This window comes from Haemaphysalis longicornis, unplaced genomic scaffold (assembly GCF_048455015.1).
Source record: "Haemaphysalis longicornis isolate Haplotype H1 unplaced genomic scaffold, Haemaphysalis longicornis Haplotype H1 scaffold_1, whole genome shotgun sequence".
In the NCBI taxonomy this organism is placed as follows: domain Eukaryota; kingdom Metazoa; phylum Arthropoda; class Arachnida; order Ixodida; family Ixodidae; genus Haemaphysalis; species Haemaphysalis longicornis.
The window spans coordinates 185,483,809-185,772,166 of NW_027526203.1; the positions used below are offsets into that span (position 1 = coordinate 185,483,809).

A 288,358-nucleotide genomic window follows, 5' to 3' on the forward strand; every position below is an offset into this window, starting at 1 on the left:
GTGCTAAATTAAAACTCCGCGACAGTTATTTTGTCCTCGCCAACCACCTTCCATCACAACCGTAATTGCAAAAAAAAAAACAAGGACTACTTCACGAAACGCCACCACGACTATTACGTCCGGACATCTTTGACTGTTGATGGTGTGAATACTATGCAGAGCTTAGCAAACAAGTTATGATATCTACCCGAAATCTTCGTCCTGAAGTAAATTAGTAGTGTAAATGTTCTGCAGCAGTTGTATGTACGCAATTGCAAGCTCGTTCGCGTCGCATAATGAACCGCTAAGTTAATCCTCGACTTCACGTCCTTCTGGAGCAGCTCCCGAGCCGTTGGTTCAAGAAAGTCTAGCATACCGAAAATCTCACCGTAGCATGGTGGAGTTTAAATCATTCTGCCGCAGAATGTGATTTATGCCTGCCTCACGAGAAAAGCGTGTTCGAAAAACCCTACCTCCTCAAATATACCATGAACATTATCCATAAAAACTCGGCAACGTATTGTCGATGTCGTTCAAATTTAAATAACCACTGGTCACTATTAATCACCAGTAATCACTATTTGTGAGGCTATCTATTTACACTGAAATATACGAATGAATTGGCAACTAAACTTGCCAAATCAAAACAACGTTTACATTTATGAGAAAACGGAGCAAATAAAAAAGAAAAGTCTTAATTTTTTGATCTGAGAACATTTTCATGCAGCTAAATTGTAATAATAATTTTTAATAACAATTACTTGGGATAAGAGTGTTCATCAGGATGGCCTAAGATCCTTGAACACAAGTTGTTAGTCTCGAGAAAGGACATTTTACTGTACGGCATTATATTTATCAGCACATGCAGCGATCGTGTTCTCTCTGTCGGGACGCTGGTGGCAGTCATATATGTTCCCTTTGGTGCTTAAAACTACCTCACAATTTACCTAGTCACGTCTTTTTAAAACTGGTTATTCAAAACTGTTTAATAATTGTATAATTGACTGTTTCACGTTCTACTTAGGTAACACGGGAGTACGTCTATTTGTTTGCTTTTTTTTATTTTTGTCAAATAGCTAAATGAAGTGTATGATTTTTCGCCTAGTTCTGAGAAAAAAATCCCCAATACTTAAGTACGTTACGATGAATCGCCACCGTCACCGATACGGCCATACTGAGGACTGACCTGATCCTGACCTGAGAGTGTGCACGATGAGCCGGTTCAAGACCCGCCCATAAGAGCCGGTGGCCTTCACCCAGCTCTTCCCTTACATGTGAAAAAAAAAATAATCGAATGGCAGCAGCATGACTGCGCGCCCCATGGCAAAGTACAATGTTGCCCCTTTTTAAGGGCGAGGTATCTTTCCTTCACATGGATACCCACCTGTCACCCAGCGGAACGGGAGCGAAATTGTCGCTATTCGCAAGAGGTAGAATGCTGTGTTACGCGGGCCACTGACGCAAGGATCGGATTGGGTTTGCGTGTATGTGCGCACGCGCGCGTGTGTGCCTGTGTGTAGCTAAGCGGCAGAGTTAGGCCGGCATCTGTAGAGTTGATTGATTAATTGATTGATTGATTGATTGATTGATTGATATATAATTGATTGATATATAATTGATTGATTGATTGATTGATTGATTGATTGATTGATTGATTGATTGATTGATTGATTGATTGATTGATTGATTGATTGATTGATTGATTGATTGATTGATTGATTGATTGATTGATTGATTGATTGATTGATTGATTGATTCTGAAGTTTGACGCGCAGACGCTACACAGGCGATGAGACGTGCCGTAGTGGAGGCTCCGGATTAATTTTGACCACCTGGGGACATGTTAATGAGCGTAAATCTCGAACACAAGGGCGTTTTCGATTTTCGCCTTCGATTTTCGAAAGGCGGCCGCGGCGGTCGGTAATCGAAGCCGCGTCTTAGGTTCAGCAGCACATCGCCTTAGCCACTGAGCCACCGCGACAGTTCTCTGTAAAGTTACAGAAATTCCGTCACCGGATGCTCATGAAGCGCGCTGTCGCTTTATTCCGAGTTAACCACATAAAACACCATCAGCACCACTCGTCCCTTTGAGCCAATAGTCGGAGGAGAGAGTATAGGATGAAAGAGAAAGCACGCAGAACCATTCACGCAGGAATGCGATTCTGCTTGAGGAGTTTCACACGTTGCATTAAGCATGTAGTTAGCGCATGGCAACTAAATGTGAATCTCGAACAAGCAGACCTCATACAAGCGTATGGTGTCATAAAGGATCGCATAGTGCGAGAAGTGTCGGCAACGCTTGTTCTCCGCACCTGCGACGGGCTGCAGGAGCTCCCCTTGCAGCTGTATGCGCAGCTTGGCAACCTCGATGGGGTGCGCCACCAGGGACCCGGTGCAGGCGGCGACGGCGCCAACCACGATTTCGGCTACGGGCTTGCTGGCGTACTGCTCCAGGACTTCGTTCAGGGGGCCGAAAAGACCCAGCGACAGGGATCCTCCGGACCCACCGAGAGGCAACCGACGACACCCGAGGCTCCAGGGGGGCACCATGGCTGAACGCCGCTGCGTCCGTTTCTTCTGCCACTGCCGGTGCTGACTCGATGAGACGACAATGATGATGACACCCTCAAAGAGGACACGCGCGAACTACGGGGAGTGGACCAATCCTAAGGAAGGTCAGCACCCTCCAGTGGGTGCAATTTAGAATAAGAGTGAAGAGACGAAGAAAATACAAAAAAAAAGTAAAGATTTAAAAAAATTCCCTACTTATTCATCTTTCAAAACAAGAGGTGGAGGCTGCTATGCTACTCTATTCCAATTCATTTTTTGCACCAATTAACCATATTCCGCCGTCCCCTGCTTCTCTTAATTCTGTTACTCGGGTGGTTCATCTGCTGTGAGTACTCAGCAATGGACCTTTTCGCAGTTGCGCTCGGGGCATGCGCTACCCTCGCTCCCAGCGACTGATACACCATCATTAATGAGGGGAGGGGGAGGGGCAAAATGTAAACAAAACGACGCAATATTGGATTAGCCAGTTGCGAGCGCCGAGCCAGCTAAGTGCTGCTCCGTTTGGTAGTGGTGGTGGTGGTGCCAAAAGAGATGGCTCATACCCACTCAGGGGGATTGGCCAGGAAAGGGGCGCTCACAGAGAGAAATTACAAAGTAATTAAAGAAAGACATTCTGAGCTCTGCTATCTTTGCCTTCTTTCTCTATTTTCATAATTTTTTTGCTTTCGAGTTTTCACTTCATTGTTGTTCGCTTTTATCTTTGTTCGCGTTCTATCGAGTGCTGTTTTTATCTCTGTGTCACTGTCGAGAGGCAACGCACGTGCGAGTGTTGTTTCCGAAAGGGCAGCTCGTGCAGGATGCCCTAATCTTATGCTGCGGTAGACTGCGCGTCCGCTCGAACGGCAGCTGTGGCTTGAGATTTTTTTAGAAAGTTCGCCCACGCCGAATCTGCCTTTTTCATGATGAACCAGCGTGCGTGGGGTCGTAATGCCGCTCCAGCTCCCCAGCGACGATGGCTGGCAGGCCTTTAAAGTCGGTTTGCCACCCCACTTCGCTTAAAATCCCCGAAAACGGCCGACAGCTGCGTTAAGGCTGCCATCGAGAAATTTCTCTGCCACTGAAACCATGCGTGGCGCCTGGGCCGGCTTCCTCAACTGCGCTGGGCATGCGGGAAAAAAGGGGGCGTTTTCTTCCATAATTACAAAGTGTAGTTCGGGCGGCCACCGATAGAGGGCTACGCTAGTGGAAAAAGGTCCATTATCCGTCTCGCCCAAATTCACGCCTTTCCGTTAAATTGAGGTTGAATGTCTTCCTCACTTTAGTGCGTTCGCTATCGCACGACGCTCGTTAGCTACCTCTAAGCGTCACGCCTTCCATATTCCTATCGATGACTCGGTGCGTTGACCCAAGTTTCCTTCAACGTGTTTGTGAGCCCGCAAGCTTCATTTCATTTCTTTTCAACTTCACATTCCATAGGTACATGAGGAGATGGGAAAGAAGCTACACAGCGGCGGCATGACGGGGCTCACCTTTTGTTACGTGGGCAGCAGAAGCAAAATACCTTAAAATTGCATTCATCGGAAATTAACACCAAACAACAGTTTTGGGTTTGCAACGAGTAAAAATAAATAGAAAGGATTATTTACTGAAAGCAAAATATGTTGGCGGGCTGGCACGGGCACTAATTTTATGAGAGAAAACGATTATAGCCTAAAATTATGCATGAGAGAACACATTAAGCTGACAGGTGGCTTAGGGCACCTTATTCGTTTAAGCTAATTGGTAAGTCCGAAATTGCGCTGCGCATCGTGTTATCAACATAACTGGATAGGAGGTAATGTCCACACTACAGACTGTCCTGGTGCACAGACATGCAGGTTCACACTTAATGCAGCACAGTACCCAAATATTGCTCTTTGCAATTATTCCAGTAACAAACTTTTTACGATTACAGTAAAACATTTTGACACCTGTTACAATATTTTTTTATTGGTGTGCAAGCAGTGTGTTGGTAAAAGATTAGGAATAAATATAATCATTTTGTTTCAAAGGGTTGTATGCTTATCATGCTTGTGGACGGGTTGCGACCCAGACAAGAAAAAAAACACCAATCTAAGTATCACATGAACAACGGTTCAAACATTAGTAGGTCAGCCTTTCTCGAAAGCAGCTATCACGAATTTCAAAACTCTCTCGGGTCTTGTTCGACAACTAATGGTGCCTTGTTTGCTGAGAAATAAACAGCTTTCGGAGTGTTAAAGCAAGCCGGTAGCGTGTACTAGTTTTGTTGCCGGCTGGTCCATAAGTTGGTAACACTGGAAACTGCCACGGACATGGCCGATGCGCCACGGGCATGGCGTGCCTTGTGCCACTGCGCCCGCACGCCGAAAAAAAACACCCTAACGTGCATCGTCTGCTCCGTTTCAACCCGATTCTTAACGGTGGTGCCGACAGAGATGTTATTAATGGCCCTCACATTGGACTTGAGACATCACTTTGCGTTCGGTGGGGTAGAGTTTGCAACGTCCAACAGAAATCATGTGCTTAGCACGGGCAAGTACCGGCATCCCGCGGAGCCCGACGTAACCAGTAACGGCGCACTCACATGGCTGCCCGCATGCGTGCCTCGTCAGAGAATGGGCTATAGGCAAATCCCGGAGCACGGTTTCAATGAAAATTGTCGCTACTCTACAAGACTCTACTTTTATAGGGCTCTGGTTTTATATCGATATAAATGACGGCGGTGGTTTTATATCGCTGCTAACGACTTATCTATAGCGCGAAGCCCATTCAGCTACATTGAGCGATGCGTCATTTCCTCGTTGAAATAATTTTCACAGTTAAGGTAAGAAATAAATAGCCCATATCATCCGCATCAATTACAAACTTTACGAAATCGTCATGTGGACTTTGTCATCTCTGTACATGTTAAACAAATAGCGTGCTACTATACTTACCCGTGGAATCCTTAATGACGTTTTTTTTTTATAAAAGTGTACTTATTTATTCAAACAGTGCACACCATTAAATTAAGGTAAGGCTGGATAACATCATCCGCTCTAACGTGAATTCCGGACCATTTGAATATCTGTAGCAGTAACACTCTTTATTGCGGCAATCGAATGCTTTAGGGATGTGAACAAGAATTTCCGAAACAAATTTTAATAAAAATATTATGTAGCAGCTGCCTCCATCAAGATTCGCCTTCTGGTCTAATGGACTCGTACAAAAGGAGCCAAACCCCTCCGCGCATGAACGAAACGGCAGTGCTCACTGCTTCCTATTCGCACCTTTTCAAAAAGAACAAAAAAAAATCACGGGGATTATGCGTCCACGCCAGGTTGCCTGCGGCGTAACGAGATAAGCAGGCACCGCATTTGCACCGAAGCGGAAGTACGCACTGCTTCGAATTCTCAGCCAGGCTATGGAGGGATCAGTCAGAACCGATGTCGAAGTGAGGCGCTGCAATCGCCCTGGCGTAATTGATTGAGTCGTAAACCGTTTACAAAACCCCTTATTGAGCCCTTCATCCTTTCAGACGAGACGGGGCTCCCAAGCAACCACCACCCGCACAAGAGGAGTTCCTAGACGAGAAGCGGCGTCGTGCAGCCGTCGAGTGTTGCCGTTGCGCAGTGAAGGCAGGCGCTGAGAAGCAGCGGTACCTACAAAGTCTCATCTCTTACTGTAGGTAATGTCGTAAGTCTTCGTATACGATGTTTCGCACATCGTAGACAACCCAGCCAGCGTAGTGGCTGGGTTGTTAGGTTTCTGGCTGTGTAGTGGTTGGGTTTCTGTAAGGTTTTTTTACAGCGAACCTGTTGGCGTCTCACTGGTCGGGATATTAGTCTCTGTCCCGAACAGGGAAAAAAAAGCCCTCATGAAGGGTAGCGTCTGAGGCGCAGGCGTCGACACATCAGGAGAACAGGTAGAGGGAGGAAGAGGTTGCCGGAAGGCACTGCCACCACGGGACTGCCGACCTAACTCAAGGAGAAGACGTCCATGGGGAGAGGGGGGGGGGGGGAAGGGGGGCTTTGGTTACCATGAACCTCAGGGCTCCGATTCTCCTCGAGCCACTTCCTCACCTGACAAAGTTTCTCTCTCTCTCTCTCTCTCTCTCTCTCTCTCTCTCTCTCTCTCTCTCTCTCTCTCTCTCTCTCTCTCTGCTATGGAGCACACCAATTCTGGGGAAGTAGTGACTTGTAGTGAAGGTGGCTGCGTTTACACAGCAGTGTTGTACGGAACGGCGTTACAAGGAACGGCGTTCCTGGAACTAGTTCCTTTTTGGAGGAACGGAGGAACGCCACCGTTCCATTATGGGGCGGTGGAACTGTAACGGTAACTCGTTACGTTTTTGAAGGAACGACAGGAACGGCGTTCCTGCCGTTACACCGCTAGGCTTGAGTACAAAAATCTACAAGTCGCTGCTGCGTTTCTCTTACTATAAGCTGGTCAATTTGCCCGCCCTTCAGCCGTAAGTGCTCCCTCGAAGGTCAAAGGCAGAAGAATAACCACGCAGCAGGCCGCAGTTTCTGCTTGCTTTCATGCTGGTTGAACTTACACGGCGTTCGACGGGTGAATAGCGTAGCCGCGAGAATGCTTTTTACCTTTTATCGTTTGCTTGGGGAGGCCGGGACGCGCGTCTGGCCGATAGAATTGGTTTCCGGCCGGGAAAGATTGTCTAATACGGGATCCGGAGATTTCGGTGGCAGACATTTACGTGCAGGACGTTTTAGTGCGGACATTTCTGTGTACGGACATTTTGGTGCACGACGTCTTGGCCCAGACATTTTGAGTCACGGGGTGTCCCAGGCATTCTTTGAACATTTTAGCTTTAATATTGTAATTTCGTGACTTGATATGATTTTACGTTCGAGACTTGTGCTTGCGCCACCGTGTGTGGAAACGAACGCTAAACCCTGGCGGAGCATTGCCTCGTAAAACCCAATTTGTGTAGTAGATGGTAAAAACTAACGTTGTTAATTGCATCCGTTCAACCTTTTTTTTATTTTAACAATCATGTGAACAACTCCACTACTTTAAGTGTTACCAAAGCGCTTTGCTTTCACTTCACCCAACGGTGCAAGACGCTGCTGCTTTTATTCCACATTCCCCCCCCCCCCACCCCTCAGCAAAACATCCGCGAAAAAATATAAACAGAAAAACCAGGTAGATTAAGCGCGTGTGCATTCCGTTTTAATTATGTTCTCAATCAATCCCGTATTCGTTGCATTCGGTGTCGGTTCTACCTAAAACTAACCAACCAACGATCACAATTACGGTGGTGTTACTTAGGGGAAGGGAAATCTGAGCCCCGCCGACTACCAACCCCCTTGATAGAGAGAGAGGGGTGTCACTTGTGGTTCACCATTGCGTCAACTGGACTTCGAAAACTCGAAGACGACTGTTGCCGCTCTCGTCACACGAGCCTATTCAATTTTTTTGTTCCTTCTAATGGGAGAAAGCAATGTATGCCTGGGGTGTCCTTGATATGCGCGACTTGAAGAGTTATTTCTCAATGGGGAGACTGAAGGCGAAGAAAGAGCGATTCCTGGAGAGGGGGCGCCATCGGTATGACCGCGACGCGCGGAAGGGCGTAGCCAGCAAACGATAGTGGCCATTGTGTTCTCATCGGCTTTTTGGGTGGCTTTTTGTTGCACGTTATAGACGTTTCGTGGGCTCCTGGTGAATGCAAAGCTTTTTCCTGTATCACTGTGGTGAGGTTTCGGGGACCGTGAACTCCTGTAAGATTTTCAGTCGAAACCTAAAATAATATGACTGAAAAAGAACTCTGGTCAAGATTCGAGCGTGCAGGCCTGGAGGGGGGTGGGGGAGGAGGGGGCGCTAGGACAAAGAATTAAAATGTGGTGAATGTAGGCATGTAAACATAAAACCTAGGTTGGTTTTCCCGAACAGAATGCTGGCAATTTGTATGCACAACCCGTACGCGCTAAATCAACATTTAGGACATTAGAAGCTGTGGCTGTTTTCAAAAAGGCCCGTTCTTCCTCCACGACAATATCCTAGACCAGTGTTCATAAATTCATTTTAGCAAGGCAGCCCAGCCTACGTAATAGCCTTCACAAAGTTTTCTGCATTCTAGGGGGCTAGCTAATGTTTGTTATGTTTTGGATATTGAGAGTGTGCATGTAATTTATGTAATTTGAGGTTGTGTATTAAACAAATACAAAAAGGCGTCGGACCATTGCAAACACCGGTTAATTGTGTCAGGTAAAAAAGAGCGAAAATAAATTAACAACCTGTCGTAAACGAAAAAAAAACGTGTGCTAAAGAATTCAATCGGCTGCATAACAGGTGTCTCCTGGAATAGGTATTTAACAAAAATATACAAATGTAGAACTTACAAAATCAAAAAATAAATTCACTGCCTCATATTGTTGTCCATTACCCACGTTAAGCGAAAATAAAAATATAACGGCTGTCGCGAACAGGCAAGCACCGGATGATTTGGTCGCCGAAAACTTTGCGCACCGAAGTGTCCATGCACCGAAACGCCCGTACACCGTTATGTCCGTACACTGAAATTTCGGCAGCGAAACATCCTGCACCGAAATGTCCTACAGCCATCTGGAGTTTGTCCGGTGCTCCCTAAAAAAATTCGCCTAGGAGATTTTCTTTTATTTTTATCTCCAGATAATCTGCTGCCGGCGGTGTTAATATTCATATAATCTACGGAGTTCGATGTGAGTTTTAAATTTCTCACTTAATTTCGCCCCAGGATTATCCGACACTATATTTTAATTTAAAAACCTAATTGTAACGTTAATGTAACGACACGTTCCAATTTTCGAAGTGGAACTGGAACGCGTTCCTTTGGCAATAAAGGAACTTGTAACGGGAACTCGTTTCAAAATTAAGAAGGAACGAGGAACGAGCTTTCGTTCCTATTTTAGAGGAACGTGTACAACACTGTTACACAGTAATAAAGATAACATAATACAAATAAATCAAGAAAGTTACAAAACGTAGATAAGATCGAAACAAACTAAAGTCAAATAAAACCAAACTGAATAGAACACAAACGTGATTAAAATAATAAAAAAGCAACAGAATGCTACTGCTATATTCTAATAAACAAAAACAGGCATGTCGAAGAGCGGTTGGAATTACCGATAAATGAAGACGCCGTTCGTCCTTGACAGTGAATTGAATGTGGATGTGTTTAAGCCTGTCAGTACGTGGTTCCTGAAAATTTACAGGTAACGCGTTAACACCTTTCGGTTCGAATTGGGTACGATGACCCGAATGTAACCACCACTGCCAGGATAACCTGTATTAAACTCGGCCCTTGTTAAGAACTAACCTGGCGCGTATTGTGACCGAGCGCATCCCAGTGAAGTTTTTCCATATTTCGGTGCACGTTAAAGATCCTCAGGTGGTCAAAATTATTCCGGAATCCTCCCCTACGGCATGCCTCATAGCCCAGGAGTAGCTTGGCGCGTTAAACCCCCAAAATTTAACATTTCCATCCGAGTGAACCACAGTGATACTGTTGTTACGTTTGCCTGTGTGAGTTGATGTTATCGCTCATTTAGTTTGGTTAACCAAACAACTTCTTTGGCTATACGCCCTTCTGTTAGACCGGATGGCTCCTTAAGTTTCTTTATATATTCAATAACACGGAGAATTCTTTTGCTGTTTTTTTTAAACGATACAAACATTTCGTTATTAAACTATGTTTATTTCCAGAATAAACACGAGAGTGTAAGGGTTTTTAGAGAGAGAGAGAGAGAAGAAACATTTATTAAAGCAGACGGTGGTGGTTGAGCCGTCACTCGGTGGGGTGGGTTCACCTCAGTCCAGGTACCCTTGGGCCTTGGCTGCAGCCCTGGCACGGGTGACCAGAAAGATCTGGTCAGCGTGACGGGAGCTGGTCAGCAGGCCCTCCCACTGCTCTGGGGAAGGTCTGGGATTGGGGGTAAGCGATGGGGTGTTTTGACAGGCCCACACCATGTGGTAGGTAGTATTAAGAGAGGGGCAGAATTGGCAGGTGAGGGTGTATTGGGTAGGGGAGATAGCGTGGAGGATGGGTGCGTTGTAATATGTGTTTGTTTGTAATCGACGCCAGATGACTGCTTCCTCCTTGGTTAGTTGAGGGTGAGGTTGAGGCAAAGTGAGGCGAAGGTTGCGATAATGGTGCAGGATGTCGTGGTAGCGTGATGAAACAGCGGGAGTTGGAGGAGGCTGGACCGTAGGTTCTGTTCCTGAGGGAAATGCCCGGTGTGGAAGGGCGCGGGCAGCGGCGTGAGCCGCGTCATTTCCCTCGAGGGACGAGTGGTCAGGGGTCCAGACGATGTACAGGTCGGGGAGGGGATTGATTGATGCGAGTATGCGTAATGCAGGAAGTGAGATGCGTCCACGTTGAATGTTATGGCAGGCTTGCTGGGAATCTGTTATTACTGTAAGGTATTCGGAGCCAGTTGTAGCGGCGATGGCTATGGCAATTTCTTCGGCAGTGGTGGTTGATGTCGAGAGAGTTGTGAGGGAGGTGGGAAGTGTGCCTTCTGAGTTTACAACCGCCAGAGCATGAGCCTGGCGTGTGGGGTAGAGGGCGGCGTCGGTGTAGCGAGTATGGGGGTGAAAGTGAAATTGTGAACGCAGATGCTTAACCCGGGAGAGCCTTCTACCTTGGTTGAATTCTAGGTGCATATTGTTAGGAATTTTGGATACAGTAATGTGGGACCGGATTGAAGATGGAATGCGCTGAAGGGCTTGTGAAGCAGGTGGGGTCGGGTATCCGAGAACCTGGAGGACGTGTCGGCCGGTGCTGGTAAGGAGGAGTCTGGTGAGTTGGCTGTTGCGTTGAGCTTCCAGGAGTTCTTCGAGGGTGTTGTGGATTCCGAGTTGGAAGAAACGACAGGTAGAGGTTTGAGCGGGGAGGCCAAGTCCAATTTTGAAAGCTTTTCGAATTAGTATATCGACTTTCTCCCGTTCTCTGGGTTTGAGGGCGATGTATGGAGTAGAATATGTGATGCGACAAATTAAAAGTGCTTGAATTAGTCTATTGTATCTTCTTCTTTGAGGCCCTGACGTTGGTTTGTGATGCGCTTGATGAGATGGGTAAGTTGGGTGACAGTGGCTTGAAGGTGGGGAAGAACTGCAGCGCCAGAGCCATCTTGATGGAATTGGACTCGGAGTATACGAAGGGTGTGTACTTTAGGAATGGGTGTGGAGCCGATTGTTGGAGGAGGATCGGGTGTGGGAACTGGACATCGCCCACGAGTTCGGGAGCGGAGGATGAGGAGGGCTGATTTGCTGGGGGCACACGTGAGGCCTCGAGGGCGGAGATAAGCGAGAATGGTGTCGATGGCTTGTTGTATAGGGTATCTTGTTGTGTGCCAGGAGATCCGGTGGTCGTCCAAAAAGTTAAATCATCAGCGTATAGGGCATGGTGGAGGCCAGGAATGGTTTGAAGGAGAGGTGGGAGCTTGAGGAGAGCGATGTTGAAGAGGAGGGGTGATATAACTGATCCTTGTGGGGGGTTCCCTTGGGAGGAGTGCGAAATGTGTCAGATCGAAGTGGTCCAATGCCAAGGGTGGCAGTTCGGTCGGTTAGAAAAGCCCGCACGTAGTTGTATGTACACGCACCGCACTGGGTTTCTCGAAGTCCTTCTAAGATGGCCTGATGGGTGACGTTATCAAAAGCGCCTTTACGTCGAGGGCTAAGATGGCACTGGGATGAATTTTGCTGAGGTGATCGATGACTTGCTCTTTGATCTGTAGGAGAACATCTTGAGTTGAGAGGTGTGAGCGAAAGCCGAACATGGTGTGAGGAAATAGGTCGTTGTCTTCAAGGTGAGTAGTGAGGCGGGTGTGAACCATGCGTTCAAAGAGTTTACCGTGACAGGAGGTGAGGGAGATGGGGCGAAGGTTGGAGAGCTGGATTGGCTTGTTGGGCTTAGGAATTAGTGATATATCTGCGTGCCGCCATTGCGGAGGGAGGGTGCCGTTTGTCCAATGGTTGTTGAAGAAATCTAGTAAAGCAGTTAGAGGGGTATTGCCCAAGTTACGGATAGTTTTGTTAGTTATACGGTCGTGGCCAGGAGTGGTATTTTTAGTGAGATAAGAGATAGCTTGGTCGAGTTCTTGCAGCGTAAAGGGAGCGTCAAGGGCAGGATTTGGAGCGCCAGTGTAATCAGCGTGGCAGAAAGGAGAAACATATGAAAATATGGGTAATTGAAAATTCTGTGTTAGTTGCTGAAATTATTTCTGTTCGCGTTCTTGAAAATGGCAGTCGCCTTGGCTATTCCCAAGACATAAACAATTGTTGAAAACCAGGAATCTCACGGGATGTGTGCTTTTCCCGTTCTTCGGCTTCATCTCCACCATGTTTACTCAGATTTTGGCAACATATTTCGTAACTGCGCACATTCTGTCTTGCCTTCGAAATATAGCTATACATAGAACCAATTTTGTGGCTGGCCACTTGCGTACTCCGAGATGTATGCGTTGAAGAAAATATTTCTGCATACTTTGGTGTTTTTGACGTTTCATGTATTTTTTTTTCGCCGTCCGAATATAACTGGTGGGGAGAGGGGGAGGGGGGGTTCTATATTGGTTTTTGGCCCGCACCATTCTTGAGTTGAGCACGGCTGTTGTAGAGATCCCTAGCAATTTTGACCGACACTGGACTCTGGACACATACGGATGCTTTGAGGACGCAAAAGACGCATCAACGGTACAAACGGAAACGTTTCGCAGGCCGTTTGGCACTCAAACACTCGCTTTGATATCTCGCTGGATTGAGGCTACGTTCAGCTCATGTTTATTCTTTGAAATTGGATGGGGGGGGAGGGAGGAGGGGCGGGGCCTCCGCTGGTTGCGCGGGGCACCAGAGACGTGGGGAATGGACTTTACGGCGGCGTCGAGGATGTGCGCCGTAAGGAGTTGGGTGGCTTCACGTACGTGTAGGTGTGTTATTGATGTGTAGTGTAGTTTGGATATTTCTGTAAATGTATTCCAGTTTGCTCTTGCTTCATTGAATCTATTATGGGAGGGTGAACTGGTAGGGTCTTTGCCTATGTACGTTAATGAAGTAGGGAAGTGGTCACTACCGTATGGATTCGTGTCCACATCCCATTCAAGCGACGGAAGAAGTACTGCCGATCCTATAGTCAGGTCAAGGTGTGAGTAAGTGTTGTGCTATATTGTAATATGTTGGCTGTTTCTTGTTGAAAAGGCATGCTCCCGACGATGTTAAGAATTTCTCGATGAGGCGACCTCGGGCATAGGTGCGGGAAGAGCCCCAAAGAGTATTATGTGCATTCAGGTCGCCTATCAAGATGTAAGGTTCAGGCAACTGATCTACCAGCCCCTCGAAATCCGAGCTTGAGAGCTGGAGGTCAGGCGGTACGTAAAGGGAGCACACTGTTATTAATCTATTAAATATTATTGAACGAATCGCAACAGCTTCAAGGACAGGATTTATGGAGATGGTATTACATGCAATGCATTTTCGAGCGACAATAGCCACACCTCCCGAGGAGTGTGTGCATCCATCTCTGTCTTTTCTAAATACCATATAATTACTCAGGAAGTTAGTGTTTTTGCTGCTCAGATGAGTTTCCTGCAGGTACATTATACTTGACTGCTTGGTGTGCAGTATCTGATATATATCGTCAAGATTTTTGATGAGGCCTCTACAGTTCCATTGTATAATATTTTCCCTTCCCATTATTTGCAAAAGCGACTGGAAATGTGTGAGAATGAGTGTTTACGTATTGTCTTTCGGGGCTGTGACTCTTGGTTTTTTGGGCTTATCGGATGGTTTGGACGATGGTACCCGTTCCTTCCGCTGCACTGCAGACAGGTAGGGTCCAACGTCCATGTCTTCGTCCGACGTCCTCTGAGTGCCCAACGGATTGGGCTCCTTGGACGTGGCACCCTTGTGGGTGCTCTTTTCTGCAACCGCCGCCACCGATGGCATCGGCACTGCCAGAAGTGGCACAGGCGGTGCGGCAGGGGCGGGAGCTGCTGCGGGATCCCCCATCTCCATCTCCGTACCCTCACTTGAGCTTTGGACAGGTGGAGAAGAAATGGTGGATGCAGCAGTGCCCCCAACTGACTCAGTTGCCACCACAGCGGCTGGTGACTGAACTAGCGGTGTGGTGACGGGTTGAGCTGTCGGAGACAACCCAGTGGGGGGCTGGGGTGGGACCAGATCAGACCAGACGCCGCTCTGCCCCCCGGCGAGCTGCGTCGGCGTAACTTGGAGAAGCAAAGCAGGCAAACCTTTTGCGTGCTTCCGCGGGTACGAGATGTTTTCCGTTACCTTCAAATTAATGATGCGTTTCTCGAGTTTGCACCTGTCACAGGTACGCGAGTACGCTGCATGGGGTCCTTCACAATTTGGGCATTTCATGCTACTGGCTGTACAATTGTCTGTTGGGTGGTCGTGATCACAACATTTGGCACACGTCAGTTTCCCCCGACACTGTAAAGTGCCGTGCCCATACCGCTGGCATTTGTAGCACCTACGCGGATTGGGAACATAGGAACGGACTTCACAACGGGTGAAGCCGGCATTTACATATTGAGGGAGGTTGCAACGGCCGAAAGTGAGAATTACATGCTTTGTTTTTATTTCCTGGTTGTCTCTACGGATGGTGATTTGTCTGAACGCCTTGCTCACGCATGCCCTCCAGCAAGTCGGAGTCTTTTTCGTCCTTTAGGTCAAATTGGGAAATTACACCTTGGCATGTGTTTAGACTGCGGTGAGGAGTGACCTTAATTTGCAAGTCGCCGATCATGCTCTGTTCGAGGAGAATTTTAGACTGTTGTTGATTCTGTATTTCCACAAGGATTTCACCACTGGTTAGCTTTTTTGCTTTGTAGTTCTTGCCCAGAATGTTTTCAAGAAACTTAGCAATGAGGAAGACTGACTTAGATGTAAGAGGTTCAGATTTTTCTGCAGATTCCATGATCAAAAAAAAACGGGGAAAATTGTGAGGTCTGGAGAATTGTATGGTAGGTAGTGGTGGGAAATTCACTTCGGTGCGGCCTCTTTTCGGGGGCTGATCATGGGGTTTGGGGAATTTTGAAAAAAAAACATACGGCATAAAGAAAAAGCAGGGAACGGGGGTACTTTCTTCGTCAGCCTTACCCTGGCAGCTGAAGAGGTCCCGGAGCTCCCTGCCTGGTAAACAGACAGGGAGCCCATCCGCCGGAGCTTGACCTGTGCTCCGACGGCCACCGTTTGAGGTTTCTACCCTTCACCTTAAAACTCATTACCACGGTCGGTTACAGCGTGAGTATGGGGGCTCGGGGTCCGCGGTGTCGCCAACACCGTCGCCAAGATTGATCAAGGTGCCCCGTGCGGGGCCGAGCTGAGGGCGGTCTTGGAGGATGTGCAGATTGCGGTCTGCACGGTGCCGGAGGTGCGGAAACAAGGGGTCCACGTAGAAAGGGCAGTGGTTGCAGCAAACAGGGAGCTTTGGACCCTGGGTGAAACGATGAATTTTGAGGTGGTCAACCTGAACCGGGACCTGGTCCGTGCAGGCCGCAACGGGGCGTTTGTGTTCGACGGCATACACTTCAGTGGCCGTCTAGCTGACCCTCTAGGGCACCGACTGGCAGCCCGCGCAGTGGCTTTTTTAGGGGGGCCCCGAACGTTCAAGAAGAAGGCGGACTGAGTGGAGGCGGTAGCGAAAGGCAGGAAGGAGGGGGCACTGATGCACGGCGGCGGAAACGTAAAGCAAAGAAAAGGAAAATAAACCGTGGAACTAAAATTAGTTATATAAACATGCAAGGCGGCCGCAAGCAGGAAAAATGGATTGAGATACAAACCCAACGTGAGAAAGAAGAAATTGACGTGTGCGCCCGGACTGAAACCCACCTGAGAGATATGGAGGAGCCGCCAGTGATGGGTGACTACGTATGGCTGGGGTGCAATAGGGCAGCGGGAGAGAGGAAAGGTGGGGGCGTGGGCATGCTGATTAGGCGAGGAGGGAATTGGCAAAGGGAGAATCAGGGCTGCAAGGAGCACTTATGGATTTGTGGAACGGTAGGTGGAAAAAACACACGGTTGGGAGTGGCCTACCTATGGACAAGGAATGACACCAGAGAACAAAACAAAGAATGGGTGGACTGCCTCAGGAAGGACATCAAGAAATTCAAAGAATCCGGTGAGGTGATAGTAGGAGACTTAAATGCCCACATTGAGGATCTAGATGGATATACGGACTATAACGGCGCAATAATTCTAGATATGTGTGAAGAACAGCAACTGGTAATAGTTAACCGGGAGCATAAATGCGACGGGCAGATAACGTGGCAAAGCGGCAATATAGTCTTGCATAGACTACGGTTTGGTCTCAGAGCACACGTACGAGCGGTTGAACCAAATGACGATAGATGAAGAAGGAGAAAACAGCCTGGGCAGCGACCCCAGGCGTATAATTCTGAAATTTGACAGTGGAGGGGCTAGGCAGGAAACAACAGAGGTTGGGCTCCCGAAATTCAGCGATAAGCAGATAGCAGACATCGTCAATAGCATCGAAAGAGAATTAGAGGCCCAGCCCACGAAGGCGTGGGAATATGACGAGGTTGTGAGTTGTATACAGAAGGAAATATACAAAGTAAGTAAACAAAACCGCTGGAGGGGTAAAAGAAAACCACGAAGCTGGTGGGACAAGGAAATTAAACTGGCTATTGAAGAGCGACAACGGGCTTCTAGATTGCACAGAAAGGCAAAACAAATGGGATATCAGGATGAAGAGGTGCAGTTACGGTGGAGCCGGTACCGAGAAAAGAAATTTGAGGTGCAAAAACTAGTACAAGCAAAGAATAAAACTGCGAGTGAGAAATGGGTATCATGTATACGCAAGAAGGATAAGAGCGCCCCCCAAAAATGCTGGAATCATTTAAAAGCATTGGGAACGACGACTAAAGAGGTGCAGACTCAGATACAGGACGGGGACGGTAGCGTTCTCCTGGGGGACAGTGCATTAAAATACCTACATGGAGTCATAGCAAATACTTGCGGCCAAACACGCGAGATACTGGCTACTCGGACACATGTGGCCAATAGAAGAGCGACAGATAAAAAATTTAATATCGAATTTTTGTACTGGAAAAAGGCAGAACACAGTGTACCCAAAAGTACGGCAACAGGACCGGATGGTATCCCAATAGAAATTATCAACCATTTGGGACTAGCGGCAAAGATGCACTTGTATAGAGCCATCGAGCGCGCTATAAAATCCGAGAGGATTCCTACGCAATGGCGCGAAAGCAGAATGAGGTTGATCTATAAAGGCAAGGGAGAGAAGGACAAGGCGAGCTCTTAGAGGCCGATTACAGTCACGTCAGTGCTCTATAGATTAGCTATACAATCCATCAAAACCGAGTTGTTGAAGTGGGTGGAAAGTAACGGTATTTTAGGGGAACTGCAAAATGGATTTAGGCCGGGTCGACGCTTAGAAGACAACATTTTCGTAATAACCCAGACCATCGAAATTTCGGCAGCACAGGGCCGACCAACATGGCTACTGTTTCTGGACATAAAGGGAGCCTATGACAACGTAGATAGGAGATTGCTGTGACATATACTGGAAGAAGAGGGGATTGGGCCAGAATTTGTGGGGCTGCTAAGGGCAATATATGAGGATAACAAGGCGCATACTACATGGGAAGGGCGTACAGGCACAGAGCCCGTGTACATTCGAAGAGATTTAAAACAGGGGTGCCCCCTTTCGCCATTGCTGTTCACACTTTACATTAGAGGAATGGAAAGACAATTGGAGGAGAGTGGATTAGGCTTTGACTTGTCGTACCGAAGCAATGGAGAGTTCGTGGAGCAACGGATTCCGGGATTGATGTACACGGACGATATAGTGTTGCTGGCAGATAATGCGGAAGACCTTCAAAAACTGGCCGACATTTGTGGTGATGAGGCAACGTACCTAGGCCTACATTTTAACCCCCAGAAATCTGGAGTCATGGTGTTCAACGAGGAAGCTCATACAGCACCAATAAGAATTCAACAGGAAGTCATACCATTAGTAAATAAGTACAAATACTTGGGGATCTGGCTTAATGACGGAAAAGGATACCTGAATGCCCATGAAGAACACCTCAAACTGAAAGGGAGACGAAATGCAGCAGTAATGAAACATAGAGCACTTTCGGGATATAATAAGTACGAGGTAGTGCGAGGCATCTGGAAATGGGTAATGGTGCCGGCGCTCACGTTCTCTAATGCCGTATTATATACTTAAAGTCCGATATCCTGTCGGGACTGGAGGTTATAACCAAAAGGCAGTCGGCAGATTGGCACTGGGAGCTCACAGTAAGACTACAAATGAGGCGGTACAAGGCGATATGGGTTGGGCTTCATTTGAGGCGAGGGAAGCGCAAAGTAAAATACGTTTTGAGGAGCGGCTTAGACATTTAGATGAGAAGAACTGGGCAGCCAGAGTGCAAAGGTACCTGTACCTTAAAAGTGTGGACACCCAATGGCGGAAGAGGACGCGAAAGCTGGCGACTAAATATAACTTGACCACGGCAAATAAACAAGGGGGAGCAGTTAAAAAGCAAGTGAAGGAAACAGAGACGCTCACGTGGAAAGAGAGGATGGAAAAGAAGAGATCGCTGGGAATCTACAAAGCAAGCAAAAAAGTGATCCGGAAAGAGAACTTTTATGACAACAATAAAGGTAGTGCGTTGCTCTTTGAGGCGCGGGCTGGCTGCTTGAGAACGCCAACTCACATGAGAAAATATTCGCCAAAGGATGAGACATGTGTTGTATGTGGCAGGGATAAAGAAACAATCGACCACATAGTAATAGGATGCCAAAATATTCAGCCGGATAGAATTGGGGGGAAAGTCCTACTTCCTGAGGCGCTGGGCTTCGCAATTGATGGAAGCATTAACTGGTCAGCAGTAGGTATTACTAAGCAGCGGCTAGAGTATTGGTGGAAAAAAAGCAGGGAAGTCGATAAAATAACATCCCAGCCTGGGGTAGCGGCAGGGCAACTAAGATACGCTAGAGGCGCACGCCGTCACCCCAATTCAAAGGGGAGGCCTTTGATCATCATCATCATCATCATCATCATCATCATCGGCCGCTCGCACCGACTTCTCTGAATGGCTTGGCGGAGATTGTGCTATTGGCCTCGAGGACATACCGTGACGCCACCTACGAGTGACGTCACTTGTAGGACGCCGAATCGTGTTGTCGTCTGCTACAACACATTTCCCGTGCGTATGCGGAAGCGTGTTATTTTGTTGTGGCCACCGTCTCGCCCGCTCCTTGTGGATTTGATGCAAATTACCAAAAAAGCTGTCGGTAAACCAAATAATTCGGGCAAGCAATCAGCGACTCACTTGTTCCCGGCGACACCGCCGCGTTCAGGTAGTATACCATCGCGACCGACAGCTCTTACATGCGCAGCCAGCTAACGCCAAGGACGACGCAACTGATGCCGAGAAAAGTACGCTGTAAATTCATTATGAAATACTTGTGACGGGACATGTGTGTGCGAGCAAACACCTTGTAACAGCGACGGAAACGCGTCGCTCACTTATGATCTCACCGCGCGAACTGCTCGTATTGCTTGGTAAATGAATGACGCGAGAACGGTGATCAGATTGCTTGGCCGCCCATGCCTAAAAGTATTGTTATGGTCTGCAGTTTGGCTTAATCAGTGCCTATTTCCCGTACGATGTTTTTATAGTCATGCCCGGATTTGGTTAACGATCACTGCCGTAGCCTGTACTGTGCACGGCTGATGTTTACTTTTCGCGACTTGTCCGCAATGTATGAACGGTATGACGCGAGTTTTTAACGCCTTCGAGCGGGTTCGTACAAGGCTATATTTAGATTTCATTAGGTGCTCGGCGTGGTAATTTATAATTGCAGCGTGTTTTGTATGTTTACAGTAAGCCGGCATTTCTCAAGCATCAATTTCAAAACTCGCGACTGCATGCTCGAGGCTGCGTACGAGGCGAAACACGTCGTTAATGATTTCGGGTAATGGGGATATTTAGAATAGGAGAACCGAGCGTTGGGGGCCCCCCAAGATATTAGAGGAACCCAAACGCAACACGCGCGTGCGCAACGGGAGGGTCTTCGCCAACATCTCGCAGCCGGCTTCGGATGCACGTAATCGGATGTTGGGAACTTTAGGCTTGTCGTCGCAGCAGATATTTCATCGCCGTTAGAGTTGCGAGCGACAGTCCCTAACAGAACGTTTCACCGTGCTGGGAACTCTGTAAGCGTGGTGATTTCCGTTAAAGCGATCGACGATCAAGATACCTGCACGCCTCGGCCGATTTTGCTCGCAAGCATGGCCATCCTTCGGCCGCTCGCCGCACCGTGCGTGAACGGGCCGGCGCTGCCGGTACCGACCTCCGCGGCCGGTCGGCGTAAATCGCGGCAGATATTTGAACATCGCTTTGAAAACCACAGCTGATGACACTACCTATCAGAATTTTTCATCACACTAACATCCACTTTCACCAATCTGGAACTTCTTTTCCACGAACTGTGTGATTGTAAAAAAAAGCGTGCATCAGACTACTTGACTCATATCGCGAATCGCCAACCGGCGTCATGGTATGAAGGAGCACAATCTTGTTCGATTAGTTGAAGCCTTCTTCCTCAGTAGGATAACCTACGTCACCCCTTTTCTACACCTCACAAAGGACGAAGAACTCAAAATTGACGCCCTTATTAGATGGGGCTACAAGCAGGCCCTCAGCATCCCGATCACTGCTACGACTGAGCGTTTCGAGGTGCTGGGGCTTCACAATACCCTCAGCGAACTAATAGAGGCTCAACGGCTGGCTCAACGCCTGGCTCAACGAGAACGGCTTAGCTACATCCAGACGGGTCGGCATATTCTAGGCTCCCTGGGCATCAACCACCTGCGAACAGGCACTCACAAGGTACCCTTGGCTCCCAAAGTGTGTGATCAAATTCACATCCCACCGATCCTTAAATATAAGACTTCTGATTGATTGATTGTGGGGTTTAACGCGCCGACGCAACGCAGGCGATGAGGCGCGCCGTAGTGGAGGGCTCCGGATTAATTTTGACCACCTGGGGATCTTTAACGTGCGCCGAAATCTAGAACACACGGGCGTTTTTGCTTTTCGCCTCCATCAGAAAAGCGGCCGCCGCGGCCGGGAATCGAACCCGCGACCTCGTGCTCAGCAGCGCAACGCCTTAGCCAAATACAAGACTTCTATCCAATATAAAGACTTCTTGAGCAATACGAGTCACGTTTGCGCTAAAAATGCGGTAACGCTATGTTTGTTCCACCAGAAGGAATATTTCAGTTCATTTCCCAAAGGCATATCTTCCCAGTATTCAGCCATGCGTTATAGGGACCGGGCAGCTGGACGGGTGGCGCCACAACTCGGCGCTCCCCTCGTCAGTGGAATGAGCCGGTGCATTGGACTACACAGCCTCCCGTTGTTTTTGTCGTGTTTGCTTCGGTGCTTTGTATGTTTTGGTGGCGTTGTGAGCAGACATGTGAGATGAAACGAAGTCTAAACAGATGTGTTGGTTTCTTAGATGCAGTAATGACTACGTAAACTTGTCGGACGCGTCTAAAGTTGGGTATCGGCTGCAATGGCATGAGCGCTTTTTGCAGCGATCTGCGCTTGGCTCCACCCGTTCTGAGTACGAATAAAACTACTATTATTAGTATTATTTTCTTCTTAAATGCACTCACGGCTACGCAAATTTATTGGATGCTTGTAAGGTTGGGGAAGGGCTACATTGACACGAGCGCTTTTTGCAGCGCTTTGCGCCTGGCTGCGCGCGATCTGAGTAGGAATAAAACTATTAGCAATATTAGAATTCTTTTCTACCACATTAAATTATCTTCACTGGTTTCAATGACTACGGTTTCCACGCCAGCCTCAGCGCTGGGATACCTCGATACGTGTGCTTTAAATAGAAAGGCACCTGCATACGAGATGGATTTCCGTGTAGCCGTAGAAATGTTGCGGTAGTTTACACTTTCTGTAACCGTGATCTTTGTACCTTCGGAAATTTGGTGGGCGACACTGTGACAGCTTGGGAGCCTGAAAGCCGAAGTGGAAATCCCACGTTTGTGGTGGTCATTTTATCAAGAGCCAAAGTTATTCACCAACTCAACAGCCCAAGCTACAAACCATCCCTCCTCCCCTTCCCGATTTACCCCCTGCGTAGAATAAAGGCTGGCACCGATAGTTAAAAAAATGTGGCAGTGTTAACGTCAGTCGGTGTTTTTTAATGCTTAAGTATTCTTTACAGTGTACCTATAGAAATCGTGTAATGCCTGGTGAAGACACCAAAAACGCGCGATTAGTTGCCTCAAATATAGGTGCATGAGCCCGAGTCCTCCACCACAGACACATTTCCGACACGCTGGAAAAAGTTTAGATTTGGAGAGGGGGCATTGAAGTTCAAAATTAAACAGCAAACTGATCTAGCCCTCGGTCTAATGATTATGGTGGTTGAACACAAAGCTTTCTTCGTGCGAAATCGAATGGGAAATGGTCAAAGTCAAAGACGCTGCGATCAAAAGACCAAACTGCGTGCTGGTCAAATTCGATGCTTAACTAGTCAAAGTTTAAATCCAGAAGGCAACCAAGGAAACCCATACGTTAGAGTTTTGCGATAAACAATCATCGTCGTTAGACGGAGGTGTGCATGATTTTTCAAGCGTAAGTAGCAGCTTGTAAACCGACCGCAGCATTCAGTTGTGAAGCTGAGTATAGGTTTCGGGCACCCTCCTGTCTTGCGTCCTTCAGCCACGCAGGAATTGGTTTTTGAAAAACCATTTACCAACTAGCCAGCGACCATTGCAATTCTTGTAAAGCAATGCTTCTCCACGACAAGCAATAACATTCTACTATCATGCGGTATTTATTCTATCAATGATTCCCGATGACTGTAGAAAGAGCATTTCTGTGAAATTATACACGTTACAGCCGTAGGTAAAGAAGATACGGAAGCGTCGTCGGTCACAATTTCTGTTTTGAGGTAAATCTTGGAAGACACCCTCCGACTTTGTCTTTCGCTTGTGCACGACGTCGGCGCCGTTTCGTCATCAACTGCCACAGGCGAGCGCCGCAGCATTCCTAGATCGGTTGCACACTCAGGCTTTGTGGGATCATTTAGCTGCAGTATACTCCTCGATTCGCGAAACTGCATGCAGGCATGAAAAAATTACATGAAGCAACGAACTTTCACTTGCAGCTTGACTTCCAGCTTGGCGCATTGAGCGTCGTCTGCTATTTGTAAATACTGAGTATGGGCGTAAATAACACACATGGCATGCCTCGTAAACATCACATCCACACTCAAGATTTACCGATCTGAAAAATGCACGTGGGGTTACGTTCGCTTTGCAAGCCGCACCGCAAAAAAACGAAAGAAAGCCATGCACAACTACGCTGCGCTGACCGCCACCGGCATTCCACTGACGAGCGGTTCGCCACGGGCGGCGCTGTTCGCTGAAACGACGGTGGTGCCATACAACGGCCGCCCGGACCCTATAGGAAAACTGCACTCGAGAGGAGTAGGAGGAGTAGAAGGAGGAGAGAGAGAGAGAGAGAGAAATATTGACGGCCGTGCGTTTAATCATCGGAGGTGCGAGGCACCCGCAAATTGATCGGTGCGGCGGCTTTATAGGCCGGCGTTGGCGTTTGCACATGCCGTTGTTGAGGAGGTAGAGGAAAAAACATCCCCCTCGCGAGGGGCACGATCAAATGCAGAGCATTTCCGCGGGGGGCGCGCCTGAAAGTCGTATGGATTACGTATTGGTTGTTGTTGTTGTTGTTGTCATTGTTGTCTTCCAGCGTAGACATTGTCGATGAAGTCGATGGTGAAACGTGAAACGTGCCGTGAACCGCCTGCCGCGGCTATGACGCAACGTGGAGCGGCTATGACGCAACACAATCCAACACAATCCACTTTAATCCAACCCAAATCCAAACCAATCCAAACCAAGCCAAGCCAATCCACTCGAATCCAATCCAATGCCCCTCGCGAGAGAGTGTTATAGCGCCGAAATCGCGCCACCACACGAACGCGTGATGTTGACGTCACGATCACGCCACAGATGTTAGCGACCGGAGAGCGCACGAACGACATATGTGGTTTGAGCGCGAACCGACCGCGGCGAGAGAGCGCGCTGCGAGCGCCCCCACCTGTTCTTGCGCGCGAACCGGCTGTTGCTCAGCGCGAACCCAACGCGGCGAGAGAGGGTGTTGCGCACGTCCCCACCTGTTGTGCGCCCGAACCGAACGCGGCGAGAGAGGGTGTTGCGAGAGCAGAGAAGGCGAGGAGGACGCGGGGGAGAGGGCGCACCTGTGGCCGACGGTTGAATGAGTCAAGGATATAAGGCGCGTTCGTAACCTTCTATTCTGTGTCGGCTTCCCCTCTCAGCCACCGACGGGGACGGTCATGTCGAGAGAAAGCTCCCCACGAGTATGCGACGCACTCGCGTCGGACCGGTTTCCCCGGGACCCGCCGGCACCGTCCGCCTCGGCTGCCTACCGAACCCTACTGCCGCCGCTTCCCACCGGAAAGATGTCCGAAAACTCCGTTTCTGCATGGAGACCCGTCTGCACGGCCTTTCAGAGTGGAAGATTTCGCGTCCACACTTCGTGACATCACGGACCTACAGAAGATCGAATGCCTCGGTCCCTTTCAGTTTAATCACCTATGGATGGTGACATTCACATCGGAAGCGGACATGGAGGAGCTGGCAGCACGCACGGAGATCACAGTGAAAGGTAGGCGGTGCCTTGTGATCAACCCCAACCGCCGAGAAATCGCGGTAGGGTGCACTGGGTACCGTCAAAAGTCCCAGACGAGCTGCTCATCCGGCAGTTCGAACGTTTTGGCCGAGTGCAAAGAGTGGTTCGTGAGGGGTGGCAGAAATCCGGCCTCACGCACATGACCGGCACCACGAGGATCTTCCACGTGATTCCCTCAACCCCGACATCCCTGGAGGCGATCCCTCATCAGGCGACTCTCAACGGTTGCCCCATTCTAATCGAGGTGCCCGGACGGCCGTCGCTCTGCCTCCGTTGCTACCACACCGGACACTATCGGAAAAACTGATGATGATGATGATTGGTGTTTATTGGCGCAAGGCCGACGAGGGCAAAGAGCGCCAGAGAAGTTATTTATTGAAAAGAAGTGATTCCCACAAAAGGTAGGTATAAAACGTGTAAACTGGACATAGTAAGATCAATAAAGATAATGGTGATAGCTGGTGTATAGGGCCAGATTTGATTATGCATGATAGGAGATGAGGTTTAAAAACTTAACATCTGACAAATACTTAAACACGCGGTTCACAGAAACCATGGCGTCGTCACCCAGAAACAACGATGGGTGTAGGGGAATATGTTGTCTGTAGAGTTCTCTGAAGTGTTTGTGTCGTGTTGTGTCAAGTGCCTTGCATTGTATGAGTATGTGGACTACGGATAGGCCCTCCCCACACCTGCTACACAGGGGTCTTGGAGATCCCGTGAGCAGGTGCGAGTGCGTTACATGCGTATGGCCTATCCGTAACCTAGCTACGGCAACTTCAATGTGCCTGTTGTGTGAGTCAGTAGCGTATTGTCCCAAGTGTGGTTTTATTGCGTGTAGTTTGTTGTCTGTCTGTTCGCTCCAGTCTGCTTGCCAAGTTTTACGGAGTTGTTGTCTAATGTGTGGCTTGAGGTCTGTGTAAGGTAGTGTTGCCATGTCTACTGTGTTTCGGAGTGCAGCATTGGCGGCCATTTTATCTGCCACTTCATTACCGCCAATGCCAGAGTGGCCTGGCACCAAACACACAGTCACCCCAAGGTTTGAGGAATAAGCTACCATAATTGTTTTGAAGACAAGATTAATGACATGGTTTTTTGATGACTTTCCGGATGATAATGCGCGGACGACGCTCAGCGAATCTGTATAAATGACGGATGTAGAAATATGATGTTCAACTATGTGACTTACAACCAGAAATATGCCATATGCCTCTGCCGTAAAAATACTTGTATTAACATTCATTGTTCTACATGCTTCGAAATTGGGACCATGCGCAGCACAAGACACTGCAGTGAGCGTTTTAGATGCATCACTGAAGAACTCTGCAGCCCTGTATTTATTCTGCAGATGCATGAAATGCTGCAAAATCCCACTTCTTGGTGTCCTGTTCTTATTGTATTGTACGAAAGACAAGTCACATGCTACAGGACGAAGATGCCATGGTGCTACAAGATCAGTGTGAGATGGTTTGAATGTGTCTAAGAAGGGGACCTCATGAATAGTCACCTCGTCCCTCACTCTCTGCGAGAAGAGAACGGAAATTGATGGGCGGTTTAAAAAGAGTTTAGTTGTGGACGTATCATTAAAAACCGGTTTAAAGGGATGGTTATTCATTGATGAGATTTTGGAGGCATATAGGAGCTCAACATAAGTTCGCTGGTACGCTAAGCACCATTTGTCGCACTCTGCATAAAGACTGTGGACAGGACTGGTACGGAATGCCCCACAAGACAGGCGAAGCCCCAAGTGAAGCACTGGGTCGAGCATTTTAAGTGCTGTTTTTGTGGCTGACCCATACACAACGCTTCCGTAGTCCAACCGTGACCCCACCAACGCGGCATAAAGTCGAAGCAGGAGTTGTTTGTCTGCACCGTACGATTGGTGAGACAGGACTTTTAGAATATTCATTGTTTTTAGGCATTTTTGTTTGAGTCGTTTTATGTGGGGTATGAATGTAAGTTTCTCGTCAAACACCACACCCAAAAACTTGTGCTCTCTTTTTACTGGAATCGAGTCACCAAAGAGTTTTAAGTCGGGATCGGGCAGGATGCCCCGCCTTTTTGAGAATATACAACGCAGGTACTTTTAGAAGGATTAAGTTTAAACCCATTTTCATCTGCCCAGCGAGAAAGTTTATTTACCCCAAGCTGGACCTGACGTTCACAAATGGATATGTTACATGATTTGAAAGATATTTGAACGTCATCTACATACATCAAGCAGGATATGGTTGGCGGCAGTGCCTTTCGGAGAGAGTTCATCTTAACTATAAACAAGGTGCAGCTCAATACGCCACCTTGAGGCACGCCATTCTCCTGCACGTGAACGTTTGAAAGTGCCGAACCGACCCTGACACGAAATGTTCGTTCAGACAGGTAACTCGAAAGAGTATTCAGCATGTTACCTGTCACACCATAGGATTTTAGGTCTGCAAGAATGCCATAACGCCATGCCGTATCATAAGCTTTCTCGATGTCAAAAAATACGGTCATGCAGTACTGTCTGTGTATAAAGGCATCCTTAATGTAAGATTCCAGTGCAACTAATTGATCGTTAGTGGATCGCCCTGCCCGGAAGCCTGCCTGGCAGCTCTCGAGAAGACCATTGTACTCAAGAAAGTAGACGAGCCTACGGTTTATCATCTTCTCGAGGAGCTTGCACAGGCAGCTGGTCAAAGCAATGGGCCGGTAACTGGAAGGAGAGGAAGAGTCCTTCCCTTCTTTTAGGAAAGCCACTACTATGGCCTCCCTCCAAGAGCGAGGAATGTGCCCCGAAAGCCAAGTCTTGTTATATAGGTGGAGGAGTGTTAGAAGAGTGTCTGAGTGTAGGTGCTGTATCATTGTATATGTGATGTTGTCTGGGCCTGGAGCTGAGGGTTTACAAGTGCTCAGAGCGGTCCTCAGCTCATGAAGTGAAAACTCCGAGTTATAAGAGGAGGTTGATTTATCATTATCACGTAAAGACTTCTTTTCAGCCAATTGTTTGTGTTTCATGAAAGTGCTAGTGTAGTGTGCTGAACTGGACACGTGTTGGAAGTGTTGTGCGAGTGTGTTAGCCTGGTCTTCCAGTTTGTCCCCTGTTGTACTGACCAGGGGCAGGCTGTGTGTCTGTTGTCCTTTTAGTTTGCGTATTCGTGTCCAGACTTTGCGAGAGTCAGTGTAAGAGTTTATGGATGTTACGAATGAGCGCCAACTCTCTCGTTTTGCCTCACGGCGCACACGTTTTCCCACCGCCTTAGCCCTTTTGAACAATAAAAGGTTTCCCGACGTGGGGTACCTGCGCAGGATACCCCACGCCTTGTTCTGGGCCTCTCGCGCCCGCCTACAGTCCTCATTCCACCACGGCCTCCGCTGGTTGCGCGGGGCACCAGAGGCGTGGGGAATGGACTTTTCGGCGGCGTCGAGGATGTGCGCCGTGAGGAGTTGGGTAGCTTCTTCGACGTGTAGGTGTCCTATGGATGTGTGGTGTAGTTTGGATGTCTCTGTAAATGTATTCCAGTTAGCTCGTGCTTCATTTGAACCTATTATGGGAAGATGGACTGCATGGGCCTTTACCTATGTATGTGAGTGAGGTGGGGAAGTGGTCACTACCGTATGGGTCAGTGCCCACACCCCACTCGAGAAGAGGAAAGAGAACTGCGGAGCCAATCGCCAAGTCAAGACATGAGTATGTGTTGTGTCCTATGTTATGGTATGTAGGCTGTTTATTGTTGAAAAGGCATGCTCCTGAAGATGTAAGAAACTTCTCTATCAGGCGACCGCGGGCATCCGTTCTGGAGGAGCCCCAAAGAGAGTTGTGCGCATTAAGGTCGCCTGTTAGTATGTATGGTTCGGGCAGCTGGTCAACCAGTGCCGCGAAATCAGAGCTCAGAAGTGCAAAATCAGGAGGAATGTAAATGGAGCATACCGTTATCAACCTATTAAATATTATTAAGCGTATTGCTACAGCCTCAAGGATAGTGTTTAAAGTGACAGGGTGGCATGCTAAGGATTTCCGGACGATTATGGCCACACCCCCAGAAGAGTGTGTGCAGCCATCCCTGTCCTTTCTGAAGACCACGTAACTATTCAAGAAATTTGTGTGCTTGGAATTCAAATGTGTTTCCTGAACACACATTACACTTGGCTGATTAGCATGCAGTAGTCCGTATACATCGTCAAGATTTTTAAGAAGGCCTCTACAGTTCCATTGAATTATGTTTTCTCTTCCCATTATTTCGTGTGAGAGCTACTGGAGTGTGTGTGTTTGTTTATGTGTCGTCTTTCGGGGCTGTGACTCTCACCTTTTTTGGCTTGTCGGGAGGCTTGGGCGTCGGGACGCGTTCCTTGCGCTGCGTTGCAGGCAGGAACGGCCCGACATCCATGTCGTCGTCGGATGTCCGAGGGGTGCCCGACGGACCGGGCCCCCCGGACTTGGCCCCCCCTCGGGAGCCCTTCGTCTGAGCCGCCACCGCCGAGGGCGTCCGGGGCGCCAGAGGTGGCACGGGCGGTGCGGTGGCGGTGGGAACCGGTGCGGGGCCCGTGGTGTCCATCACCTCGGTACCCTCCAACGCACTGGAGGATGGGGAGACAGAGGCGGGAGCGGCACCGGTCCCGACGGAAGAGGTGGCCACCACAACCGCTGCTGCCTCAGCAAGCGGCGTGGTGGCGGGTTGGGCTACCAGAGGCAACCCAGAGGGGGGCGGCGGAGGGACCAGGTCAGACTCGCTGAACTGGGTCCCTGTGGAAACCAGACGCCGCTCCGCCCCCCGGCGAGCTGCGTCGGCGTACCTCCCCAGAGGGAAAGAGGCGAACCTCTTCCGCGCCTCTGGGAAGGTGATGTTTTCAGTGATTTTTAGGTTGATTATTTTCTTTTCCATCTGGAACCTTTCACACGTGCGGGAGTACGCAGCATGAGGTCCATGACAGTTGCTGCACATTAATTGTTGAGCCTGGCAGTTATCTGTATCATGATCTTGAGATGGACATTTTGCACACATTGTTTTTCCACGACAGGAGGTGGTGCCATGCCCGAACCGTTGGCACTTGAAACAGCGCCGCGGGTTCGGGATGTAAGGCCGGACAGAACAATGAATGAAACCCGCTTTGATGGATTCAGGGAGTGTGGAACGGTCAAATGTCAAGATTATATGCTTTGTCATGATTTCCTTATCATCTCGCCGCATGGTGATGCGCCTCACTGCCGTCACGCCCTCGCCTTTCAGACCTTCGAGCAGATCGGCTTCCGTCTCATTTATCAGATCTGGCTCAGAAATCACACCCTGAGAGCTATTTAGGCTACGGTGGGGTGTGACTCTGATGTCCAGATCTGCCATGCGATTCTGGGTAAGGAGGCTTGTGGCTTGCTGGCGAGTGTTTACCTCGACCAGAACTTCGCCGGTTCTCAGTTTCTTGGCTTGGAAAGACTTGCCAAGGATGCCTTCAAGGAATTTGGCGATAAGGAACACTGACTGGGAGGAGATAGGATTTGACTTGTCAAGAGATTCAACAATCAAGAAGCGCGGATAGTTATCTGGCTTTTGGGATGCAATTGTTGGTAAGGGTGGGAATGAAGCTTCGGTGCGGCCCCTTTTCGGGGGCCGATCACGTTTGGGGGGGGGGGGGTTTGGAAAATGCCATATGATACATTGGAAAGCAGGGAGACGGGGGTACTTTCTTCTTTGACCTTACCCTGGTAGTCAAAGAGGTCCCGGAGCTCCCTGCCTGGTGAACAGACAGGGAGCCCATCCGCCGGAGCTTGACCTGGGCTCCGACGGCCACCGTTCGTGGTTTCTAACCCTCCACCTATAAACACATCGCCACGGTTGGATCCAGCTTATGTTTGGGGGCTCGGGGTCCGCGGTATCGCCAGTACCGTCACCAAGATTACTCAAGGTGCCCCGTGCGGGGTATCGGAAAAAGCCGCCCGCATCTTCCCACGGGGGGGAACTCGAGTAAATGCGTCGCATCTACTCGAGGCAAGCAAAGCATCACGTCAAGCGAAAGCCAAGCAAAGACACCCTTGACTGAATTCCGAACGCGCGCTCCGCTGCTTATATACGTTGAAGGGACTGCGTAAGCCGGTCCCACTCGACGACGTTGGCGTACTTGTAAAGCGGCGAGGACCCTAGGTGTTTGAGCCAAGCGCGGATGTTGCTTCGCCGGAGAACGGCACACCGGTTATATGCGCAGCGCGCCCGAAGGAGAGGAAACCGCGGAAGAGAGAGTACTGCACATGCGCCGGCCCCAGCGCGTCTGCCGCGGCTATGACGCAACGTGCCGCGGCTATGACGCAACACAATCCAACAAAATCCACTTTAATCCAATCCAATCCAATCCAAATCCAATCCAAGCCAAGCCAAGCCAATCCAAGCCAATCCAATCGAATCCAATCTAATGCCCTCGCGAAAGAGTGTTCGAATCCAATCCAATGCCCCTCGCGAGAGAGTGTTCGCTTTCGCCTCGACTCGACGCGCATGCGCAGTGAGCGTGCGGACTACGGACGCCAACGCGGGTGACATCGTGAGTTACTGAAATGCTCTGCATTTAAAACTGCTCAACTCCATGGTGCCGCGCGTGCCGCGCTTACGGGCATCACGAAACTACTGCACGCAGTCGTACGCGTCCAGAGCGAAGCAGAGAACGCCCGCGAGGAATCTCGAGGAGTACATGGACGCCGATGACATGGCGGCGATGATGAGCACCGAGGGACCTGAGGCAGCCGCTCACCCACCAACCCCTCTCCAGGCATCCCCGCACGTGCCTTCGCCTCCAGTCAACACCGACGTTCCGGCGCAAGAAGCAGGCCAGCTACACGAGGCAGAGGGGAAGAGAGAAGAGAAGAGCGAAGACAACGAGACGTCCGGCCTCCGACCTTCAGTCAGCTCCGAGCCCAACGCGCACGCCGAGAGAGGGAACGGAAACGAGACACACCGCCCCCCACCCCTCGCAGCCGGGATTACCGCCGACAGGTCGGTGGGAACAAAAGGGACAGAGGAGAATGCCAGCAGCGTCGACGACGTTCGCCCCCTTCCCCCCGAGGCGACCGGCAGGCAGAAGGAACCACAACGAGGCCGCCCTAACACCAGGAAGCAAGTGGCCCCTTCCCAAACGCCTTGCAAGGAAAAGGAGGAGACGCCAGCGATGCCGGGCGTGAGTAGAGAAATGGTCAGCGACGGGGCCCACGAGAGCGGCGCGCCCCGTGAACTCAAGGAAACGGTCTCGGAGCGGGGTGGCGAAGCTTCCCTGACCAACGCCAAGCCCGCGGCGGACGACGAGCAGCGGAGTGAGGAGGCGAAACCCGCCGACGTTGAGGGAGAGGAGGCGGCCCCCCTGAACGACCAGCCAGGAGGGACCAGCTGTGACGACGCGGACGACGAGCTCCCGACGAAGGCCGCCGCAGCATCGCGCAAACCCGATAACATCACGGGAGTTGAGACGCGGCGGAAGGCACGCGGGAAACACGGCGATGCAGTCACCAACAAACCGAGCCATGGAGATACCGGGTCAACGACCGCTGGGGGAAGCTCTACTAACGGACGGACTTGACGTCCTGACCGGTAAGCGCTTTTCACACCATGGCATCACACCAGAACGCAGTCACGCTTGCCACTTTAAATGTGGTAAGTCTAACCTCACAGAAAAGGAAACATTGGCTAGTTGACCTCCTGAATGAAAAAAAAATAGATGTGGCCTTTTTACAGGAAACCAAAATTGCCTCTCGAGAGGACGCTCAAAATTTTGTACGATTTTTCGGCCACCAGTTTTGGTGTTTTTACACCCTCACACCCACCCGAGCGGGTGGTACCGCAATTCTAATCCGGACAAACACGAATTATTAACAGTAATCGACTGCGAGCTGGCGAAGGACGGACGCTTTTGTTCCGTCGACGTCCTGGTGGGAGGGGAGCTTACACGCTTTGTGTGCGTCTATGCGCCTAATGATACGCAGGCGCGGACCGACTTCTTCTCTTCTATTCGGGACATCCTAGTGGTCCCGGGCCGTGTTGTCCTAGCGGGCGACTTTAACTGCGTTGTAAACGCCAGCGACAGAGCAGGTGCTAAGGGTGTAGTGGATGCGTCGGCGCGGATTTTGAAAGCGGTCCTTCGAGAGGGCGACCTGGCCGACGTGGCCCTTCAGCGTGGGTGGTCAACCACCCGCTTCACTAGATGGCGAGGCACGTCACAGGCCCGCCTCGACCGGGTTTACTTGACGGGGGACGCGTTGCCATTAGTGATCGATTACGCCGTCACTCCTGTCGCGTTCTCGGACCACGGCTTGGTGACATGTACCATCCGAGCTGAGCGTGAAATCAGAAAACATCTTCCCACGGGGGGAACTCGAGTAAATGCGTCGCATCTACTCGAGGCAAGCAAAGCATCACGTCAAGCGAAAGCCAAGCAAAGACGCCCTTGACTGAATTCCGAACGCGCGCTCCGCCGCTTATATACGTTGAAGGGACTGCGTAAGCCGGTCCCAGTCGACGACGTTGGCGTACTTGTAAAGCGGCGTGGACCCTAGGTGTTTGAGCCAAGCGCGGATGTTGCTTCGCCGGAGAACGGCACACCGGTTATATGCGCAGCGCGCCCGAAGGAGAGGAAACTGCGGAAGAGAGAGTACTGCACATGCGCCGGCCCCAGCGCGTCTGCCGCGGCTATGACGCAACGTGCCGCGGCTATGACGCAACACAATCCAACACAATCCACTTTAATCCAATCCAATCCAAATCCAACCCAAGCCAATCCAATCCAAGCCAATCCAATCGAATCCAATCTAATGCCCTCGCGAGAGAGTGTTCGAATCCAATCCAATGCCCCTCGCGAGAGAGTGTTCGCTTTCGCCTCGACTCGACGCGCATGCGCAGTGAGCGTGCGGACTACGGACGCCAACGCGGGTGACATCGTGAGTTACTGAAATGCTCTGCATTTAAAAAGCCGGCAGCCGTTGGCTGATGAACTCCACGGTCCTCGAACACGCGTCCTTCGTCGATCGCGTAAGAGGTGAAATTGAAGCAATGAGCACTGCGCCCATTGATGGAGCTGCGTGGGAGCGCTTCAAACAGCATGTCAAAGATGCAGCAATCACAATCGGGCGACAAGAGGCGAGAGACAGAAGGGCGAAAGTAAATCGACTGGTGGAGTGCCTGCGCTCCCTCGTAGAAGCGGACGAGGAGAGGCCGGGGGAATGTACATCCGTAACGTGAAAGACGACATCCGCGCTGAGCTCGAAAAACGGTATTGGGGGGCTCTTGTGCGGAGCAGGGAGCAACGAGTGGAGTCCGAGGCAAAGCCATCGAAGCTTTTCGGCGCCTTCGAACGAGCAAAGACCGCCACTAAAAGGATTCCCGAGGTGAACCACGCCGGTGGTCTTGCTAGTGGGAGCGAGGAGGTGGAGACGGCCTTCAGTGAATACTACGCAAGGCTGTTTTCCCCGCACGCTCATCTTGAGGCTCCTCCACCGGAAGTCACAGGCGCGCTGCCAACGGTTGCAGAGGACGTAAAGGCCACAATAAACGAACCCATATCGGTAGAAGAGGTCAAGCGCGCGATCAAGAAACTCTCAAAGAATAAGTAACCGGGGCCTGACGGCATAATCTCGAAATTCTATCAGGTGTTTCGTGAAGAGATCAGCCCGGTATTGGCGGCGGTCTTTGAAAACATCAAAAGCACAAAACTGCTACCACCCTCCATGCGGAGCAGTAACTTAGTACTCATTCCCAAAAAAATCTCCCATAACACACCACCCAACGTGGAAGACTTCAGGCCTATCAGTCTTCTTTCCACCGACTATAAAATCCTAGCCCGCATCCTGGCCCAACGCCTCGAGACAGCCCTTAGTAGTGTTGTGGGTCCTCACCAGACATGCGGGTTTAAGGGACGCTCCATCAACACCAACCTGCACCGCATGCGGACCATCTGTGAGGTGGCGGAATCAGGCATTCACCCCTTAGCTGTCCTACAACTCGACCTTAAAAAGCCCTTCGACCAGGTTGACCACGCCTTCCTGTTCACGCTCCTCGGTCAATGTGGGGTAGGGGATACAATGGTCGAGAGGATAAAAATTTGCTACACCGCCATCACCACCAGAATCATCATAAACGGGGAGGTGGGGGCGCCCATCGACATCGGAAGGTCAGTCAGGCAGGGCTGCCCTATGTCCCCGATCCTTTTCGCATTGTATATTGAACCACTTTGCAGGATGGCAATAGCGTCCAAGTCAACCAAAGGCTTGGTTCTCGGCGACGAAGAGCTCAAGGTGTTGGCCTATGCGGACGATGTTGCGTTTGTGTGCTCCTCGAGAGAGCAGGCAGGGGAGGTCGTCGCACTGGCTGAGGCATTTTGTCGATTCTCGGGGGCCCAACTCAATCTTTTGAAGTCAGAGGGCGCATGGCTAGGGGAATGGCCCACCAAACCACAACAACTCTACGGAGTTCGATGGAGGGAGGCCATCACCCGCTACCTCGGGGTAAACCTAGAAAACCGCACAGCCACCGCCCCCAGGTGGCAGACGAAACTGGCAGCTGCTGGAAGGAACTTGGAACCCTGGAGAGCGCGACATATTGCCCTTTTCTCTAGGGCACATGTCTGCAACGCCGTGGTATACCCAGCCATCTTGTACGCGGCCCGAGTCTCGACCATTGACGCAGGCTCAGTGGCCAAGTTACATCGGTTGTTCGCTGTTTTTGTCTGGCGATCCACGTATGAGCCCATGCGCCGCACCAACGTTTTCTGGAGCGCTGAAGCCGGGGGGCTTGGGCTCGTTAATTTAGAGCTTAAACTAACCGTGCAACGATTTTTGTACTTCCGAGATCACTGAGATGGCTTCCTCCAGGCGGCAGTGCAAAATGTAGGCGCGTTGCACCTCGCCCCTTGGCTCGCAACAACAGCGGAGCTCCTAGGTGGTGCCCGTACAACAGGTTTTTACAGAGAAGTGGCGGGGGCGGTGGCCCTCTTACAGGAGCGCTTCTCGTGGGAATACCTCTGCTCAGTGAAACCAAGGAAGCTGTATTGGGACCTCGTAGAGCAGACCCTCCCACCGCCCATGTACCGCCTGCCACCCCTTGGTCGGCCGAAAAGTGACGTCCTGCGGCGAGTACGGAAGCTCCCTATCCCGACCGGCTCGAAGGACTTTTTCTTCCGCTTTCACACGTGTATACTGCCTACAAAGGCAAGACAGGAGGAACGCGGTTTTTTTTTGCCAGGAGGGGCCAACTGTCTGCTGTGCGGAGGGAGGGAAACGGCCGAGCACGTATTCATGGACTGTAACACGGCGTTCTACTTCTGGGATGAGCTGAAGTGCTCCTTCAACACGCGCTGGAGAATCACTTGGACAAATCTGAAGTTCTTAGACGCGGCCTCGGAACGCTTGCTCCTTCGCGACTGTGTCCACGTAATAGGGCTCTACTCGCTATGGAGGGCGAGAGTCGACGCCGTCGAATGTACTGAGCGCCCCCGACCGGCGTGGCGACACTTCGTCCAAAAGGCACAATGGGCAATTGCGCCCTCGACGGGGATGAGGCAGACTCCGAGCTACGCGACGCACTGGAGCGGGGAACGCGAGCACTCATGGATTTCAAGTCACAACAGCAGAGGAGATGGGACGCAATTTGAGGGCTAGCCCCGGGTAACGCTGGTGTCCAGTTATACCAAGAAATGGTTTTACCCAAGACCTCTAATTTCTCCCTTCCCTCTATCCCGTTCACTTCAAACTTTGTGCAATGACACAGTAGCCCTGTTGGCAATCTCTCTTGCTTAAGTTTCACAAACGCTCTGTGACTTCGCGGGCAATACTCCCCGATTGGCTTACAGTTATTTGGCAAAGCATTCTGACCCTCTCCTCGCATGATAGCCGATCGCCTCATTTTTATGTTTAAGTGAAGCCATGTTCTGATGCGCTCGGAAACCACTGTAATAACTGCATACTGTTCTGTATATATTTGTAAATAAAGTTATTGTTACGAAAAAAAAAATCGGCTTTGTGGCGCAGTGGTTAGAGCGACGTGTACCTTGCGTTCCGCCGGCAGAGTCGTGGGATCGAAACCTGGCGCCGGTAAGTATTATTTTTTTTTATAGTGTAGGGGGAGCGATGCGGACTACGGACGCCAACGCGGGTGACATCGTGAGTTACTGAAATGCTCTGCATTTAAAAAGCGGCGACAAGTTGTTGCTGCCGCTACCTGCGTCTGTTCGAGCCGCGCCGTCGGCTGTGCGGGCAGGCACGGCGGGTGCGTGTGCTTCTGCGAGCAGTTAACGCTTCACGATTTCCTGATTTATACATTTCTTGCAAACAAGGGAAATCTAGAAACTTCACTCGGCGGTCGTTGTAGTCCACATTGTTGATCGGGGAAACAAGCCGCTGCTTACGCTTCGGTCGCATGCGTAATACACCACCACGCTCATGGCGTTTGCGGATAATATACCACAGTTGATACGGTTATACAGTCACCATTAGGTCGAACTGCGCTTGACACACTGAGAATTAACTTCAAACGAAGGAAATTAACACGAAAATACTTTTAGAACGCGCTTCCTAAGCGAAGTATCACGCGCTGCAAGCCAACTACGCAGCAAGATAGGCACGGTGATCGTACAAGTGACGTCAAAACGATCGCAGCGCCGGCCTCTCCAGATTTGGGCCTCGCGGCCAACTATAATTGTGCGGCTGGGTGTCTTCGCTGTCGTAATTCCTCTTAACTCCCCTGCGGTTGTTAGTTTTGATGAATTAAGAGACCTGACAATGATTTTATGAAATCGGCTTGTCTCAGCTGCTCAGAGAAACTTATTTAACTGAAGCAAAGGTGTGCCAGCGATCAACGAAAGGGTGATGTTTCAAGCGTGGAGCGAGCGTACGGAGTGGTACGCAGTACTCTCTCGGAAGTTATTTATAGGTAAGGGTTATTTGTGGTAATGAACAAGTTTGCGGTTACTGTGCCATGTTGTTGCAACGGTCAGCGACCGAGCCCCATCGCACACGAAACCTTAACAACCAGGCCACTGCAACGCAAATTGAAATTATAAGCATATATACGAAATTTTTCATCGCACTGACCTGTTTTCTGCTTGTGACAGGCACACGCTTTGAGATCCTACATTTGTGAGTAAAAGTACTGGAAATATTAAAAGAATAAAGTTTATTGCCGTTCCCCTCTGTGAGGGCTGACCAGAGGACCAGCAGGGTGCAATCGAAGTGCCTGAAACAAACACGCTGTTTGTAACTTGTGATTGAACGTATACTGCTTAGTTAATTAGCTTAATGAAACTTGGAGGGACTAGAGTTTATTCTAGCGGACAACCATGGAGTTGTCCGTTTCCTTCACGTAGGTGTATGGACAGCAGACGGAAATTCCAACTTCAGCTGTGAAATACGGAATGGCGAAAAGCAGATAAAACCTGGTGTAATGGTCGAGTCATCTCCGCATGTAACTGCGGTATTTGTTTCGTGATAGTTTTCATAAAACAATAGTTACAGCCGTTTTTTGTATCCATACAGTCACCGCGGGGCCATTAGAGCAAACCGGAATTATGTAACGTTTATAACGTCACTGTAAACTAATTATGGCAAATAAACGAAGCACAGCGTAATGATGGAACCGCCCTGGCGACCAATTCCTTTATGATTTTCTTAGGGCCGAGATTAGATCGACATATACAGAGCAAACGCCAGAAAGTCGGCTTTGCCGCAAGATTTATGCTTTAAACGCGACTTCTTTTCTACGCACCCTGTCGACGCTTGCAGCTGTTGATCAGAACCTAGCCTGTAAATTTCACCTATAAAACCGTTCACAGAGACACTGCTTGCAGGAATATACGAATGCATTTTACTTTAAGCTATGCGATCCTCAATGTAACGAAACGTTCTTGTATTTTAGGTATTAAAGGAGCCATGAAGAGAAAACAAAAGTTTGTTTTATTCGAAAGATTAGGTGTTTCATAGTACCCCAAGCGCTTTCCTGGAAGCAAATGATGCTTTATTCACTGAGAAATAAGGCAATTTAAGCCAAAATTTTAAATCTCCCGCTAAAATTGAACATTCCGTGACGTGTGCAATGGCGTCATAGCGCCGGTCCATGAAACAGATACTTAGTATGTCGACTCCATATAGCACCCACACGCGGGAGTCGATCGAGACGGCGGCCATTTTAAAAATACTAGTAAAACCTAGTGCACCCGCAGCCCTAGTCATGGAATCGCCTGATCCGGAGAACAAAACTCTCGCCGAGGAGCTCGGGCTTGCATTTAACAACCTCACACCACTTGAACGCTCAATGCTTCCAAGTGCACGAGCGGCAAGAGTTGTGGGATACGCGGTGGACGGGAAACCGACCATTCCGCGATAGCCACAACAGACGAACGCCCAGCCGTCGGCACCGCTGCCTCGTCAGCCCCGTCGCGACGGACGAATATAGACTGGTACGTATGTGCCGTATTTTGATTACGGTTAATAATAGTTCAATTTCAGTAGCAGTATCACTTATGCCAGTTGGCCGGTATCGTGTATGGAAAGCCGTTCGCGCGAGCTCTCTGCTTCGACCAGAAAGATACGAGCGTCAATGCGCGGTGTTTACGGCATTTGTTTCCCCAAGGTCAGAGCGATTTGACGAAGTCGGCGACGAGCGCCAGCATGTCCCAGGAGTGAGCTAACGTAAGGGTCCCTGCCGTAATCACTTCCTCGGAAATGAAGCGAGCACACTCGTACTTCCTTTAGCTCTCTTTCTCCTCCGTTTGCAAAGTTCACAAAACGTAGCCACTTGCTTCGCCTAGGTTCGTCGTTAATTGGGCAGATCTCCTCACCGGCGGGGATGTCGCACTCCCTCGACGATTTGCCCGTACTACATGGGCATTTCAAAACGCAGCAACGAAATTTCATTGTAAAGTACTCGAACAAACTGAAGGTTTCAGTGGTTGTAAACTGGAAACGAGCTCGTAACGACAGCAGCAAGCCAACACCATTCGAAACTTACGCGACGACTGGCACTATCTCGTCGCTTCTTGCTGTTCCTTACTCCCCTCGTTTCTATTTTTACCTTTGCTGGTTGGCGATATATGACGGCCAACCTCCTGTGAAGGGATTACGATACGAAGCAAGGTCGCGGCTGTGCGTGCTGGTACGGTTCGTTGGCCCCGAAGAGCCTCGAACCGGAAAATTCGTCTGCGCGACGGCGAGATGTCGAGCTCGGCCGGCGCCTAGTTTCGTACGCATTGGCGCACACGCTTGCGTGTTCGTTCGGACCTTCAACCGTTTACTCCACCGTTCTTTGTCATAAAAAGAATGTGCAGTATGTTTCACGGGCATTTAGCTCGCTATGCAAACTGTAAGCCCTGCCTAACATGCGTTTGCTTTTGCCGGCCTCCGCCAATCGCAGAGCATTCCCAAGTGACATCACAGGTTCTGTTGCGGAAAATAAGCTGGTGGGTCGCATGGTCATTTCCTTTTTTCCTAATTATGTAGCTTATTTGAGCGAAGTTTGCGTTATAAGTGGTGTCGTTATGGTTCTAACGAGGCAATCTTTCGAATGAACCAAACTTGTGTTTTCTCTTCATGGCTCCTTTAATACCAATCACAGTGATTATTGCGTAGGCACCGAAATATTTTTAAGAACGAAATAAAAACGGAGTGCATCAAAGTTAAACTTTTTAAATGCAGAGCATTTCAGTAACTCACGATGTCACCCGCGTTGGCGTCCGTAGTCCGCATCGCTCCCCCTACACTATATATATAAAAAAAATACTTACCGGCGCCAGGTTTCGAACCAACGACTCTGCGGGCGGAACGCAAGGTACATGGTACTCTAACCACTGCACCACAAACCCGACACATAATAGAAGGTTACGAACACGCCTTATATCCTTGACCCATTCAACCGGCGGCCACAGGTGCGCCCTCTCCCCCGCGTCCTCCTCGCCTTCTCTCCGCTCGCAACGCCCTCTCTCGCCGCGCTCGGTTCGGGCGCACAACAGGTGGGGACGTGCGCAACACCCTCTCTCGCCGCGTTGGGTTCGCGCTGATCAACAGCCGGGTCGCGCGCAAGAACAGGTGGGGGCGCTCGCATCGCGCTCTCTCGCCGCGGTCGGTTCGTTCGCGCGTGCTCCGGTCGCTAACATCTGTGGCGTGATCGTGACGTCAACATCACGCGTTCGTGTGGTGGCGCGATTTTGGCGCTATAACACTCTCTGGCGAGGGGCATTGGATTGGATTCGATTGGCTTGGCTTTGCTTGGATTGGATTTGGATTGGATTGGATTAAAGTGGATTGCGTTGGATTGTGTTGCGTCATAGCCGCGCCACGTTGCGTCATAGCCGCTCCACGTTGAGTCATAGCCGCGGCAGGGGGTTCACGGCACGTTTCACGTTTCACCAGCGACTTCATCGACAATGTCTACGCTGGAAGACAACAATTACAACAACAACCAATACGTAATCCATACGACTTGCAGGCGCGCCCCCCGCGGAAATGCTCTGCATTTGATCGTGCCCCTCGCGAGGGGGATGTTCTAAACGCAGAGCATTTCAGTAACTCACGCTGTTTCGCGAATGGGGCTACGGAGCCTCTTTGCGGCCGCTGAATTTCGCGAGTGAGACCGAAGGATGAAACGGCAGCAACCAGCGTAGCCGTTTCACTACGACCGCTTGAACCATTATTTGGTTCTTTCCTTCTGTACAGTTTTTAAAACTAGCCACGCTTAACGTAGTCAGCCTTGTCTCCGCAAAACGGAGACTTTGGCTATTAGAACTTCTGAATCGGGAAAAAATTGATGTAGCCTTTCTTCAGGAAACAAAAATGGGAAACCCAGACGATGCAAAACATTTTGTACGCCTGTTCGGCAATCAGTTCTGGTGCTTTCACACCCTGACCGAGACCCGAGCAGGCAGCGCAGCCATTCTCGTTAGGAAAAATGATTCGGTCAAAATCGTCGACTGCGAATTGGGCAAAGATGGCCGATTCAGCCTAGTGGACGCATTTGTGGGAAGGGAACTCACCCGTTTCCTGTGCATGTACGCTCCCAATGACCCACCATCACGAAGTGAGCTCTTCACCGCCACCCGCCCTCTTTTGAATGTCCCATGCACCGTAATATTCGGCGGTGACTTTAATTGTGTGATGGAAAAAAGTGACAGAGCGGGTGGGTGCAGCAGCACCGATGCCTCGTCGCGAATTTTAAAGTCAGTAGTTCGCGACTGTGACCTGACCGACGCGGCCTCGGGACGGAGGTGGGCCACCCCACGATACACCAGATGGAGTGGTGCGTCTCAGGCCCGGCTGGACCGGTTTTATGTCTCAGGAGACTTACTCTCACGAGTACAAGATTACGCTGTGACTCCCGTCCCACTGTCTGACCACGGCTTAGTGACATGTGAAATTAGGTACGATGTAAACCAAAAGCATGGCAAACTAAATCCCCGATGGATAATGAACGCATCGATCATGCAAAACCCAGAATTCGTAGAACGCGTGCGGGAAGAAATAAAATGCTTGGGATCTCGCACGATAGGGTCTAGCGAGTGGGAATCTTTCAAAACTAAAATCAAAGAAGTTGCAACCACCATAGGCAGGCGAGAGGCCGCGCGTTGTAGAGCTACCCAAAACCGCCTCATGTCAACGCTCCGAGACCTCATCGAGGCGGATGAAGAGAGGCCTGGGGAATTTCGCGAGGATATCCGCGTAACTAAAAAAGAGCTTTTCAATGAACTGGAACATCGCTACTGGGGTGCCTTGGTCCGCAGCAGGGAGCAGAGAGTTGAGCAGGAGGCACAGCCCTCGAAAATCTTCCGCACGCTCGAGAGAGAGAATGCTACCCGGAAAAACATCACCGAGGTTCAACACCAAGGGCAGCTCGCACGTGGACCGCGTGAAGTGGCAAGCGCCTTTGAGGACTTTTACTCCAGCCTGTTGAAGGTGTGTTGCAGTCGAGGAGGGCTGTACACGTTCAGTATGTAGGTGGGCTGGGTGGTGTGGGTCTTGGGTATGAGGCGTATGAATGTGTGAGGGGGGAGGTCGGGTGGCAGTTCTAGGTATTGTGCTGTGAGCTTTTTACTGACTAGTATGGCGGTGTAAGAGTCCTTTTGAATTGTGCGGAAGTGAATACATTTGCATTCTGGCCCTGGTTCTTGGAGGGATATAACGTCGGGGGGTTCGGGTGTGCCGTCGATAAGGGCTTGCAGCGCTGCGCGTTTACGGCGGAATCCTCGACAATTCCATTGCCATACGCGCAGAGTATTAGAGCAGGTGGTTGGGTGGGCCATTTGGAATAGGTTGATGGGAGGTGGAGGCAGGTAGGAGACGGGTTAGTGCTTCAAGGTGGGATTGCATGCGGGATGTTTGCTCGGTGAGGGCGCGGACTGTGTCGAGGAGGACAGTTATATTCGAAGTTTGTTCTTTGAGTTGTTCTTCCAGATGGGTAACGCGGTCTCGGGGGGATGGGTCGGGGGATTCGGAAGCTCGCTTTTTGTTCTGGTTGAGCGGACTTTGAGAGAGTTGTAGTGGTTGTGTATGTTGCACAGGGTGAGCTCGCAGTTGTGCATTTTCGGCTCTCAGGCGGGCAACTTCTTGTCTCAGTAGTTGTAACTCGTGGAGGATGGGATCGGGAGGGTTGGCAGGGAAGGAAGGTTTGTGGGAGGGAGGAGTGACGCAGTGACTCACGGCAGTGACGCCCACATTGAATCCACCCTTCAAATCGCAACGGACACCATAAACAAGTTCGCCCACTCAGCAGGCCTGTCATACGCCCCTGAAAAGTCCCACATGCTCATCCTAACTCCGCGCCGCCGGCCCACCCCTTGGCCTCCCCCCATACAAATCCACATAAATGGCCAAGCAATAACACCTACGCCATCCCTCACCATACTTGGACTGACCCTACAGCAAAATTGAGGCAACTCTTCCACAATACAAACACTCAGCCGACACGCGACACAAATAGTAGGACTTATCCGTCGAATCACCGCCCGCGGCCATGGTCCTTCCGAAAAAGAGAGATTACAACTCGTTACAGCTCTCTTCACCTCACGACTCACATACTCCCTTCCTTACTTATCGCTTACAAAAGCGGAACTCGACAAATTGGAAGCCTTGCAGCGCAGAGTATACAGAGCAGCACTTCTCCTTCCACCCAACACCTCTACCATCCGCCTCCTTTCAACTGGGACATTTAACACAATCCCCGAGCTCCTCGAAGCCCACCGCCTTAGCCAACTTGCTCGTCTATCCACAACTCCCACAGGTTCGATCGTCCTGCAACAACTCAACCTCACTGCTCCAGGCCCCCCCGCCCACCTTCACCCCCTACCCCTATCTCACCGCGAAAACCTCGAAATCCTCCCCCTTCCCCGTCACATGCATCCTAACCACCACGCAGCCCGACGAAGGGCCCGCGCCTTGGCACACTTACGCCTATTCCCCCCATCTCCTGACTCCATTTACGTAGACGCCGCGGAATATAGACACCGACCTGCTTTTGCGGCTGCTATTATCACAGAAGACAGACCGATCCCGCAGCAGCGGCAGCCACCATCCGCACAGCCCACCCCCACGAGGCCGAGGAAGCGGCAATAGCTCTGGCCATAACACACCAACCACCCCCATCTCACATATTCTCCGATTCTAAGACGGCCGTACGAAATTTTGCGCGGGGACACACCTCCTTCCCTGCTCGCCAAATTCTCCTATCCCACCCTCCCAAGCAACCACCGGACGTCCGTCGGCCGTCCGCCGTACGTCCATTCCGGCTCTAGCGGACGTCCGTATGACGTCCGTTTCAGGGCCGATGGACGTCCGGTTTTAACACTTCCGTACGTCCAGTCGGACGTCCGAAACTGGCTGTATTTTGGATGTTCAGTAAAAATTTACAGAATCACATAATGACAAGCTAATGTTCTTACAACGAACAGTACAGTACACCGCGCAAGGCTAGCGCACTACCGGGCAGACGGCATACATGAACACAGTGAACTTGCTTCACGTTTAGTTAGCGGTTCTCAATTCTTATATATCCTTCCCCAAAGAGATCGTCGTTGGAGTTGGTGAAGTGCTTCAAAACAATTAAAAAATCAAAACATCCCCCTCGCGAGGGGCACGATCAAATGCAGAGCATTTCCGCGGGGGGCGTGCCTGCAAGTCTTATGGATTACGTATTGGTTGTTGTTGTTGTAATTGTTGTCTTCCAGCGTAGACATTGTCGATGAAGTCGATGGTGAAACGTGAAACGTGCCGTGAACCCCCTGCCGCGGCTATTACGCAACGTGGAGAGGCTACGACGCAACGTGGCGCGGCTATGACGCAACACAATCCACTTTAATCCAACCCAATCCAAATCCAATCCAAGCCAAGCCAAGCCAATCCAATCCAATCGAATCCAATCCGATGCCCTTCGCGAGAGAGTGTTATAGCGCCGAAATCGCGCCACCACATGAACGCGAACCGAACGCGGCGAGAGAGGGTGTTGCGAGCGGAGAGAAGGCGAGGAGGACGCGGGGGAGAGGGCGCACCTGTGGCCGACGGTTGAATGAGTCAAGGATATAAGGCGCGTGCGTAACATTCCACTCTGTGTCGGCTCCGTGGCGCAGTCGGTAAAGTGCCGTGTACCTTGCGTTCCGCCCGCAGAGTCGTGGGATCGAAACCTGGCGCCGGAAGGTATTATTTCTTTATATAGTGTAGGGTGCGGACTACGTAGTGATGCGGACTACGGACGCCAACGCGGGTGACATCGGGAGTTACTAAAATGCTCTGCATTTAAAATGAAGCTTAATATTAGAAATATGCAAATGAAACTTGCAGCATACAAGCCTGGTTGTTGATGTACAAAATCTTTTTAATTGAAAAGCGTAGCTTTTTTGTTTTTGCTTTTATAGTCAATTTACGCCATTATTTGATGCTTCATAGTAACTTTTTACGTCCGTTGGCGAATGTCATTCGGACTTGTACATCCGTTTCTGGATGTCCACTGTACGTCCGAAAATGTACGTCCAAAAATGGACGTACAAAATTTTTTGCATCGTCTGGGTTTCCCATTTTTGTTTCCTGAAGAAAGGCTACATCAATTTTTTCCCGATTCAGAAGTTCTAATAGCCAAAGTCTCCGTTTTGCGGAGACAAGGCTGACTACGTTAAGCGTGGCTAGTTTTAAAAACTGTACAGAAGGAAAGAACCAAATAATGGTTCAAGCGGTCGTAGTGAAACGGCTACGCTGGTTGCTGCCGTTTCATCCTTCGGTCTCACTCGCGAAATTCAGCGGCCGCAAAGAGGCTCCGTAGCCCCATTCGCGAAACAGCGTGAGTTACTGAAATGCTCTGCGTTTAGAACATCCCCCTCGCGAGGGGCACGATCAAATGCAGAGCATTTCCGCGGGGGGCGCGCCTGCAAGTCGTATGGATTACGTATTGGTTGTTGTTGTAATTGTTGTCTTCCAGCGTAGACATTGTCGATGAAGTCGCTGGTGAAACGTGAAACGTGCCGTGAACCCCCTGCCGCGGCTATGACTCAACGTGGAGCGGCTATGACGCAACGTGGCGCGGCTATGACGCAACACAATCCAACACAATCCACTTTAATCCAATCCAATCCAAATCCAATCCAAGCAAAGCCAAGCCAATCGAATCCAATCCAATGCCCCTCGCCAGAGAGTGTTATAGCGCCAAAATCGCGCCACCACACGAACGCGTGATGTTGACGTCACGATCACGCCACAGATGTTAGCGACCGGAGCACGCGCGAACGAACCGACCGCGGCGAGAGAGCGCGATGCGAGCGCCCCCACCTGTTCTTGCGCGCGACCCGGCTGTTGATCAGCGCGAACCCAACGCGGCGAGAGAGGGTGTTGCGCACGTCCCCACCTGTTGTGCGCCCGAACCGAGCGCGGCGAGAGAGGGCGTTGCGAGCGGAGAGAAGGCGAGGAGGACGCGGGGGAGAGGGCGCACCTGTGGCCGCCGGTTGAATGGGTCAAGGATATAAGGCGTGTTCGTAACCTTCTATTATGTGTCGGGTTTGTGGTGCAGTGGTTAGAGTACCATGTACCTTGCGTTCCGCCCGCAGAGTCGTTGGTTCGAAACCTGGCGCCGGTAAGTATTTTTTTTATATATATAGTGTAGGGGGAGCGATGCGGACTACGGACGCCAACGCGGGTGACATCGTGAGTTACTGAAATGCTCTGCATTTAAAATGGACGTACAGTGGCCGTCCAAACTGGGCCTTGGATGTCCGGCTGTATTTCGGCCGTCCAACGGACGTCCGTGGTTGCTTGGGCTCCTCCCAACAAAATCATAATCCTGCACTGGACCCCCGGCCACGTGGGCTTTGGCGGTGCGGAAACGGCCCACCTGGCCGCTCGAGGACTCATTTACCGAGCACCAGACGTGGACGTCTCACAGCACGGCGCACGAAACGCTCGCGAACCCCTGCTTACTTTTAGCGACATTACCACACATTACCGCCTAGAGCGGCTAGAACTACCGCCCCCTCACACGTCTCTTCCTTCACCCTTGGACAGATTATGGCGACAATTACAGACCCATTCCCTCCCCACCAGACACGTCCTCCACCACATCTATCCCACATTATATCCCCGCCCAAACTGCCCGGCATGTGGAGCTCGAGATACCACGCCACACGCCATTTGGGAATGCCCCTCTTTACCACCACTCCGTTTACCCAACCCTCCCACTACCTGGCTGGAGGTGACCGGGAGCTCCTCGCCCGAGCTACAGCTCCTGACCGCCACTAGGGCTCAGGATTACCTGGCGCGCCTCCCTCACCTGAGGGACACTCGCTAGGACTGAGCCTCGTCAGAAATAAAGTTATTCTCTCTCTCTCTCTCCAGCCTGTTTAATTTGCAGATCGGATTGGACCCCATCCCCGAGGACGTTCTTTGCGAGCTCCCAAAGGTATCGGATGATTTGAGAGAATTAATTAACTCTCCAATAACTGCAGCGGAGGTAGAATCCGTAATTAAACAGCTACCCAAAAACAAGTCCCCAGGTCCAGACGGGATTGTCTCAGAATTTTATCAGGCTTTTCAAAAAATTTTAAGTCCGGTACTCGCTTCAGTTTTCGAGGACACAATGCACAAAAAATCAAAACATCCCCCTCGCGAGGGGCACGATCAAATGCAGAGCATTTCCGCGGGGGGCGTGCCTGCAAGTCTTATGGATTACGTATTGGTTGTTGTTGTTGTAATTGTTGTCTTCCAGCGTAGACATTGTCGATGAAGTCGATGGTGAAACGTGCCGTGAACCCCCTGCCGCGGCTATTATGCAACGTGGAGAGGCTACGACGCAACGTGGCGCGGCTATGACGCAACACAATCCAACACAATCCACTTTAATCCAACCCAATCCAAATCCAAGCCAAGCCAAGCCAATCGAATCCAATCCAATGCCCTTCGCGAGAGAGTGTTATAGCGCCGAAATCGCGCCACCACATGAACGCGAACCGAACGCGGCGAGAGAGGGTGTTGCGAGCGGAGAGAAGGCGAGGAGGACGCGGGGGAGAGGGCGCACCTGTGGCCGACGGTTGAATGAGTCAAGGATATAAGGCGCGTGCGTAACCTTCCATTCTGTGTCGGCTCCGTGGCGCAGTCGGTAAAGTGCCGTGTACCTTGCGTTCCGCCCGCAGAGTCGTGGGATCGAAACCTGGCGCCGGAAGGTATTATTTCTTTATATAGTGTAGGGTGCGGACTACGTAGTGATGCGGACTACGGACGCCAACGCGGGTGACATCGTGAGTTACTAAAATGCTCTGCATTTAAAAGCTACTTCCTCCTTCCATGCGATATAGCCACCTGGTCCTCTTGCCGAAAACACCACAATCCGATCCAATCCCAAGCACATCCGATTTCCGCCCGATTTTCCTTTTGTCGTCGGACTACAAAATCCTGGCTCGGATACTGGCTCATCGACTCGAAACGGCCCTTAGTCCGGTGGTGGGCCCACACCAGACTTGCGGTTTTAAAGGGCGAACAATAAATTCCAACCTTCACTGGATGAGGACCGCTTGTGAGGCGGGAGAGCTAGGGTTGGCACCACTGGCTGTGCTACAGCTCGACCTCAGGAAGGCATTCGACAGGGTACAACGGCCTTTCCTGTTCACGCTCCTCAGGCACTGCGGAGTTGGAGATGCCATGATGGAGTGGATCCAGATATGCTACACCCAAATCACGACGAGCATAATCGTTAATGGGCAAGTAGGAAACCCCATCATGGTACAAAACTCTGTCCGCCAAGGCTGTCCAATGTCTCCACTACTTTTTGCTCTTTACCTGGAGCCGCTGTGTCGCATGGTTGCTGCGTCCACCAAAATCGAAGGACTCGTTATGGGCGGACGGGAACTCCGAGTGTTGGCATATGCCGACGACGTTGCCCTCATCTGCACAACAGCTGCACAAGCCGGAGAAGTACTCCGACTGGCACATCAATTCTGCGGTTTATCCGGTGCTGAGCTGAACCTTGAAAAATCCGAGGGAGCCTGGTTGGGGTGCTGGGAAAGAAAGCCGCGCAAGTGCTTCAACATGCGGTGGTCGGACCGCGTTGAGACATATCTAGGGGTAAAGATCGGAGTGGGCCAGGCGGTGGCGCCTCGGTGGAAAGCAAAAGTTGACACGGCCGAATGGAAGCTTCACCCCTGGAGGAACCGTAACATATCCATTTACGCAAGGTCCCTGTTGTGCAACATGGTAGCATACCCCGCGATTCTGTACGCAGCGCGCATCACCACCATCGATGCCGGCTCGATACAGAGGTTACACGGTCGTGGGCGGTGTTCGTTTGGCGGTCACAATACGAGCCCATGCGCCGAACGAATCTCTTCTGGAGCGTGGAGGGGGGAGGCATAGGACTGATAAACGCAGAACTCAAGCTCGTCGTCCAGCGCTTCATTTTCTTCCGCGACCAGGTTGACCCGTTCCTTCAAGCGGCCATCCAATGTCTAGGTTCCTTTCACTTGCGGCCGTGGCTTGCCACGTCAGTATCTGTCGATCACGGCTCTCGCATCACCGGGTTCTACGGGGAGATAGCGAACGCGGTGGCATCACTGCAGACGTATTTTTCTTGGGAATACCTGCTCACTGTGAACCCAAGAAAGTTATACTGGGACTTAGTAGCGCAGACTTTGCCACCCTCTCTGTACCCTCAGCCTCCGGTCCCTCAGGGTGGAGGCGATATGCTCAAGCGAGTCAGGCAATCGCCCATCCCAGTCGGCACAAAAGATTTTTTTTTCCGTTTCCACGCGGCAGTGTTGCCAGTCATGGCGCGTCAGCAGGAGCGGGGCTTCTTCCTTCCCTGGGGCGCCGGGTGCCTCCTGTGTGGCAAACCAGAAACCGCAGAACATGCATTCCTTGACTGCAACACGGCGATGTACTTCTGGCACGAAATACAATCGTGCTTCAGAACATCGTGGAACGTCACTTGGACGGGCCTCAAGTTCCTGTGCGTGGACACAGAGCACCCCGCTTTCCGTGATTGTGTCCTAGCCATTGGACTCCACTCCCTCTGGAAAGCGAGGGTAGATGCAGTGGAGTGCGCCCTCCACCCACAACCCGCATGGCGACACTTTCTGCGGGAGGTCCAATGGACGGTTAGTGCATTGGGCACATATCTGACTGTGACCTGGAACTGCGAAGGAAGCTCGCCCGAGGCAGCCATGCGCTGAAGCGCTACAAAACAAATGAGGAAAGACGCAGGAAGGGACATGTCTAAGGCATTAATAAAATAAAAAAATGTGATTGGACCGTTTAACGAGCCAGCGCATCTACGTTGACCAGCCCCTCTTTAGAGGTACAAGAGAGATTAGCGCCAGCTAATAGGACGCTCACAATTCCTTCAGCCCTTGTTTTTTGTATAGCCTGTGTTGCTGTTCTCTTTGTCCTTCTTTTTTGCTTGGTTTCTCTTTGCCTTTGTGATTTTTTTTCTTCTCCTGGATTTACGTTTGTTGTCATCTTACCACTCAAACATGTAACGGACACATCCGCTGTCAGAGCTGCTCCTGAACCATGTGTAACACTCGGCATAACGTGTATATTTATGTGTAAATAAAGTTATTGTTTAAAAAAAAAAAAAAACCCGTTCCGTGGCCGAGCGGTCTGGGTTGCTAGGTGTGCCACCGCAAGTATTTTGCAAGTCACGAGTTCAAATCCCCGCGGGTACGTGCTTTTTTTTTTTAAGTTAACTTTTTCGTTTTCCGCCGATGTTTTCTATATTGAGTTCACCTTTTTTTGGGCCGCAACGTACATGGCTCCACGAACTAGTTCACAAAACGCGCGCAGGCTGGCACTGGCGCGCTAGCGAGTTCTCGTTGGCGTGCTGTTGCCATAAGCACCGACTGCTTGCAGGCAGTGGGCACAGGCCAGAATGAACAGACCCTTGGCCTGGTGCGAACACGCTTTTAACGACACAGGCATGAGGGAGGCAAGCTCCAAATATGGGGGAAAAGCGCATGACATTTGGGCGTCTGCGGGTACGCGGAGGGCGTTCATGCACTGCGTAGGTTTCGGCTAGTGAATGCTACGATTCCAATCCGTCCTAGGAGGCTTATCTTTATGCATTTTTACAGCTGACAACATGGCAGAAGCGCGGTACGATGATTACTGAGTTATTGAGAATGCCCATCCAACAACGCCAACGGTTGTTTTTTACAGAACCGAAACCGAAACTTGTTTGATTGCTAACCTTGGGCATCGTCCAATCACGGTGCCCGCTCTTCCTAACGTCACAGCTTTAGTTGGTGCGGCCGCCGCAAACCGCGCATGGTAGTTTTTCTTCTTTCGCGCTTTGTAAAATAATTACCGATTTGTCAACCGAATAAACGATGAAAAGTGTGCTAATTTGAGCCAGTCTACGCAGTGCAAGCAAAAACGGGAGCTTGACAAATTCACTTCAGTGTCCCTTTAAAACAACACCCTTAAAACGTTGCCCCCATGTTGGAGCAATGCTAATATCATATGTTGACGCAATGTTTCTGGGAAACGTTGCACTACATTAAAAAAAGCGGACATTATGTTTTTGTGGAAATGTTCGGGCAACATTCTGTGCTAACAGGGGGGTTTAACGCGCCGACGCTACACAGGCGATGAGGGCACCATAGTGGAGGGCTCTGGATTAATTTTGACCACCTGGGGTTCTTCAACGTTCCCCGAAATCTTGTACACACGGGCGTTTTTGCTTTTTGCCTACATTAGAAAAGCGACCGTCATGGCTGGGAATTGAACCCGAGTCCTTGGGCTCAACAGCACTATGCCTTACCAACTGAGCCACCGCGGCAGGTAGCATCCGGAATGGAAGGCGAGTTCTGGCACCCATCTTTTAGATGCGACGCATCTCTTTAACTCGCCTTGTCCCGCGTTGTTGTCGCGGCGTAGTCCGCATCCTCGGCGCGGCAGCTGTGCGCTCCGCCGCTCTCACCGCAGCGCCATCTGTGCGTCAGCGCGGTCAGCTCGCTCCCGTCGCCGTGCCAGCTGTGCGTTAGCGCGCAGCTTGCGCTCGCGCTTGCGCTTGGTTAACACATGCGCATACGCTGCTGTGCGCTGCTATGCGCTGCTCTCTCTCATTCTGCTGCATATAAACGCGGTAAGTGCGCTGCTCCGCTCAGTCGTTTCGCCGCCGGCGCTCCGATGACATTGTCCGATGATTTGAATAACGCAACGGCAACCCTCGATGCATCGCATCTACCCCATGGTTCCCCTCGCGGGAAGATAGTGTAAATTTTCTGATCTTGTATGTGGACGTCACTTCCTACTATCAGCTGAGTCCATGAACCTTCCCTCCTCCTCACCCGAATGCCCCCCCCCTCCAGCAAGGGCCTTTCGGGCCCTGCGAACGAACCCCTCCTTGTTACACCCATCTGCAACTCTGGCTCACTTTTCGCAGACCCTCTCCCCTCTCCGCTCCACTTGAGCAAGCGCCACTTGTGGGTGTCTCAGTTCACTTCCTAAACCACCTAATCAGTTTGGTATACACCTAAGCTTCCGGACTGCGCCCTCGCCAGCTCCTTCCTCGCCATGCAAAACAGCAGCGGGTGGAGTGGGCGGTAAGCAGCTGCGAGAAGCAACTGAGTCCTTAAACGAAGAGGCCACCCATAAGAAAATTCTTCAATTATCCACCAACGAAAATGTGCATTCTCTCTTTCTCTCCCCTTTATGGCATTGGGGAGGGCATTTAACACGTGCTCTTATCCATAATTCGTGTAGGTGTGAGCGACAGCGCGAATATTACTTCGCCCGAAAAAATCTTTGGTTGGTTGGTCGGTAAAACCTTTATTGAGCTTAAAGTGAAGGTGTGGAGGGGTGTGGCTAGCCTCTTAAGTCCAGGAAGCCCCTCGTCCGGGCTGCCTCCAGGGCGCGCCACACCAGGGCGACTTGCTGCTCCGGTGTGGAGCTGGTCACCTCGGACTCCCACTGCTCATGGGCAGAGAAGGGGTAAGCGCGTGTGGGTGTTGGGGGCAGGAGAAGACGAGGTGGTATGTGTTGAGAGGGGTGTGAGAATTCTCTCTCTCTACACCAACTCCCGGCGGCGATACCTGCCTTCCCCCCCTTCCACCCCTTCCCTCACCGCCCAACAAGCCTACGTCCTCCGCCGACAACAGACCGAAACCTACTAAAACCACATCCTTCTATATCACATTTCCACTTCTCTCTTCCCACCCGACTGCCCATAAAAATAATCTGAAAGAAATGCCTCCGGGCTACAAGCCACTTTGTGACTGTTTCCCCATCTATGTTTTTTTTGTTTGTGCCTTTAATTCTTTTCCTCTTTGTGTTCGAGTTTACTGTTCACTACATATTCACCAGCTATCTGGAGTGGCAAGGCCCATGGTTGACCTCTTCCGCCTCATTGAAGAATCCTCCTTTCTCTTTGACACTATTCGAATCCACAAAGTACGGCACTCTGAAGAGTCCAAGTTTTCTGATTTTTTATATGCCGAGACTTGTCGACTAGAGCCGCCATTCAAGTCAGATTTTTCGGGCTCTGTAAGGCTGCTGACATGCTTTTTCCTTTGTCATTCCGGCACGAGGGATATGGTAGATGAAAGACTCGGGTCAAACATTTACCACTCCACGGCCTCTTTGTGGCGGCCGCCGTAATGGCTATGCTATGCTATGAGGTTTTAGGGGGGGGGAGATAGGTGAAGTGGGCCCGAAACTGCCTAATGGTATTTCGGGGACTGCGGCAGCTCCCTTCAACGTGCCTGCAGAGGGACAACAAAGCGTTGTTGCTCAAGGGTTGTCATGACTTAGACTTGCGGCCACCGAATGCGTGCCTGAACGCACTATTTCACGTCTGCAGTGTGTAAGGGGAAACCACATCTGTGGGCACAACGGCGCCTGAAACCTTCCCGGCCCTGGGAAACATGCCTTGCTGGCGTTCATGCTTTCTCCTGTGACCACTGCGTGTGGGAAAGCCGAGGAACACCGGGAAATCAATTGGGAGCGCTTGGCTCCACCATGGGTTTATTTGAAAAGTTGGCTGCGCCCCACATAATGCGCGAAGCAAAATATGGCCAGCAATGAACTTGGCTGTATAGACTTTGAACCCCATACAAACCAGCAAACCTCTATGCTTAGTGCTCGTAAAACCTTGCTGTCTAGGGCGTACCTGCATGCGGAACAGTCGATCACCAAGAAAGAAGTTCTGGGCTGTAACTGAAGTACCAGGCGAACGCTAAGACAGCAATGCTCAGCTGTCACTCCTCTTGTAAACAACATTTGGAAACAATTGTAAATGCAGTTTTTTTCGCTATCGCATCCTGCCGTCGTCCTCGTCTCGTCTCATCACCGTCACCGCTGATACCAACAGCGAAAGGTTTCTGCACCACCAAAACGAACCACAAATCTATCAATGAGTTTTCCCTGCTGCCCTTGTCTACCTTTTCACCTCATCAATATGCCTGAAATGATTTCAGTTGCTTCAGTGGTTAGCGATTACTTTTGCTATTTTTTGTTTATTTGTACGTTTGACGAGTGTGAACAGGCAACACACAAGTCTTCCTCTGGCGGGCGGGGGAAATAAAAGCAAGCAAACATAACCCAGCGCTGGCTGGAGTATACTTCAACTGCCACCACATCAGGTGAGATGCATCCTTTTCATTGCCCCATATCATAAAAACACATTAAGCAATATGTTAGGCTATTAAAATTAATTTCAGCCTGTACAAAATGCGATAAGCCTACAGGAGCAAAAGAAATACATTCATAAAAATCCTACCACAGTTGCTTAGTATGTATGGTGACAAAAATTCATCATATAAAGAAAATAAAATATTGTTACATGACGGCAGTGCAAATACAGCGGCCCATTACTTGCGTCAGGATTGATTGATTCGATGGGTGGCCTTGATAGCCCCAGCACTGCTATGGGCCAGTATCTCCCTGGTTGTCTTCGGAGTGGGCAAGTATTTCATATAACCACTGTTCATTTTCATCTTGAAATAATATAATAAAAGCTACAACACATGGTCCACTTCCTTAGCACTGGGATACGTGAACAAGCAGAACTGAGTTACACCTCTCATCGCAACTGCATTCTTTCAATGTAAGCACAACATCCGTCGGGTCAACAAGCTTAACAATCCTTTATTTCATTTCATAGCATTACAACTTCTTTGTCCCGTGCAACACAATACTTGGGAACTGTCAATTCATTTGTAGAATATATTTCTTACCTTTCAAGTAAGGCAAAGATGTATACATAAAAATAAAACAAAAAACAAGTGTTTCTTCAACCTTATATAAACCATACACGACTTCCACATTGTTCAAGCCATTGCAGAGTAAATTAAAATGTGTGACACCCAGCAAAATTAACAACATGAATAAAAATAAATATTTCATTCAAACAACGTATTTGCAGTTTGGAAGGCATGTTACACTGTAAGATGGTTTTATTGCACGCAACACTGCAAGACCTGAACCTGTTTGCGATTAAAATAAATGCACGTCTTATCATCTTGGCAGCTAGCGTCCAGCTTTTTAGCTTTAGTGTAATTTTTTCAAGCTTCCACAAATCTGCCCCAGCAAAATTTTATCATGGCCTGCAGCGACGACCATTAAAAAAAATACAGAAGAAGAAACACCGACAAACAGTTTTTACAGGCAGCAAAAACTCACACAGTCATTGGAACTTTGGTGCTATCATTGGTAAGGTGTGAAGTGCGCGTGAAGCATCAAGAAAGTTCTCAAGTACAATCTACAGTTGCTAGCAAAAGAGCTTAATTATTCCAACCGGGTTGTCGCCTGCCTGTCTATTTGGAACAGATAGTACCATTTTACTCTTCGAAAGCGCACCCACTTCCGTCCACCAGGCTAATGCCGACTCCGAGTAATACTGGACCCAAGTATAATTCTTACCCTTAAAGGCAATCACTGAAAGTCATTGGGCCTACATCGTTCAAGGAGCGCAAAAACCATGTAAGCCCACCTTCCACACATAAGTTGCATAGCAATGAGCCGCACAATTAGCGATTCACATGTACCATACATGAGCACACATTGAGCAAACGGGGTCAGCGGCCAACAAAGTGGGCATCAGATTGTCACGGTGAGTTGCACGTTCAGCCAGGAAGTTCTGTACTCCAGAAAGCCAATTTTCTTTGTGCGCGACACAAATGGGCCTATTATGCCACAGCATGTTGTGAGAGTTCTAAAAAGTGTTTTTGGTCATGCATGTGTTCAGATTTATATATATATATATATATATATATATATATATATATATATATATATATATTTAAGGTTTGGAAATGAGGGGCTCGTTAGGAAATACCGAAAGAAATGCTGGCAGTCTACAAGGCCAAAGAAGGCATAGGGGAATGGTTAGAAAATTTTTTACCGTTAGTGACGTTACATTATTTTTTTTAATAATACGTGAGAAGAAAGAAAGAAAAACACGCGCCCAGCTGCGCGTGTTTTTCTTTTTTTCTTTCTCACGTATTATTAAAAAAAATAATGTAACGTCACTAACGGTAAAAAATTTTCTAACCATTCCCCTATGCCTTCTTTGGCCTTGTAGACTGCCAGCATTTCTTTCTATATATATATATATATATATGTAGATGTATAGATATATATATACAACATATGCACACACGTGTAGGCTTGTGTGCGCACGCTTAGAGGGAGCAATTGCATGCTGCGGGGATCTGCGTGAGGGTTGTGCAATAATCATGCTACTGTATTTTAATTTTTGCGAGAGAAGGCACGAAAGACAACAAAATGACCTTTCTCAGTTCAGTGCTTGTCTATATATTGAACTGTGTCGAGTCCAACACGGCACTTTCTGGATAAGTTCACAGGAGCGATCTCTTATATCAAAAATATAGTGATGCAGCTGCGTAGGAAAAACGTAATGAAAACGAAATGTGACATTCTGACACAGAGCTTGAACACATTGAACAATTTTTTCCATTATTGATGACGTATCATACGTTCCACGTCAAGTATCGCACTGCGCAGGACCTCTGCTTCTTTTCAAAGAAAATCGCTAAACAAGAGCTAAAACACGGTACAAAAAAAAAATTAGCTGAGCATTGCTTTGAAGGAAGTCCTTAAAAACCAGCAAAAGTAAAGACCCGAGCTCTGCTTACACTTTTATTCGTTTCCAGTAGCGTGACGATGACGACGTCAAAACTGGCATGACAGCCCTCAATAAGCGAACGCAACTACTAAGGCTGATTTGTTGAACTGCCAAACAGTCTTCTGAACAGCAGGTGATTCACGTAGGTTCAGGTGGTGTAATCATAAATAGCCAACAATTTTTTCAAGTCTCTCTAGCCACGTTAATCCGAGCTTGTGGGCGGCAGCAGTAGCAAATAAATTTAATCTGTTTAAATGAGGTTACGTTTCATGAGGTGGTGCGCAGTCTTCCTGTACAAATGTTTGCACTCATATTACCAGGTTTAATAAGGTAACCAAAGCAACAAATGTGAATTAATGTTTTTCTTTTAAGGGGGGTGCTGCTTCAAGAATTAAGGACCGTATTTTATTGAAAATTTCGCCCTTTTCAACCACATAAGAGGCATTTTTTTGTATGGTGCAATTTCCCTGCAATGCATTTATGTGCTGCCATTGGGGCAAGAACGGGCACACTGGAGAAAGCAAGATGAATAGTAAAGAATAGTAAAGAAACGCTAAATAGAGGAAATAGAGGGAGGCAGTTCAACATATTTAAACTTAGAACTAGGTGGCTTAATACAAACACTGAATGTCGTTAAACACTGCCAGGTGGCAATGCTTCTACAACGTACTTGCCTTGGACAAGGAGAAAACAAGTTCTTTGTTGAAACACTGGCATTGGTTTAAGTAAGCCTCCGCTCTGATCAGATTTTTTATGAGGAATGAGCCGAATAAACTGCTAATTATCGGCTATAAAATTCTCACCAAGGCATTCTGACAAGTTCTCTGCATGAGTGCAACCTTTCCATTTAGCATTACTTGCAAGGGCAAACACCTTTACAAGATCAGTGTCCATTCAATTTGAAAATCAAACTAATTCATGATGAATGCAGAATGGCTTCCTTAACATGCAGAGTCGCAGCGCTTGGAGCCGTACATCTTTCTCGATCTGCGCGGTGCCCGAGATACTCGTATCAAGGAGTCAAAAGACACTATACTCGGTGACATCTTAAGAATGGCACCGGAAGTTGCCACTGTGCCTTATCACCGTAGCCGGATGTTTCTCCGCGCGGCGAAAGTAGGGCGTTACTGGGAATATTTTGAACATGGCGTGAACCGTTCCCGTGATTTTTTGGACTTAATATGCTTATAAACGACTCCAGTGACGACAAACAAACTGCGTGAGACAAGGCAGTCGATATCGTGCATTCATAGCAAACCCCTTTTAAAACGCGCGCGCACTGACGTCACGGGTCCGGCGCTTTGGCGGAGTGATACACTACATGAGGTGGTGCCGTTCTTGAGTTGTAACCGAGTATAGCACCAGTGTTTCCGGGATGCAATGCAGAAAGAATCAATTTCCTGCCGTCTTTTTAAACTGCACATGTCAATGGCTGAATACTTAATACAAAGCAGCCTAGAAATTTTGCACAATGAACTAATGACTACTCAAATAAATGACACTTTTCCATGAGCGAAGTTTCATGCTGCAATGTTTATGAAAATTTAATTAAGGCATTGTTACGAATAATTGGCCATGAAGGTGTGATACACATTTATTGTGATGTCATGCCCGCTCTATTTTTTTATTTTTATTTCCCTTCTCTGAAGTGCTCTTTTTTTTGTCTTCCCTTTCCTGATTGCACTACCATAAATCCCATTGGTTATGGTGGGCCCCCTCGTCAGTCATTCTCATTTTGTAAAGCAAGCACTGACACTAGCAGACTGTTTGCTACTGAAACAAATAAAGACATTATTATTTTATTAGTATTCACAAGAGCTCTTCGTCTCTTTCACTCTCTCTCTCTCTCTGTCCAAATATCTAATGAAGATGTTGCTTTGAAAATGTCTGATGGTGTCAGGTGAATGTGGCCAGAACTTACCAAGACTGGAAACTGGTTACAAAAGCTTGAAAAACCTCTGCCATCAATCAGCAGCATAAGAAATCGCAAATGCCAGAATTTAGCTTCGTGAAAGATGGTCAAGGTGGCTATGCACACTGTAGTATGTTTTACTCAAGCATTGCAGGAAACGCCACTATCCGAGTGGTATGTTCATTGTAACCAAAGTCACTGGGACTCATACAGAGATGGTGTGTGAACCACTGCTAAGATTGACAAAACATTTTCTTGCTTTTTAGAAAATGCTACTTCAAGGCACCATTTTCTAGTGTCTATCAAAACTGCTAATCTGATTCCTCATGCTTCACTTTTTATGACAGCAGACATGATTTGACAAGAGCCTGATAAAGGATATAACAGCCAAGCAATCATGAAAGCGTCAATTTCTCTAATACCTTGATGGTTGAATATGAATGCCCGACATTCATATGAAATCTTATATTTACTGGCTGCCAGGTACCCAGTACAGGGCGAGCAGATAATGACTCATTGATTGTAGGAAATGTTAGAAAAAAAAAACTAATGATCAACTTCATGCTCACAGATTTTCCTTATGTCAATAAGCTCACTGCATTCAGCATCAGACATGCACCAGGCTACAGGCTCTACAAGATTTAATGACTTGACAGCAAGTGTTGTACAGTACAGGCACAGTTAAAGGGACACTGAAGTAAATTTGTCAAGCTCCCGTTTTTGCTTGCATGCGTAGACTGGCTCAAATTAACACACTTTTCCTCGTTTATCAGGTTGATAAGTCGGTAATTATTTTATAAAGTGTGAAAGAACAAAAACTACCACGCGGGGTCTGCGGCGGCCGCACCAACTAAAGGCTGTGACGACGGGAGGAGATGCACCGTGATTGGACGATGTCCAAGATTAGCATTCAAACAAGTTTTGGTGTCAGTTCTGTAATACAACATGCTTGACATCCGACGGCATCGTTGGGTGGGCATTCTCGATATCTCAGTAATCGTCGTACCGTGCTTCTGCCATGTTGTCGGCTGTAAAATGCCTAAGATAAGCCTCCCAGGATGGCTTGGAATCGTAGCTATCACTAGCCGAGGCCTACGCAGTGGATGAACGCCCTCCGCGTCCCCGCAGACGCTCGAATGCCATGTGCTTTTCCCCCATATTTGGAGCTTGCCTCACTCATGCCTGTATCGTAAAAAGCGTGTTCGCACCAGGCCAAGGGTCTGTGGATTCTGGCCTGTGCCCACTGCCCGCAAGCAGTCGGTGCTTATGGCAACAGCACGCCAACATGAACTTGCTAGCGCGTCAGTGTCAGCCTGCGCGCGTTCTGTGAACTAGTTCGTGAAGCAGTGAACATTATGGCCCAAAAATGGTGAACTCAGTATAGAAAACCTTCGCCGAAAACGAAAAATTCAATTTACAAAAAAAAAAAAAAAGAATGTACCCTTGGGGATTTGAACTTGTGACTTGCAAAATAACATACCTACCGCTCCAGACCACTCGGCCTGGAGTTTCAACTGAGCGAACAAATTGCGACGACTCGTCGGCGGCCGGCGGACTAAACGCTGGGCTGACTGACTCTGTCGGAAGGTCGGCGAGCCATGCAGTAGCGCAGTCAAGCCCAGTCATTTCCTCCTAACATCACACAAAAATGCCACAGGAAATGGGCGAGGATGCAAGGGGAGGACAGCATTTCCGAATTGATTTTTCTACTAAATAAATTCGCATAAACGCACTCAGAGTGGTCGAAACATGGCCTGTGGACTCCCTACAATTTGCGCTAGTAATCCCGCAATGTTTACAAATCACTTCAGTGTCCCTTTAATGCTTCAGGGTACATGTACATGGCCTAGATCTATGCTTTTGTCTCGTAAACACAAGATAATTGCAATGAAATCTCGTTTATTCGGTTCTCACGGTGACAAAAAAAAAAGTTCAAAACTTGATGAAACCTTTTTCACTGTATAATTATGAAATGGAAAACTATAAAAAAAACAGTTTGTACACATCATTTGGCGAATGCGACATATACATAGCTTCAAATTAAGGGTGGGTCGAGTTAATAATGTAGCGCTCTGTACATTGCTTCAACAAAAAAAAAAGGCACAGAACGAGCGCTGACTTGCAACTAGTTCTTTTATTGAAAGGCGCACAAATACATAGCCTACACATACAGTCTGGCGTAGTGGAAACAAAGAAAATTGAAACGTGTAAGTGTTTTCTTGATTACGACATTTTCTACACCTTAGGACTAGCTATGTGAAATTGTCAAATCCTATCATATAAGCAAGAATGTCGGCACGTGTGTAAGCCAACCTGCTCTGATGCTGTACAAAGAGGAAAAAGCATTTCTAGATATGTCCCAGCTATGTGCACCGTTCTGGTGCCTTTATTCTTGTTTTATTTTATGTTTCAATTTTGTTTGTGTTTCCACTACACCAGACTGTACGTGCAGATAATATGTTTGAGCTCCTTTTTGAATAAAATACTACTAGTAGTTACGGGTCAGCGCCCGTCCTGCGCTTTCTTCTCTCGTCCTTCATCTGTGTGTGCCGTACCACTTCAACATGCACACCCACCAACTTGGCCAACTATCCATTTTGTTGCAAGACAGTAATGAAATGAAACTTAATCTGTATTCATACATATTGCCTGGAATCCCAAATATATCAGTCTCTTGGGGTACAACATCACTTTCATCACATAGCACTGAGGCTGAAGTGCTGTGCTACAGAAATGACAGGTTTTGAGGTGATGCTACTGAGGTGATGAGGTGATGGGTTCAATCCCTGGTAACCATGGGATTGAAGAATAAAATGCCCAGCCATGGAACCTCAGGTGGTACAGAATAATATATGTTTCCCTCTCTATGGCACCCCTCACAGCCCACATGAAGCTCTGGTGCGCAACATCCAATATGAACTTCAATTAGTTATTCCATAAGCTAGGAAAACACAAAAACGTTAAAGGCACCCATTCTTCAGGCCATTTCCTGCCCTGCGAGAGATAACGAGCAGAAAAAACATAAAGAACCAGTGCCGTAACAGGTATGACGATACGTATCCTCAATTTTTCTAGAGCTGGTGCATATTTTTCGAAATTCTGTTTTCTCAATGGAATGGCAACAGCACACCGATACGCTCCACAAGTGGCCATTTTGGCTTTGGCTTAAGAGGGCAGACTGGTCTTAGAGCTATTTTTTTTATTTACCAACCAATTTTAATAAAACTGTGCCACGTTATAGAGTTTTTTGTGCTGATTTCAAATCTGCCATTAGATTTTTTGTAAGTTGATTATATTTTGAGTTAATTAATGATTAATTGCCAGTATTTTGGGTCAGTGATACAAAATAACCACTCCATACAGAAATGGCAATTACCACGTGGCTAGGCAGACAATTGACTAAAGAATACAACGTTGGAAGAATTTTTTGATTCAGCTATTTTTTGTTCAATTTACAACACAGTGAACTTCCCTTCTCCCGTGCTCTGCCAGAAATGGCTCACAGGTGGCGCCAAGTGAACACAATAATTTTCCAAAGCCTCCATTTGAAAAATTTGTTTCCAACATTGTATTCTCCACACATTTCGGTATCAGAAGCAAAAAGAATTACAGTTGTACCTTGCTCTGGGTGCCGAGATATCTGAGGACGAAATGCCAGCTTTGCATTGTAAGAAAAGTGCCGTTTCACCATCAAATTCGGCGCTAACTGAAATGTAGAGTGCATTTTAAAATGCTATTATAATATAATGACAACAAAATATGGTGCCTTTTGATGAGGAAGTTTACAGACTAATAGAAAAATGGCCGTGGAGGCTGGAAATTTTATCTTTCAGAAAACGCTTTTTTTTACCATTTTTCGCTCCAAAGACCCAACTGCCCCCTTAAATCGCGTGACTCGCACATCCTGTCACTCTATACTAAGCTTAATACGTATTAACTCACTTTGCTTCCTCCTTAATTCCTCCTTAATTCCGTGTTCTGGCTCACATGGAAACATCGGTGTGCTGTAGAGATATGTCAAAATACGCTATGCTGTGAGCTGGCTATCCTAACCATGGGGTGCAATTGCCAAAGAATTGAGCAGCGCTAACTGGCAAGCCATTAGTAACAGCTATCGCTAAGCAAATATTGATGAACACTGCCGTTGATTTCCATAGCATAAAATTAAGCGGTAAAGGGCCACTAAGCCCTGCAGGATGTTACTGAACTTCCATCAACAGCAACCACAAGCATAACAGTCGTGGCCGTTAAGATGAAAATAAGAGCCCAATATTACCTACAACACGCGGTGGCCATGCAGTCCAATTGTGCTGTTTCTGTTCGTCGTTATCAGCCACTACATAGATGCAACTCTGCTTCATGCCAGGCAGCTTCTGCCGACCATAGTGCAGGCATGCCAGACGAGACAAATAGGGTAAGGCAGAATGCTACGCACCATTTGAGAAGATTACACATTGCAGAGCCGGCATTGTAAAACAAACACTACAAATGCCGCTCATCAAAAAAAAAAAAAAAAAAACCTTGCATTAGGTTATGCCTCCAAGAAACGACTGAATTTTGACTGCACCCTGCTCGTCATTGCTGTGGCTTGGCCATCAAATTCTGCAGTCAATCAGGTGGTGGTTATCGGGTTCAGCATCTTCCACCCGCTACTTCCGCCAGTGGGAGGTGGCATAAGTGTCCGGTCACCTTTTCTGCAATAACCTCACCAATAAGTACACAATGTATGCAACTTCACTTCAGGTAGCACTGATAAGGCAGAAGAGACTGAAAAGCATGAAACTTGGTTCACCAAGGGCAATTTTCTATTTGATTGCTGCCATGCCTCACAGCCACTTTTATCGCTTCACCATGGCAACCGTCCCAATCCGCACATGGTAGATTTTTGATCAAATGAGGCTTATGATAGATTTTAAACAGGCCTACTGAGTGTTTTCAATTCACACCTTCTATCACCTTATGACTAGAGACTGACATGCCTGTGCTGCTGGGCCCAAAGACACGGGTTTGATCCCGGCTGTGGGGGGCCATTTTTCTGGTGGAGGTAAAAAATAAAAGTGCCCGTGTGTGGAGATTCTCCGGGGGTTGAAACTATTGCGGAGTTCTCCAGTATGGCATGCTCTGTAGCCCAGGTGCGGCTTCAGCACAAAAGACCTAAAAAATTTAAATTTAAAACCTATATGTTGCACATATGAACTGACAGACCAAACTAGGTTTCTGAGGTTGGTTGATTCCACATCACTATTAACTGGCTAGGGAATACGTAGAAACACTACCACAAATTTTCGCACATTTTAAGAAAGAAAGCTGCACTGTTGCGACTGCTCATATTGCTGAGACAGTGGGCAGACATTAGTCTATAAATACGCGGTGCTCCCTACATTCAGGAATGCTTCCTTGTCCTGAGTCACGAAGTGACACCAAAGCATTATTGTTACTAAGCTGACCCGACAAAATTTCTGGAGCAGTGTTCTGCCATCGCCTCCTTTACTTTTTCAATGCCTGCAGTGTCGTGCCGGTTCCCATTGCTGCCAGATCACCGGCCTATTTCCCTCACCCACAGCGCGGTGGCGCAAGTGATCGATCCTCGGTAGCGGTTGCTGCCGTCAGCTCATGCGGGGTTTTTGTGCACAATTTTGCTTCCGTCTGAAGTATATTATAAAATAAAACTTGTATCCCTGCGTTTTTGTTGTTATTTTAGATAACTGTGCTCTTTTCCAGAGTGCTTTATTGTGCAATCATTAAATGAACAGATTCTGTTTCGCTCAAACAGTTTATGGGCCCGCTTTAACTGTATCGGTTTCGTCGCTCTTTGGCGGATATATTGGCTACTTTGAATAGACAGGTGTAACTCCCTACATGTAATCCGTTTCCTGCACAGTTTGCTGCTCTAATATGTTCTGAATGGTTGTGTTTCGACTCATGATACAGCAGCGCTGAAGCTCTCGGTTTCATTGGGCAATGATACGATTGAGACGTATTGGACAACACACATACGTTTATCACAAATTCAAACAAATTAAACGGCATAAAACAGCTTAAGATATTTATAAATGAACACAAACAAAACAGATGTGAACGCAGAGTTATGTTACACTGCGAGTACATACACGCGTGTATGCATGCGCTGCACCTGCACGCATATGGGTGGAAGGCTGATTTTCAAAGTTTGAGAACTTTTTGTGCGAGAGGCTTTGTGCACCATATCCTTCTCACGGCATTCTTGTCGGTCATATCTAATGCAAGGTTGGTCAGCAGCGGCTGATGAAATTTCTACATATAAGTTCTACCAACTCTCGCCGATGACCTTCGTCGGAATTTCCATACACCAAGACTGGCATTGACGCGATGAGCTCAACGTTGTGCTTCAAGCATGCTTCGAGGGGCTTCGTAAGCAACCGACGATCAGAAAGCATGGCGTCAACAAACGTCTTCAATCCATGCAGCAGTCGCACTAGCTGCTGCGTCCGATATGACAGCCCACCTCTGTCCTGGTGGGATATCAGCCCGTCCGTGGCGCAGCTTCCCCTCGGTTTCTGGACCAAAGCAACGCACTTGTCACATGCGATATTCTCTGCGACAGCACGAGCTATGTATCCTCCGACAAATGAAAGTGCGGCCATGTCTTCTGTTGGCACGAATGGTGCCGCCGACGTGAAGACGTCTCGTAGCGCTTACTGTGCCAGCTTAACGGTGGGAGACGGGGTGATCTCAGTGCTGTGTACATTGCTTCCGACAACGGCCTGGGATGAGCAGAAAGATGTCGAGCTGCTGACATTGATGCTCTTTGAAGAATCCCCGACTCCGGTCTTCAGAATTTTTTCTATGCCGCAAAAGGTGCTCCGCACGTCCAACATATCGTTACAGCCCGCCCAGCGCCGCAGTATTCCGAAGAATGATTCGATTGGGTCGCTAGAAAGTTTCCTTGTCAAAACAAACTGAAACCGAAGCTCACTCAACAGAAGCCTGATGCACTGCACGTTAGAGAGAGTGGTGAACATGAGAGCTTGGTAGGTCTCCTTTGCGAGAAAGTTGTCTTCTGAGCTTGTCTCTTTGAGGTTTTCAAAAAAAAAAAAACAAGTTCAAGCCATGGTTGTGACGATGAAACGTAGGTCACTGACCAAGTCAAAGAAGGGGTTTGACGTTTCGGTACCCCTACGGGTACCTTGATCACAATGAGCACGTGCGTGGAAAACGAAGTTATATATTGGGCATGAGCCGTCGCAATGAGGTGGCATAGATACGGTGCAGATTGCCGTCTGTTCTGTTGATAGTGTCGGCCGTCGTCTGAATGATGAGGGATTCGAGCAGCAATCTGGAAGACAGATTGCGCTCGGTTGTCAGAACTTTCACCTCGTCCCAGTCGACCACGTGTCCCGTTTTCTCACAGTGCTTCGCCAGTGTGCTTGTTCTTGCATGGCCCTTGTTTACGTCGTTCCGGTGCTGCGTTAATCTTCTGTGAAGATTGCCCATTTCGCCAATGTACACTGATTTGCAATCGGCGCTTCTGCGCTTGCAATCGGCCCTTCCTTTCCGGAACCCCGTTACGTCCAATTGTGGATTTTACACGTTCGCCGCTCCTCTGGTTGTTCCGCTACCTGCACAAGGTCCTTGCACCACTGGTGGGGAATACAGGTACGCATTTACGAAACTGAGAAGACTTTATTGGCAAGTTGAAGGGCATAGTTCTGGAAGATGACGACGTCCTGGTTTCTTTCGATGTGTGTTCACTGTTCACAAGCATTCCTGTCGAACTGGCAGTCGAAACCTGCAGAAAACGTTTGGAATTGGACGAAAGGCTTCCGGACCGCACTCCGTTTGATGCCGCCGAGCTTTGCAAGCTCCTCCATTTTTGCCTAAGCAATACGTATTTTACGTATAACAGCGACATCTACAAGCAGACGTTTGGGACGGCCATGGGGGCATCGATCTCAGTCACAACCGCAAATTTGACGATGGAAGCGATTGAGGAAAGAGCATTGGAATCATTCCAACCACAGCCGAAGCTCTTCGTACGGTACGTCGACGATTGCTTCTGCGTCATGGACAAGCAGCATGTTCGACGCTTCCTACAGCATCTGAATGATACAGAGGCTTCAATCAACTTTACTGTGGAAGAGGAATCCAATGGCTTTATTCCTTTTCTGGACACGCTCGTAAAACGCTCCCCGAGTGGACTATCATTCAGCGTATACAGGAAACCTACGCACTCCGGAAGGTACCTGAGCTTCCATTCGGTGCACCCCATGTCCCATAAACGTTCAGTGGTGACGTCACTTGTGAACAGAGCAAAACGGACGTGCTCTGAACCGGAAAGCATGAAAGAAGAAATGAAGCGCTAGAAGATCGAAAGAGACCTGCAACGGAATGGCTACCCAAAGCACTTTATCCGAAAAGAGGCAAAGAGGGCGACGAACGCGACTATGCATCAAGGTGAGCAAGCAGAAGCGTCCACAAGAAGTGCGCCAAAGCGTGCTGCGGTTCCCTACGTCCTACATATCAATGAAGCTCTCGCACGCATTTTCAAGAAACGCGGTGTGCACATCGCGCACGTGCCAACTAGCAAACTGCGTTCTGACCTCGTCAACGTAAAAGACCCCCTCTCACGCTCCAAGTTTCCAGGTGTTGTTTACAAGATTCCGTGCGCCGATTGCAAATCAGTGTACATTGGCGAAATGGGCAATCTTCACAGAAGATTAACGCAGCACCGGAACGACGTAAACAAGGGCCATGCAAGAACAAGCGCACTGGCGGAGCACTGTGAGAAAACGGGACACGTGGTCGCCTGGCACGAGGCGAAAGTTCTGACAACCGAGCGCAATCTGTCTTCCCGATTGCTGCTCGAATCCCTCATCATTCAGACGACGGCCGACACTATCAACAGAACAGACGGCAATCTGCACCGTATCTATGCCACCTCATTGCGAGGCCTCATGCCCAATATATAACTTCGTTTTCCACGCACGTGCTCATTGTGATCAAGGTACCCGTAGGGGTACCGAAACGTCAAACCGCTTCTTTGACTTGGTCAGTGACCTACGTTTCATCGTCACAACCATGCTTTTACCTGACCAGACGGTATTCCGTCAAACTCTGGACTAAGTTCAAGCCAGTAAAGTCGTGGATCGTCAGGGTCAGAAAATTCCTTGGTGTCTGGGTTGTTTTGGTGGATGTGCTGTTGGCAATTGCTCACATCCATAAGCACAAACAACTTGTGCATGTTGCTCATGAACTCGACTGTTGGGCCGACTCCTGCAAACTTTGCGTCACAAGTGGGTCCTGCCTGGTCTTTCATGAAACTCAAGGCAGCGGTTACAGCTGGCAAAAACACTTGTAGTGCAGTCTTGGCTCCCATCTTTTCGAGGTTCGATAGGTAAAGGTGTCTCTGGTGAGGAACCAGACAGGCTTCACACTGCTTCCCCGCTGCAGCTCGTAGAGGTCCTTTACATACGTCGATGATATTTCTAGGTTTTGTCCGAAGTCTTTGGATAAAAACTGTGATCGGATATTCTTGATAATGTGACTCTGGTCAAAAGCAATTGGAGCAGTTGCCTAGATTGGTCGGCCGGATGGGTTACTTGAGTTTGCAGCTGCCCTCCCGACAATATTTCCATCGCTGCAACATTAGTTCTGTGATTGTCCGTAACCAGCTGCACAATTTGAAATCATAGTTCCTCGGTTATTTTGATGACATGTCTGATGTTTTCTGCGAGCAGTTCGCCCGTGCAGCCTTTCGTAAAAAAATATCTCACTGGAATCTTAAATTTGGTGTGCAACCCACAGAGCAGAAAGCAGAGAAGTGAGTTGGCGAGTTCACTTTTATCTGATGTGGATAAAAGGTGGTCAAGATCCTTGCTCACGTCGACGTCTCCAAGAAACATGTCTCTTTGTTTGTGGTACTCAAGACTTTGCTTAATCCACATCTCATCCACAACAAGGCTGCAGACCTTTGCCTGCTGCGTTTGGAGTCACTCCAGCTCGGTATTCAACCTTTGCTTCACCAGGGGCGGTATTCTCGAGTTTTGTCCCTTTTGCGTCCCTTTCAAAAGTGTCCCTTTTGGCGAGCCCTGATTGGCTAAAAGCAAACAACCGGAAGTGACGTAACCCGAGCGCGGCAAACCTACTGTCAACTTTTCTTCATGCTGCCTACGTCCACTGCTTAACCGGAAGTACGTCACGATGAAAGGGACGCAAAAGGGACGTTTTCAAAAGGGACAGTTACGAGAATACCGCCCCAGATCACTGAAACCAGTTTCTCCTGAAGTGCTTCCCAAATACTTTTGCAATGTGGTGTGACATAGAAGGCCGAGCAAGTTTTCAGTTCTGATGTATTCATAGGATTTTGTTGAAAGGTTTCTGAGAATGATGCAATGTCTGACAGTAATTTCGCTCCATGCCAGCTTTTTGCCTCGTAGCTGACCACCTGATCCATGATGAACCTTGCTTTTGCATTTCCCTGGTGCGCGTCATTCGCAATGCTTAGGAACTTGACCCCGTTATTATCTTCTTTCAGCCGAGCAAGCTCCTTTTTGTAGGCATCAACAGTTTTTTGCAACCTCTCATTGCATGCCTTCCATGCTCTTTGTTTATCTGTCCATTTTTTCTTTTCCAAGTAAGCTGCCGAGGTGTACCGTACAAGCTTCTGCTTGCGTGCCAATGGTCTGTCGGGCACACGCAGGGCGAGGCGTTGCTGCCATCGTTTCTGCCTCATCCATGTCCGTTTCGTATTCTTGGCAGTCGCTTGAAGACGTGCGTTGGCCAAAAATATCGATTCCGTCCATCTCTGAGACTTGGCCTTGAGTTGAACATGCTGCGACCGTGGCAGCATCTCGTGAAGTCGCCGCTGGTAAAACAAACGTGGATGCTGCTTTGTGTGCAGCACTGGTCGATCTTGCCGGTGAGGGTTCCCGCTTTCTTTTTTTGATGCTGGCATCGCTTCTTGCTTCTCTTTTCGGTGCTGGCTTCATGTACTTAGGGTAGTGCGGAACAACACTAGGCACCGCATTTTGCTTCAACCTACGCCTTTTCATGTCAGTCCAAAAGTCTTCCGGCCGAAAGTGAAAACTGCAGACCACTGAGCAGTTGGACATTGAGTTGGGTTCACAGTTCTTTCTAGAAATGTTCTTTAACCACTGGGTTTTCAGGGCTTCGTCCACTGGGAACTCATGGTAGGAGACACTGGGCTCCTTCTTCCGCACGCTTGATGTACAGAATGGAACGCAGCAACATCGCATTCCTCGGCTGTGAACGTACACTTATTTCACGAGCAAAACATCGTCGCTTAAAGCGGGCAGTTATTACTTACTCGGCTTTAACGACAGGTATGGTGGTAAAAAGCGGGAACGCTCAGTGCACGGTTTGCCCGCGGATAGTCTGCTACCATGCGACCTAGCGGGAGAGGATTGGTAGCGGGAGGACCGGTAGGTGGCGCCACTACGCGGAATTCAGACGCAGTGGGAGAGGGCAAGGCGGGCACGCTTTGGGGTGACGCCGCAAGGCATTGTAGTAGTAATTAAAGGAGGCGATGGTTCTGCGTGGGTCAGTAGATTGGCTAGTTATTCCCAGACAGCTGGCTCTCCTTCCCCGTTGTCCAAAAAGTTAGTGTTGCCTTTCGCAAATGATGTCCACATGCCACCAAATTGTATGTTTTTGTACCGGAATGCTTTTTTGGCTGTGAGATTAACATACAGGAGTAAGAAAGGTCCAGCTAGGGCGAATACAAATTGTGCAATGAAGCACATGAATGGAAGGGTCCATGCAGGCTATAAAAGCATATTCTGGGAACAAGTAAGAAAGTTGTTCGCTTAGACATTGTGGTTTAAGGTCGTGAAAAAAGTGCACCATAAAGGAGAAAGAAAAAAAAGAGAACTACTATGATAATGAATGAGCAGCTACGCACTCAGAATCTGCATGTTTAACCTATAAAAACCCCAATTTCAACAGAAATCAGAATGCTTTAATAAATCTGAATACCAGGCTTCATTTTAAAACCATCCATGTTTTTACTTGGTTTGACTTCACTCAAAAAGTGTACCACACCCTCATCATTTCAGCCTCTACACACACGGCACTTTTGTAAGCAAAGGAGGCGCCGCCGGCACGAGCAGTTCAGAAAAAGTTGCATGCACCCAACCGCATTTGCATTGAAATGTGTATGATCTTGCACATTTTAAGAGGGATTTATAAAGTGAGATCTGAAATGCAAGGACACAACGGGAGAAAAAATTGAGGGGAGCACTTGGCCTGATACCGCCAACTGTTCGCTACTGAAAAGAATTTGCACATATTGCATTATTGAATGATGTGACATTTTTCTTAAAGTACATTTAAATGATTTAATGGTATTACAAATGGCATTATTATGAATGGTATTACTAAATGTGCAACGCAACTGACCTACTTCGGTCATGTAAAAGGGTCAAGAGTGCCCTGACACAAGAGTAGCTGGTTACTATGGGAACACCCTCAGCTCTCTCCATCTAAGTGAGCAAGCACATGCTGCGACTCGTTGTTGAGCTTCTACCAAGTGACTAGAGGAGTGCTAGTGGAGGGGATACCCATAGGCTAGCCTAGCTGGTGCAGTATCTGCAAGACATCACATTTGACCAATAATATATCTGCAGGACATCACATTTCAACCGCATCAATGGGTGAGTTGTGGCTGTAACGAGAACCTGAGCGACAGGGCTGTAATGGGGGCTCCAATGACAGCCTGAGTAACATTTCCTCATAGAATTCCTAATAATTTCCCCTAACCTCCTTTCTATGCCATCATGCAATATTTCACATAATTAAAAAACACATTTTAAGACAGATTCCACAATGCACCCGACCGTTATGATTACTCTCCCATAATGCTCCAAAAGCGCTTTTATTGTTCTATAATCACAGCAGATAACGCAAGGAAAACATCAGCCACAGTAAGCCGTCCCCTTTCGAAGCACTGCTATCATTTTCCTTGTGTCCCATCCACACCACCTAGCTGTCCTCAATGTCGGCGCATTCCCATAGATTTGGATTCACGGCACCAGCAGGGAGACCCTACATTTCGGTACTGAAATTCTGGTGCTGAAAGCCAGATCTGCCATTAGCCAAGGCATGCAGGCTTGCAGCAGTGACATGATTAGCGTGTTCTGGCACAAAGCAGGCCCCTCAGCTGCTCCCATTACCAACCACTTGTCTATCGCACCCAAAGTCGCATAAACAACTAGCGCTACCGACTTTTTCACTTGGTTCGGTGCAGAACAGATTGATTTTTGCAAAGCACAACCAAGAGCATCTGCAAAAACTACAAAAAAGGGAAGTGTCATTGAACAAGGCCAGTTTTACCATTATTAGTTAGTAGTTACCCATGCTAAAAAATCTATTATTTCAAGCATGCGGCAGGCGTTAATGGCTATTGCATAACAGAGTTGTTCCCAAAGAAGCCTTTATGCTCTGGCATGAAGTGCCATGTAATATGCAATGTAGACCAAAGAAGCCACTTTGAGACGAGCATGGTAGTGTCAGCGTAGCCTACCATGATTGTGTGCAGTTATTGCAGTTCTAGCACAGTTATCATTTTTTAATCGTCGCCATTTGCTGCAGGTCAGACTGAGTAAGAAGCAACATTTTTTTTACTATTTGGCCGCTCATAAAAAATGTTTATAAAAAATACTTTGCAGCACACAGCCATTAAATGGCAATCCAACAACCCAACAATCCTACAACGCTCCAACAACAACCCAGCAATCCAACAACCCTGCATTCTTCACAATTTCTAAGTTATTTTAACACACAAAAAAACGTGAAAGCAACGCTGTGGAATAAACCACAGCACAGGCCCTAGGAGGAAACACACAAGGTGCGGCCTGCTGGGTCACTCATTAGTAAAAATAACCACCACACTACTGGCACGGTGGCTGCCATGTGCCATTGCACAGGGACAACAGACAGCATCACGCACGCTGGCCAGCATGCACTAGATAGCGATTCCTCAGACGGCAGTGCAACTCGAGTGGGGCTTACCCCAGCAGTGGGCGGAGAGAAACATGGTGGCACCTGTTAACTCCTTTTCATTACCATCCTTTCATGTGATTCTGGCCCATGCAGCACCCTGCCTTTCCATCCAACAGTTGTGTTTATAAATGTCAATGATAAGATCACCTGGAAACTGTCTGCTACGTAATTGGCTGTTCTTAAACGCACATAAAGTTAACAGCAGTAAAATAGCGTCGAACGTGGGTATGTCAAATGCAAGAAAAAAACCGCAAAGAATGGGCTCACCTCGACATTGCACTGATCAAACTATTTTGCACACCTGACACATGTGGCTGCATGCTGGTGGTTCCACAATGTTCGTTACCTGGGCTGAATTGTATCATTGCCCAAGGCTTTGTTGTGTTCCACGAAGGTCCTTTGCACAGGCAGTTCGCAATACGCACACTGAGCCACTTCGTGCAGATTTCAAGAGAATTCATTCGCAGTTCTAACAACAATTAAAAAACAAAACACTAAACACGGCTGATCAAGCAGCGGAAAGGTCTTCAGGACACAACTGCTCCCGACGCCAAGCCCGGGAAATGGGTTAAAAATATATACTCATGACTACAGTGGGAGGAACTAGCTAGGACAGTCTCCTCGTATTCTACGAGGAAAGAAAAAAAAGTTTTGCAGGTAATTGCATTTTTTTTGGCCACCAGGTTGGCTACAGGCTACAGTGGTAACTGTGTCACTGCTTCAATAAGTATGGGCCCAGTGGCGGAATTATGAGTTCTGTCCATTTCATGTCTGTTTTAAAGTGTCCACTTTGAGCGAGCCCTGATTGGCTGAGAAAAGGCATCAGAAATGTAACACAAAGCAGTGCAGTGGTGGCGGTCCAATGGCTCACAACTGGAATTTCCCCCGTATTAAAACAGATGGGAAATAGACATTTTGTCTCAGATTCGCAAAGATGTTTGCACGTAAAGAACATGTGATAAGCTGGCGCATTGGCGTGATCTTGTGTTTTGCGAGAAATAAACTGTGCGTGGGTGTTATTCAGTCAGAAGCTGCACTCCCAATATTTTATGTGCAAACAGTTTTTTAAGTGTGGGCCCTGGTGTGCCTTTCCAGATACCGTGAAAGTACAAATTAAAACGGTAAGTTTACACTGCATGATTAGAAAAGACAATCAGGAAAGTGTAGAAGTAGCATGGGGAAGCAGTAAATCGATTAACGCTATGTTCTGCCAGCCATAATCAGTCTCGCAAAAACTGACATGATGGCCTGTGTTATCTTCTTTTTACCCTTCACATTTGCAATGTTGCAGTCGCAGTGCACGAATTTTAGTGCAAAATTCCTAAAAAGCCTCCTGGTCGCTGTTGAATCTTACAGGTCGCACAATTGTGCTGAGCAGTATACCACGCCTAAGCCGAATAGCATTCACCTTGTACCAGATTGTGCTTAGCTAAATGCTTACGACTGCATTTGCCGCACTTGTTGAGGGGATAAAACACGTCACCATCACTGGTAGCCGAAGTCGATGTAGTAGTCCCTGGAGTGCCTACGCTCCTTTCGCACATTCTTAAGCTCATCCCATGAGATGAGGGTGATGGAGGACGTAGTAAGTGTGTAGAGGAAGGCCCCGCCCGCACCTTTGGCAAGGCCACGCATGCCCTCAGTGCGCTTAATCTTGCGCACGCAGTCCCATATGCTGCGGTAGTAGAGGCCCTCACCTTGCGCGTTCGAGGGCTGCGCGTACATGCGTGCCCGAAGCACATCCACAACTGCGATGAAAGGCGCCGACACGAGGCCTGAGATGATCGCTGCAAGCACGGTATTGATGAAGAAGTAGCGCTCGCGGCCTTCCACGGCAGTGTTGAGCAGTGTCTTGAAGCCGATAAAAGTGGACAGCTGGAGAGCCGAGCCGGTAGAGATGCGAAGGATGTTGGAGGACGTGGCACGCCACAGACCATTCCACAGACCCTGCGTCCGATATATGTGCATGAAGGCAGCCCTCGCTGTCCTGTACCCGTGCTGGTAGCCGACAGAGATGGATGCTGTGGCACAATGCACCTGCAAGTAGTAAAGCGCAGCCGGTGATGAGTTTATGCTATATGGATGGGCATGTGGCACAAAAACAAAACCTGAGTGGCCAATCCTGGCAGCACTAACACGACAGTTCTAATGGGAGGAAAACCTCTTTTTTTGGAAGCACTGAACCAAGAAGGGGGGAGGGGGGGAGGTATAGTAGCTGTTTCCACAGAAGTTAAAACAAAAACATATATTGTGCAAGAACAAGGCAGTCAATTCAACCAACCGAGATGTAACCAAAGGCCGAGAGAACCTGAGTGTCATCTAATTACCATAAACTCGAGAAGCAAAGAGAGCAAGGACAAAGCAAGCAGGAAACGTCTGCGCTACTAGCAGGAATATGTGTCACACAGGTATTCCACTTCTACTCCTACTCGTCTGAGCGTTATTTTCTCAGTTCAATGCCTCAGCAAAAAACCTAGACCAGCACCTTCGGGCACAGGGTTGGCAGGTTGCCATATCTGGGACACTTAAGAAACAGCACACAGGGGTGAGACAGCCCAAAGAGATTTGGGAGCAGTTTTCGGAGCAGCAAAATTTCCATTTTGGAGCAGAAGAATCTTGATTTGGAGCATTTAGGGACATTTATTACATCGTCTTGTGAGCTTAAAAAATCATAATTTTAGCAATTTGAAGGGTCAAGTACACATTCCAATCAGTTTTGAATACACAGAACACTGAAACAGCCTTACGTGAAATAATTTTTTAAGAGTATCACAAAGTTCTAACTCACTACCTTCTTCCTAACTAGTGATATTGTGTTGCGGCTGTATGCAACACTGACAACAAAACTGCCGTTAACATTATCAAATTTAAGGGATCTGCAATAGTGGCGTGTTTTTTTACCGTTTCAATGCTAAAATTAATATTTTTGTAATCCAAGGCTGCGTTGTACGAACGAGTCTAGTCACGGCAGCAGTTGAGCAACTTCGAGCTAACGGTCGCATAGCCCAACCAGCCTACCCGTTGTAGTCCGTGGGGCGCACGTTCACCCCATGGTCTTTTGAGTAACGTTACTGTTTAGCCACCTAGATTTTGGCATTAAATTTCACTTCGCATACATCAAGTGTTATTAGTCGCGTGCTATGGCAACTATGCAGTCCTGCAGCCATTGGGCGCTGCCTGAACAGGTCGCGGCGCCGCAGCACAGCCCGCAACTTTCGTGTCGACCGTTCCACCCCCGAGGCTCGCAATCACGCTTCCAAGCACAGCAACACTTCAGCATTTTATAACACCACAGTGAGCCAAAAAAGTTCACTTCACGAACCCGATTATAGATGCACGCACCGCGTTTCGCACTCCAGGACAAGCCACGCGGAAGTCTTAGGCCCCACATTTCAATGAACTTTTTTTCGAGCCGCGCAACTCCTTGTAATCTCGCATCAATCTCAAACCATAACCCCGGGTTAACGTCACTGTTCAGAGCCACAACTGATAGAATTAATAGACTGGAACCCAGCTGAATGCGTAAAATAAACCAGGGAAAATATCGGCGATGCGCACTGTGCGCGAAAGTAGGCATGCAGTAGCAGCCGGATCAGGCGGTGGCCATGTTTGTAGCCACAGCGATTCCCAATCAGGAAGGCCGTTTCAGCGAACCCGGACGGAAAGCCAATCGTGTTTTAGAAGCTATCGTTTGCTTCATTTCAGTCTTTCTATTTCTGCCATTTCGGTGTTTGCAATTGACTGACAATAAAAGTGGTGACCAGGATGCGCGAGGCTTTCGTCCCCGCCAGAACTGACATGAGCATCAAAATCCGTGCCTTTCAGGCTCTTCTGGAGCAGTTTGGCGCAATTTTCGCAATTTTCATGCTTTTGGAGCAGCTTGGCGCAGGAAAATGGAATTGTATCAAAAAGGCGCAATATGCGCAGCTGTCTCACCCCTGAGCACAACAGGCTACTGAGATCCACACAACAAATGCACAATTGTTGTCCCTATGCAGTCAAACCTCTTGACATATTGTCACACTGCTTCTGGGTGGACCAGCAAGAAAAACAACCGCATGTACAAAATTTCGGTGGATAATTATAAGGACTTCAACTAACCTGTAGCTTTTCATACTACGCCACACCTTAATTAAGGGCAAGGTGTTTTCTCTGCATAGCAAATTTTAAGAACAAAATTTTGGATTTTGCGCTTTCAGCTAAAGCTGAATTTGCTTCGTCTCTACGTCCCACAAAGAAAATCTACACACTGATAAGCCACATTCTTTGAAGGAGGAGGGTCTTAGATCAGAAAGTTTATTACAATGGCTATGATGATGAAAACTGGGGGACTTATGTAGTTTCTAATTCTGATTGTAGATATTATTTTACTTTCCATAGGACAACTATTCTTGGGTTTATTTAAACTTAAGAGTAAATTTTGTGACCCCCCCCTTTATCAGTAACAATGAGGGAGTCCTCATAAAAGATGCAAACATGAACATTTCGCACTTCCCTCACTACACACTATGCTAGCTCTGTGACAAGCACTAGAGCCCCCAGAGCAGTGGCTCCCTCAATAAACAAGCATGTACTCCGGAACTGCCTGAAAATTCTCAACACATATTCAACCGACCTAACGAACCCCTGCAGCTGAACACTGCAAGGGGAGGGTTGCTCATCCAGACTGCACTTTGAGAAATGGCCTTGGAGAAATTCTAATTAAAAGAACCCCACAAGGTCCTCCAATAACTGGCACAACAACACCAACTGCTAAGGTGAAACAATGCCTTTTGACTTCAAAGGTGCCCCTGGAATGGGAAAGCATGTACTATTATGAGCAAACACAGGAACACCGAGAAAACACTCTCAGACCAAGCTATGGGTGATATGCACTGGCCGTCGTCGGAAACAAAGTGGAAAGGAGGTCGCTGTTCTAACAACTGTTTACATTACCATTGTGCATCTGCAAAGTGCGGAACTTCGCATCGCCAGCAGACAGTGGTAACACTGTTAGATATTGCGGCACTGGGTAACATTTTGCGCCGAATCGTTACAAAAGGTAGCACTCTTTCTTACTTCGATATTGATTTATGGTGCATTTTCTAAAGTGGGAAAAAATGAGCTGTAAGGGTGAGCTGAAAATAAGTTTATTGGCACTTGTCGAATACCAAAAAAAGCTAAAGAAATAAGGCAATAGCATCATCCCAGCTCACGCTCGTCCTTTGCTTTGTTCCTCGGTGGCTTAATAGTACATCAAAAGTTTGAAATACCAGACGAGCTTGGTCTAAGAGTATCGCATTTATTCGATTATAAGGCGGTCACGATTATAAGGCGAGGGTGCAGTTTGGAGAGTCGAAAAAGAAAAAAAGGTATATTTCTGAGCTTCGAATATAAGTCGGAGTATGACTTTGAGATTACGGATTTTGGGAAAAAACCTCGCCTTACATTCGAATAAATACGGTACTATCAAGTAAGTGGTTGTGTGAAGAAGAAAAAGAATTAATGAAAGAAAAGAAAATGAATCGTGTACGCCACTGCGATGATTACCATCTTATCGGCTGATAAACGTTACCATATTATTGGCGAAATGCCCTAAGCTGCTGCTTTGTAGAAATGCCAGTGTAATGGGAGTGCCAACAGTTAGTGGAACAGCACCCTCCTTTCCCCCATTGTTTTTCACAGTGAAATGCGCATATCACTCCGAGTCCGGTGCGAGGCTGTTTGCCACGCATTCCTATGTTCCCTTTCATATTGCTCATAATAGTACCTAATTCTAATCCATAAAGGGGTGTTGTCAAAAAGCCAAAAGCATTTTTTCCCTGCTAGTCTACTTGCTATTACATACATATAAGTAATTCCTGAAGGTAATAATTTTAATTGGGAGACTTTAACATTCCTAACATAAATTGGGCTAGCGAGCCACCTACCATCCGTCCACCATCAACACTAGCCAAAGAATTTGTTGACCTGCACTCTGTATTTTCCTTCACACAAGTAGTCCATCAACCAACAAAAACTACCTGATCATTCCTTGTTGTAATTCTACATTAGGCTGGCACGTCCAAAACCAGTTAAGAGCACCAAAATAATTTGTGATTATAACGAAGGAAATTTTGAAGGCATTAACAATGAACTGTGCAGTTTTCTTGACACTTTTCTGGAGGGTTTCGATAAGTGCACCGTGCAAACTAATTGGAATCTGTTTTTAAGCAAGGTCAACGAACTTACCAACAAATACATTCCCATTTGCTCTATCACTACAAACTTGCACACTCCGTGGTTTAATAATCAGATTAAACTACTGTCCAACAAAAAGAAGCGTTTACACAGATCAGCGAAGCGGTCCAACAATGCTGCCCGATGAAATGCTTATAAATTAGTGTCTACTGAGTACAGCAAGGCAGTTCAATCCGCTAAACACACATTTATCAACACCGCTCTACCATCCATGTTACCTAATGATCCTAAAAAGTTTTGGTGTGTCATAAACCCAAGCGCGATAATACGATAACCCTTACTGATGACTCTGGAGACGCCGTTGCTCCTGACAAGTGCACTTTATCACTCAACAATTCCTTCACTCACAATTTCTGTCCCACTAATAATGTCCCAATCATGTTATCAATAATGATAGATCTTGTTGGTGTAGAAAACATAATTAGGTCCCTAAAGCTTTCATCCACTCGCAGCTGTGACCTGATTACCACCAAATTTCTGAAAGGTACCTGTTCCTATTCATCCATTATTCTCACTAAAATTTTTCAACAGTCGCTTCACAAAGGCCAATCGAATGGAAGATTGACAAAATTGTACCATTTCACAAGTCCAGTGACAAGCATTCCCCATTCAACTATAGAACCATCTCGCTTACTAGCATTCCATGCAAAATATTTGAGCACACTTTGTTTTCTAACCTTGCAAGCTTCCTGGAATCCAGATCATTTTTTACACGTTACCAACAAGGCTTTCGGAAAATATTTTCGTGTGAAACTCAACTTGTAACCTTCACCCATTAATTAAATATTATTCTTGATCAACCTAGCTCTGCCAATTGCTTATTTATAGATTTTTCCAAATATTTCGACAATGTATGTCCCAAATTACTGTTTCACAAAAAAAAGTGAACTTAATATAGATCACAAGCTTCTAACATGGTTCAAATGCTCTCTGACAAATTGCTTTTAATTTGGTTCAGTTAACAAAATAAGTTCTGAGCCAAGTGCTGTCCACTCCAGTGTACCACAAGGCTCTGTACTACGTCCGCTGCTCTTTCTTACATACATTAACGATTTAATTACCTTCCTGCATTACCTCTAATATTCATTTGTTCGTGGATGACTGTATAGTCTTCCCAGAGATAACTTGTGACGACGATATAACCTCTCTTTAACATGATCTTAACTCTGTTTCTATGTGGTGTGAAACATGGCTAATGGAGTTAAACAATAAGAAATGTGAATTCTTACATTTCGAGAGCAAATCACACTCCCAACTTACTCCCTTGAAAACACACCTCTTGAATTTGTGACAAACTATAAATATCTTGGAGCGCATATCACAACCGATCTGGCCTGGACTGTTCTCTGTAATTACGTAATTAAAAAAGCAAACCAAACGTTAAGTTATCTCTACCGCAACTTTTCAAGGGCCCCTTCTTGCTTAAAACTTCTTTTTTACACTACAATAATATGATCTAAACTTGAATATGCCGCAGCAGTATGAGATCCTAGTCATGCCAACCTAATACACTCCCTTGAAATGGTACAGAATAACTCAGCTCGTTTTATACGTTGTAATTATATATAAAACCGCACAGCAAGCATAACAGCCATGAAATCCAGCCTTAACTTGCCTTCACTTCCATCCCATCATAAAAATGTTTTGTCTCACCTTAATTCATAAGCTGTTTCATCATCCATCGTTACGGGATGGTCTTATTCTTCCTCCTATTTATATCTCATCTCGCTTGGACCATTCCCATAAGGTCGGGTTGCCTTTTTGCAGGACTTATATATTCTCTCACTCTTTGATACCACATACCTCTGGGGTTGAAACCACCTTTCCGCATCAGCGGCAATCATTGAAAATCGCCTGCATTTCAAAAGTGTGCTAGCTAGTTATGTACAATTTCAGCCACCAAATTATTGTACTACCTTCTATTATGATGTTCCTGCATACTGTTCATCTTCTTCTCATCTTTTTTTTCTCGTTCTAATTTTCAGTTCATAACTCCGTTAGCTAAAATTGATTGGCTGATTGATTGTGGAGTTTAATGCGCTGATGCTTCACAGGCGATGAGGTGTGCCGTAGTGGAAGGTACCGGATTAATTTTGACCACCTGGGGATCTTTAACAAGCACCGGAATCTCGAACACACGTGCGTTTTTGCTTTTCGCCTCCATCAGAAGAGCGGCCGCGGCGGCTGGGAATTGAACCCGTGTACTTGTGCTCAGCAGCACAACGTCCTAGCCACTGAGCCACTGCAGCGGGTTGCTAGCTAAAATTGCATAATTACGAACTTCTCATTGATAATACTTACAGCTGCATTTTGCAAAACTTTTGTGTTTTGTTTTGTAACCACTCCTCTCTGTAATACCTTCAAACAAACAAACAAACAACAAGTAAATAAATCAATAAAAAAAATCAATAAATATACCGACTCCTTCGATTTTCAACAACCAAGAGCCCAAGCTGGCTTTGGGGGGGGGGGGGGGGGGGGGGTGCTCAATGATGCATCATATTCATGGCCTAAAATTGAATTGAAAAATAAGTAGAATATAATCGGCCTCCTTATTTGACATTTATAGATTAATACATTATGGAAAAAAGTTTAACTCAGTAGGTATCACCGCTGCAGTGAAATCACCGAGGGATCATGAGCGAAGAAGCTTTACATAGCACTGTTTGAGGACATCTACAAAGGATGCATAGGCATGATATCTCTTCATAAGAAATTCAGAAATTTTCCTATCAGGTAAACAGAGTCAGTTACTAACTCTGCTGCGCTGACACCCTTTGTGACACCAAGCTTAGCATTTGGCCCGCTGTGATGGCATCAAGCCATCCAAATGCTTTGGGCATGTTCACGTTGATGCTATCAGTGCATTTGCTGGGATGCAAGTTAACTACAAACTCAAACTTGGGTGCTCATTTCTCCACCTGGTATTGGGAGCGTGGGCTCTTTCAGGCGTTTTGTCAGATCTTCCATAACTCTGACTACCCCATTTAGCTCGACAAATTCAAATACTCGCACATATCTCTTCCACCTGTTGCATTATCTAAACCACCAAGATGGGCATCACAAACCTTTACAATGCCCTATGTCCAGCCTGGACTCTGGAGTGCTGCCGAAAAAGAAAAACATTGTGCACCACCGTTTCACGTTACATTCATACTAGGGGCTGACACATTCACCCATGTTACGCATTTGTCTAGCCCAACCGCATGTTTTACCTCAACGCCAGAGAAAAGTGCCAAAGAAACCAATATATGTACATATTCATGACGAGAGGTATGGTGGCAATATATGATTAGTTGGAATGTCAGCTGTGATTGTTACGCTGTTCACAGCCCTCTTTTATAATAGGCCTGCTACCCCACGCACATCCCGCATATACCTTGGGCAGCCAAAAGCTCAATAAGTACCGGCTGAGCATAAATTGCAGAGTAGCGAACCTGCATATGGGTCTTGAGGAGGAAAAGCGGAGATCCAACAAACGCGCCGACAGCACCAGCCACACCACCAGAGATGGCGCTTAGCCGGATGCTCGGCTCGAGGTTTTCGTCCAGCGTAAATCCAAAGTCCTCGATTGTTTGGAACATTCCCAGCCGCAGCCCGTTGGCCAGCAGCTGGTAGCCCAGGCCCGGCAGCAGGCCACGGTAGATGGCCAGGATGCCGTCATAGCGGGCCACCGTGTACAGCGCCTGCGGCACATTCCGGTAGACGGGCCGCTTCCGCACCGACTTGTCTGCACAAAAACCACATACTTAACTTGTTTCCCTGTGTAGAGTGAATGTGCTTAGCCTTCCATGCAGCCTGCTTGCATTTGTTTACCAAAGTTTCTATTTAAAATGCGTCATTGTTAATGTATTTGTCATTTATGTCAAACAAATACTGCACCTCTACACACGCTGGCACACAGATATTCCGTTCTCAAGTTCAGCACAGCGTGATAGCAAAAGACAAACCTAAAACATACATTATAGGTGTAAACACATTGTCAACTGAAAGTTTACAGCTTTTGTCACTCTTTCGGCTTTTGTTCATGTTCTGAAAAACCATTTGGGCAGTCCGAAGCCCATTTATCTCTCAACAGAGAGAACAGGAATGAAAGATTGATGTGAGACCACAAGTGACATCATATGTCCAACCTGCTAAGCTCATTAACCAGTCAAGCCATAAAGTGAAAAAAAAAAAATTAAGGAAAATGTGTAGCAGATTTTTTGTAGGTGCGTAAGCACGGATATGTACCATCACCCACACTAGACTAACATTCGCTGTGTGGTGTTAGCCACAATTGCACACACACATGCTCACACGTACACAAGTGCATGCGCCAGCACCTAGAAAGAACGCTGTGGCATAGCAGCCAAGAGCACGAGCCACTGTTTTTTTCTTGATGTTTCGTTTTTTCCGTTTTCCCCTTAACACTCGGGGCACATCTCCTCTGAGGCTTGCGCAATGGCACTCAACCATATTTTTTTTCACTCGTGTTCCGCGCAACGAGTTCCCCCACCACGCAAGAGTGGCTTCAGAGGATTCACCCACCTTAAGGACCATTCAGACAAAAATATCTGGTAGCTCTGAGCCTCCTATGATTAAGCATGGGATGTAATTGCCTTGCAGGTCAGTGCACGGCTTCCTGGGTGCCCTGTGTTAAAACAGCAGTCAGCCACAGCTGACCGGGGAAAAAAAATCGAGGGAAGCTTGCACTCACGCGCAAAATTTGAATGGGAAGCTGTTGTAGGTAAGCATTGCTGGACACATAGTTGAGTTTCAATATAATTGTTTATTTGCATAGCTGGAGTGCTAGTATAGTCGAACCCCACTACAACGAACTCCGCTTCACCAAAATTTCCGCTTCAACGAAATATTTCCAATTAGGACGATGCTATATGTACTACGTAGTGAAGTCCCACCGGAAATTGCTATACGCACTACCCATATAGCGCCATCTATGAGGAGCTGTCAGAAACACTTCCGAGCTTGCTTGGTGGCGCGCTGACGCGATCTCCGTACGAACGGCAACGTACCTTTTCGGTCACGGCAAAGTTTGCGCTGCAGTCATGGGCGCGAAATAGATTATGGCTGCCCACAGGGACGTTTACGACGTGTTTGAGCTTTTAATCGAGGCAGGAACAGAAATTACGCGGGCAGCCGGTGCACAAATACGGTTAATACGGTGTTGATCAACATATCGTATGTTGGGTCGGGCCGGCCGCGTCATTTTTTGTTTATTTTATTTTTGAGTTTTGTGTAAGCAAATATGTGTAGCCCGAAGCTGTTCATTCCTGGGTATTGCCAACTCTCTAAATAATATCCCACGGCGGCTTTCTTAATAAGATTTATCAGGCGCCAGATTGCTCAGATCTCGCATGGTCTCTCATGGCTGCAGGGGGTACAATGTCTCGGGTTCGATTCTCGGCAGCCAAGGCTGCGTTGAATTTACGATGAAGGCGAAAAATTACTGCGTGTACCCGATGTTTCGATCAACACTAATTATTCCCTGAGTGAGATACGTGTCTACAACGCTGCCCCGTGCCTTAGCGCGTTGTGGTTTCGGCGGCGCACAAAACACCAGTTTTGATTGACTACGCAGCAGTTAACTAAAGCATGTTCTACAGGAACTCCTGAGTACAAACGGGAGAACATGCACCTGTGCTCATATGTGTTTGTACACCTTGCCTCGAGCTGTTAAAGTTGGCTTTTCCGCATGACGGTTAAGCTGTGCAAGAAAGTCACCGGGGCTAAATGTGATAGTAAGAAAAGCTTCTGATGTAAAGCAGCTCATCCGTAGTGTTTAAGAAACGCTTAGGAAACATTCCTTTGCAATGTGACCTTTAAACGCTTCACACCCCTCTTCCCACTCGGCCTTCTTTTGGTAAATAAAGGCGCTTTCAACATGCAGACACAGGAAAAGGAAGATGTATAGAACTTTTTTCTTTCACGTACATTATGTCACATGCTAGCAGTGCCATTTCTCCACCACGTTTTACTTTGTGCATTGTAACAGTTTCTTACCAAGATCCAAAGACTCGCCTAGGAAATTTCACATCACGAATGGTAAAAAAAAAAATTATCTCTGTAAATTATGTGGAAGCAATGCCCATCTCTTTATTGTTGACACTTTCTAGTTTATCGGAGCTGCTGCAGCCAAGCGTCATGTTACATCTATAAACTAGAAAATACAGGAAAGAGGCCATTTCTAAGCAGACGGAATTATATTGATTAGCATCTGCGTTGTTTGAATTGTATGTTTTCCAACTGGCAGGGCAACTGCTATTATTTCTATGCACATAAGATGCCCATGATTTTGCTCCAGTATGTGACTCTTAGGTGGTTACATGCTGATAAAAGAATTCTGTGCAATCTTCATTCATACAATGCAACTCGTCCGTGCTCATGGTGAGCATGCAGGGTGCACGTGTGACGCTTAGCATGGTAAACGTCAGGCGACGTCTGCTCAGTTGTAATGAGAATATGTCTACTCCAGAATGCTTAAATAACTGAACCAATCGTGAAAAACAGTCAACTCAAAACAACCTGAAAAAAATAGAAGCACCCTCCACCCTAAAAGAAAAAAAAAAAAGACAAGAAACCAGTTAACTATTTCACATTATTTTCAGGTTATCCAAAAATAAGTCTCCATGCAGAAGGTCCAAGAAAGGCTGTTGTTTCTTACACTTTCAAGAAGACATCAACACTGCCATTGTTTTACAATATAAAGTAAATTTTTATTACACCATATCCTCAGCTTCAGTTGGTGTTGTCCTTTCTGGGTGACCTGTAAAACCAAAGGTGCAATATAATTAGCAATACGGCTGTGTTCCTTCTATACATGATAGAAAAAGAGCAAAAAAATATACATGGCAAAACCCAGGACCTTCTTCATTTTTGTGTTATTTTTTGTTCTACAGGCCCAATTTCAATTCTTGAAACCAACTTTCGTGAAAAACCTATTGAGCATGATTTTCCATACCAACTCTTATTACATGAAATGGCTGCACAATACTTTTTGCCTGAATGTAAATGTGGCTAAGAAATTTCTTCATTATTATTTTGAAGCAGCCAGTTTTTATCGACAGTCACAGAAAATTGGGGCAGATGGTGCAGAACTGTATGCGACCACACAGTGTGAAGTGGTGTCCAATTTTTCTGCAAATCACTTGTTAGCCCAACTGGAACCATACCACATACAGAAGCTGTCGTAGTCTTTGACAAAGCCTTATAAATTGACGTGAACCTTTTTCCTCCGCAGTTAGAACTGATATCCTTTTTTTGCTGCCTGGCGCTGTTTACAGTAAGAACTACATTTTTTTAGGAAAAAGTAATTGCCACCCAAAGAAAACCACTTCTGATTCAAAATAGCAATGTACAAGATTAGAATCATACTGCAGAACGGGAACGTATACATGTTCCCCCCCCCAGCTACCCCAGCACTTGCACCTTCCCCCATGCCCTCTGCCTCTTCCTTCGTGAAACTGGATTTGCCGGCCCCCTCAAGATAAAATCCTGCTGACGCCCATGCATAAGGAACCAATAAAGTGTGCCGCTGGCCGAATTGGTTCTCAATGCATAAATACGAGACTGATTCAAAGAGAAACGATAAGAAAAAGGGCACGGGTGCCTTCATGGTCAGTTCCACAACTTTCACTACAACTTGGAACGATGTTTTGGCCTTGAGAAAGGTATACGCCTCCATGCCTATTCGGCACTAGGAAGCGGATCCAAGCATCAGCACTGACTCCCCCCATCTATCATTACTAATAGCTTCACAATTGTTGATTAAAAAAGTGCTTGTCCTTATGCGTCATCCCACTTGTAACAATGCATGCAACGACATTTAACAAGGCGAGGGGAAACGCGCTGAAGGCATACAATACGCGTTCGCACCGTTCAGTCCCTGTTCTGTGGTTCAGTTGCACGGGCCGGCTGTAAGGAACCACGCGACAACGCATGCATGCTCGCGCATCGGCTGGAAAGGCTGGTGACGGAAACACAAACTCGGTGGTCGATGCGGGTCTCAGTACTTCAACATCAGTAAAAGCAAGCGTTACGGGACAAACCAACGAGGCCAGAAATACCTACCTTCAGATTGGGCAAGCCGTCTTCGAACCACTGCGGTGTGTTGACGGCGCGATCGGAAAGTTGCCACGCCAGCTTGACGGCCCTGGCGCGAATCGTGTACATCAGCCCGGCCCACGACTCAAGACTTGCGCTTTATTACCGTGATTTGTCGCAACAAGATTGGTAGGATCGATCCATCCATGGATCGGTCAAAAGCGACGAAAAGAAGCCATGTCGACCGGCCGAACGCTTGAGACCACGTACGTTAAAAAACATAAAAAAAAGTGTTTCTGACAGCATCCATAGATGGCGCTATATGGGTAGTGCGTATAGCAATTTCCGGTGGGACTTCACTACGTAGTACATATAGCATCGTCCTTCCAATTACCCATCAGTTAGCCATAGAAGTGAATGCAACTATAAGTCCTCGCCACAGAGAACCATTCGTCTGGCTTAATTGCTTTCGCTTCAACAAAATTTATGCTCATTGGGGCTGGGTTTGAACATTTGTTTTACAATAAAATAAGCATAACGCCAACTATCTGTTCAGAACGCTTAGTTTCAATTAAAAACTTGCGCCGCGCGCGTACACCATTCTAGTAACGTTGACCACCACCCACAACAAAACAAACTCATATGCGGACGCCATTAATGGCAAGTGTCTCACACATGTCTCACAGAACAGGAGTGTCTGCTACCACCCGGTGGAACAGCTCCATTCGATACAGACGCGATTACCTGCAACGCCTGCACCGTTAACGGTGCCACGGTGCGCTGCACCGTTAACGGTGCGCTGCACCGTTAACGGTGCGCTGCACTAAAGCGCTCGATTCGCCGCTGCAGGAATGGTGCCGTGCACCGCGTCGCTCGATTGCTCATGGTGCGGCAGCGGTGCCGCCGCGGTCATAGAGTTTCTCAATGAAACTGCACCTGCTGCACCTGCTACGGAGGAGGTGCAGCGATTCGGTGCCGTGAGCGTTGGGGGCGTTGCGGGTTGGCAGGCGGCTACCGGCATGCAGTTGCGGCGACCGCGTGAAAATGTCCGTCGAGCTCGAAGATGCGTGGGACGAACTTAGCGTCGCCGCTGATGCGTACGACGCAACCCAGATGGCCGTAAACATCCAGTTGTAGAGGACGACAGGCGAGGATGATTAGCAGACGATCGATCTATGCCTGCACCCATGCCTGCACCTCGCTCGATTGTAAACACGCAGGGGCGCTGCTGGCGCTGCTGACCAACGTTTTAGATAAGAAAGAAAGTTTATAGAAGCCCCGAGCGCGAACACAGTCGGCCCCTGGCGGCCCCGGGACGAACCGCTCCTAGTGTGGATGGCACTCTCGGGTCGTCTGCTTGTTCACGTTGCGCGTGGCGCAAGACGCGTGCTGCACACGACAAAACAATCAATATGTGTACTCGTTTGACAGTAAGCAATGACATAGTTACCTCTGCTTGCGCATTTCCTCTAGAAACGCAATAATCAGCGGCCGTTGCGGGTTAATGCGCTGGTTTAATTCCACGAAACATCTTCGCCCTGGTCACCGCTTGAGTGTGAAACGCGTTATAAACATTGCTTCCACACATTGCACTTTTCTTATTGTTGAGTGCAGCCGTCTGCCGTTTCGGGAGCGTCGGGGTGCTTTTTGAAGGTGCCGTGGTGATTTTATTTAAATGATAAAAGTTTAGTACGCGAAACGGGTAAGAAGGGACAAGACCTGTGCATACCTGTGCATTTGCCACACACTTCTAAAATTACGCTGTTTCCTTATAGAAAGAAGAAACAAACCAAAACAATTACACTGCCCACGACCCGTGCGCTATCGCCCATACATTACCGGGGACGTAATTTACACCCGCAAGCGCCTATGTGATCGTGTTCTTCCCGTACCTTTTCTAAAATAAATACCATTTTTGGACAGTCGTTGTTTATACTGAGCTGCTCATTTTAGGTATTATTTAAAATACGTTTCTATGAATGCGCAAGAGTATTTAGGGGGGATTTCTCGGTACAATTAAGCGGTTCTGAGTATGCGTGGCATTTCGTGTGTCATTTTCATACATAACATTTTCAAACCCGGACATGAATCACCTTGTCCAGAAATGTGTCTCACTCAGCATAACTAAATGCCTAATATGGTCACGTCTTACCCTCTTAAGGTGGACCTAAGTTTAAAGAAAGAGGAAAAATCGCGTAATATAATGCACGTTGTTGCCCACATGTGTGAGGGGTGTGTGCCATGGCTCCCTGTGTTTTTTTTTTTCCCACAATGCTTGCTTTCAATACAATTTTGAAAAAGGCGAGCCACAATTCCTGGACAATCTCGGACCAAAGGGGGATTAATCAGTTTTGAAAATACGTGTTGAAGTAATGCTTTTTCACCGCTCCAGAACACTACACCTAGCGTATACTTTCGATTGTAAGTAATACTGATAACCAACGTTTGGCTTTTCGCGTTACATGCGTTCTCTTCTCGCTGCTCTGGCAACGTTGGCAGACCCCCCCCCCCCCCCCCAAAAAAAAAAAAAAAAAAACGAAATGCACAGAAAACTTTTATCCTTGCATTTTTTAACCAATCCTCAAGAATTAAATGCCAAGACAAAGGCGATGTTCAGTTTACAAAACAAAGTAGTCACCGGAAACCCGTTGCGCTGATTCGCAACGAGAAATAAAAAGGAAACGTTTTACTACATCTGCAACAGCGCAGCTCCATTCGATTCAGACGCGATTCCCTGCAACGCCTGCAACGGTGCAGGATGCGCTGCACCAAAGCGCTCGATTCACCGCTGCACGAGTGGTTCCCTGCACCGCGTCGCTCGATTGCTCATGGTGCGGCAGCGGTGCCGCCGCGGTGCAGAGAATCGCTGCACCTGCTACGGAGGAGGTGCAGCGATTCGGTGCCGTGAGCGTTGGGGCGTTGCGGGTTGGCAGGCGGCTACCGGCAGTTGCGGTGACCGCGTAAAAATGTCCGTCGAGCTCGAAGATACGCGGGACGAACTTAGCGTCGCCGCTGACGCGTACGACGCAACCCAGATGGCCGTAAACATCCAGTTGTAGAGGACGACAGGCGATGATGATTAGCAGACGACTATGCCTGCACCTCGCTCGATTGTGAACACGCAGGGGCGCTGCTGACGGTGCAGCCGTGATGCACGGCACCGCGGAACCACGCTGCTGCACTGCACCGGCACCACAGAACTTTCTCTGCAACGTTGCCGTGCACCCCTTCTGAATCGAATGGAGCTTTCATTTGCCACCTTCAGGGTTCGTAAGCAACCTTATACGCAAGAATGCAAACACATCTCGCTGTTGCAGGCACCTGTTCGATTTTAAAAGGAACACAAATGGTCAGAGCAGCAGTAACAGAAAATTTGTGCTCACTGTGAGAAGCTTGCACCCAGAAGCTTGGTTTCCACACTGTAAACCTGCTTGTCACTTTGCGAAAACTTAGCTAAACATGAGATGTTGCTTGTACTGCGTGCGTTGACAATTCAATTCGCAAGTTCACTTGCGACGAAAGCCATAAATAAGTGATCCGACACCGTTATTCTTCAAACCTCCCTTCAGAGTCGCTAAATTTTATATCTTTGCGCTGATCAAAATTCAGTAATTTTATGTTGCCTTTCGAACACACAAAAATATCGTAAGCTCTTAGAAAGAATGTCGGCCCGGGCAGGTAGGTGGTGTTACCATTTCCGGACATCCCACAAATGCAAGAATGCGTCATGCTACCAGTGAAAGCGATTGAGATTGCCTTTGTAAACTGAATTTCAGACATCGAGGCTTCATGATTTGTTTCTGCTTATGCTTTTATTGAAGGCTCAATGCCATAGTCTGGAAAGATCGAGCTTGCTACGAGCCACGGCGTACAAGTTCATTGTCACTATTACGGTCATTCTGAGATTCCCGATGGGTCGTCGCTTTTTTGGCGTAGTAATGAAAAGTTACTGCCGCTTCCATGCTATACATTGAACGTTGAGGAACCGAACTACAGCATATCACTCTTGTTTGCGCCTTTCGTGCGCACATACGGCGGGAAAAAGGCACGAAGCGCGCCCACAGTGTGCATTCTTACGGGCCGCTCAGCGGAGCATCCACACTAGCAGCGCGACGCTGTCGCCACCTACATGTCGAGCTCGCGGCGAATATGCTGAGGCCTGACAGTACAGCCATGACCTGAGCAGCCGTGATGCACTATACGCCTCGAGCGCGGCCTGTAGGGGCGCCACTGAAATCCCCCTAGCGGCCCGTTTCGAAAGCAGCCGCGGGAGTCGCCGGCCCGCTCCCCACTGTCACCGTTGCTTTCTGGGCCCGTTCACGACGGGGATTTACCGTTTGTAGGCGTTGGAAATACAAATTTATGTGGAGCAGTCACTCTGTTTGCAAATGTGGTGTGTTTACGAGAGTGTGTGTGTGACGCGATCTTAGTCTGGAACATTCGTCTGTACAAGCGCCAGGTGCGCGTCACAGGTCGGCGTCGCGAAACAGGGATATGCATATGGAGATGATTGTGATTCCACTGCCCTTAAATTTACTAACAGTGTCTCCGTGAGCATAATTTCCCCAGATGGTCATGCCATGGCTATACACTACGATGTAAATCAGTTTTCTGCGCTTATATAACCTAGTGGAGCGCTCATACCTGGCAGCACGCCAGTTATGCTTGCCAATATCATACCTCAGATATTTATCACTACCCTGGACTTAAATTTTATGAACATTCTACGAATTACGTACGATGGATAATCCAAAATTATACCCGGGATCAGCGCACGACAAAAAAAATAATGCTGGGGCGTCTTGTCGTGAGCTGAGCGCCCGCAAACATTCATATATGTTACATATATCCTCCGCGAGCAGGCCGGAGAAGGGCTTCTACAGTAATGCCCATTCGCGACTAAACGTTTCTTCGAAGCATAGTCATATGACGCAGAGAGCCTGCTGAATCTAGCACAAACGGAAATCAGAAGGCCTTTTTAGATATCCCACTTTTCTAACCACACCTTTTATCAGTTTTGAACTTGTATACCTCGAAAAATGCGTTCGCCGAGGGATCCGCTGTTAGTTGAAGTCTAAAAACTAGAGTGACATGAACGAGTAGCTTGTGTGTGTGATTACTAAAACGTTCTTTCCTTGATTTCGCTCCGCAATCGTACACAATACGTAAGCGACCTAAGCGTCCCCCTCCTCCTCCCCATGTCTCGCGAAATAGCAGTGCATTTCGCACACTAGTTGGTCTCGTAAGTCCTACCCGGCTTAAGTTTATACGAACGTCTCTACAGCATTTCAGAAGCTGCACTGAGTTTTTTTTTTTTTTCATTTCTGTACGAGCTATTTTGTTTCTTCCGGACTTGCAGACCATTAATTTTTCAGTGGTTTAATTCACTTTTCTTGGTCCTTGCTATAAGGCATGAGTGCACACCTATCACGACGCAGAGCCTTGGAATATACTTAACATTTTCGCGTGGCTTATATTCTTATAAAGGGCACAAGTTATTATGAGGTATTGGGTAATCGCATCCCCGAAATATATTTTGCTACGACGCATATATTCGTAATGAGGCCGCATTCGTTGTCCGCGCTACAAAACAAAACACACCTCTCACTGTGCCAGTATCAGGTTTAAACGAGGTGACAATAAAATTCACTTGTGCCAGACGTATTCGGAGATGACAGTGGTGGTATGCTGCTGCCGTCGCCTACGCCCGTAACAGCAGCCGAGAAGGACGCAGAGCCGCGTTCCGGATAGCTATTGTTGGTGTTTGAGAACCCTACCAAGACGCAGCGGCTTTTGAAGTCACCTAAACGTACTGTTTACTTACAGACGTCACCATAACAAATTTTTTACCACTTAGAAGGGCAGAAAGAAGCGAAAGAGAACCAAAACACTGCACGAACCCCTATGGGCCGCGCAGCGCTAATCCCGTCAACTCCGCGGAGAAGCGGCGGCAGGCGGCGCAGCGATCGCAAAGCTCGAGGCGTATAGCACCAACGTTTATAGATACTTTTTCAGTTTCGGAACTGCGCCTTCCAAAGCGGGCGCGAGTTTACCCTAGGCGCTGAGAGGGCGCCCCGGTCGCGAGTTGCGCTGTGTCGGCGGCTGCGGCGGCTGGCGGCGGCGGCGGCTCCGGAGGCAGCGTTGAAGGCGTGCGCGGCCGGTCCTCTGGGCTCAAAGTGGCGGTCGCAGTGTAGTTGCGTGTCTGCTGTACAAGTTTCTTCTTTTCGCTTGTGTTTGTATTTACGCTTGCGCGAGAACCTTGTCTTTTCAATGCATTGGGTTTGGAGTGCTATTGAACAGTGCGGCCACGGGCGAAAGCATTTCGTGACTGCGTCAGCGCGCTGTGCTTTCTTTCATGTGCTGGGCTTGGCGCAATGCCGACCTGCTTAATTCGCAGCCGGCTGTACGAGATTTTCTAGCCCACTTAAGCAGTGATGCTTGGTGATGGCTGGGCACATGAATCCTGCATGGGGCACATGCTTATGCCCTTTACAAAATGTACAACTGTATACAGTCGTACTTAAGTAAGTAGGAGGTGAATGGAATCTAGCTCCTCATGCTGGAAAAACTATTATTAAAACAAAACATACTAATGAACAAAAACACCAACATTCTCAATGCTAACATAATATAACCAGAAAACCTACAATTCAAATCTCAATACAAAACTTCGTAATTTATCCGGGATTTTGGGTTAGCTTTGATTTCTTTGAATATAAAGGATACGTGGATGTCTATCATAAAGAAAGTATGCAGTTGCTGCTTATGGCTCTGAGGAAATATCATTCGTGTTGCAATTATTTTGCGCGCCTGGCCAATGACAAGCGAATTCGCGTGCCCACTTGAGAGTCACTGCTACGCGAAAATTCATTTAAAACGCTGTCGTTATTGATATTTTAGCCCCCGCTAAAAATAACTGGGCGTACTTATATTACTCCTTGCATAATACAGCCCGTTTGAAATAAATTGCGAACTGGAATAGCGCGGCAACAATATGTTGAGCAACTTCCTAGAATAGTTATGTCTTTTGGAGTACGCAGGCCGAGCTGGTCACAGCCCGAGATGCCGGGGCGGAACGCTACGAGAGGTCACGCATTTGCACGATGGCGAAGGGATCCAAGAGCGAAAAATGTCACTTGACCACTAACCCTACGTAACGTATTATATCACGTAGTTTTTTTTTTTTTTTTTACTGAGGGCTGTGTTATATTCTGCCGCTTTTTTTTTTTTTTTTTTTTCTCGCGCGCGCGCGCTGCGTCTGCACGGCGTTGCACGTGCGCTCCGGCATATCGACGCTTTCATGAGGTGCCGATTATTATTCTTCCTGCCTGCTCTAGGTGCAAGCACACCGAGCTTTTCTTGCGCGATGTCATCCCGGCGCTCACATGCAGTTTCGGTTATGCTTTCCTTCCGAGCGCAGCAGGATGGCAAAACACTTTCTTAATTAAGCGCTCCGCATGGTTGCTGTGCGTGTATGGGAGGGCGCGCTCATCTGGTAATTGTGTACATTCTTGGAAGAAAACAGCTACAGAAGGTAACGAAATTTGTTTGCCCCTTGTGTGGTGCTTCCGAGTCCACTCCTCCAGAAGAGCATATACGCGTGCTCCAGTCGGCTGAGCTCAAAGTTGCGAAGTAGCTGCGTGTCTGTACAAGTTTCTTCCTTTCGTCCGACCGGGCTTACTGGGCGCTGAAGGAAGGCGCAGTTCCCGTTAACTTTGCCAACCTTCCCAGCACCTTGTTGAGGAAGCAGACTCGGCGGCGATCTCCGGAAAAGAGAAAGGCAACGTCTACGCACGAGCTAGCGTATTACAAAAGGAGAGCACTTGCTCATCGAGCTACAAGAGGAGCTGTCCAACCATGAGGCGCCTGTTCCCCTGAAGTGCACCGATATTGCTCAGATAGGCGAGAACAGTGCGGCCATACGACTCCCAGACAACTGGAGAACGTCAGCACTAGAAAAAGAACCGGGGCAGCGTCGGCAAATTGTTTTTTACGTGGCCGGAATGAAAGCGGGGGCCTACACAATCCTGAAGAGCGTTGCTGTGCGGGACGGTATCACCTATGTTTTGTCCACCGAAACGGGAAGCTGCTCCAACAGTCGTGTGAGGAAATATTATTCGTAATGCAATGAATTTGCGCAATTCGCATGACAAGTGAATTTTTGTGCACGCTCGACAGCCACTGCTACGCGAACGTTCATTTAAAACGCTGTCGTTCTAGATATTTTAGCCACCGCTTCAAATCCGTGGGCATACCTACGGTACTCCTTGCATAATACCGTCCGTTTCAAATAAATCGCGAACTGCAATGGGCGCAACAAACTGATGAGCAACTTCCGAGAACAGTTATTTCTTCTGCAGTACGCAGCAAGGAGCGGTGAGAACCGGAGATGCCGTGAGGAACGCTCCCCGCTAGCAGACGACGCTCGCTCCCCTAGCGCAACTCGCAACCGCAGCGCCGCGGTGGCGAGAGTCGCGGCAGGCCGCCTTCTCTCCATGGCCGGGGCGAGGAGATACGGAACTGAAAAAGTATCTATAAACGATGTATAGCACGGCACCGCGGAACTACGCTGCTGCCCTGCAACGGCCCCACAGAACTTTCTCTGCAACGTTGCCATGCACCCCTTCTCATGGAGGAAGAAAAGAAAAGAAAAACTTTTTTTCCTTTTTTTTCCTCCATGCCCCTTCTGAATCCAATGGAGCCATAGGAATAGAGCTAACGTTTTTATTCTCACCCATGCGTCACATCCGCATCCGGCTGTTTTTTTTTTTTTTTTTTTTTGCATAAAAATGTTCTACAAATTTCCCGAACATAAATATTTTAAATGTAGCTTAATTTTAGGAACTTTGCCTGCTATGTTTTGTACAATTATTTCTTTTCTGTGATGTAGCTGTGTGGCTAGCCAACGTTCAATAAACTCAGTTTCAAAGCTCCGCCGGAGAGGCGGTCCGCGTGGCGGTCGCGAGAACTAGCGGTCACTGTAGTCAAGTCTTGCGCTACTCTCGGCGCGTCGTCTGCTTCGGCGGCGGGCCGCCGCGCATACGTACCGCGGCAGCTTTCTGGTAGTGCTGTTACTAATTTTAAACATCGATCATCTTTCCAGTCGACTAGCTTAAACGTCATCGTCCTTCTAGTCGACGTTAACGCATCATATTTGTGCACTGTTTAAGTGGAAATGCGTTGGGTCGCCTGTATGCACTGACCTGCACGCGCGCGCAGCTATTTGGCTAGCAAAGAATTGACGGTCGGCCTATATTTTAACTGTCTACATTGCGTTTAACTTCATGTACGATAGTTTCCAAGCCAATTACCCTTTTCAGCGTAGTTTTTATAACTACTGCGCCGTCTTACCTCGACCAAAAACGACCCAACGAGTTTGTGAAAGCAGTGCCTTTATAAGTGCCTTTATGTCCACGCGGCGACAGTTTTTCTAAATCCCGTCGGTGCGAGGGCCCATTAACCAGCTTCCGATGTAGAGTTCCTATGCTAAACTTTTATATCCACCGGGCTGGTCCCACCTCATATCGCATTTGTGCACTCTGTGGTGCATACGAACATTATATCACCAAAGATGAAAGTTCGCTTCACAGTTCTGACACTCAGTTCATCTGTGACAAACGCACTCAAATTTTGTGAGTTCACATTAAAGTTGGATCCGCAATTTAAAGGTGCTCATGGTACGCCTGACTTCATCAGGATCTTTGACCGCCATTTTGATGTCTTGAACTCAAGAAATCCGTTCAGCTGGTCATACAAGACACTTCTCCGAAAGGCGAATCAGGCTTCAATGAAGACTTATTTTGAAAAGGCTGAATTGTACATAACAGGACGCACGGATGCACAAATATAGGCCGACCGTCGATTCTTTGCTAGCCAAAGAACTGCGTGCGCGTGCAGGTCAGTGCATACAGGCGACCCAACGCATTTCCACTTAAACAGTGCACAAATGTGATGTGGTGACGTCGACTAGAAGGACGAAGGTGTTTAAGCTACTCGACTGGAAAGATGATCGATGTGTAAGTTTAGCAATAGCACTACTAGAAAGCTGTCGCGGTACGTATACGCGGCGGCCCGCCGCCGAAGCAGACGACGCGCCGAGAGTAGCGCAAGACTAAGGCCCTTACGCAAGACTAGAATTCCTGTATATAGTTCCAGGAACTCTACGCAAGACTCCGTTCGGCCCACCCTCCTCCGCTGCCGGGGATGCAGAGCTCCGAAACTGAGCTTATTCTAGTAACATTGGTGGCTATAGCGTTGTTCTGTTCCTCCCTGTTCTGTGGCGTTGTTGTCATGCGAGCAGATGTACGAGCCTTTTGCGCCGCGCACCCGCGTAACGTTTCCCGCGTCGGTCAACGGTCTTTCTACAGTGGTAAGTGGTTTTGTGCATTGTTCAATCGCTTGTTCTGCTGCGATATACCTTACCTCTTGACCTTGTGCTATGTGTAAAATTATACAATTTCCATTCTTTTGTCCTAGGCTCCTTAGATCCGCCACAGTTAAGCGCGAAAATTTTCAGACAAAGGACGTGCTTACTAGTTCGGACCCGTGGCTTTCGAACTTATCGCTAATGCGTGTCTGCCACGCACGACAACGTGTACGCTAGTGGCAATGCATATTCTACAGCATCGGTTGCGAACAAGTGTCCGCTTGTCTCATCTATGCTGTCGAGGTACTGCAGTGCAGGAGTGTTTGTAGCTGGGCTTCATTGCACGGATTGAACAGCGCTAAGAAGGGACAAAGTGAAGCGAAACAACCACTGTTTATTTTGGAAGTAAATATTATTTATAGCGGAACAAAGCGAGCATGGTTATCTGTTTGCGCATTGCAGCACGCGGATAAACAGATCAAATAGGCTGTGATAGTGCGTATCTAACGAGCTGCAACGCCTTTTAGGTGAAACGTGAACCTCTCCTATCTCGCCAAATATGCGAATTCTCTGCTTAGCGGGCAGTAGCCATCCCCTCCACGTCCTGCAAGCACTCAGTGCAATCAAGTTTTGGGGCTCAAATCTAGCACCTCCGCTATGCTGGGTTACCAGATCAGCTGCTGCACAGCAAGCCAATAAGTTCCTGGCCGATATGCACTACAGTCAAGCGCCCGTATAACAAAGCGTGTGGGATTGCGATACTTGTTCGTTACACATGTCACATCATTCTATATGTCACGCACTTCATTGACCGAATAAAGCAGATAAGCATACTGAGAGAAATAATTGTCAGAATTAAACTGCAGTAGGCGAAAAAAGTCAACAATTTTCTTGTGCGCAGTAGCAAGACGTACTGAATGCGAGCCCACCACTGACCTGCTGCTGTTGAAGTGTACGGTGTGCTGCGGCGCGAGTTCAGGGAGTGACGAGATTTACATCTGCAGCACATCAAACGCCGCTACCGCTTCGCGGTTGTCGTAACGCTTAGCTCCTCTGCAAGCTATTCGTCACTGCTCGCCTGATCATTTGTGGCGTCCCTTTTCTCTATGATGGCCTCCACGATGTGGTCAGTTGTCAGGTCAGAGAAAGCCAGGGCCTGGTCTTCCACCGAGACGTTTTTGTCAGCCGTCACAACCGATGCTACGATGCAACACGCACTGTACGTGTTTATCGATTTCTACAGCTACCTGGCTGAACTGGATGACTCATGGCACACCTATCAGCTGCACGTTACCATGTGTGCAGCCGCACACATGGTAACATGCGGTATTCGTTATCAAACCACAATTCAGCAATTGGGATTGGGAATGCATCAATTTTTTTGTTAAACAGGGAAATTTGCTGTAGTGGTCTTCACAATACATAAGAAACATAAGAATCTGTCCAGGCCATGTGGCATGCTTTGTTGTACAGGCTATTTCGTAGTAGAAGCGTTCATTGTAGTGGTGTTGGACTGTATACGGCTCCAAAGAAAATCTCGCCAGAAGGGCACAAGGGGAGAAGTCATCCCGTACGTCTGCTTTTCTCATCGACGAACAAGCTGAGGGGGCTGTGCAGAAGAGTTTACCTAGAGAAAGTGCGCGAGAGCTGTACTAGGAATCCGGCAACACCCTCTGTCAAATGCGACGAGGAAGTCGTATACGAAGTTCCACTACCCGGCAAAGAATTATACATTGGTCAGACGGGGAGATGCATCAACGACGGCAGCGTATGCTTGCCCAGCATGTGAAAAGTTGCGATCTCAGGACTGCTGTGCCTCGAAAAGGTACAGAGGCCAGCGCGCACGTGAGATATGCATGAGCACGGTGTCCGTGGCCCCGGTGGGGAGAGAAACCGCATGTTTGGCGAGATGGGAGATGTTCACGTTTCACCTGCAAGACACTGCAACTCATGTTAGATGCGCACTATCACAGCCTATTTGATCTGTTTCTTCGCGCGCCGCAATGCGCACACAGATAACCATGCAGGCATTGTTCCCCTATAAATAATATTTCCTTCGAAAATAAACAGTGGTTAGTCAGCTCCTGTGGTTGTTTCACTTCACTTTGTCCCGCCTTAGCGCTGTTCAATCCATGGCGAGGTACCGCCTCCGACAACTATCTGTACAGAGACTATAAGCTAAAATCCAAATTTATCCGGGCTTTTTTTTTTTGCACAGGCTAAGACTAGCCTTAAATGCGGAATTTCTTATATATCTAAGCAATATTTTTCTTAGCTGGAGACAGAGCATACCGCTGTTCACCATTAAGTGCTATCATTAAGCTGTTGAAAGGCTCAGCATGGTCTTTCAACACTGCGTCAGTGCATGTGTGAGAGAGAGGGAGAGCTAGGGCTGTGTTAACTATTTACGTCCTAATCGTGGCAGTTTTAAATTATTGGGCAGTGGTGGTGGAGTCTGGCTAGGATATGCACGTGCATTACTGACGAGTGCCAAGTGCATGTGTAAATGCATTCTTTTGCGCCCAACTTTTGAATGTTGTACACTTTGTGCTGCATTTTGGGGCTAACATTGTAGAGCGTGCAGCGATGCTCGTTGCCAAGTTCTGAACATTCATATCTAATTTAAGCGTCAACCAGAGTGTCATAATTGTGCTGTCTGCCATCTTGCCGTGCTAGATGAGGCTGCATAAAGGCAATTTGGGCATTTACTGTGGATGACCTGAAAGCTTGCAACAGTGATGCTCGGGAGACAAACCTGTCGTTGCAGCACCTGTATCCCGAAGGCTGTATCCACCTAGATGGCCCCGGAGAACCATGGCCACCACTAAAGGGGATGTCGTTTACCTTACCAAGCACAGCGGTTAGGTAAGTGTAATTACTCATGAATTGAAGTAATCTGAGTCGCCATAGTCTTACCCATGTTCTGCAGTAGGCTGCAGAGCGAACCAATGGCCCACTACCCCTTTTCTGGTACTAAAGTTGCTACTACTTTTAAAGGGCAACTGCACTAAAAATTTCGACCTTTTGAAAACACTATTTCTATATAGTCTGCTGAAAAAGAAATCAAGCCTGAAAAATACAACAGATGAAATACGCGCATGGATGCCGCAAGCAGTCAGCAAAAATCGGCGATTTTGAAACCAATATCGAGGAGAGCGCAGCCATTAAAATGACATTGTAGCCATCCAGCGAGCGGCCGGTCGGTCACCAGCTCTGGAGCAAGCCTGCGCGCAAGCTCTATGCGCGCACAGGGTAGCAAATGGGTGGAGCGCTCGCAGCAGAGCTCGACCGGTTCTCCAGCTGCGTGGCTGGCCAGAGGAAGAAGCCCCGGACAGCCGGACCGTCACAGGCATGTCGTGGCTGTTTACGCGATCCGCAGGCAGGTGCAGCATGGTCTGCAGTGGAGCTTTTTTAAACGCATCCGGCTGATTAACGAGGCGTTTCACTGGGACACCACTCATGTCCCAGTTGACTTGGTGGTACGCACTACACATTAAAAATAAATTTGTTCGGGGTGAAACTTGAGTGCAGTTGGCCTTTAATGGTGTCACATAGTGTGGTGGTATCGCATGGGTCTTGTTAAACTAGCTTTCTTACCACAACACACAGACTATTGGGAACTTTTTTTAAAATCCAGCTGCCATTGTACTAATACTCAGCCTGGTGTCTTGTGGGTTTCTTTACTGCTGCTTTGCGTCAAGTGAAGACCAGAAGTGCAACCACATGAAGCAAGTGCAGTAACGGATGCAACAAAAGCAACTATGGGTGCAAGGACCGAGTAGTTTAAGTAACTGCCACCAGGCCCCTTTGCCACTGACTTGTGTGATGTCGCTTACCCAGAAACAAGTGAAACTACAGAAGTCAGCGACAGAGAGGCTTAGCGGCAGTGTACTAGCTTGTCGCTTGCACTACTTGGTCAGTGCTCCAATAGTTATGCTTGTGCATTCATACATTTATCTGCTTTGTTCCAATGGAATTTCGGAGGAGCCTCTTGGAGCTCATAACGATGTCATTGAAAGTTGTTTTGAGTCGCTAAATGTGCATGACGACTTGTTGAATGAATTTAAAAATGCACTGAAGAATACTATACTCCCTAATTTGTGCACAGTGCAAACTGCAGCCTTCTCAGTCACGGCGCATATTTGCTGTGTCTTGGGAAGTGAGTGCGTGATCAGCGAACACATGGCGGCGTGCGATACTGTGCTATTATCTCACAGCGCACCACCGCCGCCGGCGACCTTGTTGTTCCAAATGGTGTTTGAACCTCCCGCGCAAACATCACATGGTTCAGATGGCCTACGCACAGAGTAGCAGCATCTGCCGAAAGTGTGCAGGGGAGGCAGTGAGAGAGATGGTGCCATAGCAGTGCGTGCCGCCCTTTCCCTCACAATTTCGCCAGGCACTCCGACGAGCGTCTCGTGCGGGCTCAGCATACTGCTACCTCCTCCCCCCCTTCCCCCCGTTCCTTTCCTCACAATTTCCTCCACTGTTTTCTTTCTCCTTCGCTCGTTCGGTTACGACGCCATCACCGTGGCCATCTCTGCCGCCAAAGTGCTTGCGCACTAAAAACAATCCTTTGAATTACATAAATGTCATTTGCCATCATGGGTCATGACTGCTTGATGCAGTTTAATAAAAATGTGTGCAAGTCAAATGAAAAAAGCCAGCACGTTTACGGAGTTCATAAAAAGTTATCTTGCAGTTAATATCAGATATACGGTAAATGTCATGAGTCAGGCAATCTCCGTGGGGGATGGTGGTCATGAAAAGGAAGCATGTGTGAGAGGTGGCTGACCGGAAATGAGGATGCAGAAATTGAATGTGGCAGGAGCAACAACGAGTAGGCTGAGGACCCGTGCTCGGGCGAAAAGAGAAGCCAGTGAGTAGGTGCTCCAGAATTTACATTCAGAAAGGCTCACAATGAGCACATAAAGGGGACGGGAGAAGAGCAGGAGGGGGCAGCAAGATGCAGGTGGTTCTGGAAGAGCGAGTCAGGGGGATGCGGCAAGGCCAGGGACTTCACGCCAGCCTGGACAGGAGGGGTGCTAACTTCGCATCAGCTCCAGGCCCCGTGTAAATGGTGTGGCGCCTTGCCCGTCAACCTGTGAGTGACGGCCCCTCCGATGCCAATGGTCCTGGATGCACCTGGTGCCTCCAGCTGCTACCAGGGCTGCAATGGTAGTGGCCACCGAGGCCCCACTTCGAAATGCATGGCCCAACTGCATTGCTGGCCCCACTACTGCCGAGTCCAGTGACCACAGCTATGCCACATCAGTTCCAACGAACGTGCTGGATGCTTGTACTAGAGACATTTAGTGTGTGGAGACATGGTAGAGACATTTATAGAGTGGCGCAAATGAACCTCTTTGCTTTGAAGTCGCATAATTTAAACCAACGGATAATTCAAAGGGGCCCATTGGTCCTGGAAATTCATATAAGGACGTATTCGCTGAATCACTTACACCTCACCATTCACCACTCCATTTTTGTTTAATTGTGGCTTCCAAAGTCTGCACCTTTCTAAGGCTTTAACAACCGAACTAAAATTGTGTTAACTGCAAGTATAAACATTTCAGCGACTTGGTTGTGGTAATAAATGCATCTGCACAACGATCAGTCATCGCCCTCACGACCTGTATTAATGCTAACAAAACAACCTCCCTCGTAAATAGTAATCGACTTGTTTTTGCTGAAATCCTGGAATCAAGCATTTGCTTGTGCAGGATGTATGATTTAGTCTCCATGAAAGAAAATTGTTTTATCAAGCGGAAGTATACAATGATCATGTTCCAAGTATATATCAGCTAATAGCAGTAGATGGGTAACCTTTTGGCATTTTAGTATTACAGCATCATTTAGCTTGTGGTATATGTGCGGTTTTTGGGGCAACCTAGCTAGTTCTCCGGCGTAGGCCATCACGCTAGCTCCCGGCGTGTCAACCACGTGGGCCCCCGCACCTAGGGCAGCCCAGCGAGATTCGCCGATGCGAGAACCCAATGAACAGTAGTGTCGAAGCACAGCCGTTTATTTGGAAACTCCCAAAGCACGCGAGCACAAAGCTCAATGGCGTTCACGAATCACGCCATGCGGTCGTGATCGCGATCGGGAGGCAGGCACTCATGGCGTGCAGCAACAACAGTCCCCACTTCAGATACATGGTCCACCACGGCCGTGCTGTTCTGCCGATCCCACCCAGGCCGGCCCTCCGATCTTACTCTGTCTTCCGCGCACACATCTTAGTGCAGCCAAGCGCGCCTATGCAGCGCGTGGACCGGTGGTGCCATCACTTGGGGCACTGACAAACCAGCGGAGCGCCGGACCGGTTTCAGCGCATCGCGTCTCTCCCGGAAGCGCGCACCAGCTCGGGGTTGCGGTTTTTCCACGATTCCCACAACCTTTGTCAGCTAACATACGGTTTCGGTCCGATTTTACAATTTGATTCTGAATGTGTGGCGAAGTTAAACTTACTGAGGTGAGATTGATCTAGAATTTCGCATGTAGGGCATAATAAGCAACATTTGTGATTGGCTGACGCTCATGGGAGGTTCATTCCCTGACAAATCTGAGACGATGATCAGGGCATAGGGTAATCAAAGCTTCTCATCGATATTTTACAAGCAAAGGTATTTGTCAATCATGCCACACATTTTTAAACTCGCACCGCCAAGGATTGCTACCCAAGGCAGCCGACTAATTCAGCTATGATTGCCGCATGAACTACTCCGGCTCTGTCGATAGCCGCGCCATGTCGCACTTTTCATGGCTCTTCACTACCCACAGCAAAGTACCGGCAGTTCTCCTGTGGAAACAACAATGTGGAACGTGGAAATCCCAAACGTGCAAGCAAATCCCACGAGTATTGGAGGCTGCTGTGAGCGGTTGCCAGTAACGGCTTGCCCGCTTCCATTCCTTCACCTACAACACGTCCGGCCTTTGGTAGCGGCACGCTCTCTTTCTCTCTCTTTTTTCCCCCTAGTTTTGAAAACACCTATTTTTACGAGACGTTTGTGTGGCACAGGTTGGTATTTTGAACTCAGTGTTTTGCATTTACCTCTCTTTTTATGTATACTATTGGAGGATAGCATTTTTACAGTGGTGAAAATTTGAGCGGATTTGGCCTTTAATTTGAACTTGAAACTCTTGCCACCGTTAGGCCAAACAAGATTGCCCATCAGCACACACTACTTTTCATGTAATCCGAAGTTGAATACGAAAGGTCAATGTATCACTAGCCACCCAAGCATCACAAACCCAATGCATTATTCCCGATGTTGTTTGAAATGGTTTGCTTGTGTGCCTGTATGGTTATTTTTGCTGTTCTTACGAAGTGCATCAATCTTTGCAATCAGTGCTACCTGCGCACCACATCCTGCTATACAAAAGTGTCCAGGTAATGGAACAGTATTGTGTGGGGGAAAAGAAGGCTGTACAGTAAAATTATGACGAACAAAAAATAAGCAAAAATGTCTTGCTCCACACAGAAAAAACAAAAAAATTAAGATATACATATTGTACACATACTAGTAGTGCAAAACTCCTGCTAATATGAAATGCCTAACTAAAATTTCTTGACCTACAAAAAATAAAGTTTCATGCCTAGTGGGTTTCATGCCTCTGGAGAAAGCAGTTCCTCGAACTTGTGAAACATAAGTTGTCCGCATATGCATCGCACAAAACATGGTTTTATGGGCCACTCTTTGCTTATAGCGCAATTTAGTTTCCATGCTTTTGCATTTTCTGGGGCTTGTATATCGGGTTCTCAGCTGGTTATACACTTTCACTTTCCATACAAAAATACGATGAATAAGAATTGTCCTTGGAGTCAGCTCTCCTAATATCATCAACAAATTCACATGTAGGCTTGTCAGAATCACTAGAAAGGTGGCGTTTCCATGCCATGGTCACACGTGATGCCGCCGCTATTGCTTACCTTCAGGGTGCCCGTCACATAACTCTGGCGGCGCTTTATAAATATAGGCACTTCGCGAAAAGCAATATGTCTCTAATACTCAGTAGATGGAGCCAGCTCTTAGTGCGTGCTCGGAAAGCGCCAGATTCGAATGGAAAATTCAAAATTTTAACTTGAAAGCATTGATAAACTACTATTGATTTGAATAGGCGTGGGCAGGAAAGTGGTAATATTGATGTGTGCACTGTACCGCTAATCAAACAGATTTGACTAGTTCAAACTCAGGTTAATTTGAACAAAGTTTCATTTTTGGTGCTCCTTGCTCTAGTTGGCCGTGTGTCATTAAAACCCATATAATCATTTCCAATCAAATTTTTCGTCTTCTGAAAGTTTGAATTAATGAGGTTTGTCTGTTTTTTTGTGTCAAGCTTTGTAAGTGATTCTGTTTTTTTTTCAGTTAATTTTTTTTACTGCTATACAGTTGAGCCCACTTGTTTCAGATGTGGCAAACTGGCACGATGGTGAGCCTAAACATAAGGTTAGCCTTCTCCTAAAGATGTATTTTATCCAGTTATTACATAAATATGATGGCTAAGGCTATACTCAATGAATAACTAAAGTTACACCACTTTTGCTCAAGTAATAGACGGGAAATTTTCCTTTTATGGTAGAGAGCGCATGCTGGCAGACCATCCAAGGCACATGACAAATTAAGCAGCAAAGTTACTCTTTGTGCAGACGCTTAAGAGATTTTGTTGGACCGAAGTGGGGAAGGAAGGAGCATGAATCAGATAAATTTTAGTCAGTGTCCGGCTTTTGCTGGGTAGCAAAATCTGCTCAGTGAAGTCTATAGGATGTTCACTGAGCAGTGAAGTGTCGCAGTTCTTGTGTGAATGGCAGCCGTAGGGGAACTTTCTATGATATTTACCTCGTGCAGTAATCTGGGCCGTTTGAGAAATCAGATGGTTGCTATACAAGCAACACTAGCGACCAACTGCAGGGCTCCGGCCTTGCTTGTAGCAGGAATGGAATGTACACCAAATTCTCATAATAATGCATTCCTTGCGTGCCTGTAATGGCCTTTACTCTATTTGAAATTGTCCACCTGGCAGCCCCGAGTGGGTTCGCTACAGCATTAACCTCTGCGCTCACGTGGACCAAGAAAGCCTGCTCCATAGTATTATTGCCCGTATGCACCTATGCACCTCAGTATATTCTTTGTAAATTGCGTGGCGCATAATTGAAGGTGAGTTTTATCTCATGCCAGTAATTGCTACATTTCTTCTATGTACTGTCATGTTTCTTTTAATCTCTCTCGATGCAGGTTCAAGCAGCTGTGGCCATCTGCAGGCGTAGCGCTGCCAAGCACCAAGGCTTATTTTTGGTCTACAGTAGGAGTACATGTGTGATACCCAGAAATGTATGACATCTGCGTGATGTACACTTGTTGCATTAATAAAATTGGGAGCACTGTTCCACTGTTCACTTTTTTGTCAGGTTACACACAAGCTGAGAACATGCATGTTTTGATATGAAGACTTTTTCATTGTTCAAGCATTTTTCTCACTGCAGAAAGTTCCTATTACAGTCTTCAGCCTAGACAGTGTTGCACACTATGTATGAAATGGAGTATACTGGCATGCTACTTTTGCAAAATAAATAGACCTCAAGCCACATCGATCATTTTCATTCATTACGTGTGAGCAATAGGTGGAGCATGTTGGCGAAAAATTTTACCATGTATCCGTCATTAGAACGCGATCAGTACAGATTAAAAGGGAGCACGTGGCTGAGGTGGTGCTGCTTTTGCGCCACTGCCGACATTGGTAGGGAGACGCCAATGGTGTGAAGTAGAAGCACCGCCTGCCTGTGCTGTAATACCGGGGACATGCCATCTCGATGGCTCATGTGGGCTTTGAGACATGTCACCTCTTGCACGTGTTAAATGGAGTGTGCAGCTGGTGAAGGGGAGCAAAAAAGGAAAGGCTGAATATGACAGCCACGGACAGCCAACACTGGTGGACAACATAAGAGACGGGTAGCCAACGCCACTGCTAAACAGGGCAGACGTGACCACTTAAATGGTTAGAGTGCTAAGCACAGTTGGCACGGTGTACAAAAGGCGTGAGAGCAGTGCCTTCTTTGGACATCCAAAGCCAGAGAAAGACTCGTGCATCAGGCAGCAGGGCCAAAAGAGTGCATGCATAGACAGATAGGAGAGGACCCTCACGCATGCAGTTGTGCCTGCTGACCCATCACTGAGTGGAGTATTTTTCGTGCCCATACCAAAGCCACACATCCACGCTCAACGAGGAGAAAGCAGTGTCATTGAGTTTTGGTAAATAAAAGTTTATTGTATTTTGCGACTCATCTTATGAATAAAATAAGCGCAAAAAGCAACAGAGTGTGTCTCAGAGTAACCTTTCGTAGCACTGAGACCTATCGCACTAGGAAAAAGTGCACCATTGAAATAACGGCAGAGATAATTTATGATAAAAGCACAGGATGCGTACTTTACCGCTTCGGAATAAATTTAGCTTTGTCATTGTCAAGTGTTTCTCAATTTTATAAAAATCTTAATTTTACAGCAGTTTTGGCAATTCCTATTGACTTCCTAAAATGTTGAAGCTGTACAATAAGGAGCCCTGGACAAGAGGACAAAGTGATGTAATGGCTAATAAAATTACTCATTTTAGCCAATAAGCCACAATAAACCAATATGAGTTAGCCAGTAACTTCAAAACTGTTTGACATGATGCTAAAATTTATGGCACTCTTCAATGTGGTCGTAATCGGGTCAAGCTTTGGTCACGTACGACTAATCAAACTAGTTAGTCATTTACAGCAAATAAACAACGTCAATCAAGCAGAGCATCTCAATTGACCCATACTTTCTAGCAATAATTTCATTTTGTCTGTATACGGCTAGGGTTCCGTGTATTTTTGCTCTCCGTCAACAAAAACGCATGTGCCCTTCTCTCCCGCGCGCTCCATTTACATTAGTGACTAATTTCCTCCAACTCCCCGCGGTGGCGGGAATAGTCCGCACTGGGGCGCAGTAATGAAGCGAAATTGTCCGTTTCTCCTGCGCGACCTTCGTTGGTGTATGCCTCCTGCAGCCAAAAATTGTGTCACATGTCGTCCACCTTCACAGAGTGCGCGATGGCACAAATTTCTTAATTTTTTGTTGGCGGAGAATAGAAGAAACTTGAAGTGAATTTCGCCGGAGTGCATATATATTTTGAGGCCAACATGCGGTGCGTGCTGCCGAGCGGTTTTTTAAATTTTCTTTGTACCACCCACCGCTTTTTATTTTCTCAATAAACGTTTTGCCTCATCCTCCTATTGATGGTCGCCAAAAGGCAGCCGGCCGTAGAAAGGCCTGACCATTTTATGCCTAATAATAATAAAATACTTCCCCATAGGGAATATAGAGCCAAGTAGCCTCCCAAGCGCGAATTTATTCATCGTATACAGAAATGCTGTAATCAACACTTATTATAATGTTACAATGATAATTTAATGTATGCGACGCGCACCCACAGTGCCTGAAAAAAAAAAAAACATTTGGAACGTGGATAGAGAACTTATTCGTAAGGTATCGGAAGAATCCGACATTGCAGTGCTGATTGAAAATCCGCAACTATGCATGGGCGCCTTAATAAGGGCAAAAATACACAATCGAGGAGTTTGCTCTCAATATACAGGATTTTAGGCAAATGAATGACGCTCGTTGTTTTAAAGATAAGACTTCGATTCTTTTTTTTTTCTTTTTCGAGGGCTCTCGAAAGCATGATGTATGTACAGCATGAATAATTTCCCAGCTAACGCGCCATAATGCCCAATAACAACATTTGCAGAGGATCTCTAAGCGCGCATTCGTATGAGAGGAGTGCAAGAAAGTGTTTCTTTTCGGTATACATCCGTGGACGGGTCTTCTGCCTACCCTCGTCGGACTCAATGCAGATACTTGCATAATCCGTACTGCTTGAATCCAGATGTTAGGAACACTGGCTGAAACACTCTCTTCATTTAAGTTTGACGCCAATCGAGACTTCGGGCGAGATTTGTGATGCACGCGCTATGGAACGCGTCGCACACAATGGGACTTGAGCGCGTGGCGAGGGTTACGCGTTTTGCAGATATCCGCACGCCAACCTGGCGCCAGCCTGATGCGTGTTTTCGCCGACCTAGCCGAGTTATGCTTTCGCGCTAAAATATCCACGAATTACAAGATTTTTTTCTTCATTATAGTGAAACAGCTTATGAACATTACATTTTTCTTAAAGCGTCACAGCGAGCTTATGTTAACGTAAACATTCAGTTTTAAGCTAGCAGAAAGAACGGTAACCTATAACCTTTCTGCAATTTTTGTTTTAACGCGAAAGCATTTCTGGTCTACGCCTGCATAAGCGCGCACCCGGGTGGTGGTATGCGGTTGGGCGTCTTTTTAGACAAGCACGGCGTCGACCGCGGTTTGAAGTCTCGCCGAAAGTGGGCAGTGGCGAGAAGGATGGACGAAGAGTAGGGAAGCGAATTCAGTTCGTCAACACAGTCCGACACACAACCGGAATTGCATTGCAAGCACTGACTGCAGCGCCATCAATCAAATGCTCGCACGGAAATATTTTTAAAGCGGAGCTTTGTACTTCTACCCCCCAAGGGTTCTGCCGCGACCGTTGGTGTCAGCAGAAACCTCCGGCGAACAAATGAAAGAAATTAGTGGCACCGCCAGGATTGAACCTGGAACGAATAGAGAAACGGAATGAGAGCCCGTCTTCTTACCGATTCAGCCACGAACCCACGCGGAGATGGGGAGACAGACGGTGCACTCACCGAGCACATGTGTAGATCTACCCCTTGCGTTCTCTTTGAATGCCACGTGATAGGGTCACGCGAACTCTTGCGCCGTTGTGCACTCCGCCCACGGCACGTGTAGCCACCGTGTTCGTCCCTTGCGCATGCGCTAGGAGTTACTAAAAATTACATTAAGCTCATACCAACGAATGGCATCTCACGTCTCCGTCTTTGTCGCCGATCTCATCGCCTCCGTAGGCGGCGGCAGAGACAGAGGAGAAGTGCGGTCGTCTAACACCGTGTTTAAGCTGTCTTTCATATTATGAAAAAAAAAAAATGTTTCCACTCACGTGCTTTACCAATACTACTCGACCAAACACCATTCAGGGACCATGCATTGCTTTGACCTTAGCAAAGAATATCTCTTTGAAGTAATAAGGGGTGCGGTTAAGTGCATTTCACTTGTTTCTGGTTTTACTCTTTGAAGAGACACGTGTATGAATTCAAGTGACGTCGCATGGGTAACCGTTATAGGTGTCGTTTACAGCTTCGCTTTCCAACCACCTTCACAGGGTGGATTGGCGCGCATTTTTTAGTTGTGCACCCTGGCTCACGAGAGCGTCCAAAAAGAGCGAGCACACGTTTCCCAGAAAAGTAGTATACTTTTATACCACTTCCTGCAAGCTTAATAAACCCTCAGTGCAGGCGTTGTCGTTAATTAAAAGGTAAACCGGCGATATTCGTTTTATAATACGAACATTTGTCAAACGCCGTAAGGAAAAGCACGCGTTAGGAAACATAGCTCACTTTCTTGTGCGGTCCCGACTCCCAGTGATCCTGCCATCTCAAAAGGTCGCTGCTACTTAATTCTTCCTTGCGGAACTAGACGAGAAATTTCTAAAATACGGCACTCATAAAAACCCGATTTCTCCACTAGCTGTTTCCAAACTTTAATGTAGCCGACTCTCAATTTATTTGATATGTTACTTAATTATGTCCACTAACTTACTTGAGTTAAATCTTGAGGTCCGACTTAGGGTATACAAAGCCATGAATTTTTTTTTGTCAATCCGATTTTCCGCTTATTAAACTAAATTTTAGCTGTCCCCGTAGGGTTGAAGTAACGGTCGAGAGTCTGTCAACTATCGTTAATTGAACCTCGTTTAGTCTGATTTTATCAGTTGCTTCGATCAAGTCTAGGAGGCCCATTAGCGTATAAAGCTACGCGTTTTACTCGGGTCAATTCAATATTCCCTTACTGCGATCAAGATTTGATTGTCCCACCAAGACCGAATCGACGCGGTATAAACCCCAATTTTTACCCCCCCCCCCCCCTGAATTGGAAAAATTTTGAAACCGGAAACAATTGCTAGTAATAATATACTAGGTAGATAAGCGTCAAGAATATACGTACAACGTTAGCTTTCTTTTATAACGAAAAATGTAAGAAAACTGCGAAAATTAGATGCAGGCTGCAGCCGTACGTGCGCGTTTCTCGCCACCACCAGAAAACGCAGTAATAATTAATACTGGTGTGAATAAGTAACATTTATGCCTTTTGGCACCATTGGCGTAAATAACTACTCCTTTTCGCATTTTCAGGTCTACATCCCTCTTTATCGCCATTACTGCTGAGTTAACACGGTTAGGCGATCACTTGCGAGATAGGTTGTCCGTTACTTTGCTAACTGCTGATCTCAGGCGTAATGTTTGTAAGTATACTTTATATGCCCTCAAACTGTCTTTATAAAGAGAGTTCACGTGCACCAATCCCGATCGGCGATCGATGCGTTGGTTGACAACGCTCATCTGGCGTCCAGCAGATTTCTGCACGCACGTCACGAAATTACAATAGCTGAGTGGTAGAAAGGCCGGGTAGTCACCTTGATCGCCTAAATTTACAAGAAAAAAGAGGATCGGTTTTATGACGCTTCCAAAGAGACTTTTAATGAAGTTTTCTGCATATAAAACGTGTGCTGGTACTTTATTCTATTGATATTTATGGAAACATAGAGATTATTGCGCCAATTGTCGTACACCTGCACGTTGTTTTCGCGAGTATGTCGCGCACAGCCATCCTAGATGGATAGGCGCGACGTGTTGGCTTTGAAACTACAAGTGCAAAGTGGTCGTGGCTACTTAGACCTCCCCCCGCCATTGATCAGCGGTTGTGTCTATATATCATCAACCAGATCCAGATAATAGTATACCCAGTATAATTATAAAAATCACAAAGCTACGACAGAATAGGGAGCACACTGCGTTCACACGAATTCCAGCACAGTTTTGCACGCGCCGCGCAAACTATACCGCTTGCGCTGCCCTTTGTGGCCAACATGAGAACTGCACTAACCACACTGTTCCAAACTGCCTCACAAATCGTTTTTTTTTCAACAAAATAAGCTCAATTAATTCTGCGAATAACAATTTTAGCCTATTGTGAAGCAAGAAAATGTACATATATTCTTCATCTACTGCAGTCGTTAAAACCGGAAGTTAAGATACAAACTTGCTCTATTTTAACAAATGTTGTTGTTGTGCTTGCTTTTTAAAGCTTAATAGTTATCGTTTCATATATTATAGCACCACAATAAGGAGTTATTGGCTTGTAAGCAAATTTTTTAACCGGAAATGGCGCATGGGTGGATATAACGCTTTTGGCCGAAAAGCGTTATTTTCACCCGGTGGGAATAATGGCGGCCTTTTAGAATCTAAAAACGTTGGCTACAGCCAATCTGTATCCAGTTGAAATCGCGCGAATGTGCTCCGCTGCTGGCGCGGCGCCGTCATGTATGCGTTGTGAGCAGCTGTCCTTGCCGTTTTCCTTCTACCATTCTTCGTGGCCAAGATCGAAAATCATGTTTGCGTGTTTGGTCTTGAAGCCCAGTCATCCTATCTCAGTTGCGAGCGCGTTCTGTGCGAGCGGACAGACAACCGGTTTTTGACGCGTACATGTTCTCTAGCTCATATGAAAGCCAACGTTTTATATAGCCCAGTAACACAAGCAATTTATAAACAAATTGGCGGAAATAATTTTCACTTGGCAGCAAACTTTGAAATCGGAAGGGTGGCGATTCGTAGTGTCGAAACTTGACACTACAATATGTGTCCCTGTCACGTCACCTGCAAACCTAGCTGCTACTGTAGCGGCTGAAACGTTTATTCACTGATTGAAAACCTTCTAACACAAGTATTTGTATAAGTTTTAATTGTATATGTATTTTTAAACATTATTTTGAAAATTTTTTAAGCCACGCTGTCCGCCAACGCCGCCCGCCGGCACTGGGTTGCTCTCAGTGGGGCTATGCCTAGAATGAACGGCAGCGTTCAGCAAACAGACCCAGTGAAGGAGCTTTGGCGATTCTGCCTGACTCAGGGGCCTTTGTTGTGCCAAAATATTCGATTTCCGTTCCTAAATACGCCAACGGCAGCTTAAAAAAGAAAGAGGACGCGCCCTGGGAGAATCGAACTTCCGACCTCCACAACGTGAAGAATGAGTGCAGCCAAATTCTACCTATCGTGCATCCCAACAGATGGCGCCTTCGTGCAAAAACGACTGGTGAATTAAAAAAAAACTGACAAAGGAATAACAAAGCCTGCGATTCACTTTTTTTTAGCTCGGGAGAAGTTTTTAAATATCGCTTTTCATTTCGCATACAGACAAAAGTATGTTGCCGCGCTACTGTATGTCATGGTTGCGAGCATTATTTTTTGGAGGGACACATACGGCTCGTAGATCTAAAAATTTCGATTTAAAAAGTTCTAGGCCGTTATCAGCAAAACCGCTTCTCGTTAAGGTGCTTTAAGTGATGCCCTTTCATTTGGAATAGAGGGTATATACTCGACAAAAATCGGTTGTCTGTCCCTTTAACTTGCCTGCCAAGGTCAGTAGCTGCCGTGCCCTGTCAGAGAATAAGATAACGGCACTGCTCCTGCCACAAGCGAGAGGGGGGCTTCCGATGGCCTAGCAGCTATCTGCAAGTAATCAGCTCGGTGGACAAGCCTTGTTGTACAGCAATACGTTTTGCGCCTGCATTTCTTCACCCTCTCCGTAAAGCGCTCTTTGCGTGCAGTGAAAAAAAAAACAGATAACCATTGGTATGTTTGTTATCTGAATAAACATGACGTTATTGCGCGTCACTCCTTTTTCTAAACATTGTATTATGCTGTCAATGATGTGGAAACATACGGGGATATTTTTCTGGCCTTTCTGTGGTGTGTTGGGGCAGATTTCGCCTCAACCAATTTTAGCTTCAAGGAAATTTTTCATACGTCCCGTCAGTTTCATTGTAGCGGGATTCGACTGTAATCGTCGTCATATGCATAGAAGAGGTTGTTGTCTTCCTCGTGGCGAATTGTGGATGCAGTTATCCTCAGCGTTGAGGACTTCCACTAGCTCAATTGGCGAAGCTCGTACTAAGTCGTGCAAGGCTTGAACCATAGTGAAGCTGCAGGATGTCTTTATACAAGAGCACTGACGGACACATCACCACGCATTTGTACAAGTTTGAAATTGTTTGTTTACATGTTCGGTCATTGCTTTGCACTGTGCGAATGGTAGTCATCGTCATATGCATCGGTATCATGTTCCTCATGGTAATAATTACATGCGCAGTACCGCTTAATGACGGCGCTGAAGGTTTTTTTTTTCTTTTTTTTTTGCTAAAGCCATTGCGTGAGCCGGCCAGGACTCAGCGGTTGCCGCGATGCATGCGCTCAGGACCGCTCGGCATTTTCTTGATATTTTTTCATGCAACGGTAAACTTACGGCCAGTAATACCACCTCCGCTGTTAGAATGGAGTGACGGAAGGTGCTGCATGTGGGCCCTCACGGCAGATTTCCTGGTATGCTCACATGCGGCTTGCATTCATTAGAGTTTGGTGACTTTTTGGTCTAAACAATGTAGTGTGACACACTCTACCAGTAGAAAAAAGGCGCAAAGGCATTCCGGTCAAGGTTGGCCCGAAATGTATCAAAACACTTGCGGAGTATAGTTGTGCTTTGGAGCACAGCAAAGGTTGGCTTAGGCCAAAGTGTTGCCGTATCAGGAACGTTTGATTTTGGCTCCTCAAGCCCACCTAGCAGCTCGCTATACATTTTTCCCATGGCATAAATGAGCGCGTGCTGTCTTTCCTCCATGGCGCTCAGAAAGAGCACAGAGCCAACTCAGGAAAAAGCACTGCCAAAATTGGAGCAGCGACCGAACAAACCATGTGTGGTGCTACTACCTATGAGAAAGTGTAGAAATGCATCAGCCGGCCAGTGTAAAAGCAGACAGCCAGCTTGATCATGAGGTTGAATGAGCTAATGATTTCTTACTTTTGGCACAAGCTCTTCTACATGCATGCACTGACACTGAGCTAGGGCACTGACTTTAACTGGTGCATTCATATGCAAAGATCATGCGAGCCCTGTTGTACACCAAGGCAACTTGACTGGAATGGAAGCTAAAACCTAGCTTACTGCCAATTGCAGCGAAGCACCCTGTTTGGCAATGCTTACGTGCTGAAATTTGTGTTTTTTAATAAACTTGTGTTTAGGAAAAGTTATCAGATGCATTTATTTTCAAATAACACGTCTCAGCCTCACTGATATATTGCCTGTTGCAGCACCTGTACATACTAAAGTCTATTCAGGCGCAGTGACAGGCAACGCGGCGCATAAATATTATGTTTATTGTGGCATTGCTAACACCTTCATAGTGTATTTTAGCCTCAATATGTGCTGCTAGAATTCATGACCTTTCTGCCATTGGGCCATACCAACTTTTTGCCGCAGCTCCGCCTTGATTGAAACTTCACCGCAGCATGAATGTGCCTGAGGTGAAGCACCCTTTAAAGGCAGACGTGGTCTTTTCCACTGCTCGGGTCAATTTTTCACTGGTGAACCCATGTAACTGCTTCTACAGTAAAATATCTATCTATTCACGCTGCAGCCTGAGACCCACGCAATCTCAGAGAATACGCTTTATTAATTGAGTTCATGGCTACTTTTTCCGTCTAAAAATGGACAGCGCATTCCCGTAAATAAAACCACTGCCGGTTGCTTAAAGCTATACAGACTTCTCTATTCATCGCGACTCGCGACTAAGGAAGTGTCATTCCAATCCAGGGTTTACCACCAAAACGGCGACCGCGAACTCGCGGTTACGATTATGTCGCAGGTTAGGGGCGTGACCGGGTGCGCCTAAAACAAATGAAGTGTACGCGTGAAGAACAACTTATATTTTGTCGTGTCACTTTTCTGACGGGTCTGACGGGTTGAGAGAGAGAGAGAGAGAGAGAGAGAGAGAGAGAGAGAGAGAGAGAGAGAGAGAGAGAGAGAGAGACCCACCCTTGATTGGCGGTTGCAGCTCGCCCTGCAGCTGAATTCGTAGCTTAGCCACTTCGATGGGGTGCGTGAACAGGCTAGCCGAGCACGAGGCGACGGCGGCGACAACTACTTCCGCCATGGGAGCACTTCCCGGAACTGAATAGGATCCACCCTGCGAGTGTAGCAGGGACACACAAGGCACGAACAAGTTAATCATGAACGCCCAGCGTCTTAAAGCCAGACGACCGGGTGCAAAAGCCCGCGCGCTTTACGGTGAATCCGGTTGGACAGCTCACGCTGATGAACACCGTTGGACAGTTATAATCGACGTAATGATGTATTCATTTAGTGAAATCTACGAAAGCTAGCTGACAATTACGTGCGACAGTTCAACCTTCCCAATAGACAACTGGGTCATGAATAATAAGAAAGAACGCAAACCGCCGTGAAGCCGAGCATGACTCGACATAGACGTACAGTTGGACAATATTCCCGCGTACTAGAGCCGCTTGCAGAAAAACTTGGCAGTCACCACACAACCTCCCGGTGCCTGTTGAGCAAAGCCGCTCAGCAAACAAGAGCGATAACTTGAGTACCATAAGTAACGGTGAATCCCATTAACCGACCGAGGACACCGAAATAATTGTCTGACTGGAGGCGACTTCCACGGCAGCCTTTCCAGCAGTCCCAGCCGCCGGCAAGAGGTTTTGCTTAAGAAATCTTTTTGCCATATGAGCAAAATCTTCGTTTCTATGACACACTTAAACTGCCGCAAACCAGTTCGTACGTTTGTAAAAGAAAACCAACTCTGCTGTACTGAATAATTCTATACGAAGCCGTCGTAAATATAAGGCATACAACTGACTTGCTTTTGTAATTACTTTCAGCGGAATGTTTGCTTTACAACAGCTATAGAAGCCTTACGCTCTCTTTGTATACACTCTAAGGAATTGCCGCGGGTAAGCTTCACCACAACGCTCCTGAACGACCAATCAGCGTAACCAAATGTGCCAAGTTTCCACATGACAACGCCCATCATAGATCAGAGTAAAAAAATAGAAACTGAGCTGGGACAACAGTGCAAGACGTGCATTTGAACTGTTTTCTTATTTACTTTTTTATCATGCTTGACCTCGTCCTTCGCCAAGTTCCACATTTGCTCACGCTGATTGGTCGATCAGGAGCGTTGTGATTAAGCCCACCGGCGGCAATTAGATTGTAGCTATAGGCGTCGTGCTTAGGCGGACTTATAGCCTTGCAAAAACTACAACATGCCTTTCCAAGTTAAAGTCAACGCAAGCGTTTTTCTTTTACGTATCCCACGGTATACACATCGTGTTGTGATATAAATCGAAAGTAAAATCCGGCACCTAATAAGACCATCGGACGAGCACCAAACGAACAACAACAAACTGAGATGAGTTCCATTGAAGCAGACGGTCGGTAAAGCAGTCCCCCGGGTAACTTCACAAAAGCGATCTGTCTAGCCTGCACCGCTAGTGGTCAGGATTCCCTCCACGTATACTGCGTAAACTCCGCCCCCCTCCTTTAAACTAGAAGGCGAAAAGCAAAAACGCCCGTGTGTACGAGATTTCGGCGCACGTTAAAGATCCACAGGTGGTCGAAATTAATCCGGAGCCCTCCACTACGGCGCGCCTCATCGCCTGCGTTGCGTCGGCGCGTTAAACCCTACAATCAATCAATCAATCCTTTAACCTAGAGTGCTAAATTGGCTGATTCACGAATTCCCAATCAGTCACCATGAGGACATGGAACTGCAGGCGCAGCCCTCGCGGTAATTATACATGGCAGCAAATCAAATTTACACTTATTAGACGCCCTTAGGTAGCTTCTTTAACGTCTATAGCGTTAATTGTATACGGAGGGAAGTGGGAAAACATGTATAGCTTGAAACCGGTGCCGTGCTGCGGTCGCAACGGCCTGTGACCAAATCTGCGCGGTTCCATACTGCCCAAGCACGGTGCGAGAAAATTCCAGGCTGCTCGATCAACGGGGTCCCAGATAAAAAAAAAAAAGCAAACGCAGGGGCTCCGCGGCTGGCAGAAACCCCGTATTTGAAACAACAACAACGAGAAAAAACAAACGAAACTTGGCGTAATCACAGGCGTTCTGCGGGGCCGACCATCGTTGGATAGCAATCTGCAGTGCGCTTGGCGCAAGGCGATAAGCCGCAAGGCAAAATACGGTAAGCGTCTCTGCTCTGTGGTAATTAATTCATCCATGCTTATACTCCAGACCCGCGCCCCATTCTTTGGGGAAGAGATTACCGGGGCGGTGTTCTGTCGGACACAACACGCTTCGTAGCGTTGTCGAAGAGTGTTTCAGGGTCCACTTAATTGCTACTCGGTACGAAACAGCGCGTAGGCGGACATTGTTTATTAACCTCCTTACGCCTCTTGCGACCTCTAAAAAACCCACAAGACCACCCTGTTCTAGTTGTTGTCCTGTAATCCTAATAAGCTCCGAAATCCATTCTCCTCCAATAGCTAGAGTTCCTCTATATAGCTCCCGCAGGCAGAGCTATATAGAACTCTACCAATAGCTCTCTGGCAGCGCCTCCAAGTGCCAGTCACCGGGAGGGCACTTCCGTTATCTGCACATGCATCAACCCTCGCCATCCAACTTCCATCCTTCGGCGAGGAAAAAAAGAAAAGGTAGTGTGAACATTGCCATTACGCCGAGAAATTATATCGGTAGCTTATTACCGCCGAGACTAGAACGATTGCACTTTTTGCTTTTTTGAAGTGCTTCGCTTTGACCAAGGGACCTTGCATGATCGAGTGGCCATGCTTTGACAATCAAGGGCGTTTGATTCGGTAACGGTGCGCCAGATATAAAAAAAAAAAACGCCCTTCGCATCCTTTCTGAACGCATTATATTAAAGGAGTACCGACACAAAATTTTCGTGTTACGTTTTTTTCGCTGCTTTGGGTGCCTATTAGAGAATGGCACATTAGACGGTCGATCGCGGCGTAAACAATCATTTGCGGCGTCGTTTATTCGTGTCAGTTTCGGTTTCGACAAAACGAACGCCGAGCGGCCGTCATGACAGAATATAGCACCTGACGTCACCATTCTTGTCGCACCGCTGCCGGTCTGGACCTGGGCGCGCGCGTGAGCGAGCGCACGCGCTCTCCCTGATCGACCGAGGTCTTCACCATCCCCGCGCGCCCGGGCAGCATGACGTCAGTCCCAATACCATGATGTGTACACACGGTGTAGCAGCGAGCGCCAACCGCAGCCAGCGCGTCGGCTACGTCACGGGAGCCCCGACGTTCCCAGTTTGGGGCAAGTAAGCAGATGATGTCATGCTGGCCCGCTCTGGGCTTTCTCGTGCGGGCAGAGATTAAAATGGACTTAAAATATGTTATATTGAATGAACGGCTACTGTTGAAACTTGCTGTGAGATATCTCCTGATAAAAAGGAAGCATTTTACATAGTTTCGTCAGCTTTGAAATTTCGTGTCACTACTCCTTTAAAGGAGCCATGAAGAGAAAACACAAGTTTGGTTCATTCGAAAGATTGCCTCGTTAGAACCATAACGACACCACTTATAACGCAAACTTCGCTCAAATAAGCTACATAATTAGGAAAAAAGGAAATGACCATGCGACCCACCAGCTCATTTTCCGCAACAGAACCTATGATGTCACTCGAGAATGCTCTGCGATTGGCGGAGGCCGGCAAAAGCAAACGCATGTTAGGCAGGGCTTACAGTTTGCATAGCGAGCGAAATGCCCGTGAAACATACTGCACATTCTTTTTATGACAAAGAACGGTGGAGTAAACGGTTGAAGTTCCGAACGAACACGCAAGCGTGTGCGCCAATGCGTACGAAACTACCGCCTGGCCGAGCTCGACATCTCGCCGTCGCGCAGACGAATTTTCGGGTTCGAGGCGCTCTGACCTTGGGGGAAAAATGCCGTAAACACCGCGCATTGACGCTCGTATCTTTCTGGTCGAAGCAGAGAGCTCGCGCGAACGGCTTTCCATACACGACACCGGCCAACTGGCATAAGCGATACTGCTACTGAAGTTGAACTATTATTAACCGTAATAAAAATACGGCACATACGTACCAGTCTGTATTCGTCCGTCGCGACGGGGCTGACGAGGCAGCGGTGCCGACGGCAGGGCGTTCGTCTGTTGTGGCTATCGCGGAATGGTCGCTTTCCCGTCCACCGCGTATCCCACAACTCTTGCCGCTCGTGCACTTAGAAGCATTGAGCGTTTTTGTGGTGTGAGGTTGTTAAATGCAAGCCCTAGCTCCTCGGCGAGTGTTTTGTTCTCCGGATCAGGCGATTCCATGACTAGGGCTGCGGGTGCACTAGCTTTTACAAGTATTTTTAAAATGGCCGCCGTCTCGGTCGACTCCCGCGTGTGGGTGCTATACGGAGTCGACATACTAAGTATCTGTTTCATGGACCGGCCCGTGTGACGCCGTTGCTCACGTCACCAAATGTGCAATTTTAGCGGGAGATTTAAAATTTTGGCTTAAATTGCCTTATTTCTCAGTGAATAAAGCATCATTTGCTTCCGGGAAAGCGCTTGGGGTACCATGAAACACCTAATCTTTCCAATAAAACAAACTTTTGTTTTCTCTTCATGGCTCCTTTAAGCTTCACAAAAACATTCAGTACCGGCGAAATTTCGAGGTAAGTAGGCGCACTTCCTAAAATGCCCCGGCCTACACATACGCATATAATGTTTGGCGCGAAAAGCGTTGACCTTCCCATATCCGCAATACTGCAGAACTCCTACCTAAATGAAGTTCTGGCCACGCCAGGGAACGCAGAACCGTAAAAAACAAACAAAAATTGCCGGTTATTTTAGGCGTCGAAATTCACGTTTATTACGTGTAGCGAACTATTTTGCGTTGTTAAAGACCTAGCGATCCACAATGCGTATCACACGGAATTTCTTCACTTTCTAAAGTTTCAGTGCGTGGCACCGTGCGATTTCAAAGGACCCCTTCTTGTCCAGAGTCAGCATCGTCTGTACGTAACAACGATCATCATTACTGCTGCCGCGTCATTGTAGACGCAGGATTAACCAAGACCCTAACTGTGCCCCTTTCCGGAAAATAAGGCATTGCTCGACATCGAGGTGTACTTCCTTTCTTTATCTCTCTCTCATACACACAATTAGTTACAACTCTCCGATTAGGAGAAACCCTGCCGTCAGTACGCAGGCCACTCTCTAGTATATAAAACTTCAAGAGAGGTGAGTAAAGCCTCCAAGGTAAGCCAGATTCAATTTGAATGGATTCCTCGCCACTACAACACTCCCGCCAACAAAGCAGAAACAAAGCAGACTCGGTATTAGGTGCGTAAGCACGGATATAAGCTTCTTTACCTCCTTCACACACCGCACAGACCCCAGAACTGATTGATTGTAGGGTATTAACGCGCTGACGCAACGCAGGCGATAAGGCGTGCCGTAGTGGAGGGCTCCGGATTAATTTTGACCACCTGGGGAACTTTAAAGTGCGCCTAAATCTCGAACACGCGCGTTTTTGCTTTTCGCCTCAATCAGAAAAGCGACCGCCGCGGCCGGGAATCGAACCCGCGTCCTCGCCCTCAGCAGCACAACGCCTTAGCGACTGAGCCACCGCGGCGGGTAGACCCGAGAACTAGCACTCCACGCCGCGCAAGCCCCTCTCCCCTCCACCCCCCCCCCCCCCCCGACCCCACTTACGCACACAAGCACGCCCATACACGCGTGCGCTTTGCCTCCGCCCCCTTACCCCCCCCGCCAACTGCGCAGGCTGGGCACCCAGCCGCAGTGGTTGGAAGGGGGGAGGGCAGGGGCATCGTCTCCTCAACCAGGGGCTCAACCAAGCGTCTCCCCACACAGCACGTATGTACGCCCGTCACAGACAACCGCGCGGCCGGTTCCGGCTACGCCGTCACGGGGCTGCCACGCACAAAATAGCCCGGTATTAGACATTGATCCCATTTTACTGTTCAAGATTCAAATAACCCGCGGACAGAAGCCCAGAAACAAACAAAAAACATTTCCCGCATGTACGAAATCTGCCGAGCTCACAGTTCACACTGTTCCTGTTGCTCCGGTCAAAAAACAAAAACATAGTTGACCTTTTTTCAGACTGTTTCTGCCATGACGCTGTGCGGCGGCGCTTAAAAACCGACCACACGTTTTAACGCGACCGACCACGCAGCCGCGCCATGCTTGGCGGCTGCACGAAACGCGATGAAAACCTTGCAGTCCGCTAGGGGCGCTGCACGAGGGAGGGGAGCTAAGGGGAGCGGCCTTGGAAGGGTCGTCGCATGCGTCGCCGGCGGTGTGTTCACCTTTCAGCCGAGCGTGTTGTCCTGTGGTGTTGTGCTGTGGATGTGGCCTGTTTTGTGCGCGTCCCGTATTTAACGTCTTGAATGTACGTTGTGCGTTTTCCTTGTCGATCGACATTGGCAGGAATGTGGCGAAACCTTCAAGCACATCATTCCGCCGAAGCCACGGACGGCAAGCTTGTATTGGTGCTATAGGAGGCATTTACAATGTTTTTCTCACAGGATAAAACTTCATGCGTTCAGCATGCATGATTTCATCGCTTCTTTAAGCTGCCTAAAATTCGACCAAGCCTGTTGTGAGGCTCACTGTAAGGCCCTGAATAAGGAAAGAGTTGAGCCGCCGGCCGGCCGGCAAAAGCATTTGATTGATTGATTGCGGGTTTTAAACGCCGACGCTACACAGGCGATGACGTGCGCCGTATACTAGAGGGCTCCGGATTAATTTTGACCTCAACCTGGTTCGGTGGCGTCCGCAAAAAAATACTAAGAACAAAACCTGCGCTGCCCGTAATTGGTGCACCACCGCATAAAGTAACGTGCGCCAAAATCTCGAACGCACGGGCTTTTTGCTTTTGCGCGCCTCCGTCAGCAAAGCGGCCGCCGCGGCCGGGAGGAAAATTCATTTGAATCTCGGAAATGTTGCGCTTTCAAATTTATGCACTCTACATGCTTTATTGGAGTGTATGCAAGAAATAAACTGGAACATGCCCTTCAAATTGTGCTTGTGTATATATTTTGCAGGTGTATACTGATTCCCAGCGAACTTGCAATTATTTTCCCGACATTTGCTATTGTAAACATTGAAATTGTTTTCTTGGATGTCAGATATAATTAATTTTAAATATTTGTACACCAGTAACAAATGAACCGCGGTCAAGAGCTGAAACACGAAAAGCAAAGTTCAATCATAGGCCGGGAAAGGTTGATACTATCCCAGGTTATTTCGCTTTGAAGGCGCAAAGACTGCCCTTTAAAAGTGTTATTCAACATCGCCTGTATTCCTCCTCCAGAAGCTACTATGTTTACGTTTCTTTGTGTACATTTCTGTTGTCTTATTCAAGTTTGAAAGTGCAGTACTGAGTTGGGGAAGTTGGTGTCCGTTTACGATGAAAAATAGCGCGGAAGGAAGACCGACAGCACGACCAATGCCACCGTCAATGCCTCCGAGGCATTGGCACGACGCAGACAAGATAGCTCTTGTTAAGTTATGGGGCCCGTCTTCTTTTTGCGCTATTTTCATCATTCAGTATGCGTTCATGTTCCAAGCTCGCCCGCATGCGCCCGAAAACTGCCTTTGCCGCGATATGGCAATAAAATACTGGCGAAAGTTACCAATGCACCTGGATCAATATCTAGGCGCAGCATTGTTAGTGAATGACTGCATCGAACAGACAGCCGTTCTAGCTCTGGACAATGAAAGGAGCTCGTCTGCTTAGGCGCCGAAAGACGCGAAAGAACCAGCGTAGCAACGAAGCCGTCTGCCCGCAACATGTGTCAGCGCCAGTTCCAAATTACATTGTCCTTTTAGTCATTTCTTCAATTGAGGAACTGCTTGCACCCTTTTTGCGTACCATATTTACGGACACAAATCAAATTTCCGCCTATCAAGGGCGATTTCGGAAGAAACGTTATGCCAACCGCCGGCACTCCGTACTTTCGGTGGCAGCGTATCGGCGCTAGCGCTAGCTCCCCTCCTCCATTGTGGCGCCACCTAGGAGCTGTAATCGCTGATCTGTGCAGCCTCTCGCTTCCGCCCGTCACACTTCCCCTTTAGTAGTGGCGCCACCGTCCTTTTTTTACGGACGGTGGCGCCACCATTCGGCGCTCCGTTCGTTAGTGGAATGAGCCGGTGCATTTGGACTAAGCAGCCTGCCGTTGTTCTTGGCGTGTTTGCTTCGTGATTTGAATGTTTTGGTGGTATTGTGAGCGGATATGCGCGGTGATATGAAGTCTAGACACATGTGTTGGGTTGTTAGATACAATAGAGAGTTTTAGAATAACGTACGCAGACGTACGCAAACAGTTAACGAACGCTATTTTTTGCGTATCTTCGCACTGCGCATGCGCCGTACGTTAAGCAGCTTCTGCGTTTAGCGGACGGAAGAATAGCGGACGCTATTTCAGCAAAATAGCGCGCGTACGTGAAGCCGCTTGCGTTTCCAACATGGCGGCAAGTAGCGCGACAACCATCCACGGTTCCGCTCTTCTGTGGACAGTAATTTGCTTCCGATGGACCTGAGTTTTTAAATACTTCGAGTGGTTAGCACGTCGCCCTCGCGCAGCTCTGTATCGTCGTAACATCGCTGACTGTCCGAATGAAGCTCGCAGCCAAGCCAGCGACCGAAGCTCTCTTTCTCTCTCGCTGTGCGTGCGTGCGTGCGTGCGTGCGTGCGTGTGTGTGTGTGTGTGTGTGTGTGTGTGTGTGTGTGTGTGTGTGTGTGTGTGTGTGTGTGTGTGTGTGTGTGTGTGTGTGTGTGTGTGTGTGTGTGTGTGTGTGTGTGTGTGTGTGTGTGTGTGTGTGTGTGTGTGTGTTGTAAACACGTTCGCTTCGCGATGAAATGCGACATTGTGCTTCGGCGGGTGGATAGTGCTTCCCATGCTATGGAATATCTTTCTCGAGCGACGTACCACTCATCCTCGCATCCGGTATATGCAGTGTGCGTGGCTAAAAGCCTTTTCGGCTTGCGGGCCAGAGTTAAGTGACTCGCTGTTCGTCCCCGCAAACCGCGCGCGAGGTGAGTGCCGGATTTACGACGGGCGGGAGGAGGCAAACAACCGATCGCCTGTCAATCACGGTTCACACTTGCAACGAATGTGGTGACGTTGTGTTCGTTCGAAACGCCTCTCTGGATTGTTTTGAAGTTGAATAAAATGTAGGCGTCAAACCCGGGCATTCGGTTGAGGGCGTTCCCTGCGATTGCACGAAAGACGTGCCACGGGGCTTAAACGCTTTCTTTATGGAACGTACTCAGGTAAGAGAATATTCATGTCGTGTTATGGCCGTGTTGCATTCAATACTAACGAGAAAGCGTTTGTTTACAATTGTTTGGATAGTCGCAAAATGTTTAAGCACTCCGGTACTCCGCTGGCATATCAGCCGGCGATTCATTTCGCAAAACATTTCACAGATGGCGCCGTTAGCATTGGCGTGTCGCTACGCAAAACTGATGAGACGCTCTACTAAAACTCCTCTCGCGGTGTTCACGTAGCGTGACGCAAAAATTTAGCGTTTACCGTACGCAAACGCAACAAACGCTGTACTAAAACTCTCTAATGATGGCTACGCAAACTTGTCGGACGCTCCTAAAGTCGGGTATAGGCTACAACATGGCCGCTTTTTGCAGCGATCTACGCTTCGCTCCACCTGATATAAGTACGAATAAAACTACTATTATTAGTATTCATTTTTTCTTAAATGCTACAACAGCTACGTAAAATTATGTGACGCTTCTAAATTGGGGAAACGGCTTCATTGACATAAGGGCTTTTTGCAGCGCCCTGTGCCTGGCTCAGGGCGATCTTAGTAGGAATAAAACTATTACTGTTATTCATTTCTACCACTTTAAATTGTCTTCACTGGTTTCAGTGACTACGGTTTCCACGCCAGCCTGAACGCCGGGATACCTCTATACGTGTGCTTTGAAGAGAAGGGCATTAAGTACGAGATCGAATACCGTGTGGCTGTGGAAACGTAATGGCAGTTTACACTTTGTTTCTGTAATCGTGAGCTTTGTGACTTCGGTTTTGGTGAGCGACACTGCGACAGCATGGGGGCCTGAGAGCCGAAGCGAAACTCCCACGTTTGTAGTGGTCATTTTATTAAGAGCCAAGGTTATTCAACCACCCAACAGCCCAAGCTACAAACCACCCCCCCTCCACTGCCCGTTTTACCACGTGCGTGGAATAAAGGCTGCCACCGATAATTGAAAACTGTGCCAGTGTTAACGTCAGCCTGTTTTTTTTTAATGCTGAGGTATCCTATACCGAGTACCTAAACAATCGTATAATGCCTTTTGAAAATTCCAAATACGCGCGACATATACTCGGTTATAACTTAAGAAAGGCAACGGAAGTTGCCACTGTACCTCATCACCGTAGCCGGATGTTACTCCGCGCGGCGCAAGTAGTGCGTTACTGGGAATATTTTGAACACGGCGTGAGCCGTTTCCACCATTTTTTAGTCTTAATATACTTACAAACTACTCCAGCGACGGCAAACAAACTGGCTGAGAAAAGGCAGACGATATAACGCATTCATAGCAATTTCCTTTCAAAACACACGCGCCCGTTTAAATCCGGGTTTGTTGCTTAGGTGGAGTGATACCATACATCGAGCTATTGCTGTTCTTAACTTGTTCCCGAGTATAGTTGCCTCGAACAGAGGTGCATCAGTCCGAGTCCCCCAGCACAGACGCATTTTCGACATGCTGGAAGCAGTTAGGATTTGGAGATGGGTGCATGGAAGTGCAAAATTGAAAGAGCAAAATCATCCAGCCCCCCCCCCCGGTCAACGACCACGACGGTTGAACACGAAGCTTTCTTCGTGCGAAAGCGAATAGGAAATGGTCAAAGAGAAAGACGCTGCAATCAAAAAAGAGAACTGCGTGCTGGGTCATTTCAAAGCTCAACAAGTCAAAGTTTAAATCCAGAAGGCAACCAAGTAAACCCACACCAGAAGGTTTTGCGACAAAACCATTTTCGTCATTAGACGAAGAAGTGCATGATTTTTCAAGCGTAGGTGGCAGCTTGTAAAACGACCGCAGCATTCAGTGATAAAACTAAGTGCAGATTTTCGGCACCCTCCGGTCTCTCGTGCTTGAGCCACGGAAAAATTGTTTTTCGAAAAACCATTAACCAACTAGCCAGCAACCATTGCAAATCTTGTAAACCAATGCTTTTCCACGACAAGCTATAACGTTCTACTATCACGCGGTATTTATTCTGTAAACGATTGTCGATAACTGTAGTCAGCGTACATCTGTGAGATTAAGCACGATTCTGGAAGCGTCGTCCATGACAATTTCTGTTTTGAGGTAAATCTTAGAATGCACCCCCCAGCTTTGTCTTTCGCTTGTGCACGACGCCATTTCGTCGTTAACTGCCAAAGGCCAGCGCCGCAGCATTCCTGAATTGGCTTCCCACACCGGCTTTGTACGATAATTTAGCTGCAATATATTCCTCGATACGCCAAACTGCATGCAGGCGTGAAAACTTTTCGCGAAGGAACGGACTTGCAGTCCCAGCTTGACTTCCAGCTTGGCGCATTGAGCGTCGTCTGCTATTTATACTGAGTGTGGGCGTAAATCACGCACATGCCATGCCCCGTTAAGGTCACCTCCACACCCAATATTTACCGATCTGAAAAAAGTACTTGCGGTTATCTCCGCTTTGCAAGCCGCACCGCAGCAGAACGAGAGAAAGCCATGCACAACAACGCTGCGCTGACCGCCACCGGCATTGCACTGACGAGCGGTTCGCCACGGGCGGCGCTGTTCGCTGAAACGACGGTGGTGCCATACAACGGCCGCCCGGTCCCTATAGTACAGTCAACTGATTATAACGAACCCGGATAGAGCGAAGTGTGCTATATATCGAACAAGGAAAGATCAGTTACGAAAATACACGCGAAACATATTCTTTATAACGAAGTTCACACCTGATATTTCGAACTCGGCGCGCCTAGAATTGTCGCCAAAATGCATGGTCTCGGAGCGGCGATTGAGATGTTGATTGGCTGCGATGGAGATGTTGAGCCTCCCATGGAGCGCCTTGACTCCCGGTACTTTCCGTAACTGTTTCCGACGCGCCTGGCTCACGATTAAACCCTCCCAGCCAGCGAATCCGGATGAAGATGGAAGCATCGATGAACTGTGAGAAGAGCCCGCCAACGTTCCCGATGTTGTGCTGAAAGGAGTGCCCTTCGAAGATTGCCAGAGTGTCGACGACGACGTTGCCTTCACTGTGAGCCCCTCGGACGCCGACACCATCGCCGATGTCATGGCTGCTGGCGCTGCTGGAGGCACCGAAGAGGCGGAGGATGTCGCGAGTGAAAGCCGACCGATGCTTAAAGAAGCGCTTTCGGCAGTCAATGTGCTTCATCAATACTGCTAAAAAATTAATCGGCGCTAAAACAGGGACGAAGAAGAAACACGTAACACAAGAAGAAACACGTAACACACAACACGGTGCCGAGTTGGCACCGTGTTGTGTGTTACGTGTTTCTTCTTCCTGTCCACTTCTTTCTTTTTGTGTCCCTGTTAGTTCGCGTTGTTCCCCAAGATGCAAGTACACCAACTCGCCCAACTCGCCACCCTCCTACAGTTTCTTCTTCGTCCCTGTTTTAGCGCCGATTAATTTTTTAGCAGTATGTACCAACTCGCCCACATCAAGCTTTTGTTACTCCATCAATATTGCTTCAATATTGATGGACACGGACTACAACTGATGTAAATGATGTCTCACGTAGAAAATGCTCTGCTAGTTGACGCCGCCAAAACGAAAGTGAAAACAAGAATCACCGCTTTTTGGGAAAGTAGGTAGTTACAGCGGAAAGTAGCTTTATTGCTTGCAATAAATAGATAGCTTTGTGTATGGTAATGGCATACTTTATTATATACGTTCGTTTGTGCATGTGGGGATGGCAGGAGGAGGAAGGGGTGGGGGTGGGATCCCGCGTATTGCGAACTCGTAACAAAAAACTCATTATAGGCGGGTTCAGCTATTTCGAACTACAGGATATATCGAACTAATCGAGGCGCATATTGCAGTTCGCTATAACCGGTTTTGACTGTAGTCGCGATGGTGTTCTTAAAGGGACCCTGCAACACTTTCGATAAGCGATTTCACTCTTTCCTTCGCGTCTGGAACCACTGCGAAAGCTATAGTGACGGAGCAGCACTCCGTGATTTCCTCGTCGCACCCGATACATTTCTGCTTTGTTTTTGTGGCTTTTTTTTTTTTTTGAAGTTGCCATATAAAAGCGTTCATTGCTGCAAGTGAAGGAAAACCGGCCAACAGCCGCTACATGGCCTTAGTGACGTAATTTGAGCTGTCGAAGAACGTCAAGACAGAGAAAGAGAGGAAAATCTTTTGAGCGAATTTACAAGTTATCTGATGGGCACAGAGCCGTAATTTTTGGCTGAGGTACTTTGCGACCCCCTAATCTAAGTACTGGGTGAGTTGGGTGACTGCTTTTTGCGAGCATTTAAGATTTAAAAAAAAAAGTTGAAAAAAGTGCTGTAGGGTCCCTTTAAATCTGTAAACTTGGTTTTGGTATCACCAGTGCATATCTTGGGTACTGCGCAGTGTGCATAACTGGGTCATTCCATGCCAAACGTCGCAGCCGTAAAGTCAACCATCAGGGATTTGTTCAGTAAGAATTGTGGGCCATCCTCGCATGGCCCACAATGCTCCCTCAAAGTGCTTGTGTTCAAAAAAATTTTGTTCTTATTCTAGCCGCCATTTTATTTCGAGGGATTAAAGCAAAGTTAGGTCTGTCAAAGATATCATAAAAAGATTCCTCTTCAATCGCCACCATTTTTTCGTGGACATCTTGTTGAGGCTTTGAGCTGTGCTATGACGCACCTTAAAAATATTTTTGCTTTTTTTTGCTGTCATTACGCCATACAGAAAATACACGATGTTGAGCCTTTTACAACATTTCTAGCAAATACAAGCACATTCTCTCAGTCAACGCATAAATGTGGGCCAGTTGGTTCGAACTGTGAAGCATGGCTACTTAGCGCGGTAAAGACAGGAAAATAAGGAAAGACCACACAGGACTAGCGCTGGGCATCAACTTAAATTTTTACTACACACATGCGAAGATATACAGGAGCGGCACATGCGTGAACATGGTCAAAGCAACAAGAAAAATTCGCGACAAAGTCAAGTGATGCATTTTGTTAGACACGTGATAAGTGCGCATTGAGATAATATATTTCGTTTTTTGACAAACTAATAGATGCCGTGCTTACACAGTTACAACCGGCTCTCATGATGCACCACACTTCAAACAATTCACGGCTGGCTCGGTCTAAAAATTTCTGAATTTATACACCGACACTACCTGACCACGTTTTAAAGCAAAGCTTTTTACCTCTACCCCCCAAGGGGTTCTTTCGCGACCGTTGGTGTCACCAGAAAACTCCAGCGAACAAATAAAAGAATCCACCGGTACCGCCGGGAATCGAACCTGGAACTAACAGACTAACAAAGCGAGGGCCCGTTGTGTTACCGATATAGCTACGAGCCCAGGCGAAGCCGGGAATGACAGTTGGTGTACTCACCAAGCACATCTTCGGGTTTACCCCCTGCGTTCTCGCTGAATGCCACGTCAAAGCGTCAAGCGACCATTCACGCCCGTCTAGCGGCCCTGTGCACATCTTGCTCATGTGCTAAGAGTTACAAAAATTACAAAGAGTTACAGAAAAGAGTTACGTCAACCCCTCTGTCTTCTCCTCGGCAAGGCAGACACAGATATGCTTTATATAATGATTAGAAAGGCGGTCGAGCAGGCCATTGGTCTTCACATGCGTGCGTCCACACAGAGGCTGCTTAGCACGGGGCTCCACAACACGGTTGAAGAGCTGATAGAAGGCCATCTTTCTAACCACAAGGTCCGACTCAGAACTGCGGTGGGTAACCGCATGCTTCACCAGATTGGCTGGGCAGCCCGGAATGTCACTCCGCTTGACGTACTCCCAGACTCTTGGCGACTAAAACTAAAGATTCTCCATTTGCTTAGAAATATGAACCCCTCACATGAAGAGGGTCACCGAAAAGCACGGGCTTAAGCGGTAAACACCACCCTCGGTGGGGATCATGCAGTTATCTACACAGACGCCTCCAAACATCGCGGACAGCAATACGCCATCATCGTGGCTACCTCCAGAACCAACCTCCTTGCGTGTACCTTTCTTAGGACCCAAGAAATGACGGCAGCAGAAGAGGCAGCCATCACCTTAGCTCTCACTCAACCAGGGGTTCGGAGGATAGTCACCGATTCCCAGCAAGCCTACTGGAACTACCAGTCGGGTTGGATGTCCTGACCTGCACTGCGCGCGCTAAAAAACCACTCCCCAAACGGTTCCATTCAGGTCATCTGGACACCCCCTCACGCTTCAATGGAGGGCAACAAATACGCCCACCCAACAAGCCTGCGCTTTTACCTCCCGTGCTGTGGAGCTGCACGAGGCCAGTCACCCGCTTGTCACGTTCAGGGAGATAACCAAACATTATCGCCTTCTGAGACAGAGCATACCATCGCTTTAAACTGACCTTTCCAGAGAACAACAAACTACCCTACGGCTCACACAATCCGGGCTCCTTCCCACAGCCTACGCGTCTCCACTTAATGCCCCCGAATCGCTACGACGCTGAATGTAAATTTTGCACAGAAGTAGGAACACTCAGCCCCGTAATGGGGGTGTGCGACTTTAGCCCTGAGCACCCTCCTCTCTTTCCGTCAACTACCCAACAAGAGAAATGGGAGATGCTGCTGTCCAGGCCCTCTCTACCTACCCAGCTTGAGCGGGTGGACAAAACACAGGCCGCGCGGAATGCATATGGGCCCCACAGAAGAAGGAATCACTCCCCAGGGCTGCACTCTGGGCCGTTCAGAAATCTGAACAGAAGTATTTCTTCCTCCTCCTGCTCCTTCTCTGCCGCAAATCTCGTCGCCTCCGTCCGCGGCGCAGAGACGGAGAAGTCAGATCGTCTAACACCGGGTTGGAGCTTAATTTAATTTTATAAAAAAAAGTTTCCACTCTTGTGCTACACCAATACAACGCAACCAAACACCATTCATGCATCATGCATTGATTTAACCTTACCAATAATGTCTCTTTGAAGTATTAAATGGTGTGGTTAAGTGCATTTCACTTCTCTTTGGTTTTACTATTTGTAGAGCGATGTGAGTGAATTTAAGTGACGTCGCATGGGTAATCGTTATGGGTGCCGTTTACAGCTTTGCTTTCCAACCATATTCACGGGGTGGATAGGCGCGATTTTTTACTAAGAGCGTCTTCCCTGCACGGCATGCACCTGCCTGCAGCGGGTTTACACTGCAAGAAGACATTTTCCTGCAATGGTATTTGGTAGCGCAAAAACGGGAAAAAGGAATAATTCGCGTGTTGGCGAGAAAAGTACAACGTGGAGCTAGCGGTGGTGCGCATTCTATGAACACGTGTAGAGTCATCAGCTGGCAGGTCATAGACGTGCATTTAAAGCATCACGGTGTGTTTTACGTGGTATATTTTACGTATGCCGAACATGAAGAAATAAACAGCGGCGGAGTCATCGAGTTACACGTACTTATTTGTATGCCTTAGCTGGGATCACATACACCGATGCTGTAATTGCACATCTGATGACCAGCCAGCCTTTGAGTTACAGGTACACTCATAGAATGGGCGCACTACCGCTAGCTCCACGTTGTACTTTTCCCACCAACACGTTGATTATTCCTTTCTCCTGTACTGACGCTACGAAATACCATTGCAGGGGAAGCTAACCTTGCAACGCGAACCCGCTGGCTCGCACGTCTTTCATGCAGGCAGGCGCATGCAGTGCAGAGAAGACGCCCTGAGAAACTTGGTTGATTGATTGCAGGGCTTAACGCGCCGACGCAACGCAGGCGATGAAGCGCGCCGTGCAACCAAGGGCTCCGGATTAATTTTGACCACCTGGGGATCTTTAACGTGCGCCGAAATCTCGAACATACAGGCGTTTTTGCTTTTCGCCTCCATCAGAAAAGCGGCCGCCGCGGCCGGGAATCGAACCCGTGACCTCGTGCTCAGCAGCACAACGCTCTGTGAAACAACGTGGTGAAGTAGTGTCGGTGTACAGATTCAATTTTTTTTCTCTGCTAAAACAAAAACTGTTCTGATTAAACTTCCTGAAATAAACTGCGACAATTTGTTAGTGAATGCCTTGTATTTAGTAGTTTTACTACGAGCACAACAATTTTGTGGTGAATATGGGCCAGACAGAAGAACAGAAGAAACATTTTTCCAAATTTGACGGTTTTCTTACACATTTCTACCTTTTTTTCAGTGTTAATATATTTTTTACCAGATGTCCGCAATGACGAAATACAGAAACAATTGCCTCACTGGACAAGAGAATGAGCTTGTATTTGCAAAAATGTTTACAAATGCTCAATATCGTGTATTTTATAAATGGCGTAATGACACAAAAAAAAAGCAAAAATACTTTTAAAATGCGGCATAGAGCAGCCCAGGGCCTCAACAAGATGTCTATAGCTTTGCTTTAAACCCTGGAGATACAAAGGCTGGAAAAAGAACAAAAATATTTTGGACAAAAACACTTTGAGGGAGAACTGTGGGCCATGCGAGGACGACCCACAATTTTTTTTTAACAAATCCGTGATAATCGACTTAACGGCTGGGATGTGGGGTATGGAATGACCCAACTGCGAACTGTAATCCTCTGCATAAAATCGGTGCCCCTATACTTATGCTAAATGAGCATAATTATACATAATTTTGTATAACCAAGGAGAAAATTGTCATTGCTTATAGTTTTTGTGCACAAGTGTTTATTTCGCGCATAATTACATCTGCTCTGCTATTTTATTTAAAATTAGCGTGAGAAGTAGTAGGCGGTGCTCCTGCATGGCGCCAACGTTTCCTTTTTTTTCCTGTGTCGCCCACTGCCGGGGATCAGCCAAGAAGCTGTAGATGTGCCCTTTCTTGGCGGAATTCAGCAGTGGTCGTACTGAACTTACCCCCTCCCACAAAAACTCTAAAAAAAAAAAAAAAAAGAACAGTCACCGTTAGCTTCCCCACAACGCACCTGACTGACACCCATGGCGTTGAAAGGAGAAATGTGCGCCAATGACTAGGCTGATTGTATGCTTTATACCGAAAAAAATGTCGCCTCCGCTGCGACTTGACGTAATGACAAAATGCCTTTTCCCACTGGGTTCAAGCTCAGATCACGTTTTTGGGTTCCCTATTATTCGCAGCGATTGGTCGTTAAGGCACATTTTGGCAAACTTGACCCATGAAAAATGTTAGGCGCATTACACATTCTGCACGATTTCTGGCGGAGAATTTCGGCGAAACTCCTGAGTGGTTCTGTCAGCAAACAGGATGGCTCCGATGATACATACGCACTTTATGTATTTAATATTTGCTACCCTCAACAAGCTAAATCTGCCCCTTTTGAGCCCACTCAAGTCTCCTAAAGCACATCTAAGCACACCTAAACACAAAACTATTCCGCTCAAAGCAGACCTTCTAAAGCAAGCCCTATTAAAGCACATCTACTAAAAGTAGTTTATCCAGCCCCCATCCTTAAATCAAACACCAGCTGTCGCTATAGATTGCAGCGCGCTTAGTGGTTATCCCTGATTTTTATTGCGCTACTAGAGATTTCTTCTCTGTGAACTCAGTTGCCGGGTGGACTCCTCGGATACTCAACAGCTATAAATGGTGGAGCACCTAAAAAGGGGGAATTCCGGGCAGTAGGAAGTCATATCCGTGGCCCGGTCTACAGAAATCTTGCACTTGACACGCACTTAGCAAACTGGACAAGTTCTATTTACGGAGTGTTGCCGGCCACTTGGCAAGACGTCCGTGTTTCCTGAAGATTTGGCGGAAGAACGTGAAATGTGAGAGGTTCGAAACGGAGAACCTTCATACGAGCACATGCCGGAAAAGAAACTGCATTTTTCTGCGTTCATTCCCAACGCACCGTCAGTAGAGCTCGTCATATCCGCCGGCAAATATTGCTATGTATCGCCTGCTGTATCTACATATGCGGTGCTGATATTTGCCAAAAAAAAAAAAAAAGAAGCAGGCTGAAGAAAGGGTACGCGTCTGTGTGCGTGTAAAACGCACAGCTCAATCGCGGCTATATTTACATATTTTTTGTGTTTTGTTTAGTGCCTCTGTGTAACGTTTCGGGAAACAAAGTCGGCACTTTCGCTGAGTTCCGTGGAGCAACGGGCATGCTGTGTAAACAAATTTGAATCATTAAAGGCAGACGCTCAATATTCGCCAAAAAACTCACAATGATATCCGTTGTCGACGAGATAAAAGCACACGATTCAGCCAGCCTCCAACGGCCCCATGACACGGTGACGTTAATCTGACGTAAGATGGGCGGACTTTCCTCCTGCTTGGTAAGCATTATTTGTACCAGCTAACGGCACGGTGTCACCCGTTGCTCTAATCAAACCAAAACTATTGCTATGACACAACCTGAAGAGCTTTAGCAACAGTTAGAAGCCCCCTGCAGCAGATGTGCACTAGAATCGGGTTTAAAATTCGTGCACACCGTCTGACTGTTTACTTACGGGCCATGCAGACAAGTATAGCTTGGACGGATAGTTGTTACGATTATTTACCTCCTCGCGTGAGGCCAGTAAGCCTCGACTAAAGGGGAATGCTGGGAAGATTGCTTGAAGCTCACGATTTCACGAAAAACATCATGGGAAGATAAGAGTAAGAGGAAAACAGACACAGAGCTGACGTGAAACTGAATTTCTGGAACCAACACGTGTAACAAATGTAGGCTTTTTAAAACTTTGCAGCTCATACCTAACAAAGGCTCCAAACAAACAAAAATTAGGAGGGCGCTTAATCTTCGCCATTAAGCATAGAACGCGACAGCATTATCGGGCACCGTTAGCACCGCACTATCACTCGCTTGTCGTTCTTTTGAGTCCCACTATGGCGTGTGGTGACTTCTGTTCATCACATCTTGTAGCAGACGACGCTAATCATCATCATTTCATTCTGCTCCTCACGGGCTGTCGCATGTTCTCGTGGCTGCGCCGGCTCGCCCCGTTCCAGCATATTCCATTACAGCCTCATCCGATTCAGACCTGTCGCTCCGCTCTCTAGGCGTTGTGCCGCAGCTGGAGGACCCAGAGGTCCAACAGACGTAATTGGCATGACGCAATCATATATGTCCGTCTTGTGTGGCCTCCCTCGTGGTCGAGCACCAGTTAACGTAGATGCCCCACCAGCACGCGGCGATGAGAAAGGCTCTGTTGTGCGCCTGGCACCGATATACGCACCGATCACATCAGTATCAATGGCGAGCGCGCGCTGCGGGCTATTACACCGGAACAGACGTCATCGTACCCCAAGCGGCGCCTGCGAGCGGTGAAAACTTTCCGCTTCAGTTCGCACGCCATATGTTGGGGCAGCGCTTCACGATCCCGGGGGTTTCAGCGAACGCCGCAAGGTGCCGTTGCGGGATTTTTCGCTTACGGGTAACTCCACCGACGATACCGGTTTTTCTGCTACACGGGGCCCTCAATGCTACACGTAAAAAAATTCTGCAGAAATTCAGAGAATTGTCTACTAATGCGCAGCATTCGTATGCCGCTTGTCTCGAGTGTGAGTTCCTTGCAGCATTTTTTTTTGGTTTTTCTAAATCCTGTCCGACCAATTATCTTCATTAAGCTATTATAATGATTACAGGTGGAAAGTTCACGAAAAATTAATCCGCCTTATTGTGGAAATGCAGGGCGTTACGCGGTTCGCCATTTCCCGTTTTTTTTTGTTTTTATTATTTTTTTAGTGTTTCAAAATTTTGTTCGACCAAGTATATCCATTTACACTATTATAACGATTACACCAGCCGCGGTGGCTCAGTGGCTAAGGCGTTGCGCTGCTGAGCACGAGGTCGCGGGTTCTATTCCCGGCCGCAGCGGCCACTTCTCTGATGGGGGCGAAAAGCAAAAACGCCCGTGTGTTCCGAGATTTCGGCGCACGTTAAAGATCCCCAGGTGGTCAAAATTATTCCGGAGCCCGCCACTACGGCGCGCCTCATCGCCTGCGTTGCGTCGGCGCGTTAAATCCTACAATCAATCATTCAATAACGATTACAGGTGAAACTTTCGCAAAATCTGCATTATTGTGGAGATGCAGGGCGTTACACGGTTAGCCATTTTCGGTAGATTGCCTATATTTTTCTTATTTTTGTAGTGTTTCAAAATTTCTTTCTACCAATAATCTCATTTACGCTAATGTCCACGTTAGTGCCAGAATCAATAAACATAACGGGCAATGAGACCGCTACGCTGCGCTGCGTAGGGACACCACCACTGCATGCTTTGTAAAGCTGGAAAGGATACCGACAGCGCGGCTCCGCTGGCACGCTAACTAAGAAGCCAGAGTGAGTGAGTGAGTGGAGACCCGCTTCTTCCATTTTGTTGCGCTTGAGTGCTGCTACGCATGAGCGTAGGGTTAGTAGGGAGACTGCAGGGAAGGGGAAAGTGTAGGCACAGCTGCGGTTATGTCGGTTACCTCAATGACTCGTACAAGCGTCGCTAGAAGGATTGGCTAAGAGCATTAACATCCACTGCAAATAATTGGGCATCGTGGGCTTCCAAAACAAATTGGTGCGCGAAAAATTTAAAGTAGCACTTTTATATAAATCAGGCAGAAAATAAATGGTCACCCCGCAGAAATTCTCACGTGAAACCACAGGAAAACACACGAAACCACACGAAACAATATGGCCCATGCAGGCATCTCGTCGGCTCTCCCTCTCAGTTTTCTTGAAGAAAGCACGCTACCATGAAGACAAAGTCGTGGGAACGAGCTTACGCAGCATTGCGCGGCTGGGTGCAAAATGTGCCATAAAGGTGGCTCCCGGACGCTGCATGCATGAGTGCATTCAAGGAGGAGCAGAAAGATGGCCGCCGACAGCGCACACGGTTGTCGAATTACTCGGCACAGCAGATAGTTTTACGTTGACCTTATTATAGCTGGCTAGCAGAGGACAATTCTGGTGGGATTTGGACTCGTAAACAACAGTTAAAAAGGTAGCGGGCTGTTTGCCGCACTGCAAAGCTAGAGTAAAAATGACAGCAGCCTATCGCATGTCCTTTCTCTTTTTGGATGACAGTCCCCACTATTTTCTAAACGGTAAACTCAAGACGTTCCGCCCTCTCTACGCCTTGCTGCACGTTCTCAGCTTCGAGACTGCCCCTGAACGCGCCAAGAACACGCACTGTATACAGCTGTGCGGCACAATCGGCATAGCATTTGTCTCCCAAGAGGGGTCATTAGTTCACACCAATCACGGGTTTGACTGACCAGAAATTTTTAGTCGGGCCCTCCCAAGGAAAAACGAGGCACCGACGATGTTTTCCGTTTTTGGGGCATTTTATCGAAGAAAGAGCTCGCTAAATGCAAATTGACGCGAACGACTCGGACCTGGGCAGGTCATAATGACGTGCATTCCCCGGCCAGCGCATATATATCCTATAAATACAAATACAGTCAAATCTCTTTACTACGAACCCCCCACTGACGACTTTTTCACATTTACTAACATTTTCAAAATTCCCGCCAGATTGCCTATATTATCGATGTAAAAATATTTCAGAACTATGAATTTCGGTATAGTGCATATTTCAGAATAACGCACGCGATTTATTTTCTCCGTTAAAGTCGAGGAAAATCAGTATTACGAGTTCGGGTAAAGTAACAGCGCCGCAACTCTCGCGCGAAACAGAAACCCCCGTTTCTGTGCCTGTTCCCTTAAGTGGTGTAGCTATCATTATCACCGTGTTCAGTGCCATTTGCTTGCGCCACCACAAAGCTGTAGTTTAACGAGCAGTAGCCTAGCCAGCCTAGCCGTCGTTGACCCTTTTCTCTCTCGTTTATTTTGGTGCCAGTCGGTGGCCGGTTAGTGGTTCGGTTTTCACGCTATTCACGTGTGCAGCCAGGTATTTCTTTATTGTGAGTGATCTTGTTGCGAATTCCGTGCGAAGTGCTGCACTCGCCAAAAGAAAATAACTGATTTCTTCAAATAAAGCTTCTTTGAAGTGAGTGCAACGTTTTGATTTGAGAGCTTGCTTGTCTGCACCTGCGTATACTGCCAAGGTACGTCGTTTTCACTCCTAGGTACGAGCACTGGCTTATAACTGCAAGCTTTTCATTACAACGATATTGCCGCGAACCATCCATTGGGTTTGTTTGTTTATGTTTTGTTTTTGCTGACCGGCTGTGCCGGGCTATGTCATCTCTGTTATCTGTGTGCCATGAGAAGCACGTGTTCCATTGGTTATTTCTATGCCGCACGTGTTATCTCTTTTGATAGGGAGAGCATTTCGAACTAACGTAAACAGCCTAGAATAACCTTCTTTGATGTACAGTGTTCTTGACGTACTTCGATTTTTAGAGAAACACTCGCGCCCAAAGATAAATGCCTGCGGAGCCGACACCACGGCATTCGACTCGCCGACGCTCGCATGCGCACGTCACTTCGTTGAATGCTGCTTCGCCGCCTGTGTACTCTTTGAGTTGTTAGGGGAGCACAAGTTCGCTCCAATAAACTTCCTTGAAGACAACTGCGTCGTTTTTGGCTACGTGACAATATCTCAAAATAACGAATGATTTTGAGCGGTCCCGCGAGATTCGTTATATCGAGGTTTGACCGGGAACAAGGTACGCGCCGGTTAACAAGCTGTGCGGTGAACTCACCAGTTTTTACGGGGCTGTTACACATGCACTCCATTTTTCCGGCCGTAAATGCTGGCGTGACCAGATATTAATGCTTTGGAAGCATAGCTTAGGCTGCGGCCGAAGACCGCATGTTTCATTCGGTGATGTAAACATGCGGGTTTGTGCCGCAGCCTAATTATGTTTCCAGAAGATTAGGACCGCGTCCCGCCAAGATACCATCACTCCGGGTCACTTCGTATGCTTTGGTTCGGTGTTGTAAAGCATACGACGTTTAGAGCAGTGAATAGGTTCCGTTTCGACGATGCGGGCCACAGTGCAGTTGTGCTAGGTCTAAGAGGTAGCAAAGCTTTATTTTTTTTTGCGTGTCTTGTGTCCAAGAATTTATAGTCCGTTCACGCGAGCTCTATGTGTGTATTTTATAGTTCGTTGCGCCAAATAAACGTGAAATTTGAAATGAGGCGGCCAGGGATGCTGTTTCGGGCACGTTCTTGCATGCACCCAAACGTAGCCGGAGCGGAACAGAAAGTATACGCCTCGAGCTTCGCGATCGCTGCGCCGCCTGCCGCCGCTTCTCCGCGGCGTTGACGGGATTTGCGCTGCGTGGCGATAGGGGCTCGTGCAGTGTTTTGGTTCTGTTTCGCTTCTTTTCGCATTTCCGTGCCGTAAAAAAAAAAAAAAAAAAAACTTGTTATGGTGACGTCTATAGGCAAAGAGCACGTTTAGGTCACTTAAAAAGCAGCTGCGTCTTCGTAGAGTACGCGATCGCCTGCAAGAGCTACTCGGGGACGCCGTTCTGGGCGCTTCGCGCCGCTCTTTCAAGCGTCGGCGACGGCAGGAACCACTGATCTCCACTTAGTTGCTCGGGCTTTAGTCGCGCCGGGCGCGCGCACGGGAAGTTCGACGGCTCCTCCCGGAAGTCGGGCGTCTGCTACGCTTCTCAACCGCTGATAAGCGTCCCCATTGGCGCATTTTGTTCTCACTTTATTGCATTTTGGCTATACACATCGCGTTCAGATCGCAACTTGTGCTATACCGAATCATGCGACGTTAATATGAAGCAGAATTTAATTGCGAAGGAGAACAAAAATGTCACCTGGGTCTTGGTTTGAGAGAAGACGACGCAGCTCGAACTGGATTTATGCTAGTGAGTGGACTTTATGATTCGTGTTAAGATGCACGTCTTACAATAGACTAACAGTCGTGAAGAGACTTATATTAGTCGAAAACAATAAATTAACAGCCGTGAAAGGACTTGGATTATCCGAAAATCAACTAGCTAAGCGAGTTCGATATCAACACGGAGGAAGCTGCCTGAAATTGATGAACTGATTTGAGGTTAGCTACGTGCTGAAAAAAAAAAAAACACCTGAAAATGATTGTGCGCAGCTTGCTCCTGTTTTACCTTTGACGGTCAGTACATCGGAACCCTTTACAGTATGAATTCAAGCATATGTGTGTTTGGGAATTATACCACTCGCATCTTAGACAGCTATCATAGCACCACTGAGATACATAACGCAGATAGCAGCATGTCAAAAACTGAAAGAAAAAATGGGGTACTTGAAATTTAAGACCTCGCGCTTTGTAACGTAACGGAGATGTTTTTCCACTTACGTTTCATTGCTTACGGTGCATGGTTTTCACAGCTCCATGTAGATTTTATTGTGCTCCGAGCTAATTTATAGGGCGTCATTTTTAAAGCGACTCTGCAAACATAATACGAAATAAGGTAGGGCCCATGCAGGCGATTTCAGTGTCTAATAAACGTAGCATTAACTGCAGGGAAAGATATATGAACGCTAAACGAGCGAACGGCGATGGCCGAACAGTATTCTTTTTTTTCAGGGCCGCTATACCAAAATGCCGAGCCATGTCGTACTATACTTTTTCCAGATGCTTCGGGAAAGAAAACAACGTGGTCACGGCATCAGGCTGTAGCCAAGTTCGTGCGCCCGTTCTGTCAAAACAGTTGTGAGTAAAGTGGTCACTGCAGGGCCTGCTGCCTGGGGATGGAGCCCATTTGTCCCTTCTTAAAGGGGCACTGACACAAAATTTTGAAGGCGAGACAACTTCGGAGATAGATTGGTGGGAACACATATACATCATCTGCAAAATATCAGCGGCGAATACAGCCTAGAACATATTTAAAATCAATTTTAAAGTGTGCGAAACGCAACCGAGTAGCCACCAGAGGACCACGCGCAATCGACATCCCGAGGATATTGTGTAAATAAACAACATCCAACACGTCACGAGTTTGTGTTTGCCGCTTCCGCACTGCCGGCGTTTTTCGCCGGCTCGCCCGGGATAGCCGCTCCAATCGGAGGGTCGGACGGCGGAGCTTCTGCTCTCGAGAACGAACGACCCGATCGTTGGCGGCGGAGGCGCCGTGGTTTCGTCAGCTAATCGGGCAGCTGGCCGCGACCAAAGTTCTACAGCGATTCCAGGCACTCTGTTTCTATTACTGTTTATTACCATTGGATGCGAAAACGCGCCGGAGGCACGAAAAGCCCGCTGAGCTAGCCGCACGGTAGCTGTGCATGCGGCGGCCACGGCCGCGAAGTGGCCCAGGCCGGCGCAGGTAGCTCGAGTGATAGCTTGTTACCGCTGCACGAAATTGTCCCCAAGTCCCGACCACGGTGGCTTACATGAGAAAGGAGTTAATGATGCGATGGCAGGTTGCATTAAAAAAAAAAATTGCCCCCACCTCCCCGAAGGGAATCGTGAGGAAGTGCGAATGCATTTCTTGCGCCGAGAGTACACGGCGTAGTAATTCTGCCATCGCCTTGAGGCGCAGTACCGGCGAGGGGGAGGTGTCAGGCGAGGGGAGAGGCGCGCGCCGAGGGTGAGTGCAAACCTAACGGGGGGAGAGGCGCGCCAGCTGCAGAGCATGTGACGTCACGGCGCGAGGAGAGGGGGAGCAGACGCAAAGGCGCCAGCGCGCGGTCACGTGGGAGTGTGACGTCACGGCGCGAGGAGCGGTGCGGGAGCCGGCGCGGGGGCGCGCAGCCACGGCGCGGGAGGCGGAGCGCGCGCGGGTCACGTGGGGTGTGACGTCACTGCGCCGTTGCTACAGACGCTCCTCTCCGCTCCTCGCGCCGTTGCTAGGGGAGAGGAGGAGGAGCAATGCGGACGGCGGAAGGTTCGGGGTCGCTTATAAAGTGCATCGCACTTAAAATTGTCATCTGCACCGCTTACGAGAGCGGCACTCGAATATCCGCCGCAGTGCTCAGCCGAACACATCTGTAGGCGGACCTGTAGGCAGACCGGCCGGCTGCTCCCAGCGCGCGTCTTGCCACCCACCGTCTCGAGCGTCGCGCGCCGTTCTTTAGCCGCGGTAGCATTTGCACTCGCAGCGCCTGCGTCACATCCACGGTCGCTTTTAAATTAAGCGCCTCACGAGATCAGTACGTGGGGGCATTCGCAGAAACTGCCGTCGATGCGGATTCGACAGTGCTACGGCGGCTCTGCTCTGTGATATCCCTCCGACGGTCACGTGGTCAGCTTTGTTCACACAAAATCCACAAAATCCATCGTTTCGCGGCAGTCGCTGAAACCGAAACTGCGACTGGCCGCATTGAAAATGCCTCTAATTAAACAACCGTCGCACGCTGAAGCAAATGAGGTTTCTACAGGTTATAAGTAGGTCACTAGCTACTTATCGCAACAAAAAAAAAAAACGAGATGCAAAATTTTTGTGTCAGTGCCCCTTTAAGTTTGCCACCCAACGCCGGTATAAATCCCGCATAGAGCGATGGAATCTGCGTAACAAGAGTCACAGCTTAAAAACGACACTGATATGACATTTGCGTTTCGCTGCGTATCACGCACGTCGTACAGAATATTGTAATACTTCCAAGTAGAACGTCTTTCCAGACGACTTCTCTGGTCTGCTTGTGCAGTTGACGGCGCAACCAGCAGGCATTTTTGGCGGAATGCGCGCGAAAGCAGCCTATACGTAGCATGCGCTATACTGGAACGGCGGCCATTTGCCCGACTTCCGGGACGAGCGCTCGAACTTCCGGCGGCCGCGCGCCGGAGAGCTCGAAGCGCCATCGAGCAACTCTAGTGGAGATCAGTGGCAGCAACATATCACCCATGTCACCTCCAAAACATCAGGCACAAATGAATTATACTGTAGCCTCGTTTAGACCTGATACTCGCACAATGAGAGGTTGGCTTCATTTTGCAGCGTGGACAACGAATGTGGCTTCGTTTCGAATATACACGTCGTAGAAAAATATGTTTCGGGGATGTGATTACCCAATCCCGGGCAATAACTTATGCCTTTTATAAGAATATGAACCATGCGAAAACGTTAAGTATATTCCAAGCCTGTGCGTCGTTAAATATGTGCCCACAAGCCATATAGCAAGAACCAAGGCAAGTTAATGAAACCACGGAAAAATAATTGCTGTGCAAGTGCGTAATTAAGAAACATAATAGCTATACGCCTCGAGCGTGGCCTGTAGAGGCGCCACTGAAATCCCCCTAGCGGCCCGTTTCGAAAGCAGGCCCGGGAGTTTCCTTCCCGCTCCCCACTGCCGCCGCTGCTTTTGCGGCATGTTCACGACTGAGATTTAGCGTTTGCGGACGTTAGAAATCCATGTTTATGTGAAGCAGCATTCCGTTCGCAAATGGGGTGTGTTTACGAGAGTGTAAATGTTTCTGACGCGATCTTAGTGTAGTATATTCGGTCTGTATAAGCACCAGGTGTGTGTCACAGGCCAGCGTCGCGGAACCGGCGTATGTTGGAGCCGATTGTAGTTACACTGACCTGAATTTACTAGCAGTTTCTCCATAACCACCGGTTCCTCAGATGTTCATTCTACGGCTATACACTACGATTTAAATCGCTTTTGTGCGCTTACATAATCAGCTGAGCATTCATACCTGACAGCACGCCAGTTGCGTTTGTCAATATACCTCAGATATTGATCACCACCATTTACAAGCCGGTATGTGTTAATTTCGGGAATATTCAACAAAAGCACGATAGACGATACATAATTATACTCTGGGATCAGACCACGACAGAGTCGTGTTGTCGTGAAGTGAGCGCCCGCAAACATTCATCTGCTACATATATCCTCTGCGAGCAGCGTGACGACCGGCTTAGAATATAATCCGCGTCCGCGACTAAATGCTTCTTCGAAATATCGTCATATGGCACAGGGAGCCTGTAGAATAAAGGAGAAACTGAAATCATTGGGCCTTATCACATACCACACTCCTCCAATGACACCTGTCATCGCTTGTGAACTGCCTACCCTATATACTTCCAAAAATGCGTCCGCCGAACGTTCAGCTGTTCGTTGAAGTCGAAAAGCAAAACGACAGTGAACGTGCGATTTGCGTGCGTGCGCGCGTGCGTGCGTGCGTGCGTGCGTGCGTTGAAGTCGAAAAGCAAAACGACAGTGAACGTGCGATTTGCGTGCGTGCGTGCGTGCGTGCGTGCGTGCGTGTGTGCGTGTGTGTGTGTGTGTGTGTGTGTGTGTGTGTGTGTGTGTGTGTGTGTGTGTGTGTGTGTGTGTGTGTGTGTGTGTGTGTGTGTGTGTGTGTGTGTGTGTGTGTGTGTGTGTGTGTGATTACTAAAACGTTCAGCTTGATTCCGCTCCGCACTTGACACAGCGTCCCCCTGCCCTACCCCCCACCTATGTCTCGCGAAAAAGCAGTGCATTTCGTGTATAGTTAATCCGGTGAACCCTACCTGGCTTAAGTTCTGACGAACATCTTTAGCATGTCAGAAGCTGCACTGTGTTTTTTTTATTTCCGTTAGAGCTATTATGTTTCTTCCGCACTTGCACAGCACGTATTTTTCCGTGGTTTCATATTAGATTGCCTTGGTTCTTGCTATAAGGCGTGTGTCGGCACATATTTAACGATCAGGCTTGGAATATACTTGAAGGAGCACTGACACGAAAATTTGATGTTACACTTTTATTGCTTTTATCGATGCTTAATGGCCTGGCGAACCTGAAACAGCACTTCAAATATTTCAGCGCGCGATAGGTAATTACATTGAACGGCTTGAAACTCGTTTGTTTCAAATGCCCGCGCTTTCATCCCGAACGGCGCATATGACAGACTCCCTGCCTGACCTCACCGCTTTGAGCGGACGTCACCGGCACCCGCTTGAGAGGGTGTTGCGCCCGCTCGCCGCTCGTGGGGCCGCGCGCATGAGGTGACGTCACGAGATTTTGACGAGCGCTGTCGCGTCACTTCTTTTGGCTCTCACTGGATGATGCTACGCTGATGTCCATTTGCTGAGTGCCGCTCCGCGCGCTACTCCGGCGGCGCGATAAATGAGATCCAATTAAACTATGTCTTCGCGTCGCAGGCCGCTCATATTTCACCCAGGGTATTCTGTTGAGTGAAGGAAGCGAACTGTGCAATAATCGTAACGCCCAAAATTGGTGTCAGTGCTCCTTTAACATTTTTCGCGTGGTTTATAAAAGGCATAAGTTATTGTCCGGGATTGGCTAATCACATCCCCGAAACACATTTTTCTGCGACCTATGTATTCGAAACGAAGCCGCATTCGCTGTCATTTGTGCCTGACGTATTTGGAGGTGACAGGGGTGATATGCTGCTACCGTCTCCGACACCCGGAAGAACGGCGACGATGCGCGCAGAACCGCGTCCCCCTGTAGCTCTTGCAGGCGATCGCGTGCTCTACGAAGACGAAGCTGCTTTTTAAGTGACCTAAACGTTCTCTTTGCTTATAGACGTCCTCATAACAAGTTTTTTTAGGGCGCGGAAAGGCGAAAAGAAGTGAAACAGAACCGAAACACTGCACGAGCACCTAGAAGCCACGCAGCACACATCCCGTCAACGTCGCGGAGAAGCGGCGGCAGGCGGCGCAGCAATCGCGAAGCTCGAGGCGTATAACGGAAATGAAAAAAATAAAACAGTGCAGCTTCTGACATGCTCAAGACGTTCGTCGAAACTTAAGCCAGGTAGAGTTCACTAGACCAACTACACGCGAAATGCACTGCTATTTCGCGAGACATCGGTGGGGGGAGGGAGGGGGACGCTGTGTACCAATGCGGAGCGGAATCAAGCAATGAACGTTTTAGTAATCCCACGCGCGTTCACTTTCCTTTCGTTTTTCTACTTCAATGAAGAGCTTATCGTACGGCAGACGCATTTTCGGAAGGTATACGCTGTTCAACAAAAATTAAGCGATAAAAATGTCGTTGGAAGAGTGTGGTATGCGATAAGGCCCTCTGATTTCAGTTTCTGCTTTATTCTGCAGGCTCCCTGTGCCATATGACGATATTTCGAAGAAACATTTAGTCGCGGACGTGGATTATCTTCTCAGCCTGTCTCCGCGCTGCACGCAGAGGATATCTGTAGCAGATGAATGTTTGCGTGCGCTCACCTCATGACAAGACGACTGGGTCGTGTGCTAACCCCCGACTATACTTATGAATTGTCCATCGCACCTTTGTTGAATATTCCCGAAATTAACACAGACTGGCTTGTAAATGGTGGTGATCAATATCTGAGGTATTATATTGGCAAACGTAACTGGCGTGCTGTGAGGTATGAGTGTTCCGCTGAATATGTAAGCGCACAAAACCGATTTAAATCGTAGTGTATAGCCGTAGCATGAACATCTGATGAACCGGTGGTTACGGAGACACGGCTAGTTAATTCAGGTCACTGTAACTACAATCGGCTCCGTCATACGCCGGTTCCGCGAAGCTGGCGTGTGACACACAGCTGTACACTCTCGTAAGCACACCCCATTTGCGAATAGAGTGACTGCTCCACATAAACATGGATTTCAAACGCCCACAAACGGTAAATCTCAGTCGTGAACGTGCCGCAAAAGCAGCGGCTGCACTGGGGAGCGGCTGATTTCGAAACGGGCCCGTGGCTGATTTCGAAACGGGCCGCTAGGGGGATTTCAGTGGCGCCCCTACAGGCCGCGCTCGAGGCGTATAGGGGCAAATGTAACTTGATTTGTGCAATGAGCGACAACCTCGCCAGCCAGAAACTTGTTTTTGTGTCATTTTATTTAAGCGGGAGAAGACTATCGTCTTTCGACGACATTTGCAGCCAATTTTTTTCGTTTGTTGCTTTTTTTTTTCATTATTCTTGATGATGATGGTTTGATTTTATTGGCGCAAGGCCGACATGGGCAAAGAGCGCCAAACACAAAGTGATTTGATGAGGAGGGAACACGAAATAAAATCAGTTAAAAACTATGAGCACGGCTGGTGTAAAGGGCCAGGGTGAAGAACAAGAGTGGTTAAAAGATAAATAAGGTGGCTGGGGTATAGGACCAGGGGTAAAACTATGGGTTGTATGAGATGAGTTGTAAAAAGTGAACTTCTGATAGGAACTTAAAGGTGCGCTGAACAGAAAACATGGCATCATCTCCTAAGAAGTATGATGGGTGTGGTGGAATATCTCGTGTGTGTAGTTGAGGGAAGTGTTTGCGTCGTGTACTGTCGAGTGCCTTACATTGTATGAGGATGTGCATCACGGATAGGGCCTCTCCGCACATGCTGCACAGAGGTCTTGGAGATACAGTGAGAAGGTGCGAGTGTGTTGCATGAGTGTGCCCTATCCGTAATCTAGCCAAGGCGACTTCAGTGTATCTATTGCGTGTGTCGGTGGTGTATGGTCCCAAGTGTGGTTTTATTACGTGTAACTTGTTGTCTGTTTGTTCGCTCCAGTTTGTTTGCCATGTTTTGATAAGTTGTTGTCTGATGTGTGGTTTCACGTCGGTGTAGGGTAATGTGGTTATGTCTACTGTATTCAAGAGTGAAGCAGCAGCAGCCATTCGATCCGCTGCTTCGTTCCCGGCTATACCACAGTGGCCAGGGACCCAGCAAAGGACTAGTTCAAATTTGTGGACATACACAGACATAATATCCTTGAGTATTAGATTTACAACGTGATTTTTTGAAGACTTTGTTGACGACAACGCCCGCACGACACTGAGGGAGTCTGTATATATAATGGATTGTAGGATGTGACTTTGAAGGATATGATTAACAACAAGAAGTACACCATAAGCCTCTGCCGTAAAGATACTGGTATTACTATTAAGAGTTCTAGTGACATTAAGGCCGGGCCCATGCGCTGCGCAGGACACAGAGGTGGCAGTTTTAGAGGCGTCCGTATAAAATTCAGAAAATGGATACTTCTGCTGCAAATACAAGAAGTGCTGCAGAATTGCACATGTGGGAGCTCGGTTTTTATCTACATGTGTGAAAGATGTGTCCAATAAGACAGGGCGGAGATGCCATGGTGCTATAAAACCTGTTTGAGAACTTTGTATGGTGTCTAAAAAGGAGACAGAAAGCTCTGACGCTTCGTCTCTAACTCTGTAAGAGAAGGGCGCAGAGAACGATGGTCGGTTTAGGAGTAGTGCAGTCATAGACGTATCATAAAAAGCTGCTTTAAAAGGATGGTGTGGCATAGATGAAATTTTAAAAGCAAAAAGGAGATCTGTGTATGCTCGCTGACGTTGTAGGTTCCACTTATTACACTCCACATAAAGGCTTTCGACCGGGCTAGTCCGGAAAGCGCCACATGCCAGCCGAAGCCCCAGATGAAGCACTGGGTCCAGCATTTTGAGGGATGTCTTACTTGCTGACCCATAAACAACACTTCCATAGTCTAATCGTGAACCTATCAGGCTAGTAAAAACACGTAAAAGAGGTTGTTTGTCAGCACCATATGAAGAGTGGGAGAGAACCTTGAGTATATTCATGGCCTTTAAGCATTTATGTTTAAGTTGTTTTATGTGTGGGATAAATGTAAGATTTTCGTCGAAGATTATACCTAAAAACTTGTGTTCTTTTCTGACCGGAATTGAGACACCATTGAGTTTGATGTCTGGAACCGGCCGAATGCCACGTCTTTTCGAAAACAAAACACAAGTACACTTCACTGGATTAAATTTAAAACCGCTGCTATCTGCCCAGCCAGCTAGCTTGTTAACACCAAGCTGGACTTGGCGCTCGCAGATAGACAGGTTACAAGACTTAAAGGATAATTGCACGTCGTCTCATAGATTGAGCAGGAAATGGTTGGTGGCAGAGCCTTCCGAAGAGAGTTCATTTTTACAATAAACAAAGTGCAACTCAAAACTCCACCTTGCGGAACACCGTTTTCCTGCACATGAACTCGACAGAGTGCAGTTCCAACTCGCACGAGAAACATTCTTTCAGAGAGGTAACTGGCAAGCGTGTTCCACATGTTACCCGACATACCAAAGGACTTCAAATCGCTGAGGATGCCGTACCACCAAGCAGTGTTGTACGCCTTTTCAAGATCAAAGAATACTGTCATACAGTACTGCTTATGGAGGAAAGCATCTTTAATATATGACTCTAACGCAACGAGTTGATCGTTCGTAGATCGCCCCGCCCTAAAGCCCGCCTGCCAGCTCTCGAGAAGACCGTTGTACTCTAAGAAGTACACGAGTCTCCTGTTTATCATCTTCTCGAAGAGCTTACACAGGCAGCTTGTCAGGGCAATGGGGCGATAACTGGCGGGAGAGGAAGGGTCCTTCCCTTCCTTTAGGAAAGCCACTACTATGGCCTCCCTCCAAGAGCGTGGGAAGTGCCCCGAAATAAATATTTTATTGTAGAGGTGAAGAAGTGTTTCAAGCGTGTCTGCATGTAAGTGTTGTATCATTGTGTATGAAATCCTGTCTGCACCAGGAGCTGAAGGTTTACAAGTGCCGATTGCGACCTTCAGCTCATGAAGTGAAAAGGGGGTGTTATAGGATGAGTTCGACTTATTAGTGTCTCGCAAGGACATCTTATCACATGATGCTTTGTGTTTAATGAAAGTGTTGGTGTAGTGTGCTGAGCTGGACACGTGTTCGAAGTGTTGTGCAAGCGTGTTGGCCTGGTCTTCGAGTGTGTCCCCTGTTGTGCTAACGAGGGGCAGGCTGTGTGTCTGTTGTCCTTTTAGCTTGCGTATTCGTGTCCAGACTTTGTGAGTGTCGGTGTATGAGTTGATGGAAGTGAGGAAGGCGCGCCAACTCTCCCTTTTCGCCTCACGACGCACACGCTTCCCAAGAGCCTTTGCCCGTTTAAAGGAAATGAGATTATCTGGCGTGGGGTACCGGCGAAACACCCCACGCCTTGTTCTGGGCCTCCCGCGCCCGCCTACAGTCCTCGTTCCACCAGGGCCTCCTTGGGGTGCGGGACGCACTGGAGGCCTGGGGCATGGACTTTTCGGCGGCGTCGAGTATGTGTGCCGTGACGAGTTGGGCTGCTTCCTCCACGTGTAGGGGTTTTATGGTTGTGTGGTGTAGTTTAGATGTTTCTGTGAATGTACTCCAGTTTGCTTTTGATTCATTAAACCTGTTATGGGAAGATGGACTGCTCGGGCCTATACCTATATACGTTAATGAAGTGGGGAAATGGTCACTACCATATGGGTCTGTGCCCAAACCCCACTCAAGACATGGAAAGAGAACTGCGGAACCAATCGCCAAGTCAAGATAAGAGTATGTATTGTGTCCTAAGTTATGGTATGTAGGCTGTTTTTTGTTGAAGAGGCATGCTCCGGAGGATGTAAGAAACTTCTCTATCAGGCGACCTCGGGCATCCGTTCTGGAGGAGCCCCAAAGAGAGTTGTGCGCATTAAGGTCGCCTGTTAGTATGTATGGTTCGGGCAGCTGGTCGACCAGCGCCTCGAAATCATAGCTCGAAAGTGCATGATCAGGAGGAATGTAGATGGAGCATACCGTTACCAACCTATTAAATATTATCGTACGGATCGCTACAGCCTCGAGGACAGTGTTTAAAGAGAGAGGGTGGCATGCTAATGATTTCCCGGCGATAATGGCCACACCTCCTGAAGAGTGGGTGCAGCCAACCCTGTCCTTTCTGAATACCATGTACCTATTTAAAAAAATTGTTTGTTTAGAATTGAGGTGGGTTTCCTGCAGACACATGATACTTGGCTGACTGGCATGCAGAATCTCATACACATCGTCAAGATTTTTAAGGAGGCCTCTGCAGTTCCATTGAATGATGTTTTTTGTTCCCATTATTTAAATTTAAGAATGACTGGAGTGTGTGTGTTCGTGTGTGTTCATGTGTCGTCTTTCGGGGCTGTTACTCTTGGATTAGGCTTTTTAGGCCTTTCTACTGGCTTGGCCGTCGGAGGCCGCTCCTTGCGCTGCGTTGCAGGCAGGAACGGCCCGACATCCATTTCGCCGTCGGATGTCCGAGGGGTGCCCGACGGACCGGGCCCCCCGGACTTGGCCCCCCTTCGGGAGCCCTTCGTTTGAGCCGCCACCGCCGCGGGCGTTAGCGACGCCAAAAGTGGCACGGGCGGTGCGGTGGCGGTGGGAGCCGATGCGGGGCCCGTGGTGTCCATCACCTCGGTACCCTCCAACGCACTGGAGGACGGGGAGACAGAGGCGGGAGCGGCACCGGTCCCGACAGAAGTGGTTTGCGCCGCAACCGCTGCTGCCTCAGCAAGCGGCGTGGTGCCGGGTTGGGCTGCGTGAGGCAACTCAGCGGGGGGCGGGGGCGGGACCAGGTCAGACTCGCTGAACTGGGTCCCAGTGGACACCAGACGCCGCTCCGCCCCCCGGCGAGCCGCGTCAGCGTACCTCCCCAGAGGGAAAGAGGCGAACCTCTTTTTCGCCTCTGGGAAGGTGATGTTCTCAGTTACCTTGATGTTGATTATCTTTTTTTAAAGTTGGAACTTTTCACACTTGCGTGAGTACGCTGCATGCGGCCCGCCGCAGTTCACACAAGACAGGGTATCGGATGGACAATTATCGCTTGGATGATCATGCGCCGCGCATTTCGGACACGTCGTATGGCCACGGCAAGAGTTTGTACCATGCCCGAACCGCTGGCACTTAAAACAGCGCCGCGGGTTCGGGATGTACGGACGGATGGAGCAACGGATAAAACCTGCATATATATGCTGTGGGAGAACTGCGCGGTCAAAGGTCGAGATGATGTGCTTGGTGGGAATCTCCTTGTCGTCTCTACGGATGGTGATGCGTCTCACGGCAGTGACGCCCTGATCCTTCAAGCCGGCAAGGAGATCCGCATCGGTTTCGTTCAGGAGATCTGGCTCTGATATCACACCCTGCGAGCTGTTGAGGCTCCGATGGGGTGTGACCCTGATGTCTAGATCAGCCAGTCTAGTCTGAGCTAGAAGCTTTGTGGACTGCTGCTTGTCATTTACCTCGATGAGGAGTTCACCAGTTCTTTGTTTTTTGGCCTGATATGATTTTCCTATTATGGCTTCAAGATACTTGGCGATCAAGAAGACTGACTGAGATGCAAGAGGGTGGGTTGGATTCAGGGACTCCACGACAAGAAATCGAGAGTAATGATCTGGTTCAGGAAATGTCAAAGATTGCAATGGGGGAAACGATACTTCGGTGCGGCCCCTTTTAGGGGGCCGATCACGGTTGGGGGGGGGGGGGGTTTAGACAATACCATAAAGCATAGTATAAAAGCAGGGAGACGGGGGTACTTTCTCCTTTGACCTTACCCTGGTAGTCAAAGAGGTCCCGGAGCTCCCTGCCTGGTGCCTGGTAGACAGGCAGGGAGCCCATCGGCCGGAGCTTGACCAAGGCTCCGACGGCCACCGTTTACGGCTTCTACCCTTCACCTTTAAACACCTCGCCACGGTTGGACACGGCTTATGTTGGGAGCGCGGGGTCCGCGGTGTCGCTGCTCAAGCGGGATTCACACGACGGAGAAACCCTCTCTTTTTGGCCCGCGGGACCCGCTCACGTGACCGGGTTTAGGCTCCGCCCCTCGGTGGGGATAGCACGCGGTGGCTCCGCGAAAGAAAATGCCTCCGCGTGTTTTCGCTCGACGGCGGTGGCCCTCGGCGGGGAATAAAACCTGTTCCCCGGCGCTGTCGTCTGCTACTCACTCCGCGTAGCTCCGCACGTGTGGATGCGCCGCCAGGCCGGATAATCCGGTCTCGTGCTGTTGACGTCACATATCCGTCCGCCTCCGTGAGAGGGTTCCTCCGTCGTGTGAATCCGCTTCACACGATTCACACGACGGAGGAACCCTCTCACGGAGGCGGACGGATATGTGACGTCAACAGCACGAGACCGGATTATCCGGCCTGGCGGCGCATCCACACGTGCGGAGCTACGCGGAGTGAGTAGCAGACGACAGCGCCGGGGAACAGGTTTTATTCCCCGCCGAGGGCCACCGCCGTCCAGCGAAAACACGCGGAGGCATTTTCTTTCGCGGAGCCACCGCGGGCTATCCCCACCGAGGGGCGGAGCCTAAAACCGGTCACGTGAGAGGGTCCCGCGGGCCAAAAAGAGAGGGTTTCTCCGTCGTGTGAATCCCGCTTCACCGTCACCATGAATACTCAAGGTGCCCCGTGCGGGGTTTTCATTATTCTTCGACAGCCGTAAAATTAGCCAGGCTACATGTAACTCGCACCATGAATTTTACGCTCAGCACTGCTGGCTCAAAGTTAAACGAACTATTGCAGTAACGCACACGCAAACAAGACACGAGCGCACGAAACAGGACAAGCACCCGTCTTATGTGCTGGAGCTGCGTTCGAGCTTGACATGTCTCATAGCAGCCAGCTTTTTTGGAGCCCACGTGGTTTCCACAGCCTTGAAAGAGAGTGTAGAATGTGCACAGGCAGATGCCCGGCCTAGAAGTAGGGAAATGTTTCTCAGCGCTGCTTCTTCATTCAGCCACGCTGCTCATAAGCGCCTGCGCAGATGCGTTGGGAGTAAAGTGCCAGACACATGAACGACTGGCGCACGCGATTTGCATGCGAGTGATCGTTACGACTGATCGTCAGGACTGGCTGGTCGGAGGAGGCTCACGACGTGCGACTGGCAAGCCATACGGAGCCGTGCCATCGTTGCGATCGTCGTGCGGCCACAGACAATGAGAGCCCGAAGGTTTCGTCACTGAAAAAGTTTATTTCAAAGCCCCGAGGAGGCGCCAGTGGCAATTCCGAGTATTTTGTATGGAGCAGCTCTGCGCCGCGGCCGCGTGGCGGACACATGCTGCCAGCGGTACGTACAGCATGGGCGAGCCGATTCATGGGTGCTAAATGTTCTCACACCGCTGAACTGAACATATAAAAATGCAATGTATAACGTAATAGCACTATTCATTATCACTTCAAGTTGATAAATGTTTTCTTTTCCTGCTCGGATTTCTCTGCACATACCTAAATCGGCCTGAGTGCGCCTAAACAGGCAGGCAACCATGGAGCAAAAACAGTTAACGGAGCTATAGTGAACTATAGCGGAGCACGCCGACGACGCGTCGCACGCGCGCATCGGGCCATGTGTCTCAAATTCACGCGTACGACTAGTCGTGGCAACCATCGTAAAGATCAGTCGCATGCCAATCACATGCACCAGTCATCCATGTGTTCTGCGCTTAAGGGCGGTACGGCAGACCGTCGGCTTTTCACAAACAGCTCAGGCGAATGTCGTTTCTTTCCCGTCCAATAGATGGCGCTGCCGATTACTCATAACCTCATCTTGATACGAATGGGAGGCCTCTAATACTACTAATATACTACCACTACTAGAACAACAACAACAACAACAACAACAATAATAATAATAATAATAATAATAATAATAATAATAATAATAATAATAATAATAATAATAACCCCCACCACCACAACAACCTGCTGTGACTAGATCTCCTCTGCCGCGTAAAGGGCACAAAGTTACTGAAAACAGCAGAACAATATAAAATTTTGCCATCCCTTCCTAACGAAAGTTGAGAGAAGCGCGAAAGCTCAGTGCGCCCAGTTTTCGCTGAAAGCGCGTCCAATAGATCGTTAAACCTTCAAAGGCCCAAATCGCAAAGAAAGAACGAACCCAGGCGACAATTTTTCTCGCAATAAGTAAACACATATACAAACGATCTAAATATGACACAATCAGAATTCTACAGGCCCTGGTAATTAGCAGAATCACCTACGGCAACCCTTACTTGGGGCTAAATATCACCGAAATAACAAACTCCACCTTTTAATTCCTCAAACCTAAATTAGCACTGAATCTACCAGCCAAGACCCCGACAGAAAAACTCTTCCAGTTAGGTGTCCACAACACGTGGCAGGTACTCCCCGAGGCGCATAAAGCCACCCAAATCGAGCGACTGAAGCTTACAGATACTGAGACGTCTGTTCCTCCTCAAGTGATTACTTTGACACAATGGATGCCCAGTTACACGCACGCACCCAGTGTCCAGCGATCTTATCAGAGCTTTTCGGACGACCAACCGGTGTGTGGGGAAATGCATTAGTTTTTTGACACAACGTCATCGGCCCCCCCCTACGAAAGCTTTCGTTTTAATAAACAAGCTACAAAGGTCGTCAAAATTCGCTTGTTTACTAGTGCGCCTTAATGGAAACGAAATTTTTGGTGGTCAGATACGCTCGATATTTACGTTGCAGGACTATACATGTTTTTTAAGTGCGAATGCACTTCTTAAGCGAGCCTGAATCGTCCGCCGCCGTAGTCCGCATAGCAACAGCTGCGGGTGCGCGCGCTCCTCGTCTTCCTCCTCGTCTTCCCTAGCAACGGGGGGAGATGGGCGCGCGCTACTCTCCTCCTCCTCTCTCCGCTCAGTGACTGCGGGTGTTGGGCGCCTCCTCTCCACTTCGGGCGGGAGAGCTCTCGCTCGCGTAGCGGGCGCTCCGCATTCCGACGCGTGAGGGCGCTCGTGTAGCCCTCGCCGTAACGGCGGGCGCTACTCTCCTCCTCCTCTCTCCGCTCAGTGACTGCGGGTGTTGGGCGCCTCCTCTCCACTCCAAGATCACGATATCCACTGTAATCGCGCAATCAACAACCGTGCATTCGCACTTACACACTCTCCCCCTCGGGGAAGTGCGAGGGAATTTTTTTGTGGCGATGACTCTCTCAAGGATGCATGGGTTTCTACAATGAAGTTACGATAAAGATTTTTTCGTAATTACCTATCGCTAGAGGAGTCAATGCGCAACCAAATGCCGTCGCGGCCGTGGTCAAGAGATTGTGTAGCTGACCCTCGTTTTTTTAGGCATCTACGAACACCGATTTTTACACTCGATGTCCGCAATTATCACGAGAAGAGGATAAGAAAAGAATTCGTTCCAGTAGCTGCAGATTCTTTCCACGAAACGGCGCTTCATCAAAACTGCCCTTCCGACAAGCCGGGCGCGGAGTAGGCTCCAAGTTGCACTTCTTACAGTTTGAAGTCAATTCATCGAGCAGGATCCCTCGCTCCATCTCGCATCCTGAGAAGAGTGGCCCAGTCTAAAATCACGACAGGAATACCGCAAAAACCTAACAAGAATTCCTGTGGTACGACAAAAAACTTTGTTGTGACAACAGAAGTCGTGTTGTTACGACAAAGCCATCTGTTGTTACGACACACATTTCTGTGGTAACGACAGAGTCAATTTTCTCAATGACAAACATTCCTGTAGTCACAACAGAACTGCCATTTACGCTACTCTTCACAATGAGCAATAACATTCAAACCATATGCAAATACTGATGGAACATCAGGATCACGACAAGACAGGAATTCGGCACGACGGAACATCAAAATCCGGACACACGACAGAGCATCAGAATCAGGACATGACAAGAATACGACAAGACGACGGTACGACACGCGAAAATACGGCAAAGCTACAGAAGGTTTTCTTGTCGTCTTCTTCTTGTCGTTTTTTCGACCTAGTTGTTCGGGCAGTCCAAGAAAACCGGTTTTCTTGGATTGCCCGAACAACTGGGTGGCTTTTAACGGCTGAAGGCTGTCTTCCATCAAGCTGCCTGCTTACCCCTCATCAAGCAACCTGCCTCATCCAATAAAATCACATCACTTCACGGAGAACCGGCTTAGCTCGGATTCAGCACTCGGCTGCGGCGGTACGCCGTTCCAGGGCTTCAGCGATGGCCAAACGACTTATGACAGGCGATACCTTTATCTAGCGGTTCAAAGGAAGGGCGAAGTGCAAGGTAAAAACGCGGAGAGGCGACCAGGCGACGTCGTTCAAAGGAGCGTCAGCGCATGTCACAATGCGACGTCTTCTGAGGAGTCGCATCGGCCAAGCACAGAACACGCCTATCAGTACACCGTAATTTACAATGGAAGCGAGTAAAGTACGCGATATTTTTTAATGACCCACGTTTGTTGCTACTGGGTGTTTTCTTCTTATCTTTGCTGTACAACACACATATTTTGCTATCTTGGTTGACTAAATACCTAACAGCGTTAGTATCGTATACACCCCCGCTTCCAACTTTTCCTTCAACATATGGCGCTGATTTGGATGGACGCCAGAGGCTGGGCTGAATTGCATTCACGCTCCTGCCACGGGCGGGGGGGGGGGGGGGGGGGTTAATTCGAAATGAGAACTGAATCGTTCCGCGAAGTTTCCTTCAGCAAGCCCCCTGGTAAAAACACGTGCGGGCGAACTCCAAAGTTGGAATTCCCGCAATTGCGAACACGTGCACGCGGGTTCCTTATTAATATTTACTCCGCGTAGAAGCACTTTATTAAGTAACAGAGAGCAGGAACAATTTGTAAGAAGCTCGAATGGAGCACCCCTCAACGCACGAACAACTCTGCCAAGGCGGGCCTGCTGGCCTCCCGCGTTGTATGCTCCCGCGCTCAATCGTGGTTGCTCGCGGAGCGGGGGCCGTGGGGCATTGAAAACAGGCATTTTCCTCGCGGGTTTCGTACTAAGCAGCCAGACACGTTGTATCGACACCCGGAAAAACATGCATTGTCTCGCTCAATAGGGGGAAGTAATTACCACGTTCTCTCCGAAAAGGGTTATAGAAAATGACGCAGGGCATGGTGCCTGGGATTGTTTTCAGTGGGCCAGGGGATTGCTGATCTAGTCGGACGATAACTTTTCATGTTCTGTGCCTGCAGCCCGCTTCGTTTCTGATATTACTTAATTTACTCGTTCCTGTCGCCATTGTAAAGGTCTCCAATAAGCTGGAAATCTCTCGCAAAAACAAAAACTAGTGCATAATGGTGCGTATTTCAACGGGGGTGCATGCCCCGAGAACTGCTTTGAGAGTTCCGTCATACAACGTTTGGAGAGACCAAGAAGGATCGGGAGGTTGTAAGGGCAGGCGGTCTGGTGTGCGTGCGTAGGCACGCTTGTAATTCCCACGCACACAAAGATGCATGTATGGGCGTGCGCGCGTGTTTGTGTGCGGGTAAAGTAAACGATTGAGCGCATTCTAAACTACCATCCACGTCAGCAAAGCCGATGTTAACTCTAAGCAACCAGAGGTGTGGACGAAGCGCTCGGTATTTTGGTATATTCCCTTACGGCCGAAAAATTGTGCTTATCACGATCATTCGTTACTGACATTGTTCTTCAGAGTAAACGGTTGCGGCTCAATCACGTGGAAGTTTTTTTTTTCTGTTGCATAATCAACCTTCACTGACCTCTCAGCCACCCAAATCAATGTAATAGCTAAATGTTCACATTTGTGTCGTCAAGATACACATGTAGCCTATGAGGCGCGTCGTAGTGGGAAGGTACGACTGGTGGAGTAGTGACATGCAGTGGCTAAGACGTTCTATACCTTCCTACTCGACCACGACTGGTCGTGGTTACGATATGTGGTTGCGGCGGGGCTGCAGTGCATTCGGAACGAAGAAAACTGCAATGAGGCAGCCAGTTTCTGTGCTGAATTTGGAGCCTTTGGAGAACTCAATCTAAATCAATCCCCAGCACGGCGCTCCTCAACGCAGGTTTAGCTGCACGCAATTAAACGCCAAATTAGAATTTTCTTGGAGTAATCTATAGCAGTAAACTCGTTTTCTCTTGCAATTCCTTCGGCATTTAGTCCAACAGCCTTGACGGAGCTTTCAATAATTGAACGTGGTGTGACGTTAGCACATTTGCATCAATGTTTAACGATGCAGAGTTTCGTGTTTACCTCCCTTTTGGAGCTGAACCAAATGCTAGCCACACTTTTGAAACGAAACTGCCCTTTCTACGCGAATGCCAGCTTTGATCGCACGGGTTCTGAAGCTCTCTTGTTGCTCATTCAAAAGCTACTATTTCAGTGCGTCTTCACAAATGTTCCTTTGTAAACGGCCTCAGCTGCGTAGAACATTATGAATCCACTTTGCTTATCCTCTCGCTATATCTCCAACCTAAATGCGTTAGCCTTTACTGGGCACGCCTCGAAAACTATAATTTCAGTGAAGCCGAAATCAGTGAAACCGTAAGGTGTGGGAGTGCACGGCAAGTTGACGCACGAAAATACGCACGTGCATGACCTGCCGCGGTGGCTCAGCGGCTAAGGCGTTGCGATGCTGAGCACGAGGTGGCGGGTTAAATTCTCGGCCGCGGCGGCCGCTTTTCTGATGGAGGCGAAAAGCAAAAACGCCCGTGTGTACGAGATTTCGGCGCACGATGGAGATCCCCAGGTGGTTAAAATTAATCCGGAGCCCCCACTACGGCGCGCCTTGTCGCCTGCGTTGAGTCAGCACGTTAAAACCCTACAATCAATCAATTATGCACGTGCATGACAATTTGACGATGCCATCACAAAATAAAGGCAACGGCGATGTCACATATATGGTGGGACTTATACTTTATATACGTACAAGCCCTCTTTCGCATCACGTCGTTCTTCAACTTCGGGCTGAATAATTATACTGTAGGGACCAAAAAGGAATGCTTAACTTAAAAGCCTACATTTGCTCGAAGCCGTGACAGGAGAAGGTTAAAGAAAAACGAAATAAAGCGGTGGTGCATTCAGTAACTTAGAGGAAGCTAGGGGTGTTCTTGGCGGAGGTATTTTTGGTAAGAGCGTGTTCTTGGTGAGGAAGTCCTTGGCGGGGAATTCAGTCAACAGTGCACAAAAGACGGCAGTGACTTTGCAAGAAATATTTCACATTCGCAAAATCCCATAGCAAACACGAGTAAACAGAGCTCTCTAATACGCTACGTTCGGTTGTCGGACCGTTAACTGAGGAACAACGGGCAAAACAGGTACAAGTTAGAACAGACGAGAAGACCCGCGCGCCGGTGGAAATGAGTGCGGAGCGACAAATGGGTATTTTGAAGTTTGTTTTGCATTATTACCCTTCGAGTCAAACGGATGCAATTGTTGTATTTAACTTTGCCTGCCGCGAATTGAATTCATGGCTGTATTCAGCAGCCTTACAATACAAACGAAAAAAAAAGAAAAACAGAAGTTCATCTTCTGAAAAGTCTTCGAGTGCATCAAACGCGAAAATTTACCTTCCGAGCGATCGAGTCAGCCTGTCAACATGAGCGGGTATATTTGCACCATGCGATTCAAGTTTCATACTTAGCCATTGTTAGTCGCATAGTAACACATATATAAACGACTCTCGTTAACCCGACGCTGCCGGGACCAGTCAAATGCGCAAAATTGTAAGAGCATGATGGCGAATGCCCCAAGCTATAAATAGATATATCAGCCAAGAAATCGCTTCGACTCAAGCGCAAATAGATTTAATAACAAAAAATCTGTGACCGTACTCTGAATCCTGTGAGCGTACTCTTAGCCTACCAAAGTGTTACGTACCCACCAGGGGGGGTATTGATCGACACTTTATAAGCAGAAATGTACGTTGATTTCGCTAGATTTTCCGTGCTGACGCAGTCAACCCGTATTTCAATTTTTTCGTGCCGGATAAAACTGAAACACCCACGTCAAAAAGTGAGCGATAAAGTTGGGCACCGAAAAACAAAACAAAACAAAAAACACATATGCCCTGCGATCATTCCGACTGATGCGTTGGCAGGGTCGGCGCTAGCAGGGCGATTCCAGTTGCCTAAAAAAATCGTTGTACCGAAATGAATTTATTAAGCCACTTAAGGCGATAATGGTTTCGCATTAAAAGTCCGCCAAAAACTTTGAAGTGCCCAGAGGAACTTCGCGCCCAAGTTCGTATATACATGCATACTTGAGAATGCGTCGCGGCCGAGTCGTGATAACGGCTTCGAAATTACTGCGGCTTGGCCTTAATCCCCAGTACTAACTTCATCGTGTTTGATTACAGCGTTAGATGTACTCACCGAATTGTCGGGGTTTCGTGCCGACGTGGCCGAAAGCACCCAAGCGTGTTTCACTGCAAAACCACAAGTAACGTGGCGAAGCATATATAGCGATGGATATATGCAATGAAAAATGGCTGGAGCTCTCGCCGGCGTAAATTGCGAATTGACAGCGCCACCTCTGACACTATATGGACTCTAAACTCATGTTACGGATATTCTTTCACTGCTGACGGCGCCGACACGTGCAATTTGAGAGTAAGTGTACGGAACGGGCGAACCGATAGCGGTGGCTGGGAGACAATACCTCAGGATCACTATATGAACGATTTAGTGACTACAAAAATCAAGAATCAATATTAGCGTTAAGTAAAACAAATCCCGACGCAATATCAACAAATTTATAAACGGCTGGCGCTGCCAGTGTATCACGTCGCCGCAATCGCCCGCCCGTTTTTTATATCTGAGACTGTGATCGCCAGAGGCCGGTGTTTCCATTGTTAAGTTCCCATACTAGCCAATCTTGACGGTGTAATAAAATTTGTGGTTTGGCGGCCCTGGAGCTCGCTTCGTTTCCTTTGTAGGTCAAGACTGCAATCCAAGATCACGCCTGACAAACAGCGGAGGCGATCGCAAGAAAACAAGGAGGCGGCGGTCGTAGGGGGTTTTGGATCATCATCCGGCAGTACTACGTGCTTCCACCTGCCAATACCTGATGGGCAGGTATCGCAGGCGGTTGTTTGCAGTTCTGTAACGTTAACGACCTTTCATGATGCATAGAAGTAAAAAAAAGTATCAGCATGAATGAAGCCACTTTCATCGAAAGCAGGTAATATTATTGGCCTTGCCTGAGGCCGGAACGTTTTCAGGGAAAACCACGTCAGTCACCGCTACTGCTTGAGACCAGGCATAGTTGAACCAGGGATTTATTATATACGACGTTGTGCAAGGCAGGTAAGAACGGGAACGCGAGAGGATGCTCTAGCCTACCGGGGCGGGCTCCTCGTTTTTCCTCCCTTTCCTAATGACGGAAAATCCATCTGCCATGCGAGCTCCTTTCTCACAGCCGGGTTATAACAGGGTTAATTATTACGTTCCTCACCAGTGACATCATTACCGCGCCCCTCCTGTGTTATTGAGACGCAGGATCCCGCATTGCGTACTGCTCTTCACGCATTGGTCGGCGGCCGGATGACATGCATCTGCGCAGCACGAGCACAAGTCCCATTTTGGGGCAGCGAAAAGGCGGCTTTGGATTAGCAAAAAGAAATTTTTCAGTAGCCCGGAGGGGGGGGGGGGGGGGGGGGGGCACATTGGAGAAAGAAAACTGGCTTTTTGGGTGAGTGAGAAGCATGCCTTAAAGGGACCCTGCAACACTTTCTATCGACTACTAGTAATGTATTTTGGGATAAAGTCTATTGTCCCAGAAATCTCCTCCCGCAAGGATTATGAAAATCCGTTCACAATTAACGAAACTACGCGCGATGAGAAATCGCGCATAATCGTTCCCTCTCAACTCGACCGCGGACAACACGAGAAGCTGCGCGCTCTCTCCCGGAGAGGGGGTCGGCTCGCGGCGTTCTCTTCGGCGGCCCTCGATATATCACATGCCGGGTAGTTTTCTCCTTTTCTCCGCAACGCGGAGGGGCCTATTTCCGGTCTGGTGCCACAAAAAAGCAGGCATGGGTGCCTGCTCGCAAGTGCGCGCTCGGGCTGGTAGGGCGTTTTTTGAGAAGCAATAAACGGTTTTAGTCGAGTGGTTCCGTTGAAAGGGAAGTATTGAGCTCATCACTCAAACTTCGCGCGCACTCAAAACACAAAAGAAACGGCAAAACTGTGCCTACAGGTTCAGGCATAGAAGAGGTTCGTACACAGCGATGACGACGACGGAAATGGGAGAATCTAGCCGCGAAGTTGACCAGTGACAGCCGATCGGGCAGCCATGGCCTATGTGACGTCCCTTAGGCCATGCCAGGGGTTGCATAATGAGGACAACTGAAGAGAGAGCGGTTGGTTTTTCCGCGTCTTTCACATCGATTTGCGCGCTCACCGCTTCACGCACACGTGTAATATTTGGCTCAGGTATTCCTGGCAGTGTAATCTAAACGTCGCGCAGGTTTACTTGCACTGCTGAAAGAGTGTTGCAGGGTCCCTTTAAAGCAGTGAATTCTTTCTAGCAAAGGAAAGAAACCCAGCGGAGCACAAAAACGTAATTTCCGCAGCAGAAATTGTATCTTCTTACAAAATGGCGTCCGCTACACTTGCATAACCGCTTTCGCGACACCTAAGACCGCAAATTTTCTTGTCTTCATACACTTCTCAATATAAATGTGGTAAATACGGTAAAGCCTGTTGTTTCAAAATGGATAGGACACGATAAAGAGCAAAAAACGTGTGAGTCACAACATCTGCAAAGGTAAAGTTAGGTGACATACATAAATTAAAAGAAATTCTTTTGGAAATGTTATAGATGTAAATATAAATTATTGTGGCCCTACCGATTTTGGCCTTACCGAGCATTGCAAGGCTCACAAGCACTTTCCTCCCACACCCTGCAAAGCAACACCAATCCTGAGAGCGCCGACGACTTCCCCACTGCTTAAGTTGCAATCACAGTTGCTGTACAAAGAAATACCTGCAGCTGTCTTGTCCCGATATGTAACATATCAAAAATGAAAATTTGTGTCAAGCTGTCAGAAAAATGTTTCACCAGCAATGAATTCCCGTCCGTGGATAAAAGAGGGATTGTTTAATAAATATATTAAAGCCTGAGGATGACATATTTCTGTAGCTGGTCCCATGAATGGTTGAACCACTCAGAGCGCTGGTTATAACTATGATGCCTATTCAGTCCACGTATCTCAAGTGATTCTCTTGGAAGAGCCAAGGTAATTTGAAGCGGTCGCTTTGTTTTTCCAAACACGCAGTGAAGTTAGTGCCCTATTTGCTTAAAATATTTGTTTGTTTTCTCCCCCTACTCCCAGGAACAATGCAAATACGGAGGGTATTTATCATGCCAATTCATAGACCCTTTTTCCTTTTCTGAAAACAAACTTCCGCACCTTACTCTTGCGCACATACCATAGCCAACGTGACAAAAGCACATGATTTGAGTAAATATTCCAGAAACAAGATGTGCACTGGGCACTAGACTAGGACTTCATTCAGCGCCTACCATAACCAATTCAAAAGCAGGAAAAAAAAAAAACGGCCCTTTTACTAGATCTGGAGTTTCCGACAACCAGAGTTATCTACCTTCCTTCTTACACTCACGCTGTAAATAACATTCGCAGGTCAAACAAAACCTTGTGGAAGGAGATATCAACAGGCGCCCCGAGGGCCGAAACTAAATAGAGTGTTTAGGAGATACAGCTTTGTTCATGACACTTCGCCATCGGCTATGTTTTATTGAGCAAGCACTAAGAAGGGAAAAAAAAAGAAAAAAAGAGCCAGACGATAATGGCCGCCTGTCACGTTTTTTGGTGCAGTGAAAACACAGTACACCCTTTGAAGCACACGCACCGCCGGCCAAACCTTTAACTAGCGTGCGCTAGGGGCGGTTTTCCTCCCTCATGACGATCGTAAGAAGGAACAGCCTAGCAGACGATGGGCCCAGCTGATCACGGCTTCTGAGCATGCCCTTAATCTCGACCTATTTGCAACTTCGCTTTTGTCATATGGCGCTGAGGCATGAAAAGTCGCAGCTCGCGCGCGCTAGTTAAAGATTTGGCCGACTGTCGCCCTGCAGGAAACCAACACCTCCACCCCCCGCTTATCACAATACAACGCCTTCACGCAAGATCCCCAATCACGCACGGCCATCCTCGTTCATAACTCCCACCCGGCACAACCGCACCGCCTCAGCCAAACCATCCCCCACACCTTCGTCGAAATCATCTCGACTCGCCCCACACGCCCGAGCGTATACATCCTCAACATCTACAGCCCCCCCAACGACCACCTCAAGACCATAGAACCCCTCTTTCAAGAAGCGGTGCAGATAGCTGGATCCCACCCCCTTCTTGTCCTTGGTGACTTCAATGCCCCTCACGTGACTTGGCGCTACCGCTACGCCTCGAAGAAGGGTACCGCGCTGCTCCGGGCCTGCCAAAACCATCACTTCGTCCTCCAAAACGACCTAACCGTCCCGACAAGAACCGGCAATAGCGTTAGCCGTGACACCATACCCGATCTGACCTTCACCAGACACTGCCCCACAGCCTAGTGGCACCGGCTTGACGAAAACGTCGGCAGCGATCACTACCTCATAACCCTCCGCGTACCCTTCGTTCACAAACCCCTCCGCAGAGGCACCGCACGCCTCACGAACTGGCCCAACTTTCACAAGGATCCCACCTCCTTACCACCCATTGGCGACAACCTGGACGACTGGGCACAGGCCCTAGAGCAGAGGGTTTGCGCCCACACTCAATCTATAGCCCTCACAGACGCAACGCCGGTGGCTGATCCACACCTCCTCCACATGTGGGATGCCCGTCGGGGCCTTTCTAAAAGATGGAAGCGCCAGCGCCACAACCACACCCTCAGAAAACGTATAGCCCGCCTGAACCAAGAGATCCAAACGTACTCCAGCCAGCTTCACAATCAAAACTGGCGGGACTTCTGCACCCGCCTGCAAGGTACCCTCCACACCCGCAAGACCTGGCACCTCCTCCGCTCCCTCCTGGACAACCACTCTACTCAACGTCAATCAATGCATCGCATCCATCAACTCATCCGCAACCATTCGCAACCCCCTCGCGAGCTTCTCCGCACCATCAGGCAGCCTCTCTTTGGTGATCCGGTCACTCATCCCCCTGCCCCGAACCTTCAATACACCGGACCCCCCAACGCCGACATGGACCTCCTCTTCACCATGACCGAACTCCACGCCATTCTTGCCCGCCTCACCCGCAACACCACCCCGGGCAGAGACCACATCACCTATAGAACTATCCGCAACCTCCCGGGCGACACCCTTGAAGACCTCCTCACCTATTACAACAGCAACTGGGAAGCCGGCACGTACCCCTCACAGTGGCGTCACTCAGACATCACCCTTATCCCCAAGCCCAACAAACCTGTCTCCGCCACCACCCTCCGACCCATCGCCCTCACCTCGTGCCTCGGCAAGATCTATGAACACCTAGTTCACCAGCGCCTCTCCACCTACCTCGAAGACCGTAATCTGTACCCCCTTACCATGTTCGGTTTCCGCCAACATCTCTCCACCCAAGACGTCCTTATACAAATAAAAGAACAGCTCCTCGACCACCTCAGCCGTGACACCCCCAAAACACTCCTCACCCTCGATGCCAAAGGGGCCTTTGACAACGTTACGCGCACAAAGCCATCCTCGATAACCTCAATCACACCGGTTGCGGCCACCGCGCCTACCAATTCGTCTCCGCGTTCCTGCGGGACCGCACTGCCACCCTCCGGCTCGGCCCTCTCCAATCCCCTACCTTTCACACCCCTGCCAAAGGCACACCGCAAGGCTCCGTTATTTCCCCCTTACTCTTTAACATCGCCCTCCTCCACCTCCCCAGTCTCCTGAATGCCATCCCCGGTATCTACCATGCGCTTTATGCCGATGACCTAACTATATGGACTGCCAGTGGCTCCAGCAGCGCGCAACAAGACGCCCTCCAGCAAGCCATCGACACCACTGTCGCCTACCTCCACCCCAGAGGCCTAACGGTCGAACCAAGCAAGTCTGCCCTCCTCGTTCTCCGAGCCCGCACCCGCGGCCGCCCCCCACAACCCACCCCGGACCCACAAGTGACCATCCACGGCTCTCCCATTCCCCAAGTCACCTCCCTTCGGGTACTCGGAGTTCCTTTTCACTACGACGGCTCCGGCGCAATTCTTCTCCCACAGCTCCACAAAACAATCACCCAACTTACACACCTCATTCGGCGCATCCGCGGCTCCACCTACGGCCTCAAAGAATCCGACACCTGCAAACTCGTTCAAGCCCTCCTCATCAGTCGCCTTACATACAGCTGCCCTTTCGTCAACCTCAAGATACAGGAAGCTAGCAAACTGGACGCTCTGATCCGCAAGACCTACAAAGCAGCCTTAGGCCTCCCTACCTACACTTCCAACACACGCCTCCTCCAGCTTGGCCTACACAACACCGTCACAGAAATCTTGGAAGCCCAACGCACTTCCCACCTGCACCGACTCTCCCTCACACCGGCTGGTCGACGGGTACTTCAGGTCATCGGACGCACGGCCCCTGCCACCCCACACGCGCCCCGACGTATCCCCCTCTCCATTCGTCAACGCATCCACGTCCCTCCCGTCCCCAAGCATATGCACCCCATCTACAACCAAGGCCGCCGCAACGCCCGCGTCCGATTCCTCGAAAAACGCTACGGCTCGGATCCCAACACCCGCTATACCGACATCGCGCAGTCCTCATCCCGCCACAGCACCACCATCGCAGTCCTTAACAACGAGGGCCGCCTCCACACCGCGGCCTCCTACCGCCACATCCCTACGCTCACCGCCGAGTCCCTCGCCATCGCTCACGCTGCCCTGACCCACTGCCACCAACCCTATCTGACCATAATAACCGACTCGCAGCAAGCGTGCCGCCTCTACCAAGCCGGCCTCGCCCCGCCAGCAGCCATTCACCTCCTTCAACGCCTCCCTGAAGACATTGACCTCTCCATTGTCTGGACCCCCGGCCACTCCGGCCTGGCAGGGAACGAGGCGGCCCACGCCGCAGCCCGCGCACTTATTACCCGGCACTTCCCTCGCCTAGCCTCGACCAAATAACTGCCCCACCCCCAGACCCAGCAGCCCTGACACCTCTCGACCCCACGTACAACTCCATCCTCTCCCACCACACAAACTCCCGACGGCGATACCCGCTTCCATAGAGTTAATACTACTGACTCTAGAGCAAAAGCTGCCCGGCCAGCCCGTGCATTGAAACCGTGCTACACCCGGGCGCTGACATGATGCCACCCTCACAGCGTTGCCCGCTGCCTTTTTGCCTACTAGAGTTGGCGGCAGTAGTCGGTATTCACCTAGTAACCAACGCATTCCATCATGGCAGCCACCGTTGTTGTGAGTGCGCCGTGAAAACTTTGCTGTGCAGAAACGTCGTGTGAAGTTTTTCCTGTGGTAGGTAGCGAACTTTTGTGCCATGCTGCCGCGTTAGATGCAGTTTTGCATTCTCCGCAACTGAGAAGGGTAGCGCCTAGAGTGGCGGGTACTTCGTACGCTCGGAGAGGTAGCTTTTGCGGGTGCGTCAGGGGAGTTCGGTCGTCGCTTCGGAGTTGAGCGGACGTGTTTTTTCGTGCTCCTGTGCCTCGGAGGGGCTTCATTTCGGCGGCCCGTTGCAAGCGCGGGCCGTTGGACGTCGCCTGGCTTTCGCTCTGCTGGTGTGGGCGGTTGAGTGCCAGCTCCCCCCCCCCCCCCCCCCCCCCCCCCGTTTCCCAGTACCCGTCTCCAAAGCGGTCCGGACCGCCGCAGACTTCGCTCTGCGTCGCACCATGCTCGCCTCCGCGCTTCACTGTTCCCTTCGACGTTTCTCGTCTCCCGGACGCAGCATTACGCCAGCCAACAGTGTTCGTGGTGTGTTGTGTGCGACGGAATCGACCACAGTGGAACTACTCTTCTCTACTCTTTCCTCACCTTTCTAATCTTTACTTTTCTTTCTCCTATCCTATTTCCCCAACTATTCCCGCTTGCGGACTGTGTTAAATGCAGGTGAGCTCCCATGAGAGCTTAATAATATCCCCAGTCCATTTATTTTCCTGCTTCCTTTAAAAAGAAATCACTTCCCCCTGATTGCTTTTTTCCCCTGATTTTTTTCCTGGTGGCTTCCCCTGTATCCGCGCATGCGCTGTTTCTGTATATATCATTTTGTGTGTGCTAAAAAGAGTTCAGTTGATATGCAGCGCTAGTCCTGTGTAGTCTTTTCTTTGTTGTCCCGTCTGTACAGCGCTATTTTAACATGTTTCGCACGCCCCCTCCCCCCCCCCCCTGTATGCGTCAGCTGATTGTTTTCGCAATCTATTGAGGTGCTCTTTACAACTACTTGCTTTTCTAGCGAATGTAAGTTCGAACTGGACAACACTTCCACAAAAAGGCATGTAAATGGAAATCGTATTTGTGACTGCACTTTATGCTAAACAAACATTCTTTCTGTGCCTGTTCCTGTGCCTGTCTACGAGGCCCCTGCAGCACGTGTGTCAACTTTTTTCTCCAGTTGAAATGCTTTTGAAATGGAATGGAATGGAAGCGTGGAAAGCCTGGAATGGAAGCGTGGAAATTCTACAAGGTCTGGTGTGGCCCCTTTGTGGCCACCGGTTTGATGTTGGCATAAATGAGAAGGCTGTGCTACACATATCGAATTCCTTCGTTCTATCGCGTATCGCATTCGCATATCGCATTCCTTCCTTTTATCTAGCGTATACAGCTGAAGAACGTCTCCAGATGACCCTGGCTGAACCTATACGTGCAGATGTAACTGTCGCAAATAATAAAATTGAGAGTTCAATTTATTGTCGGCTTTCTTAATGACTGCCATATGCAATGCACATTAAGTGCCTGAATACTCTATATTAGCGATTGATATATTCTCATGCTAGGCAGTCTGATTCACCTGCTATAGTTATGTTTGGCAGCTGTTTCAAAATTAACCAATTTTCAAAATTAACCAAAATTAACCAAATAACAATTTATAGGTGCACTCAACTTAATTTACTTTTCAAGGGAGACGTATATCCTTCGTCGACTTCGCCTTGCACAAAATACATGACGGTCCCATCGCGACCCAAGAAAGCGCATATGTGTGTTACCTCAACATGCTTCCTAGGCGGTCTCTGTTGACAGACAGATTTCCGGCCGAACCCGCAGGCATTTCAGGCAGAACCGCCTGCAGGCGGGGTGGTCCTGATAATTGGGCGTGAACAGAAGTGGCCGTTTCCGTTCATTGGCGAAGGCACCCAGGGAAGGACAGAATAATTTTTCTTAACCCCCCACCACACGGGTGCCCATCTCACATGAACGAAGTTTACTCCTCCCCCACCTCCTCTGTGCAGGTATATACATGGGCCATATGAGAGCAGAGGTGCAAGTATACGTAATTAAACAACGTCGCTGATCCGCCGAATTTAAGAAATGTGTCATGCAAAGCATCAACTATATTCTCGAAAATTTCAGATTGCGTGTTTCAGCGATCGAAGGAGCATGCACCAATCGCACACACCCATACAGGAGATTTCTGCACCTACATTCGGGATTACCTTTCGGCTTCGCCTTGTCCTCTTCTAGAAAGCCACCTTATCGTGCAAATAAAGTTACCATTATTATTATTAGTTGGCGGTTGTTTTATCTCCGACTCAAGTAAAAAACCGTTCAGTGAAAGTATAACAGCACCCGTAAACAAGAGCCTAGTTATACGCTCGGCATGGTAAAATGGTTCGTACATTTGTTTGTTTTTAATTTACGAATCATATACGATTAAAAGGAGCCGATCTGCCCAGACATGTTTCGCGTAACATGATATGACCGGCTGACGGCGAGTTCAAATCGGCAGCAGCCACTACGGACATGTAGAGAAGGTGTCCTTGAAGATAGGCGGCGGCGGCTTTATTCCGTATCGTCGGCAGTCTTCGCAAGCGTGTCTTCGCAAGCAACGAACTGACACAGCATCACTAAGGCGTGTTAGAGTGAACCTTTGTAAATTAGCCCCACACGACTGACGCTCCTCACAATATACCGAAACTGAATTTGGCGCCTCAGCCCGACGTCTTCTTTTTGCTTATAATTTCATTTATTTTTGTTCGTCAAGCATAAATACTTCAAGAAAACTAATAAAAAGCATACAAACTCGTAAAAAAACTCAGTTATTGCCATGAAAGTTGCCTAATTTTAGCTTAGAGCCCTAAATTTGTGCCTCATTTTTAAGAAAAATTGTTAGCAATATCTTAAACTACTGATCTGGCAACTACAGCGTGGCATCATGGCGGCATTCGTGTTTAGACACATTTTTGAGCCAGCTTTACCCGCCTGCCCGCTTCCCCACCCTTCCCTCACCGCCCAACAGGCCTACATCCTCCGCCGACTACAGACCGAAACATACTTTAACCACATCATTCTATCCCACATTTCCCCTTCTCTCTTTCAACCCGACTGCCCCCATTGTCACATCCCTCTCAACACCTACCACCTCGTCTTCTCCTGCCCCCAACACCCACATCCCCACCCCTCCCCTTCCCCTGAGCAGTGGGAGTCCGAGCTGACCAGCTCCGCACCGGAGCGCCAGGTCGCCCTGGTGCGGCGCGCACTGGAGGCAGCCCGGACAAGAGGCCTCCTGGACTTAGGAGGCTAACCACGCCCTTATACCCCTTCCCTTTAAGCTCAATAAACGTTTTGCCATCCATCCATCCAGACTGTACTTCCCCTTTTAATGAGACTAAAATAGCGTTCTTTAATCCTAGAATTAAAAAAATCGGGCTCTAGGTTTGTTTTGTATTTAAAAGGGGCCCAGTCTCATACCAAGTGGCAAAAAAGACGGGCTTGGCAACAGCTTGTCCTGTTAACCCTCATTTTGCTTGCAACCGGGGTGCTGAGCTAGAGCTAAAGCACATGAGCTTCATTGTATCATCTGCGTCGCTTCTGTACCGTATCGGTTTATGTACGTCCGACTTACGCCAGCTTGGGCCTAAATGCAGAAAATGCTTGGTGGCTGCACCTTACCAGCCCGTTCTTTCATTAAGTATAAGGCTCCCTTTGTCTTCACTCAAATGTTTCAGACTCTCCTATGCTTCATCTGGTCGATGGTATGTTTGCCCCCTCGGCCAGCTTTATTTTAGTTTCCGTAGAGTTAGGGGCTCATGCGCATGCATTACTAATAAATAAGACACGGTCGTATCGGTCAAGTTTCCGCCAAGCCTTGTTAAGACACATGCAAACGTTATGTCCACGTATCTTAACCAATACAAATGAGGCTGTGACTGTCTCATTTCTTTTGATATCGCACAGCAACAGCACATGCGCGTAAGGGCGGAAGCGGAGTCCATGTCTGCCCTATTGCCGCGGCAGGTCCAGCGGTCGTTTACTAAGTTCCCACAAGGTCGCTATACAAGCGACCACCCCGACTTGGACTGCACGCCACTTGTACACTTGTACTTCACGCTTGGACTGCACACTTGGACTGCTTGTACTGTACACTTGGACTGCACGCTACGCCTCAACTTATCTCAACAATAAATACCACGGTGCATGTGGAGCGCTGAAATCGCAGTTATGGAGCATTCGAATAGACTATGCACAGAAATTGGGAAAATTCAGAAGAGACCCTTGCGACGAAAAGACAGGAAATCACTGCCATCATGAACGGTCTCATCTCTGGGAAGGCCCCCTGCTTTCGATTGTTCAGTACGATTCCGCGACGCCGCGGGTTCGATTCCCGGCCGCGGCGGCCGCTTTTCTGATGGTGGCGAAAAGCAAAAACGCCCGTGTGTACGAGATTTCGGCGCACGATAAAGATCCCCAGGTGGTCAAAATTAATCCGGAGCCCTCCACTACGGCGCGCCTCATCGCCTGCGTTGCGTCGGCGCGTTAAACCCTACAATCAATCAATCGATTCCGCGACGCGTAGCCCGAAGTCCAAACATGGCGTAAAAGGGGGGTCGAGAAATACGGACGAATGGAACATGCGACTAAAAGCGTTTCCACCACTTACATCTCTTTGACCAAGGAAAACTGGGCTCGGACTGCCCAAACATGGGGCAGCGACGCTCAGCTCGGGCCAACCGACTGCTCCCTAAGTAAAGCCAACCGCTATGCCAGCAACGCAAAAAAAGTCGGCCTTAAACCCTATCGCAGCATAAAGAGAACAATTAAATAGCATTGTTAAGTTAGGGCACCTCACGTAATTAATGAAAATCGCCCGGCAGTTTTATATCATTGTGTTTGGCGCGTTTCGATTAATAATGTTTGTTTCCGCGGCGACCAATTTCGTTCGTATTTGTGGTTTTCTTCCGACGAGTAGGCCCGGAGAGGACCGACACAAACGCGCCAGTCACCACAAAACAGGCGGGTTTTTTCTCTCGTTTCTTTTTGAGACACTGGGAGAGTATGTCTTGTGCAGTTAAACGACGGTGATTACTGCCTTTGAGAATGATCGCGATGGACGGGGATACGTGGGTTGCCGATAGAGATATTTGCGGCCCCCAGTAGAGACACGAGAACCGACTCTCTACGCTAGTGAGGTTAGTCGAAGGGTAATGGGGACAGGCGACGTTCTGATTGGTTGATTGTGGGGTTTTACGCACCGACGCTTCGCAGGCGATGAGGCGCGTCTACAACGCTTGCACTGCTCAAAGTTACACAGCGAAGCCTCGTTCTATGTCTGACTCTGCGACGCAGTGGCTGGAACACGTCCAGGAGCTGGGTACTGCTGCACTGTCGCTCCCCAGCATGGTTCTGACAAAAGAAATTTTCGGCGGCGCGGAACACAATTATAAGTGTGCACACGAGTTTGGTATTGTTTTGTTTGTTTTCATCGGTGCTGTACTTGTGTTTTGCTGAACACCTCGGAGCTTCCGCACGCGAGTGAGAGAGTTGTGTCGCGTGGTTGTTGGTGTACACGCCTACTATTGCTCGTCGTGTTACTGCGGCCAACCAGCGGACTATTGTGGCCCTCCTTACTCTGAGATTGTGACGGCACTTCGGGAGGCGCGACTTTCGGATTAGAACTCACGCGTTTTGGTTTTTCACGGGGAGGGAAAGCTCTGCTGGATGCGGGCCTGTGCCCGATCTCTTTTCTTTGACCACGAGCCTTCAGAGTTGCAAATACTTAGTGCACATAAATTGAACATATAGTACGATTACTTTGAGCAGCCCTTTGTCTGATACGTGTCGTCAAGCACGAGCCACAGCGGGTATTTACATCATCTTCGATTGGGTCTACCAATCCATCGTTCGGAGTATTTTCATCATCTTCGATGATCGGTCTACCGATCCATCATTCGACACATTTAACGAGCATGGTATTATAAACTGTACTTACAACTCCTGCCTCGCGGATTCTGTTCAGTTGCTACTCCACAGCAATTATGTGCATGAAGTCTTGATGTGCAGGCATTTTTGTGTGTAGTTTGCCTTCGGGTTTTTGCTCCCGGATCGTCTGCACAATGTCCAGTGTATTCGACACATGATTAAGTAATCATTTTGTGCAAGAGCTTATGGCGTTGCGCATGTACACTGATGGCTGCGCATTATGCAGTTGGTCAAGTATTTTCTATATCGAACAAAACGAAAGTTAGGAGCTTATACTATAAATACATACGAAAAGTAGGGGAAAGAAATCAGGATGAGAGGCGCACGGACGCTCTCTTACTCCACCACCCCGAAGAATCAGCGTGAATAAATATGCCCATGATATAGTTACGGTGCAGCCTTGGCACCTTGGCGACCTTGCTTTCCCTTGGCCACTGCCACATTCTGACATTAACGACTGATGGGCATTCCGATTTTTGGAATGATACGTCGCGCGGCGAGGCCACATGTGACAAATTTATTAACATGATTGTCCCTGATCTAACACCAGCACAAATTGACGACCTTTCGACCCTTTTGAGTTCATTTCGAGACATTTTTGACTTCGACGACCGCCCTTCAGGCCAAACCACCTTGGTGAAACACCCCATCCACACTGGCGACGCGAGCCCCTTCCATCGGCGGCCATATCGTGTTTCCGCCGCTGAACGCCAGATCATTCAACAGGAGGTCGATAAGATGCTTCAAAAAGACATCATCGAGCCTTCGTGCAGCCCTTGGGCATCGTCGGTGGTCCTGGTCAAGAAGAAGGACAACACCTGGAGATTCTGTGTGTACTATACTCATCTCAGCAGCATTACTAAGAAAAACGTTTACCTATTACCCCGAATAGACGATTCCCTCGGTTGTCTCCACGGCGCCAAGTACTTCTCCTCTATCGACCTTCGCTCAGGCTACTGGCAGATCGCCGTCGACGGCATGGACAGGGAAAAAACTTCTTTCATTACACAGGACGGACTTTACCAGTTTAAGGTAATGCCGTTCGGCCTTTGCAATGCGCCAGCGATATTTGAGCGCACGATGGACTCACTCCTTCACAGCTTCAAGTAGTCCACATGCCTTTGTTACCTTGACGATGTGATCGTTTCCTCCCCTACTTTTGCGACTCATCTTTCTCGTCTATCGGCCATCCTTGCCGCTTTCCGCAAAGCCGGTCTCCAGCTCAACTCCTCCAAGAGCCACTTCGGACTCAAAGGGAGCCAAAAAACCTTTTGTAAAAGTTACAAAAGGCCTGTATTGTCGCGTAGCACCAACACAGCGATGCAATGCCGTTGGAATTATTGATTTACATTCAGTATTATTTGCGCCAGAAGCAATTAAATGCACCTCTCCCCCCTTGCCAATCGATTCCTCCTCCCTCTCTGCTGCTGTCAAAGCAGCTGGAAACACTGGGCATAGACATGTGACATCGCGACGCTCGACTTCCGTTCTGCGCTAGCTACATTCTTGCGCCTAGGCACGCGTCAATCGCTGCGGACCCGCCTTTGTCTCGGGATCGGGCAGGAAGGAGGAAGAGCAGCCGGAAGCCAGTGGCAGTGACGTTCCCGGCGGCCGACCTCGCCGGCGATTGGAGCGAATCAGGGGGCAGCTCGCCGTTGCGTCAGCCGCGATCGCCATTGCGTCAGCGGCGATCGGCTCGCTGCGGCGTCGCGCTCTTCGGCTGAGAAAGGCTATCTTCAAAAATTGTTTACAAATTATCCGTACAACGTATGGGGCTCACACTTGGCTCAAAAATCCCCCGTTATGTTTTCTACCACCTGAATGCATTTGATTGCCACCTTCACAAAGCTTTTCTGGGTCCCTTTAAGGAAATTACCATCCTCGGCCATCGTGTCGACGCACGAGGCGTACAACCTGACCCAGAAAAGCTCAAGGCAGTTCAAAGCTTTCATGTCCCTACTTCTTCCAAAAACGTACGCAGCCTTCTTTGGTTATGGTCATAGTTTCGACGCTTTATTGAAGGTTTTGCCGACATCGCACGCCCTTTAAAGGGGCCCTGAGATGGATTTCATTGTGTTTTTGTTTGTGTCAGAAATCTCTCTAAAAATAGTAAGCATATTCACTCACGCTAACAAAAGTTATTACCCCGACGAGACAGAACTATTTGTTGGCTCAAGCGGTCTTGCGATGACGTAATAGTCCGACCTCGTCCGAGGCGAAGCACTCATTGCATGGTTGGCCGCCGGAATGTCCGCGATTTTTGACGGCGGCGGTTCTACCCGCGTTGGTTTACAGCGTCGTCGTTACCATGGTTACTTCAGCGAGTGGGTCGCACATAAGACGAGTGGGTCGCGAGTGGGTCGCACATGAGTGGGTCGCACATGTTTATTACATTCTTGCTAAATAATGATCAGGAGTACGATAAATGAGATGTTTTTTTTCAGAAGAGCAAGCAACATCTCCGCCCCTCCTCCAGCCTCCCACGCTTCCAATGATTCAGATGCGTTTATGAACTAGCATAGTTCTTTTATGTTTTTATAATCGTGTTGGGCAAGGTAATATATGTAACTGCGGAATCATTACAATATATCTTACTCATTTTATATCGAAATATTTAGCGGAGGCGTGAACTCTGGGTAATGCAATACTTGGTGCTAATGGTTCCCACTAGATGGCGGTGTCAACGTCATGTTGCAAAGGGTATGACCATTAAATCATCATCATCATTTCTATTTTTTAAGCTCTACAGCAGAAGTATACAGCTTCTTTGAAAGAAAATTATTGTTGTGAGAGTTGAATCTAAAACGTCCACGATTCAAGCTATTGCAAGCGTAAGCGAACAGTTCTGGGCAACAAACTTTTGTGTCATTTGCTTTGAGACGAATTCGCCAGATGTCGCTACTTGGCAGCCGGTAAGCCGGAATGAAGAAACCGCAGAGTGCAATTTCCTTTTGTTTTCAGCAGCGAACGGCTACTATTGCTTCAATTAACACGGTAAACGGTAAAGCGCGCTAAGGACACTAGGCAACACGGTTCATTCAGAAGGGCGGGCGCACCAAACCACACTTTCCTGCGATCGTGACTTGGTGGGAAGCAATGAAATGAAACTCTTTGGCAGGAGTTGTCGTTACGGGATGCGCATGCTCTTCCCCTTGTCGCGACCGGCGCAGAGAATCAGCTGCGACAGCGTTTGGGCTTGAACTGATTTATTCAGACCGCTTGAGCGAACTTGAGCGTGCACGTCGTGATCACAAGCAGTGCCCGGCGTCGTCCAAGCGCTGCGTAAGGAGCTCCCGCCTTCGTCGTCGGCGCGGTGCTCCCTTGGCGCCGTTCGTTACAACCTCATAACTGAAAAAACGTCGAGGCTACGCTCGAAACACAGATGGCGCAAAGAATCCTCTCGGGTACAGCATCCAAAAAACAAATGCAAAGAAAGCTGATGAAACTCTTACAACAAACACGGAACGCTGTGCGATCACGCTTCGAGCTGCGAGCGTCGTTGCTCCTGCGCTCACTGCACCCTTCCGCCGAGAACGAGGAGCGTCAAGCCCGGTTTGGTCCGGTGTGTAAGTGCTTTACACTCCGGTATAAAACAAATATGTGCGACTGTGTAAATGCACACACACACAAAAGATGTTTTTTGTAGCTTTCTGATGTTTTTACGCTCGAAAAAAAAAATGGATTAAATCAAGAGCGCACTATTACGTCACGATTAGTTCAAGAAATAGCCGTTGCGCTCCGATTACCATCGACCCCCCAAAAACCCCATCTCAGGGGCCCTTTAACACAGCTTCTGATGACGAATGTGCCTTTTTCTTGGGGACCTGATAAAGATGATGATGATGATGGTTGGTGTTTCATGGCGCAAGGCCAGCGAGGGCAAAGAGCGCCAGAAAAGAAGTTATATAATGAAGCGAAGTGATTACCATAAAAAGGTAGGTATAAAAACATGTAAATCGGACATTGTAAAATCAATTAAAGGTAATGGTGATGGCTGGTGTATAGGGCCAGATTTGATTATGCGTGATATGAGATAAGGTTTAAAAACTTAACATCTGACAAATAATCAAACACACGTTTCATAGAAACACTGGCATCGTCACCTAGAAACAGCGATGGGTGTAGTGCGATATGTTGTCTGTAGAGTTCTCTGAAGTGTTTGTGTCGTGTTGTGTGAAGTGCCTTGCATGTTATTAGTATGTGGACTACGGATAGGCCCTCCCCGCACCTGCTACACAGGGGTCTTGGAGATCCCGTGAGCAGGTGGGAGTGTGTTGCATGCGTGTGGCCTATCCGTAATCGAGCCAGGGTAACTTCGTTGTGTCTGTTGTGAGTATCAGTGGTGTAAGCTCCCAAGAGTGGCTTTATAATGTGTAGTTTGTTGTCAGTCTGTTGATTCCAGTGCGCTTGCCATGTTGTGCGAAGGTGTTGTCTGATGTGTGATTTGAGGTCGGTGTAGGGTATTGTTGTTATGTCAACTGTTGTTGTAAGGGCAGCAGCGGCCGCCATTCCGTCTGCGGTCTCATTACCTGGAATTCCAGAGTGCCCTGGCACCCAGCACACGGTCACCTCAAGGTTTAACGCATGCACAGACATAATAGTACTAATGAGAGCACTGACCACATGGTTTTTAGACTTCTGTGAGGATAATGCACGCACAACACTTAAAGAATCAGTATAAATTACAGATTTCGGAATTCGACTTAGAACAATATGTTGAACTACAAGAAGTATGCCATAGGCCTCTGCCGTAAAGATACTTGTATTTCTATTCATAGTTCTACAGACATTAAAGGTACCACCACCATGCGCAGCACAGGAAACAGTTGTGGCAGTTTTAGAAGCATCTGTGTAAAATTCAGCACACTTGTATTTGTGCTGAAGGGACAAGAAATGTTGCACGATCGCGCTTCTAGGCACTCTGTTTTTCTCGACACTTGTAAAAGATACATCACATGATATCGGGCGAAGCTGCCACGGTACTAGAAGTTCAGTAGCGGAGGTTTTGATGGTGTCTGAGAACATGACATCAAGTTGTGACGCTTCTTCTCTTACTCTGAAAGCGAAGGGAGCAGAGACTGATGGGCGATTTGCAAGAAGTTGAGATATTGATGTATCATAAAAAACTGACGTAAAAGGATGGTGAGGCATTGATGAGATTTTAAAAGCATAAAGCAGGTCTGTGTAGGCTCGCTGACGTTCTAGGCTCCATTTGTTGCACTCTACATACAGACTTTCGACTGGACTAGTCCGAAAGGCACCACACGACAAGCGGAGCCCTAGATGAAGCACAGGGTCCAGCATTCTGAGGGATGTTTTAGTGGCTGACCCATAGACAACGCTACCATAGTCCAGTCGTGAGCCTATCAAGCTGGTAAAAACACGTAAAAGAAGTTGTTTGTCAGCACCAAAAGAAATGTGCGACAGAACCTTCAGAATATTCATTGTTTTTAAGCATTTATGTTTTAGTTGTTTTATATGTGGGATAAACGTGAGCTTTTCGTCAAAGATTATACCTAAAAACTTGTGTTCTTTCTTGACAGGAATCGAGACACCATTGAGATGAATGTCTGGATCCGGCCGGATGCCACGCCTCTTGGAAAACAAGACACAAGTGCACTTCCCTGGATTAAATTTAAAACCGTTGCTGTCTGCCCAACCAGCTAGCTTGTTAACACCAAGCTGGATTTGGCGCTCGCAGACAGACAGGTTACAAGACTTAAAGGATAATTGTACGTCGTCTACATAAACGGAGCAGGAAATCGACGGTGGCAACGCCTTCCTGAGGGAATTCATTTTTACAATAAAAAGGGTGCAACTTAAAACTCCACCTTGCGGCACGCCGTTTTCCTGCACATGAACCCTAGAAAGTGCCGTTCCAACTCGCACGCGAAATGTTCTTTCAGACAGGTAACTTGCAAGCGTGTTCATCATGTTACCCGACATGCCAAAGGACTTTAAGTCGCTAAGGATACCGTACCGCCAAGCAGTGTCGTACGCCTTTTCAAGATCAAAGAAGACCGTCATGCAGTACTGCTTGTGGAGGTAAGCATCTTTGATATATGACTCTAACGCAACGAGTTGATCGTTCGTAGATCGCCCCGCCCTGAAGCCCGCCTGGCAGCTCTCGAGAAGACCGTTGTACTCTAAGAAGTACACAAGTCTCCTGTTTATCATCTTCTCGAGGAGCTTGCACAGGCAGCTTGTCAGGGCAATGGGGCGATAACTGGCAGGAGAGGAAGGGTCCTTCCCTTCCTTCAGGACAGCCACTACTATGGCCTCCCTCCAAGAGCGAGGAATGTGCCCCGAAAGCCATATTTTATTGTATAGGTGTAAGAGTGTTTCAAGAGTGTCTGGGTGTAGGTGTTGTATCATGGTGTATGTGATTTTGTCTGCACCTGGAGCTTACGTCTTACATGTGCTCAGAGCAACCTTCAGCTCATGAATTGAAAAACAAGAATTGTAAGAAGTGTGCGACTTGTTGTTATCACGCAGGGACTTCTTTTCTACAGATGTTTTGTGTTTCATGAAAGTGTTTGTGTAGTGTGCTGAACTGGACACGTGTTCGAAGTGTTGCGCAAGTGTGTTAGCCTGGTCTTCCAGTGTGTCCCCTGTTGTACTAACCAGGGGCAGGCTGTGTGTCTGTTGTCCTTTTAGTTTTCGTATTCGTGTCCAGACTTTATGTGTGTCAGTGTACGAGTTGATGGAAGTGAGGAAGGTGCGCCAACTCTCCCTTTTCGCCTCACGACGCACTCGCTTTCCAAAAGCCTTTGCCCGTTTAAAAGAAATGATGTTATCTGACGTGGGGTACCGGCGAAGGACACCCCACGCCTTGTTCTGGGCCTCTCGCGCCCGCCTGCAGTCCTCGTTCCACCAGGGCCTCCTTGGGCTGCGGGACCCACTGGAGGCCTGGGGAATGGACTTTTCGGCGGCGTCGAGGATGTGCACCGTGACGAGTTGGGCGGCTTCCTCCACGTGTAGGTGTTTTATGGTTGTGTGGTGTAGTTTAGATGTTTCTGTGAATGTACTCCAGTTTGCTTTGGATTCATTAAACCTGTTATGGGAAGATGGACTGCTTGGGCCTATACCTATATACGTCAATGAAGTGGGGAAATGGTCACTACCATATGGGTCCGTGCCCACACCCCACTCAAGACATGGAAAGAGAACTGCGGAACCAATAGCCAAGTCAAGATGAGAGTATGTATTGTGTCCTAAGTTATGATATGTTGGCTGTTTTTTGTTGAAAAGGCATGCTCCGGAGGATGTAAGAAACTTCTCCAACAGGCGACCTCGGGCATCCGTTCTGGAGGAGCCCCAAAGAGAGTTGTGTGCATTAAGGTCGCCTGTTAGGATGTACGGTTCGGGCAGCTGGTCGACCAGCGCCTCGAAGTCAGAGCTCAAAAGTGTGACATCAGGAGGAATGTATATGGAGCATACCGTTATCAACCTATTAAAAATTATTGTGCGTATTGCTACAGCCTCAAGGACGGTGTTGAGAGCGACAGGGTGGCATGCTAGGGATTTCTGGGCTATTATGGCTACACCGCCCGAAGAGTGTGTGCAGCCATCCCTGTCCTTTCTGAAGACCATGTACCTATTTAAGAAATTTGTGTGCTTGGAATTCAAATGCGTCTCCTGAAGACACATCACACTTGGCTGATTAGCATGCAGTATTTCGTATACATCGTCAAGATTTTTAAGAAGGCCTCTACAGTTCCATTGAATTATGTTTTCTATTCCCATTATTTAGTGTGAGAGCTACTGGAGTGTGTGTGTTTGTTTATGTGTCGTCTTTCGGGGCTGTGACTCTCGCCTTTTTTGGCTTGTCGGGAGGCTTTGGCGTCGGGACGCGTTCCTTGCGCTGCGTTGCAGGCAGGAACGGCCCGACATCCATCTCGTCGTCGGATGTCCGAGGGGTGCCTGACGGACCGGGCCCCCTGGACTTGGCCCTCCCTCGGGAGCCCTTCGTTTGAGCCGCCACCGCCGAGGGCGTCCGGGGCGCCACAGGTGGCACAGGCGGTGCGGTGGCGGTGGGAACCGGTGCAGGGCCCGTGGTGTCCATCACCTCTGTACCCTCCAACGCACTGGAGGGCGGGGAGACAGAGGCGGGAGCGGCACCGGTCCCGACGGAAGAGGTTGCCACCACAACCGCTGCTGCCTCAGCAAGCGGCGTGGTGGCGGGTTGGGCTGCCAGAGGCAACCCAGGGGGGGGCGGGCGAGGGACCAGGTCAGACTCGCTGAACTGGGTCCCTGTGGAAACGAGACGCCGCTCCGCCCCCCGGCGAGCCGCGTCGGCGTACCTCCCCAGGGGGAAAGAGGCGAACCTCTTTCGCGCCTCTGGGAAGGTGATGTTTTCAGTGACTTTGATGTTGATGATTTTCTTTTCTAGTTGAAATTTTTCGCACTTGCGGGAGTATGCCGCATGCGGCCCCCCGCAGTTTACACAAGTGAGAGTTTCGGCTGAGCAGTTCTCGCTCGGATGATCGTGCGCCGCGCACTTTGCACACGTCGTTCGGCCACGGCAAGAGTTCGCACCATGCCCGAACCGCTGGCACTTAAAACAGCGCCGCGGGTTCGGGATGTACGGACGGATGGAGCAACGGATAAAACCTGCATTTATGTATTGTGGAAGAATTGCGCGGTCGAAAGTCAAGATAATGTGTTTGGTGGGAATCTCCTTGTCGTCTCTGCGGATGGTGATGCGTCTCACGGCAGTGACGCCCTGATCCTTCAAGCCGGCAAGGAGATCCGCATCGGTTTCGTTCAGGAGGTCTGTCTCGGATATCACACCCTGCGATCTGTTGAGGCTCCGATGGGGTGTGACCCGGATGTCTAGATCAGCCAGTCTAGTCTGAGCTAGAAGCTTCGTGGACTGCTGCTTGTCATTTATTTCGATGAGGAGTTCACCGGACCTTTGTTTTTTGCATTTATACGATTTTCCTACTACGGCTTCAAGATACTTGGCGATCAAGAAGACTGACTGAGATGCAAGAGGGTGGGTTGGATTGAGGGATTCCATCACAAGAAATCGAGAAAACTGGTCCGGTTCAGGAAAGGTTAACGACGGCAACGGAGGAAAGGATACTTCGGTGCGGCCCCTTTTCAGGGACCGATCACGGTTGGGGGGGGGTTTAGACAATACCATAAAGCATAGTATAAAAGCAGGGAGACGGGGGTACTTTTTTCCACAACCTTACCCTGATAGCTGAGGAGGTCCCGGAGCTCCCTGCCTGGTAAACAGACAGGGAGCCCATCCGCCGGAGCTTGACCTGGGCTCCGACGGCCACCGTTAGAGGTTTCTACCCTTCACCTTAAAAACACATCACCACGGTTGGATCCAGCTTATGTTTGGGGGCTCGGGGTCCGCGGTATCGCCAGTACCGTCACCAAGATTGCTCAAGGTGCCCCGTGCGGGGGGACCTGATAAAGAACTTGCCTTTTCGACCTTAAAAACTCGATTGACGACGCCTCCCATCCTCGGCCGTTTCGATACTTCCGCCCCTACAGAAGTTCGCACGGATGCCAGCGGCAATGGGATCGGAGCGGTTCTGGCGCAACGCCAACACGGCCAAGATTGCGTGATCGCTTATGCAAGCCGTCTCTTGTCTCCAGCTGAAGGCAACTACTCAATTACTGAACGTGAGTGCTTGGCATTGGTATGGGCTGTCACAAGTTTCGACCGTATCTTTATGGACGGCCCTTCCCTGTGGTCACAGACCACCATGCCCTTTGCAGGCTCTCATCATTGAAGTACCCTACCGGAAGGCTCGGCCCCTGGGCTCTCCGGCTTCAAGAATACTCATTTACTGTTGTCCATAAGTCCGGACGGTTGCACCAGGGCGCCGACTCCTTGTCGCGCTATTCCGTCGACAGCCCAGATGGAAATGAGATTGAAGACAAAGTCTGCTCTGTCTCATCTCTCCTCAACATCGGGGTCGAACAACGACGCAGTGAATGCTTGCGGATCATCATTGAACGCCTACACACTCCCCAGCAGGATGCTTCACTTCGTCTCTATCTACTCAAGGACGGGACATATGGCCGAAATCTTCGTAACGATGGCCCCGAGCCTTTACTCGTCGTTCCTGAACACTTGCGATTGTCCGTAACTTCATGACGAACCAACTGCAGGACGACCGCGTTCGCCGCCGCTTCTTCTGGCCGAACATGTAATGATCAGTGAAGCGCTATGTGAGCTCATGTGACCCCTGCCAACGACGGAAGACCCCCAACGTTGCCCCACCCGGCCTCCTGCAGCCCATCGACGTCCCCATTGAACCTTTTTACCGTGTTGGCCTAGATTTGCTCGGGCCTTTTCGTACTTCCGGGAAACAAGTGGGTTGCCGTTGCCATTGATTATGCAACTAGCTTTGCCATCACCAGGGCCCTCCCAACCTCTTGTGCTACCGAAGTTGCTGACTTTCTTTTACATGATGTTATTCTACACCATGGAGTCCCTTACCAACTCCTCACCAATAGATGGCGGTCCTTTTTAGCCCAAGTTATCGAAGACATCCTGCGTTCGTGCGGCACTAAGCACAAGTTCTCTACTGCGTATCATCCACAAACGAATGGGCTCACTGAACGCCTTAACCGTACCATCACCAACATAACAGCAATGTATGTTTCACCGGAACATCGCGACTGGGGTGTAACGTTACCGCTTGTGTCGTTTACTTACAACTAGTCACGGCACGACACCGCCACATATTCACCATTTTTCCTTTTGTACGGAAGGGAACCTTCCTTCCCGCTAGATACCTTACTTCCTTCGTCCAAGGTTTCTGTGTTAGAATACGCGACTGACGCCATCGCCCGCGCTGACTACGCACGACAGATTTCCCGTACCCGCAACAACCAGTCCCAAGCCAACCAAAGCTGCTTATGACAAGCGCCTCCTTCCCGCAGAGGGCTCACTAGTCCTTCTGTGATCCTGTGGCCGCCACGTGGGTCTGTCATCAAATCTCCTTTCACGATAGAGTAGCCTTTACAAGGTGTTGCGCCAGGTGACCAACGTGACGTACGAGATCACCCCGATTCAGCCATCCTCTGCCGTCGCTCCTACAGACATTGTCCATGTCGCTCGGCTGAAACCGTATACCTTTACATTGTCGGCTCCTCAACCGAAACCACCGGGACGGCGCTACCGCCGCCGGGGGTTATGTTACGGTGCAGCCTTTCTTGTCGAAGTGTTGAAGCAACTGCTATGAGGAGAAATCCCCCTCCACGGCATATGGGCAATCGTGGAGGACGAGAAAGACGACCATCAGTGTGGCTTTCCCTTCAAAACTTACCTAATTTCTTTCGGTAAGGCGCCCATTTCCTGGCCAATCCCCCTGAGTGGGTACGCGCCATTTCACTGGAACCACCACCACCACCACCCGGCAGGAGCTAAAACCGCCATCTGCTGTGTCTCCGATTTTCCCCCTTTGTAAATACTGTAAATACAGCTAATGCTAACCGCGTCTACCCCGTTTCAATATGTAAGTTTAGAGGCATATATGGTGACGCATTTACGAACTATATTAGCTTGTCAAAACAAACGTCAAATCCAATGTTTGTTGACCTTGCGACCGCGCATATTACCAGCGCGCTCACTTCACCGGGAGGGATAGGAGGAGAGTTATAGAAGGATAGGGTAGAAAGCGGGAAGGCGCAGCAGCGCTACTTTCCGCCCACTCCTGGAAATTGAAAACCCCCCGCCTGTGGAGCGAAGGTGCGTTACCTGTACTTCTGAGGCGTTGAATTAGATATCATTAGAACAACATACGAGCGCTTCAAAGTGTTGAACAGAGAGCATACTCTTGGTTACTGGCGGCATCTAGAAAAGAAGGACTTGGGGTCAGGATTCCTGGTACATAAAGAGGTAAAAGGGAATATAGAGGAATTCTTTGGTATTAGCGAAATGACCGGAGGTGCTGTGATCAAGCTGAATAAAAGATACAACTAAAAGGAGGTACCCTCTTCTAAACCAAATTCCAGGTATCAGGATGAAGCTGTTGACAGTTCCCATGAGACTACAGACTCGGCAATGAATAAGGTGAACACTTAGTACACTACTGGGATGCCAGGCTTAAGCACAAAGATAAGAAATAAACGTCTGGTGGGAAACTTCCAAAAGGGTTCTCACGGTACGGCGATCTAGAACCAATTCTCGGCTTTAAACAAGGACGATAGGGTTCGCGCAATTGTACTGAATTACAGCCTTACTACGTACATTCCCAAATTATCTGTAGCTTTACAAGTTACAGAACATAGAAAGGATAGGAATTCCCCGGAGGGAACGGTGAACGTCATTGAGAAACAAAGGAATGTGAAGAGAGAGAGAAGAATCTTATTGAAATGAAAAAAAAAACACAGAAAGGTCACCATGATGGTAAAAAAGGGTGCAGCACAAGTTAGCACACGGAATGACAGAGTCCTCAAATGTACCAGTAAGAAGCAAGGTTAGTGAAATTCGTGCCTACGACGCGGCAAAGATTGACGGAACGTTAGAAATAAGAGGAAGTGTAGGAGCAACAAGAACTTGGCAAAGTTAGAATGCATACATGCGGGAAGAAAAGTGGCAACACATTGAACACGTTTGAGATTGTAAAAGTAGCAGAAATACTGTATGATATACACATACGCAAGGCCAGGGGCTGATGGCAGTAGAGGCGAGTTTCCAACCGCAAGGTAAGAAAGAACTTGTGCTAGTTGGATTTGCATTATTGTTCGGTTGCGCTTCAGGTTACAGGGTACGCACAGTTAGGGAGGACCCTCAAACGAAGTGGACAGAAGTGTTTCCAACAGTAGCGACAAGAAACGCGGAAAAGCCGTTGAAAGATATATCAAAAGAGGGAAAGCTGGCGGAGACTGCAATAACCATGAATTGAGTAAGACATGGAGAGGTTATTGCACTGGAAAAGCTTGAAAGATTATTATGAAAATGTCTAAAGACGTCAACAGTAGCGCTGGCCAGAGAAAACGCATGCTTAATTCTAATAATACCCGAGAACAGGTGATGTCCACAAGCTTAATAATTACAGATCTGATCTCTGTTGCATACAAGTTCTTTATTACCGAAGTGAACTAGTATAGCGTACGGTACCCCATAAGCGACACCACAGATTTCCATTAGCCGAAAAAACAAGCAGGCTACAGGAAAGGCTAATCAGCGATGGATCACGTTTATCCTACCAACCAGGTAACCGAGAAATCAGCGTAAAAAACGTCGTACTCCAGCCACCAAGAAAAAAACACCCAATCATAATTTACAAATATACACTGATCACGGCCAAGTTGTTATTTGCTCGGCGCTACTATGTGACCACATTAGTTTGCTGGAAAGTGGGTGAGATGTACAAAGGAGACGAGGGGCGAGGTAGCAAAATGTGGGTGGGGGGAGGGGTAGTGTTGATTTATTGTAGGAATTAACGCACCGACGCAACGCAGGCGATGAGGCGCGCTGCAATGGAGGGCTCCGGATTAATTTTGACCACCTGAGGATGTTTAGCCTGCGCCGAAATCTCGTACACACTGCGTTTCACCTTCACCAGATAAGCGGCCGCCGCGGCTGGGAATCGAACCTGCGCCCTCGTACTCAGCAGCACAAGGAGGGGTAGTGTTAACGAGAAACATCAGATTGATGAAACCATGGGACCTGAGTTTCAATTTCCACGTTTCAACAATCTGACGTTCGCAAAAACACATGCAAAGCTTGAGCACAACACTGCAACATGCAGCAGCAGTAGAACGGACAATTCGGCTAGATGGTAACTGTTCATCTTGGTGTTGAAAGCACCCACATAACAGGGACGCAGGCAGAAAAAAGCGGTGTCGTATCTTTTCTATCATCGTCCCTGTTTTGTGAACGCTTTCAACACCATCCGACAGTGCGCGCATCCATTGCACACATGCCGTTGCTCCAAACATTTCAGCAAAACTTCTTCAATAGAATCGCTTCCTCACTGAACCGCTTTCAAGACAGAAAAATTCCCAGGGGTTGTTTTTTTAAAAGACCATCAGTTGCATTCTTTTTTCCTGGCTTGTCCGAAGTACAGGGAAATCGGTCGTCGCCTGCATTAACGTACAGACCCCAGTTACACACCGAATTTGAGTGAATCGTCTACGGAACGATGGAACTGCAATGGCGAAAGACGTAGCAGTGCTTAGAATTAAAGAGTATTAGGCAAGATACACCACTTGGTGCGAACGTCCGAATGTTCTCGAAGCAATTTAGCACGTACGGCTTTCAACTAGCTCGTGTTGATGAATGGTGGCCGCGTACGTAAAATTAAAGACATGACGCGCATCTTAATTTTGTCCCTACTGAGCGCATAATCACCAAACCAGAGCTAGGCTGTGACACTATCATAGAGCACTTTACAGCACTGCGGAGGGATGACACCATGCAGTTTTGACAGTTGCACAGGATTTAGGGGTAGCTGATTTGCCCCTGCTCTCCACGCTTAGCCATGCATATAGAATACTTGTCCTACCCAAGCCGCAACTAATCACGCCCCCCCGCCCCCCTCCACTTTCGTTAAGTTAGACGACTGCCGCCTAGTTACCACACCTACGCCTGCCCTCCGAAAAAAAAATTAATCCGTACGGAATTCGAGCAACCTGAAACGTGTTCGGTAATTCAAACGCGGCAACCGCTGTCGTGCCGCTCTGGACAAACTACTCGGACCTTCGCTAAGGTAGACCAGATGCGAACATAAAACATCATCACATACAGAACGGTTACATAGAACAGTCTGCTACAAGCTCCCGGTACGCTGCATGTAACGCCGGCTTGCAACCAAGAGGACACGCCAATCACACGGGCATCGTGCCCACTTGCGCATTCGTACCCATTGCGCCGCGCGGGCACGTGCGGTAGGCTCGTGCGCGTACGACCAAGTGGTCAGACTGGTGAAAAAGAGAAAGAAAGAAAAAAAAAGCCCTTTCTGTTTCCGCTCCAGCCGTAAAAAAAAGGACCGTCCCTAGATTTTTCCTATAGTCCCCAGGCAAATGCGTGCACAGTGAGCAGCGGGCATCGTGCGGTTAAAAGCACAAACAAGCAACTGTGGCGTTTGAGCACTTCGGTTTATTAAACTTGAGTGCAGGTCACGAGGGCAATAGGTTGGTAGAAACGCAGCACGAGGTGGATCGTTGATCGGGGGCCAGAAAAACAACGGGCATCCGCGTTACGCAGAAACCACCCCAACTGCACTTTCTCACGGCTGCAATAATTCACACGTTTACACGGCACCAAGAGGTCATACTACGCGGAACCAACAGAGCGCCACTCACGGCAAGGTCCCCATATCCAAGGTTTAAAACAGTGAATGCAGGGGTGCAGAAGGAGAAATGCAAAATACGCTGCGAAAGCGCTGTAAGTGCGTAGCCATATACCTTACGATGCGCCGCAAATCCGAATGCAGGTCCGATGAGGACTTGGTGAATGCCAGCAGTATGCTCGGCTTGCCATGTTCCGTCACTCACAAGTTGCAGTAAGAGTTCAGCTGCAGCACTAAATATTACGCTATTTTTAGTTGAACGGCCCAGCTGGCCGTGAACATTACGCAGCGGCACAGCGGGGTCAAAGCAACGAGCACAACAACGACGCAGACAAGTGTCGTCATCGTGCGTCGACGGAGGAAACTATTTTTGGATTTGCGGCTCGTTTGAAATGCGCGCTGAATTTGAAACCGTGGAAGTTGAAATATCTGAATAAATAGCAACAGATCGGGTGAAAAAAAAGAGAAAAGAAGAACTTGGTCAACCAATACTGCAATCCAGATTTATAAACGAGGTCAATACTTCCCGCATTCAACTAAACGGGCTAGATGGGAAAATTTCACGACACAAACGCCCCGGCAAACGAGAAATGACTAAGAAAGCTCTCATCATCCATTTATTATTGAGCCTGGGCTCATGATTTTCGGTAGTCAACTTTTGAACATGTCAGAATGGCTGTTTAGGTGCACGTAACCTGTTAGCGTTCCCGCATGTGCACAAGAGTTTATAAAGAGCCACCGTAAAAAGGGGAGAGGAGTCAGCTACCATGCTCGCACAACACGTGGCTCGTGAAAAGTGAAGCCACAGTACGATGTGGCTAACTTTGAGCGCGCTACCTGTTGGTGAGAATTAAATTTCATCCTACAAGCGTGGTTCCCCGTGGCGCACTCCCACTTATAGTATGACATGGCGCAAACCATCACGCAGTTCACCCTTCGTTTCGTTGGACTTCCAGGCGGGGTTGCATCTTTCATGTCGTTGAATGTTCAAACTCGATAAGATTTTCCCCGTCGCCTTCCGTATACCAACCAAACTTTGTTTTGTTGTCGTCACTATTCTTATTAATTGAACCTCAGAAGTTAAACATCCTGCATTGGCCTGAATGTCTAATTAGGAAAAATATTACTATGAAGCGAGAACTGCTGATTCCACGTGCAGTTATCTCCTTCAACAAAATAAATGATAATTAAAAATAAAATGCTCGCCCGGTACCTCCCTCTGATTTTCGTCATAAAGGATCAAGGCATTTAGAAACGATAAGGACGAACACAAAAAAAACGACTAGCTGATGACACATACCTCTTCGTTGAGACACGAAAGGGAAGCAGAAAGGGGTAAGAGCCAAAGTAGACGGGAGAACGACTTTGACAATGAGAAACTTTGGTTTATTGGAGAGGTTGGCTGCACCAGAAAGAGGATCTGGTTACTCCAAACTTGGCAGCAGTGAGACGGTACAATGGCAGTATTAAGCAACCGTGAGGTAGAAATATTACATTAATTATTATATTGCCGTCTCCGGAACATCCCTGGAACGGTAGCGCGCATGCGCAGTCGGGTCCCGCTACACGCCACCGCTAGCGTATCGTACGCTACCCACTATGCTAAGACACTATTTTAAAGGACGTCAGCATGTGTCACCAGTACAACGACCCCGGGCGAAAGCTTTGGCGGCAGGCTGACACCGCACATCACGGTTTGCTGTTGGTGGCACCCTTATTTTTTGTAAGCTCTGTCGGTGGTTGGATTGTTTTTCGGACGCAGGTAAGTTACCTGTGACTTAGATTTTTTTGTAGCCTACTATTGAAAGATTTGTTTACCGTAATGTATGTAATATCCCTGCTACAGTTGCGTTCAAATGACATTCGAACCGAATGTCATTTGACTCAAACGAGGGGTTCGAATGCTATTCAGGATCCTCCTTACTCGACTACAGGTTAGATGGCATTTCAAAGCTTTAACAATCGCTCGCCGTGCTGCGTGGCGCTGCTTCTGTCGAGTTTTGTTTTTACGGAACAATGCAACAATCAAATTTAGTAGCAGTACTTGGCATTACAATGGTACAAAAGAAAAAAAAATATCGTAGGTTTGACACGGTTTTTGGTTAATTATGAAGTGCAATCGAGGTTTTTGTGCTGTATTGTGCTGTCTGGCCGAACAGGTTTGCCGCTTGCTCGCACCGGTGCTAGTACAGAATTATTACATCTTGATATCATGGTTTAAGAGGAGGAGAAGTAAACAAAACCCCACAATTAAGAATATTTTGTTTTAAGGTTTAAGGTACGCCAGTAATATATTTGTTCATGCTGACTTGGAACGCTGTGCGCGAGAGTGCTAGAAATGGCATTTGAGAGCCCCAAAGGTCTCTCTGGGTCATTTGGCTCGAATGTCATTTGAGCCGATTGGCATTTCAAAACCCAGTGGAGCAGTACAACTTCGCATTTGAGTCAAATGACATTTGGTTCAAATGACATTTGGACGCTAGTGTACACAGACATCGTAAATGTATGTATATATATGCATTGTTGCTATATCAACATCCCTATCACAATGCGCTACCCAAATGGGGGGGGTCTTGAGTTCTAAATGCAGCGGCTCTTAGCAAATTCGGCAGGAATGAGCTTGTACTGTGGAAAACACGTTCGCTGCTACAGGGAGGGGACGTGCGAGAAGTGGTGATTCCGTGTATGTCGAGAGTCGTGCGCTTGCACATGCATTGCGAGCGACGCACGTAGGGATTACACATCGAAAAACAAAAAAAAAAATGGCGTAAAAAGCCGCTCATTCAGAACGTTCTGGTTCTGGGACGCATCCGCACTGTTTAAGTGAAAGTGTATACAGTTTCCGCCCAACAATGGGAAATTATTACTTTTTTGACGGCCTGGGGAGAAAGCACAATTGGAAAGTTGCATCAATCTCACCAACAATGTACTGCTGAGCACGAGCTAGATACACGTCCTGGAGATGGGGTAGGAGGGGTAGGGAAGTTAGCAGCAAGTCGGATCAGTCATCAAAGAGCACCTCGGGGAAGCTCCCACAGCACCAGCGTGTACTCCAATGTCTGACAGTCCGACAATCTTCAGTGTCTGACAGCCAGGCCCTGTAACAGGAACAGCAGACATTTCAGGGGCCTCACGGTGCTCGTGTCACGTCCAGGTTGGGTACAGGGTGTGAAAGCTGCATGCTAAGGCACCGTGTCTTTTTCAGTGGCATTCAACAAGGGAAGTCGCTATCCCTTACTTGGAGGAGGGGAAACTTTATTTACACCAGTCAAAAGCACAAAAGGGTGTCCCCCCCCCCCCCCCCCCCCCATCACCCAGCCAGAATCCCTTGCGATTCGGCGGCTTCCAGGGCGAGACCGATGATTTTTCTCTGACTGCTGGAGGCCTGGCTGAGTAGCAGGGCCTCCCAGGATGCAGCATTTCTGTGAGGTGTTTTGCAAGAGGGACACGTCCAGACCATGTGAACGAGATCCGCTATGCCCTGACATTTTTTGCATTTGGAATCAGATACTTGGGGTGCCATTTACTGTACAATACGAGGTTTGGGAAGACCCCCGTCTGTAACCTTCTCCAGTATATTTCCTCTTTCCTAGTAAGGTGCGGGTGAGCCGGCGGTAGTACTTTCCTCGCTAGTCTATAGTATTGTAGTATTTCGCGGAAGTTTCCTAGCCCGTCGTCTGCACTCGGGAGGGGCTACGAGTACGGAGGAACCGCGTCTGGCTCGGTGGCGGCGGCGATCGTCCGGACTGTCAGACCTCGGGCGGTCGCATGTGCCTTTTCATTCCCGATGAGACCCGTATGAGCTGGTGCCCACACTAATGTTGCCTGTTCGATGGCACCCTTTGCGTTCGCGAGGATCTTCCATGCGGCATTGGAGATCCTTCCTCGATCGAAGTTTCTGATGGCGGGCTTCGAGTCGCTCACGATCGTTTTTATTCCTGATTGAGTCATCGCCTGAGCGATGGCTGACTCTTAGAATTTTTTGAGCATCGGTAGGAGCGGCACAGACAAAGCACACACAAGGTCGCCATCAGTCGCGTCAGGGTTAGAGCGGTCAAGAGTTCGAAGGCAGGCAGACTGGCGAGCTCCTGCTGGAGGTCTCGCAGTTCAAGCACCTGGTGGGCCAGCTGCTCACAATCCTGGTGCAGGCTTCTTAGCAACCCCCGGCAACAACCAGCGGCCCCAAAAGCCGCTGGCTGGCAACCTTAATTGAGCGTCTCGTTGTGAGACATAATGGCCTCTGCCTTTCTCAACGTTTGATCCTTCAGTTTCCGCTTCAGGTCTTCAAGCTCCTCATCTTTTTGGTTGTTCTCCCGATGAAGCAGGTCGACGCGGGCCCGCAGGGCCGCAAGCTCCTGGCGCAACTCGGTGACCACTGACACATCGGGGGCTCCCTCGGCTCCCACGCCAGACGCCTCGAAGTCGAGAATTCAGGCTCGCATGGCAGCATTCTCTTCCTTGAGAACCTGCAGCTGGCGCTTCCACTCCTTGACGGGATGGTGCTCTCCCATTCCTTGAACGGTTTGGTGTTTACCGAGCTCTGTGCCAGCGCACGTTTAAGAATATCGTTTTCATAGCGCCGCTGCGCCTCGGCGGTCGTCTGGGGCAGGGACGCAACAGCCGCCGGCTGGTGCATGTGGCTGCTGCTGTGTAGGTCGGCAGCTCCTTGTGCACCCGGAGGCTCTTCAGCAGCAAGCCGCACTGCCACACCGTTGTTTCCAGCCTTATGCGCGGCTAGCCGGGCCGCCTCCTTCCCGCCCTGAAACTTCGCAATAAATTTAGCGAGGTCCGCCTCCGAGCCGAAGCCAAGACCGTAGACAGTGTTGGCCCGCATATCGTGCCATTGGCCATACGTTTTGGACGTCTTGATGAAGGTCATATTGGTCCTGATGGTGGAATAGATCACTACCTGTGTGCCTTCTATGCTGATGACGCGGTAGAGGGTACGCCTACAGTCATAAAAAAGAGAAAGTTTGTATTTCGCGCGTTCGTTTTTCGCACTGCCTTGATAGTAGTTCGCGTCGCATTTGACAGATGGCGCCACCAGTCCATGGCGCGCGCGATGCTCGTGGGACCTTGTTCTCGGCGGTTGTACTCGGTCTTTGCAAGAAGTAGCGTCAACATCCCCCTCACGAGGGGCACGATCAAATGCAGAGCATTTCCGGGGGCGCACGACGTTAAGTAGTTTGCGTTACGTTAATGTTGTTGCACTTGTGGCAACTGCTGACGAAAGAGCGCTCGTCAGCAGTAATTTCAATGAGTCAAGGATATAAGGCGTGTCCGTAGCCTTCCATTCTGTGTCGGCATTGTGGCGCAGTGGTTAGAGCGTTGCGCACATTGCGTCTGGCCCGCAGGGTGGAGGGATCGAAACCTGGCGACGGATTGTAATTTTTTTTATATAGTAGGGACAACGATGGTGCGGACTATCGACGCCAACGCGGGTGACATCGTGAGTTACTGAAATGCTCTGCATTTAAAATGCTAACGCTTACAGCCTGGCTGCTGGCTCGTATCCGGGACCGCTTTGTCTTGGGGTTGATGTTGTATACGTGCGCTTTCGTGGAAAAGATGGGCTGCTCCGCCATACCAGCACAGCTTCTCTCACTCAGGTTGTCCGCATGACGCTTGGACACGGGTTTCGGTCTTGGTGAGCAATCCCGGGCCCGCTGCCTATCCCAACAGCCGCTTATTGACTTCTAAATTGCCGGGCGATCTCCTGGAATGTTCCCGGACCCCACCCACCTCTTCTTCCTTTACACTCCCACCAGCGCCATCCATGACGAGCAGTGATAACGAAGTAGAAGTAGTGCAGTAGGTGGGGTAGTGATGGTGGTCGCCCCAACGCATCACATCCACCCTCCGGCGAACAAGTTGTTACAGGAAAACAAATTGCCATGGCGGAAGGTGTACGCAGTAGCCCTAGCGCCATCACAAGTACCTTCAGAAATATCGTTACGCGGGTATAACTACGAAACAACGTTAACAAAGGAACATGAATAATGTATCGATATAGGGCGGTCGAACACACTAAACAAACATCCGCACGAGAGACAAACATTCAAGCACTGCGCGGGGTTTATTCAACTGAACTGTCTTGGGGAAGGTGCATGTTTTTTCGCTTCGTATGAAAGCAGTCACTTTTCTTAAACAGCGGGTCGGCGTCGCCTTTCGTTTCCGACCACGTGGGCGTGGAGTTACAAGATTTAACTACCAGAAAGATATTAACATGCATACCAGGCCAGTAAAAATCTGCCGACGTCCTGTCATCGTCCAATGTCCCGGTATTGACAAGTGACACTTACTTCGTGAGCCATTTTCCAGATATCACCACGAAGGCCAAGGGAATAATCAGCTGCTCCTTCTTTTTTTTGGAAAGAAAGCGCCCCTTTCTATACAACATTCCAATCTTGAGAAAACATATGACGCCTACTCCCTTTCTATTCGCTTTACCGCCGATGAATATAAATCAGTTTGGTTTATTTATGTCGAAGAGTTTGGCGATAGCAACAGATCATGAGTAAGACCTTTGCTTTAAGCCGCTTGGTGCATCAGTGACATGGTGTTGTATCATGCTCCCTGCAAAAAGTTTTTGAGAACATGTGTGGGCGTCGGCTCATAGGCCTCCTGCGCTGGAGTTTTGGCGACAGGCAGCGCCCCTAGCGGCCAACGCCTCTGGGTAGTACAAAAGCAGACGACCCTCGCCGCCCTCCATGTGTTTTCAATTACAAGCCAGAGTGAAAGTTGGTTGTGGCGCTTTGTGGCGAGTTTAAATGACTGCATATTGTATGAAATAGCCCTTAAAGTAGTTGCGGAGGCTAAACAAAATAATATCCGCTAAAAGAAGCCGATTTGTCGGCTTTCTTTTAGCGAGCTTTCGCGATGGTCGCGGCGTGGGACAGTATCGCCAGGTCGGGTGGTTTAACTGTTTGACGACAGTTGCAGTTTTTTCTTCTTGCGTGCGGTCGACAAAGGAAAGTTCACGAGTAGCATAAACACGGGGCCCTGTTCATCCTATATCCTGAGGTAACTGCAAAAGGTTGCTTCAGCGGGAGCATGCAAGCGAACGCAAGAATCGCGCAGCCGACTCAGCTGACACTGCTGGCCTGGCACCGCCTTTGAAACGAGTGGAAATTTTGTTTCGTATTTTTGCAAACTAAATGATTCGCGTAACGTTTTACGCCGCATGATTTACGAACGGCAGGGTACATGTATACTAGCGAGTAGGTGGGGCAATAGCGCCAAATAAACAAATTAAGCGCTATTAAAGGACGCAAAACAGGCACCAAATCACACGCCCGCTGCCCGCAGAGATGTGTACTTCTGTAACATCACATAACACAGCCGCATACACGGCGCGGGGCCCCGAATATTTACATAGGATCATCACTGACTGTGTTGGTTTTCTAGTGCAGGGGTCGTCGAATCTGAACGCCGACACGCCAGTTTTGACTTCAGATGGAGTTACACAGCGAGACAAGAACAGAGAATTGGCGTCCTCCAGTTGAATTGCACCCCCATCTTCACACTTCGCCAGATTATTGTCAAATATTATTAGAAATTCGCTGAATTTTTTCTCTTTGCATTCAAAACCCCCTCCTCCCCTCCCCCCCCCCCCCCCTTTCCGATTTGCCGTCCAGCCCTCCGCCGTGTCGGCTGCATGGAACTCGGCCGTTGCTGACCCTCATTCTAGGCTATTAAGTGCGAACTGGGAATGTATACTGCAAGAGCGTAATTAAGTAAAGCGAGAGCAAACAAGGAAAGCGAGCGGCCTCTTAGTTCGCCCGACCACTTTGTTTTACGGCCACTAATTTCGGAATCGCAAAACAGATTTCACGCTTCTGACGGTCGCGGCAATTTGTCACTAAGACACGCAACAAAACGGCAAGCTAACGCTGCACCGTGTATTCGTAACAGCGACGCAAACGAGCACTGTTTAATGAAAGTGCACGCATAGTGTGCAGGTACGCAAAAGAGCGGCGCACCGCAGCAGGCGAGCCTGCGGTCCGCCGGACTCGCTGGCTTTTTAAAGCGCGATCATCACCGATTGCGTCACTCTTCTTGGCTGTTTTTGAGAAGTCTCTGTCACCTAGAGTATAAGTTTAAACTAGAAAATTCACTTAATCTTAAAATTTCACTTCGTACGACCATCGATAGGTGAACCTGCGAGTAGCAGACGCCGTCACGGTCCCGGCACTTTCGTCGGCGCTGTAAACGTGTTAAGCGCTGCAAAGCTTTTTCCCCTAATGCCAAGTTGATCGCTGAAACAGATCGGACGCGTCAGGGATGAACTGGTGACCACGTCGCAAAATAATCGGGAGTGTCGAGCTCATTTTGCTTCTGTCAACATGGTATCCTATGGGACCCGCGCAGCTTTGTACTACCCGGAAGTACTGCCCGGAAGCCGCTTGCGCAGCGCCCCCTGGGCAGCGCAGGAGGCCTATTGCAATGGCAAACGGCTGCTCCGCGCCGTATCGGCCTACCCTGGTGGCCTACTGAGCGGAAACCCAGGCCCACAGCGTGCTCCACCACCGATGTCAATGCAAGCCACGTCCAGGCCGCTACCAAAAACTGGTTATTCATGCACGCCTCAAGTCCACAACATTTGAAGAACGTAGAATGAACCTCCACTTCGGTTTGTGATAGCTGTAATGCCGTATATTTAAGGTCGCTTCGTCGTGGCAATCTAGTGCCAGGGATCAAAATACCCCAGGAGGCGAACAGAGAATGGCCTTGCTTTCCCCGAATCTCCAAGCATCCATGGAGTCCCTGAACTGGCAGCGATAGCTTTCATCAGCGTAGCGGAAGCGTTGGAGGATCTTTTGCCACCTGAGCTTCCCCTAATGCATGGCGTCGACAGCTACAATTCGGACCACGGTATTTAATGTTTTCCCCCTCAAGTACAGGCTTAAAAATAAACTCAAGCTCTCTAGAGACCAACCCCGGCCAACTAGCACGCGCTCAATGCGGTAGATGTGCAGATACTTTTTGTCGCGGGCTTCATGGAATGGACGATGAGGTTTTCGCGGGCTCTGGTATTAGTATAATGTGCTGTTGGGCTAGTTGGTGCATTATGTATCACGAAACTTGCGCTAAATGGACATACAGACAGACGAAGGAAGACGGACGATGGTATTAGGCATAGGCATGGGGCGCATGCAAATGTTTCTCCCGCAATTTTGGCCATGCTTGCTGAATCTGCACCTGTCAAATGTCCTTGATCGCGAGGCTTAAAGGGGCCCTGAAAGGCATTTTGAGCACACTAAATGAACTAGCGCAACCGTTAGATTGGGTCGTCAACGTCCTCTGTGCCAGGTATTACTCTTTTACGCGCAGCGGATAGCTCACACTTTTGTTGCAAAGTTTGTCGTTTTTTTCTCACCCTTTCCTTCGAGTTTTTGGACGCCGCCATCTTCACATGTCTACATCATCGATTCCCAGATGTTCGTCATGAGCTAGACATCCTGCTATTGGGCGGCTTTTTCACGCACTTCCGGCAAAGAGATGAGTCGTCTGCTCAGCGTCGGCTCGCCGGCTGATCTGCCAGCGGAGTGCCGGAGTGCTTGGGCATTTTACGACAAACGAAACAAGTGTAAAACAAACGCTTAACCGTTTGTATTGAATGCAACATGGCCATAACACGACATGGATATTCTGTTACCTGAGTACGTTCCATAAAGAAAGCGTTGAAGCCCCGTGGCACTTCTTTCGTGCAATCGCAGAGAACGCCCTGAGCCGAATGCCCGGGTTTGACGCATATTCAACTTCAAAAGAATCCAGAGATGCGTTTCTAACGAACACAACGTCACAACATGCGTTGAAAGTCTGAACCACGATTGACAGAGGATGGGTTGGCTCCTGCCCGTCGTAAATTCGGTACTCACCTCGCGCGCGCTTTGCGGGGACGAACAGCAAGTCACTTAACTCTGGCGCACAAGCCGATGGCTTTTAGCCACGCACACTGCACATACCCCATGCGAGGTTGAGTCGTACGTCGCTCGAGAAAGATAATCCAGACCATGGGAAGCACTATCCACCCGCAGAAGCACAACGTCGCATTTCATCGCGAAACAAAGGCGTCCACAACACACACACCATCGCCTCCTGTAATGCCAAACGCATCTCGCACTTCCCAATGGGAGTGAGTGGTACGCCTGCAGTGCCCATATGCCGCGAGGTGGGGCCCCAAGCTGAACCGGGATCACGCAACCGTAACTGACTTCTAGAGCGGTTTGTGCCTTGTTGCCAGGGCAACCGATGTTTGATATTGGGTCTATTCGATTCAGCCTGCACCTCTTGAACCAGTTCACAGCGGTGCAAAGCGGGTTCCGCCATCGGCGGAACCAGACCTGCACTTTTGTCGTCTGCTTCTGCACCTCCTCGGCAGGGAGTACAGGCAAAGCCATGAACCCGTCTTGCACCCGTCGGCACCACCGGTGAATCGAACGGCGCGGTTCAGGTGCCGCGAGCTGCACCGCTGAAACGAACGGCGAAGTGCGGCACCGCCGGAACTGGTTCACGCGGTGCAGGCGAAACGAATATACCCATTGTCAAAGAAATGGTGCTCGCTCCAGCGTTAGAAAGCTCAGAGCCGCGCCGGAGCATGTTTTGCCAACGTTGCCGCTCTCCACCACGCGTCGCCCCAAGCTGAACTGGTCACATGATTGAAGCGTTTTGTGCACGGGTTCTGTATCGGTTTAAGATGACTTTTAAAGACGATAGCCTTTCTTGGGCTCCTTCAACCCAGAAATTTTGGTCTGTCTGTATGTCTGTCTGTCCGTCTGTCTGTCTGTGACTCGATTCAGCCACCCGGGCAAAACAAAAGAATGCCTGCGCAATAGTCTTATATAGTCACAGCTAAATCTACCGGTCTTGGTCCGGTGTAATGTTCATACTTGTCAACATTGTTGAAGAAGAACAAGACATTACGCAAATATGAGACAACAAATCAATACAGAAGTGATATTTGCAGTGTTCCTTTATAAAAATTCAAACATGCGTGACTTTTGCGAAATTAAATACTTCATCAACTGCAGAAAAAGAATTCACTCCGCCGTCGCCTGCTGTCGCCAGCGCCACTATAGCTTCTGGCGCCATTTTAAGAAATCAACCGGCAACAGTTACGCAAGGTTCCACTAGATAGTTTCCACGTTCTGCTTGCAACGCACGTGGAGTAGGGAAACGCGGTTCTATAAACGTTGAAGCAGGGTGCCTCGATTAACGCGCATCTTCGCCGTACGGCAGCGTTCGCATCGACACACCCGGTTTGGAGCAGTGGAACGCGGGAAATTTAAAATGATTTAAGCAAACCTTTGGTGTCTACCTTGGTAGGAGCGCGACGCAAAAGGAACAACATGAGAGGTGAGCGGTAAAGCGAAGGGAGGCATTTACTTGGCAAAAGTCGATAAAGACTATCGTCTTTTGACGACATTTGCAACGAAAGAAGCAGATACGCGGCCAATTTTTTCACATGCCGCCGGCAGGAATTACCACCGCCGCAAAATGAGACCCGGCACCAGCGGGGCCACATCTGATACGGCGCCTAAGTCATGTGCCGCCAGCAACGTACACCGCGAAAGGGCAAGGCGAGGCCGCCGCATACATGCGGCCAGATTTTTCGTTCGCTTTTCCTGCCTTGAGGTATTCATGGTGTCAACAAAGCTTGCCCGTAGCAGACGACAGTCTGAGCAGCGCAATAGCGGAAGTACGTCACCGGTGCGGAGCTCAGCATCATGGGAGGCAAGGCTCGCGCGCCGTCAACAGCGGAGAGTAGGTCGAAAGGAGGAGGAAACGCGGAGCGACGATAATGCGCGGTTTTTGATTTACGATTTCTCAGCTAATACTCATCGCTTTAACAAAATTCTTGCGGGAGGAGATTGCAAATACATTGCTTTATTTGGGTACATGTACATCCATGCATCGGCGGAAGGTATTTCAGGACCCCTTTAAGCTCCAGCCATGACCTCTCAAGCTTCAGTCGCTTTAGCTCAATCTGCGTCGCGTTGAACTGCGCGCTCTCCCCGCTTCCTGCAGCGTTCCTCCTCCTGCTTCCACGAAGTCCTTGCCCTCAGCGGCCGAGATATCTATCAATAGACATCAGGTTGTCCACGAATATTTCGCCTCGCCACGCACGGACAATGTTCGACTTGCTGAGGAACAATTATAAGCAAGGTCCTGCTGCACACGCCCGAAATATTGTGGGCAAACTTGTGACCGGTGTGTGCATGCATCCGTGCGTGCTTACGTGCGTGCGTGCGTGCGTGCGTGCGTGCGTGCGTGCGTGCGGGCGTGTGTGTGCGTGTGTGTGCGTGTGCGCGAGCACGTGTGTGTGCGCGCTAGCAGTTAAGATTCTGTCATCCAGAATGTATCAACTGCATACTTGAAAATAATGTAATCCTCAAGACGAATGCAAGTTTTTTCACGTTGCACGTACCAGGAGGTGTAAAAAAGGCGTACCTGGGGGGGAGGGCGAAGGTTGGAGACCTTTTTTCCCCCACTTTTGCCTCTTGCTGTTCTTTACATTAGTTTTAAGTGGCTTGTGGGAGTACACCAGTAGCTTCTATACTATAGCGGTAATTTCACACATCCTATATGCATGGCAGCCGACGTGTTCATCAACGTAAAGAAATGCCATTACGCTGTGCCGTCTCTCGTTTCATCGCAAGCCTGCGCGCCACATTAATCTTGTCACTGTGAGTGGATGGTGCGTAGAAGCCTTTATTTGGTTCCACATTGACTGTTTCGGCGACTTAAGGAAATGAATAAGTTCATTCAGAGGTCGGTATACGATCATGAAAGGAGACGGTGGAGTACATTATGCCACCCATAGAAGACTTCTTATTCTCAGGCTTCTATTTCCGAGACAAATACTGTAGACACGCGTACAGTGTTGGGATGACACAGCCTGCCCATGTAGATTTTTATCGCACCTCAACAGAGATCGTAACATCGCGATTGACGATTCGGTTGTATACATAATTGGTAAAACCCAAACGCAAACATTTGCGGTAAGTGAAACAGTTTCAAGCCACCTGAACAAATGAGCATATGTCCAATGGCTAAGCGTGCGATATGGTTAGTGCCTTCGTTCAAAATGTTAGTCCGGCGTAGCAAAATGCCCACGCGTGATTTTTTTTTTCAGGCTGCTAAGTATGACAAAGAACTGAAATTTTCAGAGTGCGCGAAATGTTCCCTTAGTAACTAGAATAACCGCGAACACATCTGAAGCCTGTTCGCAATGCTATACACACCACCTTTTATTTGAAAACTGAATTACTTTAATTATGCCGTAATAAAGTTCTAAGCACCTGTATACACCAACGTGTAAATATAAAAGTGATGGTGGCACTAATTAAATAAATTGTCGCCAATGCTCTCCACATAGTATACAAAACGCCATCTCATTATAAGATTTAATTTTCCCCGATGCTTGCATACGGACCTACCTTACGTCCGAGCATGTACTCTTCTTTCCGCCATCGTCATTTTTAGCTTTTTATTGCGCTTGATTGGCTACAGCACCCAACTAAGTGAAGGTTTTCATTGCATCACTCTTTTCATCACAGCTACAAAAGATGCGACTGTATATTTGCTGACGTTTTCTGCTATTTATTTTCTATTTGCACTTTTTAACTTATGCCCAATTGTTATCATCGATTTTATTTCCTCTTAACTGAGATTTATTCGCATTTTTGCCTTCGGACATTTCATTTTCGACCTTCTCGTGTAGCACAAACAAAATTTAGGTGCTTCGCACCACTTTGCTGTTTTTAATAGAAAAGAAAGTATATTTCACTTGACATATTATGACAGTTTCTTTTACAATTATTGATCTCAAATCCTATTGAAAAATTCCTGTGCCTGGGCACTGCTGCTTGTAAAAACTGGAAGAGGGTGTCAAAATCATGCACCACTCCGTCTAAGATAGATAGATAGATTGTGGGGTTTAACGCGCCGACGCAACGCAGGCGATGAGGCGCGCCGTAGTGGAGGGCTCCGGATTAATTTTGACCACCTGGGGATCTTTATCGTGCGCCGAAATCTCGTACACACAGGCGTTTTTGCTTTTCGCCTCCATCAGAAAGGCGGCCGCCGCGGCCAGGAATCGAACCCGCGACCTCGTGCTCAGCAGCGCAACGCCTTAGCCACTGAGCCACCGCGGCGGGTCACTCCGTCTAACGACGACGATGGTGGAATGCTAAGCTTTCTCGTGACGGATTCTTTGGTTGTCGTCTGAGTTTGGACTGAATTTCGACCACGTCGAAATGGAGCAGTTTATGTAGTACATCTGTGTAAATAAACGTTGTGTTACAAAAAGAAAATTCGAAATGGAGCAGTCGGATAGATGTCGGCTTTATTTCGCGAGAAACTTAGGTTAGATTCCGTTTAAGAGAAGCGTTTTTTTTTCTTTCATTACACTCACGATCATTTCTCATCATATTCAGAGAAAGTTGGCTTTTGCGCCGGGCGTTTTCGCGTTACAGACGACATCAGCGAGAACACTCAAGTTTTGCTGTAATAATCGTTGTAGATGCCCTGGAAGCGATGTGTTAAGGAATGTTACCAAATTTTTGTACGTGGCATGTTTTTGGGCATACCATAGAATGAATGAATTTATTGTTATAGATCATGGAAAGGAACGTCCACCAACAGGTGCAGTTTGTATTACCTAAGGGTGGACACGGGAACGCCTGCTGTTGTAGAGCTGCGGGTGATTGGAAAACAGACAGCCAGGAATGGGAGAAGAAATAGTGAGAGGGGATACATATATACAGGACAATACAATACAAAAATAATAAAACACGGTCATGGTCTAGTTCGCTGCCGGGAGAGAAAGCGGAGTTTCGGGAGGAGTTCCTAGGCGTTCATGTAAGAACCCAGGGCCTCATGGACTCTGTCCCGCTTCCTGGCACTGCCCGGTGGTCAAAAAATTTCGTTGATACGATTATGTTTACAGTCGAATCTCATCGATCAGATTCTGCACAAAAACGTTTTTCGGCCTAATGCATTTCTCTTTTGATTCCCGGTCGACGTCTCAAGAAATGCAGTCGAGTCCACTTATAACGATACCGTTTATAACAATATATCGGATGTAACGATGAACAGGCATGCTTTTCACGGGAAAATAAACCACTTATTACAATGCTCCAGTGCCGCGATATCGGATATCGGATTACAGCAAGCACCGAAAATGCGAGCTGCCGCCGGCTCTCCACGCCAACCACGCCAACGCCATGCGCCGCGATGCGCCTCGCATCCCGTCCACCCCTCAGAAAACGAGTCAACTGCGCCGCTTACGAGGAAGCGAGAGATGGAGGGGAACAGTTCTCCTTCCGAACACCCCTCCCGATGCCGCCGCTTTGTCCCCGTTCCCTTGACTGCTGCATTGAATTTGACTGGGTGCCTCTTCAACAACGTCCGTTTTCCGCGAATCAGACGTCAGGGACGATGTTTTGGAAACGTCCGAGTGCCTCACTGCAGAGGCGGTCGTTGCGCGGATACGTGCTGCGGACAGCCATGGCAGTGAAAACTCTGTCGACGCGGTTGCACAGCCTACTCGGATAGCACCTTGGCCGGAGGCCCAACGCATGATAGTCTCTCAGGGACTTTATTTCCACCTAGGACCCTTTGCTCAGCTAGGTGAAGCACCTATAGATGCTCTTGAAAAAGATATGCACCAGCTTCATGTGCAGCAAACAAAGCTGACCGAGTATGGCTTCTTTTACACAAATACGTAGCAGTACAACCTTGCTTGCTTGTAAATAAAATGTTTTGAGCTCTGCTAAGTCTTTTTATTTAGCAACCCGCATAAACAATCATCGGTTATAACGCTAGGATTTCCTTGGCACTTGGATATTGTCATAAGTGAACTAGACTGTAATGCATTCTCCTGCGTTTATTGCAGTTACATTTTTCCCGTGAATTGAATAATACGACTTAGAAAGTAGATATTAGAGAGTTTTAGCAAAGCGGCTCCCGTACGCTACGCTAAGGTTAGCGGGTAGCGGGACCGGACTGCGCATGCGCGCGCGGGGAGTGCGAGGAGGTTGCCCCTCAGCGGAGGCAAATAGTGGGCATGGCGACGGCAGGCCGCGCGGAACTAATCCATCCCACTGTGACGAATTTGCTCTCCCCAGTCGCGCTCCGCTACCCGCCGCCGTAGCGTTAGCGGACGGAGCACGCTATGCTAAAACTCTCTATTGACCGACATAGCGGAACTCTTGCGCCTATTCTTCGGTAGACTAGCTCAAACCCCATCGCAACAAGCCATGATCTGTATATTGCAGAGCAGCTGAGGCCGCCGCAGCGCCGGTTTTGCGCCGAAAAAAACATCGCTGTCAGGCGTAGCCACTCCGTTTAATGATGATATATATATATATAAATATATATATATATATATATATATATATATATATATATATATATATATATATATATATATATATATATATATATATATATATATATATATATATATAGCAGAAAAAGAAAGACACACGTCGAAAAAAGAAAAGGTTTAACGTTTCGGCCGAGGGACCGGCCTTCGTCCCTTTAGGCAGCTAGCGGTTTCATTAAGGAAATCACCACAGTTGTCTAGAACTCAGGCCAGGCGGACTTCTGCTACGGTGGTTGGTGCGTATACCCCCTGGCAGGGATCGGCGGGGAAGCAGTGTGACAGTGAAATTGGGGAAAAGAGGGCGGGGCACGTGGTAAACTAATCAGTCGCGTGGCAGGGGCGCAAGAAGACTACCGTCTTCCGAAGACACTTGCAGGGAAGCGAGCAGGTGCGCGGCGATTTTTTTTTGTTGTTTTTAAGCTTCAGGAAAATACGCCGTTTGCCTAGATTATCAACGGTTCTAACTTCAAGTTGTGTAACCCTGTCGTGTTGCGCGAGTTGCACCCCCGTGGCTGGTCAAAGCCAACGACGAGGCTCATGCCCCTCAGTCATCAGCAGCCATGGAGCAGCTGACGCAACGGCGGTTAACTGAGCAAAGCTGAAGATGATGCTGAGAGTATCTGGAATGGGACAGACCCCCTAAGAATTTTCGCCTCGCAACGTTGGACACCATAACCCTGCCGGTTAAGATAAGCTGGGCTGCCCTATCAAATAGATCTACGGCAATAGATATAGCGTTGTTGGGCTCACTGAAGTTAAAATAACCGGTGCGGGTTTTAAAATGTGGAATAACAAGAGTATTGCTCGTTACCAAGGCCATCCTGAAAGGAAGGGGCTTTAGTAGGATCGCTGACCTAGAAAGAGATAGAGGGGAATGTGAGGGAGTTTTACGGTCTCAGCGGGTGTTGCGACGTTGTCATCCCACCGCTGACAACCCGTTGCTGCATACGGGAAGGCATACCCGAGCTGAGCTCCGTCGTCTCCGACATGCGTGTGGTAGCGCGGTGAAGCGAGCGGCCAGCCAATGTTGCTGCCTTGAAAAGGACCAGATGCCGAAGGCAAACGTAACTTGTTTACTGCATGGCGAGAGATGAGCCGAAGCCAAAGAACAATGTCCCGAATGGGCGAGCTTACAGTACAGAACTCGAGCAGAGTGATAGCATTGATTCACTGCTCAAACAGGATGAACAACAGTGCTTGAGGGGGGGGGGAGGGGTCTTATTTATCCCCAAAGCGCTAACGGTCAAAACAAGCGTTCCCTCTAGATTGTGCACATGACACGAACGGCACAGACACACACAAGACTCTTTCCAGAGTTCGCGAGCGGTCGGTAGTAGCGGCGCATGCTTAGTCCGAGAGAGGGGATAGAGGAGGTCTCTGCAGCGGCTTCCGCGTCCTTCGGACAAATTTCTGCGTGTTGCACCGGCCTCCATAGAAGTTTGATCACGCCGATAGCGAGGCGCCTGCGATCCAGACATGTAGCGACGCGTTGAATACGTCGGCTGCAAGCGTGAGTCACCGACAGGGGAACCTACTTGAAAGGCGCACGAAGTGGAGGCTTCGCGGCACGGCAGGGGAGTGTTGCAAAAAGCACAGCGGCGGCTAATTCGTAACACGGGGGTGTAGCGGCCATCCTTATTTAGCTAATCAGAATGCACAAGGTGAGAGTAAACCAAGCCTAGGCGCCAACATCTAGCTACGCGAGTTCAGATGTTGGCGGGTTGTATGAGAATGCCGTGACAGAAATTAATCAGATGAACATAGGCTGTGATGGGAGGCTTTCATGAAAAGAAACGGAAGAGGCGTGAGCTAGAACGAGCAATGGGAAAAGATATATGAGGTAGTAGGGATAGGTGTGCCTCTTAAACAAATCTCAGTACAAAGAATGCCTTCCTCTGAAAACGTAAGTGTCAGAAATAGACATGCAACTCCATCTGGGGGACTAACAATTCTAATTCATCCTATGCTAAGCCAGGTATTATGCGGGGAGTTCAGGTAGGAGGCATATATAATGAAAACCAGTGACTCTAGGATCAGGCGAAACCTAACTACGCTTGATTTGAGAAGAGAGAGTACGAAACTAGTAAAAGAAAAAGGGGCCAAACAGTAAAATGCAAGGTCGAGGATTAGTCTTTCTCTCGAGAAGAATAACCTTCTCTTAAATATAAGCATGAAAGCCTACGAACGGACGCGTGAGTACGGCGATTTCAGGAGAAAAATGTGTAAAACTAAGTCAACGTAAAAACTAGTCCAATGAGCACTCAGTAGACCTCATAGAGAAACCTGGTAACATGAAAGAATCAATTAGGAGAGGTGAAATAGAATTGGCGTCTCAAATATTTTGAAGCTTGGGCTGGTCGGTACATGATATTCCCCTGTTGTATGCTTTAGAACTTTAGTGATACAGCCCCCTTCACTCTCTTCTCTTCTTTCTTGTTACGAAAGGGCTTGCCTCACTTGTATAAAGCCGGTGCCCTGAAACAATAAAAACATATGTTTGTTAGCCAGCGGAAGCGTTTCTCACTTTTCTGTTGTGTCCCGTACCGTCCGTCGCGCTGTTTCCGCCCCTTAGAATGAGCGGAATATTCGACATTTATCAACACAAGCAACGATCGTGCTTGCCATTCATGCATATATGATGAGTATAATTAAACAATAAAATTTAGGCGACAACTAAGGCTGTTTTTGAGTTGCTGTGTAAAAGAATTAAATTTCATTTTAAGCAATACAGTCGAACACGGATATATCGAACTCCACAGGGATCGCGAAATAGTTCGATATATGAAAAATTCGATATAAAAAATATGGGCTGTGAGACCTTACCTGCGGCGGACGACCACGTACCGATCGGCGCATTCAATTGAATGACAACTAATTCCGCACTAACGACGCAACAGAATGCTTTATTTGTGTGAAAAAAATCGCTGATCTTGGCCTGCTTCTTCGTCCTGTACATGGAATTAAAGACGCTGGTCTCGATCTTCTCTAGGCTATCCAGGTGTGACAGCCCAGTTCCTCCCATGTCGCTGCAACTACGTAGAATCAAGCTGAACGCAGCCGTCAGTTCACCGGCGGAGTACGATCGTGTAGCCGCATCCTCGCCCGGACGATCTTCGCCACTCGAGCTATCAGCCTGGGTTCCTGCAACCGCAGCTACGATATCCTCGTCACCGACGCTCGCAACAGCCTAAACATTGCTGTCAGCGTTCACGAAGTCGCCGGCAGACAGTCTGGCTGGAACAACAGCCGGGAAAAGGGACGACAGCTCGCGAAACGTGTCGTCCATGCCCTATTCGTCGTCGTCGCCGTCTTCGCAAGCTTCCGAAAGTTCGGCCGTCACGAAGCATGCCTTCCGGAAGCAGTTGGCCACGCTCTGCTTTGCGCTGTTCCAGGCCCCCGTCATCATGTATATGGCCCCCAGCTGGTCACCTTTAAGCTCGGTGCCCACGCGGAGGTTCATCAAAAGCCTATCGAGGAGTCGCGAACTTGTGTGTCGCGAGGAGTCGCGAACTCGAGCAGCAGGTGTTGTGTGCGCTGCGGTTTTACGCGACGGGCAGCTTCTACAGAAGCGTTAATGGCGACAGCACCATCGACCGCCACCAGTCGACCGTCAGCCGGCGTGTGCATGATCAGTGGAGACGTGTGTCCCAGACCTCACCTTTCTTTTAGGTGGTTTCGCAGACATGGCTTCCACAGGTTCCTACCGCACGTCTATCCGTTTGCAGCCCTATCTATCCAGTGGGCTTCAGTTATCGTCTGCTCGCAAAAAAGTTTCGAACGAGGCGTTGCATGACCGTGCGTTTTGTTTATCATCAGTGCGGCAGACAGACTCCCTCGAGCGGTTGCGTGACGCGCATTCCTTTTGAAAAGGTTACTAGCAGGACAGCTTATATGTATTACCAGAGTCCTTCAATGCTCCAAAGGCATTGAAGGACTCTGGTATTAGATATACTATAAAGGAGGCAATCGACGCACCGATAGCCGGTTGAGGTGGTTTATTCGCACAGGTAAAGCCGATAGTAACGCAGGTCCGAGCGTTAAGATAAACCAGATCGTTTCTCGCACATGCATCTTATGGGGTTGTCCTTCTTCCCCTGAGACGTCTTTGGCGCATATTCCAGTATCTGGATTGAACATAATCTACGTTCCTCTTTCACATAGTTGATGCTGGTACGGCGCATACCCCGATTGCTTGATGGCCTGTTGCATCTGTTCATTATACTCGCTACAGTGCAATCATGCAATCAACAGCGCGTGCCTATTGTCAGAGGCGATCTTCACACATTTGAACGGGTTTTGTTCAGCGTCACCGTCGTAAGGCAGGACGCAAAGCATGGAAAGCGAATGGTGGTGGTAGCACGCATTTATTTTATGTGCAAGGGATACAAAGACGCCATGTTAAGCTTTAGCGAATTTTGGTGTCTAGGGGAGAGGGGTTGGGTAATGGGAGTTGGGGAAATAGTAGGATACATGCAATGGTACATCCAATTGGGTGTAGAATTAAAGGAAATGGTGAAGACCAGAGTTCTCGACGAAGTTTCGTAGAACGGCGAGCAGGCGCCGTTCTTCGCTCTGATTGAAACTGCCTGGATAAAGCCAATCATTAAAGCTCGGTGGCATTGCCAATCCTACGGTTCTGAAGGCTTGTTCGCGACAGTTGGCAAAACGAGGACAGTCCCACAGGCTGTGTGCAATGTCATTATTGGCTGAGCACCGCGAACACTCGGAGTCATCTAGGCTGCCGAACCTTGTGGCGCGAAAGTGTGGTGTTCTTGCCGATCCAATTCTAATCCTGTGAACGATCGTGTGCTACTTCGTGGGCCAATGCTGAGGTATGACTGGACGCTTCACTCCTAGAGCCGCTCGTAGTTGCAACTTCTTTTCCACCTTGCGGCGGGTGTGAAGGTTCCTCCACTGTGTTTTCACAGTTCTCATCTGTCTGCTCATCCTGATATACAGATGATGACATTATGACCGAAGGAAGCTCAGGAGAATGTTCATGCTCAGAAGAGAAGAGGTAAGCCCGGGTGATGCAGCTTTTCCCAGTTGATGTGTCCCTTGCGGCTTGTTGCGCAAGTACGTGGGCCTTGCCGTTGCCTGAGATTACCGCGTGAGCCGGTATCCAGAAAAAGGTCACAGGACGTCCGCGGGTCCGCAGCGTGCTGACGCGTTGCCGGATATTTAAGATGACCTCGGAGGTTTCATCTGGTCGTTTTAGATGGCGTAGGACATTGATCGCGTCTGTAAGAATCACCGATTATTTGGAACGTTCTTGCGTTTCTAGCCACTGAACAGCTCGCTGAATGGCTATCAGCTCGGTCCTCTCATGTGTCGTGTTGTCGAAAAGGTGTATCTTACGCTTTTCATCGCATTCTGGAAGGGGGAGAGCTAAAAGTTATAGTGACCGCGGGACGCCAGAGGGAGGGTAAGCGGGAGTGGGAAGGGAGCGAAGGAAGAGAGGGTTGTGAGGGGATTGAACTTGATAAAAAAAACGACTGTGGAGAGCTTTGTGGAACAAGAGCGGTGAAGAGCAAAATGAAATAAAGCAAGCGAATCTGAAAAGTTGTTGTCCTTGTTGCTATTCATTCATTCGTAGCACATGGCCACTTGGGGGATTGGCCCACAACTGGGAGCTTTGAGGAACTAACGTGCCCGGTTCCAAAATTCATAACACTGTGAATTTGAAAATGAACAGTAGCAGTTGTAGAATAGTGCGTGCAGCGTGAAGCCTGAACGTGATGTCATAGGAGTAGGACAGGTGCACACCACCCTCGCAGAACCCCGATTCTAGGGAGGCTGTCGCTTGTTCCAGTAAGCTTGATGATGTAATTTACACATTAAGGCGAACAAATGAGAGAGATGAAACTTACGCAAACATGTAATAGCAAAAAAGAAGCCGTTTAAAGTAATCTGTGCCAAAGGCAAAGAAACGAAAGTGATGAAAAAGGCGCAAGTACAATGTACCAGAAAAAAAGTTGCCAATACGTATCGCCAGGCTTTCCCCTCAAAAGCAAGTAAATAGACTGGATTGCCACAAGGAAATTTTTTTGAAAAGCGGAGGGTTTTGATAACGTCATATGAGCAACAACTGTTTTGATTGTGGCACACTTCCATCCCCCGCTTTCTTATTTGCCATTCGGTCGTAGTCCCTTGATTGCACTGTCTGCCACCGACGGCAGAAACTGCTACTTAGGGCAAAAAATCTCAAACAAGAAGCTCATACGAATGCCTGAAATAAAAAATAAAATGAACTTTGTAGTGAAATACAGATTAATAAAGTAAAACTACAATAAAATAAATTAGTTGGGTTTCCTTGCCCCCACTAGCCACTGGTTCAGCAGTGGAGCGAGAGAACCCACTGAAAGATGCGCCATGCCCAAGCCGCGCATTCTAACAGCGCGCTGCCCTGCAGCGATTACGTCACCGCAATTATCAGAAAATAGCATGAATCGCATTTTTTCAAGCGCTGTGACCCTGCCCTGAAATATTATCATGAGCTTATTATTATCGCCACAGCGCCGCCTTGCCCGAGTTTCGCTCAAACTCGGGGCTTCTGAAATAGCACCTCTGATCTGCAACTCAGGCTATATGATCCTCAACAATGCCAACGAATTCAGCAGGGAAGGTAATTCAGTCGAACGATATACCAACCCAGTTTTGACGCTGCACAAGGGATCCTACAAGTGTAGCTGGACGAACGCACGGGAAACGCTAACGAGGGATCACGTCATTATTGCGGACCACTTAAGTATTCGAGGACATGAAAGAGAGAAAGTCTATTCGACTCACAAATTCGCACAAATTCCGGCATAGCGAGGACCAGGAGACCCCTTGAGGATTTCGATCAGTGGGTAGGACAACTCAACTGCGAATGGACGAACATTCCACAGAAGTCCAAGCCACTCAACAATACCCCGATGTAGACGCTTATTTCCTACATCTATGGGAAGCGCGACATGGACTTGCTAAGAGGGGAAAAAAACAAAAACACAATAAAAAACTCAAGCTCAGGATTGCCCTGTATCTCCAAAGAAGCGCAGGGTTATGCAAAGGCGCTTACATGTACCAACTGGCACAACCTGTGAGAGAAGAGCAGCAGCAACCTCAGCGCCAAGCGTACGTGGGCACTTTTACGCAGCCTCATACAGCCAAACCAGTCAACGACAGACAAAGCTAAGGATATAACTCGCCCGCTACACCGACAAAACAAAGATCCGGGTCGTGCACGCTTGCGGTTTGTGACCAGGACTGTCGACCATCCGCTGGCTTGTGACTCGGAAGCCGAGGTACGTGCCTTATTACCAGCAGTGTATCAGAGTCCACCAGAGCATACCCAGCCACCATGGAGATTTGCCTCCTGGAAAATAACATTAACCGTTCCCGGCATCCAGAGCAAAGCTAAGTTGCCTCTGCCTGCTCTTAAATTCTTTTCATTGGAGCACATTGCTACTACCTACCAAAATTACACTCACATTTTCACGGATGGATCAGTGATGGATACGTCATCTGCCATCGGAATATGGATCCCATCAACCCACACAAAAATTACCGCAAAACTAGGTCACAAAACTTCGTCGATGGTTACTGAACTTACGGCCCTACGTGCTGCATTGGAACACATTTTAACTGCTCCAGTTCAGGCATGGGCAATCTTCACCGACTCTCGAGCAGCCCTTCAGCACCTCATGGTGCTGCCACAAGAGCAGCTTGCTCAAGTAATTAGTGGCCTGCACACGCAGGCAATAAACAACCGCCACGTCGTTGTTCTGCAGTGACTTGCATCTCACTGCGGTGTGGCTGGCAATGACGAAGCCGACAGAGCTGCTGCATCAGCGCATTCTAGCCCAATTATTACGCCAGTGCCTTTCACAAGGCGAGACGGAGTGACTCTGGCGTCATCGCTTGCCAAGAGTTCTCAGCGATTGCTGTGGACCGACCCAAATAATACCTACTATCCGTTGCACACAATAGACCCAGAGTGTCGATTTCGGATTCCAAGTGGTCTGTGCAAGCGAGATGAAGCTGTCCTGCATCGAATACGACTGAATGTGGCGTACACTAAGCATTTCCTTTTTAAACTACGTCGAGTTTCCTCACCTCTGTGCCCTACCTGTGCAGTTCGGGAGGACCTGAAACACGTTCTCTGCGCATGTCCTCGCTACGAACTTGAGCGTACCACGGCAAAGCTTTCTCTGGGCCTTCCCGCGTCCGCCCAGATCTTTTCGAGTCACCTCCTTGGGCCCTGGCTTACAACCGGCATGGCAAGTCGCGCAACAACAGTGCTCCTAACGTTCCTCCGGAGCACTGGACTTGTCAGTGAGCTATGAACTCCCAGACAAATGACTATATCGCCTGATTGTGAGTGTGCTTTTTGTGTGCGTTTGTGTGTTTGAGTATTCATGTGTAAGTGAGAGTTTTCATTAATCTTCATCACACCTTCACCCCCATTTGGCGTAGCAAGTCGGGCGCCCCGCCTGGCTGACCTCATTTGTTCATTAAAGATGTTTCTCTCTCTCTCTAAAGATCCGGGGCAGACACTGAAGGAACTAGCCAGCATGTGCCTACCTCCCAAAGATGACCCGGAATATCGAGACTATGCAGGAGACCCAAACTATCTTCTATACTTGAATGGTCCTATTACCATCAAGGAAATACAGGCTGCCCTGGAGTTCACGAAGCACAACACGACTCCGGGACCGGACAGAATACAGTACAAGCTCATCAGAAATATCTCGGATGAGGACTACGCCCGCCTTGGAGCCTTCATAAACCAAGTGTGGGAACAAGGGGAGATCCCAATAGCATGGAAGACGGCTCGGGTCATACTAATATCTAAACCAGGAAAAAACTCGATCTCCACGATTTAAGGCCAATATCATTAACGTCCTTTTGGGCAAGCAAATGGAAGAGGTAATATTAATCAGGCTCACCAAGTACCTCGAGGAGACGAACACGCTTCTGCACGCGATCATTGGCTACAGAGAGAGGATCTCGGCACAGGACTGCCTTCTCCAACTCAAGGAGGATATTATCGACGACCCCAGCTCTGCTCAAACCCGAGCGGTCCTAGCATTAGGCCTATCGAAGGCATTCGATAATGTCTCGCATGACCTAATACTGGCCAACTTGCAAGAAACAAACTGCGGCTCAAAAATTTACCAGTTTGTGCGGAGCTTTCTGCGTTACGGGATGACCACACTCACGTTGGAACCGATCGAGTCCCATGCAAAGGAAGCCTCTAACTGTGGCACGCCTCAGGGTTCCATACTATCGCCCCTCCTTTTAAATATCGAGTTGGGGTTGCGTTATCCCCAGCAGTTACTCACGCTCACGCTTTGTGGACACTCGCCCCTTCTGTGTTACTCCTGCGCCAGAAGCTGACGTTGAACACCTCTTGTGGACTTGTTCAGGTCTTAAAAACGCCAGAATCCAACACCTCCGAGGCACAGGGCTCCATCCTGGGAGACCCCCCAATCTTAAGCGTTGGATATGGGGACCCCAGTACCGGTCTCTTCTTGGCTTTCTGCGTGCAACTGGTGCAATGTTGTACCTATAAATCTCCCTGTTATGCCGCAGGGCTATCTATCGCATTAAAAAAAGCAGGCAATATATTTTTATTTATTTATACATACTGCAACCCGTAAGGGCTATGGCAGGAGTGGGGAACAGGCCGGTACAAAACAAACATGGTGTAATACTTTGCGAAGGAAAGCAAAATACACAGTGGCAAGACATGGCATCACATGGTGGCATAATTAAGACATGGTGGCAAGGAACAGAACACAGCAAACATACGGTGCAAAACTGTGCATAGTGTGCATACTGTGCACAGAAAACATAAACAGGAAAAAAAAACTGTCAAAGGGTATTTATAGATAACAAGAATTCGTTTAAGGGCAAAGAACGTATGTCACCGGATAAGTTATTCCAAAGTTCAACAGTTCGTGGAAAGAAGTCTAATTTAAACGTGTTAGTACGGGCGTAGAATGGTGTCATATTAAAAGGATGGTAGTGGCGTGTTGAAGAAGGTCTGGAACATGTTAAGTACAGATCTCTTTGAAAGTTTGCACTTCGAAAAAGTTATAGAATGTAATAACTTGAGAGACTCATTGTTCCTTCGCGATGAAAGTAGAGATAGGTTCAAAGATGGTAATGCTGACGTAGGTGAAAAGGCAGAGTCATATCGCCTGAAGATGAATCTAATGGCCTTTTTCTTACCGATTCAATTTGTTTTACCTACTTCGCACTGGTTCTAGGGGTTCCATACAGGTGACGCGTATTCGAGCACTGGGCGGATAAGGGTCTTGTACACAGTTAGTTTTGTATCGCTAGGGGCCGCAGATAGTGTACGCTGGAGGTAACCAAGTTTTTTTAGGTCTTTAGAAGTAATGTAATCAATATGGAGGGACCAGGACAGGTTAGGAGCAATAGCATGAGAAGGTATTTATATTGGTAAACTCTCAGCAGGGACAGTCCATTAAATGAGTAGTTGAAATCTGAAAGAACTAATTTATTAGTAAAGGACATGAACACAGTTTTTTTGTAGGTAATATTCATTTGCCAGGAACGGCACCAGTTGCAGAAAGATGGAAATGAATCGTTGAGAAGGATGTGATCATTGGGCGAGTGAATTGTATGATATAAAAAAATTCCCCGCATTTCCCCGAGGGGAAGAATGTGAAAGTGCGAATGCACGAGTTGAATTTGCGCGGTTCGGTAATGTTCGCGAAAGAGAGATCACACACACACACACACAACTACAAAGAAAGAAAGATGCATTTATTCACAGACACCTATTTGTGTTGTCGTTGTACTTGATTGCTAGAGCGGATCTCAGCTTTGAAATTTCGTGTCAGTACTCCTTTAAGCGGGTGCATTAGCCCTTCTCACGCCCGATTCCTGGCCAATCCCCCACGTGGGTATGTGCCATGTCAGCGGCCAGGCAGCGCGCGCCCATCTCCCCCCGTTGCAAGGGAAGACGAGGAGCGCGCGCACCCGCAGCTGTTGCTAAGCGGACTACGGCGGCGGGCGATTCAGGCTCGCTTAAGAAGTGCATTCGCACTTAAAACACAATCATCACCCGCCGTGGTGGCTCAGTGGCTAAGGCGTTGCGCTGCTGAGCACGAGGTTGCGGGTTCGATTCCCGGCCGCGGCGGCCGCTTTTCTGATGGAGGCGAAAAGCAAAAACGCCCGTGTGTACGAGATTTCGGCGCACGATAAAGATCCCCAGGTGGTCAAAATTAATCCGGAGCCCTCCACTACGGCGCGCCTCATCGCCTGCGGTGCGTCGGCGCGTTAAACCCTACAAACAACAACAAAACACAATCATCAGCCTACAAACGAATCTTAGAGTGAACAATATCAGGCAAGTCATTAACATAAAGCAAGCAAAAACAACAGAGGGCCGAGGACTGAGCCCTGCGATGATATCGCCGATGATATCACCATATTGCCGCGAACCATACATTGGGTTTGTTTATTTGTGTTTTGCTTTTACCACCGGCTGCGCCGGTCTGTGTTATCTCTGCGCCAAGGGAAGCGCGTGTTCCATTCTTTCTTTCTTTCTGTGCCGCATGTGTTATCTGTTGTGATAGAAAGAGAATTCTCATCTAACGTGAACAGCCCAGAATAATCTTCTTGGATCTACTGTATGTTCTCGATGCGAATCGACGTTTCGAGAACCACGCGCGCCAAAAGATAAAAAGCCTGCAGTGTGGACGCCGGGGCATTCGATTCGACGACACTCGCCTGTGCAAGTCACTTTGTTGACCGCTGCTTCGCCGCCTCTGTATTCTTTTGAGTTGTTAGGGGAGCACAAGTTCGCTCCAATAAACGTGTTTCTCATTCAAGACAACTGCATCGTCCTTGTCTTCGTGACATCTGGTGGTGGTGCGGGGTACGCACATTTCATGCCCACTACAACCTCGGGAAGCCGCCAAGCCAGTCCAACAAGAGCCAGCCCCCGCCTGCAACATTTACCACCCGAGTTCGGTTTGATGCCAGAAGGGCCCAAGAAAAGGAACGCTGCAACCAACACCATGGTGCAAGAAACAACGTCGCCAATCGTCCTGCAGCAGCCCCGGGAACCGCCATCGTTCCGGGGAGCCCCCGCTGAAGACCCCGAAGAATGGTTGGAGAAGCTGGAGCGCGTCCCCATCTTCAACAGGTGGGACGACGAAGAAACTTTCCGGCATGTTTTCTTTTACTTAGAAGATGCTGCTCCAACTTGGTTCGAGAACCATGAGAGTTCTTTGACCGACTGGACTCACTTCAAAAGGGAGTTCCTGAAGACATTCACTACCGTTGTGAGAAAAGAGCGAGCTGCGCTTTTGCTTGAAACTCGGACACAACACCCCAACGAAGGGGTCATGATCTTCGTTGAGGAGATGAAGCAACTATTTCGCCGCGCGGACCCCGAAATGGCGGAAGAAAAGAAGTTACGCTTCTTGATGCGCGGTGTGAAGGAGGAGCTGTTTGCTGGACTTGTCCGCAACCAGCCCAAAACCATCGCTGTATTCGTGACCGAAGCCAGCAGGATTGAGAAGGCTCTCGAAATGCGTGCTAAGCAGTATGACCAGAACTTTGTTGGCGCGGCCAGTGCGAACTACATCGACAACATGCGGATTCCGGCTGATAGCCTACGCGAGACCATCCCGCGCAGTAGTGAGAGAGGAGCTGCGGAAACTTTTCCCGACGACGCCGCAACCCGAAGTCGCTTGCCTAACTGACGTGATCCGGGAAGAAGTTCAAAACGCTTTGGGAACTTCTGTGGCATCCGAAGTACACTGCGAGCCCCAAGCTATGACGTACTCCGCGGCTGTTCACCGACCCCACCCTGCTCCAACACGTCGTCAAGAGGTACGTCGTCAAGAGGCCCCGCCCTACCGCCACCCACTGTCGCCCGCCCGACCCCCCGTTAGCACACACCCAGACGCCAAGGAAGACTGACGTATGGCGAACACCGGATAATCGTCCTCTGTGCTACCACTGCGGAGAGGCCGACCACATCTACCGTCGCTGCCCATACAAGAGACTCGGACTACGTGGTTTCTCCGTCGACGCACCACGTCCCCGACCCGGCCAGCACCAATCTGAGATTGAAGAATACCTGTCGAACACCAGCCGTGGACCGGTCCGTTTCAACCGTTCGCCGTCGCCTTACCCGTACAAGTCGCCGGACCGCCGTAGCAGTGCTGACTTCGCACGTGGAAGGTCTCCCAGCCCACGCGGGGGAAACTAAAGTCCGCAACTTCTGGAGGTGAAGTTGCTCTACGGCGAAAAACTGGAAACCCTCCAACGACGCAAGGACGCGTTGAAGACAGTGATTCACGACATGCCCTCATCCCGACGACCCGACCTAACCCTGACGAGACTCCCGAACACGACGACAGCTACACGGCGCGACGCGTACCCGACCTGACCGAGACGTCCGTTGAGAAGACGACGAAAACGACGATGCACAGTGCCCGACCATCAACACGTACAAGCAGAGATACGACGCCCCGACGAACCCGGAACTCGAGGAAGACTGCATCTGACGTCAAGGTGTCCATCGACAGCTTTGACGTAGTCGCCCTCGTAGACACGGGAGCTGACTATTCGGTAATGAGCGGACCATTTGCGTCCAAACTGAAGAAAGTTATGACCAGATGGGACGGTCCGCACATACGCACAGCAGGAGGCCACCTCGTGACGCCAAGTGGAACGTGCACATCGCGCTTCACCATAGACTGCACAACGTACCCTGCGGCGTTCGTCGTTCTGCCTAACTGCTCCCGCGACGTGATTCTCGGAATGGACTTTTTGACGGACAACGGCGCAATAATTGAACTGCAGACCAAGTCGATAACATTTTCTTCCGATCACTCCACTACGCCGCAGCCGAACCCCGATCACCGTGCTGCTGTCAGGATCGCCGACGATCACATCACCCTGCCACCCCGCGCAAGCTTGATGATCGCCGTCTGCTGTGAGGATGCTGCTTCTGACATCGACGCTATCGTAGAGAGTGATCGAAGGTTGCTTCTCGACCGCGGTGTCTCCGTCGCAAGAGGCATTGTGCCCTTTAAGCAACGCCAATCTCACGTTTTGGTCACTAATTTCACCGAAGAGTACCAGCATTTAAACAAGGGAGCTGCTATTGCGTTCCTTGAAGAAACGCAAGACGCCAGTGATGTGATAGCGGTCGCCAACTTTCAACGCACACCCGTAGAAACCTTCAAGCTGCCGCAGCCATTCGACGTGAATCCGGCGCTACCGCAAGAACAACGGAAAAAATTATTGGCCTTGCTGCGTCGCTATAGCGAATGTTTTTCGTCGAGCGCAAAACTACGTCAGACCCCTCTAGGGAAGCACCGAATAATAATCGAAGACGGAGCCCGACCTACCCGACAGTCACCGTACCGCGTCTCGTCACACGAACGGGAAGCCATCCGGACTCAAGTCGACGACATGCTCAGCGACGACATTATACAGCCATCGAAAAGCCCCTGGGCTGCGCCCGTCGTACTCGTAAAGAAAAAAGACGGCACATTAAGGTTTTGCGTTGACTACCGGCGACTGAACAAAATCACGAAAAAGGACGTGTACCCCCTCCCCCGAATCGACGACGCCCTCGACCACCTCTGCCACGCGAAGTACTTCTCATCGATGGACCTGAAGACCGGCTACTGGCAAATTGAAGTGGACGAGACAGACCGAGAGAAGACTGCATTTATAACCCCAGACGGCCTATACGAGTTGAAGGTGATGCCGTTTGGGCTGTGCACAGCACCAGCGACGTTTCAAAGAGTCATGGACACTGTGCTAGCTGGCCTTAAGTAGCACACCTGCCTCATATACCTCGACGACGTAGTGGTATTCGCCCGGACTTTCGACGAACACCTTGCAAGGTTGGAGTCTGTACTCGGAGCCATTCGTACTTCGGGGTTGACGCTGAAGCCTAAAAAGTGCCGTTTCGCATACGGGGAACTGAAGTTCTTGGGCCACGTCGTCAACGCCGCGGGAGTCCTACCCGACCCGGAAAAAACTTCAGCCATTGCGAACTTCCCAAGGCCGAAAGACAAGAAGGGCGTGCGAAGATTTCTCGGGCTGTGCGCATACTACCGGCGTTTCGTCGCAAACTTCGCACGAATTGCAGAGCCACTCACGCGCTTGACGAAAGATAGCACCCCTTTCAGCTGGGAAAACGACCAAGAAAAAGCACTCGGCGAGCTGCAAAAACGCCTGCAAAGCCCGGCCGTGCTCGCTCATTTCGACGAAAATGCCGAAACGGAAATGCACACGGACGCCAGTGATATAGGCTTGGGTGCCGTCCTTGTCCAAAAGCAAAGCGGCTGTGAAAGGGTAGTCGCCTATGCCAGCCGTGGTCTGTCGAAGGAGGAGAAAAACTATTCTGCCTCTGAGAAAGAGTGCCTGGATATTATATGGACGATTTCAAAATTTCGCCCATACGTGTATGGAAGGCCATTCAAGGTTGTAACAGACCACCATGCGCTGTGTTGGCTCGCCAATTTGAAGGATCCCTCTGGCCGTCTTGGGCGGTGGAGCTTGCGCCTGCAGGAGTTCGACGTTACAGTCATTTATAAATCCGGCAGGAAACACTCCGACGCCGACTGCCTGTCCCGCGCCCCCGTCGACCCACCACCACAAGACTCTGGTGAAGACAGCGCGTTCTTCGGGATTGTGACGGAGAGCGACCTAGCCGCCCAGCAGCGTGCCCACCCCGACTTACGCGTCATAATCGAGTACCTCGAGGGATGCAACGTTGCCGTTCTTAGGACCTTCAAACGCAGCTTACCAGCATTCAGCCTGAGAAACTCCGTCCTTGTGGAGAAGAATTTCAGCCCCGGAACAAGAGCGAATTACCTTCTCGTCATCCCCGCGGACCTTCATGACGAAATTTTGGAAGCGTGCCACGACGACCCGTCTTCCGGACATCTGGGCACAGCCCGCACTATTGGAAAAATCAAGGCGAGGTACTACTGGCCCGGCCTTACCTCTGACGTCACCCACTACGTCCGGAGCTGCCGTGACTGCCAGCGACGAAAAACGCCGCCGACAAGACCCGCCGGACTTCTGCAACCGATCGCCGTCCCATCGAGACCATTTCAACAGATTGGAATGGACCTTTTAGGCCCGTTCCCTACGTCACGATCACAGAACAAGTGGATTGTCGTAGCGACAGACTACATGACGCGCTACGCAGAGACCGCCGCTCTTCCGAGGGGGACTGCACAAGAAGTGGCGAAGTTCTTTATAAGCCAAGTTGTGCTGTGACATGGAGCCCCGGAAGCCCTAATCACAGACCGTGGAGCGGCATTTACTGCGGAGCTGATGCAAGGAGTATTACGCTACAGCAACACGGATCACCGAAGAACGACGGCGTTCCAACCCCAAATGAACGGACTAACGGAACATCTGAACAAGACAATCGCAGATATGCTGTCAATGTACGTTGACGTTGAACATAAGACTTGGGACGAAGTGCTCCCGTATGTCACGTTGGCGTACAACACGGCTATCCAGGAGACGACGCAGCTGACGCCGTTCGAGCTTGTCTACGGTAGAAGGCCGACTACGATGCCCGACCCCATGCTTCCGCACGTAGAAGACGACGACCTCAACGCCGACATCCACGGATATCTTCAACGTGCGGAGGAGGCCCGCCAGCTCGCTCGAGTTCGTATAACGGACCAGCAGCTGGTGGATGCGGGCCGCTACAACCTCTGACGCCGAGACGCCGAGTACCAACCAGGGGATCGTGTGTGGGTTTGGACTCCCATCCGACGACGCGGACTCAGTGAGAAGCTCCTGCGACGGTATTTTGGACCCTACCAAATTCTACGACGTGTTGGCCAACTTACCTACGAAGTGATCCCCGATGGTGACTCCGGCACATCACGACAAGGCACGCGGCCTGAAGTTGTCCACGTGGTTCGCTTAAAACCTTTCTATGGACGATGACGAACTTTTATTTTCATTTGTTCGGACTGTCGCTTATGTTAGCATCGGGTCGATGCACTCTTAGAGGGGGGGTAATGCCGCGAACCATACATTGGGTTTGTTTATTTGTGTTTTGCTTTTACCGCCGGCTGCGCCGGTCTCTGTTATCTCTGCGCCAAGGGAAGCGCGTGTTCCATTCTTTCTTTCTGTGCCGCATGTGTTCTCTGTTGTGATAGGGAGAGAATTCCGATCTAACGTGAACAGCCCAGAATAATCTTCTTGGATCTACTATGTTCTCGATGCGAATCGACGTTTCGAGAACCACGCGCGCCAAAAGATAAAAAAAAATTCCCGCGCCTTCCCGCGAGGGGAACACGAGTAAATGCAGAGCATTGGGGCCACAGTACTGGTTGAAGGCAGTGTTGCTTCCATCGCTTCTTCCGTGATGCTGGAGTAGCAGACACGAGTAAACGTGGGAGCGAGCGTCAACCAAGGAAGGAAGGAGCAACGCAGTGACTGAAGCACGAGCGACCGCTAGCGGCTTTATATTTGCAGCGCGCTCAGTAGAGGGAGAGTGGTACGGGGGGGAGAGCGTGCATGCGCAAGCAGCGCGCGCTCTTCTACGCCCCACCGCGCTGCTATCACGCACCTGTTACGCCGAGACACGGCCGGACTGGAGGAGCGGCGAGCACGCACTTTCATATGAAAGTGCGCGCCCGCCGCTCCTCCAGCCCGGCCGTGGCCGAGACCGCGACGGAGCGTTCCGGGGGTGACGAGCGAACGGGCTGACTACGACGCATGCGCGCACCTGCTGCGGACGCGGAGCTGTGGACGCCGTCCGACGCAGGAAGAGGCGAGGCTAAGAAATGCTCTGCATTTAAAAGCCTGCAGTGCTACGCCGGGGCATTCGATTCGACGACACTCGCCTGTGCAAGTCACTTTGTTGACCGCTGCTTCGCCGCCTCTGTATTTTTTTGAGTTGTTAGGGGAGCACAAGTTCGCTCCAATAAACGTGTTTCTCATTCAAGACAACTGCATCGTCCTTGTCTTCGTGACAATATGGATAACAAAAGGCTCCCCAGCACAAGTCTAAGAAGCACTTCAACAATCGGCCGAAGTGGTGGAGCGCTCGCCAGTAGCAGTGGCCTCCCCTGTTCTGTTGAAAAATCAGAGCTTCTCGTAGTAACTAAACCCAACAGCAAACAACAAGTCCAACTGAAGGTTCAGCTGCAAGGCAGAGCCCTACCACAGCGCTCGCACATCAAAGTTCTCGGAGTAACAGTACAAAGCAACGGAAAAGCCAACCATACAGTCCGGAAACTCTTAGATCAGGGAAATTAGGTGAGACACATGCTCCGAAGAATTACGAACAGGCGCCGGGGTCTTCGAGAAGCTGATGTCCTTCGCCTCAACGCAGCTCTCATCACTTCCAGGATACTTTATCATTTGCCATACGAAAATCTCAACAAATCTCAAGTGAAAAGCATAGAGGTGTTTTTAAGAAAGGCCTATAAGATTGCACAAGGGGTGCCTACATATACCTCAACAAAGACACTGGAAGACAGCGGAACGATAAAGTCTTTGAAGGAACTTCTTTGAATTTGCACTGCTCGGGATTCACACGACGGAGAAGCCGTCTCTTTCTGGCCCGTGGGACCCGCTCACGTGACTGGTTTTAGGCTCCGCCCCTGGGTGGGGATAGCCCGCGGAGGCTCCGGGAAAGAAACATAGCATTAGAAGGTATGCCTTTAGGAATCTCCGGAATTTCTTCATCTCCTCCTGAGAATGTTGTTTGGTGGTGTATTTTGATGTGTGCTTGATTGTTTTTTTCTCCTTGTAGAGGTTTCTTGCATTTTATGTTCTTAGGTTGCCACTGACGAAAGCGGAAAATATATGTCTTTTCGTTGTGTTTAGGGCTCTTTCTATTGCAATCGTTGAGCCCACACTTTCTGTGGTTGTTTTCCCCGTGTCACTGTATTTTAGTGATTTTCTACTGTATTTTAATGACATTTATGCTGTATTTTAATGATGCTCCTGTGTCACTATATTTTAATGATTTCCTACAAACCCGATTGCTGTAACGAACAGTATTGTTTGATTTTGTGACAACGTTTCCAAATGCTGTTCAAGCGGCCAGTGGGGGAAAGGGGGGGATGTCTACGGCTCCGTCAAGCTGACATCTAGTCTAGAGCACTGCACGGGCCTGATTTTAAGGCCCGAGCCCAGCCCGAGCCCGCTTTGTGAAGCCCGAGCCCGACCCGGTCCCGTAACACCTAGCCCGGGCCAAACCCGGGCCCGGGCGTTCATAAGTGAGCCTGGCCCGGACCCGGCCCGGGCACGTCGTCTCAAGCCCAGGCCCGGCCCGGCCCGGTCATTTATTTTTGAGTCTAGGGAGGGCTCCCGTGTGTGTAATTTGTTTATTATATTTTGTTCAGTGTCTTCGTAGCGCGCAATCAGACGGAGCATCTAGTCTGCACAAGCACTTCATGAACTGAAACGCAAAAAATAAGGGTTTAAAAGTGCACGTAGTTTAGCTTACAGCGTCTGCAGTTGACGCCACATCGGCGTGAAAGTTCGCATTCCTACACGAGAGACACCATCCCCTTTCATGACCAGACTCTTGGCAACTTCACATGGTTGCCTGTGCCATAAGTTGGTATTGCTGAAATTTTTTGCTCCGCATTTGAATCCGCGAGTATGTACGTGCGTTGAAATATTTCACCCGCAGTGGTTGCTAAGCGGTGGTGTTTCTCTAGCACGCGAGTTTGATTCCCACCCACGGCAGCCGCATTTCCACTGGTGCGACATATAAAAGACACATGTATATAGACATTGGTACACAGCTCCAGGTTGTCTGAATTAATTCTTTCCCCGCTAGGCATTCCTTGTAATCGTGTCTGGTATGTTATACACGAAAATCTTGATTCAGTATATACAACGTCATTAAAATTACAGTATAGTAACTATTAGACCTAGCTAAACACATTTTTAAAACATTTCTCACAACTAACATCAAGAAGCGCGTAAAAATAAACCCAGAACATTCATTTTAATGCTCTTTTCTACACTTCGCGTCGGAACTATTAGGGGCCGTGCCTATGAATTCAAGCCCGAGCCCGGCCCCGGCCCGGGTCCACCGATAATCGACTTCGGGCGGCCCGGGCCCGTGCAGTGCTCTAATCTAGTCGGCTTTTTCTGCGGACCTCCAGCATCATAGATCAACTTCAACTTCAACTTCAACAAAATGCCTCCGCATGTTTTCGCTCGACGGCGGTGGCCGTCGGCAGAGAATGGAACCTATTCCTCGGCGCTGTCGTCTGCTAGTCACTCCGCGTAGCTCCGCGCGTGTGGATGCGGCGCCAGGCCAGATAATCCGGTCACGTACTGTTGACGTCGCATATCCGTCCGCCTCCGCGCACCTCCTCCTCCGTCGTGTGAATCCCGCTTAATATGCATCCGGAGAGGAACAAAAAAAAGACTAACCCTTCGTGTTCAGGCTATCCTGAAGCAGATCAACAAGACTGAGCCACAACCCGAACTCTACTACACTGACGCCAGCCTCCTAGATGGGACGGGTGTCACCGTTGTCGTAGACGGAAGTCATGGCCTCACCACAGCAGGCACAGAACTTGACCTCAACGCAACCGCCGATATGGAGCCAAGGGTAATCGAGTGTGCTATAGAGAACTCTTGCCATTCTGTGCCAGACACCGGTACAGTGTACATCTAAACCGACTCTCAGGCTGCATGCCGACAACTTCTCTGCAACCGAATGCACAGAAATACCGGTCACATACTCAACAGGGTCCTCGCTTCAAGTCAGAAGTGCTACAAGGTAATCGGGTATCTGGGCACGAACTCCTGCCTGGAAATGAGAGCGCATACGCACTCGCCCCAGGGGTAAACCGGGCGCCTGAGCATGCACTTCCACATTCAAAGGAACGAAGGACGCAACTACGATATCAAGAACCAGTTCACACCAAAGATCTCCTACGGACAGCCCGTCAAAACAGACAAAATCACCCGACACCACACAAAATACTCACCCGGGAATCCGCTTTACTAAGGGAAATTCAGACAAACACGCTGCCTACTATACACCTCACACACCGATTCCAATGATTACCGGGTACCCCCAAGTGTCCTAACGGCGGGGTCTACCGTAGCATCTATCATACTCTCTGGACATGGACACAGAACCCTGGTTTTCCGCCCATACCGAATCGTATACCCCCACTTCATGGGAAAGGAGGCTTGCCGACTCTAGCGCGGAAGTGCAAAGGACACTCATTGAACGCGCAGAGAAGGCCCTGTCGGCTGTCCCGGGAGCTCCGGAATAGGAGATCCTTGTGAAAATAAAGTTATTTGTTTCATCTTCATCCTCAAATTTTCTTCCCTGCATGGCCCGGCATTTAGCTGCTGCCCTGCCTGCAGATGACGAGTTTGCATCAGCGCCACCACGTCTGTGATGCGCGACACTCCGACCTGCAGGTGCTTGTCGGGACGTTAACCATGCTGCGGCCTCGTTGTAATAGCATTTCGCGCCGCTCCCAATGCAGAGGAGGCCTCCAGCTACATTTGCTCGTCTAAGCAAAAAGTGCTAACTATCGCATTCAAGGCCAAACCGCATATCCCAGTGACGGGAGTTTTGGAACATCAAATTGGTGACATACTCTACTGCTTCGCAATCTCAATGTACTGCTGTTCTTCTTGACTTTCGTTCGTTGAATATTTCAACTATTTGAAATTAGACGGCCCCCTTTGCGGTTCAAATTACCGAGCTTTAGCTCATAACAGACAGTTTGCCGTCGACCAAGGCTCACAATAAGCCTGTTCGACTAACCCGAAAAACAGCACTTCGAGTATACGGAGCGGACACCAGTGGCATTTATTAAGAGGTATGAAGACAATGAGAGGAAAACAAACAAGAATGATCCGAAAGACGGCACTGAAAGGCAGAAGAGAGTGCCAGGCGTTTGTGAACATCCAGGTGGTATGGTAGAAGAAGACGCTAACAAAACGAGTTTGCAGTGTTGCACGCACCGTAAGAGCAGTGTTCAGTTCAGCCTGCATGCCTTTCCAACATGAATTCCTCTTCAGGCGATGAAGAGCTCGATGTAGCGATTTCCCATCCTGCGGAGGTGCTTCTGCTTGACCGCGCGCTCGGCTTCGGTTGGAGTCGGGAAGGTCACTATGGCTTGGCCGTTTGGGCGGCCGTTGGCTTTACGCAGCATGGAGACCGAGTCGGCGGTGAGGTATGGGAAGCCACGAAAAAAAGCAAGGATATCGCGCACCGTGGCGTGGTAGGGTAAGCCCCGCAGGAGAATCTTCGGGGCGCCCGCCATTTTTGAACGGTAGGATGTAGAGAACGGGCTATTCAAGGGCCAATAGGCGGCAGGCGGAATGCAGGCGGGTGACATGGTAGGGACTGCACCGGGTGGCCGCATGGTATGCGTGCCGGGTTGGTGGACGCCGAAGGGGAAGCCCGGCTGGCCGAAGCGAGCCTTGGGCACAGGTTCCGTGACAAGCCGGTTCATGTCGTCGATTGAGCACTGGAAGACTTCGATGCATGCCGGGTTTCTCCCCATCATAAGGCGCCGGTGAAGGTACATGGCAGCCAGGAACGCTGCGTTTTCTGAGTCCATCTGGACGAAGGCCTCGCCCGCTGGGTGGCCCACAATGGTGTTGATCCTGTGGACACCCTGCACGGCGATCGAATACCGGAAAACATCCATAAACTCCAGGATTGTGTTAAGCTGGTAGTCGTACGGCAAACCTCGCAAGAGCAGGCAGTCCTTGCGGGAAGAGCGTTGCGGTAAGCGGGGCAACATTCCGATGAAAGGCTGTGGATTAAACGCCGCTTTGAACGAGAGCGGCTCCATGGCGGTGGTGCACGTCGGCGGCTTCGTTCCGTGAGATGCTCGAAGTGTCCGAGACCCCTGATTACTGAAGATGACGATTCGTCATAAACATTTCACATACCCACTAAGGGTGATTGGCCGAGAAGGACTCAGTTTATTCAGTGAATTGAATTAGCTATGACAAAAATAGGGGAACACAAGTGAGATTAAGTCGGAATGGTAAATAAAACAAGAACAAACAGAAATACAAAGTAAAAAAGAACATTCTTCGGGGAACTTCAGTCTGCTGTCGTTCTTTAAAGGCGAAGAAGAAACAGAGAGACTTTATTAAGCAAAAAAATTGTGTGGGGGCTTCCTAGTGGGGAAGTCCGTGGGTAATTCTGACGTTGGCTGCTTGTTCAACCAAAATAGAACCAAGATAGTTGATAGCTAGAACCAAGATAGAAGCAAGATACAACCAAGATGATTTAATCGTTCCAGGTTTGGGAGCATGTTAGTTTTAAGTTGTCGTAATGTGTTCATCTCCATTATGAACAAAATGGCTTTGGCGGCGGGAAAGGTCATCCTACTATAATATTGGGTTATTTCCGGAAAGCTTAGCGATATTTATTGAAACTTTTCTACTGCTACAATTGTGCTTACACCTGCTTCTTCGCTGTTGTCTCATCGTTTTTAACCCAAATTACTTCGGCCGGCTTCTTTTCTGCTATACGCTGTTTTCAAACGTTTCTTGTCGTTCATTTCTTCGTCTTCAAGCGCGACTTACATCGCCAAGCAGACTGCCACAGGCCGCAGCTTCCCCAGAATTCCAATTCTGCGCGGATCGTGTGCACCTGTTTTACTCACGCGCTGTCACGTTCAGGGCTCACGTGGGACGCACTATATTATTGAAATTTTACGCTTCAAATTTATACTTCTGGGAAGTTTTGCGAAACAAGAACATCAGATCCCCAATGATGCCCGTTTCTGCCCAATCGTCCAAATGTATACACGCGTCACAAAAAACCAACAACAAAAATGACACCAACTTTTCTCCTGTAGCTTGCATCTTCCGGAAATACTGAAGTGGTACCGAATCGGTCTGCTTATGAGGAGAACGGAGCTAAAATCCCGTGGGATGGCATTTGTCCTTTATAAACAGCTGAGCTGTTCAAGCTTTTAGTTCCACTGTCCAGCATTACCAGAACAAAATACAAAAAAAAAATACCGAGCCCACGTGAGGCTGCGCCTCGTGATTAACTCCTAGTATCGTCTAGGCTTGCGCGTGGGCTTGCGTCCCGTAAGTAGCTCGCAAAAAAAATACCAAGAAAAAAAATTACCCCATCTTCCCGAGGGGAACCCTGAGTAGGATGCGGATCATCGCGGGGTTTACCTACATTTCCCCCAAACCCAGCTACTAACCCAACGGAACGCAACGGAATCCCCCATGGGAATGTAGACGTTGTTGATGTTTACAAACGGCTTCCGATTCTCGAAGGTTTGGTTCCGCCGCTCGCTTCGTACGTTTGCGTTCCACTTCACGTTGTCGAAGTTCCGGTACAGCCGCTCGACGTTCTCGAACCGACTTTGCTTGACGTTGCCGAAGCTCAGGATCCGCTGCTCGACGTTGACGCTTCGAAGCTGCTTCGCGCTGACGAAGTTCAGGGTCCCCCGCTCGCTTCAAGCGTTTGCGTTCAGCGTCGCGTGCCCTTCGCTTCGCAGCTTTGTCTTGAGTGGACGTAACATTGCTATTAGTGTTTGGGCTGATGCTGACGCGTGCTTGCGTCAGCCCACTCACTCACGGGACGACTGTTGCTTCCATCACACTTCATCGGAAGCATCAACGGAGTCCACCGAAGCAAGCGCTGCACTGAACGCGCGCAGCGCTCTACCAGCCTTATATTCACACTTGAAGGAGAGGAGACTAGAGGAGGAGAGTAGCACATGCGCCGCGAGAGCAAAAGCGAGAACGCAGGAGAAGCGCAAGCAGGTGGTAGGAGAGAAGTGGAGAGAGTAACGCGCAGCTTTTGGAGAGCGGGAAGGAGGAGAGTTGGGCATGCGTAGTGTGAGTGCGGAAGCCGACGCCGTGGGACATACCCCCGAGCAAGAGATGCTCCGCATATAAAAACGGAGCGCACATGAGCTTGCGCCTCGTGAGGACCGCCCGGCGTCGGTCAGCTCGACTTTCGAGGACAGTCTGCCCAGCCTTCGTGAGGTGGTCTCTAGCGTGCTGTTCTCCTCGCCAGTTCACGTGTGTTCGCGCCAGAAGCGGGGCTCACAGACGCCGATTTCGCGCTACAGACGGCGATTTCGCGAAGCTGGTTGCCGGGGGTTCTAGCGCGTGTTACCGCGGTATACTTTGGGAGAGGTGTGAAAGCCTCCGGACGAGACGATCCGGGCTTGCCTGTCATGGAGAGCTTTCAGCGGCAAGTTCGGAAATAGATGTGCGGCGCAGCAGCTGCATCTCTGACAGAGGATGGGGCCGCCAGCTCTCTTGTTTCTCCAGCCTTGCACCACTGCAAGCTGCGCCAAATTTTTTACGCGCAGTGAAACGCTCACACTTTCGTGGCATTTCCACAATCGACATCGACAACTGAGTTCGCCAGAAAAGCTAGAGGGGCGCACAGCTCGTATGCGAGCGAGCCACGTCATCTCTCTCTCTCTCTCTCTCGTTTCGCATTGTTTCGTTAAGGAGAGCCTTTTAATGCTGCAAGCCCAAACAAAACCACCGATCGCCGTCCCGACAAGGAACCAGAGCGGTGCACCTCGTCACGAGTTCTCGAAGCGCTGTTTCCATCAGAGACCCAGCTTCACGGCCACTTTCCTTCAAGGAGGTGACACGGCCGCCATTCGTGACAATGGAGCAGCAGAAATCCGCCCCATGCATCGTGCACAGACTGGCCGCGTGCGTGTATTTTTCAACAGGCTTAATTTCTGTGTTAAAAGAAAGAAATCAATGACGGATTGATTGCCATTTTTAACGATTGCATAAAGCTTAAAAACTGGTAACAAAACGAATGGAGCCGGTCCGATTGGTGCATACCTAAAAATTAACTCTGCGGTGTTCATGTCGTGCCCACGATCAACTTTCGTGCCCTTTCCTAGACTTCGTGCTCGCGCTGTTCCCGTTCTTTCAGCTTCACAGTTTCTTACACTATTTTTTCTGAAATAATGTTCAGATGTGGCTGCGAAATGTTTCCAATAACAAAGAGTGCCCTGTAGTTTGGCTGTGTAACTCGGGGAATATCCTCCGAAAGCTCATTTCAGTGGAACAAATTCATTATTTTCTTGAATAAAATTGGGAATTCCGTTGCCGCCGTTCCACCAGACGCTAAGTAGGTGGTTTAATGTCATCACCTTGTTTGAGGGTTAGGCATAGGACACGTGTGCATATGCGGGTATGGGTCTAAGCGCGCAGGTCCTTGCAGATTTGGAGCATGCTCTTTTGAGCCACATGGATATCTGTCGTATGAACTGTCATAGGCCTGGCGCGACCAAAATCTTCTTTAGCCATTCCAGACGATGGCCCGGGTTCCCTTTCCGTATGTGTACAATGGGCCCGGTATGAAGGTACCGAAGCTTTCGGAAAGGCCACAAAATTACAAGGAAGCTGCCCGTAGGAAAATATTCAGGGACGAACCCTAATCTTTTTTAAGCTTCTATCTCCAGCAATGGAAGGCGGCCTCACAGGGCGGTACCGTCGCTATCCCCATCATTTATTCCTCGAGCATCGGCACGCAGCATTTCTTGCGTCATGTCCGAACCAGAGTGCGTGGCATTGCACCATATTTCATCGTTCGGGTACCGCATATAGGAGCGACACGGCCCTACTACCCCACAGACGACCTCGGTTGCGCCCACTGAGAGGCAAGATCACGTTGCACCTGCCGATGTCGAGCACTGTCCTTCTACAGCGGGAGGAACCGTCTTGCAAACAGCCTGCCCTTTTCTGCAGTTCTCGCAGGAGGAAGAACATCGTCCAGCGGGGGAGCGGATGGCAAGGATGGACAGAGGCCAGGATGCGGTTCCCGCAACAGACAACGGTGTCCCGGAGGCAGCTGAGTCGCCGGTCCCCGACATTGCAGCGACTCATCCGGGTAGGTGGCGGCGACGGACCAATTCAATGCCAACCACGGATCCTAGAGGGCATATCGAACAACTAGCGTAAATAAAGCACACCCCACGGAAGCACCCAACTTCTACCAATTCACGGTAACTGAATCAAAATCTACATTCAGTAATTATACAAGACGCCATGGGTTGTTACCGGAAATGCCGATCATGACTAACACACTCACTCGTTTTGTGTGGAACTTGTGAGTGCCTCGCTCAGGTCATTCTTTCTGCGTTCACCGGAAACCAAGTGCTAGTATAAGCCTTTTAATTGGGGATGGACAAATTTGAATGCATTGTACCGAGCCTACCAACAACCGAATCAGGGTCAATTTCTGCATTTTTTGTTGCCCTCTCATTTCATTTAGTCATTTTATCCAGTGAAGAGTACATTTGAGCAGAATCGAGAATACGCAGTCTTTGCAGCTATTTATAACTTTACAAGTTAGGTACCGCTACTGTTAACATGTAATCCAGTGGGGCTATAAAAACGTAACAAATCAGAGCCTTTCCAGCCTGCGAAGACGGAAGTCCAGTGGAGCTAGCGCTCTGGTGGGATTTGCTGTGTTGGGTAATTTAGCTATTTCGGAGATGTGCTATGTTGTATGATAAGGACAGGGGCACAATGTCTACGTCACAGACGAAGTACACACATGATTGGTTGGTAGACAAAATGACGTATTATTACACCACGTCTACGCCAATGATGGCGAAGGCTGTACTGCGCCCCACAGGCGGCCGCCGAAGAGCGCGCAGCGTTGTCCAATGTCAGGATGGGAAAGGCACGCGGTGCGTGGTGAGCAGCTTTCACGAATCAGGAAAGAGGCGAAGTAACGGCGAAGTGTTCGGACGTGTCTCCCGCTGCTCCGCTCTCTGTCCTGCTTTGGCGAAGGTTTACTCAACCTGCCTGAGTTGCGAACCCAGCCACAACCCTGCTGCGAGCGCGGCAGCCCTTCTGGGTGCTCCTGTCGCTGGATTCTACCCAGCACGGGGCCACCAGCCCGAATCAGACATCGGCGCTCAAGCAGTTACACCTGCTCATGCAGCCTCCAGCTACTCGTCCAGCCCTGTGACCGCATTCTCACGGAACAGGAACGTGCAGCGGGCTTGTTGCGGGCCTATCACCGTGGAGGATCCCTACTGGTGGCTGGCTTCCAGACACCCGCCACCTGCTACGCACTGGCCTCGCCGCCCCAACAGACGCCGGCCGTACAGCATACCCTCGGAGGTACAACTGCGTCCCTGAACGCCTCAACTACACTCTAAATGTTTTCACGCTTAATAAGCGTGAGTGTCGACGATTTTTAGATGCGACTGCATCTCATTCACTCGCCTTGTCCCTCCATACGGCGTTGTTGTTATCCGTCCGCACCCCTCCCCCATTCTCCTCGCCGCGCGAGCTGCGCTCTCCACCGCTCACCCCCTCTCCTCTACGATAGCAAACACTCTCTCGCGAGGGGCATTGGATTGGATTTGATTAGATTGGCTTAGCTTGGCTTGGATTGGATTGGATTGGATTTGGATTGGATTGTGTTGCGTCATAGCCGCGCCACTTTGCGTCATAGCCGCGGCAGGGGGTTCACGGAACGTTTCACGCGATGGGAGAATCAACATAACGGAAACAACAACGGAACCCCCTATGCGTCGCATCTACACAGGGGTTCCCGCGAGGGGAGGTGAGAGAAATTTTTGCACGCTTCTTACAAGCGTGCAAAAAATCGTGATGTGACGTGACAAGCGTGACGCGTTTTCACGCTGAAAAATCACGCTTTCTAAGCGCGACTCTAAATGCGTAACGCTTGCCAAGCGTGAGTACAAGATTTTTTGCACGCTTGTTTTAGGCGTGGTGAATTATCACGCTAAGCGCTCACGCTTGCCATGCGTGACTGGCAACCTTTTTAACGCTTAGTGAAGGTGAAAAGAGGATTGTCCTTATCTGATGCGGCAGTCTCCAGCTCTGTATAAGACGCCTCTCTGACCGTCAGAAATCGATAAAAAAGAAAGCTGAAAGAACACAATAGTTGCTGTGCCGTAATAATGGTCCGGGGAGATTGGAGCACCCACCAAAGCATATAAATACGGCAAAACAAACATTATTTCATTTTAGATTTCTTTTTAAATGATTTCTGACGGTCAGAGAGGCGTGTTTGACACAGCTGGAGAATGCCGCATCAGGTAGGGGCAAATCCACTTTTTCCCCTTCACTAAGCGTTAAGAAGGTCGCCATTCCCGGATCGACAAGCCTCACGTTGCGATTACAGCGTTAATTCTTGGTTCTCTACAACCCCAAACTTAGTAGTGTTTGCAGAACAAGGGGGTTTAGGATTGCCGCTGAATTTCTGTTGTGATAAACTCAAGCGCCGTTGAAGGCAGTGAAAACAACGTTCATCGTGAACAAGTGCACCTAGAGAATCCCATACAATTAAGCCTGTGATGTGCATTCTATGGGCACCTATACCCATACGTTTGTGAAGAAAATTAAGTGAAGAAGTCTGGTGAATATTGCTACAAAGGTTGAAATTTTGAACCAAAGTTTAGAGTGAAAGAAATTTCAACAGATTTCAAATTTGAGCGAAACGTTTAATCACAATAACTTACAAGAATGCTTCCGAACAGAGAAATCTGAGGCATGAAGACAGGGACTAAAAAATAGGCTCCAGATGAACTGTTCGTGCCGCTTTCAAGCAGCACGTGAATACTGCTATGAACTTAACTAAAGCGAGGTGTAGTTTCATCGACAAATCGCGCAGCATTCTTAGCGCTTATGAAATTTTGTCGATGCCATCCCGTGTAACTACAACTTGAACAAATCGTAGTAACGGCCTGAAAGCAGACAGATACGTAACATCCTTTATGTAACACACACACAAACACAGCACCAAGGCTTTTTTCCAGTGGCGTGTCCAGTTGCAACTTTTTGTATTTCCCTGGATTCTGCCGCATACCAGCTGCTTCACGTCGCCTCATACAGTGCACCGGCAAACGATATACACGGGTGAAACCTTGCGAAGATAAAAAGCCGCTTCAATCAATGCGTTTGCACTCGCATACAACACGCAAACTTCTGCCGCAATGTGCACCACAAACGAGCACATTGTTAATACGGCCATAAAGCGGCGGTTCTGTACAATGGAACATGATTTTCAGCGCTTCGTAATGTGCGCGTCGACTGTGTGAATTTGCGTTAGACAACATTTTTTGTCATTTTCGAAGTGCTGTACGGAGGACGGAAAGAGCAGGCGGCTCCATCACCCGCGATGCAGCGCGTCCTCGACCGACAACGGCCACCGACGCGAACCGCAAGCGCGGCCGCGAAGTTTACCGCCAACAAGCCAAAAATGCCGAATGGCATACGCCGAAACCGACGGAACTGTCAAGCACAACTAGTGTAGTCGAGGTCCGTGTTAACATCCGCCGAAACATTGTTGCGGTCGACGCTGCCACTGCCGATTGCTTGGCCATACTTTTAGCTACCGCACATATCTGTGGTATACCGGTGACAACACGGCCACCTACAGGCCCAAACGTGAGCCGGGGGTTCGTGTACTGTGTTGATCCGGAACTACAAGGGTCCCAGATCTTGGAAGGACTGGAGTCCTCCGTACTTGTGGCTGCAGTAGAAAAGAGGGCAGAGCGCTCTATACTGCTGCACTTCCAGGGCCCGACCCCGCCTCCTACTATACACCTCTTCAGGTTGCGGCTAGAAGTGAGACCGTGCCGCCCCTCCCCGTGCAATGCCGTCGTTGTGGACGCCTGGACCACGTGACTTTGTTCTACCGAGGCCCGTCGAGGTGCTCTCGGTGCGGCGGTGGTGGCCACGAGCGCGCGTCCTGTTCAGCTGCTGCCCCCCACTGCACGAACTGTGGTGGAAAACACGCTGTGGACAACCGGTGGTGCCCTCGTTGGCATCAGGATCGTTAAGTGGCAACGGCACTACTGCAGTCAACAGAAGAGGAGTCTAGGCTGGCAGTGCGTGCAAAGATTAGGGCAGATGAAGCTGCAAAACAGTCGATGATTGCACCATCAAGTAACAGGCAAAGAAGAAGCTATGCTGATGCCGCCAAGCAACGCAGGATCCTTAAACAGCAGTCTATGTATGCCGAAAAGCAGGGCACCCAGGCGGCAATGAGCACCACCAATGTAGGCCAAGGTGTGGCTTCAACGAATCTGCGTGGAACCACTGCAGTGCGCGACAGGCGCAACGCAGCGATACAGGCTCTTCTGACTGCGGTGCAGGCCATTGCGTCCACCCTACAGCCAGACGCGCCGGCTTATCATATTGCTATGGCTGCCTTAGCAGCCCAGCAAGCTCTTTCCAAATTCCACCTCTACCTGCTACACCAGTGGTGCTCCAAGGTCCTTCACAGCCAGTACATTATGGCCAGGGACCGCAATAGACGATGGCGCCCCGCATTCTCCAGTGGAATGTACGTTCCTTAAACCCCCGCCACGCCGACCTTGTGTACCGCCTCATTCGGGAACAATTCGATGTGATTGCATCGCAGGAGACGTACACCCGCCCAGGGGCCTATCGTCTTCCTGGGTATGTGGCTTACCACAGTGCCACCGCGTGCACGATCAATGTATGTGTCAATGAACACTGTAATAACCCAACTCACCCGGCTGGAAAGTCACGCGTAGTGCTATACGTACGAGCTGCGCCGCCCCACTGTGCTGTTGACATTTCCGGTGTTACCGGTACTAGCATGGAGCGGGTTGCAATAAAAGTTCGCCAAGCGCATACGGACACTTCAATTGCATGTGTTTATGTGAGACCAGGAAAGGCATGGGACGCTACATCACTCATTTCCTTTCAGTCTAATTTGGGGCGTGACTGTGTGATCTTGGGAGACTTTAATGCACACCACCATGCCTGCGGCAGCCTATCCTCTACACGCCGCGGCAAGAAACTGCTGGAAGCCATCAACACACCTGGGCTGCTGCTTCTGAAAACGGGAGGAGCAGGAGGAGTGAAGCTATTTTTGTTAAGAAGAAAGAGAGTTAGGAGGCACCCACCTTTGTCCGTCGGGGTATGCGCCGCACAACATGTCTCGACCTCTCTCTTGTATCGGAGTGTTGCAATTACTCATGGTCTACCGCAGCTGACACATGGGGATCTGATCACTACCCCATCTTGCTCACTCCAGATGAGGGCGTGCGGTCTAATGCTTGCACTGTTATGGTCATCTAGTGGCCACTCTTCAGGAAACTGACCAAAACCATAGATCAGAGTGAAAATTTCCTCGGAAAACTCGCCGGCTGTGCCACGGCAGCATCGGTCCCTTACCTGGAGAACTTTGCAGAGCCGGTACCAGATATGAAGCTTCTTAACCTTCGGGCAGCCTGTCGACGTCCGCAGCTACAAGCCATGCGCACAAAATACATTGCGGATATACATCCAGGCTTTCTTATCGGGTCGCCAACGGAAAGTTTGTGTAGCCAACGTCCTCAGCAGTCCGAAAGGTGTCAGTGCCGGAGTGCCCCAAGGTGCAGTGCTTAATCCGCTACTCTTCAACCTCGCGCTGTCGGACCTGCCCGACAGCATACCAACCGACCAACAACACAGCCTATGCGTTTCCGTTCATGCTGACGATGTTGCACTGTGGACCCGGGGACCAAAGCGTCAGAGCAGCCAAATCAGGAAGTCTCTGCAAAGACCGCTGGATGCGATTTCGGAGTATATCACGGCAATCGGACTGCGGCTTTCTACTACCAAGTCAGAAGCTATGATATTCCACCCCAACCCCTGGGCACGGTGTCGAACCCCACTTGGAAGTACATGGCTCACAGCTCCGGTGCAAGACCCAGGTCAGATATCTGGGACTTACTATTGACCATCGCCTGACCTGGGGCCCAGCAATCAAACAGGTACTCGGCCAGTCCAGTCGTGTCCTGAAAGCCATCCGTCAACTCTTGGCCAAGGGGCGTGGGTGCTCACACACTTGGGCACTTCGAATTTACGATGCTATGGTGTGCTCCGCAGTCCTCTACGCTATGCCCCTTGTCACCGTCAAGCCAACACGGTGGACGAAACTCGAGACCGAGCACAGGAATGCCCTTCCGACCGCTCTAGACTTGCCACGCTCGTCGCAATGCGTGGACACTCTTTCTGAAGCCGGTTCCTGGCCCCTCGCACTCCGCGCCCTACAACGAGCTCTCAATCACGTCGAGCGCCTCCATAGGGCTCCAGACGGCGGCGCCCTCCTTGCACGGCTACGAGAACGACCTCACTCTCGAATGGTTATGATTGTCCGTACCTTCGAAACGGTGATCGGTCAGCCCCCGACGGATCACATCATACCTCCTACACCCCACCTGACGAATGAGATCACCATAAGTGCAACTCTACCACACGTGACCTCAAAAAGGATAACTCCATTATTTGCATTAAGGCACCAAGCAGCGGCCCGCTTGGAGATCCTTGAGGAGCACGTGCTGATATTTACCGATGGGTCCGTGCTTCCAAGCAAGGGGGCGGCGGCTGCAGCATCCATTACGCCTGCCTTCGTTTCAGCCAGGCAATGCCGCCTACCAGTGTCCAGAAGCTCCACAACGGCAGAAATCGCGGGCCTTCACTTGGCTGCGGACATCATTAAGGAGTGTTAGCAGAACCTCATCAACCGGAAAGTAGCCATCCTCTCACATTCGAAGGCTGCCCTCCTGAGGCTCGACTGGACCCACCTCAGCTGTCTCGCTGTACAAAGCCTTGCCAGCAAACTGCACAGCCTCAGCGCCAGAGCCCTGAGCATCAATCTGCAATGGCTACCTGCTCACGTAGGCATCAAGGGAAATGAGGAGGCTGATCGCCTGGCAAAAGAAGCGCATCATCCATCCACTTCGATGAGTGAGGATATCAGGCCCCTGGACGTCGCGCGGTACCTTATCCGAAGGGACCTCCAAGCCATGCACCCTGACTTCCGAGTTGCGTTCGGCAAACTACCGCACGAGCTTCCTTCGAGGGGACTGACACGAGCATAGCGTGCTGTCCTTCTTCACCTGCGATTCGGCTGTCACCGCTGCGCGGAAAGGAGTCACAGGCTTGGCATCGCCCGTTCACCCGCCTGCCCACACTATACTGCAATAGAGACACTCGCGCATGCACTGTGCAAGTGTCCACAACATTCGCAGGCTCGATCAGCGCTGAGACCGTCATATGCGAAACTGGGACTGCCTTCATGCACCTCATCAAATCTGTTGTTCTCAGAATGACACAAATTAAAGCTCGAAAAAGTGCTCTGAGCCCTGCTGGACTTCTTAAAGGAGACGGTACTCTCGGACCGGTATATGATGCCGCCAGTGCTGTCCTAGCTGCGCGGCTTGTGAACTGTCATCTTATTCTCCCTTTCTGTGAGTAACACAGCGCGCAAAAAGACCAGGTACGAGACGAAGACTACAAACAAGCGCTTGTTTGTAGTATTCGTCTCGTCCCTGGTCTTTTTTCGCACTGTGTTGCTCATGAATTACCAACTAGCCAGAACCCTCACACTTCCTTTCTATCGTTTCTTCTGTGCACCCTCTTTTCTGTCTACCCGCCTCCTAGACCCAGTCTTGATTGAGGTGCCCTCAACCCGAGAGGTAGTTATCGGCTGAGTCGACTTTCGTTTCTCTTCCAATAAAGCAAGTCTCCAGGAATCTGTGGAGGGGAGTATAAATGGAGGCTCTAACCATATATATTCCTTCCGTAGGTAGTCGTGCTTCACTGTGCAACTCACAATGTGGAAACCTAAGCTTAAAGACACCAAGCTAATACCGGTTCTCTTAAATCCGGCTTCAACTCCAAACACAAATAAATTGCTGGGAAGGCATTTTTGTGGGGGCTGATATAAGCCGTTCTAAATCAAGGAATGGGCCCCTGGTCCGGTTTTTATTTTTAATTATTTTTTCCCGTAGGCTGAACATTGTTGCTGTCTGCTCGCCCTGTCGCCAGAGACAATTTGCTGGATCCTAGCCCTGAATCATCATTAGCTGTAATAAGCACGACCGCTTGTTGAGCGGCGGTTTCGGCTCCAAGGCCCACCGCTGGCTTTCCCCGCACAAAAATATCTGCCACACGTTGTGACTGCAAGCTTTTCTGTCATTCGCATTTAAGGGGCATCAATTAGAGCAGCCAAAGTTTATTTACCACGGCTTAGTGGGGAGGCAAATACCAATGCATCTCTCGGAAGGCATTTTTCTGGGGGCCAATATAAGCCATCCTAAATGAAAATATGTAGACCGTGGGTCCTGTTTTTATTTCGTAATGATTTCTTTCCGCAGGCTAAAAATTCTTGTTCTCCACTCGGTCTGTCGCCCGAGACAATGTGCTCGATGCAAGCCTTATGCAGCTTCGCAGTAATTAGCGCTGCTTCAGGTACAGCTCCGGTTTCGGCACTAAGGCCCACCGCTGGTTTTCTCCTCGCTGAAGCATCCGCCGCATGTTCTCACTGCGAGCATTTATGTCGTTCGCGCCTACCTGACGTGCTATCAAAGAAGCTGAAGTTTGTCGGCAAACCTAGCTTAGTGAACAGCGTCCGTCCCCGCTTGATAGATGAACGGCGGGATGGTCTTAAAAAAGCCATGAAGACAAAATGCAACTTCGTTCACTGAGAAAGCACTAGCCTTTGGTAGCATACTCGGCGCTATTTCGGCCACGAAAAAACTTTCGCCCTACAGTGACATAATAACGGCAGAAGTGACGTGTATGAGCAAGCAGTAAAAGCATGGCTATGGCTGTTTTAGGCTTAGCTACGATCGGCCAGATGTGTCTTGGCTGTGGCTTAGTTCTGCGGCCGCCAATTGCATAAGCGCGATTCTGTGTCGTCTTAGAGTAATCGCTGGAATCTTGGCAGGGGAGACATCACTGTTTTGTACGCTTCGAATATTTCCGCTTCCAATCTAATATTCATTATTTATGAGAAGTGACTAACAAGATTGGTCTCATGGTTATCAAGGCAAATCAGTCTTTTAATTATCCCAACGTGTATTTTGTCTTCATGGGCCCTTCAATGATAAACTGCGTCACCGACCAGCCATTGTGTCATTGCTTCGTGACTGGCATACCTGGATGCGTCCTCCGTAGTTTAGCATTGTATTCACAGTTAGCTTTGGTAAACAATCGCCTGTTGTAGTTAAGTACGTCTTGGCGGCCCATTCCCCTCACCACACCCATTTTTGACACCGGCTTGTCAGCCCATCGTAGAATGAAAAAGCGCCACAATTGCAATTTTAGGCGGGTAATTGTAAATTGAATGCATATAAATAAATACACATGTATGTTACAACCACGGTATGGTTCAAGCGTAATACCCGGACGCAGAATTCCCTCTGGCGCTACTAAACACAGATCACTCAACATAACGGCAACACAATGGAACCACACGGAACCCCCATGATGCTTCGCATCCTCATCAGGGCTCCCCAGGGGGAAATGGTGTAATTTTTTTTCTTCCCTTCCGGTCCAACTGTAGAGTACGGCAACTTGATCTGCAACGAGATTACTGAAAATTCGCTCCTTTGTGAAAGCCAAATTTGCGCCTCCAGCCTGGCCGAGGTGTTTCAGCTGAAAATTACGAAGACGGAACAATAAACGACAGAATGAGCACAAAAAGAACACACCCAACAAGCATGGCTGTGTATATATAACGGTCGAGATTTGCTTTCATAATAAATGGACCCAAAGCGAGGAGTCATAAAGGGACAGCGGGTGATCAGATTAGCGATCACTCTTTGTGAGATGTAGCGCCTCCCCAGTTCCCCACACATGCCAGAAAGCATAATTTTCATCCCAATTTCACTCTGGCCTTCCAATCTGTACAAGGCTATTTGCAAGCTGCTAAGCATTACGGCGTGGTTACGCGGATTCCCTTGTCCATCTATATTCCTCACAGAGCTACCGATATTCAAAAGCAAATACAAACATCATGCAAAAAGTACCCCATAAAGAACTTACCAGAGCTGCACACAATGCCGAATCTTCAAGACTGGCATTTCAAGAGGCCAGCTAATCTTCGCTTGTAGCTGGGTGGAGTGGCCGATTTTATCTCTGAACTGAATAAGCTACAGCATATGGTGCCTGTGCAGCCATTTTTACTTCTACTTCGAGACAGTGTCATGCTCCGTGCTCTTAGCTCTGCCGTCGACTCTCAACTTCTCTGAAAACAGTGATCTCGACTAATGGACAAAGGAGAGCAACAATTTAAAGCAGTGCAGATAGTGAGATTTAGAGCTCTGAGGAAGCTGCCGACTTACAGAGGAAAGGCCGTCAATTCAAAACAAAACGAGACAAAGACAATACTACCGTTCGTGTCTGCCGTTTGCTTTTGCTGTTCGAGCTTACCTAGTTTGCCGCTTTTCCTTAAAACTGCTGCCTTCGGAAAATAAATGCCAGGCCTTTCAATTCGTTTTAACTAGGGTGTTAGAACAACTGAACGATGGCTACAGGATATATTATGGTTTTGGTGTGGAAGCACCAGAAAACCCCACTCCAGTAAATATTTTTCACCTGCAGCAGTAGACAAACAACGCAGAGTGGTAGGATCCGAAGTACATTTGCACTAAAATAACGTAGCCAGCAAGGAAGTTCCTTTTACCTGAATACTTTTTTTACGAACGCAAGAATATACAGGCACACGGGACAGAGCCGAGTTTTAACCTATCCAATTGTAATCGAACTACAAAGCAAATTAAACTTCGCCTCTGATCTCAAGCACGGCATATTTAGGTGGAAGTGGGAGCGACGGGAGCAACTCAACCCCACCCTTACGCATGCTTATAAAGGTTCAAGTGACACTCCGTATGCGCGTGTCTTCCATCCATTACAAACCTACAACGATATTTAATTGCCATATTCTGGGAGCTGGGAGTTGGTACTGAGTGGATGAACATTGCGGTCTCCCCTGTTTGCGGCGTTTCGAAGAACATAACCTGAAATAAAAGTAAAATGTATATATTGAAGAGGTGTTTATTGGCAGGGAATGGTAGCGTTCCAGGTGACGGTATTCAGGGAGGCACTGAGAGGACTAGCCGGAGTGATGACCACGATGAAGCAAGCTATCAGAGATCGTGGCGCGTTCTCCACGAGGCCGGTGCTATCTCCTCGTCGTCTTCAAAGTCCCCATTCACTACATACCCATTATTGCCCATGGCCACCGTATCAGAGCATACCCACACGGGGCTTAGTGCGTCCTTTGCAGTGTCTGATAGCATACTCTAAATGGGCGAATATTGTGCACTACAATATATATATATATATATATATATATATATATATATATATATATATATATATATATATATATATAGTATAAGTAAAGAGTCGGATACACAGCAAGAACAATAACAAACAATGTTTACTTACGTAGCGGCAATGGGACTTGCCTTCATCAGAGTAAAGTTACATGATTATGGTGTCGCAAACATTGAACACATTTCTTATATAGGTTTGCATAAAACTGTAAGAAGGAATGGAAAATGTTTCGCAAATGGAGCGCCTACAGTCAGGCTACGCCTACGCCTACGAAATGCTCTTTTGTGCCCCCTATCTATTCTCTTCATCCGCGGGGGCACACCCATCTTCGCTTCCCCTAGAACCAGTCTCCCCAGCCACTGAATACCTTGCTGTATACTCTTCCCTTTCTTTACAAACCGCGGTTGACCATTTTCCCCCATTGCCTGAACTTGCAGCCCGCGCGGCATACGTTGACCCGTCATGGTGCAACCTTGAACGCTGCTTTGTTAACACGACCCCTTTTTCTCTCTCTTGCTCCCCCCCCTTTTTTTTTGTTGTTGTTTGTTTGTTGATGTTGTAACGTAGGCGTAGCCTGACTGTATGCACACTCTCCATTTGCGAAACATTTTCCATTCCTTCTTACAGTTTTATGCAAACCTATATAAGAAATGTGTTCAATGTTTGCGACACCATAATCATGTAACTTTACTCTGATGAAGGCAAGTCCCATTGCCGCTACGTAAGTAAACATTGTTTGTTATTGTTCTTGCTGTGTATCCGACTCTTTACTTATACTATTTCTGCGCGCTTTGTGAGTTTATCTTTCTCTAGATTTATATATATATATATATATATATATATATATATATATATATATATATATATATATATATATATATATATATATATATATACAGTTGAACCCCTTTATAAGAGACACGTACCGGGGAGCAGTTACTGTCTCTTATAAGAGATGTCTCTTATAAGCAGGGTACTATGTTTTCACTAACTGATCAACCCATAGTTCAATGTGGGCACCGTATGACTAAAATAAGCTCAAAAGAACGCTACAGCATGTTGAAAAAGATTCATTCTAATTAATGTTTGGCTCCAGAATTGATGAAACTTTGCTTCATGACTGTATTTACACTGTTTTTCACAACTGATTCTACAAGCTTTTTTCCTTTCCTTGTTTGTGGAAGATGAATCGTAGATGTTGAGTTCACAAGCCTGATGAATAGCCAGAGCGCACAGCTTCCGCTGTGTGCTCAGGCTATTCATTACGCTTGCAGGACTCAACATCTGCAGTGCTTCTTGATTGGGAGCTACGCGAGTGGGAGAGCCCGCATGTGCGGTCACACTACATTCAATGGATGGCAGTAAGCTTCAACCACTTCAGTAAGTTGCATTTCCATTGGCAGGGGTTCTCATCATCATTTCATAGCTGACTGAACCACTGTGTGTTTGCTGAAGTTATAATAAATAGCGACTGCAGGCGTCTGTCGTCCACCTGTGTTTCCACAACGAAAGCAACTGCAATTAGTGACTGGTGGCACTGCATCTGAAGTTAAAATGTCTGTTACAAGCATGATTATTGATTAAACTTCAAGGATGACTTGTCCCTTATAACCAACTGTCTTCTACATCCAATGTCTGTTATAAAAGAGGTCGATTTAATGGGAAAGATAGGGCAGTCAACCATGTGGGTGAATAGTGTCTCTTATACCCATTTGTCTCTTACATCAGTGTCTCTTATAACGAGGTTCAACTGTATATATATATACATACATATATTGTCACTAGAAGAAGAAGACCCAGCTGGGCGGGCTTCCTCATAGCCGACATCGTGTAAATAGTCTGAATGCATCAGTCGCATCTTCCATGGTTTATTTCCTGTGTCCTACCGCAACGTAACATGTTTTGGTGGAGGTTGCGGAGGTCATCATCATCCTGGCCTCAGCTCCGCTTCGTCTCAGCTGCTGAACATTGCTCAAAGGCTCTTGGATCCCGTCGGCCCGCCCCAGCCCCGGTGAGCCATGGACGCTCCATTCCCCAGCCCCGTGTCCCCAGCCTGTGAGTTCCGAGACCAAACGACGTGACCAGCCGCGATGTGAACAGAAGACGACACCGTTCCCCTGCCCTGAACTCCGGCGTGCGTCCGAGGCTATTGGACGTTGCTTCACTGCGCCGGCGGACATCGCTGTTTTGGGGCCTGTGCTCACCACGACGAATCATCCTCATCCGTGGCGGCTAGGACTCCCTTTTTCCTCTCATCTCGCATCATCACCGCATCTGCACATGTACTAATTCCTCGACCGGGACGGTCGCTTTCGACGAGGGCGATGTGTCACGGGAAGAAGAAGACGAGAGCTATCGACCCAACCTCTGAAGAAGAAAAAGACCTAGCTGGGCGGGCTTCCTCATAGCCGACATCGTGTAAATAGTGTAAACACATAACTCGCATCTTCCATGGTTTATTTTCTGTGTCCTACCGCCGCGTAACAATATATATATATATATATATAAACTGCCAATCTCTAAATCACAAATGTTCCCATTAGTAACGTTTTCGATCCAACGAGGTTATTCTCTTTTGCTTTGCTTTGACCAATGTATGCATTTTCAAACCTCACTCCTACAAAACACCACAGAGAATATGCTTTATTACCTTTTTAAGGCTTCACTGAAGTGATGAAATAGTAGACCTATGTTGTGGGTTCCAATAGCAGACAACTAAATTTGCCTAAAGGTTTTATTATGACAAAAGGTTTTCAAGATATATTTACGTTTTTTTTTTCATGCAACCTTTATTTTGATGGCAAGATGAGCAAGGAGAACCTAAAAGATGGTTTTTATATCAGTGATGGCTTCAATTTTGTGCAACACAAAGCCCGCCACCTTGAGTGGCATACACCTGCCCTAAGCATCCACTTTTCATCAGCTTTACGCCATGCGAAAACTCCTTTACGTGCTGGTTTATGATTCACGAAATGCGTGCAGTCATTGTCTAATGGTTCGCTGTTACTTTCGTCGTTGCTTTCCTGGAAGCTTTCTTCGCAGTCTTCAACACACTTTGGAGGGCGCTGTACACGTGTTTGTGATCGCTTCGGATCTGAAGTCAGGTCGGACAGTCTTCTGCCGGTATGGACCTTTGTCGCGCAACCTCATAGTTGTCTGTAAGGCACAATTGATACTACCGAGGACAATGCGCTGTTACACGGTGACGCGGCAACAAGGTGATAATCAACTGTTTGGGTATGGTTGTAGAGTCCCCTCTCATGAGAGGGGACGCTACAATTATCCATAGTTTTCAAATATCAAAATAGGAAAGCTGTAATTAGGTTTTGTTGTCCTTTTAAAATAAATTTAGCAAAGAACTTTTCTTCTTACGTACATATTTATCAATCTTTCTTGCCGCCTATGAGCCTTCGTCGAAGGACACTCATGAGCAGCCATCTCCACTGTTCTTTACACATTGCATGCGGCTCTCAACAAAGTCGGCAACTTAACTCTATGCACTTAAGTAAGCTGTCGGTTCTAATCCCTTCTATCTACAGCTTCGCGTTCCATGCACTATACAAAGACGCGCGACACTCATGGCTCACCGTAACTAGTAGACGGCACCCTGCATGGAAATTTTTCCCAGTCCTTGCTGTGCCCTGTTTTGCTCCTTATTGATGTGGCCACTGTTAAGGTGCTTTTGATCCCCGCTCTAAGAGCCGTGTCATTCCCCACCCAGGTTAACGGGACCATGACTGCCTCATCGGACTCGAGGAAGTGTTCTCTGAGAACACTTCAAAAGGGGAAATCGCAAACATTAGTGCAAGGCCTACATAGTAAATTAATGTTTAAATAAATAAGAAGCCGTATATGACGGCACGAAATAATAAAATATCAGAAGGAAACTACGCACCTAATTTATATAATCGAAAACGCTATGGCGCGATTGAATGTCGGCATCATTTTTGTACTGCGAGTAAGGATAGCTTTTGCTCCGCTGTGTGGAGCAAGAAAGGTCGTGCCACTGCCGAGCATGGCACTCGCCTCCACAGCTGCACCCTCCGCTTTCTGCGCGGCTGTGAGCTTGGTTAGGCGCTACCTAGCAGTGAGATCCTATAAATGTACTTGTGTTCGTATCCTATGTTGAAGCTCCCGCTATGGAACGCCTGGCAGTCGCGTGGGAGCTATGGCGCGGGTGCCGAGTTGTACTGCTCGTATCAAGACGCAATAGAAGTTCATGAATGTGACGGTATGGCTTGAAGTTGTGACTGATCTGCTGGATGTGTGTCCGGATTGTTTTTTTAGCTCCAAGGCAGTGGTCACAGGTGGAGACAGAACTTGAATGGCACTCGCCACGTTCCTAAATCAGTTCCCAGACCCACCGATAGAAGCCGCAGTGGTCTCGCAGGAGAGGTTTCCTTTCTCTCCAGCCTGGGGAGGGAGAAGGATCCTCCCGCTGCTGACGATTCCTTTGCGCGAACTGTAGAATTGCGCGTCTACGGTGCTGTCCTTCTCGGGCGAGCCTTGTTGACGTTCAAGGCGACACAAGAAAACCACGGCTTCTTTGTTTCAGCAGGTTTCTCACTTGGTTGAACTGCTATGGGTTTATTATTTTATCATAAAGAGTGCTAGCTCACGAAGTGGATTACTGGTCAGATCTTTCGTGGTTAAGTAGCCTAACGGGATCGAATACGATGAGTATGCCACTTACAACAAAGCGAAGGGAGTTGGCTAAAACACCGCTGTTACTACCTTCAATTAAACATCAGCATCTCCAGCAAAGCAGTCCTGGTGCATTATTCTTGACTGCACAGATTCCCGGAGAATTGGGCAATTTGCCGTAGGGCTTTTCTGATTGGCTTTCAATTTTGGTCACGTGCTTCCCCTTGACAAAGCGGTTCTGTGTGCTTTCGTCATTTTGATGTTTCATGACGTTTAAGGGCACCAGTTCTAAAGTTTGCCTTTTTTCTCTTTACTGAAAGCGCATAATTCTTGGCCGGGAATGAAAAACTCGACTAATGTACCGGATATGACAACGTAAGCCTGTCTTTGCTATTCAACAACAATATTGCTTGTAATACACACCCTCTCTGTGATTGGCTGAGATGGCGTGACGTAATTTACACAGTTAGCGGGAACGATAACGTCCCACATTAGCAACCTAAGCTGCGTAAAAGTAACGCAATGTTACGTAGCAGCTTGAAAATGGCGGCTGTTTTTGCAGCGAAATAGGGCAAAAAATTTCCCCCACCTTCGGCGCCGCGAAATGTCCGGGAACTTGCAGAAGTCGCAGTTTCGCATAAACAGAAGTTTATTTTTGCATTGACAATAAGTAATATTACTAGAATTCTTATAAACATAAAAAGTTATATTTGCTGAAACTGTATATGTTTTATTTTCCAAAAAAATATTTTTACTATGTCGGGTATATAGCTCCATACTTCCGGAAAGGAGAGAAAAAAGAACGCGAAAAGGGCGATTCCTTTCGTCGTAGCCTTGATCGAGTTGGAGCTCGATCAACATGTTTATCGCTTCAGAGATGCATTCCTGCTCTCTGAGGATGTATTTAGGCACAAATACCGGTTGAAAAAAGCGCTGGTTCGTTGGCTGTGTTTGTTGACTGCGGGGCGAGCTCACCAGAGTCCGGCGAAACACTGCTACATCTCTCACCGTCGAGCTGCAGGTGTGCCCACTTCGTTTCTTTGCCACAGGCAGCTTCCAGGGCATGATGGCAACAGACGAGCACTTGGCGACCACCCAGTCTAGTGTCCGCCGCTGCATTCGGGCTGTTGCTCAAAGCATGGCAGACTGGTGAATTGACACGGGCTTTGCGCGAAAAAGACACCACACACAGGACGGACGGGACGAGCGCAAACTCTCAACTAAACTTTATTGAACAGACCATACTAATATAAGTACACCTTTATCTGGTCACACATGCGCATTCCTTCAATTATTTCAATCTTTACAGGCAGCTCTATCACAACTGTACAGATACATGCCAAGATATACAGTCTCTGGTGTATGAAGAAACACCGATGTATCACTCACGCATAGTTCTCCCTTCTTCCTTATATGGTAGGCCTCAAAAGTTTCCCGTGCTTTCGCATCGCTGGACCTGCGCAGAGCCTTAACTTATTTTAACAGTTCACACTCGCCACTGGTGCAGGCCAGACAATGAGCGGGCAAGTGGGCATTATTTTGTTTTGGACGGAGAGGTCATGCTCACGCATACTGTCATTGATACGGCATCCGGTGTGCCCTACGTAGACTTTGCCACACTTCAATGGTATTTGATATACCACACCCACTTTGCAGTCAACGTAGGGGTTGGCGCGTTTCTTGCCGCACCCTTTACGCTTCTTGTTTCCTTTTGCAATGCGTGAGCACATGCCTGCAAGTTTCACATGGTCCGAAAATACCATTTTATTCCCGTACTGGTTGCCAACCTTTTTAAGGTTATGGGGTGTTCTATGGACAAGGTACGTTCTAAGGCTTGGTGGCTCTCTGCTGCTCCTCTGTCATATTCGCTCTTTCGCTGACCTTCAGCTTCTTCAGTAAGGAGTTCAAATGTGCAAATGTTTAAAGCAGTTCCCAAATGTATGGATTTTAATGACGAAGTAGGCTTCCAAAACGCAACAGGAGTGACTGTGAATAGATTCTTAGCCCTGCTGGAATTTTACCTCAACGCTACCTTTACTAGCTACGAGGATGAAACTTACCTGCAAAAAACAGGGCATCTGCATAGGCTCGTGGGTCGCACTCGCTTGATGCAACATAATCTTATCCGATGTTAACGTTGCCCTACATGACGTACTCGACACCGATGTTGTTGCAAAAGTTTTTAGATGCGTGGATTGCTTCCTGGTTCTTTTAAGACAGCGACCTTGTTTTACAAATGACGAAGCCATTGCTGATGTTTTAAAGGCCTTTGAGACGCATGGGAACGGTCTAACATTCACCCATGAACTTTCATCAACTAACCAAATTTTTTTAGACATCACGATCACCTTTTTAGATAATCATTTATGTTGGAGCTACCACCTGAGGTCGAAAAAAGAGCTGCTAGTTCACGATTATGCCCACTCGAAGACTGTAAAAAGAGCGATAGCCACTCAGTGCATCCGATCATCACTCATGAAATCCTGCCCTCATTCTATGCATAAAGGTTTTGCTGCACAGATATCGCGCCTCAAGGCCGCGGGTTTCCCGGAGCCGGTTATAACCGCTGTAGCGGAGACCTTACTGAAGAAGCTGAAGGTCAGTGAAAAAGCGAATATGGAAGAGGAGCAGCAGAGAGCCACCAAGCCTCAGGTCCTACCTTTTGTACATACAACACTCCATAACATTAAAAAGGTCTTGAACAAGTACGGGATTAACATGGTATTTTCGGCCCCTGTGAAACTTGCAGGCATGTGCTCAGGCATCGCAAAAGGAAACAAGCGTGAAGGGTGCGGCGAGAAACACGCCAACCCCTACGTGGACTGGAAAGTGGGTGCGGTATATCAAATACCATTGAAGCGTGGCAACGTCTACGTAGGGCAGACCGGACGCTGTATCAATGACCGTATGGCTGAGCATGACCTCTCCGTCAAAAACAAAACTAATGCCCACTTGCCCGCTTACTGGGTGGCCTGCACGAGTGGTGAGTGCGAACCAGTAATAAAATAAGTTAAGGTTCTGCGCAGGTCCAGCGACACGAAGGCACGGGAAATTTTAGAGGCCTACCGTATAAGAAAGAAGGGAGGAGGATGCGAGAGTGACACAACGGTGTTTCTTCATACACCATAGATTGTATATCTTGACATGTATCTGTAGCGTTGTGCTAGAGCTGCCTGTAAAGATTCTATAAATTGAAGGAATGCGCGTGTGTGACCAGATAATAGTGTTCTTATATTTGTATGACCTATTCAATAAAGTTTAGTTGAGAGCTTGCGCTCTTCCCGTCCGTCCTGTGTGCGTTGTCTTTTTCGCGCAAACCCCGTGTTCATTCACCAAGATGCAGCAACTCGCCCAGCAACAAGTTCCTCTAAACTACATTGTAGACTGCCTCAGCGAAGAGTGGATCGCGTTCCCTCCAACTCGGAAAGCTGTGGCTGCGACGAAAGCAGCGTACACTCCTCTAGACGACCGGTTTGACGGCTGCATCGGTTGTGTTGACGGCACCCTAATCACCATTCAAGCGCCTTCCTCAAATGACCCTTACATCAACAAGGCGGTGTTTTTAGAACGGGATTCTACGCGTTAAATGTAATGATGGTAAGTCATCTGTTGCACTGAATAATGAAAATGATTCTTAGGTTTGCAGGCAGCGTTTATAGCAAAATGTGAACAAAATGTTATGCTGTCATCGAAAACTTGCATTAAAGCAAAGCAATCACTGCTCAAAGACCTTTGCCTGAAAGCGAGCTAAACCAACGTTCTGCGAGGATAAGCAAAGCATGCCTTTATTGCTTGGCATCCTCCAATAATAAATTATGCAAATCGATCCTTACCCGACCACTACATCAAGATAGTGTGCAGATCTTCACATTCGTCAACAACAAAATTTGAAAAAGCAAGTTGGGGTATGCACAAAGTGTTAGTAGGGTTTTGGAATGTCGTGTCAGAATTTTCGTTCCACCTTGGAGATGTCGGTTCAGGACCATTATTGTGGATTGCTGATTCTGCGAGATGTGCCTGATAGGAGTAAAAGAAATGCCCTCAATTAAAGCAGAAGGATATGGCTATAGCCACAACAAATACACGTCCATTCTGCCTAGCTCACCGAAACATTATGAAAAACTGCAACCATTCAAGCGATTCTTTTTTTTCACATGTGTGTGAGGCCGAAAGGCGCATCACCGCTGTGGACCCAACTTTCCCTGGCTCAGTCCATGATTCCTTCGTCCGGAAAGGCTCCTCGCTGCATGGCGAATTTGTCGGCAGGAGGCTTGTTCGACCGGGCGAATACTTGCTTGGTGACTGCATACATAGTTACTGGAAGATGATTTAGTTCGTTCAAAAGGAGGACAGGGAACGGACAAGACATATAGCACCAGTCTTGTTTTTTGCCGTACTTTATATAATGCACTTCTATCGTAATAAACCAACTTGCCCACCAACACATGTTGCCGATTCATGCACACTTCATGCTTGTGAAACTTGTGCCTTGGGAGAACACTGTTACCAGGCCGCCAATCTGTATACCAACATAGAGCAAGGCAAAATGATTTTATTGCGAAAAGAAAATGCTTCCCCAGTGAAGCTTACAAATACAACACAGCATGGTCATAATCAGGCACACCCTCTTAAGCGGCCTTCAAAGTAATCGATTCGGCCTGATTCAAGAAAAAGTGTGAAGATTTTCGAATTCATTAAATGCATTGCTAAAAATTTTCCACATTTGTGTATATGAAATAAACACCAAAAAGCAGCGTGGATTGTCAGCTTAATGCTGACAAAATGGAAAGCATCACTATGCACAAACTTGTAAGAAACACGCTGCCGTGTGAGGTTTTCCCATGTTTGAATTAAGAGGGTTGTTCAGCGTTTACCAGTAGTACAACATAAACGCAGGCAGGCTGAGATTTCTTGGGGAAAACGCTTTCCAAAGTAGTTGCCTAAAATTGGGGGTAAAGACATTTACCTCGCTGTGGAGGTAAACATTTCTTTTAACTTGGGAAACTTAACCAACCTACTTATCTTTACAGCAGCATTATAGATAGTTGCTGACCAGTTTCAATTATCTGAAGCACATTTCGAAAAAATGTGCCTTGCATCATTGCTCAGTGAGCAAATTTGTGTGTTCACTGCACATGTGTGTAAATTTCTCATGTCTTTCAGTTCAGGTGTTTTCATCTCGGCAAATGTGCTTACTGGGGTATCGGGGCTGGCTACTTTTTGGTGCAACATATGTGGATAAGGGTCGCACACGTACTGAGTACCAACAGTTTAGCCTGAATTAACTCCAGTCTTATCACGGCAAGCTCCTTCTTCCATGAAATAAACGATGAAAGAACATGGGAAAACTCTCAAGTTTTCTGTGAGAGTACAGATGTCCACCGTGCCATTTATGTCATTCACACGTAACCATTCAATAATCCTGGAATGATGTTTCTGAAGGGTAAGAGCTGTGTCCTGGGGCAAGTGCCATCCACACCCCTGGTGAAGTAGTGGCGCTGCCTCAGTTCCTAATATTTCATGGAAGAGCATGTGCTACAATAAGCTTGCACGTAAAATGCAATCGCAATGGTTTGCTAGTTGGGAAGTCGGTGCTCTTTAAATCTATGTCTTTTTGCAGCAAGGATTTTATATTTTGTAACTCCATCTCAACTAGCTCAGTAACAAATTTTTGAGAAGACATTTTTTACGCGCTTTTATGACATAGTCTATCGGACACAACACTTTTTTTAAAAATCAACATCCAACCTACTACCAAACATGTGGATGAGCGTGTCCAGTCGGCATAGGCAGCATGTGGTGAGGCAAGTCACTGTGGGCTGGTGAGGGGCTAATAAAACCACACCTGAGACAATACACCAGCGACTCACGCAACAGATACACAGTAGTCGCCTTGGCTAGGTTACGGATAGGGCACACACATGCAATGGACTCGCACCTGCTCACGGGATCTGCAACACCTCTGTGCAGCAGGGGCAGAGAGGCCCTATCCGTGATCCACATCCTCATACAATGCAAGGCACTAGAATCAGCACGACGCAGACAGTTCTCACAATTACACAGACAACACATTCTACTACACCCATCGTACTTTTTAGGGGACAACCCCATAATCACCCACAAGCGTACTTTTAAGTTATTTAGCGATGTAAAGTTTCTACACCTCATTCCTTAACATGCGTATTAAAACCCTGGCCCTTTACACCAGTCATCTACATTGTCTTTTAGGTCATTTCACTTATATTTTTGGTTGAATGTTTCAGACTTACTTTCCCCTCGTCCTCATAAAACAACTCTTCCTTGGCGCTCTTTTCCTGTAGTCGGCCTTGCGCCATAAAAACCCAACCATCATCATCATCCTGTTTCATCCTAGCTTGCTCATAGCAGAAAATGCCTTTGTTGAAATTTCCTCCCTTGTTAGTTTTTTAAAAGATGCGAAACTCTTAAACAAGGTTTAAATGTTCTGAAAATAAGCAAACACACACAAAAGTAAACACACTATCACCTGCTTGGCGCATGATTGCCTTAGTTGCTTATGTGTCATAAATTTCAACTCAGCTCAACTCAATTGACTTGAACCCCTCACACACAGTGGTGAAGCTATTAGGCAAGCTCAGGTAAAATAAAGAACAGAAGGCTGCGCTCGTCACGTCTGCACACAAAGAAGCAAGAGTGCCCTCCTTGAAATGTTTCTGTATAATGTAGTTGGCATGTTAACGCTAGCAGCAGCTTTTCTCGTGCATAAGTACACAATAGTTTTGCGTTCTAAACACAGTAGAGTAGATGTCCTTGTCGCCAGTTTGCCTGCAGCGGCCTTCTTGGCACTTACATGGCAGGCAGTGGTTTCCCTGATAGAACGTCACACTCAAGAACTGATTGGGAGACTTGCAATTGGTGACCGAACACCAGGGGCCTCTCTTCCTTCTGCACACGCTGCCCTTGGTGCCATCACACCAGCTCGCCTGGTAATGCGGGAAATGGTGGCGGATTGATTTTTCTATTGCAGTACTTGTGATACATTTTAATCTGTTGATCGCACAGGTGACAGTGCATGCCCCTTGAAGCCATGGCTCGTAACCACAGTGCCTGGTGACCACAAAGCGAGGACTCCAGAAGCCAGATTTAACACCCCTTATGCGTCAGTGCGGTCGGTTGTGGAACACTGCATAGGGCTGCTGAAAGCTATGTTTCGGTGTTTGCAAAGATACTGGACACTGCACTATGCACCAATCATGGCATCGACCAACATGTAGCAGCATCTGCAGTGCTACACAACCTCCGCTTGCACTATGACTACCCTGAACCCGACAACACTGGAGATGAGGAAGACACCAACGATGAGGAAAGCACCGATGATGAGGAAAGAACTGATGACGAGGAAGGTCCAGTGCTGAGGAACGCCGAGGGCCAGCAGGAATGACACGAAGTGTTAAGGAAAAACGGGATCAGTTGCTGTGCAGATTATGATGTTGCCACAACTCGTTTTCGGCTCTTGGTATGGCTGCTGCGTCTTCGGCATGCCCAAGTGGTGCTCGGGAACGGTGTTGGCGTGGCTGCTCCGGCTTCGGCACGCCCAAGTGGTGCTGGGGAACCGTGTTGCTGTGGCTTCTCCGTCCTCGGCACGCCCAAGTGGTGCTAGGGAACGGTGTTGGTGTAGCTGCTCCATCTTCGGCATGCCCAAGTATTGGTGCCTTGGTCTGTCTGCGTCAACAAGGTCCAGTGCAATGACGTGGACTGGAGCTTTTTGCATCACTCCATCTCCACCTTACAAAAAATAGGTGGTGACAAAAAATAAGTGGTTAGACACAGGATAGTTGCTTTCACCTATTATTGCCAAAGCAAGCACAGGTTTAATCAGCATGATGAACTTTGCTATATTATCTTAACTTCTGATAAAGGTGGACTATAAAAATACCTATGTGTCGACATTTTGGTGCACGTTCAAGCTCGTCACGTGGTCAAGAATTACCCCAAGACCGTTCGCTACTGTGCGCCTGATGACCCAGATCTAGCTAGGCGCATGCAACTGCTCTAATTGTTTAGCTGTGTGACATTGCTTTGCATCCTCTGTAGTTTGTGATTCCCCTGCCTGTGTTTCATGCGCCAGCTTTTCCTATTGCCCCACCTACAGCACTGCAGATAGAATGCAATAATGTACTTCTAGGTTGAGGCTGCTCTGAACGCAGCAGTCTCCACCACAAAGTCTACATGCCAAGTTTAGCAATGCAAATTGACGTTTGTGCCATACCTTTTCAGCACCAATTCCAATTCCAATTCCATGTTCCCCCCCTTCCCCGTCAGAAAAAAAAAGAAAAAAAAATGTGGGGAACAAGACCTGCTCCAGCTAGGCTATGGCAGGTTTAAAGCCAATATAAAATAAACAAATAGGGCGAAAAGCCAAACAAACATTTTTAAGAAAAACCAATTTGATGATGAAAAAAAAAATACCCCGACGTACGTAACAGCAGGACAACCAAGCAAAGTTTAAAAGACTAACTAAGCGCGAAGGAACATCAAACAAAGCATAGGGAAGAACGTTCTCAAGTCAGTTCGGCACAAAAGATCGCACAACGTAGCAGTTCCACTCTCAAGTGTGTACAGCACCCTCAAAGAAAGCCCGAGTCAGAGCTGAGGCGGCATTATCAACTCTCACAGACACCAGGTCACACGCTGTAGCACAAGGACCTTGGGCACACAATATCGCGGAGGTGCAGTCCATGGGTGGCACGTATCTAGGTGTTAGTTCTACTAAAAAGGCGGCAAACGGGGGTGAAGGTATAAAAGAAACACCGAGAGAAAAAAAAAAATCACTGAACACACGTAAGCGTCACACCTCGGGCATAGATCGGGAAATAAAATCGGTGAGGTCCATGAGAATCTTCACGGCTGTTGAACTGTCCAAAAGGTGACGAAGCTGTGGTGGCTGTAACGGTGAATTCGACAGCCGACGAAGTCTCTGAATATAGCTGGCCGTTTTCGGGTATTCTGTTAAATAGTGCCCAACCGAAGTGGCAGGCGCACCGCAGAAGCACTGACAGTTTGGCGTGAGTTGTAGACGGTGAAAGTAATGAGGAAATCGACCGTGTCCAGTTATCAGGTGAGCTAGCTTCTTGGAAGGCGGGAAATAGGAAGGAAGGTCCAATACACTGGGAGTCCATCGAAATAATTCAGTGTCGCAGTTGTTAGTACTCCACGTCTCCTGCCATACCAAGCGACCGACCTTCATCAGCAAAGAACGCACTCTGGTTCTCGACCACCTTCCACGAACCTCCTCTCCTCTTGTGGCAGCACTGCGGGCGACAGTATCCGCAAGCTCATTCCCCCACACACCAGAGTGAGCTGGCACGTGGTATATAGATACAGGCAGTAAATTTGAGAGCAGGGAAATATTCTCTTTTAGGCGATGAATGGTAGCGGACTGATTAAATGGATTATTGAGAGCCAATAAAAGCGAAAGACTGTCTGAGTAAATACTGACGGGGCAGGAAGGTCTGTCGTCCAAGAGAAACAGTACGAGTTGTTGCATGGCAATCACCTCGGCATCAAAGGAGGTGGTTGGACACGCCAGACGGAACCTCCTCACCGCATACACATGGTCTGCCCCATTCAAAATAACAAAGGCTGCTCCTGATGCAGTCGACGTGTGTGATCCGTCTGTGAAGGCGTGCAGAGTGGAGAAATACAGCCTGCGGTTTGCTTCCGTTCTGGTGAGACGGTCGTAACGGACACGAAGTCGTCGCGCAGGGTGTGTGTCGACCTTGATGGGCAGGTCCACATCAGAAGGATCGAACGATGCCGTGTTGAAGGTCACTGGTTGCTGGTGATGAAACAATAGAAACATGCGCACTGTGATGTCTAGGTGGATGTGAAGCGGAAGCGCATCGGCAAGGACTTCTAGGGCGGCGGTCCGTGTGGTAGTATACGCCCCGGTGACGGCGAATAATGAAGATCTTAGCAGCGAGTGTACGCGGGCTTTCAGTAGATGGTGTTGGTTGATGTGCCACCATGCAGGCGCTGCGTATGAGACTGCTGGAAGGACCACAAGGTGATGTAACTGACGGAGATGAGATCGACTGACTATGGTATGCATGCGGGCAAATCTTGTGAGCGAAACTGCCATCTTTTCAACTGTGAATTTCAAGTGGTTTGTGTGCGCCACGAATGTGAGGTGACTGTCGAAAATCACTCCGAGGAGTTTCATTTCCGTCACCTGCTTGATAACTGCGCCGTTGAGCTTGATGGTTGGTTTCCTAATAGCCCCGCGGTCACCTTTGGAGACAAGAAGGCAGGAGCATTTAGCGGGGTTCAACTTTAATTTTGCGGCTCCGGCCCAAGCAGTTATCCTAGAGAGGGCTACGTCAGCAGTCGCCTCCAATTGTCGACGCGTACGACCATGAATAATGATCACGGTGTCATCCGCATACGCTTGGATGTATGCATCTTGAGGCATGGGCAGGCAAAGCATATCATACACATATGCGTTCCACAAAAGTGGGCTGATAGGAGAGCCCTGAGGAGAGCCTTTTGAAGTGGCATGGGTAGTGCTTCCTGAAAATGTGTCAAAGGAGACGGTGCGACCCTTTAGAAACGATTCCAGGAGCTGGTAGATGTTGCGGGGGCAATGATGAGATCGGAAAAAATATAATAATCGGGGATGCCAGATGCTATCAAATGCGCCTGTAAAGTCTAGTGAGATTACGAGTGAAAGTCCCCCACTGTCTTTATGCTGCTGCAGACGATTGCGTAAAGCAAATAAGGCAGACGTTGTGCTTTGACCGGTAGTGAAACCATATTGCTGCGGATGAAGTAAGCGAGATCGTTGTAGGAAATAATATAAGCGGCCATTTAACATTCTTTCCAAAAGCTTGCCAATCATAGATGTCATGCATATTGTCCGGTACGAAGAAGGTGCATTGGGTGAGCGTCCTGGTTTTAACAGAAAGGTGACACGTGCTTGTTTCCAGTGGGGGGGAAAGTGACCGTTCGCGAGACAACAGTTGAAAAGACACAGTAAAAAATTAGGAATATGATGAACGAAAAGACGAACCATGGGAGTTGTGACACCGTCGAGACCTGGCGCTGCATTAGCATTTAAATTTCGAGAGGCCAATTGCAGTTCTTCTAGCGTGAATGCATCATCTTGTTCTTCCGCGGGGTATGGAGTTGAAGCCACTATGGTTCTAATTGCCATGTGGGCCAGGGTGTCATCACGTTCATCAACAGGAAAGTGAGTCCGCATAAGCAGATCCGCCGACTGTATTGTGGATGTTGTCGAAGTGTCGTCCGTCACATGTAGTGAAGGCAAAACAGAGGGCGCTCTAAACTGGTTAAACGCCACATTAAAAGGTGGTCCAAAAAGGTTCTTGCCGGACGCTCTCGAGCATGCCTGTCGCACAGCCTTGTCTTTTGCACGCTGAATATTTTCCCTGTACGCAGCAAGTCGCCGATAGTAAATGAATTTGTAATCCGCTCGTAAAAAGGGGTCGCGACACTGCTGGTACCGGCGGCGCAACACTCGCACGGCTGATCTCTCTCTCGCAATGGCGTCACTCCACCACATGTTTCCCTTGTGCTGCTTCGGAAGCCGCTCAAACTTTCTTTTGAGACAGTCCAGCTTAGAGTAAAATCTGTCCAATGACGAGTTGAGGGCGCTTGGTGTAGCAATATCTTGATGAGTGAAACCTTCAATCCAGTCATCACTTGCTAATTCTTCAACCAGATGTTGTAATGCGGCCTTGCTTAAGCGTTTTTTCTGCGGTAATTGCACCATTCTGGGACCAAATACCACATATTTATGATCAGATAGAGTTGGTGTGTCTCGAACTTCCCACAAGGGGTTGCCATCCCAGATTGTTCCGGAAACGAGGGTGAGATCAATCCAAGACTCTGAATATGCATTGTGAAATGTGGCTATGGACATTGGGTCGTTTAATATTCGGAGGTGCGCCCCATGAATGAAATGAGCAAGTTGAATGCCACGAGAGTTTAGAACGGTGCCGCCCCAAAGAGGATTCCTCGCATTAAAATCGCCCGCCAGCAGCAAGTTCGGTACTCGGTGGCGCTGAAGAACGTCTTCAATACCGGACAACGTAAAGTCAAGAGGTACAGATGGAGCCGCGTAAACGGCTATTAGGAGCAAGGTGAACTCCTGGTGCTGAAGTCGGAGAGCCACGATGTATGGAGACACTGCCAAGGGGAATACGTCGAATCTGCGCTTAGGTATGAGAACCATACAACGTGGGGTGGCTGAGTTGAGGAAACAGAGCCAATTGGGCGGCACTCCGGGCACTGTTGATCCACGAGCGTAAGGGTCAGACACAATAGCCACATCAATGTGCTCCGCTTCGATGAAATCAACAAGGTGAGAAGTAGCTGCACGGGTGTGATCCAAATTTGCCTGAATAAATTTTAAGAAAGTCATTTGATATATTCTTGTGACAGTGAGCTGGAAACAAAATGTTATGTTATGCAGAGACAACGGGGGAAGAGCAAGGTGCCTGGGTGCATTCATAAATGGTTTTTTGACGCATGCGTGAGACTCTTGATTCTACAGTGTAGCAGCAAGGCGCATTGAAGACGTGATCTGAACGACGCCCCGCTGCGCGACACTCCCTGCAAACAACCTTTTCCTTGTCAGCCAAAGTGCAGTCTGCAGTGGCGTGCTCTTCGGCGCAGTATGTGCAGCATACACTTTCTGAATTGCATCGTACCGCTACGTGACCGTAAGTACAGCAGCGGCTGCACGCTGCCACGTAAAAATTTTCCTTTATGGGACATGACGTCCATCCAACCAATAGACGGTCCTTCCTTTTCAAGATGTTGCACACAGAAGGCGAAACTTCCACGATATGTACGTTGTTGCCCGTGCGGTCTTTGAAATAAGTCCTGTGTTTGAAGTCTCCTTCTGGGATCTCTAATCCATTTCGAGCATTGATGTTTGTGCGGAGTAGGCCGGGAACAACGCTTGGGTCAACTCCACTGATCTTAAACTGCGGAAGGCGGCGTGGAGGGCGGGTGACTTTGATTGCAGCTTTCAATTGTACATTTCCTTCAATTGCTTTTTCCAAATTGTCAATGGATGCGCGGTCTGCAGATACCACTGTGAGCCCTGAACGGTTGGGGATAAGTTTAACCTGTTTGACGCCAATTCCTGATGGATCATTTCCGAAAGTCGCTTTTAACAATGTGATAGTTTCGGGGCCGGGATGAACAGAAGGAAGCAACGGAGAAATGTGCAGTACATGATTCGGATCCGAGGCGAAGCTGACCGTGTTATCTGGGCGTTGTTGCGTGGGCTGAGGAGGAGCAAGCGATGGTGCGGGACCCTGAGAGCAAGGAAAGACATTCTGGTGGTCTCTAACAGCGTTCACATAGGACCGCCGCGGCATAGAAGGTTGTTGGGTGGCTTCACACTCTCGACACTCAGCTAGTTGTGAACGAAGTTCGTCAATTGTTCCTTCGGCACGAGAAAGCTTTGTGCGAAGCGCCATGAACATTGCCTGAATGTCAAAGAACACTTCCATGATTCTTTCACGCGAGGGACATGGCACTTTGTGCTTGCTGTCGCTGAGGATATTAATTAGTAGCTTCCCTTTGTCACATAGAAGAGAGGTATCTTCCTCTTTTTCTGTGGATAATCCCTCCAAAAGGTGTGTTGAAGATACCGGAGAACTTCCACCGCCACTGGTACCAGCTGAGGCATGTCCCCGCGGGGAATTGTCCCCCTCCAGCTGATGATGAGTATCAAGGGGATTGTCTCTTGGTAAATATCATTGCTCGCGAGAAAGCAGCGCGCTGTCGCCGGCTACAAGTGAGCCTCGAGATGTAGAGCGGAGCGTAGGAGAGTGCCCGGAAGTCATATTATAGTCGACAAGAGGTCCTGTCCAGAGTCCCGATTTGTAGGGGAAAACGTGCTAGGCGAAGTACACTGAGCCAGGACGTGTACTAAGCCTAACCGCACATCGGAGTCCCGCGAAACAACTGCATGGCCTCAAAAGAAGACTCGTGCGCTCACCGACGATGCTTGAGATGTTCCGGCGATGGATCGTAGTGGTGGTTGGCGATCTCGTAGCCTGGGAATCTAAAAAACGCGTTCCGAGCACAGAGCCGAAAAAAACACTGCTTCGTTTTCCTCAGTCAGGAGATTGTCCCTGACTGATTGTCCCTGATTGTTTGTGCCATACCTTTTCAGCACCATGTGCAGTATAATGCACAATGTGGGGCACACTCACATTACATGGCTTTCCCTTTGACACATGTTACAGTTTTTCGTGAACGGGCTGCCAATGCATAGTTACAGATTAGTTTTCTTCGGTTTATGTTAACACGCAGACGCTTTGTTTGCAAGCTGTTAGCACGTGCAATGCAAAACATGGTTGGTGAAGGTTCTTTCCATGCACTTTCCCACAAGTTGTAACTTTGCTTCGAACTGTTAGGCATGTCGGTGAAGTTCCATCACGCTACAGATAAGGATTCCTCAAAAGACTATGAATCTGCTATGCCATAGAAATAAATAGCGATCTCCCGTTAAGGCGATCGTGAAGAGACCATGAAAATTTGATTGAAATATCAGAAATTCCTTTCCACCGTATGTGTTTTGCATTGTGCATTTCAAGCGAGAAGTGTTGCTAATCTCAACAATAAAGTGCATCATAAATGAGTTCATGTTAACGAGATTCTACTGTATTCTGCAGAAATGATATGCCTGAGTGGTATTAGCAACCTGCACACGTTTTGTCATGCAATGATCGTTCACAAGTCGATCACTTGCATTCATAATATGCCAATTTACAAAGGTCCTCGGCGAAGCAGCACTCTTCCTATGCCTTAGCATTCACACGCACCTTTCTTACCATTGTGGGTGCTACTTGTTTAGATGGCTGCCTGCTGTCTTGCAGCTGTTGCAGCATCTGCTGCAGCACCATGGTCTGCTGTGCTTGTGCATCAGCTTTGCGCTCTTGAGCTTGGGCCAGGCGCTCTTGACTTCCGGCCAACAGCTGTGTGCCCTGCACCAGCTTGTCACTCCGCACTGCCTCCTCTTGAGGAACACAAAAGAGCAATTTATAACAGAGGAGAAGCATCACAGTGAACATCAAAAAACTTTGTGGGGCTCACAGACATTTGTCACTTTTTTGCCCCATTGTTCGTTTTTGTGTAGAACGAAGCAAGACAACGAAACTAGGACATAATTTTTTTTCTTGGGGTGTAATATATAGCACTTTTTTCAGTTTAACAGCTCCAATTTTGGCATTAACCTGCGTGGAAATGAAATAGCATCCTCCGAGGCATACTACATTTCAAATAATAATAAGTTTACTATTTCACACAGCGCAAAAAGCCTAACCGCTGAAAAGTGGTGGGAAATTTCATATTTCATCGCCTGTACCTTTAGTGTCAGTGTGGCTGCCATTTGCCTCCTTGTGCATGCTTTCCTGTTACATTTTTATTTTTTATGTTTATGTGACACCCAAGGCCTGTTCATACTTGAAAACTACAGCCACAACTTTTTGCTATTCCCAGTTGCGTCCTTGTAAACAAAGCATGCGTCTATTGTAAAATGTCGGGGACGTAACTGCTTCAAGGTGTTGCTGAAGTGTCGCCCAGCACTCTTCCTCGGCAGCAAGCCGCAGGAGCTGAATTGAAATAAACTGCCGATGGTCTGCTGCGGAGGTGGTTGCAACATCGTGCAGGCTCTCTAAACGGGCTCTCCTTGCACCACTGTGACGTTTCGCTACAGCCCGAGCAAGGGGTCTGTGGCGGCCGGTGGCGTGCGACGGTGCGGCGGTGTGTGGTGCTGGGGTGGCAACCCACGGTTTAGGGGAGTTCATGGCGAGGGTAGCGATGTCTGCCTGCACCTTGTTGTTGTATTTGGTGCAGGCATGGGCCACCGTGTCTGGCTGGTACTAGGTTGACGCAGGGCTGCAAATGCAGAACTGTGCATTTAGAGCTTGTGGTGTGTGTTACCACAGTCATTCATGTAGTAGAATGTGTGAACACAGTTATCCGTTTCTTTGAATAAAATGAGCTCCATTGCTGATGGGATGTCATTCCGCCAGCAATACACACCTTCAGGTTCAAAATAACCCATAAAAAGTGGTTTTGCAAAGTTCCATCGCCAGCAAAAGTTTGTCTTTATGCGCATCTTGCACAACGTATATGACTCTGGGAGCGAGCAGTAAAAGCTGTCAGAAATCCACAATTTGACAGAGCAGCAAGCCCCAAAGTGCTCAAAGTATGAAGTGCTAGCTTTGAAACATTTCCTTAAGTGAAATTTGATTAGTTTTCATGGTTGCAAGTCGGAAACCACTACTGCTGAAATTCTGTTTATTGAAAGGTTATTTGTATGCCTTAGTGGTATCGATAGTTTTTGAATGGAGCTTTGCCAGTTTAAAATCAGGTGTCTCCACGAGCATGAGTTTAGGCCAGCGGGGCGCAATGTACGAAATAAATGGAAAGGCAATATGCGATAAAGAGACTGCCTTTGACTCAGTCATAGGGAATGGTAATTTGTTTTACGAAATATACCTTGCATACATGCACGGTCACTCTGTGCCGCTGCCTGTGAAACAGCACTGTCATCACTGAATAGATGTCTAGCACCAAGAAAAACTGTTGCAACATGAAGCATTTAGTATGTTTCATTTGAGGGTATTACATATGTGAAGCCCTCACCTGGTGACACTAGTGGGGAAAGAGGGGGGGCCAGGCTTGGTACATAATCATGGTCAGCCAGCGCCTGGCAGCCAGTCTGTGGAGATGCTTGGGGTGGCGGGTGGACAGCTTTACAAAAAAGGTGACCTCAGTTAGGGCATGTACTGTAATGTGTCACTAATCTAGAGACTGATGTCTACCTCTCGTATATGGTGGGTGGTCGGGCAATGAGTTCCCCGCAGCCGCGTTTTCACCCTGCAGCACTTTGGAGGAGCCCTGAGAGGAGCCCTGGGCTGCTGATATCCTGCAGACCCTGGCTCGTATGTCCACCTGCGGGTGAAAAATGATTGGTGGTGTGTGCTGCAAGCCTCGTCAGTTTTATTAAGGCGTGGCTGTCATGCTTACGCGAAGCGGACATCTCTGAAGCTTATCGGGTGATAATTTTAAATAGCTTAGTTTTAAGGCAATTCGCTGCAGTGAATGCAGCAACTTGCCTGCCCCTGCCTTCCTGCAAGCATGACGTTTTTTGCACGGAGGTTTGGTATACGAGGCAACTGTTCTTATTTATGCAGGGTGACCTCTATATGCATTGAAAAAAATTGCGCCAATCCACCCCGTGAATGTGGTTGGAAAGCAAAGCTCTAAACGGCACCCATAACGATTACCCGTGCGACGTCACTTAAATTCACTCACATCGCTCTACAAATTGCAAAACCGGAGAGAAGTGAAATGCACTTAACCACACCATTTATTACTTCAAAGTGCTATTCTTGTTAAGGTTAAATCAATGCATGAAGCATGAACGGTGTTTCGTTGAGTTGCATTGCTGTAGCACAAGATTGGAAACTTTTTTTTATAAAATTAAAGTAAGCTCCAACCCGGTGTTAGACGATCTGTCTTCTCCGTCTCTGCGCCGCGGACGGAGGCGACAAGATTTGCGGGCAGAGAAAGAGGAGGAGGCAGAAATACTTCTGTTCAGATTTCTGAACGGCCCAGAGTTCAGCCCCGGGGAGTTATTCCTTCTTCTGTGGGGCCCTTATGCAGTCCGCGCGGCCTGTGCTCTGTCCACCCGCTGAAGCTGGGTAGGCAGAGAGGGCCTGGACAGCGGCATCTCCCATTGCTCTTGTTGGGTAGTTGACGGAAAGAAAGAAGGGTGCTCAGGGCTAAAGGCGCACACCCCGATTACGGGGTGGAGTGTTCCTACTTCTAAGCAAAATTTACATTCAGCGTCAAATTGATTCGGATACATTAAGTGAAGACGCGTAGGCTGTGGGAAGGAACCCGGATTGTATGAGCCGTAGGGTAGTTTGTTGTTCTCTGGAAAGGTCAGGGTAAGGCGAAGGTACAGTCTGTCTCAGAAGGTTATAATGCTTATAATGCTGGGTGATGTCCCTGAACAAGACAAGCAGGTGACTGCCCTCGTGCAGCTCCATCGCACGGGAGGTAAAGGCGCAGGCTTGTTGGGTGGGCGTATCTGTTGCCCTCCATTGAAGCGTGAGGGGTGTCCAGATGAGCTGAATGGAACCGTCTGGGTAGTGGTTTTTTAGCACGCGCAGTCCAGGTCAGGACACCCAACTCTACTGGTAATTCCAGTAGGCTTGCTGGAAATCGATGACTACCCTCCCAACCCCTGGTTGAGCGAGAGCCAAGGTACTGGCTGCCTCTTCTGATGCCGTACTTTTTTGGGCCCTAAGCGAGGTACACGCAAGGAGGTTGGTTCTGGAGGTAGCCACGATGATGGCGTATTGCTGCTTTCGATGTTTGGAGGGGTCTGTGTAGATAACTGCATGATCCCCACCGAGGGTGGTGTTTAGCGCTTGAGCCCGTGCTTTCGGTGACCATCGTCATGTGAGGGGTTCATATTTATAAGCAAAGGGAGCATCTTTAGTTTTAGTCACCAAGAGTCTGGAAGTACGTCAAGCGGAGTGACATTCTGGGCTGCCCAGCCAATCTGGTGAAGCATGCGTTTACCCATCGCAGTTCTGTGTCGGACCTTCTGGTTAGAAAGATGGCCTTCTATCAGCTCTTCCACCGTGTTGTGTAGCCCCGTGCTAAGCAGCCTCTGTGTGGACGCACTCATGGGAAGACCAATGGCCTGCTCGACCGCCTTTCTAATCATTATATAAAGTATCTCTATGTCTTCCTTGTCAAGAAGCCAGGGGGTTACGTTAGTAACTCTCGAGAGGACAAAAGCTTCAATTATTCGGAAGGTACCGGATTCCTTTAGGCCTCGCTTCTTGGTGACAACTCGCCTGATCATGTGTATGATTTGATTAATGCTGTTTTTGAGGCGCTGCAAGGAGACGTCACTCTTGGTGTTAGCCTCGAGATGTAGGCCCAGAATCTTGATGCTGGGGCTTAGAGTGATGGCCTGGCAATCAAGGAGTATTTGAATGTATTCCTTGGTTTGGCGTGAGGGCGGACGACAAGGAGCTGTGATTGTTTACGTGAACACTGGAGGCCACAGACTTTAGCACATTGGCGTACTAGAAGTTAAATGCCACGCACTGGTGTGAGCTTCCTTTAATTTTTGTAACTCTTAGCAAATGCGCAAGGTGCGCACAGGGCCGCTAGACGGGCGTGAGTGGTCGCGTGACGCTTTCACGTGGCATTCAGCGAGAACGCAGAGGGTAAACCCGTAGATGTGCTTGGTCAGTACACCACCTGTCTTCCCTGTCTTCGCGTGTGCTCGTAGCTAAATCGGTAAGATAACGGGCTCTCGCTTTGTTAGTCTATTAGTTCCAGTTTCGATTCCCGCCGCTGCCACTAAATTCTTTTATTTGTTCGCCGGAGTTTTCTGGTGACACCAACGGTCGCGAAAGAACCCTTGGGGGGTAGAGGTAGAAAGCTTTGCTTTAAAAATGGATTGCCCTTTACAGCTTGTTTTTCCCTCTCTGCAAGATGAAATAATGTACATATGATTTCACATTGGAAGATGACCTCGCCACCGAATCACAGTAAAACCAATCAGTTGTCAGAGCATTTTCGACCCTTGAATTTCAAAAGAAAGAAAAGGTCACAGGTGTGACCACCAACATTAGCTTCCAGCTTGACAATCTAAGGTGTAACATACAATCCCAGCACGTTTTTCTGCCTAAAATGCCTTGCCAAACTTTTAATGTCTATAAAATGATAGGAAATTTCTCTCATGTGAGCATGGCAGGCCAGGAGCATGGCAGGCCGCGAGTACTTAACACCAAGATTGCCAAATGTGGCACTTTCATTCAGTTTTTTTTCATTGTTTAGTCACCTACGGTTCCATAATTGTGGCCTCAATGCATGCACCTATTCTTTTCATTTTTGCTACCTTCCTGGGTGACAGGAAAGGCAGTAGGTCCACGACGCGCCCGGTACGAGAGCCCACCACCACCCACAACTGACGCAATGCCAGCTATGTTGACCTGGACAGCGTCGTCGTCAAGGCAATCGAACATGTGGGACTGCCCCGCACCTGTGCTCCTGTCTTGGAAAAGAAACATTGACATGTTTAACAATTGTTAAGCAATAATATCACGGACAGGGGTACGTACATATCTTTCAGGCGCACAGAAACGTAGTCTGGCGAAACGTTCTTATTCATAGCAAAAGTAATCGGTCCCAAGGAATTAAGTGGACAAACTTTATTGTTCTCATGCGACCAAGTTCTCTCATGACAGTAACAGAGGCTCTTTGCCGAATTGCTGGCATGAAATGTTTCTCTCATTCAAACGTTAAGCTTGCGTTTTGAATTCTGTGTGACCAATAAACCTTTGGCATGGCCCAGAAACTTTTGACAGACTGGTTAAGTGTATGCATCCGTATTACTTCTGGGGCACAGTTGACGCACGTGCATGCGTAAAGTTGATGCACGCGAACGGTAAGAGCGGCATTTGCGGAGAACGTCTTAGTTTGTCACACCTGAAATCGGCGACGGCTTTAGGTGCTTCAGCGCGTGCCGCAGCCACACGCTGACGCCAGAAATGCCGCCAGTTGTCGACCTAGCAGCTGACTGGTCCTTGGTGGATGAGGAGCCTCGCTAGGGAGTGCCACAACTGGGCCTTCAAGTCAGGCCTCAGCTGACTGGCCTCCCTGCCGAGAAGCGGCTGTTCAGTCATGTAATTGAGCATCAACTCCCACTGCTGTGGGGTTATGCGGGGCCCGTACGGCCCGCGCTATCTCAATGCCCGACTCGTCGTGGAATCGTCCATTGCGCAAGTGAAACATGTGTGTTTGAAGCAGACGATATAGCTTGGTGATGACGATGGTGATATGGATAACAAAGTTGCGTCCTTCAAAAAGCATATTCGCAAACAGCAAAAAAATGTCAAATAAAATAAAACTCGCGGAATTTTTACAATACTTTTAACATTTTACGATTGCTGTCAAACCTTTGTTTAAAACGTTTTGGTTTTGTATATTTACCAGTTGAGTATGCTACCGACTCTAATTTTGACAAAACAATTGTTTTAAATGCGAATGCATTTCTTAGTCGAGCCATGTCAGGCGCCGTGCGGCGTCTACGCGCCCGCAGGTGTTATCTCTCCGCTCTCACCCCCTCTCCCATAGCAACAGCTGCGAGAGCGCGCGCTCCTCCTCTCACCTAGCAACCGGAGCAGGTGGTGCGGGCGGATCAGCGGCGAGTGAGTGGAGAGGAGGAGCGCGCTCGGGCGTGTGAGGGCGCTCGCATCGCCAGAGCTCGCCGGAGCTCCCGCGTGTGTGGGAGAGTGTAGGCGAGGGTAGGCGCGGTGCTTCGGTGCTTCTCCTCTCGACGCTCGCCCCACTCTCCCTTTCGCTCGGTCGCAAGTATATATAAATGGAATGTCTGCCGGCAACGGTACCTCGAGCAAGAACTGTAATACAATCCAGTTCGAGCATTACACCTCTCGCTGGAGGTGACGTCACTGTAGTGGCTTCAACGTCATCTTCAACCGGAGGAGAAGAAGAAGCGGAAGACAAGGCTGCGAAGCGAAGAGTGCGTGATGCCGAACGCAAGCTTTTGAAGCGAGCTGCCGACGCCGAACTCCGTGCTCGGGAAGCCGCTGGGAAACGCCAACGCCGAGCCGAAGACCCCGAAATACGTGTTCGACATGTCCATTCGCATTTCCTCACGATTCCCTTCGGGAAGGTGGGGTGAATGTTTTTGTACGTTTCAGCACCCACCTTCAATTTTTTATATGCCTGAGCTGTTTTATTGCCATGCAGTTATAAAAGTAGTCATCTGTGATAAAACGTTTATAAAAGACACGTAAAATTACGCCAAGATTTGTCAGAGCAATACACGCATACGTCACCGCTTGCCTACGTCTATCCTACGTAAAACAATTCACCATCTTCCCGTGGGGGGAACCCTGAGGAGGATGCGAAGCAGCAGTGGGGGTGAACCTGTCGAGAAGAGGCATGGAGGAAAGAATACTTTTCTTTCCTCCATGAGAATAGGCCTCCTGCGCTGCTCAGGGGCGCTGCGAACCCGGCTTCCCGGCCGTACTTCCGGGTAGTACGAAGCTGAGGGGCTCCCATAGGATCCCGTGTTGACAGAAGCAAAATTAGCTCGACGCTGTCGATTGTTTTGCTACACGGTCTCCACGGTCTCCAGCCCACCACCAATGCGTCCGATCTCGTTCGGCGATCAACTTGGTATGAGGGAAAAAAGCTTTGCAGCGTTAATGCGTTTGCAGCGTCGACGAGAGTGCTGGGACGGTGACGGCACACTGCCACTCGCATATTCACCGATTGATGGTCGTATGAAGCGAAATTTTAAGTCAAGCTTCTTGTTTATACTAATACGCTTAGTGGCAAGAACTTTCCAACAACAGTTGATGGAACACGAAGAGTAATGCAATCGGCGATAATCGCGCGTAAAAGCCAGCGAGTCTCACGGACCGCAGGCTCGTCCGCTCTGGTGAGCTGTACTTTTGCGCGTCTGCGCACTTATGCATGTATTTTCAATAAACACTTCTGGTTTGCGTCATCGTCACGAATACATATTGCAGCGGTAGTGGCGCTAGCTTGCCGTTTTTTCCTTGGCTGTGTAACAAAATGCAGCGAGCGTCAGGAGCGTGAAATATGTTTGTGATTCTGAAAGTAGTGGCCATAAAACAAAGTGGTCGGGCGAACTGAGCGGCCGTTGCTTTTTATTGATGCTCCCACCGTATTTAATTACGCCCTTGCATCAGATATTTTAAGTTCGCTCTTAGTAGACTAAAGTAAGGATCGGCTACATTTCGAGGTGTAGTGCCGAATTGCATGAAGTCGACACGGCGGAGGGCTGTACGGCAAATCGGGTGGGAGAGGGGGGTGGCTTTGAAAGAAAAAGAAAAAAATCAACAAATTAACAATATATTTGACAATATTGTGGCGAAGTATGAAGATAGGGGACAATGCACCTGGGAGCGATTAATTCTGGTCTGTTATTTTCTCGCCGTTCAATCCCTTTTGATGACAAAACTGGCGTGTCGGCGTTCATATTAGCGACGACCCCTGCACTACAGGATTTCCCGCTCAATATAATCCAAACGCCAGTGAATAAAATCCAGCGCCAGTGAATATAATCCAGGCGCCAACCAATATAATCCAGTCGACAACCAATATAATCCAGGACCCACGCAGTGCACAACACATGGCAGCGCTTTGTAATATATTTGGCAACCAATACCATCCCGGCGCAGTGTATTTTCATCCAAGTTAGATGAACTAGGTTACCTGACCAGTTTAACCAGACGACCTAAGAACTGCGCAATAAAACAGTCACGTGACTATCCAGCACTCTCGCCAAATTACAATACTCAATCCGAGGATGGTGTCATGGGTATGAATTATCGCATTTAAATTACTCGCTTACTCGAAATTTTAGGGGCAACTGCCACAATGCCTAACTCTCGAAAACCTATACGGGCACGAACATAGGCAAGACAGGTGGCACTGCTGGCGCCGTTCAACAGCGCCACCCGCGGAAGAAAATCCTAAAAATGTTCGGGACATCCCCTGGAGAGTAGGTGTGGAGAACACCTGTTTCCGTGTTGTTTAAAGGGGCAACCTCTCGTTACCGTGATGATGTTAGTCATACGAAACTTACTTTTTTTGTCAGAAATTAGGTCCGGGCGACACGCGTTTGGTTTAATAATTACCTAACATAGGTACTTAATTGATTATTCGTAAGTCATTGATTTGGATAAAAGTGAAATTGATGTAACCAGGGCTTGTGAAGTACCAAATTAAAGGTCTCGATAAGGGAAACCACTTTGGAGAAATAAAAAATTGATTCCTGATACTCATGAGATAGTCACGTGAGTCACAGATTAGGGTAAATGTCAGAGTAATGCCACAAGGGCTTGTGAGGTATCAAAGTAAACATATCGATAAGTGGTATAACGTGGGACGAATAAAAAATAGCTTTCCGGTTGCAGTCATGAGAGTCACATGAGCCCTAGATTGGGTTAAAAGTCATAGTTTTAGCACTAGGGCTTGCGAGGTATCAAATCAAAGGTCTCGATAAGAGGAATCCCGTGGTGGTGGTGGTGAAAAACAATTATTAAGACTATGTACAAGTGAGAGATAGGGGCGGCCTTAAGGGCCGACCCTATACAAACTCTAGGAGGATTCTCAAGTCCGGGACCCCTGTGGCTTCCGCGGCGGCGCGCGCCCTGGCCACGAGGGCTCTTTGGCCCTCCAAGGACGAGCAGCCGAGCAGCGCAGCCTCCCAGCTCTCACGGGTAGGGGGGGAATGGGACGTGATTGGGGGGACCGCCGGGTTGGATGGGCATACCCACACCATGTGGAAAGTATCCGCAAACGGATTATCACAGTGTGGGCATTCCCCGGAGAAGACGGATTGAAGTGCCTAAGTATCGCCAGGCACAATAACGTGTTTGTGTATAGCCGTAAGAGCCAGCGCTCGTCAGCCTTAGTCAGGCCCGGCGCCGGAGGCGGAAATCGGAGCCTGTTTGATTTGTACATCGCTGTGATGTCGCGAAATGAGCTGATCGGGTTAGGTTCTGGATCGTCAAGAGATGGAGGGCGAGGAGGGTCCCGGGAATCAAGCGCGCGGGCTGAGGCATCGCCAGCCTCGTTACCACCTAGTCCAGCGTGAGCTGGAGTCCAGATGACGGAACGTGTATTTGGGCGGTCCATATAATAACAGCCCTTCTGGATTTGAGCAGCGCGAATGGTGATGCGACCTTTGGTAAGATTTTGGCACGCACTCCGCGAATCGGTAATAATGATCCGAGATGCGGGATCCGCTGCGGCGAGTGCTATGGCGACTTCCTCCGCATGAGAAAGTCCGGTGTTCGTAAAGTGAGCCCTTGAACAGGCACGTTTTGATGGATTACGGCTGCCGTGTACCACCCCCCGTGGTGATGGCCAGACGCGTCCGTGTAGAATACTCCAGGCCGGGACCCATAGCGTCCTTGCAAGGCTGTAACCCACGCAGTTCGCCTGCCTTCGTGAGTCCCCCTAGCCACGTTTTGGGGTAGAGGCTGGATATCCAGCGCACCACGCCAGTACTCTGGGATTGTGGTTCGCTCTTCTGCCTGATATGTGTAAGAGATGTGGAGGTTGTAAGAGGCATCTCCAAGCGTGCGACTTGGTAAGCCGCAGATACTGGTTATGGAGATGGGCCTCTTTGAGTTCTCCGTACGTGTTGGTCATGCCCACATCTGCAAGACGCTGGTTAGACGTCGAGATCGGTAGGTCGAGGGCGCGCTTGTATATCTTGCGGAGAATGCCTTCGAGCGTGTGCACATCACACTTGCGCAAACGTAAGTATGGTGTCGAATAGAGGATCCGACTGGTCACGAAAGCGTTGGCGAGGTGCAAAGCATCGTGGCTTCTGAGACCCCCCCGCTTGTTTGAGACCCGCCGGACCATGCGGCCCACTTGATCCCCGACCATACGTAACTTGCGCAGGGTTGTGTCGACTTTCCTGCTCTTGTGTATGAAGAGTCCCAAGACGCGGATTTCTTCGCGTTCCGGGATTGGCCCGGTGCTCAAGGAAAGTGCGATTTGAGTCATGTCTTTTGGTTTGGGGCGAAGATGCACGTACTTCGATTTTGCAGGGGAACATTCGAGGCCGCAGCGGCGGGTGTATTCATCTACGACCGTTGCTGCATGCTGCAGGCTGGCCTCAATGCTGCCAAGGAAACCCTGGGTTGCCCACAGCGTGATATCGTCGGCGTACAGAGCGTGCCGTACACCGGGGATATCCTTCAGCAGTGGGGGGAGATGAGCCATGGCGAGATTGAACAAAAGAGGAGAGAGGACCGCTCCCTGTGGTGTTCCTCGAGTACCCAGAGGATATGGGCCATGCTCCTTGCCTTGAATGCGGAGGTACGACTGCCGTTCAGTCAGGAACTGACGGATGTACCTAAAAGCATTATACCCACAGTTCGTTTGGGACAGATGGGTAAGAATGATTTCGTGGGTAACGTTATCAAAAGCCCCCTTAAGATCTAAGGCGAGGACTACCTTATCGTTACTTGCATGCTCGATCGGCTCAATGACGTCACGATGGAGTTGTAGGAGAATGTCCTGAGCAGAGCGATGTGGACGAAAGCCGTGCATAGTGTCGGCAAAAGTGTGCTGGACCTCGAGGTAATCGGAGAGCCTATCCCTAACCATTGTTTCCATAAGCTTCCCCACACACGAGGTTAACGAAATGGGGCGTAGATTGTCGATGTTGATAGACTTGCCCGGTTTGGGAATAAAACTTACCAGAGCAGTTTTCCAATCAATTGGTAGCGGTTCGCGCCCCTCCCAAATTTGATTGAAGTAGTCGAGGAGGTGAAGGTATGCTGGGTCTGGGAGGTTGGCTAGAAGCTTAACCGTCACTTGATTCCGACCCGGCGCCGTTCCTCGCTTCATTTTGAGAAAATGAAAAATTCCTTCCTAGTCAAAGTCATCATAATAGCCACGTGAGTCATAGGTTGGGTTCAAAGTCAAAGATATATCACTATGGCTTTTGAGGTATCAAGTTAAAGGGCTCGATGAGCGGAATCACGTAGTACAAATTAAAAATTGCTTCCTGGTTATAGCAAAGAGATAGTTACGTGACTCACAAGTAGGGTTAAAAGTCAATGTGACGTCACTAGGGCATGTGAGGTACCAAATTAAAGGTCTCGATGAGGGGAATCACGTGGGACAATTTAAAAATTTCTTCCTAATTATAGTGATGATAATAGTCACGTGATTTACAAAATTGGTTAAAAGTGAAAGTGACGCCACTAGGGCTTGTGAGGAATCAACTTAAAGGTCTCGATCAGTGTTGCGGAGTTACCAGTACGGAATCGGAATGAATCCGGAATCATTCCACATTTTGGCGACCCTGGAATGGAATGGGAAAGGAATGGCGACAATACTTGAAGGAATGGAATGGGAATGGATTAAGTGCCTTTTGCCCGGAATGGAATGGGAATGGAATTACATGTAATTTATCAAAATAAAGCACATGTAATTTTTTCTTCTCCGCGCGGTTTTTGTCAAAATATGTATAACACGCAAAAGAACCCACCAGCCCAAGTTCAAACACCAGCAAGCCGGAGCCTTAAATTTAACAACACAGTACTGTAAAATCGATTGGCTGGTTTCAAGCACTGTATATGTAGAAGCAGCGATCCTACAATTCTGCCCTTATATACAGCGATGCTACAACATTCGTCGCGATTCTCCGCGTAATAACCGCGGCTATAAGCTGTTGGTATGCGTGGTGGGTAACTACCGCGGAGGCATGATGATGATGATGATGATTGCTATTGGTTTCCCCTTTGAAGCGGGGTGATGACATGTCATCTTACCAAAAAGGACTAATATAACCATGTTTTACACTCTTGGTTTAATACTAGCGCTGCTTAGGGCAGGCACTAAGGCTTATTAGGCCCGAAATACTTTTTTTCCTTGTTACAGGTGGTAACTGTCCTAGGCAATATTCCCCTCTCTGCTTTTCGTCCACCAGCATTCTAATCTTCTTCTCGTCCCCTCGACAGCCTTGAAGTTAACTTCCTCTCTGATACCCTTAAATCCTAGGGCATCTGGAAGCCCAATATTCCCTTCATGTAGATTTGGATGGATACCCTCACATTCTAACACTATGTGCCGCACAGTTTCTGTTTCTTTTCCGCAGACCACACATACCCCATCATTTTGTGAATACTTCCCCACAAAACTCTTAGTTCGCAGGCAACCTGCTCTAGCCTCAAAAAGGAAAGCACTGCCCTGGGAATTATCGTAGAAATTTTATTTTCTGATGTTCTATTTCTTAGCCCTGTACATCTGTGTACATCCCCCCTCCCCCCTTATCTCCCACTAACACTTGTGATGTTTTACCTTGGCGGAGCATCCGCCCCGGCTGCGAGCTGTCTCCGCACCCTCCCCCCCCCCCCCCTCAACTTTTGTTTTTTACTTCTGGAACCTTCGGCGACTCGCATTCCAACCTTCCCGTCAGCGGGACGCTGGCGCGGTGCTTGTGTTCACTGCAAAATTCGACATATCAGCTTACGCCCCATCTCACCTCGCGCTCCCCAGTTCTCCCCCAGGAACGTTTACAATACTGTCCCTCCTGTCTAGACACTTGGACGCCTTTGCCCGAAGAATCGTTGACGAAGGCCTAAAATATTGGTTCGGGGATCCACCCGAAACAGGAGAGCCCATGAAATATGAACTGCGGTCACGGCTGCGCCTCCCAGCTCCGACGCGGCAATTAGCGGCCGAATAAAGGCCGCGTTCGCTCTGTTCTAGGGAGCGTCTGCAAAATCAGCGAACTGCTCGTGGCACAAACGAACCTCTCACCTGATAGAAGAAGCTCTTAATCGACCTGATTTAGAGGAAATCTCCAAGGGGGAGTAAGTTTCTATGAAGGAAAGTTTGACATCCACCTGAATGGAGCCATACGGCTACAGTGGAAAGCTACAAAGAAGAAGCTCTCCGTCACCTGAACAGCGGCTACTGCAACCGACAAAAATATAATAAATAATTCTCGAGACAGCAAGTAGACCTTTGATGACGACTTCTGCTTCACCATGCTTGATGTAAGACTTACGTAACCGCACACATGGCGCCTGAAAGGAGGGGAGGAGGGCGGGGGGGGGGGGGGGGGGCTTTTGTTTTTTAACTCCGATTTCATAGCGCACTGTCGCTCACTTGCTCCTGCGCCCAGTGGCTCAAGTACGCACAATACGTCCGCCAACATGGCACTTGGAACCAGTTTTTTTATATTACCCGCGAAGAAAAAAAAACAAGCTACACGCTGCAAGCTTAGTTCCGAAACGGTTCCGAGCTATTGGAAAGCGAACGCTAGCCGCTTTCCCTTGCTTTCCCGACTCTCAAGGGCAGTTTTCAGTGTAAATGCGACATCAGCTGACGTGGAATGCGTGTTTTCCACGGCATCCCTGATAATGACAGCAAAGCGAAACCGGCTCTCAAACACGTCTTTCGAGCAGCTCATGTTTGTCAAGCGCCACGTATAGGCACAAGGCAACTGTCTTATTTAGCTTTTTTTGTTTTTAGAACTGATCATTGAAGCAGCCGTCATGTACACTTCGTGTTTTGAGAACTGTACGGTGAAGCACCCATTTAGCTCATACCATTTTGTTACGTAATTCAATTAATGAAACCAAAATAAAGCTTTTTTTCGACCTTTCACTGCAGCTTGAGACCTTTATTGCAGCATATAAAATTCACGATGACATCTAATTTGCGATGCTGAGCACGAGGTCACGGGTTCGATTACCGGCCGCGGTGGCCGCTTTTATGATGGAGTAGAAAAGCAAAAACGCCTGTGTGTACGATATTTCGGCGCAGGTTGAAGATCCCCAGGTGGTCAAAATTAATCCGGAGCGCTCCACTACAGCCCGCCTCATCGCCTGCGTTGCGTCGGCGCGTTAAACCCTACAATCAATCAACGAGGGCACCTAAGCACTTTTTCTGATGTAGGTAGGGATTTCCGCAACGCTAGACTGGCCGACTGCAGAACGTGTCCTTCTATGATTATTGTTATCACTTTTCTTTACTTTTTTTTTTTGGTTGATGGCCGAGACCAGAGAACAGTTGGGGGAACCTATATTGCTACTCCACTGCATGGAACTCCTCAAATTAGTTATACAGGCCTGAGTTATACAATGAGTTATACAGGCCTTGGACTCGGTGTTTGCTGAGCCCAAGGTCGCAACGCATTCTCTAAGAACTTCTTGATGTAGCTAGATTCAATTGTTGCGTGGTGTAAAAGTTTGAACGATCTCCCAATTTGTAAAAAAAAAAAAACAAGACGCAAATTATTATACGAACAAGTGCACTATGCCAGTATACACTAACGAGAGAAAAAAATTATCCCGGCGCATTGGTTCCCACCGAGAAACCCTTACAAAGGTCACGCATACTCTAAGCACACCCCGAACTTTCGATCGTGTGCAGTGGATGATACCTGACGCACGTAACTAAGCTTTTGGGAAAGGGCGACATTGCATGCCTGCACACATGCAAACACAGAAAGTTCTCAACCTATCCATGCTTTCAACGAGCGCTTGACATCCGTGAGAGCTGACGACCTCTGCGGACCGTGATCCGTATTTGGTGCAAAGGCAGGACAAGGTGCTGGAGCGGTAACTCTTCCAACTGATACCACCAGATCCAGAGGTTCTGTTCCCCGTTAACAAAATTATAGTTCTAACCATACTCACGACCGCTCCATACTCTTGTAAACTACTACGCGTGTAATACGCGTTTAAGGAATATGTCTTCTTCAACCATACTTTTGTCAGTACAAAAAGAACATTTCGTCACTTTAGCATTAACACATTCAGGCTTAAACAATATGAAAACATCACAACTCGTAAAGACATGCTGACCATAGAAATACTATAATAACTAACGGGAGAACTGCCCCTGTGGGAATTAGTAGGGTAAACACACTGCACGAAATCAGCCACAAAGCCCCTATCCCTTGCTTGACATTGGAGACGTGTTTTGCGTGTTTTAGTAGTCCTTAACGAGTGTAATAACATCAGCTTATTGGTGTGTTCATTGGAAACTTGATAATCAGCCGATAAAACGGGAAGGAATTAGAGGAATGGAATTGAACTGGCCGGCCATTCTGGGAATGGGAATGGGCGATCTTTTGGCATTCCGAGGAATTGCAAGGAATGGAATTTAGGTGAATTGTCATTCCCCGGAATGGAATTGGAATGGAATGGGAACGCCCATTCCGCAACACTGGTCTCGATTGGGAAAATCAAGTAGTACAAATTAAAAATCTTGTCCTGGTTATAGTCATGAGATAGTCACGTGAGTCATAGATTACATTAAATGTCAATGGGATGCCACTAGGGCTTGTGTGGTATCAAATTAAAGGTCTCGATGAGGGGAGTCACGTGGGACAAATTGAAAATTGCTTCCTGGTTATAGTCATGAGATGGTCACGTGAGTCATAGATTACGTTAAAAGTCAATGTGAGGCCACTAGGGCTTGTGGGATATCAAAATAAAGGTCTCGATGAGGCTAATCACGTGGCACAAATTAGAAATTGCTTCCTGGGTAAAGTTATGAGGTAGTTACGTGAGTCATAAATTGTTTTGAATGTCAATGTGACGCTGCTAGGGCATGTGAGGTATCAAAATAAATGTCTCGATAAGGGGAGTCACATGGGACAAATTAAAAAATGCTTCCTTGTTATGGTCATGAGATAGTCACGTGAGTCAGATTGGGTTAAAAGTCAACTTGATGTCCCTAGGGCTTGTAAGGTATCAAATTAAAGGTCTCGATGAGGAGAATCGAGTGGGTCAACTTAAAAATTGCTTCCAATTTATAGTCATGAGATAGTCACGTGAGTCATAGATTACGTTAAAAGTCAATATGTGGCCACTACGGCTTGTGGGGTATCAAAATAAAGGTCTCGATGAGGGGAGTCACCTGGGACAAAATAAAAATTGCTTCCTGGTTATAGTTATGAGATAGTCGCGTGAGTCATAGATTACGTTAAAAGTCAATATGATGCCACGAGGGCTTGTGAGGTATCAAAATAAAGGTCTCGATGAGGGGAATCGCGCAGGACAAATTAAAAATTGCATCCCCGTTATAGTCATGAGATAGTTACGTGAGTCATAGATTATGTTAAAAGTCAATGCGATGCCACTAAGGCTTGTGACAAATCAAATTAAAGGCATCGATGAGGGTAATCACGTGGGACAATTTAAAAATTGCTTCCCAGTTATAATCAAGATAATAGTCACGTGATTGACAAAATGGGTTAAAAGTCAAAGTGACGCCGCTAGGGCTTGTAAGGAATCAATTTACACTACGTGATGAGGGGAATCACGTAGTGTAAATTAAAAATCTCGTCCTGGTTATAGTCATGGGATAGTCACGTGAGTCATAAATTACATTAAAAGTCAATATGATGCCACTATGGATTGTGTGGTATCAAATTAAAGGTCTCGGTGAGGGGAGTGACGCGGGACAAATTAAAACTTGCTTCCTGGTTATAGTCATGAGATAGTCATGTGAGTCATAAATTGGGTTAAAAGTCAACTTGATGCCGCTGGGGCTTGTGAGGTATCAAATTAAAGGTCTCAATGAGGAGAGTCACGTGGGACAATTTAAAAATTGCTTCCTGGTTATAGTCATGAGATGGTAACGTGAGTCATAGATTACGGGATAAGTCAATGTGAGGCCACTATGGCTTGTAAGGTATTAAAATAAAGGTCTCGATGAGGTTAATCAAATGGCACAAATTAGAAATTGCTTCCTGGTTGTAGTCATGAGGTAGTTTTTTTTTAATGAGAAACTTTATTCATAAAAATACGAAGTATGTACAGACACTGTTTGGACCGATAGCTGCATAGGCTAGTGGCCGGTCCAATATAAAATTACAAGCAATTCACAAGCAATTCACAAGCACTTAAAGGTCAGAGCATAGAGGGCTCAAGAAAAATTGAGATGTACACAGGGCTACATGTCATACAAGTGGAATTGTACATATTCACAGATAGACACAACAAATACACCAGAAAAATAATGTCACTACAAGATGATTCACATAGCAAGAGTTTCAGATAAAATTTCACAAGACTTGTAATGCTGTTTAGCGGCCATCTTCAAATTTCTCGCTGTTTTCACCTCTATCGGAAGGTCGTTCCATATTTTGACTCCACTGAACTCGATCAGGCGTTCACCACATACATTGTTACATTTGGGAAGGTTGAAATTGAAATTCGAGGCTTGCCTTGTACTACGAGAGGGTAAGGTGAAAAGGCTGAATGGAAAGGGAGAATTGGTGTTTATTATATTGTTGATCACGAGCGAAATTTTGTAGTTACGCAAGGACCAAAACGACAGTACGTGATTATCATGGAAAACGTTGTTTCTGGAAAGACGTGAATCAGTTATCAACGCAGTCAATGCTCGTTTTTGCATACGAAGATAAGGCGACAGACAGGGAGGTTTTATACGTTTGCCCCCAAGATTCACAACAATACCTGATATGTGAATGACAGAATGCATAGTAGAGGGATCGTCGTACATCGTACGGAAAATAATATCTCGCCTTAAAGAGCACGTGGCAACCAAAAGCTAGTTTCTTGCATGTGCTATTTATTTGTTCTTTCCAGTGTAAATGACAGTCAAAAATTACTCCTAGGTATTTGAAATGCGATACTTGCTGTATTAATGAGCTGCCGAGAGTAAGTGTAAAAAAATTGTGGGTGGTCTTGTACCTAGAGTGAAAAATGACGTACTTAGTTTTGTCTGCATTAAGTGTTAAGCAGTTTTCAAAAAGTCAAGAAGATAGGTTTTGCAGCTCACTGGTTATTCTGGTTTGAATTTCCTGAAGAGATGTTCCGGAAACAACAAGAGCGGCATCATCTGCATACATTATTATTTGTGAGGAGGAAAGAGCCTTAGGGAGATCGTTTATATAAAGTGAGAACAATATGGGACCCATAACGGAGCCCTGTGGTACACCGCAAGTTATCTCTTTAACGTCCGACAAAAAACCATTAATAAGAACCCTTTGTTTCCGGGTGGATAAATAGCTATGAAAGAATTTAAGTGTGCACTCTGTAAAGCCATAACTTTCTAATTTCTGCAGCAAGATTGGATGATAAACCGTGTCAAATGCCTTTTTAATATCCAGAAAAACAACGACAGCTATGTTATTCTGATGCATCGCGGAATTGAGAGCCTGTGATAAAGTAAGTACGGCTGTTGAAGTAGATCTATTTTCTACAAAACCATGCTGCTGGGGTGCAATAATATTATTTTCTTTAAGAAATTTTTTAACCTGTTGCGCAATTAGTTTTTCGAAGAGAGTGTTGAGCGCACTCAGTACTGATATCGGCCTGTAACTACCTGGTTCGTTTGGATCTCCATCTTTGTATATGGGGACCACTTTTGCAACTTTGAGTATATCCGGGTAACAGCTATTTTCAAGAGAATGGTTGAACAGGTGGCATAAATAAGGACCAATGATACCAATGTTTTCTTTTATAACCCGCATCTGGATGGGATCAAGACCCGATGCTTTATTTACTGCCATTTTACTGACACTGGATCGCACATCCTCTATAGAAATCTTATGAAAACAGAAGTAATTATTTACAGTTCTGGGTGCAGGAGTAGTAGATAACTGTAAAGGAAATTTCCGGGTGAGGCCAGAACCAACATTAATGAAGTACTCGTTAAAAATATTAGCAACGTGTTGGGAGATATCTTTGGGTGTGACTTTGTTTTGCCGATCTATTCCAATTACGTTTTTGAAAATCTTCCATAGTTGTTTCGTGTCACCTTTGTTTTGTGTAACCATTTTTGCGTAATACAATTTCTTCGATTTTCTAATCATTGCTACAAACTTGTTTCTGTAGTACTTAAACTGCTTGCGGTAATACTCATTTGTTTTGTTTCTTTTCCATCTGTTGTAGTACGAATCCTGACTCTTCAGAACAGGCAAGTATGTCTCGAGTTATCCACGGGCACACAGGGTCTTCATAAATATGTTTGACGCTTTCGCGCGTAGATTGGGTAATTACATTTGTGATGTAAGAAACAAAATTTTCAAATTCAATGTTTACATTGTCACTACCCAGGTTTTCAAACTTATCACGCTCAAGTAGTTTTCTAACACTCACATAATCAATACCAGAAGTTCGCTTCGGGTGACTTTGAAAAGACGGTCTCATACAGGCTCGTGGTAAGAACATAAATGTTGGGCAATGATCGGCAACAACGACATCGCACACACCGGCTCGCAAATTCATATCAAGCTGCACAACATGTGATCGATGAGAGTGGCAGATTTACTGGTAATTCGGGTTGGGGAGTTAATGACATTTTTAAATTGAAAGACTGCAAAAGGAAGACATAGTCACTACAATCGTCCGATGGAAGATCAATATTAAAATCACCGCAGACTACGATGGGATTCTTGGTTGTCGCATATGACATCAAAATGGTTTCCATTACAGAAACGAATTTTTGCACACTAGAATGCGGCTGGCGGTAAATAACACCAATTATGAGGCCACACTGCAACTTTACAAAAAGGGCTTCAGTTGCGTCACTGCTGGGTTTCTTAACTTCAGAAGCGCAAAAAGCAAGTCCAGTTTAGATAAAAAATGCTACGCCACCGCCGCGTGTAGTACTGCGCCTTGGCATCGATAGCATTTTGTAGCCTCGTATAAAATCAGATTCACCTCCCTTCAGCCATGTTTCTGTGACGGCAATGACGTCATATCGAAAAGAAAACAGTGACAGGTAAGCGAGAAGATTATCGGAATTTTTACGGATACTCCTTACGTTGCAATGTAGAATAGATAAATCATCAAACGCAAGCCTAGCTTGCTCTATTTCGGGAATGGTAAAAGCCATCTGATTAAACGACTCTGTTCAGGTCTTCTGCGCATGTCACATGGAGTACTTTTGTTTTTTCTGCTTTCCGCATTAGAATTTTTCCGTCAGAAACCCAAGTGTATTTCCAGTTTTTTCTCACTTAGCTGCCAGAGCCTTTCGTAGTGGTAGCTTATTCGCAGGACAAAGATGTTCATTAATGAAGATAGGATCATTTTCTTCAAAACCCAGCGCAGGTGTATTAAGCCGGCATTTCTTGGCTGCTAGTAGGACAAGGATTCGGTACTTGAGGGAGGCAAACTTCTCAATGATATTTGATTTAGTTTTATCTTTTGTTGGCACACGGTGTATAACTTCGATGTCTGCTTCCGTGATATCCTCTTTCAGCGAGGAGCAAATGGCCTGGATTGTTTCTAAGAGATTATGATCTTGTGTCGAAGAGACGTCTTTAATTTCCAAATTTGTCTTCCGATTGTACTGCTGGAGGTCAACCACCTCATTCCTTACCTGCTTCAATTCTTTTACAAGGCGGTTGTTTTCCTGCTTAAGGTGGCGGTTGTCCTCTTTTACAGAGGAAAAGTCTCTTTTAAGCGTCACTATCTCTGTCTTGAATTCTTCGAACTTCTCGTTTATAAACTTCAGCGACCCTTTCACACTTTCTAGTTCTTTCTGGATTACTTTTGTCAAGGCCTCTTTCAGCCTTTTCTCCTTGCCATTGAAGCGAGCCTCAAAATCGGCAAATGCTTTTGCCAACTCTTTTATCGTGGAAGGTGTCTTGTCAGCCATTTTACCGGAAAATTTACGCTAAAAACAATATATAGAAAAACACTCGCAGAAAAACACCCACGCCACTTGGAGCAGACCAGCAGCTACAAAACTGTGGCTAAAAAACCAACGTACCTGCGCAAAGGGTGAACAGCAGGTGAGTCACTGCGCAACCGTGCGGCTGCCTGGTCTGCTCCGAAGTGATGGTCCCCCCAGGTTTGCCCGAGGTTATATAGATGCCACGCCGCCTGCCGTCATGTCGTGTCACGAAACAGAGCAGGGCAGGCGTTGCAGTAGATTATCCGTGGTGGTCGTAGTTGCGCGTGTGAAGCGCTGTGGTATCAGGCAGGATCGGCACTTGGTCCGGTCATCCGCTTCGATGCTTTAATCTTGAAGATTCCGCCGGTGGGAAATGCGCAAAGGGTGAACAGCAGGTGATTCACTGCGCAACCGTGCGGCTGCCTGGTCTGCTCCGAAGTGATGGTCCCCCCAGGTTTTCCCGAGGTTATATAGATGCCACGCCGCCTGCCGTGTGTCATAAATTGTTTTAAATGTCAATGTGACACCGCTAGGGCTTGTTAGGTATCAAATTAAATGTCTCAATGAGGGGCGTCATTTGGGACAATTAAAAATTGCTTCCTTGATATAGTCATGAGATAGTCACGTGAGTCAGATTGGGTTAAAAGTCCACTTGATGTCGCTAGGGCTTGTGAGGTATCAAATTAAAGGTATCGATGAGGAAAATCGCGTGGGACAATTTAAAAAATGCTTCCTGGGTATAGGTCACGTGAGTCATAAATTACGTTTAAAGTCAAAGTGATGCCACTAGGGCTTTTTAGGTATCATGTTGAAGGTCGCGATGAGGGGAAAGACTTAAAACACATTAAAAAGTTCTTCCTGATTATGGTCGTGCGATAGTGACGCGATAAATTGGGTTAAATGTCAAAATGATGCCGCTGTGGCTTGTGAGGTATAAAATAAAATGCTTTGATGAGAGAATTACGTGGGACAAACTAAATATTGCTTCATGTTTAGAGGCATCAGATAGTATCGTGAGTTATAGATTGGCTTAAAAGTCAAAGTGATGCCTTAGAGCTTGTTATCGTCCTCCCGAATGTAAAAAGAAAGTTACATATGCGAGAAAGAAACTGGTGGTGTGTTGAAAATTGTTAATTGGAGTTCTAATGATGTCGCGTGACTCCTACGAATGATTAATCAGTCACGTGACTTACCATGACGTTTTTTTCACGTGTAAAAGCAGTATATGTGCCAAATGATTGTCATTCATTTGCTTGTTTGTGGTATGTGCAAAACATTTGTCTTTGCAAACATTATTTGCAAAGATGTCGCATGATTTTCATGCATGATGATTTAGTCACGTGACTCACCCTGAGGTTAATTACACCAGGAGTATTGGCATCCCCCCGCACGGGGCACCTTCAGCAATCATGGTGACGGTACTGGGGATACCGCGGACCCCGAGCCCCCAAACATAAGCTGGATCCAACCGTGGCGATGTGTTTATAG

General features: G+C 48.4%; 2 protein-coding genes and 2 pseudogenes across 2 annotated transcripts; all 4 read right to left on the reverse strand.

The window, feature by feature from the left end:
* The window catches only part of LOC144155970 (solute carrier family 25 member 35 pseudogene), a 21,973-nt pseudogene extending 19,444 nt beyond the window's left edge, over nucleotides 1–2,529 (reverse strand).
* Nucleotides 2,530–69,307: 66,778 nt separating this feature from the next.
* LOC144140056 (solute carrier family 25 member 35-like) lies at nucleotides 69,308–191,766 on the reverse strand. The gene is made up of 4 exons (XM_077672261.1): nucleotides 191,573–191,766; nucleotides 117,369–117,519; nucleotides 83,357–83,649; nucleotides 69,308–75,737 (listed from the first exon to the last, which is right to left on the reverse strand). The coding sequence occupies exons 2-4, from the start codon at nucleotides 117,484–117,486 to the stop codon at nucleotides 75,186–75,188; spliced, it is 963 nt and encodes a 320-aa protein (XP_077528387.1). The 5' UTR covers nucleotides 117,487–117,519; nucleotides 191,573–191,766; the 3' UTR covers nucleotides 69,308–75,185.
* A 3,001-nt stretch (nucleotides 191,767–194,767) lies between these two features.
* LOC144155978 (homer protein homolog 1-like) lies at nucleotides 194,768–197,042 on the reverse strand (annotated as a pseudogene).
* A 32,848-nt stretch (nucleotides 197,043–229,890) lies between these two features.
* LOC144155986 (epithelial splicing regulatory protein 2-like) lies at nucleotides 229,891–230,625 on the reverse strand. Its single transcript, XM_077687740.1, has one exon. The coding sequence runs from the start codon at nucleotides 230,623–230,625 to the stop codon at nucleotides 229,891–229,893; it is 735 nt and encodes a 244-aa protein (XP_077543866.1).
* Nucleotides 230,626–288,358: the final 57,733 nt, after the last annotated feature.

Bases quoted from the DNA above. Each gene is read 5' to 3' on its own strand.
- LOC144140056 (XM_077672261.1), bottom strand. From the start codon at position 117,486: ATGGCGGAAGTAGTTGTCGCCGCCGTCGCCTCGTGCTCGGCTAGCCTG. The intron at 83,650-117,368 runs GTGGGTCTCTCT...GTTTTTGTGCAG, and splicing joins GCTGCAACCGCCAATCAAGG to ACAAGTCGGTGCGGAAGCGG. The intron at 75,738-83,356 runs GTTCGCTACTCT...TACTACTTGCAG, and splicing joins TCCTCAAGACCCATATGCAG to GTGCATTGTGCCACAGCATC.
- LOC144155986 (XM_077687740.1), bottom strand. From the start codon at position 230,625: ATGTTGCCCCGCTTACCGCAACGCTCTTCCCGCAAGGACTGCCTGCTC.